The sequence below is a fragment of the Gopherus flavomarginatus genome, chromosome 21, assembly GCF_025201925.1.
Source record: "Gopherus flavomarginatus isolate rGopFla2 chromosome 21, rGopFla2.mat.asm, whole genome shotgun sequence".
In the NCBI taxonomy this organism is placed as follows: Eukaryota; Metazoa; Chordata; order Testudines; family Testudinidae; genus Gopherus; species Gopherus flavomarginatus.
Genome location: NC_066637.1, coordinates 16611339 through 16883058, shown reverse-complemented (window position 1 = coordinate 16883058; position 271720 = coordinate 16611339). Strand labels below are relative to the sequence as shown.

Below are 271720 nucleotides of genomic sequence, written 5' to 3'. Positions count from 1 at the left end.
ATCCCCCATACATTTGGTATATTAAGTCTCTATTTAAGATTAGGAAATTACAAGACATGGCTAACAACCCTCCATGGTTCATAATTCCACAGAGTACCGGGGAGAGGCAGTGAAAAGGTGAACTCATATTGTCTTGACAATTTAACAGCTTTCTAACATGGAGTCTTCACACGGAGGGCTTTAGCATGTTTAATTGGGTAAAGCAGTGTGAACGCAGAGGATCCTGGAGATGAAAGACTTTCTGATCTAACAAACCTGTTCTGTTGAGCGGACTGCAAGCGGTAACGGCCCCCAACAGACTTCTGGACCAAGCAGATTTTTGGTATTGCTCCTAAGAGTTCCTAGAGGCCTTTGGTTTTACAGGTGCAAAATTTTTTTTTTAACCCCTTGGTTTCTCTATGTAAGAAGGCAGTCTCCTCTCACCATCCACCCTATGTGCCGACGGGAACAAGTCACATTTGTTTTTGGGGGGGCTGAAGAGAACGGGTGAGGGAATAAAGTAAGGAAAGAGCGAACGTGAAAGGAGCAGTTTGGGTGGTAATACAATGCTTGAGGCATCAATTTAAGAAATCAGGGAAAAAATCTTCCAGTGCTGTTATGGTAGGGACAGCTGGCAATACTCTATGGCCACGTCTCACTCAGCAGATGCTATTCCAAGCATGACTCAGCGGAGGTACAACAACTGACTGGCGTGCCCAAGGCACAGCGACACGGCTTTTTAATCGTTAGTCCTGCAGAGCCAGGTCAGCCCTGGGAGAGCGACCTAGACTCTATGCTGATATCAACGTGTAACTGTTCAGGGGGAGGAAGGAACCCAGCTTACACCTCAGAGCCCTGGAGGAGTTTGCAGCGGTGGCAACTAGGAAAACCCCTTCTCCTCCATGTTTTTACTTGTAAACTGAGCCAGTTGCTGTGGGGGACACAACTGTGGAACCTCGCCCTGCCACTTCTGTGGTCACTTCTAGAGAGCAACTGCATGTCAAGAAGAGAGGCACTGATCAGGCAGGTGAAATCTGCAGTACTGCTCTTGAAACTCCCTGTTCAGATGTAGGATCACAACCCTCTCCCAGCTCCGCCTATACAACCCATCTTTTTCAGAGAGCCCTATCAAGCTACAGCTGAACTAAGGAGAAGACAGTGTTTGGAAGTGGGGTAGGGAGCAGGGAGAACAGAAAATTCCCATAAGCCTGCCAGATTGCTCACCCTGTAATGCACAACTTTACATCACAATGGCGGGAAGCCCAAAAGGCTTAGGATTGTCAGCTCTTTAGGGTAGGGACTGCCTTTTTGTTCTGATTATACAGTGCCTAGCACCATGGGGCCTTGTCCATGACGGGGGGCCCTAAGCACCTCTACAACACAGGGATTGCTTTCCCTGCCCTCTACAGACACTAATATGCTATTCATGCCATTTGGCGCACGAGCAACAGTGCAAGAAGTGCTAGACAAGTGCAAAGGACATTTGTCCGATGTTTAACTATTCCGTGCCAATGAAATACTGTGCTAATCCAGCAGGAAATAGGCACAAAACGGCCAAAGACATTAAAAGCTACTACGTTGCCATGTCAGAAGTCAGGCTACAGTCAGCAGTGAACGAAAGGCCTGATCTACCTGCAGTTTGGTGGCCTAGATGGAACGAGTTGGTGGACACTGTTCAGTTTCTAGAGAGCAGGAATAACGCAAACATTTTGGCAGTTGGCATCCTTGTTAGCTTCAGCAGAGGCCAGGGATCGACTGGGCCAAGGAGACCGAGCTCTGATTGGAAGTGGTTCCTCTAGTCAGAAGTTCTCAGGGTGGGGGGTTCAGGATGTATTCCAAGGGGTGTGAGAAGCTTGGAGGGGGCGAAACACCTTACTGTACATATTTTACCCACAGCAGTGAATAACTAGCGAAGCTGATTCCTTCAGACAATCAGGTCCTCGGATGACGCTGTGCACATAGAATGGCATATGTACTAGTGTGGCGGGGGGGGGGGGGGGGGGCTACACAAACAGAGACACAAAGAAGGGGGGGTCGTGATCAAACAAGTTTGAGAGTATGGCACCTTTTTCACTAGTAAATTCACTTAGGGAACCATGCCCACTTCCAGACTATCAACAGAGGCCTGTGAACCAAAGGGTGTACACAATGACGTTGTTTATTTAAACATTTACTCCAAGAAATATAAAAAAACAAGAAAATACAATTACAGCACTAACCCAGGAACCTTTCATCTTGTCTAAATCAAAAACTGCTCAAAGATCCTTTTTCTCAGACTCTCCTTCACTCTCCCAAGATAAGAGCAGGAAGAAGGCAGCTGGGGGAGAAGTTAATGAGAAGCATGAATAATGTTTGATTTCTAACTACCACAGGCAGGACTCTGCCTACCTTGGGAGGTTCAGCCCCTTTTGAGTTGGAATAATTTTTGGGTAAAGATGAATTATAGATTTTGCTGTTTTCGCAAAACCATCTTCCTGAATAATTTTTCTACTTTGAGAATAAATGGATTACTTAAAAAAAAAATCTGAGGAAAAAATTATAGCTGAAACTCAGCTTAATCCTAGGTCAGATGGAGTCAGCAACTGTTAGCACATGGCCCTCTGGCACGCAAACTTCCAACCCCAGAAAGGGTCAGTAAGAGTTAAGATTTCCAGTGCTGCAGCCCAAATTCTTGGGAACAGGTCACGGGCAAGTCAAACCTCCGTCCGCTCATGTTCTGCATCTGTTAATGGGCTAGTATGCGAGCCAAGGACACAGTCTGAAGGGAGATTTTTGTTCTGGAGTCTGGCATTACAGAGAGAAGAGACACAGACAGGCCGCAACAGCAGCTCGGTAAAAATGTTTTGGATGAAAAGGCTCAGGTGAGTTTGATGGTGGCAGAACCTCTGGTCTGGATTTCAATTCTCAGGACAAATCTCTCTTACTTTCAGGCTGACTAATTTAAGGTGTTCAATTTATGACACCGGGGGGCCCATTGGCAGAGGCACTGAATGCCCACGACAACAAACTGATTTCAAATGGGAGCTCTGCGTTCCTAGTGCATCTGTGGAGAAAAAAAAACAAAGCAGAAGAAATTCCAGGTGGCTAAAATTAGCCTCCCATAAACACAAACAGTCAAAATTAGTCAGATATTTTGGAAAAATTGCAGCCGTGCTGCTTGAAGGTGGTTTATAACAGCAACGGCACATGTAGGCACCTGGCTGAACAGGAGTTCAGTTCAGTTTCATTAAACTCTTGACGCTGCTCCATGCAGAATTAACCAGGTGCAGACACTGCAGCTGGCTACACCTGTGGTTTGACAAGGGAAATCCCACTTTTCTGGAAATCCACCTGATGCAAAGTCTAGGGAATCATGTAAGTCAATAGAAAAAACTCCTATCAAATTCAACGGGCTTTCAAATGGGCCCTAGATACCTGGCTGGAGGAGGGGGGAAGACAGTTAAGAATGAGGCCACTGGCTTTACTCAATATTGTAAACGGGAAAGGCTGACTGACGTTATTAAACTAGCAAAGCAAAGATTCAATTGCACAACTTCTCCACCCAGCTGCTCTCCATGTTCGAGGAATTTTTTACTCTAAACACAATAAAAAAAGCTTTTTGCAGTAAGTACCGCAAGAATCCCAGAACTGCAGTGTAACAGGATGCCAGCAAACGTTGCCTCTAGAGATCAGTGCAACTTGCTAGGGTAACGAGAAAGGAAAAGCCATGATCATGTTTGTGTGGAGACAGAGCAGAGCACTCTGTTAAAAGGCACCTTTGTTTCTCCAGCACAGTCCAGAGTACTGGAATGGAAATAACTTTTGGCGGGTATCTGATTGCAATCAAAAAATAATAAACTTCCGAACCTTCCAGGGCTGGGAGCTCTTTGCATCTCTCCGCCAGTAAAACCAATTTGGTTCAACAGCTGCGCAAGAGTCAAGTCGAGGGCCAAGTCCCTGCTGGTGGAACTGCTGCCCATTTTCACCAGCAGAGTCTGGCCCAGCACCTGCTCCAACACCCAGTTTGGAGGAATCGGATGGAACTCTATGCAGAAGGCAGTAATTTCCAAGGGCAGGAAGACAAAGGATCCCCTAGCAAATATCTGCAGGGATCTGGTCAAAAACCGCAAGGTTTTAGGGAAAAAGACATTTATTGAAATTTCAGTGCTGAGGGGTTGTTTTCTGACTAATTCCAACCCTCCTACTGTCTGAGGCCCTGATCCTCCAAAGACTTACGCACATGCTCAGCTATGCGCTCAGCGCAGCCCACTGACTGCAGTGGGACTTCTTATGTATAGCATGTATTAAGCAGGCAAATAAGACTTGTTTGATCAAGGTCCACGTCTCACCGACCAAAGGGAGAGGCCTGGGCTGCAATGTTCCGATCTAACCCTCCCATCCCCAACAAATTCAGCGGTGTTTGGATCCAGGGTTTTCATTTAGGCCCATCTCTGAAGACTTCAGACTCTCAAAGAAAACATCAGCTGGGCAAATTGCGATGAAAACCTCACACCAACATAGCTACCCTTGGAATTAACCTCATTTAGAATCAACTTCATATACAATTAACACTCAGGATCACCGTTCGTGCCAGCCTTTTCATAAGTGACCACAGGTTTTGATGCCCGACTTGACATACACCTAGGGCTTCATTTTTCAGAGTTGGTGAGCACCTGCAGATCCTGTTGTTTTTAACTGGAGCTGTGAGTGCTCAGTTCTGCTGAAAAATGAGCCCCAAAGCGTGTCAGATTTTGGGGTACCCATCTCCCAAGGCACCAGGGGCTATTTGAATGCGTTGGCCTAGATTTTGTCTCGATGGAGGTTTTTAATCTGAAAACAATTAAACGCACAAAAAGGTCAACGCTTATGAAACAGCCACGAAATAGGTGGCAGCCAGAGTCCTGCAGCTTAATCTACCAAGGGGTTACACAGCTGGATACTCGCTCCTTGGGGCTTATGGTAGACACTCCTCACACAGAACAGGGACCAGCACATTAAAACTAGAGAGATGAGAATGTAAATTTGCTTCTGGAAAGAGATCTCAGTAGCTGACTTCACCAAAGAGATGGCCCCATAGACGCTCGGGGTAGATTTTCAAAGGCACACGGGGCTATTGGGGTCTAAAACTTCCATTGAAAGGCAATGGGAATTGGGTGCTCACGTGCCATTTGTGCCTCTCCAAATCTTCCCCCAAGCTCTTGGTGGCAGCTGGGATTCTCCTCAATTCAGTGCAACAAGCGCCATCTAGCCATGCTTACGCGTCAGCAGCTGTTCCGCTGCTCACCAAAGTACGTGGGGTTTATATGCCAAAAGGTCCTGCCATTTTCATTGGAATGGGAGCTCGTGAGCCAGGAGCAAATGTCAAACGTTTAAAAGAACCAAACACTTTGGAAATGATATAGTAACAGGTAGTTAAAACTGCGAATCGCTTATAAAATTGAACCTCGGAAAGTCTTAACAAAAAGCTTCGGTCAGGTCTCGATGCCGGTCTGCAATCTCTTTCGGTCCCAGTGCACATTGGAAATGACAGCTGCCATGGCAGGGGCGCGGGGCCCTGGCCTTATCAGAGGGTGCGTGGGTTGTATTCGGGCAGCTTCTTTAGCTTCTCTTTCTCCACTTCGCTTTCGTCCCTGGCTATCACCAAAGAATGGGCGTAGCCCATCGCCACCTGAGTAGACAGAACAAAGCATTTGCCACCCTCAGGCTTATACTGGATTCCATTGTTAAACTGCTGCGTTGGGAAGTCTAGTGCGTAGAGCACTGGCCTGCAACTCCAGAAACCTGGGTTCTATTCCCGACTCTGCTGTCTGATTGTGCCGCAGTTTCCCCAGGTATAAAACGGAGGTAATGATACTGACCAGACTGTAAGGCACACGGAGTTCTACTGATGAAAATCGCTATGTAAAAGCTAGGGAAATCACAAGTCTTTTTATGATCAATGGCTTCTTACAACTCACCTTTGGAGGAACAGTGTGCAAGGATTAGCAGAGCACACAATTCATAGATGCCAAAGCCTGAAGAGACCATTGCGATCATCTAGTCTGACCACCTTCCCCAAAATAGTTCCTAGAGCATCTCGTCTAGAACATCCAGTCTTGATTTAAAGTACACCCCATCCCTACGTTCCTCTAACTCCTCATGAGAGGTCTGCAGACACACCACATTCATTGCATCTATCCTGGGTGCCATGTATGATGGACACATCTCCCTGCTCAGGTATACCCAGCATAAGAGATCGGGTAGGGAGTCTGGTCAATTTCTGTGCTGATTAAAGATGAATGGATTAATGAACATTAACAGAATTAACATCTACCCTACACCCAGCAGGATTTTACTCCATATCACAACCCTCCTCCCCACTTGTTGTGCATACACATGGCACATACCCACCCCAGAAACAATCTGTCTGGGCCAGGTTTCTACTTGTGCAGTCCTCTCTGAGAGCAGCAATGGTGCAGATGCCTTTCCATTACCTATGGAAAACAGGCTCCCCCACACTTCTCTCCGCCTCCAGTTGCTGGTGTCTTTTGCATACGACAATCCCATTACCCAGTATCCTGAGGATAAACAGAGATCTGGCTGCCATGCTTTAAAGCATCAAGCAGACTATTATGAGGAATGGGATTATGAATAGGGTGGTGATTTTCGGAAGCATGAGACTGGAATGAGTGCAATCCAGCCTGCTGTGCACACAGCTTGTGTTTTTATTTGCTGGGTCTGCTCTCACCTGCTCTGGATAAATTCCATCTAGGGTTTTCACCTCTTGGGCTGCAGTAGAGGATTTGGGTTTATGGTCTCCATAGCCCTGTGAAGAGAAATGCGGAAGGGGACTTGTAAGATCAGAGGGTAAACCACAATTTAACCATTGTCCAAGGCTGTGTTATTTAACCTATTCCCTTGGCTTGCACTGGTTTCTAGAGTAGCCCCATGGAATAACCAAAGGTACAGAGGTCAGTGACTCTCCTGGGCAGACTTAACTGCCTGCAAGGGCAGCAGAGACACAGGAAGAACTAGCAATTACAAAAAAAAAAATTTCCCTAAGACTGAGAGGAAAAAGGCTCTGGCTTCTAGTTTGTATTTTATAAAATCCTGGGTTTTGTTTTTTTTTGGTCCTACAAAAATGGTTCTGCAGAGGACAACAAAATGTTCTCTCCAAAGCCGGACTGCCAGCATGTGCGTGGGGAATGAGAAAGGGGAAGGAAACCTCACCAACAACTCAGAATAATGCTATTTTCAGCTTCATTTGGAAGAGGGGTAGGCGGGCCAAAGAAACTTCGTTTTCCAAACTTCTAAGAGTAACAGTCAAATGGGATGAGCAATGAGACTTTGATAAGGCAGCTACCTGATAGTTCGGGGAGAGGGGGGAAGATCAGAGTTTCTAAATGAAACAAAAAAGCCAATACGGTGACTGAACCTTGAAAACCACTGAAAATTCAAACCACTGAAATGCAGGCACAGAGAAATCCAGAGCCACAAGCAGACTTGCGCTAGCTCTACCCCAATCACTCGGGACACAGAGAATTAGAACCAAGGAGGCAGATATACGTCACCATACAAAAGTATAGCACATGGGTGGCCAAATTTACTGGCCCTCTGAGCCACACACGACACTCTTCAGAAGTTTGAGAGCGGCAGCACATCTGCCGGGAAGTCAGCCCTGCTCTTGCTGAAGCCCCGAGCTCTGGCAGGTGCGCCCCGCAGGGCTGAAGGCCCAAGACCCCTCTCTCCCCATTGGGCAGAAGTCCCTTCCGCACAACCCTGCCGCAAGGCAGAGGTCCTGAGCTTCCCCCACTCCCAGTCTGGCAGGTGAGGAACAGGAGGGCTCCATGAGCCGCACTTTAATGGTAAAAGAGCCGCAGTGGCTCACGAGCTGCAATTTGGCCACCCCAGCATAGCAGAAGTGGTCAAATACTTTAGTAACCTGGGAAGACGCAGACTGGGACTGTATAATTCTGCATCTTATCAAAATAGTTTGAGATCATCATAAAAACGTACTGATGTCCTCAATTACAGCTGTGATTTCCCTGGGAAAATGGGGCCTATTAGATAGTTATGTCACACTACCCCAGCACTCCAATAGCTCTTAAGGAAGGCGATGGAAGAGCTGTTACACTTGTGGTAAAATAAAACATTTGGTAATTAGACACAAGAAGGTGCATTAGGATGAAGCCAATTGACTTGTAGAGGTTGTTATGCACGAGGCAACGCTGAGTGTTTCCAGCTATGTGGGAAGCCAGGTCTCACCAAGATACAGAACTCACTTGGGTTTATGAGTTACATGCATCCATCCTCTCCTCCCCTTCCCTCTGATACAAGCTCCCTGTTTCTAGAAAAAATCTCTTAGGAATATTTTGGTAATTTTCTCTGGGAGAAAAAAACTCTGCGTAGTTGTGTGCGTAGGAGTAGAAAGGTGCGTTTCTGCGTAGTATTTCATCTCTGTGTAAATTACCTAGTATTGCATCTTCCAGGCTAACCTTTCAACACGTGCTACAGGAAAAAAAATTTCCCTTCAATAACTAAATTAAGCAGGAAAGTGACCATTTAAAAATATAACACCCCACTAAATTAGCGATCACAGGATTACAACAGTCCTCTTGCAAAGCTGTTTTTCCCCCCCCATCTCTTTGCCTTCAATCTTTCTTCTCTGGTACTGGACCAGCCTGGCTAGGGTTTCTGTGCAAGTCCCCAGCTGCCTTCTTACCAGTTCACCGAAGGTCGGAGATGGGCCCCAGCTGATTGTGCTCTCATCTGCAGCCACTATAATACTGCTCTTCCTGAAACAGGTACACAGGCTGTTACTGCTACACGATCTGCTTTCATGCCCGCCCCTGGCAGCCCCACTAGCTAGTTACATTTCCCGTGCCAACTGGCCGCTTGGTACCAGAAGAGAATTTCCCCAAGTAGTTTTGGATGCTTTCTTGCTCAGATGCAAACCCTGGTCCAGCTGCTTTCCAAAGTGCTGCAAGGCTTGATACTGCTGCCGGGGGGCGGGATCCTTGTGGAGCCTCACTGAAGTCAGAGGCCCGCCCCTAAATGGATCCCCATAATCATTCATTCCCTAAAGCAGCATTTCTCAAAAGGGGCCACCAGCGGATTTTTTTGCGGCCACGACAGCCTCCAAAGCATTGGCAGAGATCGGGGGCAAAGCAGTGCCCCCTCCCTGCAGCACCCAGCTATTGCTCCTGAATAGCTGTAACAGGCGCTGCCTTGGTGTTTGCACTAGCACAGCCAGCGGGGATCAGCACCCTGCACCACGCAGCCTCCTCGGAGGCTCTGGGCAGTGCCTCTGGAGATGTATGGGGCCGGTGTGCACAGCGCCAGAGGTGGCTCTTGTCAGGGCATTCAGTCCCCAGAGCAGCTCCCCGGCTCCCACCTGGCTGGGGCACGAGCAGCCTGGACTCTGAAGGTGACAGGTGAGTTTCTGATCCACCTTCCTTGGGGCAGGCTCTCACTGAAGGGGACGGGAAGCAGGGATAGAGAGCTGGCTTTGAGCTACCACACGCTCTGAGGCCACCAATAAATTTGTTGACAGAAATCCTGTAACATACTCAAGATAAAAACCTTTAACAGAAAGCCAAGGAGAGGTTGAACAAACATTAGGTCTTAAAGGGATTCCCTTCCCATGTCCACTAATACAATGCTCCCACTTGAACAGCAATCAGGCAAGTCAGAGATCAATGTTCATTTGAATGAATGCCCACGTGCTTGCTTTTTAGCAACAAAACCTGCAGGGGAATGCCTGGGTCAAGAGAGTGAGGAAAGAAATCTTTAAGTCCTAGTGTAAAGATTTATTCTACAAGTCTGCAGAGCCCTTGGAGGTCACGTGTTGGGTTTCTTCATTGCAACATAGTAAAATTAGTTACAGTAGATTTACAGGGGGACTTTTCAAACAGATCCCGATGTTCCCCACTCTGAAGAGCTTGCAGTCAAAGAGAGACAAGACAAAGATAGGTGTGGCATGAGACAACAGACCAGACAAGGGAGAGGGTGAAGAGGACAGGAGACCAAGGAGGAAGGATTCCTGGAGAAAGAAGGTTTTAAAGAAGTGAGGAGAATCATAGATTATTAGGGTTGGAAGGGATCTCAGGAGATCATCTAATCCAACCCCCTGCTCAAAGCAGGACCAATCCCCAAATAGCCCCCTCAAGGATTGAGCTCACAACCCTGGGTTTAGCAGGCCAATGCTCAAACCGCTGAGCTATCCCTCCCCCCCAGGAATAAAATGATTCTATTTCTCACAGACCTCTAGCCAAATGCTTAAACTGTTCACAAAATCTCCCATTAACACAAGCAGAAGCATCCTCTAAGCAACCTAGAAACACTGAATAGCATCCCTTCATCCCCACCCCCACCCCGCACACAATGGAGTGCTACAATCAGTGCTGGAGAATGGTTGAGATTTTAGCATATACTCTGATCAAATCAAGTGACCATTAAACAGGTTTTAAAGATTTGTATGCAGCGTTGGAGGTCCGGACATTAGAAAGACCAGGTAAGGAGCTCATATCTTTATAGAGCCAACTTCTTGTTGGTGAGAGAGACAAGCTCTGGGTAAGCTCCACAGCTGGTCTCTCTCCCCAACAGAAGATGGCTCAATAAAAGACACTACCTCACCCACCTGGTCTCTTTTAAAGATCTGACAGTTTCTCCCCCATGCCCAGCTGACTGCAGCAAATCACGCAACCCCACACAAAACCCATCACTCCAACCCCACAGCGGAACTGGAAGGTCAGACATCCCATGATGGGTTCTCCGCCCTCCGTCATGAATCTAAATAGAGATGTTTGCTCCCTCCCAGCACACGACAAAGAACAAACCTTTCTAGTAGGAGAGACTTGCACCCAGACAGTCATTTATCATGGGCCATTCCCTCCGCCCTTGCTTTAACCAGGCCTCAGACCTCCCTTCCTTCTCTAGTGCTATTAAGAACACCCACCCAATGTATCCAGCAACTTTCCCCCTACCACCGGGTCAAAAAGCAAACAAACTCACCACCGCTGCCTGGATCCACCAAGCAGAGCTGGACCCAAGGCCTGGATAATCTAATCAGATCTCGGCGTATGTAAATATAACTAGTCAGTAGGAGCCCTTTCATGGAGCCAGATTCACTGCTCTTATTATCACTCCCTTCTGTACTTGGATCTGCCAGCTAACAGCACTGCTTCTACGACGTCATTCAGGCAAGCTGTGGGCAACGGTTCCCCCCTCTCCAGTTCTGGGGGCAGGAGCAGTCACTTACCCACAGGCCAAGCTGCGGATTTTCCAGCCACAGAGGTCCTGCACAGCTTTGGGGTACATGGTTGACTCACGGGAGGTGTTTGTGGCTCCCCAGAAAAACAGACCACCTGGAAAACAGAGCAAACAAACCACCATCAGGCTCTGAGATATTCTCGGACACAGAAATCCGTTTGAAACGCACATGCACGGACGCTATGAAGGGGATCTGCAGAGATGACGTAACACATGCTGGTCGATCACTCCAGGGTTTATTTTAAAGATACTCGGAAGATTCACAAGTGAGCTCTCCCTGAATGGAGACAAAGGCCGTCTGTTGGAGCGTGGCTCTCACAAGACAGACTTTGTGCGGAAAGATGGCTTTGCGCCAAGACCCATCTGCAAAGAAAGACGGGGCAACTGACCTGTTTCGCTGACAGCAAAGGAGCAGGTGTAGCCGGCATAGATCTGAGCCGCCCCACGGCCCGGGAAGTCAAAGAGCTTGACCAGCCGTGGCACCATCTCGTCCTTCTGCTCGGCATGGCCCAGCCGCCCGTACCCACCAAAGCCCCAGGAGAACACACGCTTCTGGGAGTCTAAAACAAGCTGCAAAGGGACAGACGGTGACATGGACTTGGGTTTAGACACAGGAAGACGTCTCCCCACCATGCAGCTATTTGCAGAATGGATTATTGGTTCTGCTCTACAGATCTTGGCAGACGACCAAATGCAGCTGTGTCAGAGGCATAAAGATAACCTATGGCAAATTCTATGCTGCAGGGGCTGAAACCACTGAGATGATGCACTTAATACAAGGACATTCCACTATTTTCTCTGCCAACTATTCCATTTTTCCACTCTTATCTTAATTGTTGTTAAGTCACATGTCTTCCCACTCCTCTCCTCCAGTAATAAAGCCAGAAGCAAAAAGGGCTAGGTGTCTAGACAGCTGGGTAATTCAGTCAATTTCATACTTTGATATTGATTAAAGTGGAGAAAGAGCAAACAAGATGAGGATCCCGCCACCTCCCCCAGGATTCCTGCTCAGAGCTTTTGTGCTGCTCTCTACAGAGCTACTCAACAATGGGCAATAAAATACCAGGACTCTGCCTGGTGCATTTACACAACAATTAGAATTTAGCTGCCACCCATGATGTGGCCTCTGGTACTAGAGGAGTTAAGTCACATGGCAGCTTCAGTCAGATAAAACATCTCAGTAACAATAACTGGAAAAGACATTTAGACTTCAGGCATCCTGTGGGTACACATGTATCTTTCCCTCCGTTATTTGCTTAACAAGTCTGTCTGTCTCTCAGCAAGCTATCACACAGTGGATTTTCAGGTTTGGAGGGGTTTATTTTTAATCTATTATTACGCATTTCAAACCCCTAAATGTTAGGAATCAAACTACTCAAATTGGATTAGGACACCTCCCACACAAACTAAAGTCATAATCTGATTACACCAAGATTGGACTCAAAACCTAAGCAGGGCAGGGAGAAACAGAGGGTTTGTGCAAACAACTGCCTGTATTATAGATTTGTGCCAGTGGACAGCACATTTCCTATCCTTCCACTGTGTGAATTACCTATTCTAAGAAAAGGTGACTGACTCCAACTGTCCCTAGAGAAGTTTCAACATGCACCGAGACAAAGGTGTGATCAAACCTTTGTGCCATGGGTTAAAGTTTTGCAAATGGTCCACAGTCACGGGATTGCAGCCTTAAGGCTGGAATCAACATACTTTTAGGGTACTTGGAGCTGGTGGGGAGATTCCTAGCTAGCAAAGAGGGCTGCAGCAGGACAAGCAGAAGAATTCACTAGCAGCCCTGAGTACGTGCTGATCTGAAACCACAGGTACATACTCAGGGTAGCCAGCTGTCCCGCCGCCCACACTGCTGCAGCTACACTATTTTTAACGCACCAGCTCAATCACAGCTAGCACGAGTAAGTCTCCTGAGCCGGGAATCAGACCCCTGGCCCAGGCGTCGGTATATCCTTAGTTATAGCTGATGGAAAGAAGCGAAGAGAGAGCACTGAAGGCTTTAATGCCTCAGAGGATAAACATGAGGGAAGCTTTTCAACTAGGTCTAGTGTAACTTCTGGTTAGAGATGGGACAAACCAAGATCCGAATCCAAAACTCCTGGAAATCTGAAAATTTGCGGCACAGGAGCAGCTCTGTTCAATGCAGCTCTGTCAGTATTACAGAGAATCCAGCACGAATCAAAGCCATTTTAAAGAGACGATGTGACTGCCAGTCACCAGGAGTCAATTAACTGCACGTGGAACGTACAGCAAATTGAGGGGAACTCATCAAATCAATTTCTGTCAGATCCCCAGCAGAATCCCAATGACTGCCACTGAGGAACGCTAGACAGGGAATTGGTTTCTCTGCGGAGCACTACTGCTGGCAGTGCTTCAGACTGCCAGGTGAAATCCCCGCCTTACCGTGTGGTTAGCACCGCAGGCCACATCTCGCACGACCACGTTAGGGACAGGAAGGATCTGCCCATCTTTTGTCTTTTCGATGAAGATGGCAACGCGTCGGGGCACCAGCTCACAGTCATACTCTATCCTCTGAGCACGGGCGATGAACTTCCCATCAGAATTGTGCCCTGTTGCAGGGCAGAGAGAGATGTGAAAAAGGAACTCTGCGTGGCTGGTTACCCTGACCCACGCCACCCGGTAATTCAGCAGGAATCCTCTTGAATAGACATCCCATGACCCATGGGATAGGAGCACCACTCTAAATTACTACACTTCTCAGGGTACCGGTTTCTGTGCTAACCTTATACTCCTCCTGAAGAGGGCAGTGTGGAAGACTTCTAACTACACAGAGCCATTATTATGCATACTGCAGTAGCATCTAGGAGCACTGGCATGGCCCGGGCCACCACTGGGGTAGTCACAGTACAAATAATGGAACAAAGAGACAGATCCTCCCCAAAGAGCTTCCCCTCTCATTAGGGCCAAAAGAGGAGGAATTCCTTGCAGCTACTCTTGGAGCTTTTCCCATTTATAAAGGATTTCCACCTGATTTCCCCTAAAGGCAACTTAACATCATTCCCCATTTTGTCAGGAAAATGCACCTCTGGCACGTCACAGTATGTCTATTCTGCAATAAAAAACCCACGGCACCAAGTTCCAGAGCCCAGGTCAACTGACTTGGGCTCGTGGGGCTAAACACTAGCATAGACATTCGGGCTCAGGCTGGAGCCTGGGCTCTGAGACTTCCCCCCACCCTGCACAGGGCCCCAGAGCCTGGGATCCAGCCTGAGTGTCTCCACTGCAATTTTATAACCCCGGAAGCCGGAGTCAGCTAACCTGGGCCAGGCATGGGTCTTTTCTTGCAGGGCAGACATATTCTCAGAGACCCTTCGAGCCTGCTCAGGAAATCCTCACCACCCTCCGAAAAGAGGCAGCCCGTGGCTGCATCAAAGCCTCTCCTGCAGGAAAGCATGCACACTCCCTCTCTGTAGATCCCAGCTACTAGACATTAACCAGATAAAGTACAGCTCATGCATAATTGAACACGCTGCCTGGATGCACAGTCGCAGATTGTCATTTCTGCAGCACTGACAGGCTACACAGTCTAGCATTCCAAATGGGGTGTGTGTTTATGGCCACTCCAGGGGCAACGGCTTTTGTTTGATTGCAACACTGCTGCCTCACACTTCTCTCTCCCTTTCAATCAGAAGATCTCAAAAACACTTTACGAATATTGGCAAATTAAACCTCACCACCCACAGGTGAGGCAGTCTAGAAGCACTCACTCAATACCTGGGGAAACTGAGGCATAGAAAGGCAAGGCATGTTGACCAATGTCATACAAACAGAGCAGAGAGAAGAGAGGCCAGATCATAGGCTTTAAACACAAGGCCACTATCCCCTCTGGAAGGGGACTAAGATAAGATGTCTCCCCGCCTTCCCCCCCCACCCCCCGCATTGTTTAGATTATACCAACATGCCAGTCTACAAAAAACTTGGTGGCTGTCTCAGGCTGGATTTGAAGTCTGCTGTCATTAAAACTAGATAGTCCTTTAAAAATAAATCACCATACCCAGCTGTCCATATTCAGGGCACCCAAAGGAATAGAGGTTTCCTTTGCAGTCCATTATCATGCTGAATTCAGCCCCACAGGCCATTTTGGTAATAGGTTGGCCATTGTACATTATCTACAAAGGAAGGAGACAACAGTAACATTTGGAAATAGATGAAACGGAGTGACCCAAGTGCCCCTTCTAGGCTGCAAGTGAGCACTGCCAGACTCTCAGAACAAATATATGGCCAGGCTCTCAAGGAGTGCACAGTTGTTTTCCAACACGTGTGCGAATACCAGGCCCAAATTACCTAGGCAAATCAGGTATTTGCATGTACAGTTAAGCAGTACATTTGCATATGCCAAGTGACTATGTGTAGTGTGTACTAATTTACATGCAAAATCGTGCAAACCTAACTGAAGAAATCTGGCCTGTCATTTAAATAACTGCCCCAATATTGGGGAAGAGGAAAAAGGGGTTTGGGAAATGGTCAATTCACTAAATAACCCACAAAAATATGAAGGGAGAAGGAGAAAATAGGAACTGAGGGTGTGTCTACACTGGAGCTGGGGAGTGTAAGTTCTGGCTTGAGGAGACATCCCTCGCTAGCGCTGATCAAGCCGGCATGCTAAAACCAGACGTGCAGCCAGCTAGTGGGAGAGGCTAGCCGCCTCGAGTACAATCCCATCTGAGCCACTAGGTATAGTCTCAGGTGGCTAGGTTAGCCCCTCCCACTGCTTGCACCACGGGGGCTACACTTGTATTTTAGCACACCAGCTCCATCACAGTTAGAGGAGGTTATATCTACTCGAGCTGGAAACTGCACCGCCGGTGCAGTAAGCACTTCTTAGGACAGCTCCTCGGCTAAACTTCCACTCTGCTCTCAGCTAGACGTTCTCTTCACTTACTTCATGCACTGGGGCAATATTTTGCCACCCTTTGGCTCTTGCGTCTTCAGCCGAGATCCATAAGAGAATGGATCCCAGTGATTATAAGGCAGCAGCAGGCTCTCTTTAATCTCCAGTCCGAGGTGTGAAAACTCTCCTCCCTGATCCATTTTGTTTCCCAAGACAAGAATGGGAATGGCTAAGAAACAGGTAATCTCCTCCACAGGTGACAAGTCTGACCATTGTTTTGACTTTGTGATATGAAAATCTGAGAGTCTGTCTACCAAAAATTCAGCTTATGGTGGTCCAAAAACTCACTTGGGATGCTTTCAGTCCCCAGCCACACCAGGGACCAATCTAGTAGCTGAGCTGTTTGAACACTGGATTGCCTGGCCATTGAGGGGAAAACAACACTTTAAAACCACGCTTAAAAGTTACCGGAGGATCTAATCAGGAGTGGGGCAAACTATGGCCCCTGCTCTGGCTCCTATGCACACCAATGGCCCCGCTCCACTGGGAGCTGCAGGGGTGCTGCTTGCGCACGGGGCAGTGTGCAGAGCTGTCTGGCTGCGCTTCCACGTAGGAGCTGGAGAAGGGACATGCCCCTGCTTCCGGGAGCCACTTGAGGTAAGCAGCACTCAGCGCCTGCACCTCAAGCCTCTCTCCGCATCCCAACCCCTGCCCCAGCCCTGATCCCCCTCCCAGCCTCCAAACCCCTCAATCCCAGCCCGGAGCACCCTCCTGCACCCTCATCCCCAGGCCCACTCCAGAGCCTGTACCCACAGCTGGAGCCTGCACCCTTTCCCACCCCAACCCCAGCCTGGAGCCCCCTCCCACACTCCGAACGCCTTATTTCTGGCTCCACCCCAGAGCCCGTACCCTCAGCCAGAGCCCTCACCCCCTCCCACACCTCAACCCCAATTTTGTGACTATTCATGGCCCACCATACAATTTCTATTCCCAGATGTGGCCCTCGGGCCAAAACGTTTGCCCACCCCGATCTAGATGATCACACCGGCCTCTTCTGGCTTTATAATTTATGTTCTAGACTATATAGAGAGCTAATCTAGAGCATGGCTTTAAAAGGGGTTGGACCATCCACACTGGCCAGGTAAACCATGTTAGTCAGTTATCAGTCTGACGTCAGACAAACAGACTCAGGTAATATTGTATAATCTTCAATTTGGATAGGGCTTTTCCACTTGTCCAACAAATAGACAAAATACATGATGTGATGCTATTTATTTTCCAAGTCAGTCAATAATAAACAGAAGAAAATATACGGCAGAAATTTTTGTTCTGGATGAAGATTCCATGTCTCCCCCCAACCTTCACTCCTCTTATTGGAACCAAGTCCAAGCAATTTGGTTTTAAGGATCGATATGGCCCCAAAATGGTCACCAGTGCAGTAGCCAGGACGTGAGAAATTAAGGAACCCGTTGACGGACAGAGGAAACCCAAAGAAGAGCATTAGAAGTACCTGAGTGGGACTTGGAACTGCATCCGTCTGATTGCCAAGACCAAGCTGTCCCATCTTGTTCTCTCCAAATGCAAATACAGAGCCACTCTCTGGAACAAGAGGGAAACAAATGCAGGGGGAAGGAGGAGGGGTGGCAGTGAAGGGAGAAGTTTAAATCTCCATGTTAATGCAGAGTTGCTGGAAAACCATTAATACAGAATTGAGATGATCATGCCAATGCACCATGCTAAATTAAAGCATATTGCCCCAGGTGCTATAACTTAAACATTAGAGTTGTCTACAGAGGGACACTCAAGAAAGTTATTTAAATTCATTAAAGGTGTGAATTTTAATGTGGATTAGTTAAATTGTATTAAACCCATGTGGACACACTTATTTGGAATTAACATGACCTTAATGTGGTTTATCTTAATTCCCTTCTAAGGCCACTTTAATTTTGAATAAGAGCATCCACACAGCAGTTTAATGCGGTTTAACAAATCCACTTTAAATTCACAGCTTTAGTTAATTTGGATTAACTTTCCAGGGTGCTTCTGTAGCACAGTGCTGCCCTAATCCTATAATGTAGACACGACACAGCCTATACTGGCACAAGGGGCTTTCCCCCCCATCAGTGTAGGAACACAACCTCCTCGAACACATCTACAGAAACATTCTTCCATCAACACAGCTTCATCTACTGTGGGGGTCGGGTCACCAAATTCTGGACACGGGTATGGATTTTTCACAGCCCTGACCTATGTCAGCCTAACTTTTAAGTGAAGGCCAGGCCCCCACACAGACAAGCTTGAAGCCATCCAGAATCTCAGGGTATGTCTCCACTAGAAAGGGTACAGCAGCACACACACTGATGACAGCGACGGAAGGGGCTCTTCGGTCACTGTAGCAAATCCACCTCTCTGAGGCAGTAGCTAGGCTGACGGAAGAACTCTGCTGACCCAGCAGCATCTACATCGGGGCTAAAGTTGGCTTCATTACATCACACAGGGTGTGAAATTTCTCTCAGCCTTGAGCAATGTAGTTAAGCAGACATAACTTTGTAGTGCAGACCAGCCCAGAGAAGGAATGTATTACAGTAAGAGAAATTAGCAACAAGGTGGCATAATCACCATTTTATAGCACTGCTATCAAGACAGTCATCTCCTGGAGAGGACTATGCATAGGTGGCCATGTCTTATGTTCTAAATAGCAAGATAAAGAGCTTGTTTGCATTATACAGTGGTATGAAAGGTAGAGCACTCTCATATGGTTCACTCTAACTGCCCCATGTAGACACTGCTGGCATGGACTAAAAGGCACTAATGTAGTCCCATTTGAAACATTAATGCGCACTAGTTATCTTTTAGTTTGTGCCAGCAGGGTCTGCAACGGGCACTTAGACCCCTCTACAATTCACACGTCCGTAGTCCAGACTGCAGCGCCACGCCGACAAAGCTAAAGTAGCTTCTTCCCTTCGTGCCCAGTGATGGAAGTTTCAGAAGTGGAGTAAGACTGAGACCATCTTCACTAGCCTTCATATTCTTCAGGATCTCTTTGACTACAAGGCCCTGCAACACAGCTCTCAGTCAAGGACTCCCTTTGCATAGTTTCACAAGCCATTCGCTACCCACCAGGGGCTGAATGTGCTGCTTCCAAGACCCTATCAGCTTCTGTTAGCCTCAGGAGCAAAAGAGTGAGGGTGAAATCCCAACCCCATTGAAACAAAAACATGCATTACCTTCAATGGGGTCAGGATAGCACCGAAAGACTCCGTTCTCCATTGCTACCTAGTCCGAGGTTCTCTCTCTCATTCCCAGGTGCATTGTGCATTTCCTGAGGATCAGTATTTGATGCACCAATTGCCTGTATGCCCCAGTATTCTGCAGCGTCCTATAGGGAGAACAACAGCCCAAGCCCAATCCCTCCTTCCCAGCAGCCTCCCGTACCTGTCAGAGCGAGCGTGTGGTTCCGCCCACAAGCTGCTGATGCGATCACCTCGTTGCTGAGAACTTCAATGAGTTTGGGAGCCTCCACGCGCTTGGTATCTCCATGTCCCAGCTGCCCTTTCTCGTTACGACCTAGAGAGAAGCATGCACACAAACACACATAAGCCGGTGAACACCTTTAATTTTAAAAAGGAAGAACATATTACAGAGATTCAGATCCCTTTTCCTGCTCATTGCACTGTACCCCTTCTCAGTTGTGACCAGACCTCACACTAGGAGAAACCACCCTTTGAACTTGATCTGCTCCTCCGTCCTTCGCAAGCAGAGCTTGCCTAGTGTACCAGTTCCTAACCTGGGGATAGCAACAGGTCTCAAGGGGTCATGATCATGATCCCTTTCCTTATGGCTGCCTTCAAGCTTTAACAGTTGTAGTGTGGGAGCCGTGAAATGGAAAAGGTGGAGAACCACCATTCTAGTGCATAGAGCATCTGAACTAGTCTCCTTGAGATTCACAAGATACAGCAAGGGGCAAGTCACCCACTAGCTGTCAAAGATCTAATCCACCCCACTGAACTGTTTCAACTGCCAAAACCCAGGCTGTTTCAGGAACCAAGTTTTCAGCACCTCTGATACTGACAGCTGATAATCTTAGGAGTCTGCTGTAATTCAGAGCTGGGCAGAGACCACTGACTTCCTTTATGCCAGCATTATCTCTACTTGATTCATGATCTAAGGGCTACTGATACACACTGTTTATGCCTACTACTCACCCCAGCTCCAGAGCCTCCCCTCTGTGGTGATGAGCAGACTATGAGCTGCACATGGTCCCGAAACCACACTCCGTACCTGGATCCCTGAGAGACACCCATACCTGTGAGGCCCCCACAAGTTCTGGCCCAGGTTACGGTAAGCCACTGTAGAGAAAGTGGAATACAGACAAGTCTTACAAATAACATGAAGTCAGCAGCAAGGGCACTAAAATCATCTCTAACAAGTCACTGTCCACAAAGGAAACCCACTTAAATAGGGACAGGTTTGTGGATTCAGTTTTGCCCCAGAGTTTATCCAAAATTAGGGTTGTCCTACGTAGTTCCTGCAACTCACCTCATTCAGCTGATTTGTGGTTATATTTTATGTAACTGCTATTACAAAAATCCAAAATAGTTTTTAGTTGACCACTGACATCTTACGTTCACCTCACTGTTCTGTCATGCTACAGGATATTCTTGGTTGCCAACATGAGACAGGAAGAGGGAAAGGACAGCAGGAGATCTGTGACCTTTCAGAGTCATATTAACATTGCTGATTTCTATTGAGAGGTTAATTAGACCAAAATCCACCCAACAAAGCAGTCCCAGCAATTACAGAACCATGACAAAGCAGACAGAGCTAAATAAAGAATGGGGGACCTCAGCGAGCCAATTAAAGTCACTGTTGCAATTACCTGCATCCTACTTAGATGGCTTTGACCATACCATAAAATGAGGCTTGAAAATACTGAGCGACTTAAATGACTTCAGGAGCCAGTTGATCTTTCATGACTTAATTTTCCCTATAAGCATAACGGGCTGTAATACAGCATCTCTATCCGGGGATCTCAAAGTGCTTTGCAAACATCTGTGAGTTTAGCTTCAAGGCACCCTGCTGGATACCTACAGATTATCCAATTTTACACATAAGGAACAAAGGGTTAAATCCTGCAACCTATCAAGCACCCACCGATTTCAATGACAGCTGAGGCATTTAGCATCAGGAATGAGAGCCTCTGACTGATAAAGTGCACTCTCTACAAACTGAGTTCCGATGGACACACTCCACTCTATGCATATTAGATCTCGTTTGTTCGATCCATCTTCCTTTATGCCTTTAGCCTTCTTTGCCAATGATCTACCACCACAGAGCACTGTAGTTATGACACTGTATTATTTAGATTTACAATAAGTGCCTATCTTGGGCTCCAAGCAATTTCATGCACTTTTAAATGCTTTGTCATTGTATTTTTTTTTTTTTTTTAAACACCTCCACCACGTCACAGGGGTATTAGGAGGCTTAATTCACTAGTTGAAAGCATTGTAAGTATGCAAAGCACGGCAAAACTTGCGTTTTGTTGTTGGGCTTCCTGGTCACAAACTGCAGTCTGTGGGTGATATGGGACCGAATACCACAGAGGAGTTTGTTAGAGGCTGGCAGTTTGCAATAATGGCAGCTGCCAATTATGATGTCTGTTTGTTTTAGCGATAAATGTTGAATGCTGCTGCTGTCTATACTTATCCTGGATACCTGCAGAAAGAACACAGAAAGAGGCACCTTGGTTCACTTTGTTTGCAAATGATATTCTAAACGATCTCTCTCGTCACTGCACAGAAGAGGATATTGAGTAATACAGAGATGTGTTGGAGAGACAGGGGCTCAAAATTAACAGAGGAAAAACAGAATATATGGTGTGTGATTTCAACACTGAAGAATTATCCTTGGAACCAGATGGGCAGACAATATCAAAAATGCAAAGTTTCAAGTATCTGGGTTCCAGCTTCTGGGAAAATGGGAAAACAGAGGTAGGATAATAACCCCCAGCTCAAATGGAGAGAGATAAGTGGTGTCGTATGTGACAGGAAGATTAAAGGGAAAGCCTAAAAAACGGTGTGGCCCATCCAGTTTTAAATGTCTGGCACTCAGCGTTACGCAACAGAAGAAACGTGAGCGAACAATCTGTTCCACAAGAAGTTAAGATGGATAAACAAGAAAGACCACGGGAGGAATGTGCATGGTAGAGATGTGCTCAAAGTAACACTCAGCAATGAAAAGATGAGGGAATGCAGGCTCAGATGGCTTGGTCAGGTAAAGTGCATTCCTAATAACACGTGGCTACGAGAGTCCAACAGATCAAGACCGAAGGAAAAAAGACAGGACCGACAAGGAAAACTGGTGGGATGCCGTAAGGGAACAGGCTAGCACATGGCGTGATAGAGGATATGCCACTGAACAGAGCACTTTGGAGGGAGAGGACTCAGAGCACACTGGATTAACGCAAAGAAGAAGTTGAATGACTGACAGATTACTGAGGTAAGCACTTTCCCCCATTTTAATTATTTGCGGAATCACCTCTATTTCAAGATGCCGTTTACCACTGAGGTAGTGAAACTAGACATACGCAGCACTGGCCACTGGAGAAGAGAAACAACGGGAGTGGTTTGTACATGCTTATCTCGGATGACAGAAATCAAGCAGGACTGGTCTATTTTACACCCTTTTTAAATGGTGTATCTGCTCACAACTCTGGAATGCAGCGTAACTGTGGCTCTGGCATGGCGTACGTCTGTCAGTGCCTACTGAACGGCACTAACTGTCCTGACTAACTGGGATGGAGGAAGTCTGTTCATCGCTGCACTCGAAATTCACAGAGCCAACTAGTGCATTTAACTACGCAACGCCCGTCAAATTTGTTGGGTGCCGTGTGCCTAAACCCCCTAACTTAGGGGTTCTCAACTTTTTTGAGCTCATGACCCATTTGTAAATGGTTATAGCCTATCTGAACCAAGTAAATAGTTTGGGGGAGGAGGGAGGCCCTGGGGTGGCTTTTGTCAGATCCTGCACCCACAGGGGGTCGGGTCCTGCCTGGCACTCACCCCATAGTGGTGGCTCCTGTGCCGTGGGGCTGGCTGGACTTGGCTCTCTGCTCCGGGGGTTGCAGCCTCTGGGGTTGCAGTGCCGCTCAGGTTTGGCCTCACTTGTGACCTGGCTCATGGGGTTGCAGTGCCACTCACTCAAATTTGGCCTACCCGGATTCCATCATCATGACGGCTGGGCCAAACCTGAGTGGTGCTTGGACCCCAAGGGCTGTGCTGCCTGGAGCAAGGAGCAGAGCCCAGCCACCCTCATGGGACAGGACCCAAAGGAGCTGCCAACCGACCCTGTGAAACATTTTGGTGACCTGATTTTGGGTCCTGACCCACAGGTTGAGAAACCCTGCTCTAACTGACTTTGAACATCTCAACCGGTATCAATTTGGAGGTTCCAGAGACAGCACAGTAGTCAAAACGATAACAAAGGATTTATAACCAAGGCAGCATGGTCTAGATGCAGAAGCGTTAGGACATAAGAAGATCTGGGTTCCATTGCTAGCTCTGCCACTGATGTGCTGTGTGTCTTTGGGCAAGGGTTGCTTCATCTCCCTCTGCCCGTTTCCTTTCCATCCTTTGTCTGTCTCCTCTATTTAGCCTGTAAGCTCTTCAGGGCAGAAATGTCTGTACAGCACCAAGCAAAATGGGGCCGTGATCTTGGTTGGATCCACTAGGCACTACCACGGTATAAACAACAACAGAAAGTAATGCTGATTTTACTCAGTCCAACAGTCTGACTCGACAAGGTAAGAATCACTTGTTACCAGGAATCAATGGCGGGAGAAGTTACACTGTAGACAGAGTGCTCGACTGGGACTCAGGAGAACTCAGATCTTATTCCCGACTCTTCCATTGACCTGCTGGGTGGCATTGGGCAGGTCACGTCCCCCAATCCATGCCTCGGTTTCCCCATCTGTAAAATGGGGATAATGACCCCGACCTCCTTTGTAAAGGTCTTTGAGTTACAGAGATGAGATGCGCCAGATAAAAGCGAGGTATTATTAATATTACAAACGATTAGCAACAATTGTCATTTTTGAGCCTATTGGAGGCAGCCACCTTGCTGAAAGGTGATGTCACGTCACCTTTGCTTTGCACATCCCCACACTCCAAAGACTATAAACCCATTTTGATGTTCGTTTAGCAGTCAGAAAAATCAGTCGTTTGTTTGAATAGCAGAGTTTTCATAGTTTGGCAAGCCGTTGTTGGAAAATCACCCACAGGGCTCTCCACGCTGTCAGCATCACTGAACATCTGCAGGACCTGCCTCACAGGTGGGCAAACTTTTTGGCCTGAGGGCCACATCGGGGTTCCAAAACTGTATGGAGGACCGGGTAGGGAAGGCTGTGCCTCCCCCAACAGCCTGGCCCCCAACCCCTATCTGCCCTCTCCCACTTCCTGCCCCCCTCAGAATCTTCAACCCATCCAACCCCCCCTGCTCCTTGTCCCCTGACCGCCCACTCACAGGACTCCATCCCCTATCCAACTCCTCCCTGCTCCCTGTCCCCTGACTGCCCCCAACTCTATCCACACCCCCGCCCTGCCCCCTGGGACAACCACACCTATCCAACCCCCCCGTTACCTGTCCCCTGACCACCCCGAACCTCTGCCCCATCCAACCGCCTCCTGTTCCCTGTCCCCCGACTGCCCTCCCAGGACCCCCTGCCCCTTATCCAACGCCCCCGCTCCCCAGCCCCTTACCATGCTGCTCAGAGCAGCAGGACAGTCCTGCACGCCAAATGTGGCCCACAGGCCATAGTTTGCCCACCTCTGATCTAACTATTCTGGGGCATTTTATGGCCCCTGTTATCACAGTAACTGAGTGCATCCCAATCTTTTTAAAGCATTTATCCTCACAACCCCACCCCCCACATGAGGAAGGGCAGGGCTTTTATCCTCATTGTACAGACACAGAACTGAGGCCCAGAGAGATTAAGTGACTTGTCTAAGGTGTCACAGGAAGTCTGTGGCACAGCAGGGACTCAAACCCAGGTCCCTCAAGTCCTAGGCTAGTGCTCTAAACACTGCACCACCCCTCTCTGGTGGCTGTCTTCAGCACAAGGTTCAGAAATGCTAACTAATTACAGATTTTAAAAAATCCACACATTTCCTAATTTTCCAGAGTAAGAAATGCTTTTTACTTTGAACATTAAGACTACTTGGCTGAACACAACAGGTGCAGTTTGCCTTTAGGAGAGAGGCCAAACAAAGAGCACACTGTGTCTGAGACAAGGAGGCAGCCTCCTGATAACAGACAGGCTAGGAGTTCTCAAGGTCAGCGGAGAAGGTGTCTTTGTCCTTCAGTCTCCTGTGATACTGAGAACCCAATTGCACAAGTCTTTAAAAAGAGAGTATTTCAGTGAATGCCTGGTCTGATATTCAGAAGCGCTAAACAACTCTGGAAACCAGGCCATCAGTACATAGATTGGACCCTGGTGTTGTCTTTCATAGAAAGTGTGGCCTCTTCCACATATCTACAAGGTTACATAATTAAGTCTAAACATTTTATAATTAAGGAAGGCATACATCTCTCCCCCCGCACCCCAGAGCAATTTTTTGTAATGTTTTAGAAAACAAGTTTTCCCCCAGATGGTCAAATCAGGGTAAGTCCTCAGCCACCATTTCTTCGTCTAATCACCTTGCTGTTGTTGCATTCCTAACATTTCACACCTAAAACAACTCTAAGTACCAGAAATGTTTTAAGCGCTTGTTCACCACTAGTTCTTCTTTCCTAAGGTGTGTCAGTAAGTGAGAAATACGGCTACACGCTGGCAACATTCAGAGGCTGTTAAAAATCAAATGGCGTTTCACAAATAAGTGGCCCCGGATTAGCTATGCTGCAAATACAGACACCGAGAATTCAATCACTTCACATGAAGAAGCCTCACAGGAGCCCTCTAAGTCATCTAACCACAACAACAGAGAACTGCCCAGCAAAGCACTGACGTCATAGATTTGGCTTCAAATGGCTCTTGGGCTAGATACTGATCATGGATACGAATTTTTGAAGTCAACAGGAGTGCCTGTACAAGATACAGTGATCCCAGTATCCAATAGTACAGCGGTTCTTAACCTGGGGTGCACAAACCCCCTGGGGGTGCGAGATGCCCTTTCCGGAGGTGTGAGACAGGCCAGATTTTTTAGAAGGTAAATCATCGAAAACACAAATTAAGCACAGGCACGTAAGTACAACTACTCTGTTTCATCAAACCTATGTATTTATTAACATTATACATTTTTTTAACAATTACTGTAATATACAAACAAAATCTCTCTCTTTCATTCTATAGCTATGCTATATCTAGGTTTAAAGAACTGACCTACCTCAACGATTTTTGATAAGGGGGGCGAGAACATATTTTGAGAACCAAAGGGGTGCAAGCTGTAATAAAGGTTAAGAACGACTGCAATAGTAGGATCAGGCCCACTTGCTGCTGGCTGAGAATAGGCATGTTGCACAGACTGGAGAAAGGGGAAGCAAACCCATCTGTGAATAGTTGGCACTGATGCACCACTCAGACAGGCCCCCTCTGCCCCACTCACTCCTCGATCGGCCCTTGCTCAGAACTTTTAGGACTTCAAAAGTTTCCACTCAGCATTGCCCCACATGCTGCCATGGAAAGCAAAAGGCGGGAACGTGCATTAAAGCAGGGCTGTGTTCCGAGAGCTTTGTCCTACCTTTCTAACAAGTGCCAGTGTGAAAGCTGTTCGGCATCCATGAAATATTCTAGGTTGTCTAAGTTCCCTGTAAGCTGTGCGGCCGTGCAGCAACCTATTTAGCGCCGTGCAGGTGCTCAGGGAACCCACTCAGGGACCTGCTGTGGCCAGGAGAGAGACGCGCCTCCTCCAGCCCCAAGCTAGCCCAGCCTCCAACCTGCCACAGCTGGGGCACCCCTCCCCCAGGCGCGGCCAGCCCGGCCTGGCCCAGCCCTCCCCGAGGTGCGACCTGGACATGCTGGGGCCGGGGGAGGAGCACCTATCCTCCAGCCCCAGAGCTGCTACCGGGAGAGAGAGCTGGGGGGAATCCTCTCTCTCTGCCGTAGCCCTAGACACCCTCCTGCACCCCAAACCCCTCATCCCTGGCCCCACCCCAGAGCCTGCACCCCAACCCTCTGCCTCAGCCCCGGGCCCCATCCCACACTCCAAACCCCTCAGCCCCACCCCCACCACATCACAATTACCTCCACATTGGTGCACATAACAAAATTCATTCCACGCATGGATGGGAAAAATTAGAGGGAACACCATAGGCCGCCATCCTCAGATACCACAGATGTTAAGCTATGGCCATTGTGTCTCCAGCAGAGACGCTTGTTAACAGTCCGCATGGTTGAGCTTGTCGAAAAAGTCGGACCAGGAGATCTCCAAGGAAGGGATGCCGGCGGCACGCTTCCCTCTGAGCTGGCAATGAACAAATACCCACAGCATTGTACAATGCGGGAATATACTGCTCATTGCGCCCCCTTTCAGATGAGACAACATTGTGATGATGTCTACTGCTGGTGATTAATGAGCTCATTGCACTCCGACAGTTTGGCCGTAGGCAGATTCTAGCTTGGACAATGCCTTTCTGAAAACCACAATTCTCAAGGACATTGGCTTGGTATTTTAATTCCTTTGCAGGTCATCTGGCTATCCTAAGAATGTCAGTTTTAAGACTGCAGCTTCCTCCTTTCAGAGGGCTTAGTCCTGACTATGGGAAAGATTTTCAGAGCGTGACTGTGTTTTTGGTATGGGGATGGTAGAAAAGGAGACAAGCAACAGACATCAGGCTGGTCCCCTAAAGGGTATGTCTATGCTGCGATCAGGAGGCGACCCCGCAGATCAAAGCCAGCTCAGCTATGCTCACACCTCCTGACTGCAGTGCAGACATATCATTAACACTGTCATTTTAGCCATAATGGGCCACTTGGGCCACGTCCAGACTAGAAATTAAAATCGATTTTAGATACGCAACTTCAGCTACGTGAATAACGTAGCTGAAGTCGAATTTCTAAAATCGAGATACTCACCAGTCTGGACGGGGCGCCATCGATGTCCGCGGCTCTCCGCGTCGATTCCGGAACTCCGTTCGGATTGATGGAGTTCCGGAATCGATGTAAGCGCGCTCGGGGATCGATACACCGCGTCCAGACTAGACGCGATATATCGATCCCCGAGCAATCGATTTTAACCCGCCGATGCCGCGGGTTAGTCTGGACGAGGGCTTAGACGCATCAATTGTTTCGCTTCTCCTACCTTGCTGCTTCGGCACTTCTTTCCGGCCAATCAGGTCCCAGTTGGTTGCTCCAAATATCAGAAGTTGCCCCTTGCACTTAGACCCTTCGAGTTTCTGCCAGGTGTAAAGAGAAACAATCAAGTCAGCACACAGGAAAGGGAAATAGGAACTGCAACTGTTCTGCAATTACCTCGGCATAACAGGGAGAGGAGGCGGCATGAAACTGAACAGTTTGTTAGTATCGCTACTGTTCAGTTAGATGCTCCTGGCAACCGCAGAGTGTTTTATTGCATGCACTTTCATTGCACAACAATTATACCTATTGTCTATTTTTAGACTGATTTTTCTTTTTTAAAATCTGGTGAAGATTAGTAACAAACGCATGGCAGCAACTAACGATCAGTACAGGTATTTGCAGGTTACATTCCTAGTACTGAGAGAGGATAAACTCCAATAAAACTGGCCTATAGTTTAAAAAAAAGGAAAAACTAAAACTGGATAGCCATTAGAAAGGTCATGGCTAGAGACATTAGGATACAGCAGATGTAACACCCTGTACTGTACATATTAGCTCCTTAAGGCTGAAGATTTCAATTGTTCAAAGAGATGAGTCAAATGCACCATGCACAGGATTCAAACCTTCATTAACGTCCGGGACCTTTTCCCTTCACCTTCACTTTATTCTGGCAGCCCACTGCACTTTAGCTCTTATTCGCCCAAAGCGAGGTCCACCATTGTGACCATCATCCTACTAGTCAAGTTGGGACGCCCTTCAGAGCCCACCGCCATCTCATCCCCACTCTGAGGCATCACCACACAGCACTCCTGCTGTCAGGAACACTGTTCGCGCCCACAGCACTTCCTGGCGGCCCCAAAAGGCAAGAAAGCAGGCTTTCTAGCCAGATCACTTATTCTGAACCAATCGGCAACTAGAGGACCAACTGAGTATTTTCAGAGCCTCATGTTCCTTGGGGAACAGAGACTCTCCAGCCTTGAAAATCTGACCCTTTACAGCTGACATTGCATAGCCAGATTCAAAGCTGTGGGCCTGATTTTCTCAAGCACGGGGCCTACATGTCTCCAGCTGCAGCCTGTAGAAGAGGTGAGTACTCAGCACCTCTGAAAAATCCTGCCCTTTCTGCACTGAATGAGCACACAGCTCATAAAACAAAAGCCAGCATCATCCATCCTGAAATGCTGTCCATGGGCCGCTCATAAAGGCAAATGAGTCCCCCACTCCACAGGGATGAACTTACCCATGTTAAGAAGGTTTAAAAAAATAAGAGTGGGAATAAGAATTCTAGAGCTTAAATTTAAGTGACTGGTTGGGATTTTCAAAGGAGCTAAGCAGCAAAGAATCCTGTGGCACCTTATAGACTAACAGACGTATTGGAGCATGAGCTTTCGTGGGTGGATACCCACTTCGTCAGATGCATGTATTCACCCACGAAAGCTCATGTCCCAATACATCTGTTAGTCTATAAGGTACCACAGGACTCTTTGCTGTTTTTATAGATCCAGACTAACACAGCTACCCTTCTGATAAAGGAGCAAAGGTATTTCGACACCTAACCAGCCTTGAAATACAATAGGAGCTCCTTAAGGCTCCTTTGAACAACCCAGCCATTATGTTTGCAATCACTGATAATATAAAACCGCAGAAGAAGCCACTCTGACCTTTGGTTGGCAACTTACAAACTAAAATAGCACGGTACACAAGAGAACGCTTCAAATGATGGCCTCTGACTTTTATAAGGCTGGGGAAATCACGTTTCCATTTGGTTTTGCTCCCAAGTACACTGCTAAAAGCCAACATTACAGCATAAGTTCTGTTACAAACAGCTGGTGGGGAAGGGAGAGTTCAGTTTACACAGACACAGATGAAAAGGAAGAGAAACAGCATAAGAATCTGACAAGAAGGCCACCTAAACTCCATTTAAATTATGTAAAGATCTTTATCAGAGAGCTTAGAAACACAAGCCTTTCAAATGCTCTGACTATTTCAGATCACACCGTTGTCTTTTCCCCCTTTTCCTTTAACTGATAGGCCATGAATTTTAGTTCTGCAGCAGGGACTCCAGAGCCTAAGCTTCCTGGATACATGTTACATCAAAGTATCTGTCTTAAGAAACAGGAACTGCTTCCTGAGGCAAACCCCTCCGTAGGTTAAACCGACTTTACTTCTACAACTTCCTGGTCTGCTTAACGGATCAGGAAATAGAGAAAAGGAGAAAAATGTGTTTTCTAACAGCTGCTTCCCATAGGACGTCCACTCAAATCAATGGAGTATTTGATGCTCTACCACATCTGGGAACAATGGAGATACAGGATGGTACTAAATGACATGAGTTCAATCCTTGAGGTGGCCACTTAGGGATCTGGGGCAAAATCAGTACTTGGTCCTGCTAGTGAAGGCAGGGAGCTGGACTCAGTGACCTTTCAGGGTCCCTTCCAGTTCTATGAGAAAGGGTATATCTCCATATATTTATTTATTCAGATACTAAGATATTCTGCTCCATCACACAATCAGAATCTAGACACTGTTACCAAGCAGCAGCTAGACTGCAGATACTTTAGAAGTAAGGCAACAGGAATCATGCTAATAAAAGAGTTATTTTAAATGTAATACCCTGCAGTAATTACAGATGCTTCTCATAGCTGATACATTGGCTTGGGAAACTGGACACGTTCTCAGAGTTAACGGTCATCTTTATCAATAAAGTTGGGATTAATAATATTTGGTCTGGATTTTTTTGTCTGTTGCGAGGACAGGCATGATGACAAGATGCTGTACAATAGCTATAGGATGAATACATCAATGCAGCAAAAACAAACTAAGGCTCATTCAACCCATCGGAAGTGGAGTCAAATTTCCCTGGAGGGAAGCTGCCAAGCACACAACGTTCAGTATTGTCCAGGTTAAAAGACCATACCAAAGATTTACTTCGCAATAAAAGAAATCTTCCCTGTACGCTAACCTAAACCCACTCTTTAGATCTTTGCTGCCTACTTAGATCCTTAGTCACGTAATTTGTGCTAAGACGGATGTGATGGAAGGGGGGAAAAATACGGAGCCTTCTTCAATCAGCAAAATGGGATTTCCAGGGTAAAATTACTTTGGAATAGTATCTTAAGGGAAAAAAGATATTTGAAAGGCTGATGTTCAACCTTTGAACAGACTCATTTGGGAGGCTGCATCTTTCAGATTAGCAAAGGGTGTTCAAGGTGCTTGTCCATTAGTGAGCGTATTATTGCAATCAGCTACAAAACAGGGCGAGTAAATAAATCTGTGATGACTCCACGAACCCCCTGAATGCATAAGTTACACTACAGCGCTGTGTGATCTCACCACAGCATTAAGCTTGCATCCCCACTAAATGACCAACTTCACTTGCTTGATCAGAGCACAGGGACTGTTACAACACATTCCGTCAGCTCAGGCAAAGATAACAGACTTACACGTGCGTGCAACAGCAAAGCTTAGACCTTATTGGCAAAGCAGGCTGAAGGTGTTTGTAGGATGGGTCTCTCTCTTTCCAAGGCTCCTAACATACAAGACAAGAAGTGGCCAAGCCATGACAATGCAGAAGCAACTTCTATTTCAAAAGGAATGAGCAAAACATTTTCCGTAACTTGTTTGTAAGTACAACCATTTCCCGTTGCTTACTCCCTTCCTCACAAGTCAAACACTGAAAGCTGGCTTTACTCACAAGATCCAAACAAGTTAGAGCATGGTTACCATGGGGAAAATCAAAGACCCAATGGTCAAGGTTGGCCTTTGCATCATGGCTTCTGCGGAGACTTTAGGCCAAATTTTCAGAGATGTTGAGCACCTGCAGATCCAAAGCCCCAGTTTTCCTGCATGTTTGAAAGTTTAAATAGATGCCTCATGACAACCCAAAGGCTTAGACGGGAGGCAGTTTTGAACATTCTTCTGAAGTTCTGTCATGGGTGGTCTTTGGAGGTTTAAAATAGTCCGCACTGTACTAACCTTTCACTCTGGCACGTGCTTCTGTTCTATGAGAAAAACTACTAGACCAACAAATACTTTAAACACTTCCACGCTTAACTGGTCAGTAGAAGGGAAGCAAACAAAACCCAGCCCGACTCTTCATGGCGTCGCCGACACTTCTGCTATTACTGACGTCTTTAACATTGTAGCCGGCACCAGCCTCCTGCCCAGATGTCAGCCCAGAATATGAGACCCTTCCCCATCTCCCATAAAAATGAAAATGCAACATCATGAAGACGCCAAACGCAGTTGCAGAAGCAATGTTAACAAGTCAGTCATGTGTTTAAGGTTTTGCTTACTGAACAGCCTCATGGGAGACATGCTGTTTCTAGCAAGATCCCAAGGGTAAGGAAGATTCTGCTCATAACTGCAAACAAAAATGTACAGTAACTAAAACAGAAGCTGCCAAGATGCTTTTGTAACAAGCCTAAGTAACCACATTAACATTATTCAAATTACTCTCCATTTTGTTGTGCCAATCCCCTCTCCCCTTGTCTTTCTCTTTTTTTTAATCTTAAGTCAGTCATGCATCTGGGTCCGCACAGGTGGATTCTTACACTCATAGCCCTCAATGGAGCTGCACGTGGGCACAAGGGTCCACCAGCATAGTTCAGATTGTAAAATCTGGAGTTTATATTGTAAACTCTTGGGGGCAGGGACTGCATCTTATTTATTCTGTGCCAAGCAAACTCTGGCTGCTCTATAAAACCGATCACTATAACGCAGGCCACTCAGCCAAATGCACGCAGCATGGAGGAGTCATGACTTCAGTGGTTTTTTACATGCTGTTTCTTGTGAGAGAAAATTACAAAAGTTTCTTAAAATCAGTCTGTGCTTCAGCAGAACAGCTCAGCTTATTCCAAATGCTTGGGGGGTTGCAAGTCAGGAGCTTTCCACTTAGTCAGATCATTTTAATTAGGGATCCACAACAGCTCTGTGCACTTTCCAGCTCCCTGTCTCTCTCCTTGCAAACAGATCTGCCCCAGACAAAAGGAAAAAAGGAGAAGCGTGGCGGGCAACAATGCTAATCAAATTCTCTGCTGCCTCTGCCCCTTTATACAAGCAGGGCTTCCCCACCTGCTGGTGAGACAGGAGGGGGAAGGGAGAGAACACATCAGGCATGCGCAATAACCTCTCTCCTGCTTCTGCCTTTACAAGGGAGTCGGGCTTCCCTTGCATCCTGGGGAGGGGAAACACCACGAGCACACACATGCGCAGTGCCTGCCTGACCCCTGCTACAGCAGCAGGGCTTCTCCCACGTCCTGGGGAGATGGGAGGGAAAGAAAAAAGGGGTTGGGAGCAACTGGGCATGTGCAATGCCCGCCTCCTCTCCTTCCCCCACCCCCCAGATTAATTTGCCACTGCCAGAGACAAGGCGGGAACCTCAAAATGCTTAACAGTGTCTCTCTCCAAACAACAGATAATCCCCTTGCCCTGTAATAACATCCCCTGGAGTGTCTAATGCAGCCCCCAACCCCACATATTCCCAGATAGAGAGAGAGGTCAATACCAGACAGGGTGCACAGGTGGGATCTTCCCTGGTACGCATCTGTTACTGGATCAGCTTTGGTGGGTGAGAGAGACAAGCCTTCCAGCTCCACTCGTCTATGGAGCCCCAAAGCTTGTCTCTTTCACCCACGGAAATTGGTCCAATAACAGATATTACCTCACCCCACCTTGTCTCACACCCTGGGTCCAACAAGGCTACAGAACTGCAGATAAGTGTAGCATTATGTTTTCTCTCCAGCTGAAGAATTGGGGGGAGGCTCCCTGCTTCCAATGCCAGTAAATTTCTTTCAGGAAGCTAGGCTCCTCTACTGGCATCCCAACCAGAGAGGGACTCTCTTTCAAATAAAGATCGTGATTTCTCCTTCCTGATAAAAGCAGAGCCTCTCCCTCTCTGACATCAATGCCTGCCTGCACATGTAATAAACGGATCACGAACCCCACTTCCCAGCAAAGCACTCACATGACAGTAAAACTAAGGGATTGGGAGTGGGGGGGTAAGGGGGAGAGTTCTGTTAGTGACCAAGAGAAGCTTGACATTGAAATGCTTTCTATGTAACATTTGAGGGGACCTATTTTTCTTCCACTGGTCCGGAGAATAACCAGATTTCCCTCCCGTCCACCCAAAAAGGACTTCCCTTTCCCCAAATAAAGAAGGAACCAAGCAAAACGTGGGTGCTCAAAAGATCCCAGCCAACTTTTTTCGCAGTGTGTGAACTCCCCTCTCGCCCTACTTTTCTTTTAGGAGAGAGAAGGCCCCCCACACCCCCCAAAAAAGTGAGCTCCTTTGAGTCAGGAAGGGGCCTAATCTAGGTCACTAAGGAGGGATCCATTTTCAAGGCAGGTATGAACTTCTGTCCTCAAAACCAAAGTAGCCATAACAAGGGAGGGGCTCATGTTCAAAGGCAGGTTGGCTTGGTCTCTCCTCTACCATTAGGAAAGAGGAGTTTGCTTGTGTGCTTTCAAGAGGTACACAGCTTCCCCATATCATTCAAATTCTCCCTGCAAGTTACCCCATCCAAAAGGCAAGTACCCCTACATTCCCAGGAAGAGGGCCAACCCCTGGACTGACCCACATGAGGTGGGAAGACGGGTGCTTACACCACAGGGGCCAAAATTCCCCATGGGGGGAGGAGGAGAGAAAAATCAAGCCAAGAGGGAGAGAAAATGTTTGATAAATATCAGGAGTAACTGCAAGGAGGATAGTTAGAAGGCTTTTGTGGTGGGTTAAAGGGACTGGGTTGGAGGAAATCTTCACCTTATGTGATTAAATGGATTTAACCTATGGATCGTTCATTTTGTAAAAAGCATTAAATAATCACACAACCCCCGGCTCCTCCCCCAGCTGGGTCAATTTTAAGAAAAGCAGCTATTTATATATTTCCCCTTCACAAAGACTAAGAGGTGAATGACAAGAGGAGTGTATCCCGCAGCAGTTCACAGGGAAAGGGGGGCATACTGCCCACACTTGGTTTTGAGGGTGGGGTAGAGTAACCAGATGTCCCAGTTTTATAGGGAGAGCCCCAATATTTGGGGCTTTTTCTTACATGGACACCTATATACCACCCCCACATCCTGCTTTTTTCACATTTTCTATCTGGTTTCCCTAGAGTGGGGACAAGTAGAGGATCCACCTAGCCCCAACTAGGTGATGGGGGGGGAGAAGAAGGGGACCCATACCCTCCGGCTCATGAACTATCTATCATCTCTTCTCCCTCTGGTTACTAGGGGGTGGTGGCTCCCATCCCTCACCTCTGGCTTTGACCTATATGGGGTGGGCCTCTAGGCCTTGACCTATGGGGCAGTAGGGGCTCTCATCCCGCATCTCTAGGCCTTGACCTATGGGACAGGGGGACCTCCCATCCCTCACCCCTGGGTCTTGACCTATGGGGCAGTGGGGACTGCCCTCAGTCACCCCACGGCTTTGACCTATGGGGCAGAGGGCTCCCACCCCCTGGGGTCTTGACTTATGGGACGAGGGGGGCTCCCAGGCCTTGACCTATGGGACGAGGGGGGCGCCCGGGGCCTTGACCTACGGGGCAGGGGGCTCTCACCTTCCGGGGCCTTAACTTATGGGGCAGGGGCACTCCTGGGCCTTGATCTATGGGGTATGGGGGGCTCCCAGGCTCCGGGGCCTTGACCTACGGGGCAGGGGGCTCCCACCTCCCGGGGCCTTAACTTATGGGGCAGGGGCACTCCCGGGCCTTGACCTATGGGGTATGGGGGGCTCCCGGGCTCCAGGGCCTTGCCCTACGGGGCAGGGGGCTCCCACCTCCTGGGGCCTTAACTTATGGGGCAGGGGGGCTCCCGGGCCTTGACCTATGGGGTATGGGGGGCTCCCGGGCTCCAGGGCCTTGCCCTACAGGGCAGGGGGCTCCCACCTCCCGGGGCCTTAACTTATGGGGCAGGGGGGCTCCCGGGCCTTGACCTATGGGGTGAGGGGGGCTCCCAGTCTCCGGGGCCTTGCCCTATGGGGCAGGGGGGCTCCCGGGCCTTGACCTACAGGGCAGGGGGGCTCCCACCCCCTGGGGCCTTGACTTATGGGGCAGGGGCACTCCTGGGCCTTGATCTATGGAGTATGGGGGGCTCCCAGGCTCCGGGGCCTTGCCCTATGGGGCAGGGGGGCTCCCGGGCCTTGCCCTACGGGGCAGGGGGGCTCCCACCCCCCGGGCCCGTCTCTCACGATCCGCTCCTTGCTGTGCTCGGGCTCGCTGATGATCACGGCCTGGCCTCCCGCTCGGCCGCCGCCCGGCCCGGGCCTGGCCGCCCTCTTGCCGCCGGGGGTCCCGTCCAGCTCGGCCGCCGCCAGCAGCAGCTCCCGGGGCCCGTCCTCATCGCTGCTGCCGCCGCCGCTGCTGCTGCCCTCGCCGCCGCCGGCCCCGCGCTCCGGCCGGCCCCGCTTCCTCGGCCCGGGGCCCGGCCGCTTCCTGCCGGCCGAGCGGGCCGTCCCGTTGCCGGAGCTGGCCTCCCACACGGGCGCCTTCCTCCGGGGCATCTCGCCGGCTGGGCAGAGAGGGACAAACACACACCGCCGGTCAGGGGCCCCGGGGCGGCGGAGCTACAGCCTGCCGGGGAAAGTGGGGGGCCGCCCCCCACCCCACAGCCCTGAAATGCACCATCGAGCAACAGCAACCCCCCTAAGAAGGCACAAGAGCTCCCCCCCCCGCCTCGTGCAGGGAAACTGCCCCCCCTGCACTACAATCGCACAAACACCCCCCCCCGTCCTAGATGGATTAAAATTTGCCACCTTGAAAACCAAAACGTGCATGGAAATAGCACACCCCTGCCAAAGTTTAGGGGGTAAATGTGTCTCCTCCCCCCACAGCATTCAAACTGGCCCACAGACAAGATGTAAGGGGGGGTAAAGAAAAACACCCCCTCTTCCCCCGTTAAAATTTACAATCTACCCCCCGAGAGAAGGGGGTGATGAGCTCCAGCGATAGTTTTACACCTTGGCAAACAGAAAAAAAAACCCTAAAACCAATGGGGACCCCCCCAATATCCAGGCCGGCTCCAAAAAGTATAGGTGAGAGTTATCGACCCTCAGCCGGAATCAATATCATACTTACAAAGCGCTTTAAAGTCTATTAAAAGTGCAATTTACCCCCACTTTGTCTCTCCCCTCGAAGCACCCGCAAAGCGTGTGTCGGGGGAGGGGAGGTTCCCCTCACCTGCTGCTGCTTTTGTCTTTTAACTGCCCTCCTCCTTATTTAAAAAAAAAATAAACTAAATTATATCCCTCCCCCCCACCAGCTCAGAAATGACACAAAATCCGATTCATGTCTCCATCCTAGAGGGTTCAGAGCTTTATCTTCTATGAGCCGGATCCGTTCCCAGGCCTTTTCAAGAAAAGAATAAAAAACACACAAAAAGATGCGCTTCCCCCCCCCCCAAATAAAATCCATAAACACCTGTTCGGGGAGTTCGGTTTGTTGTTGTTCCAAATCCAGGAAAAAAAAAACTTCAATTTCTCCAACTCTTTCCAGCACTTTTTGATTTTGATTTTTTTTTTTTTTTGCCCGGGGAGCTCTGCCGGTTTATTTCGGATTCAGGTTAGGAATTTTTCCAGCTCTTCTCTTCTAGATTTTCCTCCAGCGTCCCTTTTCCTTTTGCTCTGCCTTTAAAAAAAAAAATTGAACAATGGGATCTCTGTCTGTCTCCGATTAAACCACGTGGATCCGCCTTCCTTCCCTTTTTTTATTCATTCAACCCCAACCCCCCTCCTCTTAGGGTTTTTTTTTATCCGCTTTCCCCCCCACTACCTTTAAAAAAAAACTTTCTCCGCCTCTCAAAGAGATCAGACTCGAACTGCAAAACTCTACCTGGTTGGGATGAAGAGTGCAACAAAAAGGAAGAAAGAATTCAAAGGCTTTAATTAATTTTGTTTTGTTTCCTGGTAAAGAAAAGGGGTTTTTTTTCCCCCTAGCGCCCACCCACCAGATGCACTTAAAATGTAAATATGAGCCGCCAGAACAAATGCTACAATACAAAACAGAAACACATGTATGCACGAGAAAAAGGAAAGAGCTGTGAAAGAAGGAGGCAGGCAAAGTCCAGGTTTGAAAACAGCTCCATCTTTAGGAAAGGATGACTGGGCGGGGGGAGGGTTAATGCAATTAATATGGGTGGCGGGGAGCAGTTCTTCCCCATGCTACATTGAAATCCTTCTGCATGAATTAAGGCTAATGGGAAAAATGCCTATTTGTTATGTCTTGGTATTCTATGATTATTATTATTTATTTGTATTCCAGTACTGTCAAAGGACCCAAACTGAAATTAGGGTCCTGTTCTGCTAATAAGTGCTATAGATTGGGGTCGGCAACCTTTCAGAAGTAGTGTGCTGAGTCTTCATTTATTCCCTCTGATTTAAGGTTTCGCGTGCCAGTCAGACATTTTAACATTTTTAGAAGGTCTCCTTCTATAAGTCTATAATATATAACTAAGCTACTGGTGTATGTAAAGTCAATAAGGTTTTAAAAATTATTAGAAACTTCATTTAAAATTAAATTAAAATGCAGAGACCCCAGCAGCATGAGTGCCACTGAAAATCAGCTCGTGTGCTGCCTTCGGCACGCGTGCCATAGGTTGCCTACCCCTGCTGTAGATACATATACGCATTGTGGATAGTTCTCTGAAAACACCTGCTCAACATGCAGCAGCAGGCAAAAAAGCCAACAGCGAGTTAGGAACCATTAGGAAAAGGGTAGTTAATGAAACAGAAAAATATCCTAATGCCACTATATAAATCCATGGCACACCCACACCTTGAATATTGCAGGCAGTTCTGGTCGCCCCATCTCAAAAAAGATATATTAGAATTGGCAAAGGCTCTGAGAAGGGCAATGAAAATGATTTAGGGTATGGAACGGCTTTCTTGCTAGGGGAGTGATTAAAAAGACTGGGACTGGTCAGCTTGGAAAAGAGATGATTAAGGGGAGGGATATGATAGAGGGCTGTAAAATCATGAATGATGTGGAGAAAGTAAATAAGGAAGTGTTATTTACTTCACAAAACACAAGAACCAGGGGTCACCCAATGAAATTAATAGGCAGCTGGTTTAAAACAAACAAAAGGAAGTATTTCTTTACACAGTCAACCTGTGGAACTTGTTGCCAGGGGATGTTGTGAAGGACAAAACTATAACTGGGTTAAAAAAAGAATTAGATACATTCATGGAGAATAGGTCCATCAACGGCTATTAGCCAAAATGGTCAGGGACGCAATCCCATGCTCTGTACGTCCCTAACCTCTGACTGTCATAACCTGGGAGTGGACGACAGGGGATGGATTACTTGGTGGTTGCCCTGTTCTGTTCATTCTCTCTGAAGCACCTGGCATTTGTCACTGTTGGAAGACAAGTATCAGGGGGTTGCCGTGTTATTCTGTAGCCACAAAAACAACAAGGAGTCTACCGGCACCTTAAAGACTAACAGATTTATTTGGGCCTAAGCTTTCATGGATAAAAAACCTCACTTCTTCAAATGCATCTGCTGGAAGACAGGATACTGGGCTAGATGGACCTTGGTCTGACCCAGTTTGGTGTTTCATATGTTCAGTATTGTTGTAGCCGTGTTGGTCCCAGGGTATTAGAGAGACAGGGTGGATGAGGTGATACCTTTTATTGGACCAGCTTCTGTTGGTGGGAGAGACAAGCTTTCAAGCTTGCGGCGATATAGTGAGAGAGAGTCCCTCACCTGAAGAGTTTTCAGTCCTGCACTCTCTTTCCCCAAGACTATTCCTGTGCATAAAGTTAAGCACATGCTTAAGTGCTTTGCTGGATTGGGGCCAGAATGCTCAGCGGTTTACAGGATCAACCCCTGTATGGGATAGATCTAAAGGAAATAATATCACCATTCTACAGATTGGGGACTGAGGCAGAAAGAGATTAAATGAGTTGACCAGAGTCATACAGGAAGACTCTGGTGTATCCAAGAGCTGAACCCAGGTCTCTTGAGTCTCAGTCCAGGGCCTTAAATACAAGACTATTCACCTGGTCAATATTAGCTGTAACGGTCCATTATTTGTCTTTTCCTGCATTGAATGATGGATCATTTCTTGTATCGAATTTTCTGTAAACACTCGGCTTGGAAGAAGCTCCTCTCCGCTGTGAGGTGTATTTGAAATTGTAGTACCAGTCATGAGCATGGTATTTTATATACATAAATACATTCAGAACCACAGTCTTTATACATATCTCATAAGGACCATCAAGTTCAAAACATTACAAGCTTTCATAAAATACCTCACTCTACATATTTCATACACAATAACATTGTATACAACCAGCTGATTCACTTACTTACTCTTTCAGGTCTAGAATCCCCCTGTCTTTCCCTTGGGGTGTCTGGACCCTGACTGGCACAGTATGGAATTCAGCTAGAGAAAATATAATTACCCAAACTGGAATACATTTGGGCATTAGTGCTAACATCTTTACTTTGTAAAAAAGTGCCGCTGAATCTTTAATGGTCAGGATCTGATTTTATCTGTCACCCAAAAGGTTGCCTCTACTGGCCCCTGGCTCCAGTATGGATCGTAGAGTGGCACATTACTGGTTCAGAGGAAAGAAAGAATCACTGAATCTCCAGTCCACTATCACTTCCTGAGGCCCATGGAATTTTCAGGGAGGCCTCCCATCAAAACCATGGCCCCTGTGTATTTTAGGACATTGGAGAAGATGAAATGGCCGGAAACATAACAAATGCTTTCCAATGTATGTGATAAGGGCATCTTCTATGTATTTGCTCTTCTAGTGAGTTAGTTTAAAATGAGCAGAAGAAGAAATTTGAGCGGAAGAACAGTGCTGTGTCCTGATTTTAAAAGGTCAGAGCCTTTGCGAAGAAATAATAACGTCACTGGTTGTTATCCCCACTTTGCTGGCTTTACCATTTCCTTTATGTACAGCGCCCAGAGTGGCCAATTAAAAGTGAAGAGCGGAGAGGGCGCTGTAGTGGATTGGAGGGTGCCTTTGTAGTGTGGCAGGGCAGGAATAAAATGCGATCCTACCCCATAAAACTGTCTCTGAGGCCTTTCTGATCCCACTCTTATGCTCCAAATAATTAGTAGCTGTCCTTTTTATTGCTAGAGCTGTCCTAGCTTGTTTAATTACTGAAAGGCTTTGTTCTGGCCCAGTGTGAAAGTAGACTTATGGTAAGTGCATAACGCAGAAGGCCATTTTGCAGTCTCTTTTACCTCACCAGACAAACTGTGCTTAAAGCCCTGGATTTACTCTAGATTTACACTGGTGAAACCTGACAGCCAAATTACGCCTATAGAGGTAGTGACCGGGGCACATTGCATTGTATTACCATGTAAATAAGAAATTAAAAAGTCAGATCCTGCTAGTGTTTTCTCTGAAGAACATTGATGGATGACTGAAAAAATAATAGCTCATCAAATTGATTTTGTATCCTATTTCCAAGAAAAATTTCTCAAGTTGGCTTATCTCGGACTCAGTAGCCAGATGCCAAGTGCATTGTCTATGGGCCCTACCAAATTCATGGTCCATTTTGGTCAAGTTCGTGATCATAGGATGTAAAAAATAGTAAATTACATGATTACAGCTATTTAAATCTGAAATTTCACCGTGTTGTAATTATAGGGGTCCTGTCCCAAAAAGGAGTTCTGGGGCGGGTCACAAGGTATCATAGGGGGGGTTGTGGTACCGCTACCCTTATTTCTGCGCTGCTGCAGGTGGCAGCACTGCCTTCAGAGCTGGGTATCTGGTCAACAGCTGCCATTCTCCAACCACTCACCACTGAAGGCATCGGAGAAGTAAGAGAGGCAATACCACAATCTCCCCTAAAATAACTTTGTGACCCTCTCTTTTGAGTCAGGATCCCCAGTTTGAGAAACTCTCCCCATGAAATCGGTATAGTATAGGGTAAAAGCACACAAAAGACCAGATTTCACGGGGGCAGACCAGGTTTCACAGTCCGTGGCATGTTTTTCATGGCTGCGAATTTGGTAGGGCCTTATCTGTGATCAAACAGGGTCACCTTAGGGATGAGAAACCAGGACTATCTTATCTGCCAAGCCTTTGCTTCAAATACTGGAGAGACACTCCTTCTTTACATCTTATTCTTCCCGGCTCTGAAGGTTTAACGGTCAGAAGCAGTGCCGTAACAAGGGCGAGGCAAGTAAGGCACTTGCCTCGGGCGCGCAAAGCGGAGGGGCGCAGCTCTACCGTGATCATTCATTCTTCGGCGGCAATTCGGCAGAGGGTCGTTCCCTCCAGCAGGGATTCAGGGACCCGCCACCAAATTGCCGCCGAAGAGCCTGGAGCCAGCCGTTGCCTTGGGCACAAAAATTCCTTGTTAAGCCTCTGGTCAGAAGGCAGAATACCGAACTATAATTCACCAGTTTAATCCCATTCCTTCGGAGCCGGTACAGGAGATGTTCACTCAGGAACCGCACTAGAAGATTTGATGTAAAAAAAAATCCCAATCAGCTTAAAGGAAGTGGCTACAGCTCATCTTTAATGGGCTAGGAATCCCTGACTCTCATTTCTGGCTCTGCCACTGATTCACTCTATGACCTTGAGCAAATCATTTAGGACCAGATTCACTAGTGCAAGCCTGGGGTAAGTCTGCTGACTTCAGATGTGTTGCTGTTGATTTACACTAATGTAAAGCAGAATTTGACTATTAATCTGACTTAGTTTCCCTCTCTGTAAAATGGGCAGAATAATATATACCTACCGGGTCTCCTGAGTCCCAATTCTATACTCTCTCCACCATATTGTGCTGCATCCCTACCTCAAAAGGGTGACTATTAATTAGCTGGTGTTTGTATAGTGCTTTGCACATATACCGCTGCATGTAAGTGCTAAGGGACAACTCAGCTGGTGCAGATCTGCCTAGCACCATTGACTTGAATGGAGCCATGCTGATTCATCCCAGTTTAAGTGCTGACCTTGAGTATTGTTATTAGATTTGGTTGGGGAAGTGCTAGGGTTTTACTTTCATTTGGTGCCCCCAATAAACCAGCGATAGCAACCCAAGACAAGTAGGCAGACGGTACAGTCTATAAGGACGCCAGTCACGGACTAAGGGTCACCAACTGCCTCTTGAAACTTTTTTTGTTTTAGTCTAAAGATGTCAGCGACAGATATAAGGTCATAGCTTAGGTGGCGGGAAAGGCACAGAAAGGGGTTCAAATTAGGGACTGACAAGCCAGATCTGAAAGTTGTGCTGAGGTTTAGATGGGTCATTTGGGACTCACCTGGAGTCCTTTTGTGGTTGTCTCACGTATACAGAAGAGCATGATCTTGTGGTTAAAGCCCAGGGGTAGGAATCAGAACTGGTTGTAGGTCTGCCTCTGCTGCACACCCAATGTGGGACCTCGGGCAAGTACACTTCACCTCTCTGCCCTCAGTTTTCACAGCTGTACAATGTTGTGCAATGTTCAGTGGGGACTTATGAAGTTCATTCATTAATGTTTGTAAAGTGCTTTGAAATCCTTGAATGACAGGAGCTAGAGAAGTGTGAAGATCTATCTGTCTATCTATCTGATATGTAATGGCACCCAGCACTGTACTTTCATTTATTATGATAATTTATTGTGAACATCTGTATGATATCTCATGCTTTGATGCCAAGCATAAGCAAGATTGCTATCAAGGAATTCATTCTACCACATAATTGCCATTAGGTTTCCTTAGGAAAATGGCACATTGCAATTGGTCTCTGCTACAGAAGTGTTTCCCCCTTTACAATATGACCATGTGGCATACCTGGCTATGTCTGGGCTGCGGGCAGGAAAATGAAGGCTTTTTCCCCTTGTGCGTCACGAACGCTGATGCAATTAGATGCCAGAATCATATGATGCTAAGGTGTGGATTTCCAGAAACTGGTTTTTCCTGCGGTTTAGCTGCCCTGGGAAAGTAATTTGGAGAGTGAAGAACTGGCCTACTTGTTAACTCCCCAGAGTAGTTATGCTACTGCATGCCTCCATCATATGCATTGTCATTTCATCTCAGGAGGCCTGTGGCTGTGCTTACAGAAACTTCTCCAATAGAAGTGGGTGTGGACAGTCATCAGTTGGGTGTGCCACAATACTGCATTATGTTTCTAGACCACAGCCTCTCTGGGGCACAGACTGTCTGGGTTTGTTTAATCCAGGTGCATGCTTAGGGCTTGTAGGCAATACAGTGAGGAGGAGGATGAGGATAATTATGAAAAGAAGAAGAAGGAGGAGGAGGACAGAAGAAATAGGAGTTCCCCAAAAGAAACATGCAGGGAATTACGCCTTTTATCCACGAGGCAGCTGCTTTGTTCCTAATATGCAATTCCAATCAGGTGGACTGATCAGAATCTACACAGGTAGGGTTGCTCCATAATAGTGGTGGAGGCCAATTCATTTTTCACTTGTCATTCTGTGGCTCTCTCAGAATGGCCTCCTGGGATGCTGTTTTATCGTCATGATTAAATCACCCCTATCCTTGGCAGGGACCGTCTTTATGTTCTGGGTTTGTGCAGCGCCTAGCACCATGGGGCCTCGGTTCATGACTGAGGCTCCTAGGTGCTACCATAATACAAAGAACAAACAATCATCCTTTCCCCCAGAAACTAAACACATACATTAGTAGGAACTGGGGGCCAGATCCTCAGCTAGTGTAGTCACTGCAGCTCCATTGATTTCAATCGAGTTAGTTTACATCTGCCCTTTTTTCTGGATTTCTTTGGAGTGCCAGCAATGCATTTGTTTGGGTTTTGCATTTTTTTCTCTGCCTGTTCTTGAGCCTTTTGCTGCTCAGTAAGAAACAGGTGGATCGTTGCACATATTCAAAGGGGCGTTGACCAGTAAAATCAGGGTTTCACCGAAAACAGGACGCCCAAAGTTCTGTGTTCCGGCTTCTGTTATGGTGAAGGATAGCTCGGGGTCTTCATTAGAACCCACTTCTTAGTTGTGCTTGTAATTTGGAAAAGGAAAGGGATGGGGAGAAGGTGACAAGCTCTTTGGGGCAGTAACCATCTTTATGATTGGTTTGTACAGTACCGAACACAATGCGGATCTGGACCATAGGTCTTAATAACTATCATGGTATAAATAATAAAAGTAACTGAGACCTGCTTGTAGGATGGGATTTGCAAAGCAGCCTAAGGAGATTTAGGTACCCAAATCACCTTTACTATTCTAGGTGCTCATATCGCCCTCCTCACTGTATTACCCGAGCACATCTCAATTGTCAGTGGATTTCTCCTCATATTTCCCTGTGAGGCAGGGCAGTGCTATCATCCCCCTTGTTCAGGGAACTGGGGCCCAGAGTGACCAGCTGCCTTGCACAGCCTCACACAATAAACACGTGGTAGAGCAGGGCACCCTAACCACTAAACTATTCTTACTCCTGATGGGTGTCAGAGTTCAGAGCAGCTGCAGCTGGAGTCCCCCTCCATGGTTCCACCGAGGGCACCTGCATTAGGCTCCATCCCTTCAGCCGTCACTTCTCTTGGGTGGAAACCCATGTCTCACTCGCTCCTGACTGTGGATTTGAAGGCTGCACAGTGCCCTGCCTACGCTGTGATATCCCCAGCAAGCCAGACTTCCTAAAAGGACAGCACCTACACTTTGATTTCTCTTCACGGGCTGTGACCAGTGGATCACCTGCAGTTATAAGTTACCATCCACCTCCTTCTAAGCAAGCACATTCATTCTTAAGGTAAAAGCATTACAGGGAAAACATATTGAAACAATAAAAGAACCTACATGTATGCTAAAAAGCTTACCAGAGTCACCTTGCAACTCCAGCTTAGGGCTCTGGTAGGTTTTAATTCTTCAAAACTTACCACTGGGTTTTCCTATTGGTTATAAGTTCATCCATGTTAGATTCAGAATCAGAACAAAGACTGGGCAGATCAGTCATTTTTGGCCTTTGATCTCAGCCTTGTGTAAGAGGTAATCAGCAGGCAATGATCCTCTCCTCAGGGCATAGCTTCGAAGGGCTGTGGGGTTTTTTATTTGCATAACTGGAGTTGGGGAATTTGCATTAACTTCTCCCTAGGAATTCCCCAGGAAACCCATTAGCACTTTTTCTCCCCAAAGTCCATATTTGTCTGGCACTTTTTCAGTATAGACTTTTGAACTCTTGGGTCTTAAATATGTCATATTTTCCCCCCTAGAAAGGTAATATACAATCCCTGCCCACAATAATACATCACCTTAATACAGTGGTTTTCAATCAGTGGTCCACGGACCTCTGGGGGTCCACAGACTATATCTAAGATTTCCAAAGGGGTCTGCACCTCCATTCAAAATTTTGTAGGGGTCTGCAAATGGAAAAAGATTGATTGAAAACCACTGCCTTAATACAAAAAGGTATTCCATAGATACTGGAGGAAATTGCCGTAGCTGTCGCAGTGGGTATGTCTACACTGTAGCTGAGAATGTGCTTTCCAGTGTGAGGACACACTCAGGGCCAGCTTTAGGCCAATTCCCCCAAATTGAGCCCCGTGCCTAAGAGGGCCCCGCACCCAGTGAGAATCCCTTCCCTGGCTAGAGGTGCCTTTTTAATTTTTACTCCTCTGGCGGCGCTCCGGGTCTTCAGCAGCACTTCGGTGGTGGGTCCTTCACTTGATCTGGGTCTTCGACGGCACTTTGGCGGTGGGTCCTTGAGTGCCACCGAAGATCTGGAGCGAGTGAAGGACCCGCCGCCGAAGTGACCCACCGAAGACTCGGAGCACCGCCCGGTGAGTACAAGCCCCAGGTGTTTTTTTTCAACGTGGGGTTTTGTTTTTTTTTTGTCTTCCCTGCCGGGGCCCCTTCGAAACTGTTTGAATTGGGCCTCACACTTCCTAAAGCTGACCCTGTACACACTAGCTCTGCTTAAGCTGATGAGCTAAAAATAGCAGTGTAGCCAGGTTAGCATGGGAGGCGACTCAGGCTAATCACTGTGGACAACCCCCTTCCAGGCCTCCTAGGTATATACCTGGGCAGCTAGCCTGAACCACCGCCCGTGCTAACCTGACTACACTGGGGGTGATGCAGACGCCTACAGAAACAGGCCCCTCATCCTCCCACTCCTTCCCCCCTTGTCCTTCCCACCTATCCTCACGCTTTGCACTGTCTCCACCACGTTGCTCCTGGACTTTTGAGGAGAGTTAGTTTCCTTTCCTCCCACCATGAATAAATTCATTTTAAACAATAACATTCTACATTATTGCTAAGATGTGGCAAGATGGCAGGGGGAGGAGTGATGAGGGTAGTAGCCAGTCGGGGAGAAGGAATTTGCATCACCTCTTTGTGGTTATTGAGAAAGAACTATTCTGCAGCTCTGATCTATCTGTGGGAGGTTTGTCAATGCCTTTATTGGGTACCGGATCAAGCCCTTATAAAACTCACTTGGATGTATTACTTAGGAGCTTATTTTGGCCCTCATCCAATGGAGATGGATGACCTTATAGAATCCTAGATAGACAGTTTTTTAGTGCATTGCTGCAGCTGATGCAAACCCAGCCACTTGCGCTCATATGGCTTTGGTTTTTTGCTTGTTTTTGTAGGCCCTACAAAAATGGTGGTCACTGCTTTTATGTTTTGAATTTCTCAAGAATAGTCTTATTGAGGTCACTAGGACTTCTCACAAATTAAAGCGAAGCATATGCATAAGTGCCTTACAGAATCAGGACCTTATGCAATCCATGCAAATAAACATGCCAGTTTATGCAAATCACCGCTCTCCAAGTGGGCAATAATGGCCCTCAGCCAGCCAGCATACTGGGATTTGCATGCTGGATGGTTATTGTGAAAGAAGAGCACAATTTTTGTGAAATGCCCAACTCCTCAGCCAGTCATAATGCAGAGAACTGCATAACTGAGGAATAAGGATAAAGTTATAGTTCAGTAACCGAACAGCAGACCTGAGCTCTGATTGGCTAAGAGAGGTGAAACTGCAACATAAATGTAGAGAGACAAGGTGGGTAAGGCAATATATCTTTTATTGGACCAACTTCTGTTGGGAAAAGAGACAAGCTTTCGAGCTCTGCAGAGCTCTTCTGCAGGCAGACTGGCAAGTGTAAAAAGCAGATGTACCCTTGCAACTGACAGTTCAGCACCATTTCACCTAAAACAACTGTCAGTCTTCTTACTTTCCATTGTTTTTTAAACCCTTTCCTGGAAGCTGGAAAATAAAATGCTGCAGATCTAGTCTTTTTAACCTGAGAAATGTTTATTTTGGGTTTTTTTTCTGTTTCTAATAGAGCTGATTGATTTATATAATGCCATCCCTGATAAGGGTCAGCATAGGCACAGATACCATGGTTATGGATGTCCTTAGCGAAACCTAGGCAAACAGAGTACTGGTTAGCTGACGCAGAGCCGGCAACTGGAGCGCACATGTTCCTTTCCTGTAGACGTTATGCAGACAGTGGTCCCTGCTTTTATGCTTTGAATTTCCCAGCGATGGCATTGTGGATTTTATTTTTAAATACAAGGATTTAAAATCCTGGTGTTACAGGGTGGCCTGCTCCTTTAAGAGTCAGGAGGCTTGGGTTCAATCAGCCCCACCTGTGCCCTAATTAGCTGCCTTCCAGCCTAAGGGGGCTGAACCAATTGGGGTCAGGTGACAGCCTGATAAACAGCTGGGCCTCATAAAAGGGCAGAGAAGTTAGCGTAGGGGAGGAGGAACCCCAGGGAGCATGCTGGGTGGGCTCTTATGGAAGGCCCTGAAGTAGGAGCTGGAAGGACACCAAGGAATTTGCCTGGGAGTCAGGGTTTCCTCTCAGCATGGAGAATTGTAAAGAGAACCCAGAAGGTTGGATGAAGAGGAGCCAAGTGGGGTGAAAGAATTTGTTGTTTGTTTGGACTTTTGTTATCCCGGAAGGGGTTAAGTTTTAATGATTGACTTGGCTGGAGGCCTAAGCTCCAGCCTCTGTTGGGGACCCACCTGGGAGGAGGAAATTGAGGCAGTGAGTGCCTGCAGCACCATGCTTAGCCAGCAGATAGCACTATAGGGCCCTGGTTGTACAGCACTACGCCAAGCTCATAGCAACCCTACATTCCTCCAAGTTTTCAAACTCCTAAATTTCTTAAGGGCCTTGCCCTATTAACCGTCAAATGTTCTGTTCATGGAATTTCTTTAAATGCCCTAGAGATTCAAGTAGCAGAGGGGTAGCTGTGTTAGTCTGGATCTGTAAAAAGCAACAAAGAGTCACGTGGCATCTTACAGACTAACAGATGTGTTGGAGCATAAGCTTACGTAGGTGAATACCCACTTCGTCAGATGCATGTAGTGGAGGTATAAATATGAAGGCAAGAATTTAGTCTAGAGATAATGAGGTTAGGGAGGATGAAGCCCTCTTCTCGCAGTTGAGGTGTGAACACCAAGGGAGGAGAAATGGCTTTTGTAGTTGGCTAGCCATTCACAGTCTTTGTTTAATCCTCAGCTGATGGTGTCAAATTTGCAAATGAACTGAAGCTCAGCAGTTTCTCTCTGGAGTCTGGTCCTGAAGTTTTTTTACTGCAGGATGGCTACCTTTAAATCTGCTATTGTGTGTCCAGGGAGATTGAAGTGTTCTCCTACAGATTTTTGTATATTGCCATTCCTAATAAGGATTCAAAGCATCCACAGGCCTCAGGTTTGTCCCTCAGGGCTTGGTTCTGCCATCCTCATGCTGAGTGGTTTTGCTGATTTCAGCAGGACACTGCTCAAAGAAGATTTGGCTGTAAACCTTGAGCAAGAGTCAAGGCCTAGGTGTGCTGCTCCGGGAGCAAACTGGGAAGCAGATCCTAATCTAGACATTCACAATCTGATGCTGGCCTTGCTCTGGTCTGGAAATAATCTGCACTAGCCCTACGCTTGACACAGATGGCTTCCTCTAGTGCACTGGTGAAACTGCGGCCATGCTGCCCACACCTTGCCGCTGCTCATCCGCTCTCCATGGGAGTAGCGGTCTCTCAGACTGCCTCTCTCCACTGCACATGGTATGAGTAGTCAGTGCAAAGGAACGAGGGGGTGTCTTCTGCCCATCGGGGAAAAAAAAAGAGTCAGCGCCTGTGCTATCCATTGTTACTCTGTCTTACGAGACAGTAGCCAAAAGGGCTGTAATTCTGCACATGGCTGCATGGAAGAACCCCTATAATGGAATCCCCTCAGAACTTTAGTGAAACATGGGACATGTTTATAGGACTCAAACTATTTTAATTTCTCTTACTATGGAACTTTATTTTTTTGCTGCCTGGAAATACCTGGATGTCACATTCTGAGGCTAACCAGGAACCGCAGAAGGGCAAAGCTCATTCTCTTAATTTAGCCTTTTTTATTAAAAGTGTTCAGAGATTGCTCCCTTGCACCGCTTGTCTCTGTGCGGAGCCTGCCAAGGGCAGGAGATGAAAAGGAAGGTGCACATGAGGAAGGAGTAGAGTGAGCTAACACCATTAATAACCTCCCCACAAACACTCCTGCTCCTCTGCCAGAATATCAGACAGGAGGAATTTCAGGCTGAACTGTTTTATTTTGACCCAGTTGGGGACAGGTGGTCAAAATGGCGTGATTATTGGAAGGCTAATAGCCCAGCCTTTATCCCCCTGTCCTGCTTTGGGCTCTGCTACCCTGGATCCCTTTGTGTGTGGAGAGTCCCATTGACTTCAGTGAGATGTCTTCAGATCCTGATACAGTGACAGACACAATAAATAATCAGCTTGCTAGTCATTCCTGCTGCTCCATATTAGCCAGCACTCAGTTACGGTTAAGACTATTCATATGAAAGCATGATGTGACATGTAATAATTATGTTCGGTCCTAAAACTAATCCTGTTAATCCTAAAACAAAAATATGCCAACGCCAGGCTCTCTCTGTTATGAACCTCTGGTTTTCTCTTTCGCGTAGGAGTAACTCAGCACTCCCAGGTCAAAACTGTAAGGGTAGGTTCTGATATTTGGTCTGGTTTGTGCTGTGTATGCAAAGGAGGGAACAGTGGAGTCTCTTATGTCTTTTGTTCCTAAAAGCTCATACTTCAAGGTTGCAGCCGGCCACCTGCAAGGGCCAGGAAGGGATTCCCTTCCCCCTTCCTCAATGTATCCTGAGTTTCTTTTTTTCTGATCTACCTTCTCTGCAGCATCAGGATTGGCCATGGCTGGAGATGGGACATCGGACGGGGAGGGGCAGGGCTCTGTGGTGGCACCGAGCATTCTCTCTCTCAGGTGCTTGGCTGGCTGGTTCTCACTCATATGCTCAGGACCTAACTGATTGCCATAGGTGGGGTCAGGCAGGAATTTTCCCTCAAGTCAAACTGGCATGGACTTTGGGGGGGTTTCACCTTCCTCCGCAGCATGTGGGTGCAGGTCTCTTGCCAGGATTATCTGGGTACATCTCACTTGATCAATTTTCTGCCATTCTGGGGGCCTTGGGCACTGGTGCACTTGAGTCCCTATTGTTCTCTGCCTGTGGCACAGAAGAGTCTAGTCTCCTGTGGGCTGTGATACTTTGTTTTGATTTTGAGTGTTGGGTTCAGTGTGTGGGTGCTGGGGTGGTGTTGGTGGTCTGTGATATACAGGTTGCCAGAATAGATGATCTGATGGTATCTTCTGGCCTTAAACTCTATGGCCCTGTGACTCTGTAATATACCAATACTTACTTCTTGCCTATGGATTAGAGATGAGAAGAGGGCATAGCGCTGGGATACCACAGCTCTATTCTCTAGCCATGGGGCACAAATAACTTCTGCTGAGGTCAGTGGTTGCTATTTTATCCCATGCTGGGGGAGTTGGTTCTCCAATCAAGTTAAGGCTAAGGCAGATCAACCTAGGGGGCTGAATCAAGGTTAAATTTTGGGAACACTCATAAATTCTTCTCATGAGCTGTCATTCAGCTCCATCCATGTCTGAACTGGACCCTGAAAACAGGCCTCCTGCTTCCAGTTTGGGGTCTGACCCACCTGCCAACCGTTAGTGGCAGGGATGGCTTTGGGGGATTCAGATCTGGGCAGCTTCCACCCCCCCCGGATGTGGAGTCACGGAACTGCTATGCTTTCGTTTTCGGTGTGCTGTGCCTTTACGAGTCTGCCAGCAGAGAGTGTCATCACTGTGTGAGGCAGCATGGTACAGAAGAGGCGCAAACAGCGGGCTCTCTCCAGTAAACCTGACTCTTCCTCATTTTGTTAAAGGAAAATCGAAATCATTCAGGCTGAAAGGACATGGAAGAACATTACACAACCTGTCCCCAAATTCCAGGGAATGGGGGTATTGCGATGGGAGTTGCCAGTTTAGCCCTGTGATGGGGTCAGCTTCCCCACCTGCTGACTCACTGTCCGTGACTCAGCTCCCTGAAGAACACACGGAGACTCACATGGTCCAATCACGTCCCCTTCTCGGGGTCCTGGCAGAAGAGTTCCGCTCTGCTCAATACCTCATGTCTTGTCCATAGACAAGCTGGAGTCTACCAGGCGAGCGGTTTAGCTTATTCTCTGGAGATCAGTGCCCAAGATGATGGCTCTTACATTTGCATTGTGTTGCCTTAAACAATCCCGAGTCGAGCATTATTACGGGGAGGGAGTCCACATTAAATGAAGCTTTGACTGCTACTGGGTACCATAAAGGGAAGGGCAGCTGCTAGAGAGGCTCACAATGGGTGTAATCTGGTGTAATAAATATGATAAATCAGGCAAGTAACCCCCCCGCTAGCCAGGGTATTTAATCAGCAAATTGAGACAAGGAAGCTCGTATCACAAAGCATATGCAGAAGGCCGGACAAAGGATCCCAATTGTCATTCCAAAATGAAGTCGATACTAAGGTGACAGGCTTCCTGGAAACAGGAGCGAGAGGTACCTCTCACAGGGGAAGGCTGCTAGGTAGGTGTGTCATTGGTGCTCCAGGAGCCTATGTTTTTAAATGTTTATTTGTATGATTATTCTCCTTTCTCGTGGGGTTTAATGCCCGAGGGAGCAGTTTATGGGGCTGACCGACTGCGAGATTGAATATGCTCCTAGCACTTCATCTCCTGGAAGGCGGGAAGAGCATGAGGAGACCAGATCTATTTCATTGCCACCCCTAAAAGGCCTTCACTCCGGGCAGAGCACCGAGAGCATCTATGGGGCTCCAGTAGGGTTGCCCAAGGAGCACAGGGCCTCCTGGCCTGGGCAGGGGGGAGTATTGCCACCTCAGGAGGGGAGACAGGGGACACAGGGCTGGGAGTGAGGCTGGAGCAAGGGCAGTGCTGGAGCTGGAGCTGGGCTGAGGGAAGGGCAGTGAGGAGGTGGAGCTGGAGCTGGGCTTAGGGAAGGGCAAACCTGGAGCTGGATAAGGAGCAGGAGGTGGAGCTGGGCTGGGGGAAGGGCAGTGCTGGAGGTGGAGCTGGGCTGGGGAAGGGCAGAGCTGGAGCAGGTTGGGAGAAGGCTACAGCCTGTGGAGTCTGCCAGCACTATCAGGTAGGGGAGAGTCCAAGCCAGGAAGTGAGTCTCGGCAGGCTGAGCAGCTATTTTTCCTGTGAGGCAATATACCTGCCCTGAGAGCCACCGGACCAGCTCCTGGCTTGTGGATTGTCTCTGGAGCCTAGCACAGGGATGATTCATCCCCACATGTGGGGGGAGGGATAGCTGAGTGGTTTGAGCATTGGCCTGCTAAACCCAGGGTTGTGAGTTCAATCCTTGAGGGGGCCATTTAGGGATCTGGGGCAAAATATCTGTCAGGGGATTGGCCCTGCTTTGAGCAGGGGGTTGGACTAGATACCTCCTGAGGTCCCTTTCAATCCTGATTCAGGCTCCTCTGGGATCACCCCACACCACACACATGATCTTGTTTGGTAAGAGGCCAAGCTGATAGGGCACTGGAGTAGGAGACTGAGAGTGTCTTCCTGTCCCTTCACCTCATTGTGCCTCAGTTTCCCCTCCTAACTTTTTGTCTTGTCTCTTTAGACTCTGCACTATGCAAGGAAGGGGATCTTATTACGGGTATGTACAGCACCTAGCTCAGAACTCCGCTGGAGCCTCTAGTTGCAACTGGAACGTAAATCATAAAAATAAGGTGACTGTGAACATTGGCTCTGAGTGCAGCTCAGATTTATTTCATAACAGATTAAGGCATGTATTTAAATTTGTTTGGGAGAAACAGTGTTATCTAATGGTTAGAGAAGGCTCCTGGGAGTCAGGACTCATGGGTTCCTCTATTCACATCTCTGCTATTGTGCAAACTTAGGCAAATCACCTAACTTCTCCGGGTATGTCTACACTGCACACTGACCCCGGTCTCTGATTCAGGTTTGAGCCCAAGCCCCTCTTCCGTCCACACACACATCAGTCAAACTCGGTTCAGCAAGTACTCAGAATCTGGTTCCTAGGACTCTGGTAGGAGGGAGGGTTAGAGCCTGAGTCCCGCTGTATCTTGGATCCAAGCCCTGTTGATTTGCAGTGTGGATGCAGCTCAAAGGCAGACTTGAGTCAGAAGGGACATGTAAGCACAGCTGTGAGTCCCAGGTCCAGCAATTGTAAACCGAGATTTACAATGAAGTGTGGATGCTCAGTGTGGGCTTGGAAACAAGTCCACAAGCCTGGGTCTCACCAGGTTTACAATGCAGTGTAGACATACTCTCTGCTTTAGCTGATTTATCTCCCACAGTGTTCTTGCCAGCAAGTTAAAGAAGTATTGTCTGGATGAATGAACTATCAGGTGGATAGACAGCTGGCTACATCGTTGGGCTCAATGGGTAGTGATCAACGGCTCCATGTCTAGTTGGCAGCCGGTTTCAAGCGAAGTGCCGCAAGGGTCAGTCCTGGGGCTGGTTTTGCTCAATACCTTCATTAATGATCTGGAGGATGCCGTGGACTGCACCCTCAGCAAGTTTGCAGATGACACTCAACCTGGAGTGGTAGATACGCTGGATGGTCGGGATAGGATACAGAGGGACCTAGAAAAATTAGAGAACTGGGCCAAAAGAAACCTGATGAGGTTCAACAAGGACAAGTGCAGAATCCTGCACTTAGGACAGAAGAATCCCATTCACTCTTACAGACTAGAGACCAAGTGGCTAGGCAGCAGTTCTGCAGAAAAAGACCTAGAGGTTACAGTGGACGAGAAGCTGGATATGAGTCAACAGTGTGCCCTTGTTGTCAAGAAGGCTAGTGGCATTTTGGGCTGTATACTTAGGGGCACTGGCAGCAGATCAAGGGACGTGATCATTCCCCTCTATTCAACATTGGTGAGGCCTCATCTGGAGTAACATGTCCAGTTTTGGGCCCCACACTACAAGAAGGATGTGGAAAAATTGGAGAGTCCAGCGGAGGGCAACAAAAATTATTAGAGGCCTGGAGCGCGTGACTTATGAGGAGAGGCTGAGGGAACTGGGATTGTTTAGTCTGCAGAAGAGAAGACTGAGGTGAGATTTGATAGCTACTTTCAACTACCTGAAAGGGAGTTCCAAAGAGGATGGATCTAGACTGTTCTCAGTGGTAGCAGATGACAGAACAAGGAGCAATGGTCTCAAGTTGCAGTGCGGGAGGTTTAGGTTGGATATTAGGAAAAACTTTTTCACTAGGAGGGTGGTGAAGCACTGGAATGGGTTCCCTAGGGAGGTGGTGGAATCTCCTTCCTTAGAGGTTTTCAAGGTCAGGCTTGACAAAGCCCTGGCTGGGATGATTTAGCTTGGGATTGGTCCTGCTTTGAGCAGGGGCTTGGACCAGATACCTCCTGAGGTCCCTTACGACCCTGATATTCTATGATAGGGTGATAACACTTACCTACCTTGCAGGAGTGTCATGAGGCTTACTGATTAATGAACTGCTTGCAAAGCAAAGGTTCTGCAGCACTGCAAAACACTAACATTGCTTTTGCTGAGCATAAAAAGAATCCTCGCCGTGGTAGGTGCTTTACCTCATCAGTGCCAGCAGAGGGTACCCTGGCACCAGAATCATCTCCATGAAATCTGACAGAATGGACTTTAACAGGGTACCAGTCCCATGTCACTATGCTGTTGTCAGGCACATTCCCATACTGGGTCACAAATGGTAAAAAAGAGAATTTTATCCCAAATCATTTTACTGATCAAATGCTTTCTCTGTCTCTCCCCATTCATTATGTTACCAAGACACTGATGGCGAGAGACCACCGTGATGGCCAGCTGGAAATGCAGACAGATAGATAGGTCTGGTTGGGTAATGAATTTTTTCACATGCAAAAGATAACAAAAATGAACATTTGCCTCCCAAATTTTCTCAAATGTGAAAAACAAGAAGTTTCAGTTACTGAAAACCCTCTTTTTTTGCTTTTGTTTTTTGCATGTTCAGTTTTTCGACAAAAACCTGAATGCTTTTGACAATGACTGATTGTTCTGCACCTTCCTCTCAAGCATGCGGTGCTGGCGGAGAGGAGGGGGCTAGAGGGACCAGGGATCTGGCTCATTGTCTTTGAGGCAAGAATTTACTCCAGGGGAAGGGCCAGATTCTGCTCGCAGTTACGCAGGTGTAAATCCAGAATGACTCCACTGGCTTGACTAGAGGTTCCCTGGGTTCACACAGGGGTAACTGTAACAGGATCTTGCCCATACACTTTACATTGAACTAAAGGATCGGTCAGACCGCAGCTATTCCAGCCCTCCAGCCCTGAAGCTGAACTCACCTCCCCAGGTGCATTTCCCATTCTCCTTTTCCTCTACTGCTTTCATTTTGAGGGGCAGCCAGATCCTGATAGAAGCAGGGTTCCTGAAATAGAGGATGTTGCAGCTACTCAGGTCTTCTCTCCCCTGGGTCCTTTCTATCTGGTTCTGCAGTGGCATTTTCTTCATTCCCTTTTCCTTCCCTGGCTGCACTACCATGTCCCTGGCCCCGTTCCCTTCACATACATGGCCCTGCTTCCTATTAACATCCCCTCCCTTCCTATGCCCACTCTGTCACTGCCCTTACCGCCAATCTCGCCAACTCCCTAGTTCCATATGCTGGTGCCAGACACCACTGATCCCCAACCTTCCATCCTGTCCCAACCCCCCCTCTTGCTCTCTGGGGAGCCAGAAAGGGGAGCATCGTCCCTTTGCCTTTGGAACAACAGTTATTAAAGAGTCAAGACTTGGTGAGCAACAACAACTGAGTTTATTAAAAATTAAGAGATGAACTCAACTGGGCTTAACCGAGCTTGCTGGTGCCTACAGGCAGCTCCCGTTTCCCGGCGTATCCAGCAGCAATCCCTAACGAAAGCCGCTTTGCTGTCTCCTCCGCTTTGTTTGCAGCTTCTTTTACAGGCCTCCAGGCTGGGCACATGTAAAAGCAGCGGGAAACCAGGAGGAATCAGCACCATGTGGCCAGCCAGCTGTCCCCGAGCTCCATGGGCACTAGTTTGAGACCTTTTACATTACATCATCAGAACAAACTCTCATTGGCTGATCAGATGGTATGGGCAGGATGCTGCTTCCAGGAGCTTAACCCTTTTGTGGGTGTCCATATCCGATAAGCCCTGTGAGCACCATTACAATAGCACTATCTGCTGCTATATTTGGAAAAGCAACTGTAATGGCCTGCACCATGAGTCATCAGGAGGGGTTGAACTGGGCCCTTCAGCTCCTAAAACTCAGCCTCTTCCACTTGACCTAAAACAGGGGTTTGCAAAGTTCTGTCCTGGTGACCCCTTTCACACAGCATGCCTCTGAGTGTGACTCCCCCCCCTTATAAATTAAAACACTTTTAAATATATTTAACACCATTATAAATGCTGGAGGTGAAGCAGGGTTGAGGTGGAGGCTGTAATAACCTCATGACCCCCTGAGGGGTCCCGACTCCCAGTTTGAGAACCCCTGAGCTAAAAGAGTAACATCATTAACCAGTAGCAGCAGTAGGCTTTTTAACCTTTAGGAGTACATCTACACCAGTGTTTCTCAACCTTTTTGATACCAGAGACAAGCTCGCTGCCTTCCAAAACTGCATCAGGGCAATCTCAGGGACTGGTGCTGGTCCACGGACTGCTCGTTGAGACTCCACCCAACTCAGGGTAGCAAACCTCTGAGCTAAAAACAGCTGTGTAGGGACTGGGGTGGGCTTCGGAGCCAGAGCTGCACCTTCTACACAGCTATTTTTGGTGCGGTAGCATGAGCCCGAGTGTGTCAGTTTGGGATCTGAGACTCATTGCTCGGGGCTGGGCAGATGTACCCTAAGCGGGCCGGTCCCATGTTTTTGGCGATATGTTTATTGTATTTTCAGTTCTATACCTACACACATTTTGTAGTGAGACAGACATTACAACCGCCCCTCCTCGCTCTCTCACACACATACACACCCCTTCTGTGTGTGAAGCCCCCCCTTCTGAGTTTACACACTCTCTCACATACACACACCACACACCCCCTTCTGAGTTTACACACTCACACTAGGGTGACCAGATAGCAAGTGTGAAAAATCAGGACAAGGGGTGGGAGGTAATAGGAATCTATATAAGAAAAAGACCCCAAAATCGGGACTGTCCCTATAAAATCGGGATGTCTGGTCACACTAACTCTCACACACACCCCTTCTGTGTCTATACACACACACACCTCTTCTGTGTGTGAAGCCCTGTGGCAGACTTTTGATTGTCCTTTGCAACTCCCTGCACCCCTTGTTTATTGAATCGCATTGTGTGCAGTCTCCTGGCAGGGAAGGGGTTAACCACCATTGGGTAAGTCAAGGCAAGTCATGGGATCCAGGTGAAAATCCAGCTGTTTTCTCCTCACTGTCATAGCATCAGCTCTCCCTGCAGCTTTCCCTTCTCCCTCTCCTCTCAACACATGTGCTGACAGAGACCAAACGGGAAGGTAGAGACTAGTGGAGCGGTGCCAGCTGGGTTATAACACTTCATTCTTTGAGGACTGAATCAGCACTTGCTTAATGCCGCTAAAGAATGTACCATAAAGGAGGGGAGGGAATCCAACCAAATCAAAACAAAATCGCTCTCGCTTGCGTCAAAACTTATGAACTTTCTTGGCAAAATGGGCTTTTTTTCATGTCTCCAGGGGCTTAAGCAGCAAGCAGAGCCCCAAATGACTTCCAAAGAGGAAGTCTGAAGGAAATCCTTAACCCCTGAAGGCAAGTGCACTCCTGCCCTGGCACTGGATTAGAGAGCTGTGCTGATTGCCACTCTCAGGCAGCCGGATGAATGGCTGGAGTAGACTGTGTGGCTAAATCATTTCTGTGTCGAGAGAGTCTGGTTCAGGAAATACTGAAAGCCAAAGATGGGGACTTGGCCAGATGTAAGAACATAACATGAGAACATAAGAACGGCTGTACTGCGTCCATCCAGCCCAGCATCCTGTCTGCCGACAGTGGCCAATGCCAAGTTCACTCCCTCTGGGACACCTAACAGGTGGTAATCAAGTGATCTCTCTCCTTCCATCCATCTCCACCCTCTGGCAAACAGAGGCTAGAGACGCCATTCCTTACCCATCCTGGCTAATAGCCATTAATGGATTTAACCTCCATGAATTTATCTAGTTCTCTTTTAAACCCTGTTATTAGTTCTAGCCTTCATAACCTCCTCAGGCAAGGAGTTCCACACGTTGACTGTGCGCTGTGTGAAGAACTTTCTTCTATTTGTTATAAACCTACTGCCCATTAAACAGTGAGGTCATCCTAGAGAAATGAAGGGTTTGACCCTGCAAATCTTGACTCGAGCACACAGCCACTTCTGAAGTTAATAGGAATAGCTGGTGGGAAAAGGTTTTGCAGGATCGGGCCTTAAGTGTTTAGATGGGCCTGGAGATTGTTGGCCCAGATCCTTGAAGATATTCAGTTTCCTAACTCCCCTGGGAGGATCTGGGCCTTACTCTGTAGATCAAGGCTTACCAGGCAAAGTTCCAGCTGTTACTTCAGTAACTATTGGACTAATACCAGGCACATGTCCATTATGGGCAGATATTTATGTTCACTGCTTTAAATGCGTTGCTTGTATTTAAAGCTCTTTGATGCATTGCCTGGATGATATTAAATGTATCTGCGTATGCCAGTTTACTTGCATTGTTCCAACTGATCTGTATTACGGTTTCGTCGTGTCAGGTGATCTGATGACTAACGAGGTCCACCCCACCATGGAGCCTGGAAGCCGTGAAAGCTCCGGCCGCAGGAGGAGAGCTATGAGCAAATGATCCTTACCCCCTTTCATTGTGCTTGTTTTAAATAACGTGGAAAGAGCACTTGGGTGTGGGCCAATTCAATTTGGTTTCTTTGCAATTCAGGCTAAGCCTGTTACAGAACAGTTTGTTCAGCCTTTTTCTTCACACACTAGAACTGGGGGGCTCTCTGGGATTCTGGTTGCCAAGCTGGGGAGCCTAGGTCCTGAGAGCCCATGCTACATCCATGGCTTCCAGACCTCTTGCCCTTCTGTTGGGGTTCGTTCCTGGGGAAGTGAGTGTTTGTTCATTCAGATCAGTGAAAAAATCTCTGTTCCCTCTCGAGAGACATGTGTACCTGCTGGAGGCTATAGCACTTGCTGCATTATAGAGGGGCTCTGAGTACATGCTTGGCGGTTTGCAGGAGAAGGGGTGACAGCTGGTGATGTCACGGAGCAGGGCAGGGGCAGTCATGCGTATTGGTCAGAGCTGAAGTCAGCAGCCAAATCACCACTAAGGATCAGAACCAGAGTCAGGAAGCAAGCGAGGCCAGAAACCTGGCCTCAGAACAATCACAAGGTCAGGAATAAGTAGCCAGTGCCTTCTGCTGCTGTTGTGCTTAAATGCAGCCCTGTAGGCTCCTGGCAGCTTATAGGGTGGGATGGCCAATCAGGTGATGCTATAGCAGCCCAGCTGGGCTCATTAACTGGCCCGAGAGCTGAGCTGGGTAGTCCCAGGCTCAAATGAAGGAGTGTAGGCCTGGAGTTCCTGATAGATGTAGTGCTGGCCACACATCCTTTTTTAGCTACCAATAATAAAGAGAGTCTGTGTTACTAGGCACTAGCCTCAGCTTTTGGGACCTGCTGCTGCATGTGTACTCTGATTGTGTTCCACGTATTTCAGCATCTGTGAATTCTGCCTTTTGGGGCCAGGGCCCAGACTGACCCTATGTCTGCATAGCTGGCAAATGGCCTGGGTACTGTTCCCAGGAGGATCAACTCTGACATGCTGCCAGACCCAGGGAGAAGTCTGGTTAATGTGTTCTGCAGGTGGGGATTGGAGGATTGTTGCTGGTGACAGTTGCAACTGAGAGAAATGCCAGCAGGGAGCTCTGTCTTTCCCCCAGGCGTTCCCTCCAAACCCATGTCCAGCAGAGATGGAGACAGTGACCTCCAACCCCTGTTCCCAAATACCAGGGAGCAGTGGTTAATAACTACTTTCTTCCTAGAACTGAAATTGTAGAGCAAAGCATTAGAGGAAGCTGATGGTCTCTGGGCATTGGCCTGCTTGGGCCAACTTCCAGATAGAAGCGAAGCAACCTTGTGTAGATGGAGCTGTGCTAAGCTCCGCCTCCTCCTCATTGCTTATATCACCACCTTCTTCACCCTGACTGTGCCCTGGGGTATGTACTACCATGCTTCAGAGGAGCTGACTGCCTAGAGCCAGGTGGATTCTGCTGGCTCCTCCTCATGGCAACCTGGTTCCCCTCCCTTCACTTCCTGGGGTTTTTCAAAGGCTCATAATTTGGCCCAGCCTGGGTGGATTTTCACAGGGATGACAAAAGGCATCTCCCTGACACAAAGGGCACTTCCTTGCCGTATTCCAAGTCCCTCCTCCAAAACATGCCAGAGCTTCTCAAAGAAAAGGTCACCAGCGTTTTTTAACAATGTATTTTTCCCAAGCCTCGTTCTCAGAAACAGCTGAACTGTTTTGGCTGAAATTTTCCAAAGCAATTCGGTCTGAGGCGGACACATGGCATGGACAATATCAGTCCTGATGGGTAAAGCTTGGCGAAATGATAAACAGAAAAGAGGGACTTCTGCTGGGAAGTATCAGGCAGCCTTAATAACAGGCTATCTTTGCCTAGATTTATAGTTCTAAATCAATAGCATATAGGCTGCCTATTTGGTCTTGCTCAAATCTTGGTCTGAAATCTCTCCTCTGCAGGAAATTGCACCTGGTATTTCAGTGTGTGGCGGGGCCTCCATCTGCATGTAAATGTTTTCTTCCTTTTCGGAATTTCCTCACGGCCTCTCCACTTCTGATTGCCTGGCTACAGAGTGGAGTTTTTAGCTCTGTGTATCATGGCTATTTACATGCTGGAAGCCCAAGGCAGTTTGTGGTGCATGGCTGGAGTGTGAGTACACAGTGGCTCAGGCTATGAATAGATGTTGCTGTAATAGATGACTTTTTTTTTCTTTCTATAGCCTGTTCATTAGGAGCTATTTATTTTTTGTTTTGGTTGGGGTGGTGTATCTGAGTCATAACTATGCCCTAGTTTCACAAAACTCTGGTCTAATTAAAATCAAAAGTGTCTTAAGCCAAGAATTTAGTGAGTATTAGGAAGGTCCTTCAGCCTTAGAGCTATTTCTTAGAGGCAGTATGGCCTAGTGGGCAGTGCACTGCGTCACAGGAGACTTGGGATCTAGTCCCATTCTGCTGAGTGCCTGTAAGCCAGTCATTTCCCCTGCCTGGGCCACAGGCTTTAAGTGGTGGGGTAACCACAGCAAGTTCTTCCAAAATAAGTGTGTAAGGTCCCAATCCTGAAATGGGCTCTGTGCATGTTGAGTCCAATTGACTCATATAGGTCTCTGCATAGATTCATAGACTCTAGGACTGGAAGGGACCTCGAGAGGTCATCGAGTCCAGTCCCCTGCACTTATGGCAGGACCAAATACTGTCTAGACCATCCCTGATAGACATTTATCTAACCTATTCTTAAATATCTCCAGAGATGGAGATTCCACAACCTCCCTAGGCAGTTTATTGCAGTGTTTAACCACCCTGACAGTTAGGAACTTTTTCCTAATGTCCAACCTAAACCTCCCTTGCTCCAGGTTAAGCCCATTGCTTCTTGTTCTATCCTTAGAGGCTTTTAGATACCTGAAAACTGCTATCATGTCCCCTCTCGGTCTTCTCTTTTTCAGACTAAACAAACCCAATTCTTTCAGCCTTGCTTCGTAGGTCATGTTCTCTAGACCTTTAATCATTCTTGTTGCTCTTCGCTGGACCCTGTCCAATTTCTCCACATCTTTCTTGAAATGTGGTGCCCAGAATTGGATACAATACTCCAGCTGAGGCCTGACCAACATAAAGTAGAGCAGAAAAATGACTTCTCGTGTCTTGCTCACAACACACCTGTTAATGCATCTCAGAATCACGTTTGCTTTTTTTGCAACAGCATCACACTGTTGACTCATATTTAGCTTGTGCTCCACTATAACCCCTAGATCCCTTTCTGCCGTCCTCCTTCCTAGACAGTCTCTTCCCATTCTGTATGTGTGAAATTGATTGTTCCTTCCTAAGTGGAGCACTTTGCATTTGTCTTTATTAAACTTCATCCTGTTTACCTCAGACCATTTCTCCAATTTGTCCAGATCATTTTGAATTTCGACCCAGGCTCTGCCTATTCAAATCTCATTGGAGAATCGGCCTGTGTTAGCTTGTCTAGGCAGTGGGCTAGATTTGTCCCCTGGGGTGTAGGGGGGTGTCTGTGTGTCTGTGGAGGGGGAGGGAAGAGCTTCCTGCTGCTCCCAAACACTGAGGTATCCAAAATCACTGGTACTTTTAAGGATGTTGGCCCCCTTTGGCCAATATAGCTAGCACTCCTCTCTTGCACCAGGCAATGCGCAGTTCAAAGCTGCTACAGTGGTTTTAATTATTAGTGTGTATGCGTGATGGAGGCCTCTCCAGGGGCTCTCGATGAAGGGGACCCAGGCTAATTGTCCTCTGCAAGCAGCCTTCCTTGCGGGTAACAGACATCGAAGGCGGAAGTTAGCATTCTCATCCTGACTTGGGTTCTGCAGCTGACAATGAAGGAGGAAGGATTTCTGCCTCTAGGCATCCATTAGGTGGTGCCAGGACAGCTTTAATTCCCAGCTCTTTCCTAGCCCTAAGTCACTGGCTGACTCAGAGAGCCCAGCCCATGCTGAGCCAGGAGTCACTCCGGAGACAGGTAATGCCCATACCTGTAGGTTCTCTGCTGAACTGCCAGAGCTGGGAGGAAGAGACAGGACATCAGAGAAACCAAACCAGTATCGTATGCAGGAGTGAAGTCAGCTTTGTCTGCAGTACCAGAGGGCTCACTCCTTCAAAGGGCAAGCGGAGGACTTGAAAGGAATCAAGTAAGCTTTTTATGGTCTGTCTCCCCAGGTGGAGCGGATTTGTGGCAGTGCGCTTGGCTGAGCGTGTTGTGTGGTTGATAGGATCTTGGTGAAATCTGGGTTGAGGTGGTTTGGCTGGTGTATCAAAGGATCAGAGCAAGGGAACTTCCTGTGGGAAGTTTCTTCCTCTTCTGATTCCCCAGCTGATTTTTTTTTTTTTTTTTTTTTTACAGTTAAGGGCCTGTCTTCATTAGGAAATTGTGTCGCTTTGACTAGACTGGGTCCAACTGCCCTATCTGGATGCAGTTATATCAGTAAAATAATAATGCCTACCCTTCCTGTAGCACATATCATCAGTGCATGCCAAAGTGCTTCACAAAGGAGGTCAGGATCCCTACTTCCATTTTACAGATTGGGAAAACTGTGGCACAAAGCGGGGAAGTGATTTGCTCAAGGTCACTCAGCAGGTTAGTGGCAGAGCTGGAATAGAACCCAGGTCTCCAGTCTAGTGCGCTATCCACTAGTCCTCACTCCTCTTCCCATGTAGAAAGGGGATAAGCTATACTCATAGTTAGTCACCATTATATTAGTGCTTGCGCTGATATAAGTAGCTCGGTAAAAAACCAAATCTCCCCATTCACTGATACTGATTGATATATAAAAAGTTTTAGAGCATAGCCCAGGACATATTATGCCCCACTCCTGTGGCTGTAGCTGGGCTTTTAGGTCACTGCTGCTCCTTAGATGTCTAGGAGGTTCCCCTTCAGTACTTTGATGCACTTTTCCCTCCTGGGTGGGTGCTAAGTCCCTTTTGCAGCGCTCTCTGGCCCTGCCGCTCCAGGGAGAGGAAGATGTTTCCCTGGCTATTCTGCTGACGAATTATTGTGGCGAGAGGACAATTGGTTGTTTACTTGCAAACCTTCCTGGGTGCGTGCAGGCCAGCCCTGGAAGAATGAAGGCTGAGATCTCACAGGACATGTGACCATGTCACAAGGTAGTGGAATCTGGTACCTTTCCATTTAGGAGGAGGGGGTGGGGACCCAGAGAGACAACAGATTCCCGCCTTCTGCAAAAGCTATAAAAGGGGGTGGAACAGAACAAAGGGGGTTGCAGTCATGAGAACACTCCTGCTTTCCACCTAAGATGTCTGCTGGAACTAACAAGAACTGTACCAGGTGAAAAGATTGGGCTCAGATGAGGAAGGAGTCTAGTCTGTGAAAGCAGCTTATTGGAACATCTCTAAGAGTGAGATATTAGGCTTAGACTTGCGTGTTTTGTTTTATTTTGCTTGGTAACTTACTTTGTTCTGTCTGTTATTACTTGGAACCATTTAAATCCTATTTTTTATACTTAATAACATCACTTTTGTTTATTAATTAACCCAGAATAAGTGATTAATACTTGGAGAAGCAAACAGCTGTGCATCTCTCTCTAGCAGTGTTATAGAGGCGGGACAATTTATGAGTCTACCCTGTATAAGCTTTATACAGAGTAAAACAGATTTATTTGGGGTTTGGATCCCATTGGGAACTGGGTGTCTGTGTACTGCAGATAGGTGACCTGCTGAGCAGTTTTTGGTTAAAACCTGCAGCTTTGGGGGCATGGCCCAGACCTGGGTCTGTGTTGCAGCAGGCTAGCGTGTCTGGCTCAACAAGGCAGGATTCTGGAGTCCCAAGCTGGCAGGGAAAATGGGCTCAGAGGTAAATTCAGCATGTCAGGTGACAGTCCCAAGGGGATCTCTCTGAATGAACTCATCACAGGCAGTTCATAGCCCCGGCACCTCTGGGCTTGTAGATTTAAAACTCTTGAGCCCACATAGCAGGGTGGTACTGAGTTCACGACATTTACTTGAACTGGTGCAACGTGACAAGACCTGACTTGTGGATAGTGCATTCTCTTAGGAGTGGATGAACGTAGACACCCGCTCTCATCCTTACTCATCTTGTTTTGCTCGCACAAGGAAACAAAACCAGAACCAGAGTGCAGGAGGAAAAGTTCATCTCCATGGAAATGCAAACTTGGGAGACCATGAGAGAAGGAAGAGTGGCCCGGGTTGTGCTCAGACTTTTTCTCCAGGGATCAGCCCTTTGGTTTGAAACCTTTGTGCTCTGGTCCCAGGCTTAGCCCTTTACTGCTGCATTAAATACTTGTAACATTTCTCCTGAGTCACTCGGAGCTGTGGCTCACTGTGTAATCCTCAATGCTCCTCCTTCTCAGAATGAGCAAAGGAGACAAAATATATGGAGAGAGTATAACAGCTTTGTCATTTAAATCCCTGTCAGAATTTGATTTATGTGAATAAAAGAAAATCAGTGAAGAAAATGGTAAAAAAACAAACACACAAAAATAACCCATTCCAGACTGTCTCTCATATGCACATTCCCATGATATCAGCCCTTGTGATTTTATTGAGTCTTGTCGTTTTTGCCTCTTTGGGAGGCAGTGTGCACTAGTGGCCAGCACTTTGGACTGGGCTGTAGAAGGTCTGGGTACTATTCCTGGTTCTGCAGCTGGGTGACCATAGGCAAGTTGCTTTTCCCCTGTCTCTGCCTCAGTTTCCCCATCTATAAAATGAGGATAAAGATTCTGACCTCCTTATGTAAAGCACTTTGAGATCTACAGATGACAAGTGCTATGAAAGAGCTAGGGATTGTCATTTATTAATAAAGCCCCAGCAGCTGGAGTCATGTGATTAGGTAAAATTCTTGTATTCTGTTAAAAAGTAGTAAGTTTCCAGCCCTCCTAGTTGCAGAGAAAAGCTTTAAAATGACCAAAAATCACAAGGCAAGGACCCAAAATTATGAAATTGTCTTAAAAATAATGAGATTTAAAAAATAATAATATTGGGTTCGTCGTTTTTTTGCTTTGTGGCTTTTGAGCCTTTGGGTGGCGGGTGTGTCGCATTTTCAAGCTTTTCTCTTCAGCCACAAAATCTAGAAATGTCCCTTTTCTTTCTTGCTATCACCCGACTCCAGGAGCTAGAGCTGTAGGAAAAACAGCAAATAACATGAGTCTTGCTATGAAATGGTGCGAGCAGGCAACACTGCAAATGTGGGACAATACTGAAATGCTACTGGCCCCGTTCATGAAGTTGGATCCGTGTGGCTCGAACTGTACACATGTGCGGCCATCTCTTGCCTCAAGTGGGATGTCATGGGGGGGTTTAGGGTTTGCCTGTGTGGATCTGATTGCAGCTTCAGGGCACTGGAAGGTAAGAGCAAGAAGCAGTCTAACAACTCAGGCAGATGACATATCCCCAAAGGCATTGGTACATTTGTGGGTAGAGCACCCAGAAAGTAAAGCACCATGCTGTGCTAGTTTGATGGAGGCTGATTTTTTTTTTTTTTTTTTTAAACAACCATGTGGCTCTGGCTAGGGTGTTGCTATAATATGATCCCATTCCCAAGGGCCCTTCGATTTAGCTGGGGCTGTCTGTCTGGTTTATCTGGTTCATTAGGAAATAATTGATGAAGTGGGTTTTTTTATAAGCTAAAATGGGCGGAGGTGGCATCATGAAATACCTTCTTATGACAAGTATCCGAGGGGTAGCCGTGTTAGTCTGGATCTGTAAAAGCAGCAAAGAGTCCTGTGGCACCTTATAGACTAACAGATGTATTGGAGCATGAGTTTTTGGGGGTGAACACCCATCTTGTCGGATCTTCTTATGACAGAGGTCTGACAGGCAGAATGCTGGGTGTGACTGGTCAGAAGCTAGTGATGTGTGGGATAGCAACTGTACAGCAGGGTAATTTCCAGTAGCCTCTGGTTATGGGCAGAGATGTGGCTGGCAAGGAAAGCCCCGCAGAACAAGCACCTATTAAACGAGGTCCACTGAACTGAGCAAAAACCTTACTGGCTACAGCCCTCAGTGAGTTTGTGTGCGTCTCTCTGTTGTGCACATGTGTTCTTAGCACATGAAAACAGTCTAATGAAGTAATGTGGCTTTGCACCACTGCCTCCTGCTGGAGAGAATCAGGACAGTTTAGCTATGTATCATATCCGCTATACTTCTAAAAGATCATGGGGATTCTCCTTTAGCTTTAGTGATGGGGTCCTTTGGGAGCAGGAGGATGTGAGTTCTGTCCCTGCTGCTGACCATACTGTTTTATGTGATCGCGACGGAGGTGCAGCATAGTGACAAGGCGTGGCCTTGGATACGGATACAATATACAGTGTTAACGACCAGTATGGAAGGTGCCCTGCTGTAACAGCGTGTATCTTGGGGTGGTGCCTAGAGGCCAGCCATGTCAGGCCCCACTGAGCTTGGTGCTGTGCAAACACACAGGAAAGGACGGTCTCTGCCCCAAAGACGTAACAGTCTAGAAGACACGATGGGACAGGTGGGTGTGGGTGAGACAACCAAGTGGGTCGGTGGGAGAGTGGAGGAGACAGAAATAACAGGGTGGGTGAAGTGCTTAGCAGAAGCATGGTTTAAACACATGCACCCTAACCCCAAAGAGCCCATAAATCAGCTAGGATGGTCTTGTGGTTAAAGCACTGAACTAGGACTTAGCTGATCTGGGTTCTACTTATGACTTAGCCACCGTCTCTTTGTGTGACCTTGGGCAAGTTGTTTAATCTCTCTGGGCCTGAGTTCCCCATCTGTGAACTGGGGCTAATTGTCCTGCCCTCTCTCGGAGGGGCATTTTCAGGATAAATCCATTCATGTTGGTGACACGCTCAGATCCTCTGGGGGAAGGCGAGACATCGCGAAGGCCAAACGCCTAATGAGAAAAAAATGGTCTCAGGTAAAATTGTACTCCATTTTGCTGCTTTTGCCTTATGCTGCATTTTGCTAGCCTTGAGTTAGTCAGAAGAAATGGTTCTGAGTTTAGTTTTTGCTGATTGTGTTAACGGTTTTTCTTAGAAGAATAAAAGTTTTATGGCTGTAACTGCCTTGTTAATGGCTGGGTGTGAGTAAAGAACCTCTGGTAATTAATTGAGAAGGGACAGCTAGCCAGCTAGGCCAGATGGTCAAGCAGGGAGTGGAGGAGTCAAGAGGTGCCAACTTTCATCCGGAAGGCAGACACCCCAAGCACAAAATTAGAAGGTAAGCCAAAAAAATAAACCAAATAAAAAACGGATGCAAATCTTCCCGGCAGAGGTGAAAGTAACATGGATGACTTACTGGTACGAGCCAGCCCCTGGCAGGGGTGGGCCTGGCGGGATCAGTGTCCCAGAAGCAATTTAAAGAGCTCATACGGGGGGGCAAAAGGGACAGAGACCCGGCAGGTCCACCGACAGGGGGCGCAAAAGGGGCAGCGATGTTAAAGTGCTGTCGCAGCAGCGTCTTAGTCCAGGGCTGCCCAGGGGGGCGGGCAAGTGGGGCAATTTGCCCCAGGACCTGGGCCCCATAGGGGCCCCCACAAGAATATAGTATTCTATAGTATTGCAACTTTTTTTTATGGAAGGGGTCCCCGAAATTGCTTTGCCCCAGACCCCCTCAATCCTCTGGGCAGCCCTGCTTTAGTCATCTGTGTATGGGCTGGTACTGGCGGCCACTTTTTACTGGTACCGGCTTACTTTCACCCCTGCAGTCTGGCCCTTCCTGGCATCTTCTACCCCGTCCCCAGGGCTGGGTCACCAGAACTCTGGCTTCTGCTGACAAGCCTGAGCTCACGCGTTACCAAGACAAGGTCACCGTGGGACAGCAGATCAGAGATGGGCGGGTCTGGGGACTGTGAGTGATGGTGGGTGTGAGGGGTTGGGTCGCAGAATCCCCCTTGGGACTGCCACCTGATGCACCTAGACTATTTCTGAGCCCGTTTTCCCTGGCAGCTTGGGACTTCAGCGCCTCGTTGGAGCCACACACGCTTGCCTGCTGCAAACACGGACCCAGGTCTGAACCACGTCCCCCACAAGCTGCAGGCTTAACTGAAAACAGCTTAAGAAGTGCTCCTGTCTCCAGCACTCAGATGCCCAACTCCCAATGGGGTCCAACCCCAAAATAAATCCGTTTTATCCTGTATGAGGCTTACACAGGGTAAACTCATAAATTGTCCACCCTCTATAACACTGATAGAGAGATGCACAGCTGTTTGCCTCCGCCCCAGGTATTAATACATACTCTGGGTTAATTAATAAATAAAAAAATATTTTTATTAAATACAAAAAGTAGGATTTAAGTGATTCCAAGTAATGACAGACAGAACAAAGTAAATCGCCAAACAAAACAAAATAAAACAAAACACGCATATCTATGCCTAATACAGTAGGAAACTAAATGCATGTAAATCTCACTCTCAGAGGAGTTCCAATAAGCTTCTTTTACAGACTAACCTCCTTCTAGTCTGGGTCCAGCAATCACTCACACCCCTCTGGTTACTGTCCTTTGTTCCAGCTTCTTTCAGGCATCCTTTGGGGGTGGAGAGGCTCTCCCTTGAGCCAGCTGAAGACAAAATGGAGGGGCTTCCAGGGGCTTAAATACACTTTCTCTTGTAGGTGGAAACCCCTTCTTCTCTCCTATGCAGCCTCCAGCTACAAGATGGAGTTTGGGAGTCAAATGGGCAAGTCACATGTCCATGCATGACTCAGTTCTCTGCAGGCCCACGCCACACTCCCAGGAAAGCCAGATGTGGACTGGTGTCTCTCAAAGTTCATTGTCTGCTTAAGTGTTTCTTGATTGAGCACTTACTGAGAATAGTCTCTTCTCAAGAAGCTGACCAAATGCTTTGCTGAGGCTACTTAAAATCAAACAAGTACACAGCCAATATTCATAACTTCGAATACAAAAATGACCCATGCATACAAATAGGATGAATATATCCAGTAGCCCATAACCTTTGCAGAAGTATGTTACATGGCATATCTAGCATAAAACATATTCCGGTTATGTCATATTTACATTCATAAGCATATTTCTATAAAGTATTATGGGATGCAACGTCACAGTGGGGAAGAGAGAGCATAGGTTGGCAGCCTTGCTGCTGAGCAGGGGAGGGAGAGATGGAGGTGGAAATGAGAGCAGAAATCCAGGCCGGGACGGGATTATCCATTGCTTCCAAAGGAAATACAAGGACAGTGAATCAGCTGTGCTGTGGGACAATATGGCCGCGTCTACGCTGGGATTGTGGTCACCAGGGGCGTTGCACCAGTTGTGCAGACCTCTAATGCAGACACAAACATGTTGCAATTTGCACGGGGGCAGAGTCTCTTGGTTTCAAACAGGGGGGAAGCTTCACTCGCGCAAATCCCGCCACACTAGCGTAAAGTGTGTCTACAAACTGTGCAGCCGCACCGGTGCCGGCAATCGCAGCCTACATCTTACGCCTCGAGAAGGAGGAGGCGACGTGGTCCGAACCGCATTAGCATCAGTGCTGAATAGGGCTGGCTTGAAGTTTCCTGTCCGCACTGTTTGACCAGCTGTACTTCTTCCTAATGTGTCTTCAGGAGGTTGTCACACACTGCAATGGCGCTGGCTCAGGCGAAGCGGGAATGCATACAGCTGCTGTTTCTGAAGCACTTCATTCAAAACCGGAAACATTTGCTTATGAGCTGTCAGTCATCTGAATACCCAGCAGCAGTATTCCCAGGCTTTAGACACAGATCTCCAAGTGCTTTACAACTGTGGAATGTGCCCCCTTATACAGAATGGGAAACTGAGGCACAGAAGGGCTAACACATGCAAGGCTGGCGCAACCCATTAGGCAACCTAGGTGGTCGTCTAGGGCAGTGACATTTGGGGGGCGGTGACCACGGAGGCCTGATGTTCAGCCGCCGCAGTCGGCGGTATTTCAGGGGTTGGACCTTCCGCCGCCTCTGTCGGGGGCACCATTTTGGAGATGGGACCTTCCGCCGCTTAGGGTGCCGAAAAGGCTGCCAGCGCTCCTGAACGCATGGGTGCACTTGCAAAATAGCCTTGTAAAAAGAAGTAGCAAGTTGATTTGTCTCTCTCTGAAGATTTCAGTTGTGCTCAGTTACAGGCTAGCTCCTCAGTTGGCTATGTGATTTAATTATTAACCAGTCGGGAGGCGGTTCCTATGTTATTAACCAACAACGTTATCAACTTGCACTAACTAATTAACTTCTTTGCTGTGAGAATAATCTAAAACTAAATATTTCCCCGTCACTCTGTTTAAATAGGAATAGTACTATAGTAAATGAAATGGTGCACTCGTTGTCCTGTGGCTTTTTTGGGTCGTGGTGATTGTTAATTTGGTTCCTGAACCACAGAGGTCTGAGTATCACAGAGGTGTGAGTATCACCACAGAGGGGGACACAGGGAGCAGAACTGTGTCCTGCTTCATCAGCTACTTTTCAGAGAACAGCCACATTTTAAGTGGTTTGCCTGATGTTAACAGAGTGAGTTGATGGCAGAGGTGGGGCTAGAAACCACATCTCTTACCTTTCAGTTCACAACGCTGGCCTTACTCCTGATTGGGTTTGGCGTTTTAGCTTTTGACGATCACTTACTCTATGCTTTCTCTTCCTCCTCTCCTTTATTTATATTTCCATTGTTTAATGTGAATGTGTCTCTGTGCTATAAGTCACTGCTGGTGGCGGTTCTGGTATTTCATAAAGGAACTAATTAAAATCCCATTGATCTATGCAGTAGGCTGATTTTTCTGTAAATTGTCTGCCCTTAAAGCTAATACAGAGAGACAGTGACAATACTTAGAGATAATCTTATCTCACCTGCCTTAACAATGATATGGCAGAGCTGGGAAGGTTTCCATGTGTTTGAGTTTAATACTTGTCTCACTACCAGCTGCCTAGCAGGCAAATAAAGAAATTCTGGAACTGGTAGGAATATACTTGCCAATACATCCTTTTCTAACTGGTCTATGGGTGGGTGCCGGGTGGGTGCCCCACCCAACCCATTCGGAGAGAATCCATGCAATATGTAGATTTAAATCTCAGCCCCTTTCCTGAAGATGGTTTTATTAACAGACAAATTAATAAATCAGCTCAAGTCTCCTCCCAGGGCTTGGCTGCTCCTAAGGTTCCTCTCTCAGGACTGCTCAGTCCATACCCTAGGTCAGCATTTCTCAAATGCGGCCACGAGGGGCTTTTCTTGCAGTCACAGCCTCCTGGGCAGTGATTGGGGAGGGGGAAGAAGTGGCCCCTCCCCCGGAGCCCCCCAGCAGGAATTGGGCCCTACCCCCTTCTGGAGAAACAAACACTGGAGGAGCAGGCAGTCACTGAGTTCCTGGAGGCGGTGGGGTCAGACTTCAGCCCTGTGGTGGCAGGCAGCAGGCTCAGGCCATGGGACTTTCGGCTCTGGACACGCGGTGGCAAGCTCCCACCTCCAGGTATGGGGCTCCGGCCCCTGGGCTCCCCCCCATCACCTCTGGCCCCCCGCTGCCTCCCTGCCCACCTCCCCATCCAGGGCTTCATTTGTCCCTCATCTTCAGGGCCAGCTCTGGCTTTTTTGCCACCCCAAGCCAAAAAACCCAAACAAACAAAAAAAGCAAACTTGCGGGGCAGCCGGAGAGGCAGAGCAAAAAAAACCCGTACAGGGTGGCTGGAGCATGGGTGCAGGGGGACTCCTGGTGCTGCAGACGTGCCCTGGGCAGTGGGGGGAAGGGAGAGGGAGCTGGGGGCAGAGAGAGAAGGGGTGCGGCCAGAGCTTCCACCGTGCCGCCTGCCGGGAGGGCTCCGCATCACTCCAGTTGGCGGGGAGGGGAGGATGCGGGCTGCCCTGCCAGACTTGCTGCAGACCTGGCACTGGCTGGGGCAGACGCAGCGTGCTGCCCGCTCAGCAGAGCGCTTCCCTCCTGCGCACCACCGCCACCTACAGGGCGACCGGAGAGGCGAACCAAAAAGAAAAATGAAAAAAAAGGATTTGAGAGGGTGCCGCCCCTTAGAATCTGCCACCCCAAGCACAAGCTTGCTCAGCTGGTACCTGGAGCCGCCCCTGCTCATCTTTCCAGGGCTGAGTAAATCTGCTGTGAAAAGTGATATTTGTATGTTTGTTAATATCACTTTTCACAGCAGACTTAGCAGCTAGCTACTAACATACAAGTATCACTTTTCACAGCAGCAGGCTTACTAGCTAGCACGTCTAAAAAAAAAAGCACTAAAAAAGCAAAAGAAACGACAACAAAAAAGACGAGAACGTGCTGTGCTTATTTGTGTTTCTATTCTGTTTAGGTCCAGTAAAGAATAAATTGTACATTATTTTTATTATTGGGTCTGCAAAAAGACCCTATATAAATAAATTACAATGACTTGGACATGTGTATGTCCATATTTATTTGTTTTTCCTAAAGTTAATTAAGTAATTTAGGAAAAATTGTACTTTGAGGCCACTAACAAATTTGTTGTGACCTGTCCTAGATCCTCTTGCTAGAGAACCACCAGGGGCGGCTCCAGGCACCAGCATGCCAAGCGCGTGCTTGGGGCGGCAAGCCGCGGGTGGCGCTCTGCCGGTCTCCGCGAGGGTGGCAGGCAGGTTGCCTTCGGCGACATGCCTGCGGAGGGTCCACTGGTCCCGCGGCTTCGGCGGACTTCCCACAGGTGTGACACCGAATCCGCGGGACCGGGGACCTCCCGCAGGCAAGCTGCCGAAGGCAGCCTGCCTGCTGTGCTTGGGGCTGCAAAATACCTAGATCCTCCCCTGAGAACCACCACGTGGAGTAAGGAACCACCTTCCTCAGTTGCTTACTGGAGCATTTAACATGTTCCCAATAGGATCAACACGTACTAACAGGCTGTGATGCTTCTGGAAAACAATGGTGTGCTGGTGCATGATCTTATCTTTCCAACCATTCAAGTCTGATTTTTAAGTGACAGGTTTTTTTTGTTTTGTGTTTTTTTTGGGGGGGTCTTAGCTCATTTTAAATCCATTGCTTACCTGTCCATTTGATCTATTTTTAATCCTCACAACCTTACTAGAGAATCCTTCCTTCCCCTGTCTGAACGCTCCTGTATGTTGGAGAAGGGGACTATGTAAGGTTGAAGAATGTAACCCCAAATCTCAAAACCATAATTCATGACTGATCCCCACCCCTAAAATCTCAAACACCCCTCCTTAAATTCCAATAAAATAACATTTCTGGGGGAGATTTTCCAAAGCATCTATGGGATTTAAGGGCATAAATGTCACTGACAGACAATGGGCCTTATGCTCCTAAATCCCTTAGGTGCATGGGAAACTCTCCTTTTACAACAACTAATCCCCATAAACAAAGGGGATGATTCTCACTTACTTGTGCTTGGCTTAGGGGGTGAGGACTTTAAATGCTCTTTGCACTTTCTGCACTCGGGGACTGTTCCGGACCCTGCCAAGCCCCTCGTGTAGGCCAGAGCAGTCTTAGGGCTGCTCTAACATAAACTTTGTTCCCATGGGTCCCTAGATGTCATTGGAGGAAGAAAACAGCCATGCCATTACCCTGATACACCCTTATGATATAAGCAGAGTGGAGTAGAATCCTTACACCTGCTGTATTTTTGGGTGGAAGGCGGGGGGGACCATGAGGGTGGATTTTCACCCCTTCAGGTCTTCCTTACAACGCTGTCAAAGGTCCTTGGCCTAACTGAGAGTCTTGTCTAGGACACAAGCTGAACTGTCAGACCAATAGTAATTGTTGGCCTTGTTGCCTCGCCCACTCTTGTCCTGAGTCACGCAGAGTTGTCACTGCATGATTCCTCCTGGGGGAGCAGGGTTTGCGGTCATGACGAAGGACAGGATCTCTCCGCCTCTGATGTGATTGCTGTCGGCTGGATTAGCCTCACCCACACTCCACCCAAAACGTGCTCTGGATCCATGCAAGATTGCGGCTCCAGTGACGCGGTTTGGGCCGTTCCCTTCTACATCAGCAACGTGATGGCTTCAGACAGGGCAGGAAAAAGCCAGTGATGCTGGAGCATGCCCAGCTGCGGGTTTATTCCATGATAAGCTGCAAGCCCCCGGGGGTGTGGAATTCCATGGTGGGGCTCCATCCTAAAGAGATGCAATCGCTCACCACTGTGCTCATATGAACCAGGAGATGGCCCTAATGCGACCATGTTTACCCAGAATCTGCTGTCCAGGAGACCCTTTCTCAAGAGCTAATGGCAGAATCCACCACATGGGCTCACTGGCTTGTTAGTTCTAAGCCGGCTGGTTTACCCTGCCGCTCCCATAGTTGCTTATGTGGGTAACCTGTTTTCTCTTCTCATAGCGGTATTTCCCATCCTGCAGTGGCTGAGTCATGCTGCCAGGATCAGAGCATCTTTTCTCCTTGGCTTCATGCAGAATTAGGTCTAGAAATTTCAAAACAGCAGGGTCATTAGGGTAACACTGCTCAATTGTTCGCTCTCTTCTGGATTCAGCTCTGTTCCCTCTCTTGCGCTGCTTCACTTACCAGCAGAAGAAAAAATGACAAACTTTCGTAATGATAGACAGGATGGTCAATTTCAAACAGCTGACATGAAGTAATTGAGTTACAGTAGGGGGAATTCCCCCTAAGGAACCATCCTGATTATCACTACAAAAGTTTTTTTTTTCTCTTGCTGATAATATCCCACCTTAATCGATTAGTCTCATTAGAGTTGATATGGCAACCCCCATTTTTTCATGTTCTCTGTGTGTATATATATATGTATATCTTCCTACTGTATTTTCCACTGCATGCTTATGCTCAAATAAATGTGTTAGTCTGTAAGGTGCTACAAGTACTCCTCGTTCTTTTTGCTAAATAGTTTTAGTTCACTTAGTAATCTCTTCAGAATAACAAGGACATGGCTCCCTCTGAGGGTGGATCTTCTCTAGGTCATATGGTGCTTTCTTACCATTGGCTAACATGTGGTATCTAACGTGTGTTAAAATCCTAGTGAGGACAAGACAGTTTGTCATTTTTCACCTGTGTCAGCAGGTCGAGGTAAAGACTGTCAAGGAGTCTGGGCTTTAAGTTGGCCTGTAAACACACACGTGTGAAAACTACATACTTTCTTGTCTTCACTAGGATTTTAACTCATGTCAGTTACCATGTTAGCTAACATGAGGTAAGAACGCATCTTTATTCCTAGTGAAGACAAGGCCTGAGAATGGTGCCCAGAGCCCAGCTCTAAGTTAAATCTTTCTGCTTTGTTGCTCTTCCCAAACACAGTAGGTTTAACATTATCTTGCACGTCTCCTCTGATCTCTGTGGCCTTGGTGGTTGTTTGGCTCCCTGCTGTCACTGATTTTGGTTTTAAGACATTGTGAAAATGTGGTGGGGCTGGTTGTGGTGAGGACGGTGGGTTTGTTTTTTAATCCTGCAAAACAAAAACAATTTCAAGATTTTCCACGTTCCCTCTTCCCCCATTTTTAACCAGCTCTATCTGCTGCCTGATGGAATCACTTATGTTTGTGCAAAGCGAGTGTGCGAGAGTGGAGGGTTTTAAGTTGGTAGCATTTTACCCACGCTTTGCATGGCACTAGTGCGAGTAATGACAAAAGACAACGCCACAAGAGGCACTGGAAGCTCAGGCCTCAGGTTGAATTCTGGGGCTGGGTCAATTTCATAGCATCATAGAATGGTAAGACTGGAAGTGACCTCGAGAGGTCATCTAGTTCAGTCCCCTGCACTCAAGGCAGGACTAAGTATTATCTGGATCATCCCTGACAGGTGTTTGTCCAACTTGCTCTTAAAAATCTCCAGTGATGGAGATTCCGCAACCTCCCTGGGCAATTTATTCCAGTGCTTCACCACTCCGACAAGAAGGTTTTCCTAATGTCCAACCTAAATCGCCCTTGCTACAGTTTAAGCCCATTGCTTCTTGTCCTAGCTTCAGAGGTTAAGGAGAACAATTTTTCTCCCTCCTCTTTGTAACAACCTTTTATGTACCTGAAAACTGTTATCATGTCCCTCTCAGTCTTCTCTTCTCCAGACTAAACAAACCCAATTTTTTCAATCTTCCCTCCTAGGTCTTGTTTTCTAGACTTTTCATCATTTTTGTTGCTTCTCTCTGGACTTTCTCCAGTTTGTGCACATCTTTCCTGAACTGTGGTGCCCAGAACTGGACACAATACTCCAGCTGAGGCCTAATCAGCACAGAGCAGAGCAGAAGAATTACTTCTTGTGTCTTGCTTACAACACTCCTGCTAATACAGCCCAGAATGATGTTTGCTTTTATTTGCAGTGGTGTTATCAGGGCCAGCTCCAGGCAAGAGCGGAGCAAGCAGCTGCTTGGGGTGGCCAATACAAAGGGGAGGCACTCTGTCTGCTATTGGGGCTGCACGTCCGGCGGGAATTTGGCGGCAGGTCCCTTAGTCCCTCTCTTCCTGTTTGAGCTGCTGAAGTGCCACAGAAGAATGGAGCCTGATTGACCTGCCGCCGAAGTGCCGCCGATCGGTTTTTTTTTTTCTGCTTAGGGTAGGAGAAAACCTGGAGCCGGCCCTGAGTATTACACTGTTGACTCATATTTAGCTTGTGATCCACTATGATCCCCCAGGCCCCTTTCTGCAGTGCTCCTTCCTAGTCAGTCATTTCCCCCTTGTGTATGTTTGCAGCTGATGTTTCCTTCCTAAGTGGAGCACTTTGCATTTGTCCCTATTGGATTTCATCCTATTTACTCCCGACCATTTCTCCAGTTTCTCCAGATCATTTTGAATTTTAATCCTATCCTCCAAAGCACTTACAACCCCTCCCAGCTTGGTATCGTCCACAAACTTTACAAGTGTTACAAGCAGGGCCGGCTCCAGGCACCAGCTTAGCAAGCAGGTGCTTGGGGCCGCCACTCCGGAGAGGGGCGGCTCGTTCAGCTATTCGGCGGCAATTTGGCGGAGGGTCCCTCACTCCCACTTGGAGCGAAGGACCTCCCGCTGAATTGCCGCAGATCGTGACCGTGGCTTTTTTTTTTTTGGTTGCTTGGGGCGGCAAAACCCCTGGAGCCGGCCCTGGTTACAAGGGTATCTAAATCCTTGTGGAAGATATTGCTTCCTTCAAAGGTGGATATGTAGGTTCCTACCTGATGTGTGGGGCCTTGGGCTGCGCGCTTAAAAGCCATGATTCTGTCTTAGCTAAGGTTCCCAGGGTGTGTTTTGTTAAAGGAGAGGTTTTCCTCTGTCTGCTTGGCCACAGTTTCCCAGGGCTGCTCAGAGGATTCAGGGGGCCTGGGGAAAAGCAGGGGAGCTTGTACTCACCTGGCGGCAGTCCGGGTCTTCGGCAGCACTGAAGGGCCCCCTGCCGCCGTAATACTGCCGAAGACCTGGACTGCCGGGCCAGGGCTCGCAGTGCCCCTGTGGGGCCCAGGGCAAATTGCCCCACTTACCCCCTACTCCCCTGGTGGCCCTGCAATTACCCCCTGGACAGTGCTGTTCAATGTGCCTTACAAGCTGGCTGCTGCCTGTGTTTCAGTGGGATGGTGGTTAATAGGGACTGAAACCGTTTTGTTCCTTCCACACACTATAAAAATGGAAAATGTTATTTTATTATAAAAATGCCCGTTTCCTTTCATTCATTAATTCCCATGTAGACTGTTGCTTCCAGGGCGCCAGGCTCTCAAGAGCTTAATAAAGATAATAAATGGATCTGCCCACCCCTTCGGCCAAACTTTCCCCTCTTCTTCCAGGCCTAAGCCCCAATCACCTCTCTCCAAATCTGTTATCCCCTGTAGCAAAACTCCAGGGCTAGAATAGTGTGTGGGAGTTTCCGGTGGGGGGGAGGCTTTGCAGGTTAGGACAGAGTGGCAACGTCAGAGATGTAGGGGGCCCAGGACTTGAGTAACAGAAGACACCAGGACAGAGAAAAACTAGGACAGGATTGAGGAGCATTAGCAGAGCTGCATGTGGGCATCGTGGGGCTGGGGTAGCAGGGCTGCGGGTTAGGATTGAGGAGCATTGGCAGAGCTGCGTGTGGGGAGCGTGGGGCTGGGGTAGCAGGGGCTGCGGGTTAGGAAGAGGAGCATTGGCAGGGCTGTGTGTGGGGAGCGTGGGGCTGGGGTAGCAGGGGCTGCGGGTTAGGATTGAGGAGCATTGGCAGAGCTGTGGGTAGGGAGCGTGGGGCTGGAGTAGCAGGGGCTGTGGATCAGGACTGAGGAGCATTGGCAGAGCTGCGTGTGGGGAGCGTGGGGCTGGGGTAGCAGGGGCTGCGGGTTAGGATTGAGGAGCATTGGCAGAGCTGCGTGTGGGGAGCGTGGGGCTGGGGTAGCAGGGGCTGCGGGTTAGGATTGAGGAGCATTGGCAGAGCTGCGTGTGGGGAGCGTGGGGCTGGGGTAGCAGGGGCTGCGGGTTAGGATTGAGGAGCATTGGCAGAACTGCGTGTGGGGAGCGTGGGGCTGGGGTAGCAGGGGCTGTGGGTTAGGATTGAGGAGCATTGGCAGAGCTGCGTGTGGGGAGCGTGGGGCTGGGGTAGCAGGGGCTGCTGTGGGTAGGACTGAGTAGGGTTGCCAACCCTCCAGGATTGGCCAGGAGTCTCCAGGAATTAAAGATTAAATTTCATTAAAGATTACAGCACGTGATTAAGTCTCCAGGAATATGTCCAACCAAAACTGGCAACCCTAGGATTGAGGGGCAGTGGCAGAGCTAGGTGGGAACTGGCTGTTGGGAGCTGTACAATCTTCTTCTCACCAGGACAACCTGACATGGGGGAACAGGCCCTGAAGTGGGGGCGGGGGGGTGTGTGTGCCCATGGGGGTGTCTAACAGGCGGCCAGCTCGAAGCCATCCGCCCAGGCCAGCGTCCACCTGCTGCAGCTGTGTTCTGAGCCCACCGCGCCTCCGAATTTAACACAAAGACGGTCTAAAAATCAGTCGCCCTGGGATGCAGTGGGAGAATTTGGCCCACGGGTGCAGGCCGCCCAGATTAGGGCCTATGCCGGGCACGGCTAGGTAGGGCGACCACATAGAGAGTGTGAAAAATCGGGACAGGGGGTGGGGTGGGGGAATATCCCAAATATCAGGACTGTCCCTATAAAATCGGTACATCTGGTCACCCTCCGGCTAGCTGGGTGCTGGGGTCAGCTGGGGAGCCCATGGAGCAGAGACACTGCACGGGCAGGGGGCCTGATCCTGCCGGTGTAAATCAGGAGTGACACCGGAGTCGCTCCGGTGCAAAGCGGGAACGAGCCACTTCCCAGCCGGGGGCCTCTGACGCGGGCCGCCACCGCCTGCCGCTGCTCCTGAATATTCATCGCGCCGGCCGGGGCCGGGAGCCAAGCGGCCCCGCAGACGGGGGCGGGCCGCAGCGCGCTGCCATTGGCTGCCGGGGAGGCTCCTGGCTCGGGGAGCAGCCCGGGGATCGGCCGGGAGCGGAGGCAGAGGTGGCGGGGGGAGACCCGCAGCTTGGCCGGGTTCCGTGCACGGACTCAAGCGGGGCTGGGAAAGCTGCGAGTGGATGAGACCCCTCCCCGCCCCCCCCGGCCTTTGGGAGCTGGCAGGGGGAGGAGAGACTTAGAGGAGACACACGAGTGTGTGTGCGTGTGCAAGGAGCGCTCTGCCTTGTCAATCGGAGCACGGGGGGCTGCTGCTGCGAGCCTGCTGCTGTCTAACATCACAACAAAGGCTGGTGTGTAACTGGGGTAAGTGACCGCTCCGATTCCCTCCTGCTTTTTTCCAGCCCAGCCTGGGTTAGATGTGGCAATGTCGATTGCATGTATGGCAACAAGACCCCCCCGCCCCCAAGAAAACAGACAGCTCGACCGGCTGCTCCTCCAGCTAAGGAATGGCCCCCAAAGCCCATCCCCTGGTTTGAAAATCCTGCTCAGCTGCAGGATTTGGGGGGCGATGCTGTGACCGCCCTACTGCCCCACGCTGGGAATCCAGACACAAAGGCCGGGGAAATGTAACCTTTCCCCAGGTCAGCACAAACGGCTGGCCCTGGCAGGGCTGCAGTGGATAACTAGCTCCTAGCCCTGCTGGGTGGAATAAGGCCTGTCCCAGGGCAGGGGAGGGGGGATGAAGGGGGATGGCTGCATGGATGATTGCATCTTTTTAGGGTAAAGAAGTCGCCTCTTTCCTGTTATTGTGGGCCAAACTCCCGGCCAAGCGGTGGTGGTAATGAGGGCCTGGCAGATCCTCCCCGGGGGTGGTTAATTAAAATGTTGCACACACTGAGGTTGGGGAAGGGAAGGGGAAGGCTCAGAAAAATAGCGATAATTTTTTATCACAATCTCTGAAAGTTTTCGTGTCCTTTGAATACTGATAGACAGTGCCAGGTCCGCTGCTCTGGAGAAGGAGCGTTTGCCCAGGCAGGATCTGCTCTACAGCCAGAACGTGTGGAAGCTTTTCCGTGCTAATCCATCCACGGGCCTCAACCTTATCCCAGAGAGCTCACCTGTAGGGCTCAGAGGGAGTTCAGTTTCCATGCCCTGGTGTGCCCTTGGCCTTTCTGCGGAGCCTGCCAACAAGAGGCCACTTACCACTAAGGTCTGATCTATGCACAGGTTTTGTACTGGGTTAACTACGTCAGTGAGGGGAGTGATTGTTTTTAAATGCAATAGTGAAATCGGTACCGTCCCTAGCACAGGATAGAGGTGCCTTATCGTGGTCGAATTTATGCTTCTAAATGTACAGGAATTAAGGTCTAAAATTTTTATTAATGTTTAAAATGAAATAGACACAAGTTAAAAGGGAAGGTACTGTACATCTGGGTCAGGCTCGAGTTATGAGGGATTACAGGGATCGGTTACAAGGTTCACAAGGGATCCATTGCAAGATACAGACATATCACATAACCAGCATCAACCCAGATTGGGGTGCGGGAGTTTTTAAAGCGTCAGTGGATAAGTGGGCTTGGGGACGCCACGCATGGAATGTATTAAGAGTCCAAATCAGGATCAGTGTAGCACGGTGGCTCTCAGACTTTGTACTGGTGACCCCTTTCACACAGCAAGCCTCTCGGTGCGACGTCCCCTTATACATTAAAACACTTTTTAATATATTTAACACCATTATAAATACTGGAGGCAAAGTGGGGTCAGGGGTGGAGGCTGACAGCTTGCGACTCCCCAGGTAATAACCTCGTGACCCCCTGAGGGGTCCCGACCCCCAGTTTGAGAACCCCTGGCGTAGTGAATAAGTACATGGGTGGGGTGCGTCCCTTGATTCTTCAGGGAAGGAAGTGGGTTATTTCCCTGATTGGCGGTCTCGATTACTCGAGCTGGACACAGTGTAAGGAAAGGAGACAGTCTGGCCCTGTGAAGTCAGTGGGGCGAGGTTCTGCTTTGCTTCAGCATGGGGTGGCAGAATCTGGCCCTAGAGAAAGAAGGAGATGACTGCTGGAAGAACATACTCCTTGTGAACTGTGCCTTTCTCAAGGCCTCCTCACTTCGCCCTTTCCCGTCTGAGCGCTGCTGGTGCAAGAGCCTTCTTCCCTGTATCTCCTGCTGTCTGGAGCAGTCTCCCTGTCTATCTCCCTGCCTTGCCAACTCCCCATTTCTTTTCACTCTCTTCTGGTCACTTTTTTGCTCGCTTGCTCTGTAGCATGCTTGTATGTACAGCGTACAGCGTAGCATAAGAACGGCCAGACTGGGTCAGACCAAAGGTCCATCTATCCCAGTGTCTTGTCTTCCGACAGTGGCCAATGCCAGGTGCCCCAGAGGGAATGAACAGAACAGGTAATCACCAAGTGATCCATCCCCTGTCGCCCATTCCCAGCTTCTGACAAACAGAGACTAGGATGCCATTCCTACCCATCCTGGCTAATAGCCATTGGTGGACCTATCCTCCATGAACTCTTACCAATCTCCTGTTAATGTTCCACCATTAGTTTAAGTGGACCTTTGTTCAATACCTTAATGTTCCTTTTCCTGACAACTTTATCTCAACAGTCCTCATTCCTGCTTAAAAGGAACATACAGCATTTCTTTAAAAGCAGCAAAGGGTCAGACATGCATCTGACGAAGTGGGTATTCACCCACGAAAGTTCATGCTCCAAAATGTCTGTTAGTCTATAAGGTGCCACAGGACTCTTTGCTGCTTTTACAGATCCAGACTAACAATGCTACCCCTTTGATACTTGACAGCATTTCCTTAATTCATTTTACTTTTACGATATAATTCACTCTACTTTCACAACATCCAGTTACGTATTAATAGCATCCTGCCCCGAGATCTGCCTATGCTGCTCCATAACTGCTCACCTGTTGGTTGGAGTTTAGCATGATTTAATACAGCAGGAAGATGAGATTAAAAACACTTAAAGTTGTTGCTGGAACCAGCTGCAAACATGGTTTAAGATACTGGTGCTTTTTCATAGATTATAAAGTCAGAATGAATCACTGGGATCATTTATCTGACCTCCTGCGTAACAGGCCGTAGATCTTTCCTGAAATAATCTCTGTTTGAAGTAGAGCAGAGCTCTTCGAAAAACATCCAGTCTTGATTTAAAAGTTTCCAGTGATGGAGATTCCACCCCAAGCCTTGGTAAATTGTTCCAATGGCTTATTGCCCTTGCTGTTAAAAAAATTACACCTTATTTCTAGTCTGAATTTGTCTAGTTTCAACGTCCAGCCACGGGATCTGGTTGATATTGAAACACCTCTGAGATCTCGCTCTGTATTGGATCCTTTTAATGTTGCTTACAAAGTTAACCAAATTAATGCCACTGGGGGAAGGAGGGTGGGGGAAAGATCAAACTGGCTTCTAAACATCTTGCAGTGCTAAAGAAGCCTTATCAAACTGCATGGGTCAAACTCTGGACCTATCTGCTGTGGCTGTAACTTACATCTGTTCACCAAAGGTGAAATTCAGCCCTGCGCAGACAGCCAGCGCAACGCCCAGCCACAAATAAAACCCTGTTTTGAGGGCTTAAACGGGAACGGCCAGATTCATAGGCCTTGTGCCAGCCCACTCTGCCAGGGCTGATTTCCCACTCCAAAGTCACACAGCGCTGGATCCACAGCCCATTGAACATGCAAAGTGTTTTGGAAAAAATGCTGCACTATTATTTTTAAAAATTGCTCACCAGGCCTGCACTTGTGACGAGCAGTGTGACAATAATAGATCGGTGGACTGAAGTGAGCACGTGCAAGCTAAAACAGTGCAAAGTCTGGTGCCTTTCAGGATACAGGCCAAGGTAAATATTTTCTCACGGGCCTCTGAAAATAGGGTGAGCAGGGAATTGTAAGTGCAGGGAATTATTGGAGAGGAATTTGTGGTCGGTTGTCATAAATTAATGAATTTAGGCACACAGGTCAGAGCCTCAAAGGTATTTAGTTTCCTAACTTCCATTGATTTCAAATAATTTCAATGGAAGTTAGGGGCCTATATACCTTTGAGGGTCTGGGCCCTAGCGCATACGGCTAGAGATGCCCTTTGTAGAATTTTTATGAATCAAAATAAATAAGCACCCTACAATAACAGCCCGGTAGAGTGTCTATGTAAGAGAGGAAAACCCATGTGGAGGGGATGGAACAGGTTTTACATTTCAAGCTTCCAAAGATTTATTGCAACGAAACCCCCCAAAACTGTTTTGAAATGGCCAGTAGTACTTATGATGGTAGCGCTTTAAGAAACAATCACATAATATCGAAGCGTGAGGGCAGTAAAGGAATGGAGAGGAGTCAGGCCCTTATCTCTAATGAGGACCCTGCTTTTTAAACTGTCAGATTGCCAGGTACCGAGTGGGGGACAGACTGGCCAGCATTAGTCTGTGTCTCTCCTGCAGAGGAAGTGCCTTACAAAGAAAAAAGCTGAACACAAGGGGAACAGCAGAAACAAGGTGGGCACTCTGGAGCAGAGCCATCTGCTCAGGGGGAATCCCTGAGGACTGGATAATCAATCCGAGGCAAGTAGCCAGGCAGAGACAACTGTGATCAGCTCATCGGCTGAATGAGTGTATCTCCCATCGGGGGTTTAGGGCCCGATCCACAGCCGAGGGCGAGCCTTTTAATTAGTTTCTGGGAGCTTTGGATCACCTCGGGGCTGGGGGAAAAGGGGATGGGCACGTGCCCCGAGGGCAGGAGTTAAGAGGATGCATGTGAGTCCTGTGGTGTGTCTGGCTCTGCATCCCACTGTGGTACCTGCACAAATGCTGAGTGAAAGGGCTTTGCATGATGGAACTATGCTGGATGCAGCACCCGCCGATCCGTGACATGCACCCCAGGAGCTTCCAAAAGGGATTCTGGGAGAATCGTCAGCTCCTGTGTGCTCCAGCAACGACTCCCTCCCCTCCTATCCCCACTCCACTGTGCCTCCGTATTGCAGGGCAGATTTCCGTTGTGTCTGAGGCCATGTCTACATCTAAAATTTTGCAGCGCTGGTTGTTACAGCTGTATTAGTACAGCTGTATAGGGCCAGCGCTGCAGAGTGGCCACACTTACAGCAACCAGCGCTGCAAGTGGTGTTAGATGTGGCCACACTGCAGCGCTGTTGGGCGGCTTCAAGGGGTTTTGGGGAAGGCGAGAGCAAACCGGGAAAGGAGACCAGCTTCGCCGCGGTTTGCTCTCGCGTTCCGCGAACCACCCTGCAAACCGCAGGGAAGGAGACCTGCTTGCTCGGGTTCGGGGAACGCGAGAGCAAACCGGGGAAGGAGACCAGCTTCGCCGCGGTTTGCTCTCGCGTTCCGCGAACCACCCTGCAAACCGCAGGGAAGGAGACCTGCTTGCTCGGGGGTTCGGCGAACGCGAGAGCAAACCGGGGAAGGAGACCAGCTTCGCCGCGGTTTGCTCTCGCGTTCCGCGAACCACCCTGCAAACCGCAGGGAAGGAGACCTGCTTGCTCGGGTTCGGGGAACGCGAGAGCAAACCGCGGCGAAGCTGGTCTCCTTCCCCGGTTTGCTCTCGCGTTCGCCGAACAAGCAGGTCTCCTTCCCTGCGGTTTGCACGGTGGTTCGCGGAACGCGAGAGCAAACCGCGGCGAAGCTGGTCTCCTTCCCCGGTTTGCTCTCGCCTTCCCGGAACCACCCAGCAAACCTCAGGGAAGGAGACCTGCTTGCTCGGGGTTCGGGGAACGCGAGAGCAAGCCGGGGAAGGAGACCAGCTTGATTACCAGAGGCTTCCTCAGGTATGCTGGGATACCTGCTTATTCCACGGAGGTCAAGAAAAGCGCTGGTAAGTGTCTATACTTGATTACCAGCGCTGGATCACCAGCGCTGGATCCTCTACACCCGAGACAAAACGGGAGTACGGCCAGCGCTGCAAACAGGGAGTTGCAGCGCTGGTGGTGCCCTGCAGATGTGTACACCTCCTAAGTTGCAGCGCTGTAACTCCCTCACCAGCGCTGCAACTTTCTGATGTAGACAAGCCCTGAGTCTTTTGTCTGTCTGGCTGCTGTCTCTGAGCTTTGGAGAAGTAGTTTTATTTTCTAATCTTCTGTTTCTAAGTGTAAGGATAAAGAGATCAGATAGTAAGTTATATGGTTTCTTTTCTTTGGTATTTGCATAAATATAAGTGCTGGAGTGCTTTAATTTGTATTCTTTTTGAATAAGGCTGTTTATTCAATATTCTTTTTAAGCAATTGACCCTGTATTGTGTCACCTTAATACAGAGAGACCATTTGTATGTATTTTTCTTTCTTTTTATATAAAGCTTTCTTTTAAGACCTGTTGAAGCTTTTCTTTACTGGGAAATTTCAGGGAAATTGAGTCTGTACTCACCAGGGAATTGGTGGGAGGAAGAAATCAGGGGGAGATCTGTGTGTTGGATGTGCTAGCCTGATTTTGCATTCCCTCTGGGGGAATAGGAAAGTGCTTTTGGTTTCCAGGACTGGAAACGGAGAGGGGGAGTCACTCTGTTTGGATTCACAGAGCTTGTGTCTGTGTATCTCTCCAGGAGCACCTGGAGGGGGGAAGGGAAAAAGGATTATTTCCCTTTGTTGTGAGACTCAAGGGATTTGGGTCTTGGGGTCCCCAGGGAAGGTTTTTCAGGGGGACCAGAGTGCCCCAAAACACTCTAATTTTTTGGGTGGTGGCAGCAAGTACCAGGTCCAAGCTGGTAACTAAGCTTGGAGGTTTTCATGCTAACCCCCATATTTTGGACGCTAAGGTCCAAATCTGGGACTAAGGTTATGACACTCCCTCCCCTCCTATCCCCACTCCACTGTGCCTCCGTATTGCAGGGCAGATTTCCGTCCTGTCAATTTGAGCCTGTAGATGCAGGATCTGCAAGTCCTGTTTAGGTGCAAGCCCAGCTGATCTCTGATGGGTTTTGCCCCACCAAGGCAGGTTCACCCAGCAGAGCTTTTAATGCAGAAAGCCGGGGAAAGTAGCTTTACTGGCGGTGGTATAGGTGCATCAACACTCTCCATCTGAGAGCGGGGTCCCAATGTTTACATACAGTGCCTAGCACATAGTGAGAGATGGTCCCTGCCTGGAAGAGCCTCCAGTCTACATAGACAAAGGGTGGGAAGGAGGAGTGTTATTAGTCTCCAGGCGCAGAGAGATTAAGTGATTTACCCATGCCACAAAACCCTCCCATAGTCTTGTCTGATTGGCACAGCTCGGGGGAAGCCCAGGACTAGAACGACACGGGGTGCTGTCGGTCAGGACTGAGGGTGCGTAGGCAGAGTTTTTATATTGGTGACCCATGCAACACTGTGTCTGGCTCCCGCAATAGGTTTCAAAATCAAGACCGAAGGCTTCCTGTTTTCAGCGGGAGTTCAGGGTGGGGTTTGCATGCACGCTCAGCGTTGGCCTTGCCCTCTTTCCCGTTGGAATCAACAGTTGACGGTGGTGGGCTCGGAGTTCGGCCAAGCCTGTGTTTGTATTCACGGGGGCGGAATTCCCCTCTGTGCAAGGCCTTCGTGCCATTCAGGTTCTGCCTCAGACTGTGGGGCTGTACCATGTAAGACAGGTTTCCAAGCTGGGGTTTGCAACCGCCTAGTGATCGGTGAAGGCTTTGGCAGGGATGTGGATTGTGCCTTGTGTTTTTACCCCAATGCATGTGACACACTCCTCCCACCCCAACTCAGGAAGAAGCCCTGGGGTTCAGAAAGTCTGAGATCCTCTGATAGGCAGCATGATCTAGATGGCATAATTGAGTCGTGCTTTGAGTGTCACTTAGAACACGGTAGGAGCCTTTTCTTTCTTTTGCGAGCAAGAGCATGTTTATGGCCTGGGAGAAAAGTGCATTTCCAATCTGAGGTTCAACTGCGAAAGGCTCACCACGGCTCCACGTTTGTTCGGTTTATCTGCGGTCGATGGGCTTAGATGCCAGGGGCTGGATTTTAAACCCTGGCCGCCAAGGCTGTGCATACAGCTGTCTGTGTTTGTACCAGTGCGTGCACACCCATGTGGCTCGCGCGGTATTTGTGTGTGCACGCACTAGGATGGTGCACTGACCTGAGTCACAGGCACAAAAGGGGCGTGCATCCAAGTTTTGCACCTGAACTCCAGCGTGTGTGTGTGTGTGAGATTGTATGAAATTTCTTCTTGCTAGGCTCTGTGCACCACTTTGAACTCCCCAAGAACTTGGAACTATCACAAACCTCACCGCTTTCCGTTCCACGTGCAAGGCAGACTTCTCCGACCTTTCCTTCTCTATTACAAATACACAGCAAGGGCTGTATGTAACAGATAACAGTCAACCCGCCTCTACCCAAACAGGACACGCCACTCCACACCTTTCTCCCCCTGGGGAGAGGAGAGAACAAACAACAGGTGACAGATGGGTAGTCCTGTTGCTCAGTGCAGCCTTGGAAGGCACTCAGATATTATGGGGATGAGGGTGGTGTAACAACAGATATAGAATAGGACAGAACTTGCCTCGAGAAGGGGCAGATTTCACCAGGGGATATGCAGACTTGGAAGCTTGAGGGGAATGTGACCTCATAAGCAATGAAACCAATGTGTAAATATTGGTGTCCATTAGCTGTCTCTACCTTTCTATGGCCTTTTGTTTAGCTTCCTATCAAACTTTAAAGGTCATGTGTTTTTGACTTGGCTGGCGAGTGAAACCCAAGAATTTTTCTACCCCCTTTTCACTTTGTTTTCTGAGCTGATGGTAGTTACCAGGGACTGCACTGTGGAATGGCTGGCTCGGTCAGGCTGTCCAACGTTTGCTTAATGTCACAACTATTTTCTTGGCTTTGGCTGCTGTGCAGCTTCAATCATGCGGGTAATGGATGGTGAAAAACAACAGGCTGTGCTGGGGATTTGATCCGCTGCTGCTTCTGGAAAAGGCCTGAGACAACAAACTAGTTTTGTGGCAAATGCAGGATGAAATTTCTCTGGGGTGGTTAGGGCGATTGGGAGCAGCTGTAGCCCCATCCCCCCTACAAAGGCTCAATGGCCCATAGGCAGGCTGTGCAGATGTTAAGGAGAGGGGGCTGCTTCTGATTCTCTTTCTTTCCTCCCCGTCCAGTTGCTCTCACTTGCTCTACGGCGTCTTTAAACCAAGAGTGGGTGGGTGTCTTTCTCAGAGGTCTGCTCTAGCTCATCCAGAAGTTATGGACTTCATGCAGGGATTAGTGGGTGAGGTTCTTTGGCTGGGGTTGTGCAGGAGCTCAGACTAGGTGATGACAATGGTGCCTCCTGGCTTTAGAAAGCTATCACGCTCTATTGCTTTACCATCTAAGGAATCCTCCCACCTCTGCCAGCCCACTTTTTCTGCTGTCATCCTGATCTGAGTCTGTACTGCCTCCTTGTGGCCGGCAGGAGGTGCTCTAATAGGCTATTGTCACAGCACCGTGTGGCGGGCAGCCAGGCAGGGGAGCAGCTTCAGAAACTTGCCAGCAGTGATAACTCAGCTTGATCCTGGGCATTGTTAGTGAGATCCACGGGTGGGGACAGATCCTTGTCTCCCTCCTGGTTGAATTCACTCAGGGCTCCATTCTGCCCCATGCTGAGCAGTGCCTTACTATGCACCTCACTCCATTGGGACAGATTCTGCCTCCTTTCGCTGCTTGGCAAACAGCGTCAGTCATTTCCAGGGATTGAGCAAGGGACATAGTGTAAGGAAAGGAGACAGTCTGGTCCTGTTAAGTCAGTGGGGCAAGGTTCTGCTTTGCTTCAGCATGGGGTGGCAGAATCTGGTCCTAGAGAAAGAAGGAGATGACTGCTGGAAGAACACACTCCTTGTGAACTGTGCCTTTCTCAAGGCCTCCTCCCTTGCTCCTTTCCCGTCTGAGCGCTGCTGGTGCAAGAGCCTTCTTCCCTGCATCTCCTGCTGTCTGGAGCAGTCTCCCTGTCTATCTCCCTGCCTTACCAACTCCCCGTTTCTTTTCACTCTCTTCTGGTCACATTTTTGCTCCCTTGCTCTGTAGCACGCTTGTCACATGTACAGTGTATCGTAAGAGCATAAGAACGGCCAGACTGGGTCAGACCAAAGGTCCATCTAGCCCAGTATCCTGTCTACCCGACAGTGGCCAATGCCAGGTGCCCCAGAGGGAATGAACAGAACAGGTAATCATCAAGTGATCCATCCCCTGTCGCCCATTCCCAGCTTCTGACAAACAGAGGCTAGGGACGCCATTCCTACCTATCCTGGCTAATAGCCATTGGTGGACCTATCCTCCATGAACTTATCTAGTTCTTTTTTGAACCCTGGTATAGCTTTGGCCTTCACAACATCCTCTGGCAAGGAGTTCCACAGGTTGACTGAATGTTGTGTCCCCCTCTAGTGGCTGATTGAAATAGTGAATAACTGCCTACTACTGCTCCTGGCTTATGAAGTTAACTCCTCTAGCTCAAGTGCTCTGGTGCCGAAGATCATAAGGGCTGAACTCTGCTGATGTCCTTCTGTTGAGGTAGTGTCTAGGAGCTCTTATCATGGAACAGGACCCATGGTGCTAGGTCCTATACAAACACAGAACAAAGAGATGGTTCCCTACCCAGGGAGCCAACAATCTAAGTATGTATCAAGGGATGACAGATGGATGCAGGCAGACGGGGGAGCCCAAAGAAACAGTGAGACAGTATGGTTAGCAGGACAGGCGGTGCTCGCATTAGACCCGCAGCTAAACGAACCATTGCCAGGTATTTTGAAAACATTGCGGCAGAGGAGAATTTTAAGGTGGGAGCTGAAGGACAGAGGTAGCTTTGCCGATGCTTACAGGAAATGCTTCCCAAGGGTGAGGGGCAGCCTGGGAGAAAGCACAACATTTAACAAGTTGTCGATGGAGGCTGGCATGGGTTGGTCGGAGGAGAGAATCAACCTCTTGGTAACAAAAGAGAGATGATAGGTAGAGAAGCAGTGGGGCTAGGCATGCAGTGATTTGCCTAATGACTGGATGCTATATTTAATCCATTCACCACACAATGCCAGCCTGTAGAACTCTACCCGGCCCTCTCTATCATCAATGGTAGAACCTTCAAGTTACGAATGAAGGTTGTTCGAAACTCTGAAATGTTCGTAACTCTGAACAAAACGTTATGGCGAGTCTTTCAAAAGTTTACTAGGCAGAAGAAAAATGCAGCTTTTAACCATCTTAATTCGAATAAAAGAAGCACAGAAATAGTTTCCTTACCTTGCCAAATCTTTTTTCTGAAATGTTCCCTTTATTTTTTTCGTAGTTTACGTTTAACACAGCACTATACTGTATTTGCTGTTTTTTGTCTCTGCTGCTGCCTGATTGTGCACTTCTGGTTCTCCATGGTGTGTGGTTGACTGGCCAGTTTGTAACTCTGGTGTTCGTAACTCTGAGGTTCTACTGCACTGAGTCCTGTATTTGGGCTACTTGGAGTTTCAAATTACCCAGTAAATTGAGAATCTCACCTAAATCTCCTTTGCTGCAGACTAAGCCCATTACGTCTCGCGTATCTCCAGCACACCTGTAATGATGATGAATTTTCAAAGAACAATCGGTGGTTTTGGCTAAACAACTAAACATTCAGGTTCAGCTAAGCATATCTAATCAGTCTATTTCCACTAGACATACGACTTCCTCTTTGGTTTCAAAAAATCAGGCTGAAAATCTCAAGAGAACAGACTCCTTTGTGAGATTTCAAGATCCTCCCTGCTTCTGACCTTCAGGCCCAGATCGCTCAGAAATAGCAGTTTTCCCTCTGGTGTTTCACTGCTTCTGGTTTTAAATCCTGGTTAATGCAAGGAGGCAGAAGCACATGAAAATGGGTGTGTGTATGTGTGTGTGTGACCTAACTCCACCTTAGTGAACCTCAAAGTTAAGGTTCTATGTAAGTTTCAAGTGAAAGATCAGGACAGGTCCCATTTTACTGATGGAACTGGTTTATTCATACTTGTTGGTTGTCTTGGGATTGGTATCTCTATTTGCCGACCTGGTTTTTGGAACAAAGCAAAAAACTAGACTGTGCCTGTCTAGATTATGACGATTCTTAGTTGTGTTACCACAAGCATGGCCCAAGACCTCCTTGTGCTAAGCACTGTACAAATCCACCCAAAAAGACAGTTCTGGCCTCAGAGAACTTCCAAACTAAACATAAGACAAGATGTGGATGTAGACAGGGGAGCAATCCACTCCAGGTTTTACATTGCGCCTGCTGCATGCTGGGACAGGAGGTACTGGGCGTTCAGGGAGTGCAGTGCTAATACCGATGCAGCGCATGCATCATCGGCACCGCTCCTGGGTCCCAATCCAGCAAAGTGCATAAGCATGTCCTTCCTTCAAGTGTGTGAGTCTGACCACTTGACATCAGTGTGATGGGACTGATCACATGCCAGATCAGGGCCATAGTTTCTAGACCTCACTATCAAGTCTCAGTGCCTTGTTCTAAGAAGTTCCCCATAAACCAAAGACATGAATTTTGTGTCCTGCTACATTGCCAGATCTTGTCCAGTGGAGTGCAGTGGGTTCTGCCATTCTGGCTGAAATGTGCCTTTTAGATTCTAAATGTGTTGTTTGGACTGGGGTCTTTCTCAGTGCAGGGGAGTTTTGCATTTGAATGGCACTGCAATGAAGCCAAGTGCGGTCCGTATTCTAAATGAATGACTGGAACACCATGGCTCGCTGGCCTGTGATTGCTGCGGCTGGGATTCCAAGTGCAGTATCCTCGCAGTTGCTGAGGCCGTGTCTGAAAGCTTGCAAAAAATTTTTTTTAATGTAGTTTATGAGGAAAGAGGAAGTGGCCTGCAAATGTGCAGCTTGGCTAAACAAGGGCTAGTAGGGAGGTTAGCATCAGTGTCCAAGGAGAGCTGAAAGGTGCAAATGTTTAGGTGGCCGAAGGGTATAACCAGGGTTTATGGGAGGAAACTGAGCAAAGACACATTGTGGTGAACACGCAGAAAATGCCCCGTTGGCCCCAAACCCGTCAGCACGCACGGAGTCACAACTGCTTTCCTCTAAAAGTAGTAGATATATAAAGCAGTGAACGAGGCCTCCCTAAATGGAACGACTTCCCCTGGAAAAGTGAAGAACGTGCATAAGTGTTTGCAGGATTGGGGCTGGGGAGCAGCGTCTCAAGGAGAAAGGCAGAATCAGGTCATTTGGGACACTTTAAACTGGACTGGGTAAAATGCTGAAATAATTTGCATTGGCTGAGGGGAGGGATTGATGAAGAGCTTAGAAAGAAATAGCCTCGGGTACCTTTTCCCTGTGAAAGTACCAGCACCGTTTCTGCTTCTGTTGGCTGTTTCATTTACAACCTGCCTCATCAGTATCTCCCCTCCCTCCCCAGGTTCGGCTAACAGAGAGCTTTGGGAGGTTTCTTTTAGACACAAGTGGTTCTGAGCTGACACCCAAGCTTTGGATCCAAATTTGCAGCTCAAACATGTTGGATGGAGTCTGAACGCCAAGTTCAAAATGCCCTGAGCTTTGGATTCAGCTGTAGAATTCAGCCTCCATCCACTCCTTGCTTCTGCACGTCTTCAGAGCTGACATTTCAGTTCAGGGTCTTATTCCTAAATGTCCTGGATGCCCTTTGCTTGTGCTTTCCTTATGCACGGACGAAGGCATGGCGGTTCTACCTAGTCTCATTTCTTCTGCTCAAAGCAGCTCTTTGCAGAATGGGTGGCAGTGCTTAAATGAATCTCCGGGCCACCACCCATGCATGTGTGAGTTCACCCTGTGTAGCACTGTGCCCCTGGGTGCTGCTTCTGTGCTGCACTCCAGAAAATGTCCTCAGTCCAGGTGGCACTGTTGTTTCCAGGTTCAGTTGAAATGACACCTGTACTTCCTCCAGGATGTGACTGCTTTGCTCACTTCAGTTTGCACAATGTGATGCATTTGCAGCAACTAGGTATTTTCCCACTTGGCTTGTGTAATGGTAATTATATGTTTATCCTGTAGTTTCATCAGGAGCCTCTGCATGCCAGGACGGCTGTCATTCAGATCCTGTTCCTGTATGTCTAGCTCATGTTTATTACGTGACAGAGCTCCCGGCAACCTTGTAAATTTCCCTGTGCAATTTCTCCCATCCATAGGCTAGAGCTAAGGGTTCCCTCCCCACATCAGAGCCTTTTTTGCTCATTCTCAGTCTTTGATCTCCCAGAGGAAGTAGGAGGCAGGAAACAAAGCATCTTTTCTCCTGAAACAAAACTTTTCAGAGGCCAGAATTTTAACTAGAAACTTCAAACCCACCCAAACCTCCCCCTAGATCAGTAGGGTTCAAACTTGTGTGTCTGGATGCTGGCCCTTGAATCAGGAAGCTCCAGCTGAGGTGAGCACAGCATGGGTTTATTGTTGTTGGGTTTCTCTGGAAGGGAAAAGGTCCTTATCTCTTTCACCAGGGATGTTTACTCCAGCTCATGGATGCTGGAAAGCGGGGATGGATCAGCAGTCCATATGGGCGTTGCTATCTAAACCCTGACGTTAGCCACATCCCCTTCCTCAGATCAGCACTTGCGTGTTGATATGGGGAGATGCTGGCTCTGGACAGGGAACTGAAAATATACAGGGCTCAGTAGCTGAAATCAGTTTTCTTAAACTACACATGTGCTAGGAGGCTGCATCTCATAGACTTTGAAGGCCGGAAGGGACCATTGTGGTCATCTAGTCTGACCTTCTGCACATCCCAGGCCACAGTATCTCACCCACCCACTCCTGTAATAGACCCCTGACCTCTGCCTGAGTTACTGGAGTCCTCAAATCATGGGTTAAAGACTTCAAGTTTCAGAGAACTCACCATTTAAACTAGTTTAAACCTGGAAGTGACCTGTGCCCCATGCTGCAGAGGAAGCGAACCTCCCCTCCCCTCTTCCCCCTCCAAGGTCTCTGCCAATCTGACCTGGGGGGAAATTCCTTCCTGACTCCAAATGTGGTGTAAACCAGTGTTGCCCCACTGAAGTCAATGGAGCTGTGCTGAGTGGCATCAGCGGAGGATCCGGTCTTTTGTGTTTCTAATGGAGCAAAGGCTGACGCGATTCAGTTTTGTTCCTTGTGGGTACAGCACAATTGGAGCTGATGGGGCTAGGAATGTGTAACTGTGGTGTTAACTTGTTTAGGTTTTTGGCCATGTCCTGGATAAATGAGAGTTTATTTCCTGGTGAAATTTGAAGGCTGATTCTTCCGAATCAGAAATCTGCCTGCTTACCTGCCTCCCATTGCTATGGAATCTGAGCATCTCGCAGACATCTTGTATTTGTCTCTAAATCCCATTGTGGGGTGAGGAAGTGCTAGTAACCCAATGTCTAATATGGGAGACTGAGGCACACAGAAAGGCAGGGCCAGGTTTCCAAAAGAGATCAGCATCCAACAGCTGCCATTTTCAGCACCAGATTTTCATTCTACATCCAGTGCAATGAGTTCTTCTGACAATCTGGCCTGTAAGTGACTTGCCCATGGTCACACAGGAAGGCTGTAGCAGAGCCAGCAATTGAACCTGGATCTCTTGAGAAACAGACCCGTGCCTTAACCCCAAGACCATCTTTCCTCTGGATATCCCTGGATCCAAATGCTCTCAATTCTTTGAAGGGATTCAGAGAATCTACATCCAACTTTTACAGCTGTCTCCTACCTGTGTGATAGGCCTGAACTGACAATCATGGATCCAAGCATCCCTCCTGAATTTGGGGTAGGGAGAATAATCAAAATCCAGACTGGAATTTTGTGGTTCATTCCGATGTCTCTAGAATTGGGAGAAGTCCCCCCCTTCGCTCCCCCTATGTTAGAACAATGACAACATACAGGAGGTTGAATCTAGGGCATGAGAGCTGAATTGCAAAGGATTTTTAAAAAATTAGGCTGTGCATCTGTATTTTGCATCTGTATAATAGAGAACAAAAGAGGGGTTTTCATTTCAGCCTTCAAAATCTCAGTGATGTCTAGCCTGGTCTCCTTTCGTTTTGCTGGAGGAAAAAGTCTTGAAGGATTTGTACTTTGAACTCTGCCACCTCACTTGAATGGGTGAGCTATTGAATGATTAACAAAGACCCTTTTATCCCAAATGTGTATCAGTTATTGTAGTTTAATAGGCGGTGGCAAAAATAACAACCAAAGAGTTTTAAGCTGCCTGATTAAAAATCTCTTCCGCCCTCAATGTCCATAACGTGCTGTTGTCATTTCGCGTTGTCTAGACTAGGGACATTGGGACAACCCTCTTATGTAAACAAACGACGCCACTGTCACTTATGCTGGCAATTTAGTGCAGACCTTGTCTTTACACTAGTGCAATGCATTTACACTGGGGACTTGTGCTAACAGAGCTGCTCAAATGCAGCCTCCTCGCACGTACGCACACGTGCTGCCCCAGAACCCAGCATAGCCCAACTTAAGGTCTTCACGAAACATCCAGGTCAGCCTTAGGGGTGAGCAATGAGGGTAGTTTCCCTGGGCAGTGACTTCCGGGAGCATCAGATCAACATCGGGGGGCGCTACATTGGCTTTGTTTTGGTTTGGTTTTTTGCTTGGCCTTTTAGGGGGTATCGGGACTGTTTTCTGCCCTGCGTGACAAAACACCCAGGACTGGTCCTGCTAATCATAGACTTTTCCCGGGCAGGTAATACATGAATTTCTCTTGTAAAACAATGAGAAGAAAGAAAAAAACCTTAACACAATCAAATAAAATAAAGTTTTTTCCAGATGTATTCACAACAGAAACAGAAAAGTGCACAAACCCATTTTATTGTTTTTTCCTTCTTGAAAGTCTCCTTTAAATACTCTAGGGTGTCTCTCTTTAAAGACCATTCAAGTGCATGCGAAGGTGCTTTGTAAGACGCAAGTGGCGCTGGTTGTAATTTGGAGGGATTAAACAGCAAGCGCCAACAGGAAAGCCAGCCTAAGGGCAGATTTTAATGGGGGTTTTGTGGTAATAAATAAGATTTAAAATAAACAGTCAGACCGTGGGAACCTGGAGCCCTGCCTTTTTAAAACAGCGTTCTTGATTAATATTGCATAACTTTGGAGACAGTGTGGGATGCGGTGTTGTCCAGTCACCGGAGCATGGCCTCCAGAGGCGGGAAACTTAAGAGTTCTAATCGCAGTCCTAATGCTGACCTGGGGGGTAATAGGTGCTAACAGGCACCTATTACCCCCCACCCCGTCCCTTTTAAAAACGGGACATCTGGTCACCCTAGTTGAAGGGGATGTCAAAACGTTCTAAAATTTCCAATCTCATGCTCTAGGACTTCACCTGCAGGGGTCAGGAAGGCAATCCCCTCTCCCCACCACTGTATTCGATTTTCGTTGTTGCTGTTGTCTCCTTCCTCTGAGGTATCAGAGATGGTCACGGCTGGAGATAAGAGTGGATGGGGTGGGCTGGTGCTCTGAAGTGGCATGGAGAATTCTCCCTTGGATGCTTGGCTTGCTGGTTGTGGCTCACATGCTCAGGGTCTAATTGATTACCATATGTGGGGTCAGGCAGGACCTGGGAGTTTTCTTGCCTTCTTCTGCGGTGTGAGGCATAGGTTGCTTGCCAGAGTTATCTGGGTATATCTCACCTACTCTGTTCCCTGCCACTGCGGGGGCTTCAGACACTGGTGTTCTCTGTCTGTGGCACACAACCCTTTAGTTTCTGAAGGGCTGAAATACGTGGGTCTAATTCTGATTGTGAGGCTTGATGGGAGGTGGCCAGGTGGTGTTGGTGGCCTCTGAGGTGCAGGAGCTCTGACTAGATAGAGAATCTCATGGTCCCTCCTGGGTTTAAAGTCGATGACTCCATTTTGAGCATCTCAATTCTTGGGTGCTCGACGGAAGGTGCCGTTGGGTTGGGTTTCAGAGGTGCTGAGCAGCTGCAAATCCCCTGGGCTTCAGCAGGCGTAGCAGGTGCTCCGTATTCATAAAAATGCAGCTCAGGATGGGCAACTAGACACCATGAGGATAAGCGTGGCAGTAAAATCATGACTGCCCTGCTGGCTGGGTTGTCTTATCGTGCAGCAGGGCGCTGTAACTTGATTAAAATGGCCCAAGGATCCCAATACACCTCATCCTTATGCCTCTTCTTCCTCATCAGATGATAATGGAATCCCATCCATTTTCCACCTCCTCTCCCAGCAGATCTTGCTTCCTGGCCACTGAGTTCCCCAGGAGAAATATTGAACAGTGTTGCCTTTGGAGATCAGCAGTGCTGTCTGGGAGAGGTTGGGTGATATCATAGAATGGTAGGACTGGAAGGGACCTCGAGAGGTCATCTAGTCCAGTCCCCTGCACTCAAGGCAGGACTAAGTATTATCTAGACCATCCCTGACAGGTGTTTGTCTGACCTGCTCTTAAAAATCTCCAATGATGGAAATTCCACAACCTCTCTAGGCAATTTATTCCAGTGCTCAACCACTCTGACAAGAAGTTTTTCCTAATGTCCAACCTAAACTGCCCTTGCTACAATTTAAGCCCATTGCTTCTTGTCCTATCCTCAGAGGTTAACAAGAACAATTTTTCTCTCTCCTCCTTGTAATGACCTTTTATGTACTTGAAACTGCTCTCAAGTCCCCTCTCAGTCTTCTCTTTTCCAGACTAAACAAACCCAATTTTTTCAGTCTTCCCTCCTAGGTCATGTTTTCTAGACCTTTAATTGTTTTTGTTGCTCTTCTCTGGACTTTCTCCAATTTGTCCCCATCTTCCCTGAAATGTGGCGCCCAGAACCGAACACAAGACTCCAGTTGAGGCCTAATCAGCGCAGAGTAGAGCGGAAGAATTACGTCTCGTGCCTTGCTTACAACACTCCTGTTAATACATCCCAGAATGATGTTCGCTTTTTTTGCAACAGTGTTTCACTGTTGATTCATATTTAGCTTGTGATCTACTATGACCCCCAGATTCCTTTCTGCCATACTCCTCTCTACATAGTCATTTCCCATATGAAGTTTCCGCAGTCCTTTGTAAGCTCCCATGATGGAAAGGGCCATTTTAGGGGGCTTTAAATGCTGCAACTGGGACACGAGAATGAAACTGAGATGTAGACTTTGAGGTTGGTTCCAAAATACTTTCAGATTGTGACGGCGCCCTGTGCTGCACAGCAGTGTCCCAAGGGCAGTGATGGAAACCCAATTGCTCCAGGAACTGAACCTTGGACTGGGCAGAGCCCTGGAGAGGAGGCTGTGATGAACAGTGGGGTTCTGTGCAAGGATGGTCTCTAGTAGAGCTGACGGAAACTCAGAATTTCTGTTTCGTGGGAAATTTCAACATTGGGACATTTCCCACGAAATAGAAATTCTGAAAAATTTGGGTTTTGGAAAATGTGTGGAAAATTTGAAATTTCATTGAAGTTTCCATTTTTGTATTTTTATTATTTCGACGTTCTCTCAGGACCGCAGCCGTGCACAATATACACGGCTGCTAGCGACTTACCGTATTGTGACATAACACAGTCACTGAAATAGTCTAGTTTTCTTTATTTCATCTTCATCTTTAAGGGCAGCTCGGGCTGAAACGTCTGATCTTCTATCTGCTTGTGGTGCAAGGAATCCGTTTGTAGTTCGACTCATGCTATGTCACGCTGCAAAGAGTCATCCCCTGGTACCCTGCAGGCTGAATGCCTGGTGTGGAATCCGTTGCTTGGGAAGGCCCAGCCTTCATGGGAAGTGGAGGGGACCAAGGCCCTGGAGCAAGTAGAGTTAACATCAGAGCCTTGCTAGAGAGACCCAGGCAGATGAAATTGGGCTGCATGATTATCAGCGAGCAAGAAAAGTAACAGAGGATGGCAACAGAGCACACTGGCTGCAGTTCTAACACCTGGAAGCTGTCAATCGAGCATCGGGCTAAAAATAAACAAATAAAGAAGATTTACCAGCTGCTCCTGGATGAGTATTAAGTCACCGGGGCTGGCAAGGTGCAGCAGATGCTCCAACTTTCCTCGTTTTTAATTTTTCGCCCTTTACTTGCTAGGGAGAAAATGTCTTTTTAAAAGGGCATTCGCTGGGCTGCACTAAAAAGTCCTCCATATCACAGCTCTGGATTGATTACGCTCAGCTGTACTGTGTTACTACGTGGTGGCCCCAGCCAGGGTGGGGGCCCCATTGTGTGGTGAGAGAGAAACCCTGCCCGGCACAGTCTGAATAGTCAAGGAAGACAAGGATTATTGTGCCCACTTTCTGGACAGGGCTTGGTCGCTCAAGCAATCTGTGTGGAAGAGACTGTTTGGTGCCTTAGCTACAAACCCATCCTACCTCACCATTTCTAACACTGTAGCCCAGGGGTCCCAAACTTAGTTTACCTTAGGGCCAGTGCCAGTCCTCAAATCCTTCCAGTGGGCCAATAATGTCACTGAAGACGGTGTTCAGAAGAGAAAACGTTTATATTGTATTTTTTTTTCAAATTTCTTAGAAATAATAAAACTGTCATACAACTTTACACAGTTCTTGGCCTGCCAGAGAGTTTTTAGTTGGCCAGCCACCTGGCAATGCTTCAGTTCTGTCAGTTTGGTGATGTTTGGCTTCAGTGGCCGAGCAGTTGAAACCTTCAGGATTGCAGCAAGGTGTGCATCAGAGAGAGTTGTGTTCGGTATTTTTGACTTGTTTTCATTGTGAAAAAAAGTGATGCTGCCGCTATGGCTGACTCTGCCCAGCAACTAGTGATAGTATCTCTGTCCCGCTCCCCCAGCCAATGGGAGCTATGGGGAGTGGCGTCTGTAGTTGAGATTGCCGGCAGCGTGTCTGCCTGCGTCTCTCCTCCGTGGGCTGCAGTGGGGAGGTTCTCGGGCTGCAGATGGCCCACCGGGACTTTGAGACCCCTGCTGTAGCCTCTTCAGTCTGGGATAATCGCCCTGCATTGTCAGATGCCTCACAAACCCAAGGCTATTGGCAGACCTGGGGAGTAGCCTGGTTGTAAGCTTATTTGAGACGCTCTCTCTGGTTAGGTGAGCTTTCCAACAGGGCGTCTTTCCCCTTTGACTCAGGTCCCATTTGTAACCTTTTCCTGCCACTGTGAGGGCTGGAAACTTTTTTAAAAGGAAAGTTGAGCTGCTCACTTGATCACATGCCTCCAGGGGCTGGGACTTTAAGAGAAAGACCCCAAATGGTATCAGGTTTCAGAGTGGTAGCCGTGTTAGTCTGTATGAGCAAAAACAACGAGGAGTCCTTGTGGCACCTTAGAGACTAACACATTTATTTGGGCATAACCTTTCGTGGGCTAAAACCCACTTCATCAGATGCATGGAGTGGAAAATACAGTAGAGAGGTATAAATACACAGCACATGAAAAGATGGGAGTTGCCTTACCAAGCGGAGGGTCAGTGCTAACGAGCCAATTCAGTTAAGGTGGAAGTGGGCTATTCTCAACAGTTGGCAAGAAGGGGTGGAAATCACTTTTGTAGTGCTAATGAGGCCAGTGTAATCAGGGTAAACCCCAGTGCCAACTCTGTCCGCATATCTATTCAAGGAGCATCATCATAGGAGCTAACCACATCAGCCACGCCATCGGGCTCGTTCACCTGCACATCTACCAACGTGATCTATGCCATCATGTGCCAGCAATGCCCCTCTGCCGGGTACATTGGCCAAACCGGACAGTCTCTATGCAATAAATAAATAAATAAAAAGACACAAATCTGACATCAAGAATTATAACATTCAAAAACCAGTCGGAGAGCACTTCAATCTCCCTGGACACTCAATAGCAGACTGAAAAGTGGCAATTCTTCAACAAAAAAATTTCAAAAACAGACTCCAGTGAGAAACTGCAGAACTGGAATTAATTTGCAAACTGGACACCATCAAATTAGGCCTGAATAAAGTCTGGGAGTGAATGGGTCACTACAGAAACTAATTCCCTCTGCTAATACTCACTCCTTCTGGTCAACTGTTTGAAATGGGCCACCTTGATTACATTGGCCTCATTAGCACTACAAAAGTGATTTCCACCCCTTCTTGCCAACTGTTGAGAACAGCCCACTTCCACCTTAATTGAATTGGCTCGTTAGCACTAACCCCCTCACTTGGTAAGGCAACTCCCATCTTTTTGTGTGCTGTGTATTTACACCTCCCTACTGTATTTTCCACTCCATGCATCTGATGAAATGGGTTCTAGCCCACGAAAGGTTATGCCTAAATAAATGTGTTAGTCTCTAAGGTGCCACAAGGACTCCTCGTTGTTTTTCCCAAATGACGTGCAACCAGAGCCCGCTGGGTGTAAAACTATTATTATTTATTTGTCCTGCTGTAGCACCGTAGTCATGGACCGGGCCCCTGTGGCGCTAGGTGCTGTACAAACAGAACAAAAAGACAGTCCCTGCCTCAGAGAGCTTGCAGTCTAAGTAAGAGACGAGAGAAAACAGATCTATACAGACAGACAAGGAACTACAAGGGACAATGAGACAAAATCACAAGGGTAGCATTTTACAGCCCCTTTTCACTAGTATAAGTGACTGCCCCAACTTAGATTGAAAGCTCTTTGAGGCAGGGACTTTTAGTTCTGTATTTGTACAGCGCCTGGCGCGATGGGAGCCTGGGCAAGCCAATTAATGAGGAATCAGGCCTGTTTTTCATCTCACTATCCTGTTTCTCTGCATCTATTCTCCCTTATACGTTGCGACATTTTCACGAAACTGTTATTTGCCACCTTGTGCACCCCGTTATACAAAGACGAGGGGACAGATCCCTTCCCCACGTCCTGCAGGAAAACCATTTGGCATAAGGCATGGTTTGCAGAGGCATAAGTGCAGTACAACTCTGCACAGCTGCTACTGTTCTTGCTGTTTCGAGTCTGCATTAATGCACTCGCTGTATAGCAACCAGATATCTCCCCCTGTAGTAATTAGGGATCTCCACCCGTCATTTCAGAGAGAGAGAACGAGCTCACTAATTCCCCTCTGTAATGCGCTCGCTTGCACGAACCAGGTGGTAAAAGAACTGGCTGTAGGAGAAATCAGCCTCTGATGGAGCATATGTTGGCCGTCAAAGCAGTAGCTGCCTTCCCCATCTCCGATAGCCTGCTGAAATCCGTCTGGCTGATCCTGTCTTTTATTCTAAGCCTTGAGAATGTATTTATTTGTGTATTTGTTGCTCCAGTTACTTTGCTGTCCAATGAACAGGGCTGTTTGTTTTCGTTGGAAGGGGGAAAAGTCAAAATGCAGGGAATTAGAAAACCAGCGAAGAAATTTGTTTGCTGAGATAAACTTTAAGTCTCCCAAATGTATCTTCCTATGGCCTTTTCTGGGACCCTTTCGCCCCTCTCTTGCTGCCAGCCACGCAGAGCATTTAGGTTGTGATCCGCCAGCAGAGGGATCATTGTACTAAGTCCTACTCAAGCCCTCCTTAGAGCTCGGAGCTGGGCACAGTGATGGGTTTCCCCCTGGGAATGTGGACATGTTGCTCTGTCATTATTCGGGGGCAAGATGATCTTGGTGGGCTTGACGTGCATTTTGGTGGTTCGTTGCTGTAGTTGGCATTGGAACAAGTGGAGGCCTCCTGGTGCTTGCGTCTTTCCATGTCATGTTAGGAGATCTTCTTCAGTCTCATTTGGAAAGACTTGCCCATTGAATGTAGGGAATCAGGTACCTGAATCTGGGAGGATAGAGCATTGCACACAGTATATAGCAATGGACTTACTGGGGTATCTTTGCCCCCTACTGGTTCGAATCAGACCTGCTCAACTGAGTGTCATAGCCTCTATACTGCTGCTAGCGAAGATTCTCCTTTAGCTCAGATGGGAGGAGCCTAGATTTTTGGAGCAGTTTATTCCAGGAAGGTCTGCACATTCATGGATTTACCATAGTCCAGTGAGCCTGCATTGACAAGCATAAAATTCAGTCATCCGTTGGAAGCGAGAACCCTCTTCATTGATTCATTTAAAGGGGTGAACCTCTGCGAAAATCGTGCAGGGAAATGGTGTGTTTATAACACAGACAGCAAATGATAATGTAAAGCAGATACAAGTATCCAGAAGAGGAGTGAATACACACTCCTTGGCTGGGAAGTTACTCCCAACTCTAGGGCTAGGGAGCAGAGTTTAGAGAGAGAAAATATCCCTGGATTCTCCTTCCTAATAAATCACTGTTAATGTGTTTGTGCAGAAAATAGGCTCTTTGCAAAAGCGCTACTGAGAAAGCATCTGTTTGCAGGATTAGTTTTCGAGAGCGTCCCAAACTGGGTTGAAGTTACTGAGTTTCAGTCTTGCAGGAAAGAAACAAATGGATTTTTTTGCCCAGGTAACGGAGAATCCTGTCTTATTTTTAATCTAGGATAGGTCAGATATGTTTATTTTCGTGCCTTTTGGTTATTTACAGTAATAATGAAATATGCGTTTATTTATATAGCCCCAGGGTACTTTACAGACTGGCGCAATAAAAAAATATCCAGCATGGGGTCCTGTTACCAACTCCCTGTTGCCTGCATCAGACGTGCAGAGGGGTGGCAAAAGTTGCTGAGAATGACAAGAAAAAGTGAAGCCAGCTATTTAGACCCCAAGAAATCTTGCACGGAAATCTGAGGCAGCCATTCTTTTATTCCAAGTGGTTTGAGACACTTCAGCAATCCCCCCTCTTCTGTCATGAGTTACTTCCACACACAAGCAACCCTCTGTCTTGGACATCAAAGCCAGTTTTTCATCGGCTCAGATAGCTAACCTCTGGACCACACTTCCTGCAGTGGCCTTGTGATTGATTGGTGCATTGAAAGGTCCCTTTCTTGAAGGTTGAGGGGACTGAATGTACAGCTGTCAGCTCCTCTGCACCCCTGGGTTCGCTCTTTGTGTTATTTGTCTCCAGACGTTCCACTGGGTTTGCTAGACATGATCTTCCACAGTCCGTCTTTTCACTGGCCGGTGTGTGTCTGGCTCTGTTTCTGGTCGGCATTCCCGCTCTCCTCCCCTGGCCAGTGACACAGTCGGACAGGCAGGCGTGGGGCTCCCCTGAGTTTTCCCTGGTTGGTTTAAACAGTGGAAGAGTCTGGACCTTCTCCAAAGCCTGTTGAAGTCAGTCAGAGTCTTCCCATTGCCATCAAAGGCCTTTGGATCGGGCCCTGTCTAAGCTGAGCTGATTGTTTAGTTCTGGCAGCTCATGTGACGCCCACCTCACGCCACAGAAAATGCAAGTTTGGTCTGGGAACGAGCAAACTAACCCAACTAGCGACCGCTGCGTTGCTGACTGGGCTCGCCCAGGCCAGTGTTTCTCAACCTTTTTGATACCAGGGACCAGCTTGCTGCCTTCCTAAACTGTGTGAGGGAGATCTCCGGGGTCGGCGCCGGTCCACAGACCGGTCATTGAGAAACACTGGTCTAGCTGATCTGTCAATGCGCGGCATGCCGGTGCGTCAGCCTACCCTGCAGTGACATGCCGTGTGCTAACTGCCTGCGTGTGCTCTGCTGCCCCGTACTGAAGGTTCCCTGGAGTGCTGTGATCTGCCTGCTTTGATTAACACCCCAGCTTGCTGCATGCTGACCCTTCATCTGGACAAGCCCAGCAGCATTGGAACCCAGCCCTGTCTGCCCAAGGTTTGCACCGCTTTATTTATGCTGCATTAATTAAGGGCAAGTCTACACTTAAAAAACTGCATTGGTGCAGCTGTACTGGCGCATCACTGGAGCGCTTTAATGAAGGCACTCCAAGCTGACGGGAGACCTCCCAAGAGACGGTAGCTAGATCAGCGGGAGAAGCTCTCCTGCCAACATAGCTGCTACACTGGGGTGTTAGGTCAGTATAACTATGTTGCTCACAGGGGTGGATTTTTCACACCCCTGAGCCAGGTAGTTTTACCAACGTAGGTTCTGTAATGTAGACAAAACCTAAACTGGTACCGTTAAGTTGGTGCAAAGTCCTTTGTTGATGCACTTACTTTGGTTTAAGAGTGGCTTATTTTGAGCATCTCCAGGAGCAACTTGCACCAGTTTAACGTCAACCATTTTAAAAAACAATTCAGTTAGGGCAGGTCTACACTACGGCAGGGATCCACGCTCTGAGGTAAAGACCTGCCACATTGACTGTAGATCACTCTCCAGTTGACCCCTGAACTCTACCCCTGACCAGAAGAGTAAGATAAGTCGATGGGAGAAAATCTCCCATTGATCCCCTGCGGTTTGGCCCCCTTGATAACTCAACCTAAGGATACGTTGACTCCCAGCTACGTTATTCATGTAGCTAGAATTGCGTAGCATAGGTTGATTTACCGCGGTAGTGTAGACATGGCCTTAAACTGGTGCACAAAGCTGTGTGGATGCTCTTATTTCAGCTTCAGGGCTTGTCTACACTTGAAAATTAATGTGGATTAAGGTAGGGTGTGAATTTAAAGCACAATAGCTGTTCCTGATGAACTCCATTGGCCTTGGCTACACGTGAGAGTTACAGCGCTGTTGATGGCTTTATAGAGCTGTAACTCACTCCCAGTCCACACTGGCAAGGCACATACAGCGCTGTATCTCTGTGGCTACAGCGCTGCTTGTACTCCACCTCCCCGAGAGGAATAAAGATAGCTCTGGGGTGCCAGTGTAAACAGGGAATAACCTTACTACGCTGTGACTGACCTCCGGAAGCGTCCCATAATCCTTTTAAGTGAAGGTTCCTCTCGTTGTTTTGTTGTGAACTCTGGGCTCCGGGAGCTGCTTGTCAAAAAACCAAACACAGCTACTTTTGCTCCCTTTGGAACGCCCACAGCTAGTGTTTGCTTGAAGCGAGGGGGAGGGAGGGGGCTTGAGGAGAGAAGCAGTGCGGCGGGTCCCTTTCGGGGAGGCTGCTTATCTGCTCTGTGAGGGAAAAAAAAACAGCTGCTGTTTGCTTTCAGTGAGTGAGAGGGGCTGGGGGAGAGGGTCGGAACTTGCAAGGCAGGGAGCTGACATGGTGTCGGCTCCAAAAATCCACACTCTCTCTCCCCCACGCACCCTATCACACCCCACCCCACCTCACCCCTTTTGAAAAGCACGTTGCAGCCACTTGAATGCTGGGATAGCTGCCCATAATGCACCACTCCCAGTGCCGCTGCAGATGCTGCGAATGTGGCCACGACAGTGCGCTGGTAGCTGTCAGTGTGGCCAGACTGCAGCGCTTTCCCTACTCAGCTGTACGAAGACAGGTTTAACTCCCAGCGCTGTACAGCTGCAAGTGTAGCCAGACCCAATGTGTGGGCACTTGTAGTCCACTAACAAGAGCGTTGTTCCTGCCAGTTTAACCCATTCTGAAGTTAAAGTGAAACTGAACCGGCTCAGGGGAACTGTTGTTGTGAAGTAAGTGTCAACTCACTGGGCTAATCTGGAACGATTAGTCAGGAGCACCTCTATATGTAGATACGCCCTAAGAATTGTTTATTTTGGTTTTGCTCAAGTCAGTTTCTGATTGACCTGAACTAATCTGAAGTAAACTTGAGTCACACTGAAATAAGAGTGTCCACACAGCCTTGTGTGCTGGTTTCACTAAACTGGTTTCAAATCATACCCTAGGTTGCACCAATGCAACTCTGCATGGTCTTGAACCCTGTGATCGAAATGCTGGCCCTAAACCTGGGCACCACAGGTGTGGAGTGCTCCTGATGCTGGTGGTGAGTGGAGAGTCCTGATCTGGGAGCAATATTTGTGTCTACTTTCCACATACCCCTGTATGTAGGATGATGACACAAGATCCCAAGAAGGGGAGAATCAAGCCCTTGGGTTCCGTAGGGAAGTTGTGGGTCTAGTGGTTTGAACTGGAGAATCCACAGACCTGGATTCTAATCCTAAATCACACCTGCTGTGTGACGATGGGCAAGTTTGGGCCTCTCTTTTCCCCTCCAAGTTTTTGTCTGTTTTGACTGTAACCCGTCTGTCATTGTGTTTTGTACAGCACCTTGCGCACAGTGGGGCCCTGATCTTGATTAAGGTCTTTATGTGCTACTGTTATAAATCTTTCTTTATTCTTAATCATCTGAATACCCCATCTCTGCATCTCCGCCACCTTTCGCCTGCTGTCTGAGAGCTGCTGTACTTTTCCCAGTCTCTTGCTGCCTCCTCCAGATGCGATGAAGGAGCCAGGCTGCTCTTGGTGCTTTGCCCGTTGTTTGGTAACGTTAATTTCTTCACCAGCTGTTGTCTGGTGCAACCCTAGGAATTCCGTCCAGGTTTCGCCTTTCCTCCCCTTGGAAAACGTTTTTCTTTCTCACTGGCATCAGCTTCCCGCCCTCCTCCTGGCAAACCCGACAACTTCAGCTTTCTGCAGTGACAATTCCTTTTGCAATCGAACCGCTCTCGCTGACTCACTGGTGAGCCCTGCATCCGCCTCCAGCCACTCCTTGCTCCTTCAGAGTCTGAAAACTTCTTTCTTTCCACTCTGGGTGAAATTGACTTCTGTGCAGTCCTGTTCTCAAAGGTGCTTAAACTTCCACCACCCAGCTGAAGCCCGTGGGAGCTGCAGATGCTCAGCGGGTGCATCTGGCTCAAGGTGTTTCAAACTCAGCAGCCAAAAGATGAGGCATCCGAAATCAGTGACCATATTTCGCCTCACCGCCCTGCTCTAAGGTAGGGAAATATTATTATCCCCAATGGCTAATAGGGAAAGCCAGGCAGAGAGGTGGAGTGACTAGCTTAAGACTTCACCCACTCTGTGCTCATTCCTCTAGGCAGCCCTTTAAATGCGTGTAATGGCCAGTAGCATATACCTTCCTGATGCCCCACATCTCTTTGCCTTTTGGACCTCTCACTGTACGTTAAGATGTTTGAATTGATTTATCCAAGGTGATCCCTAGGTATCTTTTTCAGAGACATTGGCTTTACCTTCCCGTGCTTGAATTTTGCAATCCAAAAAAATGCGAGTGACAATAATTGTTCATTTGTGTTCTTAGTAGCACATTGTACTGGAAACTATAGGCACACAAGTGAAGAGGCAGTCCTTGCCCTGGAGACTCATAATCCTTACCCATCTCACAGGGGAGAGGGTGTGAGACTTAATTAATGTCTATAAAATGCTAGGAGATGCCACAGACGTGCTAAGTATTATTAATAGTAACGGTGCTGATGATGTACCAAGGATATCCAGGAAATGGATTTGTCGAGCCACGTGAAGCAAACCAGGCTTGTCTAGCCAGGTCAAGGAAACTGGCTTGAATGGTGTGTTACTGTATATCACACGTGTCTGGTATTCCTGTCCTAGACTCATAGATCTATGAATAGGACACAGACCTCCTGATTCCCAGCCCAGTACCCTATCCACCAGACCAAATGTTCTCAAACGGGGGGGAGCAGATCCCTTTTGGGCGGGGTCGGGGGACGGACAGAATAACAGACTATATTCTAGTGGGGCGTGAAAAGCTTTAAGGAAAAAAAAGGACTTAGTGTGCACATGTTCCCCACAGCAATGACTAACCAGCCAAACAGATTCCTCCGTATCTGGTCCTCAGAGGGCGCTGTGCATTTGGACGGATTTCTGTGACGCTTGCAAAGCATTCTACAAAGTCATTGCCATCTGTACGTTAAGCTGCTCGCTACGACGCCGGGTGCACGTTTCTTTGTGAGCACGGGCCACAATCGCAGTTTTGCTTTTGCTCTTATTAGAATGGCTTGTTTGGTTAAAAAAACGAACCAACCCAACAACTGAAGTGAAAAACAAAGACGCTGAAACTTATGCAAGTGAAGCAGCACTGCTGCATAGGTCGGTAAATGTACTTGTGTGGTGGTGGTGGTGGTGGGGATGTAAACTACCCCAGATACAAAGAAGGGGGCGCGGTCAGATACGTTTGAGAACCACTGCCCTGGGCTATACAGGCACTGATTGCTGCTGCAAAGTCCTGTCCTGGGCAGATACCCGATTGTCCTGTTATGAACATTGTCAATACTTGGATCCCTTGTATATTGTCATACAAATCAGCGATTCTCAACCAGGGGTCTGGGGGGCCACGAGCAGGTTTCAGGGGGGTTTCCAAAATAAACCAGAGAGCAGGGCCAGCATTAGACTCACTGGGGCCCAGGGCGGAAAGCCAAATCCCGAGCCCCGCTGCTAGGGACTGATTCTGAATCCTGAGCCTTTTCTCCCTGGGCAATTCAGCTTCACGGGGCCCCCTGTGGCACGAGGCCCTGGGCCATTGCTCTGCTTGTTACCCCCTCACACCATTCCTGGCTTTTAATCTACTGAAAAACAGGTGTTGTGGCATGGGTGGGCCATGGAAGCTTTATAACATGTTGGTGGGGGGCAGGGGGAGCTTAGAAGGACAAAGGTTGAGAAGCCCTGACATAAATGATCTGCTGGGAGGGAAAGGGTTAACTCACACTGAGTCATGCAAGTCAAGTAAAGGTCTGAACAAGTGGGATCTAGTTGGAGGGATCTAGTAGATTTATCTGGTAGATTTCTCCTATATGGTAATTGTGTTAGATCTCCTGCACTACCTCTCCACACGCACGCACGCACTCACGCACACAGAGTTGTCATGGCTACCAAAACAGCCCCAGCTGATCCAGCTCCCGCCATGTTCTATCAGGCTGGTGGTGTTAACTCAAGCAAGTAAGCAGCGTGCAAACAGTTTGTGCAGCCGTGCTTGGAAGCATTGCAAAACCATCCGCCGCTCGGGCATTCTTCCCAGAGGCTCTGCGGCCTGCCTTCCAGACAGCTCAGGATTCCTCAGCACCAGTAAAAGTTGGAGGCCAGCGGGGAGTTGAGGTTACTGCGAGACCTTTCTGTCGCTCGGGTGGAGCCCTGCCTCAACACACTGTGGGGAACGTCAGACTCGTGGCTGAGCAGACCTGGTGAGGCTGCAGAAAATTTGTTTTGAATTAACAGGGAAGCTGTAGGTATGCACTGGACTAGAGGGACAGTAGCACCTATAGTAGGGGTAGGCAACCTATGGCACGCGTGCTGAAGGTGGCCGTGAGCTGATTTTCAGTGGCACTCACACTGCCACCGGAGCAGGGCCCTCTGCATTTTAATTTAATTTTAAATGAAGCTTCTTAAACATTTTAAAAACCTTATTTCCTTTACATACAGCAATAGTTTAGTTATATATTATAGACTTATAGAAAGAGACCTTCTAAAAACATTAAAATGTATGACTGGCACATGAAACCTTAAATTGGAGTGAATAAATGAAGACTCAGCACAGCACTCCTGAAAGGTTGCCGACCCCTGACCTATAGAAACAACAAGGAGTCCTTGTGGCACCTGAGAGACTAACACATTTATTTGGGCATAAGGAAGTGGGTTTTAGCCCACGAAAGCTTATGCCCAAATAAATGGGTTAGTCTCTTAAGGTGCCACAAGTACGCCTCATTGTTCTTGCTGATAAAGACTAACACGGCTACCACTCTGAAAACAGTAGCACCTATGATGATTAGCGGGAAAACAAACCCTGTGTGATCTGCCAGCTCCCTGTGTATCGTCAGGTTCGCTCTCCCCCAGGTAAAGTCAATGTGTTGTACCAACGTCCCGTGTATCAGTTCCACTGTTTGCAAGTGTCATGGTATAATCCCCACTCTGAACCTTAGCGTCCAAAAGATGGGGTACCAGCATGAATTCCTCTAAGCTCAATTACCAGCTTAGAACCTGTAGTGCTGCCACCAACCAGGAATTCCAGTGCCTGGTACACTCTGGTCCCCCCAAAACCTTGCCCGGGGACCCCCAAGACCCAGACCCTCTGGATCTTAACACAAGGAAAGTAAACCCTTTCCCTCACTGTTGCCTCTCCCAGGCTTCCCCTCCTTGGGTTACCCTGGAAGATCACTGTGTGATACAAACTTTTTGAATCACAAAACAGAGAGAACAATTCACCTTCCTCCCTCCTTCTCTTTCCCCCTCCTAGACTCTTCCTGAGAGAAAGTAATCCTGGCACAGAGAGAAATCAGCCTCTCTCTCCCTCTTCCCTCCTTTCTCCCCACCAATTCCCTGGTGAATCCAGACCCAGTCCCCTGGGGTCTCACCAGAATAAAAAAACAATCAGGTTCTTAAACAAGAAAAGCTTTTAATTAAAGAAAGAAAAAACAGTAAAAATTATCTTTGTAAATTTAAAATGGAATAGGTACAGGGTCTTTCAGCTGTAGACACTGGGAACACCTTCCCAGCCTAAGTATACAAATACAAATTAAAATCTTTTCAGCAAAATACCAATTTGAACTCCTTCCAACCAAATACACATTTGCAAATAAAGAAAACAAACATAAGCCTAACTCGCCTTATCTACCTAGTACTTACTATTTTGAATCTATAAGAACCTGTATCAGGGAGATTGGAGAGAAACCTGGTTGCACGTCTGGTCACTCTCAGAACCCAGAGTGAACAACAACCAAAACTAACAGCACACACACAAACTTCCCTCCCTCAAGATTTGAAAGTATCCTGTCCTCTGATTGGTCCTCGGGTCAGGTGACAGCCAGGCTTACTGAACTTGTTAACCCTTTATAGTCAAAGAGATATAAAGTACTTCTGTGCTATTAACTTTTCTTATCTGTTTATGACAGCAAGGTACAGTCAGTGTGATCTGCTGGCACCCTGTGTATCATCAGTTCCACTGTTTGCAAGGTACAGTCAGTGTGATCTGCTGGCACCTTGTGTATCGTCAGTTCCACTGTTCCCCAGGTACAGTCAGTGTGATCTGCTGGCACCCTGTGTATCGTCAGTTCCACTGTTTGCAAGGTACAGTCAGTGTGATCTGCTGGCACCCTGTGTATCGTCAGTTCCACTGTTTGCAAGGTACAGTCAGTGTGATCTGCCGGCACCCTGTGTATCGTCAGTTCCACTGTTCCCCAGGTACGGTCAGTGTGATCTGCTGGCACCCTGTGTATCGTCAGTTCCACTGTTCCCCAGGTACAGTCAGTGTGATCTGCCGGCACCCTGTGTATCGTCAGTTCCACTGTTTGCAAGGTACAGTCAGTGTGATCTGCTGGCACCCTGTGTATCATCAGTTCCACTGTTTGCAAGGTACAGTCAGTGTGATCTGCTGGCACCTTGTGTATCATCAGTTCCACTGTTCCCCAGGTACGGTCAGTGTGATCTGCTGGCACCCTGTGTATCGTCAGTTCCACTGTTTGCAAGGTACAGTCAGTGTGATCTGCCGGCACCCTGTGTATCGTCAGATCCACTGTTCCCCAGGTGCAGTCAGTGTGATCTGCCGGCACCCTGTGTATCGTCAGTTCCACTGTTTGCAAGGTACAGTCAGTGTGATCTGCTGGCACCCTGTGTATCGTCAGTTCCACTGTTCCCCAGGTACAGTCAGTGTGATCTGCTGGCTCCCTGTGTGTCGTCAGTTCCACTGTTCCCCAGGTACAGTCAGCGTGATCTCCCGGCATCCTGTGTATCGTCAGTTCCACTGTTTGCAAGGTACAGTCAGTGTGATCTGCTGGACCCCTGTGTATCGTCAGTTCCACTGTTCCCCAGGTACGGTCAGTGTGATCTGCCGGCACCCTGTGTATCGTAAGTTCCACTGTTCCCCAGGTACGGTCAGTGTGATCTGCCGGCACCCTGTGTATCGTCAGTTCCACTGTTCCCCAGGTACAGTCAGCGTGATCTGCCGGCACCCTGTGTATCGTCAGTTCCACTGTTTGCAAGGTACAGTCAGTGTGATCTGCCGGCACCCTGTGTATCATCAGTTTCACTGTTCCCCAGGTACAGTCAGTGTGATCTGCTGGCACCTTGTGTATCCTCAGTTCCACTGTTTCCTGGGTACGTTTGCTTGTGTGCGTCTTTCAAACAGCAAGGAGGAGAGAAAAGCATTTTAAAAACAGGAAAATATGACTGTAAAACTGTAAACATTGGCTGTGGGGCAAGTGTGTTACCCGAAACTCCTGTCAGACTTTTCCTGACACTGACTAGATTTCAAGTTGTCAGTGTCCAATTAATTTAATGGTTTAAAGTACTAGTCTTAATTCAGGATCTGATGTAGAGTCTACTGTAGTCAATGGAATGGCTGATGTTGGTGATGGTGGGTGAATACAGGTCACTGGAGAGAGCTCGGTGTGTGTTGCTATGAGTGCGATCACTGCTCAGCTTGGCATCCCTGTCCTCGCTGCCGTCCTGCCTGTGAGATAGCTCTGTTCCATAAGAGCTGGGTTAACAGGCAAGTTGGGTGGACAGCGCTATCCAAGAGGAAATGAGCCAGTTGACTCTTGCCTGGCTAACCCCGGACAGGGCTGCACTCCTTCCGTGTCTAGTATTCCAATAGTTGTGTGTATACCGCCCAGTTGTAAAGGACACACCTGATTCAGCTGGCTGGTGCCCTTTCGACTCTGCCGGCCTCCGGAGCCCAGCGGGTTAGACAGGTGTTCCCTCCTCTGGTGGAAGTGAGACTTGCGAATAGAGAATTCCTCCCCTAGCTTAGTTCAGAAGCGGATCAAAGCTGCTTGCATTGGCCTCTCTCCCTAGTCTGTTTGCCTGTTGCACAAAGCCTGGGGCAGTCTCACTCTTGATCTGGGGCGGGCCCCATCTCTATACGTTTCCGTCTACACTGCAATTGCAAACCCTTGGCTGGCTCATGCCAGCAGACTCAGGCTCGGGGGGCTCCGGCTAAGGGGCTGTTTAATTGCAGTGTAGCCGTTTGGGCTTGGGCTGGACCCTGCGAGGTGGGAGGGTTGCAGAGCACATTGCAATTAAACAGCCCCCTAGCCTGTGCCCCACAAGCTCGTCAGTTAGCACGGGCCAGCCGCAGGTTTTTAATTGCATTGTAGACGTACCCTAAGAGGCCAGACCAAACCCCTGCATCCAGGCTTCCTCCAAATTTGGGGGAAGTTTGGATCCCACCCAAACTTAGTGGCTCGGGGCCCGCTCTGTTTTCAAACCTATGGCTTGTTTGGTGCCAGGCTCGGCCCTTGCCTGCCCTTTGGAACCGAGGTCCTGGGGATTGGCCAAAGTAAACCCATTGTGCAAACAGGCACGGCTGCTATTTGAACCAGTCGCCCTCAGCCCTGCTGCAGACCGTGGTTTGCTGCACCTGTGCAAACGGCTGCTGATAGCACTTTCCCCCTGTGTGCCTTGGGGAGTGAAACCCCCAGGGTAAAAGACACCGAGACAGAAAGACGTCTCCACCTTATGCTTGAGTTTGGGGGGTCATCTTGAGATGTCTGATAACAAAGGGATGTGTGCAGGTTAGGGGGCACGTTTCCCGTGGCAGCCTGGAACTGCTGAATGACAAGTCAGAGCACCAAACAAACACAAAAAAAGAGCTGGTGAGTTATAGCATTTCTCCTTAACAGGGAAGGGAACTGTTTCCTGGTTGGGCCAGTGCCTGCCTTTGCATTTCATCAGCTCCGCGTGAGGGCACAGGATGCTTCTCCATCTGGGCTCTTTTTCCCCACTGGATACCAGCGACATTGTTGCCAGCAGGTTTTGCTACATCCTGGAGCAGTGCTGCTAGTGTCCTAACGCTTCCTGCTGCTTTGGGCTCCTGCTCGGCTTGCCCCCAGGAAATGCTGCCTCGTCTGTAGCCGCAAAGCGCCTGCGAGGCAGTGTTGTCTGGTGGGTAAAGGAGGGAATTGGGGGGGCCCTGGGTTCTGTTCCAGGCTCTGCCGCCTCAGGGCAGCCCGTGGGTCCTACCTTATACCTGGCCCTACCATTTACTAGTTGTGTGACCGGGAGCAAGTCACACCTCGCTTGGGTTGTCCAGTACCTCTGAAAATTCGGGTGCTCATCTCCAGGGGCCTGTTTCCCCTTCTATCAAAGGGTGTAACCCCTACCCACAGGGCATGCTGAGCCATAATTAATTAGGAGCAGAGCCCCGTGAGCTGTAAGGAGGGTAGGGAGTTCTAATGCTTTATTCCCCACTCCCAGGAATAGACCGATATGGGGGTTTCTCTTCCAACTAGATCTCCTCTCTTTGTGTCCCTAGGAAAGCAGCCGGGAAGGTGCCAGGCGAGACGTTGGGATTCCTAGAGAGATGGCTTCCTCCAACCCGCCCCCAAGCCCTGCAGTAGGTAATGTAAACCCAGCCCTTTTCCTTCAAGAACTTGTATTAATCATTAGAAAATGAAACAGATCTAGCCCAGTCCCCTCGCGCTGTGGGCCCTTGGGGGCAGGGCTGGCTTTGTGCTATGTGTGAATGCAGCGCCTGGCACAAGGGGGTGGGGGGCGATCCCTGATTGGCCTCTGCCTCTGCAATGTCAGTCATAAATAACAGCATGCAGAGTGGCTCGTGATGGGCAGTCTCGGTTTCCCTTCGGCATCTAGGCTTTTGTAATGCAGAGCAGCCCCCCAGGATGTGGGGCTTTCAGGGCCCTCCGAGAGCTACCAGGCAACCCATCGCCTGGTGCTGGAATGTCATTCACTCCTAACAGAATTCGGAGGCACAGGCTGGTCATGGCCCCATGCAATTGTAACCCCGGACCGACCCACATCGGAGGTCCGTGATCCTGTCCCTCCCACTGCACTTTTGACAGCAACGCCATATGTGGCATTCTTCCCAAGGCGATGTAGGGACGTGGTGCCCGGTTTAATGTGTGTGGCAGGGGAGGGGAGGCAGGAAAGTCACAGGGTCTGAACCTGTAAACCACGGCTGGATTGGAACCTGCAGCCTGCCCACGCTCATTTTACACCCGCATTGCACAGGGTAAATGGCGAGACACGGTGCCAGGCAGGCACTTGACGCTCAGGGAGACCTTGCTAGGTATTAGAAGAGCCAAGAAGCCCTGTGAGATTGAATCTACAGGAGGCACTGCAGAGTCACCCTGAGAGCGTCTCTGCGCCCTCCCCACAATTCCCCCTTCATGTGCCCAGAAGGACAGACAAGTTCTCCCACGATTCACGGGGAAAGAATCATTGAGCAGCTCAGCCCCACTGCAGCACTAAGAGCCAGGGGACGTGACCCCACAAGTCCTAGTGCCTCCCGTGAGTGCGTGCAGCGCCAGTGTAGCTTTGCAGTGTGGTCATTCAAACCCGGGCTGGGCCGCTCTGGGTGTCCATCCCCCTGGTTAACACTGCAGCGAAGGCGTCTCCGCAGAGATCACCCTGCAAACTCCGGGCCTCTGAGCACTGGGGAGCCACGTTTTCAGAAGAGCTCAGCTCCTGCGTAGGCACCAGAATGAGTGGCTGGATTACTCAGCATGCAGGGTTTGTTTACAGATGGGAAACCGAAGCACAGAGAGGCTAAATGACTGGGTACGGTCGTATGGGGAGCTTGTGGGAGAGCGGGGACTTAAACCCAGGTCTTTCAAGTTTCAGGCTAGTGGCTTAACCACTGGATCATCTTCTAGTGGCTGGAGCTCACCCAGAACCCCTGTTTTCAAGCCTGCTCCCTATGGCCAGCTTGGGATCTGGAGCCACTCAGACTCAGTTCCTGTCTGCTGTGGTACAGTCCGGTCTATGCTGTACACACCCTCCTTACAAACCAGAGCTGGCTGGCTGAGAGGAACCAAGTCTGGGCCGGTCCCAGAGGCTGCAGTCAGTCCATGCAGCAGCCCGTCCTTCCCCCCACAGAGCTCTGGGACACAAGGAGACTGCAAAGGGGGACTCTGGAGAAGGAAGAAGCAATGGGATAAATATGATTTCTATTCCAGCGGCGCATAAAGGCCACAACTGAGATCAGGGCTCCATTTCGCTGGGTGCTGCCCGCACCCAGAGTGACAGACAGGCCCTGCCTTGAACAGCTTACTGTGTACATGGACAAGGCAGAAAAGAATGCGAGTAAGGAAGGATTCTGCTGCTGCTATTATTTGTGTGAGCATCGTGCCTAGGAGCCACAGTCTCAGACCAGGCCCCTGTTGTGCTACAAATGCAGAACAAAAAGACTGTCCCTGTCCCAAACAGCGGACAGGCAAAGTATCAGACAAGAGACAGCAGGTGGATACAGACAGATAAGCTCAAGGACAATGTGATATTTTAGCTCCGTTTGACACCTGAGAACTGAGGCCCAGGGTGAGTAAGTGACTTGCCCAAGGTCACATGGAGAGTCTGTGGCGGAGCTGTCAGTTAAGCCCTGAGTCCCAAGCTGCAGCCTTAACCATTAAACCATCTTTCCTTGCACGGAAAACTGCACCACCTAATGAAGGCTTGAGCTGAGGGGAACTCACTGGCAGTTTGTGAACGAGCTGGGCCAGCTCTCCAGCTGCCCTGCTCTGAGCTGAAGCGCTGCCTCAGAATTTACCTGGCACGCGGTTTCTCAGAGGCACGCTGTATAACGCTCTAGGCAGAGGGTGAATGGCTGAGTGGAGCTCAGTAGGGCTGTGTTCAAGTCCTGCTCTGCCACAGACTCCATGTGTGACCCCAGGCAAGTCACTTAACCTTGCTGGGCCTCAGTTCCCACCTGTACAATGGGGATCCTAATTCTTCCTTTCTCTCGGCCTCCTCTATTTACAGTGGAAGCTCTGGAGGGGCAGAGACTGTTTCTCCTGTGTGTGCGTACAGCAATGTGGGGCCCCGACCTCAGCTGAGGCCCCTAGTTGTTTCTATAATGCTAACAACAAACATTAATATTTTGTCCTGGCCACGCAGAGTGCAAGACCAGTAAACAGGCAGTATTAACGGAGACGAGTGAAGGAGATTTAAAAACATCTCAGTGCTGATCACTACGGGGTTCTTTGGAGCACAGGACAGGAAGCCTGAAGAGCCTCCAAATAGAATTTTTGATTCTAAACCCGTGACCGTCACTCCCCCTCCTATTTTTTCATTGGTTGTCCCCCAGAATCAGTTGATCCCTGTGTTTCTTCTGGTCCTGCCCCCTCCCCATGCATACGCCCTGGCCTGGTCTTTGCCAGTTCAGCAGTAATGCTGGCTTCCGACTGGTCAGTGCGAGAGGCAGAGGACGGAAGCCGTGGGAGAGGGGCAGAGGAAAGAGATGAATGGAGAGAGAAGCGCATCAGAGAGGATACGGCGACAGGAGGCCGAGGGAGCAGCTGGCCGGCTAATACCTCAGCAGAGGAAGTGCTGGAAAGCAGTTCTGAGACAGGCCCTCCCGAAAAAACCCTCTTAGCAGCAGAACGGGCCTCCCAGTCCCAGGGGACAAGCAGCCTCCCGCCGCTTTGCTGCTGTCTTCCTGGATTAGCATGGCCCCATTGCGGGGCCCAGGTTGTTCCCCTTTTCAGCCGGCCAAGGAGAAGCCTGGGCTATCTCTGAGCGGGCTTGCGGGTGGCTGTGTTTATTCCATAAAATTAATCCCTAATAGTCTTGGCTCCCGGCCACTCTGTGCGCTAAATCGGGAGCAGATTGAGATTAGATACCGCTGGTTGCTCGGGCATTTGGAGAAATGTTCTAAAATGCCCTCGGGGCTCCCGGCCACAGACGGGGTGCAAGGGAAATATGAGGCAGGGAGGTGCTGTTGCTGGGGTTTTTAAAAATGGAATTTCCCCCCTTGCCCCTCCTGCTATGAGAACCCGAACCGATCATGTGATGGGCGGTGCTGGGCTGGCTTTCCTGCTGAGAGTGGATGTGCACCTTCAGCTGAATTCTCCTCCATTCCCATGTCACTCAGTTAATGCAGCTCAGTCCTCACCCACTACACCCCCTGCTATTCCAGTCCTGGGGCCCCCCTACAGCTCTGCCAGTGCACCTCAATCCTGCCCCCTCTGTACCTCCTGCTACTCCGATTCTAGCCACTCTGGTGTGTGCAGTGCACACTGCTGTTCCAATCCTGGTCCCCCAAATATCACTACCAGTGTACCTCAGTCCTGACAAGTGTGTGTTCACACACACACACACACACACACACACACACACACACACACTTGCCAATGCACATCTGTTGTAACCAGCATTCCCCACAGTTCCAGGCCTGGGTCACCAAACAGCCTGACCCAATGCAATTCCCTCCTGACTAGCTGCACCCTTGGCTGCCCCAGAGCTGGGACCTAACTGACAGCTCTGCCAATGTACTTCGGTCTTGTCCTGCAGACCCCTCCATCCTGGACTGTGCTGAGCACCCAGCTGCTCTTATGAGGTTGCACAATGAATTTAAGATTTGTCAAATGCTCTCTAGAAACTGGGTTAACTGGACCAACGCACTCATTTTACCTGTGACTTCCCCTGGATTTAAGCTCGTCTCTAGTAATAATAATTTGTTCTTTTGTCTCGTGCTTTCCATCAGCAGCTATCAAAGCCCTTTATCCAGCAGGTCAGGATCATTCTCCCTAGTTTATATAGGGGGGAATTGAGGCACAGAGAGGGGAAGTGATTTGCCCAGCAAGCCCGTTGCAGGAGTAGAACCTAGGCTTCCTGAATACCAGTTCAGTGTCCTAACCACTAGGGCAGAATGCCAGGGGATGTGAGTGTAGCATTGCTTGCCCCATACCTCTGCCAGGCTGAACTGTGCTGGAGAAGTGGCGTCGCTGTGGTTTTGTTTCCATTGCACTAGGACACTCCGGGGAAAGCGTTTAGGGGCAAGGCGTGGTATGTGTTGCACTCAGTTCAGGTGAGCCACTTGAGTGGGACTTGTACTCGCCGCTGGTGACTGGTGGCTGTACCGTTGCGGGGGTGTTGAGGGGAGTCACTGATTGAAACCAGGATGATGCTTTGGGTTATATAATGGAGGGCGGAAGGGGGGATCCCAGTCCTGCTGCAGATACCCAAAGGAGCTTTCTCTGTTCCACGGGAGAATCAAAATAACTGGTTGCTTGAGACCTTGATGAGTCAAAGAGATGATGCTCCTGGCTGGGTCATCTGCAGGGGTTGAATGTTTGAATGCATGAGCCTCTCTTGTTTGAGTTAGAGGGTGAGGTCCAGGGGAGATAGCTTAGTGTGGTGGACAGGGCACTAAAGTGGGACTTGGAAGATCTGGGTTTTATTCTCAGCTCTGCTGCTGGGAGACTTTGGGCAAGTCGCTTCCCCCTTTGTGCCTCGGTTTCCCTATCTATAAAATGGGGATAAAGATACTGACCTCCTTTGTAAAGCACTTTGCGATCTACTGATGGATAGGGCTCCATGATATTATTAGCATGGAGACAGTAGAAGATTTATGAACCTGTAATACCTGGTACAGCCAGTTGAGGGGGACAGAGCCACACTATTAGCATGCGTATGAAAGCAGTTGCACTGGGGTTCCCAGGGGAAAAGGGTCCTACCTTTCATCTGTGATCTGGCTGCTTAGTTATCATGTTTTCCTTCCCCCTCCATCCACAGTCCATTGATCCACCTAATTGTAACATCTTCTGGCAGGAGACGGGCTAGTGCCGGGGGCCCTGGAAACCTTGACCGAGGGGGAGGAGGAGCTAGGGGAAGCGTTTGATTTCGACGACAGTGAAGAGGAGGAAGAGGATTCCACAGTAGGGGTCAGCAGCGCTAGCACCGAACCCAGCGTCGAAGTGGCCCTGCAGGCCCCACCCAGGAGGCGTAGATCAGGAATCGCTGCTGAGCCCCATTCGTCAGCCCAGCAGGAGAAGGATGGAGCGCCCCCTGCAGGGCAGGCTCAGCTGACCGATTCTGGATCGAGCACCAGCGCTGGTAAGTAGGGCTTTCAGCTCGTGTTAACGCAGGATGCTTCACTCCCAGCATCTCTCAGGGGTCTTTGCAAGACTCAGGGTTGCAATGGGACGTGCTCAGCCTACTGGCCCCATTACAGAGCTGCAGAAGGAATGGGTAAGAACCAGGTCCTGGGTCTCCGTTGCCCTGTCCCGCTGGCAGTCACGTACCCCCGTGCAAAGTGAGTTTCACAATCTACACTCCTGATCCTACAGGGATTGACATCTGGTCCGCGATCCCTTTGCAGTGCAGAGAATCAGGGCTGCCCTGTTTTGTACTTCTGCTGCTTGCAGTTTTAGGGTCCTACCCAGCTCTGCCGATGCTCCTCGATCGAAACCAGCCACTCCCTTCCCCCACTATTCCAGTCCTGGTCTCTCCCCACGTCCTTGCCAGTGTCCCTCAATCTTGACCCGAAGCCTCGCCCACCTGCCTCTTGCTTTTCAAGTCATGGAACTCTACCATTGCCCTCAAATTCAGTTTAGAGTATGAGGGGAAACATTTATTTTTTCAGTCTCATTCCTGAGACATCCTACTATAGGGCATACACGCTGGCCAAAGACTAAGCCCTTCCTGAGAGCTGGCTCAGGGACTGTCAATTTCAGTGGAACAGAACGCTCATTCACCCAAACTCGGGGTGAGATTTTAAAAGTCTCTCTGAAACATGTTTCAAACTCGCTTGGCACTAGATTGAGCTCGTCAAAGAATGCTTGAAAACGAAGCCAGCGTGAGTGGGATCTTCTTGGTGCTGCTAATAGTGGCCCAGCATGGAGGTTACGTTCTGCTTGTAAACCAGACACGCTGATATGAACCCTCATGCTTCAGGGCATAAGCAAACCCCTACTTAATGGAGGTCAGGAAGGAACTTCTTCTAAAACCAGGTTGTCCCTTACTTGTCCACTACTGAGTTTCCTGCACCTTCCTCTGAAGTAGCTGATGATAGCCACTCTCAGAGACAGGCAACTGAGCAGGATGGACCCGTGCTGTAATCCAGCAGGACAATTCCTGTGGTCTTGTCAGCTCTGATTCTTGTTGTGCTTGGGTTAATGTGCTCTAAGATACCGACTTGGTTTCCTTCTGCTTATTTTTTTTTAACAGATCCACTTGACACAAAGCTACAGACAGAGTAAGTGAGTCTAGATTTTATTTAAAAAACCACCCCAAACCCTTGGGTGCTTGTTGCGTTATATCCAACGGGGGAATCCAAGGGGTGTGAAGTAGGGGATGAGAATGCAAATAGTTAATAGAACCCAAGATGCTTTGCTGGCAGTGGAAAGACAAAAGCCTGTCTCGTTACCATAGGCGTGCGCAGTACATTTCATTAGCGGCTGCACCCAGGGAGCCCTGCCCTAGCCCCGCCCCCATCCTGCCCCCATCCACTCCCTCCTACTTCCTGCCCCCTGACTGCTCCCCTCAGAACTCCTAATCCTCCCACGTCTTGTCCCCTGACTACCCCCTCCTGGGACCCCTGCCCCTAACTGCCCCCCAGGACCCCACCCCCTATCTAAGCCTCCCTGCTCCTTGTCCCCTGACTGCCCCCCTAGGACCCTACCCCCTACCTGTCCCCTGACTGCCCCGACCCTTATCCACACCCGCGCCCCCAGCCAGAGCCCTGGGATTCTCATGCCTATCCAACCGCTCCCCGTTCCTGGACAGGACCCCCAGAACTCCCGACCCATACAACTCCCCCCGCTCCCTGCCTGCCCCAACCCCTCTCCACACCCCTGCCTCCTGACAGCCCCCCCCCGAACTCTTGACTCATCCAACCCCCCCAGCTCCTTGTCCCCTGACTACCCCCTCCAGAGACCCCCCACCCTAACTGCCCCCCCGGACTCTCCTTGCTCCCTGTCCTCTGACTGCCCCGACCCCTATCCACCCCTCGCCCCCTGACAGACCCTGGGATTCCCATGCCCCATCCAACCCCCCCTGCTCCCTGACTGCCCTCTCCAGAGACCCCCCCGCCCCAACCACCTCCCCAGGATCCCACCCCCTATCCAACCCACCCTGCTTCTTGTCCCCTGACTGCCCCCACCTCTTATCCAACCCCCCCGGCCTCGGACCCCTTACCATGAGGCTCCTAGCAGCATGTTCTGCTCCGCGCAGAGCCAGACACGCTGCCATGCGGGAGTGCGCAGCCCTGCCCTCCAGAGCGCTGCGCGTGCGGCGGCATGGCTACAGGGGAGGGGGGAACATATCTGTCTCCCCGCGGAGCCAAACACTGCTCCGTGGGAGTGCGCAGCCCCGGCCCCCAGAGCTCTGCATGCACGGTCGCATGGCTACAGGGGAGGGGGGAAGGCGCGGGAGGGGCTGGCGGCTTGCTGCTCCCGGAGAGTGAACCATTTCCCCACCCCTGCCTTAGGGTGGGCCTGGGCACACCCGGCACACCCCCTGCACACGCCTATGCTCTTACATGCTGCCTTTTGCTCTCCAGTGACTGTAAAGTCCAAGTCCAGTCTGGCATGCAGCTGCCGGTCACCTTCTTTTACCTTTTCCTCCTTGCTTGCTCAAAGGTGGGGGCCTGATCCCGCAAACATGTGCTCGCGTGCGTCACGTTAAGCGTGTGAGTAATCGCGCTGAAGTCAATGTGGCAACAGCCCCTGTTTTTCCAGTCCGGAGACCTAACCGCTGCGGCCAGTGGGACGAGTCACGTGCTTAAAATTAAGCCCGTGTATAAGGGGTTGCAGGGCAGGGCCTCAGGCAGGAATTGTGCCTCTTGCTTTGCGCTGAAGGCTGGGGGTCAGGAGTCCTAGGGTCTATTCTTGGCTTTGCCACTGACTCGCCCACTGTGACTGGAACATCGCTGCCCCTCTCCGTGCCTCAGTTTCCCTGACGTTCTGTCATCTCTCCCTCCCCAGCAGCTCTTCTCCCTGCTTCAGGATCTCACTGTGCTGTGCAAAAGGATCCCAGGGCACGGGGCTATCAAGTGATTCTTCTGCTCCCCAGTGACTGGGTTTGCTTGTGGTTTGGTGAACACAGAGGGAGCTTTCAGGGCAGGCTGAGCCTCCAGGGTGTATGAGGCCTGGGAGGTTTGGGGGAATGCCAGGTGTGGCCAAAGCAGAGCCCGTGGATTTCTGCAGCGCAACTCGGCTGCCCTCGCCTTTCGCACAGAGGTGAGGCTCAAAGGACAGGTCCCAGCCTGCCAGGCACGCCCGTCAGGGCGGGCGGTTTTACTCAAAATGGCTGGGGCCAATCAGAGGGCATCGCCTCCTGCTGGCCAAAAGCATGTTAAGACATCCCAACTTCCTGGACTTGGAAAATGTCTGCAGTTTTCTCCCTTCCTTTCCCCACTCCCTGTCTGTACCGTCTCGTGATGAATGGATCCAGCCCTTTTGCGTTCCCTGTAAGACTTTGCGCCAGCTGCTGTGCGGTGGCTACCAGCACACGGTGCAGTTCTGGTGTGTGTGGATGCAAAAGTGCTTTAAAGTTCACTCCTGTGCACAGAGTGACCAGACAGCAAGTGTGAAAGATCAGGACGGGGGTGGGGGGTAATAGGAGCCTATATAGGAAAAAGACCCAAAAATTGGAATTGTCCCTATAAAATTGGGACATCTGGTCACCCTACCTGTGTGCTGCTCTGATCCTGCAGCTCTGGGCTGGGCTGGAGCAACCAGCGGGCTGCTCCTACTTACGCCAGCTGAAAGGGGTTGAAACCACAGGGAAGCGGTGTCCAGGGTGTATGGCAGAGAAGGCAGGGGCCTGGGGCCTGCTTGGAATGGAAGAGCGAGTGGGTTCTGCCCCCAAGGAATGTCTGTAAGGAGTGGGGATCGGTCCTGCTAAGGACTGGCCACTTTGTGACTCGAAGGGCTACCCAGGCAGATTGCCAGAAGCCTGAGTGATTCATAACTGTACCGTGGTATTTCCGGCCTTGCGTCTCCAGTGCTCACAGAACTGGCTGCTGGTGGGAGACCCCCTGAGACGTGCCATTCGCCGGCTCTGCCTCCGCCTTGCATTTCCAGGGAGAGCCCTGTGACCGTCTGCCCCGAACGTGGGGACTGCCAGCTCCTTCCACCCTGCCCAGCGCTTTGGCCTGGGTTCTGGAACCTCAGCAGAGTGGCCACTGGATCCCCTCTCTGCCAGCGGAGCAAGTGAAATTAACAGGGGGGTCGCTGAGGGCATGCCTGCCTTGGGGAGCATCCTTCACCCGGCCCGTTACCCCTCCACCCCCATCTCCCCACAGGAGAGGGGTCCCACTCACTGCTGCAGTCCTTGAGCCAGCTCTCCTTGCAGTCTGGTCCGTGGGGTTGCTGGGGTGATCGGGGAGTGGGCACAGCTCCGCTGGTCCCCATTGTGCTGTCCTCACTTTGGGACGGGCACCCCGGTTTCTCAGGTTGAGGGGCGTCAGGGTGCTGAGGGGCTGTACTTGGCCCTTGGGACCTCCTGCCTTAGCAGGACTGGACATAGCCGCTAACGAGTGCAGAGAGCTGGCCTGTCCATACGCCCCCGGCTTTCCCTGTCCTCCCTCCCACCTCAGCATCAGTCAGGCGATTGAAAGCCGTTAACCCTGCAGAGTGCTCCATAGCGGGCAGGCCAGCACCCCGAGCTTCGAGCTCATGCACTAGCTGGAGGAGCCATGCTTACTGTCCCAGAGGGGCCGGGGCAGTTTGCTTGGCTGGCACTTTGCAGTCAGATCACATGTCAGATTGTTGCTCGACTCCAGGCCTTGCGTCAGGGCCAAAGAATCCACAGCAGTTGCTCAGTGAGCAGCTGTAAACTGTGTTATTGACATCACGGGTTCTGTAGGGCTGGTGGAGTAACGGGCATGGGGAAAGGGAGGGCTCTGATTGCCCAGGGATTCACCTCTAGTCAGCTTATCCTGCCCCCATCCTGGTGGTAGCAGAACAGGATTATTGCTATACGTCTTGTTATTATTACTTCATGAGCCAGGAGAGAAGTAGGTCAGGGCCCTTTTGTGCTGGGTGCTGCACAGATGCATAGCAAGAGATAGTCCCTGGCCCAAACAGACAAAGGCAGGGAGTAAGAATTATTACAAATGGGGAATGGAGGCACAGAGAGATCAAAGGCTTGTCTGCACGAACAATTCATTTGTGGCACGATGGGATGTGCAGCTACCTCATGCTAATCCTCTTTGAAAGGGGACAAGGTCAAAGCACACTGCTGAAGAGTTAGTGCGTGTTAGCAGGGTCCTCTGGGACAGTTAGTCCATGGTAGGCTGGGGGACGGTGGATTCACACCCCATCCTGCTGTGAATTAATTGTTCATGGAGACAAGCCCTAAGTGACTGGTCCAAGGCCACCCAGAGAGTCTGTGGCAGAGCTGGGAATTGACTCCAGCTCTCCTGAGTCCCAGCACAGCCCCTTTGCCACAAGATCACCTGAACTGGCTCAGAAGCAGATGTTTTATCCCCCTCTTGTCCTGTCTGTCTGGGCATTTAATCCTCACTTGGCAATAGTTCATCCCTGCCCCCCAAATCCAACATCCTCCTCCCCCCTGTATTTATTTTGTGGATGAGTCCAAATCTGGATTGGGATCGGAATCAGTATTACTTATTATGTGCAGCCTCTGGGAGCCGCAGCCAGGGAGCAGTACCCCAGGTGCTGTACGAACACACAGCAAAAAGAGTTCCCAGGCAGACTGCCCCTACCTCTGTACTGGGACAAATCACACATTCCCCCTCCTGCAACCCCGGCCCACCTCCAGATCTGAGCAACCCCGAGCTTTGGGACTGCAGCGTTCCCAGTGTGGATCAGATCCTGAATTTTGCATCTGTGGATCCCTCACTCATCAAGACCAGTACGATAGCTCAGGTGACTTGTCTCCCCAGGGTGGTGAGGGGATCCCACAAGTGGGTGGTGCAGGGGGGCACTTTGCACGGACACTACAGAACATCTTTCAGCTGAGGATCTCAAAGCACTTTTCAGACAGTGGGTCAGTATTAGTATCCCCCTTCTGCAGGAATCAAGCCTAAATCTGAACAAACACCATATGTTATTGAGAAGATACAAACGATCAGCTGATTGGGGCAGGACCTGTCTCTTTGTTCTCTGTTTGTGCAGCACCTAGCACGGTGGGGTCCCGGGCAATGACTCGGGCTCCTTGGTATTATGGTAATACAAAGAATTAATAATACTCTAGAGCACTGACATTTCCTCACCAAGAAGATATCCAGCACGGCTTTGACTTATCCCCCTAACTCAGCACCTGCGGGGTTAACATGGTACTCAGCTGGCCTTCTCCCCAGCTGCTAATAGCTGGCTTGTTTCACATGCCCACAGCTCGACCCCTCCCTCTCCCAAGGTGATAATTCAGGTGAGCTGGGAGGCACCCAAAGGAGCTGAATCTGTGTAAACTCTGTGGAGGGGTGGGCTTGTGCCACTGCTTGGAACAAAGGCTGGCTTTGTGGGGTTTGCCCTGGGATCTGTATGGATCACTCCAGTAGCTTTGCCTACAGGTGCTTCCGTAGGACGTTCCTGGCCAGGTAAGGGAGGCAGGTGAGTTGCTCTGGGTGTGTGGATGTTGCTTGAACCAAGTTGATGAGGCAGGTTGTGGTTTGTCCTCTGAGAGCAGCGCAGGGTGGGGAGAGACCCAGGCCTGTGCTTGGTGCTATGACTCAGCTAGAACCTTATGGTAACTATTTCAGGGCTTTCTCCCCCCAGGCTTACAAGGTGCTTCCAATTTCTAATCCTCCCACCCTAGCATTTGCATTTCCCATGAGAGCCCCCCAGGCCTTTAGCTTCATCTCAAGTGACCCCTTGGCAAACATTTTAAAGGCTACAAAACATTCTCTTTGCAGGCTCTCCAGGCTTCCTGTCCTGTGTTCTAAAGAACTCTGTAGCGATGGGCACTGAGATGTTTTTAAATCTTCACTCTTCTCCTTTTACACTGCCTGGTCACCATTCCTGCACTCTGTATGGCTGGGACAAATTATTAATATTCATGGTTAGCAGCTAGAGGCCTCAGCTGAGGTCAGGGCCCCATGGTGCTATACATGCATTGCAGGAGATGGTCTCTGCCCCAAAGAGCTTCTACTGTAAATAGACAAGGCTGAGGGAAAGGACAGATGAGGCTGTCTACTGTATAGATGGGAACTGAGGCCTGGCAAAGTTAAGTGACTTGCCTAGGGTCACACATAGAGTCTGTGGCAGAGCAGGAATTGAACCCAACTCTGCTGAGTCTTAACCCCGTGTCTAACCACTTGGCCATCTACAAGCAGACTAGTCTGTTTCCTTCTCTGGTTTCCATGTATGTCTGTTGGTGTTGATAAGGCCCCATCAAATTGTCCTTGGTACTTTCACCCACATTAAGATTCCCACGATCCAAATAACTGCTCCATTCTCTGAGATACAAATTAGTTGTTAACAAACATTTAAGCAGTTCTCGCCCCCGCCCCCGTTTCATCTCCCATGTCCCTTAGCTCACCGCCCCGCAGGAAATAGGGTTTTGCAATGTTTGCATTGCAAACACAGGAATGTTTGCTGCTTAAACTTTTCTATTGAAATAGATAAATTCCTACAGGCTAGAAATGGCCTTTAAGCTTGATTTAGAAATGCCCTGTGTGCGGGCTGGGCCCCACCTTTCCTTACAAGTGCTCCCCTCCCCTTTCTCTTTGGTCTGCACTCCTGGGGTGGGTGTGGCTGCCTGCTACAGAATCAGTCTTGTGACCTTTATGTTCAGTCCCCTCCTGCCTGGGGTGTCAAGGCTATTTGAACCCCATTAGTGCTGCTGCATCAACCCAGCCCACTGGTCTGTTGTAATCCAGGTATTTAGACCCCCGCACCTCTGTGCAGGCTGCCCAAAGCCTACAGAGAAATTGACAGGAGAGACTCTACCAGGGATTCCAGTAATTTGGGGGTATGACTTTTTCCCTGCATGGGAGCGGTATCTTAGGCAGGTCTTCGCTGGGTGCTGCTGTTACATCCACCCCAGGAGTAGATTGTGCAACCCTGTCTGAGGGTGTCTGGTTCTTTCTCTCTCCATCCTACCTCTCATTTCTGGTGCTTACTCCCCTGGTGGTTGGGTCATGCCGTTATCTGATCTCTGGGCTGGCGTCATATTGAATCCCAGCTGCAAAATCTGCCATCTCAGGGAGGCATTTGCTGCTGGGAGAGTCTGCAGATTTGAGCCTCCCCTCTTGCAGACTCTGCCCTCCCCCACCCAACTAAGGCTAGGTTCACCCATCCCTGGTGGAGCAGCAGGACCCGGGTTGGTAACACAGGCATGGAATGCAGGGTACGTCTACACTGCAATTGAACAGCCAGGCCTGGCCCGGGCCAGCTGACTCAGGCTTCAGGCTGCAGGGTTGTAAAATTGTGTTGTAGAGGCTCAGACTGGATTCTGGGCTCAGGGACCCTCCTCCAAGTGTGTACACCACAATTTTACAGCCCCACAAGCTGGCGCAGGCCAGCCATCGGTGTTTAATTGCAGTGTAGACGTACTCCAAGGCACAAGTAGTGCCTCTTGGTAGGCTGAACTGGGTTCAAAGGGGCACCAGAACCATCTGCAATTCTCATCCTCCATTCGGGCAGCCTGAAGACCTGCTCCGTCTTGGCCTATGTCATTCATATGCACAAAAGAATTGGAGAGAGATTTTTCCTTTGTTCCTTCTGTATTTTCTTGTGTAGGGTCTTCGTTTGCTGGCTGACTGTGGTCGAGAGCATGGGGCTATGAGTCAGGGAAGCCCATGTCCTATTCCTGGCCTGCTGTGTGTCTCTTCCCTGCTCTGTGTCTGACTTTCCCCATCTATACAATGGGGGTCACTCTGACCTACTTTTTAAAAAATGCTTTGAGATCCGCTGGCAAAAGGTTCTATCTGAGTGCAGACTGTTACTGTTTTAAGTTTAAACTCCATAGGGAGATGGGAACAGTTAGCTTCTTGGTGTTCTAGAGGAGATTACAGGCTTATTTAGAAAGATGGGTACGCACTTTACTTTTGTTCTTTCTTGTTTAGAATAAATCCATTTAGACTTGAACAGTTTGCTCTCTGCATGTGGAATATCTATAACTGAGGCTCCCCTCTGCCTGTTTCACAACCAAATGATTTGGGAAATGCTTTTAGTAGAGCTGGTTGGAAGATAAGATTCCCCCCCCCCCCACTGGAAAATTTGAGTTTTGGGCAAAAAACTAACAACTATTTTGGCTGAAATTCAAAACATTTTGATTGGCAATCCTGCCACCTTGCCTCATCAGAGTTGTAGTGTGGGTGCGTCATGCTTTTATTATCCTCCAGAGGCTTGCCTCTTTGTTTGGACTACGTGCCCCATGATGCACCAGCCTCACTTTATGGTGGCAGGATGCAGTGTCCCATGGCCCGGTGCATGATGGGAGATGAAGTCCAGCTGGGAAGGCCAGCCGTAGAGAATGAATGCAGGAGGCATCTGAACTATAACTTCCATGAGATGTTTCAGGCTTGAAATATTTCATTTTTTGGCCAAAAGTGTCTTGTTTTGGGCATTTGATTTTTTTTCAATGAAAAATTAAAAATTTCTATAGAAAGCAGATACTTTTCACAAAATATTCAGTTTACTGAAAAATCCATTTTTTTCACCCATAAAAGACCATTTTGGTGAAATTTTAGTCCTTTAATGCGTTGTTCTGTCATGCATCATGTTTGCCTAGAATTCAGAGCATGTGTAATAGACCCCCGAGTAGGTTTCTAACCTAGGAACTTCAGCACTCTAACACGGACCTCTACTGCTGAAGGAATAAGTCGCTTAGTGGTTAGCAGTTGTAGGCTATTATCCTGGAGTATACCAGCTACTAGAGGGAAGGGTACCACCAACCCTGTGCTGAGGGGTGTGTATAGCAGAACCCATTTCCCTGGACGTGGCCTCCACCATTGCTAAGAGCCAGGTCTATATTTGCTTTGTCATCGGCATGTAAGTAACATGACACACAAGGCTGAAGTCAGTTAAACACAGATCGCTCTAGGGCTTCGTTTGTGGTGTTTTAATAGCATCAGTTGTTCCGTCCTTCCTTCCTGCGCTGCTGGCAGCCGCCGTTCCAGCTTCCTCACCTCATTGGCAGGGTTGCCACCAGGGGTGGCTCTGTGTATTTTGCCACCCCAAGCACGGCAGGGAGGTGGCTTTCGGCAGCATGCCTGCGGGAGATCCACCAGTCCCGCGCCTTCAGTGTACCTGCCGCTGAATTACCGCCGAAGCCGTGGGACCAGCGGAGCTCCCGCAGGCATGCCACCGAAGGCAGCCTGACGGTCGCAGTGAGAGCGGCAGTCAGATCACCCCTCCATGGCTTGCCGCCCCAGGTACGCGCTTGGCACGCTGGTGCCTGGAGCTGCCCCTGGCTACCACCTCTGAGGGACAAAAAACTGGGATGATCCCATAAAACTGGCCAGCTGGCAGTGCGCGCTGAGCGTCCTGACGGATTTCCCAGGGCAGCTACCTTGAACAAGGGATCATCCTGGGAAAAGCTGGACAGGGGGCCGTTTTACCATTTGAGCCTATACCATGGCAGCGAAAAGCAGGAAGTGCTGAGAAAATGGCAGGGGACTTGTTGCTGGCAGCTGGGAAAAGGTAGCTCAGAACCAATGGGAGCTCTCAGTATTGGAGGGGGAGCAGAAGGGCTGGGAGAATGCTTGAGGCAATAATCACTGAGCACTTCATGCCTGCCTGTATTTTCTTCCTTTGGCCTCAATTTACCATGTCTCTGCACTTCACGTTGTCCTCTACCCCAGAGTGAAAGGCCTGTGGCTCAGAAACGGCAGCATTTCACACGTGCTTTGCTCGAGTGGGAAAGGTGCAGGGCAGTGGTGAAACAGGCCCTGTGTGTTTGCACGGCAGGGCAGTTCAGGCCCAAGGAGTCAGCATGCCTGTCATCATCTTCCTGCTAATGCTGCGTTTGGTTCCTAGCGTGATGCTGGGCCAGTCACTTAAGCCTGAATTTTCCAAAGTGCTGAGCTCTCAGCTCTGGTTGAAGGGGAGCACCCCTGAGAGGCAGGCCTGTAACCTTACTGCTGCAGCTTCCCATCTGTTCAATGGGGATAAGAATCCTGATGCCTCCCAGAGCCGCTCCGAGCCTGTACTAAAATTCTGCAAAGCAGCTAAGCTCCTCTGATGGACGCGAGGTGAAACGTTTCCTAGAGGCATTGCGAAGGCATTTCTCCTCCTGCAATCTGGGCACCCCAAACGGTCTTGGGAGGAGATAGCTGGGATCCAGAGAAACATTCCCTAATTTGATGGCTGTGAAACCTGCCCAGAGGCACTGAAATCTCCGGCTGTCTGGTCTCGGGGCCGGCGTGCCCTCGCACATACGTTCTGGATGCAAGTCGCTGACATGCACTGATGTTCCAATGTTACAGCAACCTCCGTGCATGGGGATCCCTGCATTGCCGGGTCTCAGAGAATGACCCGAGTCACGTGTATGCGGGTGTGTATCCATGCAAGGCTGGTGTTAGGCTGTTAGATGAAGCCTGAAAGGTGGGAGTGTGGGTGACCTTAGTTGGGCACGACGGCAGCCCTGTGTGTACACAACCCCGTTTAGTATGGCTGGCGAGATGCAGGCAGGAGCAAGGGAAGCCTTGACTCTGGCTACTAGAATGACGCAGGGGTGGGATGTTCTGTCACCGGACAGCCTGGGGCTGGTTGCAAGAGCTGGGGAAGTCCCCAGCAGCCAGAGCATGGGGCCTGTGGCAGGGTGATCTGCCTGCCCATCTGGTCGTGCCGCTGTGAAGGTGGTCAGGGAAGCCCAGTGAATTTTTCTCTGCAGAACCTGGACTGGTTGCTGGTGTTAGAAGCCAGCTTGGTTCTAGTGTTTGCCTCCCCACGGGCCACCTGAGCAACACCTCTTCCCCTCCACCTCTAGGTCTCTCCTGGCATCATTCCCTCGCAGTTCTCCCTGCTATTAAACACCTGCATTTGGAGTGTTTTCACACTGCGATCCTGGCCCAGTGCCTGTGGGGATGGGGGGGTGGGCCAGGAGGTTTTGGTGGTGGAGGCTAGAGGAGATATGAGCATTCTGAAGGAAGCTTATGCAGGCGCCTATAGGTGCGGTTCATGGGCTCAGACCCAAGTTAGATCAGAGGCTGTGTTCCTGGACTATTTACCCCAGCGTGTTAGTTCTGTCCCTGGTCGCACTGGGTCTGAATTGCAAGAGTTTCGCTTCAGATCTGAGCACTGTCAGCGTGTCGGGGTGCTCAGAGCTGGGATTCTGTTTGAGGGATGCAAGGGCAGTTGTGGTCTGCAAAGCTATATCCACAGCAGGTCATAAGTTCCTTTATGAATAGCAGAAATATTTAAAAGGGGATTTCTAAGAGAGAGTTAGAGACGTTAGCAGGCTGGTTCCGCTTACAGTGGGCAGATAACCGTTTAACCCTGAGCCCCTAATGGCATTCAGAGGGAACGGGCTTTAATACGCTACATCATGATATTGGATTTGCTTTTTATTGTTGTGATTCTTCTTCATTTAATGTCTTTGACCAAATGTCTCCTTTCTAAAAGCAAAACTGATATTATATAAGCTCAAAGGAGCAGCAGGTAGCTGCATTTAAAGGTTAAGTAGGTTAGCTGGTTCAATTTGTGGTGGTTGGAGTGGGAAGGCCAGGGCATTTCAGTACATTGTGTTCTCTAAGTTTCCCTTGCAGATTCAGCTGGAGAAGTTATTCTTCACCCCTTGTTCTAAATTGTTGCATAGCGTGGCTGTGTGCTACAGCCCAGAGGTGGCTGCATTTCGATAGTGAGTGAAGGGACCTCAGCAAGTAGGAACTGATATGTCTGGTCGAAGGGTGGAAGCCTGCTGTGATTCTGTAGGATTAAAGGTTTCAGAGGGGTAGCCGTGTTAGTCTGTATCTGCAAAAAGAACAAGGAGTATTTGTGGCACCTTAGAGACGAACAAGCTTATTTGAGTATAAGCTTTTGTGGGCCCACGAAAGTACTCCTCGTTCTTGTTGTAGGATTTAAAGATATAGACCGTTGTTAAACACACGTAAAAAATTATTGTTGTTATGGTAGCATCTAGCCACCCCTCTGAGCTCACTGCCCTGTTGTGCTGGGTGTGGCACAGATGCGTAATGAGAGACAGTTGCTGGACTGAAGAGCTTACTGTTCAAGTATCCAACACAGACACTACCTGGAGAGGGGAAACAGAGGCATGTAGGTGAAGGGACTCGCCCAAGGCCACTCAGCAGGTCAGTGGCAGAGCTGGGAGTAGAAGCTAGGACTCCAGAGTCCCTGTCTATTCTAAAATCAATATTAACACTATGTAGCCATCTGAGGCTGTTTCCTCCCTTGTCAGGCTCCTGGTGTCTGTCGCTGTTTCTCACACAGCTCTTGATGGACATGCAGTGCCTCTGATCCGGTTAATGAGTTCTTCCTGCCAATACGGGCTTTCCTCAGCCCATCTAGAAGGCAGCCGTGAGCGGAGGAAGTTTCAGAGGCGGGGCGGTGGTGCTAGATGTCAGCTTGACGTTATTGCTCCTGGATCCAGAAGCAGTTACAGGCAGCCGGGAGTGATGCAATGAGGGTGGAGGAGATGCTGCCTGCTGAAGGGAAGAGACAGCGATATTGCTCAGCTGGCTGCGTCGGGATCTCGCTCAGTCAGCACAGCCAGCGTCTGTCCCTGGCCCAGTGCACACTGCAGTGCAGAGAAGGGTGGGTGTGTGGCTGAAGGGAAGGGTCTCTGGATCATGCCAGGGGAGGATTGAACCGGGAGCCGCGGTGATGGGTCTCCTGCCAGGTCCGGAGAGAGGGGTCTGATTTCTGGACTGGCGTGCGTGGTAGGCCGTGTCGGTATCCCTGCTTTTCACAAGGAGAGCAGGACTCTTTGCTTTGCTCTGAAGGTACGTGAGGAGGCAGGTGCCGCTTGCTGGGTTGCCTGCAGGGAGAATGGATGGAGGCAGCAGAGTCTGTTGGGAAGGTGCATACCCTGCCAGTCCCATGCTGACCGTACAGGTAGCTGTATTGCCATTGCTGGGTAGGGACGTGCTCCTTTGATGTTCAGGGGACAGGCATCCAACAGCGGACTCTTGGCCCCCATGCGGGCCCGGCACCAAAACTGGGGAAAGCGGAGCCCTCCTTGACAGGCCTGTTTTGCCAACAGATTGGAAAGGGGGGACAAGTGAGACAAGGCCTGACTGGAGGGCTGAATGCAAGGCCCGTCCCAGTCGGCAGGGAGACACCCTCCCAGATTTGGGTCAGACCGTCGGTGGTGATGAAGTGCAGATTTTCTGTGCTATTTTTATAGGGTGGGGAGGATAGCTGATGTGTGCCTCAGTTTCCCCTATATTTTGCATGGCTACCCGGTGGGTGGAGGGAAGGTCCAGGTTTGCTCTCTGGGCAGCTAGGAGACATAGGGAGAGGTGTGTGTTTGTGTGCGTGTGCGGGGGGAGGCTTCTCACCTGGAAACTGACTAAGGTCAGACAGCCAGAGCCTGGGGCTGGGCTCGTTACAGCTTGGTCTGGCCTGACCAGGACAGACTGAGCTTTAACCTTCGTTTCCCTGCACTCCCCTAAGGGCTTTTGGCTTGTGCATGCCAGGGGGCTAGTGAATGGTTACCTGGTTTGGGAAAGGCACCGTAAATACTCAGAGCATTGCTCCCTGAAAGGCTCCTCCTGCAGGAGTCTGGCTTGCCTGGATTCGCTGCAGGGAGCCCTGTTGAGACAGTGGGATTGCTCGTGCCACTAGACAATGTAGGAGGCTGTGGGTCTTCCCTGTGCGGATCTGTGTGGGTCCTGCCCTGCCCCAACTACAGGCCAGGGCATAGACCTGGCCTTGTGACTTGGATGCTTCCCCCGACGTTTTATTCACTTAATAAAGCCAGGCCCGAGCCGCCAGTCTGAGCTCCAAGTCCTGTCCGCCCACCGCCCTCCTGGTTTAAAGCTGAGATGTTCGTGTGTTGGTCCAGCACGTATGGGGCTGGTCCATGCTAGCTCATCAGCCAGGTGTGGATGCCTCCTGCTTGCGACGCTTCCCCTGAGCACTGTGGCGAGCCACCTTCTGTGATGCGAAGGCACGTTAGGGGATGGATGTCGACTCTGCGTATTTCCCTAGTTCCACGATGGGGATTTGAACCTGGATCGCAGCTTCCCTGTAGGGCAGGGGAGAGGCTGGGTGTGTTCACTCCATGTAGTATTTAGAGGCCCCAGATGCAGCTTCAATAGCTGTTCAGATAATACTGTGGGGAGAGGGCACAAGGAGCAAATGTGTTTGTGTGTGGATACTTTTTAACCCCCACCCCCCGCAGGTCTGAGTTCATGGCCGGGTCTGCCCAGTTAGGTCATGTTCTTGCAGGGCTGGGAGAGGCAGAAACCTTCAAGGATGCCCCCCGGGGAGAGGGATGCGGGGTCACCAGGACACTCCATCAGCTGCTGTCTGGGAAACAGCCCCTGTGGCTTTGATCTCCCTTGCTGCTCTCAGACATCCTGTTCCACCCATCCACGCACACTCCAGCCCTCCCTCTCCTTTCCCAAACCTCGGACACAGACCTACCTCCCCTCTTATACTGATGGAAGCCCCCCCGGCTTCTTGCACTGAGTTTGAAAAATTCTTAACCCCTTCCATGCCAGATGATGGGCCAGGTTTGTCTGGCAAATGAGTGGTCATCCCTGGGACAGCCTGCTGTCGCCTGCTTCAGGTGGCAGATGGGCTTAGGGGATGGGATGATGTGCTGGCGCCAGTTCGGCTGCTTACGTGACTCTCCAAGAGGATGTAAATTAGACTGGAAATCTCGCAAGGGGGAGGTTCTTTGCTGTCTCTCTTGGCCCTTCTGCCATCTGGCACCTGGGATTCCAGTGCCGCCGCCTGCACACGAAAAATAATGGAGGAGGGGCACAGCTAATGGAGCTCTTCCAACCTCAAGGGTTAGATTGAAGCTTTGGCTGAAGGTTCATGGCAATTCTTTATCCAAACCTGTTTGTCCAGCCCTGCTGGGTATCGGGAGGGTGCTGTTTGTAACGCTTGTGGGCCTCGGGCCGTACAGCCGTAATGGGAGCTGGTCCCTGCCACTAAGAACTTGCAGTCTAGTGGCAGAGAAAGTAAGTATTGTCCCCACTTTACAGGTGGGAAACTGAGGCACAGAAAGAAAGTGATTTGCTCTCAGTCACGCGGGCAGTCCATGTCAGCGCTGAGCAGCGAATCTTGCTTGTGTCTGGAGAGGGATCTTCAGAAGAGATCGCAAGCTCTTTGGGGCTGGGACTGCCTCAGTTATCTGTCTGCAGCGCCAAGTGTGCTGGTGTTAAGGCATTTAGGTGCTAGCTCAGTACTGGTAAGAATCAAGGCGGAAGGTAGGTTCCAGCCCCAAGGAGTGAACAAGCTTGGGGTGGGGGCGGGAAAGGAAGAAGACTGATTCATGATGGGGAGAGTAACCCAGGGCAGGAGGTAGTGAGCACAATGCAGAGAATGGGGAAGGGATGCCCTGTTGGGGAGGAGAGTAGAGGAAATAGGTTGAAAGCAGCCAAGGGGGGAAAAGACACCGGGAAGAGAGAGAGGCAAGTGGAGTGAACAGTGGCGAGTGGGCACGCGAGAAGGACATGTTGGCAGTGTAGGGGTGGCATGCTGGGACCTGCAGCGTAACTGGACGGCGCCAGTGCTGGGAGTCAGCTCTGGTATCTGTAAGTGAATGCACTTGTAAGCAGCCCTGCTTAGGGGTTTGCACCTTCAGAGCTAAAAGCCGCGAGCCTCTATTGCTGCCGTTTACGGGGCGACTCTCGGAGCTGGAAGCGGTAGGACACTCGCTAACCTTTTACACGAACCGGCCACTAGAGGGGGGACAAAGACCCATTGTGTCTTAGTGTGGCTTGCCCGTGGATGTCACCCTCTCTGGGTGCAGTTTAGCTATGGAGGAGCCCAGTCGGCAGCCAAGCGATTCGGGTGTGGCCATTGCGTTTGCTCACAGCTGGCCCTTGCCGGTCAGGTTGGTGGATCTGCACTTGCCCAGCGACAGCTCACAACTTCCCCCAAACGTCCCCGTACACTGGCTGCCTGTTGCGCCTGCCTGACCACTCACAGTGCTCTTCCCGCCCTAGGTTCCTGACGGTGGTCAGCAATGGGGACGTGGTGGGCAGCTCCCACACCGGGACTCGGACCTGCAGCTGGAGAAGAAAGAGCACCCGGCGAGGTAAGGTTCTGACTCCTCTTTGAGCTGGATGGGATGGATGGAAACGACGCTGGATTCCTTCAAAGAGTCTCATGTGGTGTTTGATCAGCTTCTGTGTGCCCTGGAAAGGCTGGGATTCCTGCTTCCCCAACACAGATGGAAAAACACGGCTTCCCCATCCCAAATCCTGGCTCTGTTGAAACACTGGGCATGTCTGGGGCCAGACTTCAGTGTAGCAGTTACCGTGCCATATGTAGGGTGCTGAGAATTTGATGGGTTGAAATTGGAGAAGTGTCTGATCCAAAGAACTGATCCAAATTTGGGGTGGTTGAGGATCTGCACTTGGGCCTAGACCTGGATTTCACAGCTGGCCGCAATTTCTCTCATCTGGGCCATGCCCCCAGAGCTGAAGGCCACCTGACTGACTCTGCATTGAGATGTAGACTTTGTAGCCCTGGCCTGTTGCTCCTTACAAAGGAGCCAGGATTGAGTCCTAAAACTCAGCTACAGATTTTTGAGCTCTCCTTGCAGAGGCTTCAGAGAGAGGGGACAGGATCTAGCATTTGTCGTTGGTGCACGAAATGCACTGAGAGCAGCGTATTGAAGGCTGGTGCTGAAACATCAGATGTTCCAGACAAGACCCACTATCTGTTGTGTTCCGGTTGCACTCAAGAGGTCTCTTGTGGTCGGCCCTGTGCAGATACCCAGTGAGTGACAGTCCTGGACCAGAGTTGACCGTCTAAATAGGCAAAGCGGGAAGAACAGTCCCAGAGGTGAAGTGACTTGGCTGCCGGGTCAGTGGTTGAGGCAGGTATAGGGCCCAGGTGTGGTGACTCCCAATCTAGTGCCCTACCCACCGGCTCACGCTGCCACTTGGCAGCCAGGAGTCAAAGCGGGATGTCGCTGAAGCTCTTGACGAGTTCTCTGCTGGATTCAGGTTCCTCTCCACAGCTTGCCCTGTGTCGCTTCTCGTTCCAGGTGAACGGTTTGAGTTCCCGGCCCTGGAGGAAGATGTGATCTATGATGACGTCCCATGTGAAAATCTGGACTCTGATCCGTACGGTATGGAACCACCCAGAATTTTGCTCTGAGCAGAGATGCTTTTCACGCCCTTCGCTCCCACAGGCTGTCCTTGCCTGTCTGTCTTGTCGTCGTCTTCCTCCCCTGCCTCTGTCAGCTCTGTCCTTCCTCTCATAGCCCCTCCCATCCAAGGATCTTGGAGCTCTTACGTGAGTGTTGAGGGGATGGGTAGGTGCTAAGAGCTCCGTTTTACAAATGGGGAAACTGAGGCGACGTGACTTGCTCCAAGGTGGCATGGTGATTCTGTGGCAGAGCTGGGAATAGAACCCAGGAATCCTGACTCCCAGTCCTCTGCTCTAACAGGGCCACTTCCCTGCCTCCTTCAGGAGTACCCTGGCCTTTTAGAAGCCACTGTTGGTCTGTGGATTACTTGGTGCTCCCGAGTCCTTTCAGCCTGCTTGGAGCTAAATCAGAATCTCTCTGGAAGCAAAGGGCCAGGTCATCAGTTGGGGTAATTAGTGTAACTTTACTAATGCCAATGAAGCAATGCTGAATATCTGCCTTGCCGTCTCCTGTCCACCCCTCTAGAGCTGCCGATTGACTATAGAGGAGTGGGCCCTTTGTGGCTGGCAATGGGGTAGGGTATGTGTTCTGTGCCACTTCAAAGAGATTCCTGGGTAGAGGGAGAGATAAAGCAATTGAGCTTTTCATGCCTTTAAAACACAGCAGCCCTGGGTCTGTACTCACAGTCAGCCTGAGCCATAAAGGGCTGGCTGGGCACCAGGAAGGGAAAAGGGGGACTCTGCATTTCATTGCACTGAATTAACAAACTCCTGCTGCCTGGGATATGGGAGTGAGCAGTGGCTTCAAGACCAGAGGACACAAGGAAGAGGCTATTTGGAGATGCTTATGTGAGTAGGTGAGGGCCTCGTAGGCCATATCTACCCTACAGCTTATGTCGGCAGAACTTCTGTTGCTCAGGGATGAGAATAAACCACCCCCCTGAGCGAAGTTACACCGACGTATGTGCGAGTGTGGACCGTGCTGTCAGTTTGAGAGCTTCTGTTGCTGACATAGCTACTGCTGCTCGCAGGGGCTGGAGTAGTTAAGCCAACAGGAGAGCGCCCTCCCATCGACTTAGAGCGGCTACATTAGAGAGTTTATAGTGATGCAGCTGCAAACTCTCCAGGGTAGCCAGGCCCTTCGGTTGATGGCACCTCCCTCTTTGTTTGCTGTGTTGTTGTAGGCGTGTTGGTGCCGGGTTATTATGGAGATAAGGCAGGTGAGGTCATATCTTTTATCTTCTGTTGGTGGGTGAGACCAGCTTTCTAGTTTACCCAGAGCTCGTCTTCAGGTCTGGGAAAGGCACTCCGAGCATCACAGCGAAATACAAGGTGGGACGAGTGTTTAGCATAAGTAGTTAGCACATATTTCTAGGGACATGTCAAGGTAAACTGGCTGGTTAACATGTCTCCAATCTTGGGGGGAGGGAACAGATTGTTGTTATAAGCTATAAATCCAGGTTCTCTATTTGGTCCCTGATTTCTAGTGTCTAGCAAAGTTTATGAATTTAAACTCCCAGGCTCGTCTTTGGAAGGTACTGTGCAGGTTTCCGTTGAGGACAAGGGCTGAGAGGTCAGATACAGAGTGATCGTTTTGTGAACAGTGTTTGTCCCTGGCTGATTTTTGTCTTTTGTCTATCATTTTCCTGTGTGAAGTATCAGAGGGGTAGCTGTGTTAGTCTGGATCTGTAAAAGCAGCAAAGAATCCTGTGGCACCTTATAGACTAACAGACGTTTTGGAGCATGAGCTTTTGTGGGTGAATACCCACTTCTTCAGATGCATCTGAAGAAGTGGGTATTCACCCACAAAAGCTCATGCTCCAAAACGTCTGTTAGTCTATAAGGTGCCACAGGATTCTTTGCTGCTTTTCCTGTGTGAGTTTCTTTGAGAGCGTAGTGATTGTCTAGTTTCACCCACATAGTTGTTGTTGGAGCATTTAGTACACTGGACGAGGTACACTACACATTGTGTGGGACCTGTGGATCTTGAAAAGTGTGCTGTGGGGGATGTTACCTCTGGAGGGTCTGGTGCTGCTTTGAGTTGGTGGGCCTGGGTCTGTGGGGAGCTTGCTTCTGAAGATGAGCTTGGAGAGGTTGGGGAGTGGTTTGAAGGCCAGAAGCGGGGATTCAGGAAAGATTGCTTTCAGGATATGGTCCCTGGAGGGGTATTTCCATATTGAAGCAAGTTCTCCCAAGGGAGGACTGTTCCATAATGTGGTTTACTTCTGTGGTGATGTCCTTATTCGTGAAGGTGATTTTTAATTGTGTGAAGGTGTATGTCCTGGACTTTCTCCTGGGAGCATATTCTGTGGTCTCTTGGAGCATATTTGGTGGCCTAACTGTAGCTAACCGATTTCTTGGTGTGTCTAGGATGGTTACTGGATCTGTGGAGGTAGGTGTGCTGATCCGTGGGTTTCTCTGTATATAATTGTCTGTAGGGTTCCATTGTTGAAGCTGCTTATGTTGTCAAACATGTTGATGGTGGCGTGGGAGTGCTCTAGAGAGAGTGTAGTGGATGGATGGTGGTTATTGAAGCTGTGGTGGAAATCTGAGGGAGTTTAGATCATCTGTCCAGAGGATGAAAATATTGATATGATCTTAGGTATATCACATCTCGGGCTCATGAGACTGACTTGGGGATCTCGAATATCCATCTGGAGCTGCAGGCAGCCTCTAGCTTGGATGCATTGCAATGGGGAGTCAGTCCCCCGCCGTCACTTTCGGTACTGGGTAAGCTCTGGTTGAGATCTGAAGCATGGCCTAGTGGCCAGAACAGTGGGCGAGGACTTGGGAGATTTGGGGCAATTCCTGGCTCTTCCACAGTCTGTGTGTGACCATAGGCAAATCACTTCGGGCTGAATGCTCCAAAGGAGTTAGACCTTGACACTGAGCATCACCAGGCATATAATTTTAGGTGCCTGGAAAAATCACGGTGATTCCCAAAGCCCGAGTTAGACGCCTACACTTCTGTACAACGCAGGGGGAGAGCTGGGCACCTTTGACTGCAATTCATGCGCGGCAGGGAGCTGCCTGAGCTAGTCAGTGGGAGATGCCGACCGGAGGGGTGGGCGATCTAGGCTCCCAAGTCCAGGCAGTAGGGAGGTGCCTATTTCTGCTTAGCAGTTCTGAAGCCGGGAACTCTCTCTTCAGAGTTAGGCACCTTATGCCATTTTGGGGGGGCGTTCTACCTGCCTTACAGCTTTAAGCCAAGTGATTAGTGCGGAGAGGATTGGAACAGGGCTTTCCCAGCTCTGACCACTGAGCTATGGGATATTCAGATGGGGGCTCCCCCCATCTCGCCTGTTGAAGCAGGCCCACTGTGGAGAGATAATGACGGAGTGGTTGGAGCAGGAGGACAGGACCCCGGGGTCTCCCATCTGGATGCCCGAACCACTGGATGACAGAGACATTCTCCCTCTCGCAATGACCCTAAAAGCTCCACTTCCTCCTGCCAGGTTTTGAATGGGCCCACTCTGGTTGACGGGCTGAGAGGGTGCCTACTAGACTGAGCCTTGGACACACTTAGGCTGCGAACGCCTGTTTTCCCTGGGGTGGGAGTCAGCAGGCATCCGCACACCCACAGGGAGGCAGCAGAGAGAGACACAGGGGCTGAGGGAACTTTTACCCTGACAGTTTAGGGGCTGAGTGAGTTTAGGTGCCTGAAATACAGACTTAAGCGCCAAAGTTTGTTTGAGCATCCTGACCCTTACCCTGCCTCAGTGTCCCATCTGTGAAAAGGGGAAGGGGGCAATAATTCCTTTACCCCTCTCCCTTTTTGTCTCTATTTGGACTGTAAGCTCGGGGGGCCAAGGACAGCCTGTACCTTACAGGTAAGTCTGTGTGGCAAGCAGCAGCCCACAATAGGGAATCTCCAAGCCCGAGTCCCCAGGCTCAGGCTTGCGCTAATGATGATAAAAATGGCTGTGTAGGTAGTTCAGGCTGTGAACCCCACGCCCCTTCCCTAGGCTTCGGAGCCCAGGCCTCAGCCCCAGACTGAATGTCCACATGCTATTTTTAGCACCAGAGCCCTGTGAGTCTGAGTCCGTTGCCCGGGGCTCTGAGACATGCTGCTGCCTGTCATGTAGGTGCAGTCTAGCTGGTACAGTACTACACGTGATGGTGATGATGATGAACACTCCTTCATCTCCAACCACACTTCCTTTGCCCCTTGATGGAAAGCTCAGGAGGTGGAAATGCAGGTTAATTCCGCGATTGTCCCGTGACGGCTGCAGCGATGGTGTGATTTTTCTTTTTTTTTTTTGCTCCTCCGTGGCCAGTTGCACTGGTTACCCAAAACCAAATCCTCTTCTACCGAGTTGTTTATCTTTTTGTTTAATAATAGCCTGATGACTGGAATCCTGTGTTAGCTGTCAGTTTAAAATGCCTGTCTGCCTGCATTCCTTCCAGTGCATCTCCTCCTCCTGCCAGCCTGGGTATGGAACGCAGGTCCCTCCCTAGCTTTAGGAGTGGATGTTCCGACAGTGGAAAAAATGCAGCTGTCCGAAGCTGAGCTTTACCACTAGACAAAAGAGCAGGAGCCCATCCAAATTTTAGCCTATGGATAGTGCTGGGCATTGCACGCATCAGAGGTCTCTAGTCTGATGTTAGCCTTGGTCTCCATCTCTGGCCCAGAGGGGCAAGGCCAATGGGTTGCCAGTTTGGTCACCTGCTTCTGCAAGTATACATTTAAATGTGTCCATCTAGAAACACACGATGTCGGCCATACTTACAGAGTGGGGGACTCTATCCTGGGATCCAGTGACTTTGGAAGAGATTTTGGTGGTGTGTGGTGGATAACCAGCTGAACATGAGCTCCCAGTGTGACGTTATGGCCAAAAGGGCAAATACAATCCTGTGATGCGTCAAGAGGACTATTGAGTAGGAGCAGAGAGGCTATTTTATGTCTGTATTTGGCACTGGTGCGACCGCTGCTGGAATCCTGTGTCCAGTTCTTGTGTCCACAACTCAAGATGGATGTTGATAAATTGGAGAGGGGTCAGAGAAGAGCCGTGAGAATGATTGAAGGATTAGAAAACCTGCCTGATAGTGAGAGACTCAAGGAGCTCAGTTCGTTTAGTTCAACGAAGAGCAGGTTAAGGGGTGACTTGATCACAGCCTGTAAGCACCTACATGGGGAACCAAATATTTAATAACGGGCTCTTCAATCTAGCAGAGAAAGGTCCAACCTAATCCAATGGCTAGAAACTGAAGCTAGACGAATTCAGACTGGGAATAAGGTGTAAATTTTTAACGGTGTGAGTAATTAACCATTGGAACAACGTACCAGGGTCATAGTGGGTCTATCGCTAACGATTTTTAACTCCAGATTGGATGTTTTTCTAAAAGATCTGCCCTAGGAATGGTGTTGGGGGAGGTCTCTGGCCTGTGTTATACAGGCGGTCAGACTAGATGATGACGATGGTCTCGTCTGGCCTTGGAGTCTAGGAACGATGGAGGGATGAGGGCAGGGGACTGGACTCGATGACCTCTCCAAGTCCCTTCCAGTCCTAGAATCTGTGAATGAATCTATGACTGTGGGGATCTTCCTCGCTGTTCCAACAGCTGGGAAGGGCCCACCAGAGACAAGGAAATCCAAACAAGGGCTGAAATCCTGGCCCCGTTGGAGTCAATGGGATGTGTTGCTGTTGAGTTCACTGGAGTCAGGAGGTCAGCCAAGCTCAGGGAGCTGAGAATGGTGTGGCTGGCCTCTCAGGCCTGGCCCTTCAGCCTGGTGATCAGTCTTTAAAATAAAAATGGCAAGAGCTCAATGAAAGCTGCGTGTCTTTGTTGGGCCTCCACTGAGAAGAGCAGGACTGTGTTTAAATATGGCCGCCGTGCGCTGACGGGAGCTTGGAGGAGGAATGGGCCCTGCGGTGCCATGGTAACTTGGGGCGAAGGTTCCAAAAGTTCCTGGTAGTTGAGGCTCGGTGGAATCAGCTGGGATGGAAGACCAAGGGGCCTGGCCATCTTCTGCCGTAGCAAGCTCAGAGATAGTGCAGGTGTACCTCTGATCTTCACCAGAGACCTGCATCTATGGTAAAGGAATAAGCAGATCTGAGTCCGGTGAAAGCTGGCTCATTTCTTTACTTGGCTACTCTGGCTCTTGTGCAACTAGAGGTGAGACTCCTGTGGTTCCACAATGCACGAGATGCTGAACAGAGGCAGTAAGGGCCACAAGAAAGCCGGGTGTTGGATATGGGCGACTTGCTTGCCAAGGAGCGAATACACCTGGGAATGGATCTTTTAACTTGGATTCGGGCTCACCTTGCTATGGCCTGACTCTGGGGTGGCTGACGCAGCAGCTGGCTGGGGCAGGGCCTGCCCTTTGGTTCTGTGTTGGTACAGCACCAAGCAGGATGAGGTTGTGATGGGGCTTCAGGGTAGCTACTGCAATGCACATAAGAAATAAATAGTACTGGCAGCTCTGCAGTCTGTTTCAAGGGGCTGCGTGGCGCATGCCCTGCAGTGTCGCACGGGCTGGGTTTTTATTTGAGACGTGACAGAAATGTGCAAGATCCCGCCCCAAATCCTCTTCTGTGTTACCAAATCTCTTCTCTGGGCTGAAGAGCGGAAAATGGATCTGCTGAAATAGGAAATGGATGGTGGCTTGGGAAATGGAAATGGAAAAGCACATGGTCCAGGCTAGAGGAGGAGGAGGAAAGTAGTAAATAGACAAGGTTTAAACACAAATAGGGAGGGGGAAGAAGGACACTGTGGTTAGGGGAGCTGTTTTGGCCAACAGTGTTCCCCAGGGCTTGCGACTCTCCCAGCTGTGACACTGATTCCTCTGTGACCTTGGGTAAATCAGTTAATCTCTCAGGCCCTCCACTCGCTATCTATAAAATGGGGTTAATGCTTCTTCCTTGCCCTGCTCTAGTTAGATCCTCATCTCTTTGGGGAAGGGACCGTTTGTAGAGAACGGCGGGGTCCCCACCCCGATTGGGTCCTTCGGGCACTATAGTCACAGAAATGGGCAATAATAACGTGCCTCTCTCCCACCTTCCCTGATCTCCCTTGAGAAATGCCGCCTCTCACTGTGCCTGGCCCGGGAGGACCTCCCTGCTTTGGGTCTGCAGACTCTAGCTTAGGATGCATCAGCATTAGCTACCTGTCTGTCCAATTCCAGGAAGAGAATGAAGCCTTTCAGCTGTGGCACAGGAGCACCCTCTGCTGGGCAGCACCGCTCCACCTACCCACCCACCTGCTGATACTGATGTGTGCTGTGTCTTGCAATTCCACAGTTATTGCTGGCTTGGTGGGGAATCGGCTGCTCCTCATGGGTCATCATGTTCCCCTGGAACTCTCAGGACTTCTCACCTTGCTTTCCATGGGTCTAAGCCCCTCTGCTCCACCCTCTTTTCTCAAGTTCCTTGTGGTGACTTGTGGCTGGTCTGTCTATGCAACCATCTCTGTTCTCAGAGGGAGAGCCTTCTGCTTGGACAGAACTGCTAGTCTCTGCTGGCCAAGATCTTAGTCTTGTCCTTTGGGCATGGTGCATAGCTGCTCTGAGCGTGAATGTTAGGAGACCTGGCCTGACCCACTAGCTGCCTTTCCTGAATACAGCACCTGGAAACAGAGGTCAGAGAGGGGGAAAAGATCGCTGAGTCGCCTTGTCCTTCTCCAGCCTGCCCCAGCCCCTTTGCTGCTTGCAAGATGGTTCCTTTTCTCATCCACTGTCCTGCCTGGTTTGAAGAGATCTAAGTGAGGGGGAGTTCCACCAATTTCCTTAGGCGGCGCTCCTCCTCATTTTCACCCTCGTGTGGCTTACTGACACGTGTAGCCATAGATTCAGAAGTTTTGCCTAGTTCTGGAGCAACGCCTTCCAAGGCAAGTGAATGCAGCGAGATATCTGGGCCTGGGTCAAACCTTGAAATGGTTGATGTGGGAGGCCAAGAAGCACGCTGTGGATATTGCTGAATGAATTGGGCCCGTTGTGGGTCGAAGAGTCAATGTCTTAGGCCTTTGTCAATGATGTTCTGTTCTTTCCCCCGCCCCGACAGGGGCAGACAGAAACCTGATTTACGAGGATGGGGCACATCGGGAAGCCGAGGACCTAGGCTGGAGCTCCAGCGAGTTTGAGAGCTACAGCGAGGATTCTGGCGAAGAGGCCAAGCCTGAGGTGGAACCCGCCAAACTCAAGGCGTCCTTCCAGCCAAAGGTAATCGGCACACGATGTGCCCTGAGAACTGATACAACTGGTGCTGCCTCCATGGCTGGTGTGGGGTGGTGGCGCACCAGTTTAAAATAAAACCTCTGACCCACTTCTCTCGTCGATGATCCAGGGCTGTACTGGTTGGGGGTGCTGGATGGTAAATGCTAAATGGTTTGTCAGGCTTATGCACAGCTGTAAATGTTTATAGCCCATCCATGGTTAAGGGACTGCTGTATCAATAGCTTGAGGGTAAGCAGCAGACCGGGAGGGATGTAGCTGTTTCAAAATTGACTCAGCTGAGATATGGGGTGCACTCGGATAATCCCCACTGCCTGGGAGAGTGAAAAGGGACTTAGGTGGACCTCCAGAGACGGTTGCCTAGCACTGGATTGGGACTCAGGAGACGTGGGTTCTATGCCTAACTCTGCTAGTCCCTGTCCTTCTGTGCCTCAGTTTCCCCATCTGTAAAATGGGGCTAATGACACTGACTTCCTTTGTAAAGTGCTTTGAGATCTATGGAGGAAAAGTCCCAATATAATAACCAGGTGTTCAAGGAGATGGTGGATGAGTTTTTATTTTTTTTTAATTTAACATCTTGCCCAGAGAAATTGAAGCTGCTGGCCTCAGATATTGCGTGGTACAAGGGAGGCCATTTGTGGCCTCATTTGAACCAGGATTCCACTCGTGGCTTAGAGATGTCCTGAAGCCCTGCAGTTTCCTAGGAGCTGAGGCTTTGTTCCAGGCTATCGGGGTACATTGAAATGTCCCCCCCGCCATGCATGCTAGATCGTGTCCTCTTTGGGGTGGAACCCCTGCAGCTAGCTAATGGTTCATGATGCAAACCATGTACAGCTGGCTGCAGGGCTGTTCTGGTGCAGTCAAATGCTCATCAATATGGGGGCAGCAAGAATCCCAGCTGGGACACATTGGGGACCACCCAGGCCAGTAAGGGGTTCATTCACCCCTGCTGTGTAGCTTTGAGGATTTTTGTGCTGTGCAGCTTTGGTTCAGAGCCCTGATGCCAGTAGCCGGCCCACAAGCAGAAGGTCTTACTCTGGCATCCACCAGCCTTTGAAGAGTGACACCAGCAGCCCTTCCTGTCCCGAGTCTTCCCAAATCTGTCCTCCCCGAGTTCTTAACCACCAGGTGCTGGCTTTCCCCTCTGGTGCGTCACTGTTAAAGGTGTGAAACCAGCCCCCCTGACATCAGCTGACTTTGGCCTCCGCATCCAACCGGTTTGTGTACCAGAGACCTGTGTGGGGTGCAAAGAAACAAAGAGTTTATTAGAATCACAGAATATCAGGGTTGGAAGAGACCTCAGGAGTATCTAGTCTGACTCCTTACTCATAGCAGGACCAATTCCAACTAAATCATCCCAGCCAGGGCTTTGTCAAGCCAGGCCTTAAAAACCTCTAAGGATGGAGATTCTACCACCTCCCTAGGGAACCCATTCCAGTGCTTCACCACCCTCCTAGTGATTTAGTGTTTTTCCTAATATCTAACCTCGACCTCCCCCACTGCAACTTGAGACCATTGCTCCTTGTTCTGTCATCTGCCACCACTGAGAACAGCCAAGCTCCATCCTCTTTAGAACCCCCCCTCAGGTCATTGAAGGCTGCTATCAAATCCCCCCTCACTCTTCTCTTCTGCAGACTAAATAACCCCAGTTCCCTCATAAGTCATATGCCCCTGTCCCCTGATCGTTTTCATTGCCTCCGCTGGAGTCTCTGCAGTTTGTCCATATCCCTTTTGTAGTGAAGCCATTGACTAGAGAAGACTCCAATTCAGAGATGACATAGTTACCGAGAAACCTGTCTACGTTAGGTAAAACCCCTTTTCTAGTACAAGCTGCCTATTGCCTTTGAACAGTTTCCCAGTGTATCCCCGAGCTGTGGGGAAGATCCAGTGTTTCACGGACAGCACTTGCTGAGTGACGGTTGTTACTTGGAACCAGTTTCCTGTTACACCCTGGCAGGAGTGGCACCCCTCCTGGCGGTGAGGTGTACCTGAAATTGTAATGCAGGTTACGAACACAGTGTTTATAGAGACAGATCCGTGTTCTGTCTTCTTATCTCATGATGGCCAAGTTCAGAACATTATCAGCTTCCTTAAAAGACCTTCCTCGATACACATTGCATACTGTATTATTGTAGTATAAATCAGTTAGTTCAACTGCTCGTTTTGGGGGCGGAGTGGGGGCGTTAAAGCTTCTGTTCTCCCCGGGGGGTGTCTGGACCCTCAGTGGCCCGTTATCTTGCATGGCAGGTCGTCCCTCCGTCATTCAGAACTAGCACGCTGCCTCTTGAAGCGGTCAGTCGTGAAATCCTACCGTAGGCTGGCACCTTCTCGAAAGGGCGCACAGATCTATTGCTGGTGCTTAATTGGTAAGGGAAGAGGTGCTGGAGCTCAAGCAATTGGGTGCTGGGGTTCAAGGCTTTTTTTTTAGTTTCATAACTGAATGGCCAGGCTCAGGGGCGCCGAGGCTCAGCCCTGGTAAGCCCCAGCACCAATGAAGCCCTGCCTATAGGTGTGTTGTCCGTAGAGGATTTTCCTCTGTGATGTCCTGTTCTGAATCCAAACCGGGACTGTGGCGCAAGCAGAGAAGAGCCTGTGCCCCCAGAGAATCCCTCCCGGGTTTTACACTGAGCCCAGTGTGCACTGGAGCAGGACTATGGGGTGCAGCCAGTGCTGGGCAGATACCCCCGTGGTGCAGACATGCACAACAAAGTGGTTACATCTGTTCCTATTGCCTGTCGGTGCTTTGAGCTCCCGGTCAGCTGGGAGATAAGACGCTGCAGCACTTGGACTGTTCCACAGAGTGCCTCTGACTGGGCACTGCGACTGGGGGTGGGATGCCCACCTGGGAGGGAAGAGGGATTGACCAGGATGGTGAGCACCAAGCAACGCCTCCTGGTGGCTGAGATCCTGCTTTGCGCCCTGCATGCTGCATGAGCCTGTGCTGCCCCCTCCTTCCTCCCCCTGGCACCTGCATACGCTTGCCTCTGTCCCACTTTGCTGTGCGGTCTGCGGGGGACATGCACACTGGGTGGAATGACTTGCTGGGCAGGGCTACGGAGCAGCTTGTCTTAATGCAGTGTTAGTGCAGTGAGACTGTCCCTTGCCCCTTCTCCTCCCCCTCCACCCGCCCCCGTAGCGAGTTCTCCTTGGTCTCAGAGTCAGGGATGGACTCCTGCATCAGGGGCCTTGACATGGGATTGGGACTGTGGAGAGCTCGGTAAATTACTGAACGTAGTGGTTGTTGCCTGGCTGGATCTCTAAAGGGGGGGCCCAGGACCCACAATCTGGAATGCCCGTCTTCCTGGTGCCTGGGGGGGAGCATCCCTCCTTTGCAGCCCCTCTTCCCCATCTCCAGAGGAGCTCCAGTAGGTACTGGTGCACCATTGCAGACACGGCCTTGGGGTGGGGAGAGCCTTGGCCACCGTTCAGCAAAAGACCACTTGTTCTCCTGAGAGAGGGGCCTGAAGCAATTAAATCCCCCCTCCCTCCCTTCCAGGGAGCAGGACAAGAGCTATCCACAGCCCAAAGCTATCCACCCGCTGTGGGAGTCATGGCAGGTGCTCTCTTCCTTCGGATGGAGGGGACATGAGCGCCACCTTCATTCAGACTAGCTAGTCCAGACGAATCACTGGTCCTCTTGTTTCTCTTCCTGTGTTTGGCTGCTTACCTGAATCTCTCTTCTCTGCCTCTCTTCCCGCCGCCTGTTGCTTCTCCTCCTACCTGATTGCTTGGGCGCAGCTTTCTCCAGACCTGAATAGGCTAAAGGAGAGATACGCCAGGACAAAGAGGGACATTCTGGCTTTAAGAGTTGGGGGGAGAGACATGCAGGAGCTGAAGCAGAAATACGATTGTAAGGTACTGTCCCTCCTTCAGACTTTTTTTTTTAAACCCCCTTATCGATCCCTCCTGGGTTGCATGCTCTCTCTGCACCGCAGTCTCCCATCTGCTCTCTTTGCTTCGCATGATTGCTTCCTTTTTACACCAGGCCTGCCGAACTCAAGTCTGCAACCATGCTCTTAAAGGGGCAGAGGCGCGTGGACCAGGGGCGAGAACTGGGAGTCGGTTCTGTTCCTGGTGACTCCCTGGGTACGTGCAAACCCCAGCTCAAGGAGACGTACCCGCGCTAGCTCCGCTCCAGCTAAAGGACTGAATGGAGAAGTGTAGCCGTGGCAATGCAAGTGGCAGTAGGGGCTGGTGGCCCGGATTACGATCCCATCTGAGACTCTAGGCGTGTACTCGGGGCAGCTAGTGCCTCACCCTGGGGCAGCTACGCTTCTGTCTTTGGTACGCTAGCTCCATCAGAGCTAGCCTGGATATGTCCCCTCGAGCTTGAAGTGTAGCTACACCCATAGCCTGTGGCCAAGCCATGTCACCTTTGTGCCTTGGTTTCCGGGAAATCAAGAAACCTTTCTGGGAAAACGGGTAGAATCCTTCCCTGCCTCCCAGGGGTTCCATACAGCATGGTCGTGACTCTGAAAATGGCATTTCCATGTTTGTTCTCTTTCAAATGAGCTTGGCTTCCAAGTAATATGATGCCGGAGGAGGGTTTTATCGCCAGCTCCCTTTTGGATCTGAGCACCTCTTTCCTTATGCATCATGACCCGTAAAAGGTTTTGCGGATCAAATTTTGCCCTTGGTGACCCCTGTGCAGCCCCAGGTGTCACTGATGGGAAGTTAATTAACAAGGCGGCTTGCACCAGATGGCCTGGGATCCCGCATCCCCCTCTGCCAGCTGCATTGGCTCCTGCACGACTATGGGGAGTAAAAAGCAGCAGAACTTTATTTAAGGGCTTGTCTTCGCTGCAGAGTTAATGGGAGCCCTAACCTTGCCCCAGGACCTCCTTAACTCCAGTGCTCTGGTGCTGTTGGGTACTAATACGATCCCACTGCGCAGATCAGTGTTTCACAGTGCGGCTCCTTGCTCGGGAGGAGATAGATAGCTGGAGTTAACGCTGCCGCCGAGTGGCTGAAGTGGGCAGATGAGACTGATAAGCGCTGTAAGGAGGTGTCAGTTTTGCACAGTCACTTTTCAGAGCAGAACGGCACACAAGTAAGTTGATCTTTGTAAAACGCTCGCAGACACTGGAGATAGGGTGACCAGATGTCCTGATTTTTATAGGGACAGTCCCGATTTTTGGGTCTTTTTCTTATATAGGCTCCTATTATCTCCCAGCTCGTGTCCCGATTTTTTACCCTTGCTGTCTGGTCACTCTTTCTGGAGAGCGGCTCCCATTTAAAAAGCCACCAGCCGTTCCCGCGCAGTGATCTGAGAGCAGTAGTTCTGTACCTTTTAAGAAGTAAACCATGTATCTTGGATAGCTCTGGCAAATGCTGGTGATTTTTATATGGAAGCCGTTGTCTATAAGTGCAAAATATTGGTCACACTTCTTATTAAAGTTTCCTTTATAAGCAGTTAATTGATTGCTGTAGAGCCCAGTAGGTCGATAGGTTGCTTATAACCATCTATAACATTTTTTTTCTTTTTTAAACCTTTTTTTTTATATAAAATATAAACACAGAAGGAAACCAAACATGTAAATACAGGCCCAACATGGAAGTAGCATGTAAATAACACAATTCAGCCTTCGTTATTTATTTTTTAAAACCTGGAAAAAATTGGAACAAAATCAAACGAGAAACCCGAGCCTGAGTAGGTCATGCAGGGTATCAGGTCAGTGACTAAATAGATAAACGTGAACATAAGCTATGTTAACTAATATATACTAAACTGCAAAAAATATGCAACGATTTCATGTGTGACCAGGCATCCTCATTCCTCCTCTCCCAAACATTTCTATTCAACAGGGATTTGTTTTTTTCTATTCGTTCGCTAGCGGAGAGCTCACTAAGTCAGTCTGTGTCCGAGGGAGGAATTGCAGATTTCCATTTTCTCAAAATGTTTGGCCACCCAAATAGTTACTGCAATCCACTTCTTAATACCAGCTCCTCCAGCAGCCCTGAAATACGCAAGTTTTGGGAAGGCAAGATAGGGACATTTAGCGTTTTTGAGAGCACTCTGAATATGGTGTTTCTGAACACCTGTATTTTTTGACTGGTATAGAGGATGTGTGAAAGGTTGGCATGAGGCTGTTCGCTCTAATACCTGCTGGTGACATGCTTATAACCATGCCTAGCACATGCTGCTGATGTCTCGAACATACTTAGAGCCCGTCCAGTAACCCTTTATAAACCATTTGTAGGTGGAACCTCTGTACAGAAATGACTGTTGTTATCTGATCCGTTGCCCAAGACTGAAAATGGAAGTGTATTTGGCTGGCCCCTCATTTGATTGTCCTGTCTTTGCTCTGGGTTTCATCTCTCAATCCTGCGGCTTACGACGCTTCCTAAAACATGAGAGCAATAAGAATCTGATGTCTTGCATTTAACCTGCACCTTTGTCCGCCTCGCCTGCCCTCTGCCCATTAATCCATCTCAACAGGGGATACCTCTGAAATTTGAAACCTTTCTGTGGCCTGAAACAGCTGCCCCTTAAAAACCTGCCATAAGTCGTCCTTCCGAAGGTGGAATTTGAATGCCATCCTCCATCAAAATTATTTGGGGCTGCAGCACAAAATGGGCACTAGTTAAATTTTCGAACGCGGCAACTGGTTGAAGGCCCCATATTGTAACAGTAGTGTGCCACAGATCTGGGCCAAGAGGTGTGGGTTCAAATCCCACTGCTGGTACCATGCTGTCATACTGCAACACCTGAGATTGGTGGTAAGAGACTGAACTTCATCTCCTTGTTGCAATCACCGGACCTGGGTTGGGGTTACAAAGGTTCACCCGAAAGAGGTCAGCGGTAGACCTGTGTGGAGGCTGGCAAATCCATTTCATGAAGGATTTAGGGACTTTTACGTTTATCTTCATTCCAGTTACAAATAAAACCTGGAAATTTCTAAACACTCCATGAAAGAAAACTTCAATTTTATTTTTTTTGGTCAGTTAATTTTGTTTTAATTAACTTTTTAAATTTTATATTATAATACAACTTTTTTTTAAAGTCAAAGTTTTTTCAAAATGAAAAATCAAACCATTTTTTCTAAAAATATCCAAAAGGAACCTTGTTTTTAATTGTTGGAACTTTTTTGAGGGTTTTACCCAAAATGAAGCTTTGGTGGAACTGACACATTTCGGGAAAGGTTTTAACTTTAAGGAAACTGCGTTCTCTGATGGAAAATGGATCTGTCAAGATTTTTCTGACCAGCTCGCAGTCATCACCACTGGTGGGTATGGACTAAAGTATCTTCTGAACCATCGGGGCCAGATACAGGTGTCCTGCTCTCAGCAGAGTGTGTGCGGCTGCCCTCCAGGTGCTGCACTGATCTCTGGCCCCTGCAGTTTGCAAACGGACACTTTGCACGTGCAGCTGTTGTATTTTCAGGTACAAGTGCAAAGCTCCCGCATGTACAAATACAGTGGTTCACAAATACCAGGGAAGATGGTGTGGGGGGCGATGTCCCATAAAATTATTAGTGGTGCTTCTGGCTTGAAACTAAGTTGGTCTTGAGCAGATTAGCGCAGTCTTTCCCCCTTCCATTTGGCCACCCTGAGAATCCCTTCCTGCTTTAAATGTTCACGGAATATCTAACGCTCAAACCCTGGTCCGAATCTGATGGGTTGCTACAGGGCAAATTCTCTGTCCCATGTGGATGGCAATGTGCCCCATGCTGGCGGGGTTCCCAGCAGGCTGCCTTCCCTTCAGCCCCTTGTGCAGGGAATGGGGAGTAGGCATAGCAGGGGGGTGCTATGCTCCAGCTATCCTCAGCGGGAACATGGTGCCCTGGAGATGGTGGCCAGGTCCCCTATGAGGACGTGCACTGGGCTGCTGCCTTGGTTCACCATGAACCTGCTCTTCCCACCTTCCCTCCATGTGGGACACCTGCCCTTTTAATGTGTCGGACGGATCCAAGTGAGGGTCGCATGCCAAAGGGCGGGGGAGCTCCCGAAGGGATTGGCGTTAAATGGAAGCCATCATGTCAGTAGGATCGCTCGCGTGCAGCCCTGTGGCCGGAGCTGGGCCGAGGCTGGTCCCAGAGCAGAGGCGGTAAAGACCCCGGAGCGCTGCTGCTGTCTAGTCCAATCAGAAATGCCAGAAGAGGAGGTGGGCAGGCTGGCGTGCCTGACTGGCAGATTGGGAAAGGGAGCCTGTGATCCTGTCTGCATCTGACCAGGCGGGCAGGGCCTAGAAGATGCCACCATCTGCTGGTGGCTTGGTGGCGCGTGTGGAGTTGGTTCTTGGGGTTCAGTCCAGTAGCCCGGCTGGTAGGCCCAGCAGAGAGGCCGAGGACAGACAGGGCCCTGGAGACGGAGCTCTCTCTACCCCGGAGGTGGTGCCGCCACAGAGCACACTGGCAGGGTGCGTGGGGGAACCTCGCATTGCTGCTGCCCTGTCCTGGGTGCAAATAGGACTTCAGGCCCTGGGGCTGTCCAGCAGCATCCGTGAAGGGTTTGATTGGCTGTTCAGTGGGAGTGAGGTTAGGCTGGAGTTCTGCCCTCCCGTTTGACAGGAGCAGCGTTAGCCAATGCCGCGCGTCTGACAATCCCCACCCCGTTACTAAATTCACAAGTTTAAACCAAAAAAGTGGCATTTCCTCTTTTTCGGAGATGGAAAAAAGCAGAACTTGCTGCAAGAAACTGCTCCTCAGGCTCCTATGATGGTATCGCCAATGGGAATCTCTCTAGGTCTATAGATCACACTTTATACTAAGGTTTCATCTCTAAAGGGTTAATAGATGCTTCAGTAAATGCCTGTCAGTTGCTCCAGATTACTAGAGAGACCTTAGGTTGAGAGAGTGCTTATAAACCATCCAGAACACTTTCTAGTGCTGTGCGGCAAGCCAGCTGTAGCACATACTACTCATGCCTGGAACACGCTAATAACATCTCTGAATAATTTAACCCTTTACAAAGGGATCCTTAATATAAAGTGTGGCTGTTTTTTTGTTTTTTTTAAAGCTGCTATTGAAAGAAATTATTCAGATTCTTTCAAAGCCATTTCTTTAGGGCCAAGAGGGTCCGTGCCCCACCATGAAGTGTGTGTCTGTGTGCTTAATGTGGGGAGGAAGAGCTGCTCTTGTGTCTTGGAAGTAGAACCGTTCCTAGCAAAGAGGCAGGGAGCGTGGGCTGCTGCTTGCTCTGGGATGGAGCAGCTGGGGCTGGAGGATTGACAGAGATGGTCACTTCTTTGCGTCTCTTCTCCCCAGATGACTCAGCTGATGAAAGCTGCCAGAAGCGGCACAAAGGACGGCTTGGAGAAGACGAAGATCGCGGTGATGCGCAAAGTGACCTTCTTGCACCGGAAAGAAGCCCCAGGTGACTGGTGCTGAGGCGGTCGGTGTCAGGTGCAAAATAACTGATTTTACAGAGGGAGAAAAATCACAAACTGAAAATACCAGAAATCTTTGCATTTACTACGAATGATGGAATGATCGCAATTTCATTTTTTTTCCCTGCCTCTAACTTATGCTTTTTGCCTCCTTTTTGCACTCTCCCACTCTTGGGCACTAGTGTGGAATTGCTCAGAGCACCGAAGTGACTTAGGCTCTTAAGCGTCTAACTTTTGAAGATGGGATTTAGGTTCTTGTGAAGACTTTGCCCCTTGCCTAGTGCAAGGCAGTTGTATCAGGGATTCCAACAGCGGGAGGAAGTTTACATGTCAAACCTTTATGGACCCTTTAATAACTCATCCCAGAATCCCTTTTCTAAAACCTATCAAAGCCTTCATGACTCTCAAGCTGGAAATGCAAGTGTAAGGCTGTACCTTAAAAGCACCCTTCATTCAGGGCCGGGTTTTCCAAAGAACCCTGCTTCCAATTAGGTGCTGAAAAGTAATGTGCAGGTTTTCAAACGAACTCCAGTTGAGGGCTATGCTCTTCTGGAAATACTTGTGTCTTGATGGGAACTAGTCACCTGGCCCCAGGTCTGAGTGGGGAGCATTTGAAAAATCTGTCCCCTAGGTCTTTTGAAAAGCTGTCCCCTAATGGCCTGAATGTCGAAAGTGTTTGTCTTCGGTAGGAGCAGTGGGCACTCAGCACGTTTTGAGAAAACAAAGCCGGATGCTTCTGGCCTAAAACCTGTTTTGGTTAGTCATATTTTTTTTTTAAAGATAAAAATCACGTTCCTGTTTTATTTCATGCATTGCTTCTGGTGCGTTTACTAAACCAGAACAATATGCTGGGGCAATACCTTTTGCTGGAGTAACTAGCGTAACTTCCTTGGCTGGGTTGGCATTGCTGCCTGCAGAGGATTTGGCCCCTCGTGACTAAGGGTATGTCTACATCTACAATTTTGCAGCGCTGGTTGTTACAGCTGTATTAGTACAGCTGTATAGGGCCAGCGCTGCAGAGTGGCCACACTTAAAGCAACCAGCGCTGCAAGTGGTGTTAGATGTGGCCACACTGCAGCGCTGTTGGGCGGCTTCAAGGGGGGTTCGGGGAACGCGAGAGCAAACCGCGGGGAAGCAGGTCTCCTTCCCCGGTTTGCTCCAGTGTTCCCCGAACCCCCCTGCAAACCGCGGGGAAGGAGACCTGCTTGCTCGGGGGTTCGGGGAACGCGAGAGCAAACCGCGGGGAAGCAGGTCTCCTTCCCCGGTTTGCTCCAGTGTTCCCCGAACCCCCCTGCAAACCGCGGGGAAGGAGACCTGCTTGCTTGGGGGTTCGGGGAACGCGAGAGCAAACCGGAGAAGGAGACCTGCTTGCACGGGGGTTCGGGGAACGCGAGAGCAAACCGGGGAAGGAGACCTGCTTCCCCGCGGTTTGCTCTCGTGTTCCCCGAACCCCCTGCAAACCGCGGGGAAGGAGACCCGCTTGGGGGGGGATTCGGAGAACACCGGAGCAAACCGCGGGGAAGGAGACCTGCTTGATTACCAGAGAGTCTTCCTCAGGTATGCTGGGATACCTGCTTATTCCACGGAGGTCAAGAAAAGCGCTGGTAAGTGTCTACACTTGATTACCAGCGCTGGATCACCAGCGCTGGATCCTCTACACCCGAGACAAAACGGGAGTACCGCCAGCGCTGCAAATAGGGAGTTGCAGCGCTGGTGATGCCCTGCAGATGTGTACACCTCCTAAGTTGCAGCGCTGTAACCCCCTCACCAGCGCTGCAACTTTGTGATGTAGACAAGCCCTAAATCTGGATCTTCCCGCGGTTGCCACCCGAGTCTGTTGTAATCCTGAGTGTTGCTGCTTCATTTCCATGGAAACAACTGTGCCAAACCAAATCCCTTCCGTTAGCCTTTTGATGGCACGTGAAGGAGGAGAGAGGAAACCAGCTAGAGCAGTGGTAGGCAACCTACGGCACACGTGCCGAAGCCAGCACATGAGCCAATTTTCAGTGGCACTCGCACTGCCTGGGTCCTGGCCACCAGTCCGGGGAGCTCTGCATAGACTCATAGACTTTAAGGTCAGAAGGGACCATTACGATCATCTAGTCTAACCTCCTGCACAACACAGGCAACAGACTCTCACCCACTCACTCCTGTATCAAACCTGTGTCTGAGCCATTGAAGTTCTCAAATCATGGTTTAAAGAATTCAAGATGCAGAGAATCCTCCAGCAAGTGACCCGTGCCCCATGCTGTAGAGGAAGGTGAAACCCCCCCAGGGCTTCTGCCAATCTGCCCTGGAGGAAAATTCCTTCCCGACCCCAAATATGGCGATCAGCTAAACCCTGAGCATGTGGGCAAGACTCACCAGCCAGACACCCAGGAAAGAATTCTCTGTAGTAACTCAGATCCCACCCAATCTAACATCCCATCACAGACCATTGGGCATATTTACTGCTAATAGTCAAAAGATCAATTAATTGCCAAAATTAGGCTATCCCATTATACCATCTCATTTTAAAAACCTTATTTACTTTACATACAACAATAGTTTAGTTATATATTATAGATTTATAGAAAGAGACCTAAAAATGTTAAAATGTATGACTGGCACGCGAAACCTTAAATTAGAGTGAGTAAATGAAGACTCGGCGCAGCACTTCTGCAAGGTTGCAGACCCCTGAGCTATAGTTTTGGTGGTGGAACCTTCTTATCTCTAGTAATGGGAGGGAAATGCTGAACTGGGGAGGTGCTGATGTTGTGGGGTGCCCCTTGAGGGCACGGGTAGAGTAACTAGCAGCGCCGTGTTAAGTCAGGGATATTTAGTAGGGCTGGTCAGAAAGTTTCCATCAAGGTGTTTTCCCAGTGGAAAATAGGGTTTTTGACTAAACAGATTTTCATGGAAATTGTCTAGTTTTTGGCCAATTGTTTGACATAAACGTTCAGTTTCTGTTGAGGTGTTCCACAGGTTAGTGGTGGAAGAAGCCCCATTTTCTAATCCGCTCTCATCCTTGGTTCCAATCCATAGCAGAAGAGGAGTCTGAGCAGCACGTAGGGTTACCCGATGGGTCGTGACTGAAGTGAATAGCTGCTTCCTGTCCAAGGGGAGAGATGTCCTAGGTGACACATCTAGTTAGGGATAAATCTGGTTGTCTTCTGCCATCCTATGCCCTCCCCCCACCATAGGCGCCAACTTCTCCTGGCGTTGGTGGGTGCCTGCCCCGCCCCCATTCCGTCCCCGCCTCCTCCCCTGGGTGCACTGCGCTCCCGCTCCTCCTCCCGGAGCTTGTTAAAGTGCTGGGAGGAGAAGGGGGCACAGGGCGTGCTCAGGAGTGGAGGTGGGCAGAGGGGAGCTTGCTCTGCACCCATCACTTTCTCCTCCAGCCTGGGAGCACCCATGGGGTCGGCGCCTACGCCTCCCAGCCCCGTGCAGGTCTGATCCTGCCTCTGCAGCAAGGGGCTGGGGCTCTGCTTTGGAGATCAGCCGCCTGACCCAGAGCATGAGGCTCTCTCCGAGAGCAGCGTCCAAGCAGAGATTGGCTCCCTCCGGCTCGGTCTCCCCGTCCATCCCTCGCTGTGGTTGCCACTCTGGGCAGCTGGGGCTGGAGCCGAGCGACAGCGAGCTGAGTGGCCCTTCCAAAATTAGGGAAGGAAAAAGGTCATTCGGGAGTTGTGAGCCAAGCAGCTGCTGTATTCTTGCAGCCCTCTGATCTCTCTCGTTCCTAGGCACCTCCCCTCCCCGTCTCCACCCGCACAAGCCCAGAGTGTCCCCGGCAGTCACCCTTCCTCCCGAGGCTATTTATATCCATAAAGCTAGAACGGGGGTTGGGGGTGGCGGGGAGAGGAAGTTGACAGGCAGTGCTTGCGGGAGAATGCAGTGGGCAGAATGTGGAGGAAACGGTGCTCCGTTGAAAATGATTATATTGTCGTCTCCTCCTCCTCCTCCTCTTCCTCTTCGGTCTCTGCCTCAGGTAAGGGGAGGTGTGTCTCTCTGAGCTTCCCCTTCTCAGGTAGGTTCGGTTCCTGCTGCCTCTGCTCCCCAGTCTTGCTCATTCCTTCCTGCTTCTCTCTGCACGGCGTCCGTTATTCCTCATCTTGCCCCTTTTGCTTGTGTTTGGTTTCTGAAGAAGCCATGAGGAGCAATGGAAAAAAACCCAGTGGTCCGCTGCTGGGATCATTCTGATCAGCCTCTTAGCAGGGCCCTGAGATGGGAGGTTGGTTGGAGCTTTGCAGAAGTAATTGGGTTTAAACCACCGAGTGGGTTTGATTTTCCTGCTATGGGCGTTTGCTCGGCAGAATGGGTGCTTGACTGACCATGACATTCAGGGGCAGACGGGGCACTCGGCTCGCTGGTCCTGTGCCCTCCGGCGCGGGGTAGAGCCAGGGCTTGGCTATAACAAACCCAAGGGGAATTCGTTCCAGGCTGAGACTTCAGTGGTTCTCCAGTCCCTACCTCTCAAATTCCTTGGGCTGATTAATGCAGCCCAATGGTATCTGGTGTCAGCGTTCAGGGTTTCCCGTAAGTCCCGGCTTGGACTAAGCAGTTGTGCAACATGCTGCTGCACAGAGAGGAATCCTCTGCTCCTTGAACCAACTGTGGCAATGAGCAGAGCCCCAGCCACCCGGGCAGACAGTTTACTCTTCAGTCCCAGGGCCGTGCTTGAGCTATCAATCCTGCTGACCAGTGGGTCATAGAATTGTAGAATATCAGTGTTGGAAGGGATCTCAGGAGGTATCTAGTCCAACCCCCTGCTCAAAGCAGGACCAATCCCCAGACAGATTTTTGCCCCAGATCCCTAAATGGCCCCTTCAAGGATGGAACTCAAGGTCGGAGCAGTGAGGGGTGCCTCTCCGCCCAGGGTAATGCCTAAGACATAGGACGAGACTGGCATATTCAAGTTTCTAGGTTCATTCTTGATGCCAATAGAGAGAAAAGGCCAGTGCATTAACCACCGGATTACCAGCCCCAGCCCCCTGCATGGCAAGGGTGTGTGTGTGTGTGTGTGTGTGTGTGTGTGTGTCGGGGGGGAGGTGGACAAACGCTCTGGATATTCGAGTGCCAGCACTGTCTGCAGCCTGGGAGAGGCTGTGGTGCCCGCCGCAAAGTGCTTGTGATCTGAATGGTAAGCGCCTGGAGCCCTCCAGAATGCAGGGGCAGGATGCTCAGTGGACATGTGTGCTCTTCCCCTCTGCTGTAGGAAGCTTTAAGACACAGACTGGCCCATGCAAGGTACTAGCCATTGGTCCTTCTGCTGGGCGCGCCACTCAGGTGTTCATTGCTTGTGCGTTTTGTCTTCCAGGTGACTCTGAGGAGGAAGACATGGGGTTCCTCGAGGTCATGGTCTCGGACATGAAACACCCACCTCCAGAGCTTGGCCCCATGCCGGATGGATTAAGCCCTCAACAGGTCTGTGGTAGGGTGAAGGCGCTGACTACGTGGGACTTGACTTCCCCTGGTTGCCTTGCCCCAGTAGGATGGTGGTGATGTAGAGAGCTGTCTCCCTGATCCAGAGCTGGTGGAAGCCTCTTTGCAAAGTTGCATTTATTTCAAAGGATCCGAATGGGGCCTGTCTTGTGCCGTTTTTCTGTTTTCTTTTTTGAATCTTTGATTGATTGAAGCCTTTATCAAAAACTTCATTTAAATGGTTAAATATCGAGGAGGTGTGGAGTAATTATTGGCCGAAGAGCATCTTTTTCATTAAAACAAAAGATTTCGACTGTCCAATTTTTATGGGAAAAAATTAGTTTGCCTAAAAAAGTCACTTTTGGACAAAATGTTTGGAAAATTTCAGCGAGTTCTGTTAGATCTCATGTTTGGAACCCAGAGATTGATCCCTACCAGGTTTCAGCAAAAGCTAACGCTCATTGACATTAACAAATACCTGTCTATGTTCTATAGGATTTAAACAATCCCCAGAGGCTTGCCATGTGCGAGCTTCCCCTGCTGGTCACAAATTTGTGGTCACAAGTGGGGTTGAACCATCCAGTGGTTTAACTTGTGAAGCATCCCATTGCTTGAGGCTTATCTGAAATTACCTGATCTTCTGGCAAGAACTCCAGTCAGCATAGCTCCTTCCGTTGCTACCCATTAAAATAAAATAAAATGGAGATATACCTATCTCATAGAACTGGAAGGGACCTTGAAAGGTCATTGAGTCCAGCCCCCTACATTCACAACAGGACCAAATAGTGATTTTGCCCCATATCCCTAAGTGGCCCCCTCAAGGATTGAGCTCAAAACCCTGGGCCAATGCTCAAACCACTGAGTAATCCCTCCCCCCTGTTATCTGCTGTAGCTCTCTTCAAGGGTTGGCAGGATCTTCTGGGGAGGAGAGGAAGGCTGTTTACCTCTGCTTGGTCCTCTCCAGCACAGCAGGACCCAGTGGTACTTGGTTACCTGTCTCCATGATTTGTGGCACGCTGGAGATTGTGGGAAATCCGTTTGGGTGCGTGTGAGATTCTCTTGTCCTGCAGGGGTCGCTCTGGAGGGTGCCTGGGGGTTGGAAGCACCAAAATATTTTAGAGCATTAACTGCAGTAAGGCCAAGGGGAGGGATGCTGGGCTTGGGAGCTGGAGGACCAAGTTTTCGTCTAGTGGGAGGCCCAAGAGGATCAACGGCTGTAGACACACAAGTATGGGTGGAGCCTTTACAAGACTTCCTCAAACTTTGCAATACGCTGGCATTCAGCTGGCCTCGTTCCCCCCTGTGTGTTTTTGTAGCTGTATGTTGAGTAACTAAATTGCCTCACCACCACCCTCCAATCTGTTCAAAAGAGAAAAGTCCGCCAAATAGTTCCACATGGCTGTGCTGGGTCCTAGCACCAGGCGGCATTGTGAGTGAGCAAAATAGCTCTGCTTCTGTGAGTGGATCTACAGCCTGACACCTTGTCACTTATTTTCCCGGCCCCTTCTCTTTCCTCCCACCGATATCTGTGAGGATGTACATGTTCTGTGCTGTGGTGCTAGGGGTGTGTGTGTCTGTGTGTGTTTGTGTGCTGATAAAGGGGCTCTGCACCTGTTTCTGACTGTAACCGTGGTGTGGGTGTTGCAGGTGGTGCGGCGTCACATCCTGGGCTCCATCGTGCAGAGTGAGAGGAGCTACGTGGATTCGTTAAAGCGGATTCTCCAGGTGATGCCAATCTTAAGCCCACTGAGTCACCCACCCTAGTACAGACAGACTACAGATGTCTGTGAATGGGAGGGCCGGGGAGGATGGGATAGATGGGAACATTCCCCCGCCCCCAATCCCATTTAGAAACCTTAATAGGGAAAGACGTAGGGGGAGGGAGCGGAAGGGAACCTCAGTGAGACTGATCTCTAGGCAGAGGTGCAAGTGAGCCGGTACGGCGTACGGGCAAGAGCCAATACGCTGTGCCAGACGCAACTGGCTTCCCCAGGCTGGTGATTTAAAGGGCCCGGGGCTCCCTGCAACAACTGGAGCCCTGGGGTAGCGGTGGCATGGCTCTGGCGGTGATTTAAAGGGCCTGGAACTCCGCTGTGGTGGCCAGAGTCCCGGGCCCTTTAAATTGCCCCTGAGTCCCAGGGCTCCCAGCCACTTCTGCAGCTAGTAGCTCTGGGGGTGCCATGCCCCTGCTCAGGACTCAAGCATACCGGTAAGTCCTTTAACTTACTTTCACCCTGTCTTTAGGTAAGATGATGGAGTAGCCATGACAGCTTCTGGACTTGGCTACCTGCCAGAGGGGAGGGGAGCCTTGACTCTGCAATGCTGTGGGACTTACTGCTGTAGTGTTAGGCTGTAGAATTGAAGCTTTTGTTAAAAAGAGAATTGTTTCCACCACTTCGGGTTGCAAAGAAAGCCCTGAGTGTAACAGATGCCAGGATGTCTGCCTGAGTCTTCAGACAGCCTTAAACAGTAGTGCTGAGGAGTGTGAATGCCCCGAGGCAGCTAGGTGGGTTGTTAACTCTGAAGCCTAATGATAACAATTGAAATGGGTACATTAAACTGTTTCAGTGCTGATCATTTAGTAGAAGCATCCAGCAAATGTGCTAATCATGCAGTCCTAAACTAGGCTCCAGATTCTCCCTTCCTGCCTCTGAGCCCCATGACTCACGTGACTTCAACACACAATCTCCGCAGCTCGCTGAAAATTCAGGGGCACCGTGAAATTAATCACACATCCAATTAGGCAATGCAGGGAATGTGCCATGGATTGTTTGATTCATGCCCCCCGCACCCAGGGAACTCTGTGGTGCTTTCTGTTAAAAAAAACTGATCTGAAGTCGCCACAAAGCGGGGACCCTGGGCAGCCGTGGTGCATGGAGGGCTTTGGCCAAGAGGCACAAACTCGTTAACGTTTGCAAAGCACAGTGAGGGCTGTGAATGACGAGGTCCATGGGAATGTGAAAGAGGAGCAGCAGTGGGGAACAATGTGGAAAAACTGCCAGAGTGAGCCGGGGAAGGGAGAGTGTTTTAAAAATCGTCAAACTGGTTCACTATGATAGGGCTGATGGGTTCCAACTGGGAGCAGGGTCCCCGGGTGTGAGGTGCTGGATGTACCTGTTGTAAGAGATGGTCCCTACTCAGAAGAGCTTACGGGCTAATAGACAAACCATCAAAGAGCATGAGAGAGGGAGCAGCAAAATCCCTGTTCCACAGCTGGGAGCTGAGATGTGACCATTAAGGTTGGAAAGTTCACAGGGTGACACCCAACTCATTTTGGCTCCTTTGATGGGCCCGATCTGGGACAGTGAGGGCAGGAGAAGGGTGGGAAAGCCCGTTTAAACCCTCTCCTCTGGTTTACAGGATTACAGACACCCCCTGATGGAGATGGAACCCAAGGCCCTCAGCGCCAGGAAGTGCCAGGTTGTTTTCTTCCGCCTCAAGGAGATCCTGCACTGCCACTCCATGTTCCAGATCGCCTTGTTCTCCCGCGTGGCCGAGTGGGATGCCACGGAGAAAATCGGGGACCTCTTCGTGGCCTCAGTAAGAGATGCCCTTCTGGAGCAAGGTTAAGAGGTGGTGGGGTTACTTCCCCCACACACATCCTTTTCCCATCCCCAGCGTGCCAAAGCCACCTCCAGGCAATGACGTAGGATATAAAATGCACAAGCATCCTCTCTCAAAACCCTTCTGTCTGGACCTTCCCAGCATCCCCTGTTCCATCCCAGGCCCCCACTGTGCTCTGCAGAGCTTCCACACCCACTGCTGCCAGCTCTAGTTCACTGGGAACGTGGGTTATTGCAATAGGCACCGTGTAGATAAGACCATGGCAGCGTGAAGGCCATGGGAAGGTTTTAAGAGCAGCCACCGTAAGCTGACCAATGAGAGGAAGCCTGGGAGAGCAGTATTTGATTTTGCTGGTTTGCTTGATCAAATGGGATCAGCCCACGGGAAAGGCTTGGCGTCTTCAGGCAGGTTCCAAGCTTCGCTATACTAGGCCCATCTGGGCCAATGTACCGTGTATAACACTGCATTGTGTGCCCCAGTTACTGCAGGATAGCGAGTTAGATGGCTGCAGCCCCAGTGCCAATACAGGGGTCCTTCTGTCTACCACAGCAGCACGTGGTGCTCACCTTGTTTACGTGGGGCTGGAATGTGGGCGAAGGTGTCAGGGTCCCGTGGCTCTTACTCCTTGGAGTAGCTGCCGGAGATGAGTTAAGCTCAGTTTAGCTTGTCGTATGAATTCCGGCGTCTCCGACGGGGGAATTCCGGCGTCTCCGACGGGGGAATTCCGGCGTCTCCGACGGGGGAATCCCGGGGATTACATCACTCAGAGCTCTGCAGACTTCAGTGTTGACGCTGCATACAAGCCCAAATCTTGGTGGAGAACTCGAACCCGCAGTCTTCTGGCCCAGATGCGAGTGTTCTCAGCTGACCACAATTACTTGGTCCATTGCAAGGAAGTGGGAACGCCCCTGTACCGCCATCCCATGTGTGGGGTGTGACAGTCCCAGTGCCCCTCTTATTCTGTGTTTGATGGCGGTAACCTCCTTGCAGGTTGAAATGAAAGCTCTGGGTTTCAGGATGGACTTTCTGAATGCAAATACCTCGGGAGGGGGGTGGGGAAGGGGAGGAGACAGGTTTGCAAGCTGTGAGCCTCTGGCAGCCTGCAGCGAGCTGGTGAAGTCATGTGCTGCTGGCTTCTCCTCAGCTCTAGGTGCTAAGTAAAGAGATGCTGGATCTGACTCTCTCCTGTCTGTCTTGTTATTTGTGCATGCGCCAAGTTTTCCAAGTCGATGGTGCTGGATGTGTACAGCGATTATGTGAATAATTTCACCAACGCCATGTCTGTGATCAAGAAGGCCTGTCTCACCAAGCCCGTGTTCTTGGAGTTCCTCAAGGTCAGTGGAAGAGTCAGGAAAGGATGCACCTGTCACCGCCTGGCAGTTGGGGCTGCATGGGGCTCTGCTTGCGACAGGGGTATCATAAAGGTTGATGTTTCCAGGAACAAGCAGAGGATGCAGATGGAGAGAAGATGCGTTTCAAACTACTCGGTGAATCACTTAGCAAAGGTCACCGGTACCCAGGACTTTCTACCTGTCCAGTGGCTTCCCGGAGCAGTAAAGGATTTTCCCGCTCTGCATCACATCTGCACTGTCTGATGCCTCTCTATACAAAGGGTTGGGTTTCCAGACCCATGTGGTGGTCTTCGCCTGCACAGTATCTGCTCTGCTTGTCCTGGTGGCTGCTCTTCTCTGAGGCTGTGGTTGCACTGAATGATGCTGGCTTGTAGCCGCTATCCCCTGGCCCCATCCTTTACCCTTGCAGAATACCCACGTCCTCCTTTCTCGCTGGGCTTGGATTCCCACCCCAAAATGAAACTGGGGGCACCATCAGTTGAGTGCCACCCGCCTGATCTCTGAGTTCAGGACCAATGCCAACATGGTGCAGAGTCACTGACCGTCCTTTCAAATCCTACCATATTGGTACCCTCCCCATCTCTTAATGCTGGCATCCTTCCCTCACCAGGCATGTGCCACGAAGACCATCCTCTGCTAATGCTGCATTTGAGTGAAGTTAGGCAGAGAGTGGCTAGCCAGAGCAACAGCCTTGCTGCCAATGAAAACCACTGCAGGAACCCGGGGTCTTGAGTGAAGCTGGGCTCAAAGTGGTGGCGGGAGAGGGTGGGTTAGTTAGTTTTTCCAGTTCTGTGGTATCTCTTCCTGATCTAACCTCAGACAAGAGGGTGCGGTAGGTGAGGGAGGGAGGAATGAAAATGGAATGAGCGAGGGCCGGAGTGGTGAAGAATCCCACCCAGATCCATGGCTTGGGGAGGTGCGTGGCATGGGGGGGGTGGGGGGTGGGGGGAGAGAACAAATGGTGAGGGGTTTCTGCTCTGAGTGATCCTGGTTGAAGTGCAGGTGGTAGAGAGTTGTTCTTATCTCAACAGAAGCGGCAGATGGCAAGCCCTGACCGGGTCACGCTCTACGGGCTGATGGTGAAGCCCATCCAAAGATTCCCTCAGTTCATTTTGCTGCTGCAGGTACCTTAAACTGGAGTCTGCGCTCTTACTGGGTGGTCGGGGGGCAAGGGACGATAGGATGGAGCCACCGGGCAGGGAAGTGGCCGGATCTCAGGGCTGGCAGGATGGGGACAGTCAGTCTGGTGTGTCTGAGTCAGCTGGGATAATTCCACAGGAGTCAGCAAAGTGATGTGGGTTTACATCCGCTGAGTCCCTTTCCCTGAGACCCCACCCCCTGCTCGCTCCTCTCTGCCCCTGAGGCCCCATCACTCACCCTTACATCCGTTAAAAAGTGATGAGGCCTGACCCCCCCTCCTTTTCCGGTGCCTCTGCCCAGGGTTTAGCCTAGGCTGGCCGCTCTCATTGTCTGGATGTGTATGGAAGAGCTCTGTGATGGGTTCCCCCAGGATGCCACGTACAACTGAGGTACCACCGAGCCCGCCTGTACCACCAGCCTGGGCTCCTTTCACAATATATGATGCGGTGATAAGTTACCAAGCTCTCCAAGTTTGCCCTTTCACCAGCGCACACACAGGTAGGGACACACCCAGCTGCGGCTTCAGACATGTGCTGAGATCTGCTCTGCGTGGGAAGGCTCAGCTAGGCACCCCCAATTGCTAAGGCACCCCCCTAAACCCCAATTTTTACTGTCTTGCACTGCACAGGGAACTGTACAGCGTAAGCTCATGAATTTTGCCCCCTCCCTCAACGTGGAGGAAGGTATGTAACAGCTTTCTGCCCCAAGTAGGGTTTCCACCCTGGTTTTAGACCAAACAAAACCAAGTTTATTAACCACAAAACCTCAAACTGAGCTTAACATACTAGACAGGTGGGATCTGAATTAGCAAATTCTCACCCTGAGAGATAAACAGGCTGGCAGATTCTTAAGGCACAAGCTGCCTTGGCTTTCCCAGGTTTTCATACACAGGCTAAAATCCCTCTAACCCGGGACCATCGCTTCTCCCCATTCAGTCCTTGTTCCTCAGGTGTTTCCAAGTGTGTTGTGGGGAGAGTGAGGTACCATCATGATGTCATTTCCCCCCTTTTATATCTTCCCACTTGCTGGAAAGCTCTTTTGCTGTGACCTGGGTCAAACAGTTCCCATTGTGTGGAGCTATCTCTGTTGTGCACAGTTCTGGGGTAATCCTGGTGCTTGTGTGCATTTCCTCAATAAGCCATTAACATTGTTTGGCCTTTTTACAGTGTGCAGAGGCAGTCAAAAAAGCAAACAGGATGTTAGGAATCATAAAACAGGGGATAGAGAATAAGAAGGAGAATAAATTATTGCCCTTATATAAATCCATGAGATGCCCACATCTCGAATACTGTGTACAGATGTGATCTCTTCATCTCAAAAAAGATCTACTGGCACTAGAAAAGGTTCAGAGATGGGCAACTACAATGATTAGGGATTTGGAGAGGGTCCCATATGAGGAGAGATTGAAGAGGCTAGGACTCTTCAGCTTGGAAAAGAGGAGACTAAGGGGGGATATGATAGAGGGCTATAAAGTCATGAGTGATGTGGAGAAAGTGGATAAGGAAAAGTTATTTACTTATTCCCATAATACAAGAACTAGGGGTCACCAAATGAAATTAATGGGCAGCAGGTTTAAAACAAATAAAAGGAAGTTCTTCACACAGTGCACAGTCAACTTGTGGAACTCCTTGCCTGAGGAGGTTGTGAAAGCTAGGACTATAACAGCGTTTAAAAGAGAACTGGATAAATTCATGGAGGTTAAGTCCATTAATGGCTATTAGCCAGGTTGGGTAAGGAATGGTGTCCCTAGCCTCTGTTTGTCAGAGGGTGGAGATGGATGGCAGGAGAGAGATCACTTGATCATCACCTGTTAGGTTCACTCCCTCTGGGGCACCTGGCATTGGCCACTGTCAGTAGACAGGACACTGGGCTAAATGGACCTTTGGTCTGACCCACTACGGCCGTTCTTATGTACCTGAAAGGCTGCTTGTGAGTGTTTGTTTTTTTTTTTTTCAACCTCCCACATAGCCAAACTTTATAACTTCACATATGCCGATAGCACATACAATCCAAGAAGATATTACTGTCTACCAGATCAAGACTCTTAGAATGATCCTTCACAATGCGCACTTTGTACAAATGTATCCTAATTACACGACAGTGGTGAAAATTGGGATGCCAGGGTGTCACAAGTTCCCGCTCACCAGAGGTTCTGTCATCTGGGGCCCTGAGCTCAGCATGGTGGGAGAACGAAACAAATTCAACACCTCTTCCTCCCACATCTTTGTGCCTGGGAAACTTGAAGCTGCCAGGCGAGGGACCTGGGCAGGGCAGCTGAGCGTCCTGGGGCTGCACATTGTGCCTTGGAGGAAGAGTCCGTGATGCGTTGATCACCTTGGCGGCCGCAGAAAGTGTCCCTATGTATACACATATGCATGTTCGTCTTGGGCGACTGCTGCTCCCCTAGTTTCTGTGCAGGCCAGGCCTGTCTAAAATCCAGTTGTTTTTCAGGAGTGCTGCTTGGGGGCGACAGCTGCTCAGCACCTCTGAAAATCTGAGTGCCATGCCATCAGGGGCTCCCTCCGGCCCACAGCTTGGCCTGCCAGGTGCGTGCGTGGGGATGATCTCCCTCCCTGGTGACTTGATTTTCCTCCCTCCCTCTTGCACCCCAGGATATGCTGAAGAACACCCCGAAAGGCCACCCGGATAGGCTGTCGCTCCAGCTCGCCCTCACCGAGCTGGAGACGCTGGCGGAGAAACTCAATGAGCAGAAGCGAGTGGCCGACCAGATGGCCGAGATCCAGCAGCTGACCAGGAGCGTCAGTGACCGCAGCAGCCTTAACAAGGTGGGGGCTTGAGCTCCTGAGCGATGGGCAGGGCTCAGCGTCTCTGGTCGGGAAATTCCCCTACCCGGCTCTGCCCACTAGATGACAGTGTGTGTATGTGAAAAGCTTAGAAATCCCCACCCCTACCCCAGCTGTAGTCTAGGATGGCTGGAAAGGGTAGTTCTCTCCTCTCCGCAAAGGTTTGTTCAGAATCCATTTCTGGCTGGGCACAAAACTCTCCCTAGTTTAGGAATCTACCCGCTCGGGCTCTAGCCAGGTGTGTGCAGCTACTTGCTAACAGCATCTTTGCTGGGGCTGGGCAGGGAGGCACTGGTCCGGGGAGGTCAAAACTAGATATCACAATGGTCCCTGTGAATCTGCTTTGCCCATTCGGATGGGATAATGGAGAGGGAAAGCCTGGACTGAATATCTGAGGCCCCCGGAGCGGATTCTGCCTACGACCGTGGTGTGGAGAAGACAATCTACTAGGTTGGGTTGTGGCTGATGTGTGTCCCTTGGTCAGAAGAATTCCCAGTTTTTTTCTCTGGTGATCCATGGTGCTGTCCTCCGGCTTACAGTGCTAGGACCAAAACGTCTTCCATCCTGGATCCTCCTCCTCCCTTCACCCAACATCCTTCCTGCGGTCGCCTGCTGAAGTCGCTCGCTGTTTGTGTTTCACCCCCATACACCTGCCCTCTGCGATGGAACTGTTAGTGCCACGCTAAGTCTCCGTGCGGCAGGTGCGAGCCCAGGAGCTTCAGAAGCATCCTGGAGAGGGGTAGGATGCATCAGTGAGTGCTCTGCAGACTCCACCACCCCTTTGTCCTCTGTTCTAATGGCCCCGCTTGCTGGCTTTCATGCTACCCTTGGCAAGTTGGATGTGGCTTTGTCCTTTATCTGCTCAGCCCTGCTTCTCAGCCTTGGCAAGGTAGCCAGGATGATGGTGTGGCCAGCCTGTGACATCTAGCCCTGAGTGTTGGCTCTTGAACAGATCTCTGGAGCCTGGATGGTGTTGTCTGAGCAGGACTCATACTCAAATCCCTCGGATTTGACTGCGCTCTCCTGCTCCGGAGCTGAACTCTGCAGCTTGGGCTCATCTCCGTTTAAAATCCATCTCAAACTTCCTGGGCTGGCTGGCTTCTGCCTGGCTGTCTGCAAGGGGGCTTCTGCCAGGAAGCCTGGGCACAGTAATGAGGCAGTCTGCTTGGGCATGCTCCCTGTCAAAGGAAGGGATGGAGGCTGTGTCTTATTCAAAGTGAAAGCTCTGATTTGAGAGCACCTTGAACGCATCAAGACCTGGGGATGGGTTTTCCGTGGCTTCTGATAAACTCTCCCTTTTCGGGCGGCTGTTACCGGCTCACCCAGACGGTCCAGCCCAACCACGGCTCCGTAGCCAGCTGTGTGAGCCCTTGAGCTGCTCCGGTACCCGGCCTTGCCATTTCAGGTGCTGCTGGGCATTGAATGAGAGGCAGGGGCAGTGCACTGGTGCCCGGCACAGAGGTTCATCTGAGCCACCTAAGTGCAGTGACAGCCCAGCTAGGCTGGGCGGCAGTTCAGAGTGCAAAGCGGGGGAGAATTTGAGCTAAGTATGAGTGTGGAGAGAGAGCCCCCTGTCTCCCCCAGCTAAGCACCCTCCTCCTCCCCAATAGATTGGACTCTGTGTTGGGGGTGGAGGGCAAGTGGAAGATCTCATGGAGAGGGCAGGTTGCCAGCACCTAGCTCATCTGCTGGGCCATGGGGGCGCCGCAGGGAGCGCCCCATCTCCTTGGCCAATCTGTGAGTTTCCCCAGCCCGGCAGGTTCCTGTCAGGTGGGGCTTACAATAGATGGGTCAAAGCACCAGGGCAGTCTCTGAGAACAGGCAAGTTACCCTGCTAACTACCTGGTTGGTAACGGGGCTCTTCTACCTACTCCATCAAGGCACAGGCCGGTCCGTGCTGAGGTGACTGCCGATGGCTGCCGCAACCCGCATGGATTGGTGATGTCTGGTCTCTCAGATGGTGGTGTGTGTGTGTGTGTGTGTGTACGACTCTTGGCCAGGCTAACTGGTATCCAGACACTGCGTTATTTCTCAGAGTCTCTGGTTTACACGAACTCAAAGAGCATTGGGTGGAAATCCCCCGCCCCACCCTCGACGTTTACGCCTTGAGAGGAGAGAGACTGAAAGTCAGCGAGATTTCGAAATAGCCAGAGCAAGGCATTTGCAGAACAGCATGTGCCCGGGCAGTGCTGGGGCTGAGCAGGGCCCAATCTGCTCCACGGAGGAAACGAAAGCAAAGGAACTCACTCTGCAAAGCGGGGGACTTTCGGGCTCTGAGACTTGCCGCTGCAGGTTTTAAAACGTAGCATAGACGTACCCTCAGTCATTGACACTGTCCACCTTTCCTCCCTGCAGCTGGGCTCAGAGACTTCGGGGCCGAGGAACAAAGTTCTGAAGTGGCCCCTGAGCCTGGTTCTGTTGGGTTGTAGCTCAGCGTGCTGTTGCTGTTGTGCTGTGGAGTCCTATTGGATACATCTCTGTACAGGAGCAAATAGTTACCGTAATGAATCCGTTAGGGCTGCTCTCTCTACTTTGTGCACCGGGCCCACTCAGAACTGCATGGCAGAAGTCTGATCCTCCTGCTCTGAAAGCCCAGGCCCCTGAGCTAAAGGAGAAACCCCAATAGCTGTTAGCAATATAGGGCGTATGACACAGAGCGGAGCAGTTCTGATTCCATTCAGCAGGGGGCAGTGGTGCGTATGCACGTGATTAGCTAGGTTGTTCCCCTCTCTTCTGCTTTCCTAATAAAGGACCTCTTTGCTCTTTTTCCTCTGCAGCTTCTGAATTCAGGACAGCACCAGCTGCTGCTTTGCGAGACCCTGACGGAGACGGTTTATGGGGACCGTGGCCAGCTGATTAAATCGAAGGAGCGCAAGGTGTTCCTGCTGAACGACATGCTGGTGTGCGCCAACATCAACTTCAAGTACGTTGGCAGCGTTCATTTCCTCCGGGAGCCCGTCATAAATGTTGTCCCCGCAGCCCTGGAGGAATCCGCAGGGATACAGTATCGAGGCTCCACGCAAGGAAACACAACTTAAAAAAAAAATGCAGGCTGACCTTTATAAAGTGCCGCCTCTGTTTTGCCTCCAGGAAAACCGCTGGCAGCTCTGCTGGGATTTGGCATTTTTCTTTGCAGTCGTTCTGGCAAGTTTGAGTCAAATGGATCCCTGGTGTAATCCCATTGGCTTTGACAGAATTATACCAGTGATAAATTATGGGCCATTTGACTTTAAAATATGCCTTTTGATTGCACTTTCCCAGCACTGGCAAGTTACCCAAGAGCTGCTGCAGGAAAGCTCCATTATGTGGCTATAAACGTGTAGGTGTTAGAACCAGTGAAGATGGCTCAGTAAATTGCCAGTCGCTGCTGCAGTTAGCTGCAGCAAACTGGGACCACCTCCAGCCCTGCAGTGTCTGCCTGCAGTTTTGCCATGCAAGCTTGTCGATCCCTGGGCCCCCGTCAATCATAATTTGCATCCTAATCTCATTTTACCCATCGTTGTTACAGCCTCTGAGTCGAGCTCCTCGGGTTAAGAGAATGTGGTGACGTTGAAGCTCTATAGGGGCATAATAATCGACCGGAGTAAAGATTTAAGGCTAAAACTTTTCAGTGTGGATGTTTGAAGTTAGGCGCTTAAAGACGACATTGGTCCGCTCTGCTCAGCACTGGTGAGGCCTCTGTTTTGGCCCCCACAAAGAAGTTAATGTGTTAGAGATGGGGTGGCCACGCTGAGCCTGAGTAGGAGCCAGAATTTGCCAATGTACATTGCCAAAGAGCCACAGTAATACGTCAGAAGCTGCTCCCTCCCCACACCTCCCGCCACCGTCAGCCCTGCCGATCAGCACCTTCCCCTTCCTCCTCGCACCTCCCAATCAGCTGTTTTGTGGCATGCAGGAGGCTCTGGGGTGGGGGAGGAGCGAGGCTTGGGGGAGGGGATGGAAAGGGGTGGAGTGGGGGCAGGGCCTGGGGCAGAGCCAGGGGTTGAGCAGTGAGCCCCCTCCTCCCCCCACCAGGCACATTGGAAAGTTGGCACCTGTAGCTTCAGCCCCGGAGTCTGTTTCTGTACAAGGAGCTGCATATTAACTTCTGAAGAGCCCACGTGCGGCTCTCATATTAGAGAGAGACCAGAGGAGAGCAACGAAAAGGTTTAGCGAACATGACGTGGGAGGAAAGGTGAAAAGAATTGGACATGTTTAGCCTTGAGAGAAGAAGACTGAAGGGGAAACATGATAACAACCCTTTACTGTTGTCAACGGAACAGTGATCAGTTGTTCTCATTGTCTACTGAGGGTAGCACAAGAAATCATCGGCTTATTTTATTATTATTTTTTGCAGCAAGGGAGATTCAGGTTCGATATTGGGAAAGTACTTTGCAACTCTCAGGAGAGTTAAGCACTGGAAGAGGTTACCTAGGGAGGCTAGGGGATCCCCATCACTGGAGGTTTTTAAGAACAGGTTGGGCAAACCCCTGTCCCGGATGGTCTAGATTTACTTAGCTCTGCCTTAGCGCAAGGGGAAGGACTCCCAGCCCTAATCTTCTATCATTCTACAAGTAGCCTGATTTCCAAAGGTGCTGAGTGCCCCTTTGCAGCTGCCTGAATGTGCATTTCCACACCTGAATCAGAATACTTTGCCCTAAGGGATTTGCCTAAGAATTCAGATGGTGTCAGAACCAGGATTTGAACTCAGGACTTCCTGCTTTCCAGAACTACTAGATCAGGTCTCTCTCTTCAGAGCAGAGGGTAGAAAATAGTAGCTGCAACACCCAGGGAAGGGAGAGAAGCGGAGAACTTGCATGCAATTATGGTAGTGACCTTTGTTAATCTTCTCTCTTTCCAGGCCTGTGAGTACAAGGTAGGCTTAGCACGTGGTCTGGTCTGTTTGCCTCATGTGATGGGGGTGCAGATTATGGTGGAAGGTGTTAACATGCTGGTGCAGGGTGTGGAATGCAAGTTTTGAAGCAAGGGAGAGGGAGCTGCGCTTGCAAATGTTTCTGCTTTTTTCTGGTCTAGAGGTGTTCTCCGAGCATGACCTGACTGTTCCCTCTTGGTGCTGCAGGGTTCTGGCTTGGCTGGGGATGGGGAAGTTGGTGGAGTGTAAGGATACCTTTTTTTTCAGGGAATAACAGATTCTTCCCTCTCTGCAGGGGCCAGCTGGAAATCAGCAGCCTCGTCCCTTTGGGCCCCAAGTATGTCGTGAAATGGAACACTGCCCTCCCCCAGGTGCAGGTGGTGGAAGTTGGGCAGGAGAACAGCACCTACGACAAAGACAACGTGGTCATCCAGAACGCGGGAGCCAAAAAACACGTATCGTCCAGCCAGTCGTCCAGTGAGTATCCACTCGGCGGTGGGGCTATGGCACACCAGCTTAGTGTGCTCAGTCGTCTTCTAGTCAGCGGTTGCTTCGCGGAGGATAAGAGTCTACTACTGTTGCCAGCCAATGGAGTTACTCCCACAGCTCCAGTGGCAGAGCCCTGTTTTTAGTGCTCAAGGTTCAAATGGGCGAGGTGGGAGGAGAAGAGAGTAGGGGATAGGAGGGGGAGCAAGGGGATCTGCAGAGACTCAGTGGTGCAGCCAGCTCCTGGCTGGGAAGGGGACGTCCCAGCAGTTCCTATCTGATCCCTGGCCCAATCCTGGACCCCACAGGCTGCTCCAGCCCCTCTGGGTCCCATCTTCATGTCAGCCCCCCAGGTGTGTGCCAGCGTTCATGGGGGCAGAGCCCCAGCAATATTTCCATTGTGAGATCGTTAGTGCAGTTTTGTCACCCCCCAGGTTCACTCCAGTGGTGGCAGTGGATGATTAGGGCTTTGCTGTGCAAGCTGGGTCAATCTGGGAATTTTACTGGGATGTGCCGTTGGGTTGGGCCATGGTGATGTGGTAGAGCATGGTGCCACCTTCAGATCGCTGACTGGTCTACCAGTGACTTCAGATCAGTGACTGAACTCAGCAGCGTCTGCTCTAGCCAGTGCCCCCTGCGTGATGGAAGGGGAAGAATTGGGTCTTTCCTGAACCCAGAGACCTGGTCCCTGCCTTGGTATTTGTTAGACTGAGGTTGCCTGAGCCCATGACTCCTCAGTCACATGAGGGCTAACACGGGAATGACTCCACGCCTGTTGCTGGCTGGGTCTCTGCAGCGATGTTTTGCTGATGACTAACAAATGTTGCCTGTGCCTCTTGTTTTGGTTTGGTGCCTAGAGGGGACTTCCTCTGTGGGCAGTGTTGAAACCGAAGATGTAGCAAGCAATAAACACGTGCTGGGAGTTGCTTGTATGGGACCAGAAACCGGAGCCCTTTGCTTGGGTTCCTGGATGTGTCTCATTATATCCCTGCCCGTGGTGGTGCTTGACCCGTCTCAGCTCTACCCTCTCCAGCCCCCTCGTGCCTGTTCTTTTACAGTCGGGACTATCAGGTGGAAATATTGTCTTTGAACTTGTTTCGGGGCCAATTTTTTATACCCCAAGGAGCAGCCTTTGTGCTGCATTATGGCGGGGCGACGACCAGCAGGAGGCGCCATGCCGGGGAGTTGTCCTGGGAGTTAGCTCTTCACCAGCTCCGGAGCGCCCTCTGTTGGCCAGTGTCTTGCCTGCCGCTGGCCCTCGTGTCCCTCCCACATCCCGGTAGCCCGTTACATCGAGCTTCTGCCCCCAGCAGCAACCCACTGTTTGAGTCTCCTCTCCCAGGGGAACTCCCAACCCTCTATCCCCACCTTGCCTCAGTGGCTACTGCCAGTCCCCATCTAGCCCCTGCTCACTGAGGTGGACTGTAGTCTATAAACCACTCAACATTGGCAAGGGGGGTTAGGACCTGTTGCCTTTGCCTGTCTCTGGGCTGCCCTCCTGCAGCCCCAGTTCCTTTTGGCCTTTTTAGCAAGGCCTGCAGCTTGGGGAGTTACCAGGCTGGAGCTCCCCAGCTCCCTCTGCCCTTCCCCAGCACTGCTCCACCCTGGGTACCCTTCTCAGCTACCAGGCAACCAGGTCCTTCTCTCTCTAAAGCTAGAGAGAGTGTGTGTCTCAGTCTCTGGCCCTCAGCCCTCTTATAGGGCCAACTGGGCCCTGATTGCACTGGCTACAGCTGTGGCTGTTTTCCCCATCAGCCCAGCTTTCCCAGTTGCAGCCCTCTCCAGGGCTGCTTTACCCCCTCTGGGCAGGAGCGAGGTGCTCACCCCTCTACATGCCTCACTCGCCATTAGCTGTTGGAACGACTGACCTTGAGACTTGGTGGATTCTCCATCACATGGGGTCTTTAAATTGAGACTTGAGGTTGTTCTGAAAGATGTTCCCTAGGTCAACCGTAATCTGAGCCCGATGCAGGGATTATCGGGGGAGACTCCGGCCTGCACTGTGCAGGAGTCAGGCGCAACGTGCCTCAGGTGGCACGTGACCAGGAATAATCACCGAGTTTGGTCCACTGGTTGGATCATTCGCTCCCCCAGCTTGGCCCGGGGACTGACTGGGAGTGTGGCATGAATGCCGAGCCGTGCCCCACCCCAGAGTCAGGCTAGATCATCGCAATGATGGTTCCTTCTGGCCTTAAAATCCATGGGGTGTCTGAAAGGCAGCCCCACACTTAGGACATTGCTGCCCTATGAGCTTGGCTGCCGAGAAGACCCAGAGTGGTGATGGCAAATTCCCGCTCTGAGCACAAGTGAATTTTGGCACTTGGGAAAGTGGGGCTGGGTAGCACCGGCAGAGTCTGCGCAAGCTTTCCCCGTGCGGCTATGCTAACGTACTCCAGTCCTGAACTCTAGCGCCCGCTGCTCTTCTGTTCCTGGGCAGTCTGCCAGTTGTACGCCGGGCGAATGCGAACTTGCTTCCCCCTGAGACCCGAGCTGGGATTTGAAACCAAGTCTTCCAAAGTGGAAGGTCAGCTGAGAAACCCACTAAGCCCCTCTCTGCCTGCTAATGCATTGTTTTCCTCCCAAGATAAGGTGTACCTGGGCCCTCCACGGCTCTTCCAGGAGCTCCAAGATTTGCAGAAGGATTTGGCTGTGGTGGAGCAGATAACCCTGCTCATCAGCACCCTCCATGGCACCTACCAGGTAATGGCCAGGCAGTTCCCCTTCACAGTCAGTGTCAGCTCTCTCTCTCCAAGCTGATTCCTGCCAGCAGATCTCCGGTCAGTTGGGAATAGGATTTATTAAAGAAATGGAGCTATTTCCCCTGTGATCAGCAAGCCACAAGCTGGTTTGTGACTTGGACATAACCAAGGCTGGGGAAAGTCATTGCAGTCTGGAAATCAGACCCCAAGTTAGTGGTCTAAATGACAAAGAACATAACCTTGGAGCAGGGCAGAAAATGGCACTGAATGAGATTTTTGTTGCTATCTTACTTCTAAAGCAACTGTACCTCCTCCCTAGCCACAGTCCTACGTACGCCTCCTCAGCACCTACATCCAACATTGCTATGCTGGCTCTTTAGTTGGGGAGGCAGGCAGATCCTTGCTCTGTGGTTATCCTACTGCGGATGGCCATTGGCTTCCCCAGGAACCTCCAGACATACCAACTTTCTGGTGGACTTGGTTCTCCACCCTTGGTGGCATGGGTGCCTGTGCTAGTCCAGGGCCCCGCTCTTTGCTCTTGCTGGGTGAGTCTTTGGGTGCAATTTGATAGTAACTCCTGGACTCTTGTCTGGCCGTCTCTGCCACGCTCTGATACCTGCATCTCAGGGGTTTCCTTTTCTCTCTTGCTTCCAGAATCTGAACATGACTGTGGCCCAGGATTGGTGTCTGGCCCTGCAGAGGATGATGAGAGTGAAGGAGGAGGAGATCCACTCTGCCAACAAGTGCCGCCTTCGCCTCCTGCTTCCAGGGAAGACGGACAAGTAAGTCTGCTCTTAGATCCCATGGGTGGGGCGTTTCCTGCTGCATCCCTCTGAGCACGGAGACAGAAGTGGAGGGCAAAGTCAACCTCCAGGAGATTGGCCCGTTCTAACCAATCTCCTGGTAGACCTGTGCAGAATTGTATGCTACAGCATGTTCCAATGCTTTGATCAGCCCCAGTGTACGTGTCTCAGGTAACGGAAGCCTATGCCAGAGTGTAATAAGGTCTCCCTTATACCTAGTGCCCTGTACACATCTGTGGGCCTGGGCAGCTTGAGTCTTGTCTTGTCCTGGCCTGGCTGGGACGTACCAGAACAAACACCTGGTTCAATGCCAGTACTTTGGAGGAAGGTGTAACCCCCCTCCCAGCCCCCAGTTAATTTGGGTGAGGTGGAAGGAGGAACATCCTCAACAGAGCACCCCACACTGGGATTATGCCCTGATTTTGAGGAGACACTAAGATTCATGGTGGATCCTGAGTTGGTGGAAATCAGCATACTGTGGTGCTGCACTGCTTTACACCAGGTGAGGATCTGGCCCAATACGTTTCTGATGAATCTTGGTTCCCTTTACCCTCCCTCCCCTCGTGGATCCTCTTGTATCTAGTCCGGAGAGAAGGGTGACTGGCTGAGACCATTGCAGCAATTATTGGTCCCCTCCATTCTTGCTGAGATGGAGTTCCTCAGTCTAACAGCTTGGGCTCTGCCAGGTCAGGGCATAACCTGTAAAGCCTCTCAAGGCCCTGTGCTCTGCAGGGCATGGGGGTCATGGCCAAAGAACTAGCAGCTGCCTCAGCTGGTCAGTGCTGGCAACTCCCAGCTGTGACTCCTGGGCGAAACGCAGGCCACGTCTGGTGACTTACCACGAAAGTGACTCCAGTAGCTGCAAAGAGAACTCCTGTGAACGTAGTAACTGAAACCACAACAGGATGATCTCCTTGTCTCCGTAATGTCATATGTAAACTCCCGGCCTGCCTGCTGCATGGTCAGTGCATTTCCAGCCCTACCCTTTTAGCTGTGGCCCCTGTGTGCCCTATTAAACAGCTACTGCCCATCTCTGCAGGGGTGGTTGCACTTCTGTGGTGGGTGAAGTGCACTTTGGCACAGAAGATAGCTAAGCAAGGGCTGGGGTGGTACTAGGAACCTAGGTTCATCAATGACTTTCAGTCAGACTCAGAATGGAGCTAAGTTCTGGCCTCTGTCATCCTCCTGCTGCAGGTCTGGCCGTCCCATCAGCTTCATGGTGGTCTTCATCACCCCAAACCCACTCAGCAAGATCTCCTGGGTGAACCGCCTGCACTTGGCAAAGATAGGACTGCGTGAGTAACCCTGTTTGCATGGGCAGGGCAGCCCTCTGAATGCAAATGAAGGGGCAGGGCAGGGAGGGTTGTCGATGTCTGTGTTCCTTTTGATAGGTCAGGAAAAATAAGCATCAAAGCTCCTTGCCCAGCACATGGCATTGTGGGAACGTGCCAAGCACAGGTCTGAACTTGGGAGCGTTGAAGCCCTGCAGAGCTGCAAAGAGCTTGACTAGGAAAAGCCTTTAGTGCCTCCCTGTCACGCAAGAGTCTCCAGAGCAGAGTGTTGGATGCCCCTTTTCCAAGTCAAATTGGGATTTAGCAATGGGCCAAATCAGTCCTGTGTGTTGCTCCATTAAGATCAAGGGATCCGGCTTGCCGCTGCTGTGTGCACTCGCCCCGCGTGCAGTGCTCCCATGCTGATTTGCTCGTGGTTCACGCTCGCTTTGCACTGCCGCAAATGAGTGTGCAAACTGCAGGGTAATGAACCATGGTCAGGGTGGGCTTGGCTCATGAAGTCTGGCTTGGTTTGTAGACATCAGATGTAGGGCTCGAAAGAGGTCTCTTATCGGGGTGACTTCCTGTTGCCTTTGATGCCTTGGAAGCTTATTCCTTCATTGTTCTTACTGCTGCTTCATCAGGGATTAATTAAAAGGCATCACTGATTTTCTTGCCTGCAGATGTTTGGTTCTGCTGCATAGCAGGCAGTCTAATACCAGGGCTATTTCATCAGGGATGTTTGTTTTAATGGAAGCTGTGCGGTCTTTCATCATGGGGCTCCCCCTTGCTGAGTAGTGATTAAGACCCAAGTGTTAGCAACTGTTGCAGTCTCTCTGCTGCAGGAGGCACTAGGCTGGCTGAGAAGTGGCAGTGATGGTGGAGAACTTCTTGGGAGATTGCTGATTTTTTTTTTTCCCCCTGCTAGCAGTGTCAGCAATGAGAGATGGATGCAATGGGCAATTTTCTCTGACTCATGCCTCTATGCTTTTAAGAACCTGCTTTTATAAGCCCTGTTTTCCTGGGCATTGTGTTGTGCAAGTGCTTACCAGAAACTGGAAAGCAGGTTTGGGTAGCCAGAAAACACCGTAAAATTACAAATCTAGAATGCACAGAACTTCCATAGAGGAACTGCTTAAGGCAGGGTGCCAGTTCCGATTTCAGTGCAGAGGAGGCAGCTTGCAGCAGTGGCCCTGAGGATGCTTAGGCCTCTGGAAGCTAAGGATAAAATGTTGGTTTTCTTTTCTTTTTCTTCTTTTCTTTTTTTTTTTTAAAGTCAGTCTATTTTGGGAGCATTTGTGGTTTCATGTAGGTTTCTTACAAGGAAATGACCAGCACAGCACAAACAGGCAATTACCTGTAACAAGTTCCCAATGTTAAACAATTTGTCCAAATGAAAATTAACGTTCTAGCTGTTTTTGGCAACCTTTCCGGTGAAACTTACCAGTGTACAGAAAATGAACCGTCCTGGATAGTAGCCTGAAATACTCTCATAGTCAGAGTTTTCTATATGCCAGCCTCTCATGAGATGGGCCGGTAGTTTCAGCAATTCGTTGAGGCCTTGATTCAGGAAAGCACCTAAGCGCATTTTTGACTTCAGCATGTGTTTGAGATCTGCTGGCAGTGCTAAGGTTAAAATATGTGCTTAAGTACCTGTCCCAAATAGGGATGCAGGGCGTTCCCAATTGGAAGAGGGTCAAAGCAGGGGCCAGTGACTTTTCCTTTGCTCCCCAGGGCTTAGGAAAGACTCGAAAACCAACATTTTAAACTGCATTCATACTGGGCCAATAGTATTCTGGCCTAGACGTGTTTTTTTTTTTTGTTTTTTTTTGTTTTTTTTTTCAAACTGAGGCTTGGGGGAAAATTGTGTAACTGCCATTTAGAATTACAGCTTGTGAGTGGTGGTAGTGGAAAGAGAGTTTGGGATCGAGGTGGCTCCAAGATATCTGCCCTCTGTGTGTAGAGTGAAGGGGAAGGATAGTTAAGGATATAAAACAAGGAGTATTTTTACCAAGGGGGAGGGCTCGTGTTTGAAGCACCACATAGCAGGAATCTCTTTCTCTGCTAGCCAACTTGTTTAGTCAAGACAGGCAGGTACGAGGAGAACAGACTCACCAGGTGTTAAGTTGACAGCGCGCCGTTCTGTTTGGAAATGGTGTCCATGGCTGATGCTAGCAGCGTAAAGGCTAAAACTAATTAGCAGGTCAAAAAAACACCACACCAAATCGCTCTATGCACCTGGGGAACCATCCCTCTGTGCGCACAGTCCCCAGCACTATACCTCCCGGCCAGCCGGCACGTACAGGAGCACCATCCCTCTGCATGCACACAATCCCACACCCCAGGGCACCATCCCTCTGCATGTACATGCCCCTTCCAAGTTCCCTGAGCACCATCTCTTCCCCTCCTCCAGTAACCCCTGGGGTACCATCTGTCTGCACACTGACAGCCCCCTGGCGCCATCCTGAGCATGCACACTCCCCCAATCCCAGCCCTCAGGGCATCATCCCTCTCCGCATGCACCCTGGGGCACCACCCCTCTGTCCATCCCCCATGGATTTGTTGGGCTCAGCGCAGCAGTTCAGCGCTTGTACATTAGTGCGGCCAGCCCCGGCAGACAGGTTATGCAGAGGGGTCCCAGTCCCTGTCCCCCGGCACATTGCAAGACACCTGGCTCTGCTTGGCAGGAGGGGTGGGTCTTGGGACGCCCCTTGCTCTGTTCTCCTGTCTGGTGTGAAGTGCAGAGAGGGGAGGGGGCACGACTGCCCACCCCTATTTAAATGGCGCCCCGGCTCAAATGTAGCTAAACCAGAGTTCAAGTAACCAAACCCGCAGATGTCCCCTGAAAGCAGCATGTTCCGGGAGATGGAACACACTCAGCGGTGTCATATGGCAGGCCTCAGTCTGGCCTCTTCCCTGGGTCTCTAAAACCAGAATTGGTAGGTGGAATTCTCGACTGTTTCGAGCTATGTAATTCGATTTACTTACCTCTGTATCCCCAGGGCGTGCGTGCATGCGTGTGTGTGTGTGTGTGTGTGTGTGTGGAATGTCCATCCAGTCTCTGATCGGAGGTCTTAGGAGGGGGACAATTGTGGATCGCGCCTCAGGGAGGTTGGCATATCTCTTTTACAGGGCAACACTTCCTGTGCTGTTTGGAGGGGAGTGGGGAGACTCTCTAGGCCTCTACCATGGCTGGTGTCCACACGAAAGCAAGCCTGGCCATGCTTGAGAGAGAACCAGGAGGGAGGAACGCAGCCCCTGTTGCTCCAAGCAGCTATTGGTCAACGCTGAGCGTTCACACTCTGCATGGAAGAAAACCAGCCGGGGGCTCAGATGAAATTACAGCTCTTAGGAGACCCTTGCAGTGGGCTTCATGGCTGGATGCTTTGAGTGCCTTCACCTGTCTTTCCCTGACACCTGCTCTGTCCCCCTTGCTCCTTTCTATAGAGAGGACTATAGTTTTACTCCTCCCTTTTGGGGGGGATCACAGCCAGCCAGCCCTGCCTGTTTTTTTTCCATCCCTCTCAAATGCTGAGCTATAGCTTTGGACGCCACCTTGTGTTTACACAAACGAGATGATCACAGCGATCTATGAAGCACGTGGAACTGGGTACTGTTGAAGATAAGAGATTGCTCTAGAAGATGGACCCCAGCCTGGTGCAATGTGGCAGATCCTGTGTTCCTAAGTAGAAGGAACAGAACTGATTGCAGGTTTCATCTTGAGTGGCTTCAGGTCACGCTTTGGGCTTCAGAGCCCTGAGCCAGTGGCGTGGCTACATCTGTTTCTTCCCAGGCTGCACCTGGCTCTCCCATTGACCTTCAGGGCAAGACACGTTTGTGTGCAGCATTTGATTAAGGCTCTTTGTTTTGCATTTAATTTTCTTGTAATTAAAGCACCTGGCAGCCGCAACCATCAGCACCCTTGAAATGAGTGAAATAAATAACTCCAGCTACTACTGCCTGGGGGCTTTCTTGAGTTGTGTTGGCTCTGAATGATGAGGAAATGGGCCAGCACTTGGAGACTGCCTGGTTCTTATTGCAATACTGCAGGATTCTGCTGTTTGTCACTTCTCCAAGCTTCCTTGTTCGGCCAACACGGCCTGGAACGGATCTATGTGCATGCAGCCTTAATGCCTCCCGAGCTCATGGCTAACAGGTACGGCTGGACTCTTGGACAGAGATTTCCTAGTGTTGCCACCTTCTGGCCAACCTTGAGAATCCTGAGTATAGAACTGTTGCCCAACCGCCCTTCTCCTGCCTGAGTTGTATTTCTGACTACCTGGCACTATGTGGTGCCATCCTTGGAAAGGCTCTGGTGGGGTCTGTTCTGCAGATGATTCCGTGCAAAGAGGAGAAGGATGAGGTAAAAACAGTGACAGGCTTTCCAAAGAGCTTAGGGTTGATTTCCAAGTGCTTGGCATCTGCCATCGAGACCAGATTTTTCATGGAGTGCTGTACTTAGCAGCTTCTGTCGCGAACGATGCTGAGCGCCGATGAAAATCTGGACTCTTGTTTTGGTGCTTTTATAGAAGCTGAGTTCTTCTGAAAGTGCATGATCTTAGGGGACCAAGGATGGAAGCTTGTGGGTTGGAACCTGGCCCTTTTTCAGAGGGCAGCAAAGGTGCCTTAGGTACTGTAGGTATGACGTACCCATGTGGATGGTGACCCCATATATAGAAGCCTCAAGGCGGATAGCTTTTAACCACCAAAAAGGCCACAAAGTTTTAACCAGAGGTAGATGATGTGCTCTGACTAAGGAGACGTCTGGTCTGAAAAACTGGGGGATGATGAGATCAGGGAATGTTGGTTCAGTGTCTGAGTGATCAGGGCTAGAACTTCCTGGATGGTTTCATTAAATAGTACCATGTGTGAAACCATGGTGCAGATGCAGAAACTGCTGATCTTCCACATAGTCTTAGCAAAAATCTGTGCCGTGCCCCATTGGACTCAGCCTATAACTTATGTCACTGGCAGCAGAAAGATCCCATTGCGATGGCCAAGATTTTTAACATTGACTAGTGGTTTGGGGTACCTAGTCTGAGATGTCTTAGAGGGCCTTGATCCTCACAGAGTGGGTGCAAATTAAGGGGTCTTAATTAGAGAGCCCCAGAACCAAGGCACCCAAATTCACCAGTCGCTTTTGGAAAGCCGCATCTGATCCCTAAGGTGGTATGTGCCACGAAGGGCAGCTTCAAATCTTCCCTTGTTTTGTAAATGGAGCACATCCCCTAGGGAAGTTTATTATGGGTGTCTGTGTAACCCTGGAATGTCATTGGTAGCATTGCTTTTCAGAGCACAGTCACCCTCTGATCTCTTCATTAAACGGGAGAAAGAAAGCAGGTAGATGATTCTGGGCGGCCGCAGCTCCCCTGCGCTTTCAAGTCCCCCGGCGGCAGAGAGTTCTCTGGTGACACTTGCGTCCTTCTTATCTGTGTTTCTGTTTAACTCCACCAGCCACTGCAAAAAAAAAAAAAAAAAAAAGTTTAATGGAAGAAAAATTCATTTGAAATCTTCTTTGAATGCCTGGATTCCCCCAGGCTGGAAGGAGTTTTGATTCTCTTGTTTTTAACAGTTTGTTTTTTATCTGGGATGCCTGCGGGGAAATCCTGTAACCACCAGTTAGGAATAAAAACGCATTAAAGCTTCATGTGAAGAAATGTTTTGTTATTTCATTTCCTTTTATTTTATTTTTTCTGCTGCTGCTTGGGCCTGGCTGTCTCTGCTCCGTGCTGCAGTCAGGACTCAGTGCGTGAGTGAAGGTAAATAAGCAGAAAGAACTGCTCTTAGTCCTTGGAAATGCCAGCCCCCGGTTCCACCCGTTGGGTTCCTTGGGAGCAGACGAGCTGTATGCATTTTAATCACCGTTGAGTTTCATCCTAAAGCCCAAAGCCAATGTTTGTCAACCTTTTTGATACCAGGGACCGGCTTGCTGCCTTCCTAAAGTGTTGGGAAGATCTCAAGGACGACAGACCAATTGTTGAGGAACGCTGATCTAAGCAGTCTAGTCAGCTGAGAGATGCTAGATTCTAGCTCATCCCAGCTGATCTGTGGTATGTCTGTGTCTACACAGCAAAAGCCTTGAATCCAGCTTGCGTGGGTAATCATAGCAGTGACGATAGCCCAGCCAGCCAGATGAGGGTGCACCCAGGGTGCGCTCCGGGCTCACGCTATCCATCCTGTTCTGTGTTCGCTGCTAGTCACATTCAAATTAGCACAGGTAGACCTAGCCCCTGCACAGCTTCTGCTGTGTAGATGTCCCTGTAAAGGGAACCTTTCCCCTGTGGTGTCTGTCTCAAGGAGTTTTGTGCTGACACCCATCTCCGTCCTATAGGATGATCAATGAAGCATTCAATAGCATAACCCTTAGTCAGCCCAGTGGAGTAGTGAGTGTCCTGCTTCCAATGCGGAGTTGGATAACTGAGCGTAATGGGATGGAATTGAGAAAAGGAAAACTCCGGCTGGAATATTGGGCCTTCTGGCTGCCTTTCTTCCCCCTATTTCTTGCGTCGGTTAGAACTGACTGGGCAGGAGGAAGAGGAAGGCCCAGCAGGCTTATCACCCTGGTGGGACTTCCCATGCGTGAAATCAGACTGCAAAGACCTGCGGGGATGGTGGTGGGACCTCTCTCAGCCCAGTCTGGGGATGGTCCCTACGGTATGCTAGGGCGTGGTGGCCCGTCTGTATCCCATTGGGTACCTCCCTAGACTCTGAACAGCTTCTCTGTGCCTGGCTGAGTTCTGCGAGGGCTGCATCTCAGCTGCTTTTCTGGTTACACCCAGTCACTAGCCAGGGGCTAGTGTGGCTACTCGGGGATTCAAGGAGAGCCTGCATGTTAACCCAGAGCAGGGAAGTTCTTAGCGTAAAAGAATGTTCCTCCACGGCGGGGAGGTATACAGCTCTCAGCTAGGGTTTAAGTGGCCCGATTAAAGCCTTGTTAATGATCTTTCTTCCGTCAGTTACTCTATCCTGCTTTATTGATCTGAGCTGGAAAGTAAGCTGCAAGAAATAAAGCCTCACTGAGAGGTGCTCCTAAACCAGGAGCTTTGGCTGCTGGGAAGGATCCAGGTCAGAGCCATAACAAGGAATTTTTGTGCCCAAGGCAAGGGCCGGCTCCTGGGTCTTCGGTGGCAATTTGGCAGCGGGTCCCTGAGTCCCTCTTGGAGGGAAGGACCTGTCGCCAAATTGCTGCCGAAGAATGAACGAAGCGGTGGTGGCAATTCGGCGACAGGTCCTTCCCTCTGAGAGGAACTTGGGGACCTGCCGCAGAAGCAGCGGCGGAGATAGAGCTGCTGCCACCGAAGCACCGCTGATCGCGGTAGGGCTGCGCCCTTCTGCTTTGCGTGCCCTAGGCAAGTGCGTCACTCACCTCGCCCTTGTTATGGTGCAGATCCAGGTCCAAGTGAGGCTTCCGCATACATGTTCAGTGTAGCCTGATACCGAGGTCCAGAAGCCATCTCCAGGAAGTGGGGGTCTGAGCAGAGAGCGACTGTGAACCGAGTGCAGAAGGCTTTAGTCTGATGGCAAGAGCTGGGGGCCAGTAAGAGTCTGTTTCATGTTTGGCTCACACCCTCTCTCATGGGTGCAAGCTGGGAGTATCTCCACTGGCCCGAACAGAGTTGGGGTCAGCCATGCACAGGAGAGAATATTGGGGTCAGTGGGGCTTGCGGAGATCACAGCGGGCACAAGACGTTCCTTGGCTTTGCTTGGGTTCCGTCTGGTCCTGTTATAAAGGAGGCTGGGCCTGATTCACAGGGTGGCAGCGCAAAGGGGTGGAGTTATGCTAAATAACTTAACATGTCTTAGAGCTGGGGTGGGCAAGAGGGTCGAACTCCAACCCAGGGAAAACAAAGCTAAACCCAGGGGAAGCTGCCCTGGCCGCACGATGGATTCAGTGGTAGAACAGATACCCAATGGAAACGCGAGGAGGGAATCCCCATCATTTGGCACGGTTAAAAACTAGGCTGGGCAAACCCTAAACAGGGTGCATTAGGGCACTGTCCTTTTAGTCAGGGAAAGGGCAGGCTGTTACCCGCTTTGTCCCTTTTCTGGATTCCGTGGATATGTCTGCACTGCGGTGAGATGCCAACGGCTGGCCTGTGCCAGCCAACTCCTCCCCGTGGTTCTCGGGCTAAGGGGCTGTTGAACTGCAGTGTAGATGCTCTGCCTTGGGCTGGAGCCCAAGCTCTGGGGCCCTCCCACTTTGCAGGGTCCTAAAGCCCAGGCCTGATGTCTACACTGCAATTAAACAGCTCCTTTGCCGGGAGCCAAGCTAACTTCAGTCTAACGAGAGTGGCTAAAAATAGCAGTGTCGATGTGCTGGCCTGGACCCCAGCGCTGGCTTGCAATGAGGGTGCACCCAGGGTTGTGGGTGGGCTGGTGCAGCCCACACCAAATTAGTGTCACCCTGTCTGCATGGCTATTTAGCCAGGCTAGCTAGATTAACACTTGCTCAGGTATGTCTGCCTGAGCTGCAGGTACACTTCTGGCTGCAGTGTGACCTACCCCAACCCTCCATCCCCTGTGCATTAAAGGTGAGATGAAGGTGCCTGGTCTTCTGGCCGCAGGTGGAAAAGGAAGGATCTGTTCTGGGAGCGATAGGGTGGCTGGAAGGATCTGTTCTTCAGAGAATGTCCTAGGAGTCATTCAGATGAACGAGCCCGTTAGCTCGTTGGGTCAGCTGAGGAGCTCTTGTTGACTTTGCTCCTTGTGGTGGAGGAGGAGCATTGCTGGCAGAAGTTTCTCTAGTTGTAGAAGTTCCTCTGTCTTGTCCATCAGAGACTAGTCTCCTGCAGCAATTAGGGCAACTTCCCCCCCTAAGGTACATAGGGGTTCAGGAATGTGTGGGTGCAGCTACTATCCATGGTTGGCTAGGCAGACCAGTGTTCCAGGCCAGGGCGTCTGGGCAAGGCACATACATGGGAATGGCCATCTAGAAAACGACTAAATAAGATGCATGAAGTGCGCGGTCGCCATGGAAGGAGCTGCTTTACTCAAGGGTGAGACTCTTCCCTGGAGCCCTGCGTTCCCCACCTCGTTCTGAGCCATGTATGATGATCTTGCAAATATAATCTGTCCCCACCCTGGCTCACTGTTGAAACAGTTGTGGGGCGGGGACAGAAGAGGCTGCTTGGAGAAAAGTAGGAAATAAAAGTGGAGAAACCATGTTGTGAGAAATGTGTGATGTTAGCTCATAGCTTCTAGTGTGTCCTTGGCTATAAATGATCCTGGGTCAGCACCCTTGAAAGTTGGACTATTGATGGTAATATCATGGCTACTGATTGCTGCTCCTCTCTGTGAATGGGCTGCACTATTTGGTTAATCACTGGACTGGGACTTAGATCTGGGTTCTCGTCCCAGATCTACTACTTGGGCATGTCACTCAGACACCTGAGCCTTCGTTCCACGTCCGTGATATCGGGCAGATGCTAGCACAGGGGCACTGTAAGGATAAATACGTTGCTTTGCAAGGTGTTCTTGTGCTGGAGGTCTTGTAACTACTTCAGCGGGATCTGCAGTCCCCCACCTGGAGGGCAGGGAGCACTTTAAAACCCAGCTCCCAGTGGTGTGGCTCGGGTCTGTTCGTAGTTCTTTGCTGAATGGGGACGTTTTTTTTCCTCGAAGAAGCAGGGCTTGAAACCTTTTTTCCTGGCACGATGGGCAAAGACCTCCTCTAGAGCTTACAAACAGCTGGGGCTCTGATCCTCTCGGCTCTGCGTGTTTGGAGGCATTCGGGGAGTGTTGGGTGGGAGGGAACGGTCTATGTGAAGATCTGCAAAGCTGTTAACTTCCCCTGCCTCTGCTTGCCACAGGGGAGGAGAACCAGCCTGGATGGCGGTGTCCTGACGAAGACAAGAAAAGCAAAGCTCCCTTCTGGTGTCCCATTCTGGCGTGCCGCATACCTGCCTTCTCCTCCAATGCCCTCGACCTGCAGGTAAGAACCCAGCGTCACCCTTTCTCTTCTCCTCTCCCCCAGGCTCTTTGGATGCCGATGAGAGCAGATGTGGGGTGGGCTGTTAGACTGCCCCACGTTAATGCATTGCCCTGGCTCTGTCTTTCTGGTGCCTTTCTTTGCTGCTTGTAAGGGACATAGGGACAGGTGCCCCGGTCAGGGCTGCTAAGTATGAGACTGAGGGTTTTCATGTCACTCTCAGAGATGCTAACGGGAAAAGGCGAAGGCGGGTTTCTTGGTCTCAGAGGATTGAACGCCCCTACTGTGGGACTAGTCCCCGGTGGTAGAATTGGGGCGAGTCCTTGTGTGGCTTTTGTGGCTAGATGCTAGCAAAAGGGGGGATGGCGGCTCAGGGAAGTGAAGGGAATCCATGGAACTGGACTGCGGGCCAGTGGAAATTCTAGGTGCTGGGTCGATGCTGGCTCACCTGTCACAGGTATTTTGGTCAGCTGGCTTAGAAGTGCCTAGGAACCCCAGTCATGGGCCAGGGCCCCCGCTGTGCGGTATGAGCACAGAACCAAAAGCCAGTCGCTGCCCCGGTGAGCTGGTAGACTAAGTAAACGGTACAACCTTGGCATGGTGTGATACAAGCCTGGTGACCTCCCAAATTGGCAACGTGTGGATAGCAGCAGTCCCACTGTGAGTTAAGACTCGGTGGTACGGCACCGGACTGGCCGTCAGAGATCCTGGCTTTGTCACTAACTCACTGAATGACTTTCGGCAAGAGACTTAATCTCTCTGTGCTCTGTTCCTAGCGTGGGGACACCAGCACTTCATTCCTGCTCCATCTGTCTGGTCTTTTTCCACTGTGATTTCCTCAGGACAGGGACCAACTGTCCATAGACACCACCTGGCGCAATGGGCCCCTCATCTCAGTTGGGGCCTCTCAGCACAACCAAGATGACAGGCGGCCAAGTTTGCCTATCCATGGGGATACCGTAGCAGGATGCTACAAACAACCCACGTTAAGTGGGTGGATGCAGCGTTTCGGAAAACAAGCCAGTGAAAACCACTTGAAAGCTCCCGGTAGTTCTTGCGCACAGAAACCAATGCAGTGCCGGGATTGAACCACCACTGCAGCTCTTGCCTGGTGACCTGCTTTCTTCCGGGGCTGTCCTGGGAGCTCAAGGTGTAATCTACCGGCCGGCCGTTCCTTGTAGCATGCTGCTTTCCTACTGACAAAACCTGCTTGGTCTTGGCTGCCTTGGCGCACTCTTTACAACACCCCGTCGCTGCTTCTCTCCTGACGGCTGTGTGGGGTGGGAGGGCTTGAGGGTTCGCTGCAAAACCCTGCTGATCTGCTCAAGCAGCCACTCAAAACACCCATGTGGTGGTCCTCATCCGCCTGCCTTGCTCCTGGAGTTGAACTGTTGCAGGGCTGCTGGGAGGTGGGAGGTGCTTGGGGGGTCGGGGAGGCGCTGATCTGCAGGGCTGCCAGGGGATGCTTTTTTTCCATGGGTGCTCCAGCTCTGGAGCACCTGCGGAGTCGATTCCTTGGAGCCTCAGATATCGGGCGTGAATCAGGCAAGGTCCTGGGGAGATGGGGAGGGGTGGATTCTCCGTTACACCATCCAAGAGGGAACAAAACGTATTGTGCCCCAGTCCTCTGCAGGTTCAATGCAGCGACACAGGTATGTGCTATGGGGAGGGCATGGGAGGCTGGTGACTTAGGGGGATGGCATCCAATTAACCCTCCCAGTAGCTGCCTGATGTAGGTGAGTCACATGCTCATGGGGAAACTGAGGCATGGCATCTCTGTGGCAATGCCAAGAATAGAACCCAGGAGTTCTGCCTGGACAGTGCTGTCTCTTGGTGCGTCATGGCTAACAGGTGCTAGCTAAGCATGGCTATTCAGGCATCCACCTGTCTCCTCTCGCTTCTGTTTCAAGAGGCTCGGCCTGTACCGGCCCCACAGCCTCTCTCCTCCCACCCCAGCTTCCCTGTTGCCATTCATGACAGAAATAACCCAATCAGCGCCCTGTCGGTGGGATGAATTAGGGCTCCCAGCGCTGGGCATTTTCATCCAATTACTGACAGTAACAGATGTGATGTTGTCGAGCTGCCGGCTCCCTTCCCCCTCCCGCAGCCGGCTCCGGCAGGAGCCCTCGTCAGCGGAGGAACACATTCCTTCTGGAGCCCTCGCTGCCGTGCCAGCTAATTAGACCAAATGGCGGGCTGTCTGTCTCCGGGGGGAGCAGAGCTGTGTGTGTTGCTGGCGCGGTGCTTTCTTATCAGCCCTGCCATAGATCCTGCTCTGTGCAGTTGTGGTTTTTATTTTTTTTAAATGCTAACAAGGGCACCAGCTGGAAGAGGACAGTGCTTCTTCTGCTGTCTTTAATCTACAAAGTTCCTTTGCCGTGGTAACATCCTTCCCTCCTGTCCCCGTGGAGTCTGTGTCGCTTTCGTGGTGTCCTCTGACTTCAAACACTTACCCGAATCTCACTGGGGTCCCAGGAGCTGGGGACCTTCTAGTCTCTTTCCATGGAGCCTTAAACATTCCAGATCCCTCACCAAATTCAGACTAAGCCTCCCGGTTCTCCCCCTCCTCCTTGCTCTACCAGCTGCGAATCATCACTCGGATCTGCTCCAGCTCCTTCGTGAAGTGGCTCGTAGTCGGTGCCAATGGGGAGGTGGCCTTCTGGGAAAAAATGCAGGCTGGGCTTTGCCTGGCACTGTGTGTGCTGGTGCTGGCTCCGTGGATGTGTTTGGAACGTGGAGGTGGGGAGGTTGTGTCTGGGGGGCTGGGGGAGGGGTGTGGCTCTCTGTACCCACTCGCTCCCCTGTGGGGCTACGAGAGGAGATGGAGTGAATCCCAGCTGGCAGTGCCCAAATCCTTGCTGGGCTTCGCCGCAGTGGAAGGCGCCAAAGGGACATGTCGTCGTTTGAGGATGGGGGGAATATTGAAGCAAAATGCAAAGCGTGTGACCCAGCGTTGGTTGCGCTGCAGCAAACTTCCTGCAGGGGTCCCCATGCTGGACTGGTGCCGATCCCAGCAAATCTGTGCCCGGGTTCTGCGTGCCCGGGCACCTATCAAATCCCTGCGCCGAGGGATTCGTTAGGGCGGCGATCATCGGCAAAGGCCTTGACTTCTCCACCCTTCCCCATCTGTTTTATTCCCTCCCATCCCCCACTCTCGTGGCTTCTCCACACGAGCTCCTGGCATCCCCGTCCGCCACCTGATCCAGGCGGCTCTGTACAGGCCCCTCCCCGCTCCTTCTCTAGCCCGTTCCTAGCAGATGGGCTGCGTCCCGGTGCCTTTGCATGAATAAATAACGTCAGTCAATTAAAACAAGGCTAGAAGAGCCCCCATGAGAGGCTAACTGGGGCGCTCATTAAAGGGCTAAATGCCATCGGCAAAGGCTGTAGTCATGGATGATGGGGTGTCCGGAGGGGGGTGCCCTCATCTGTGTGCCCTGGGAGAGCAGCAGAGTTGCCAACCTCCAGGATTGAAGGATGGTCGTGTGATGAAGCCTCCAGGAATACGTCCAACCAAAACCGGCAACCCTAAAGAGCAGTTCCTGGCCTGGAGCTCTGAGCAAGAGCTTGCTGGTTGTGCCAAGTGGCCGGCTTTGCCGAGAGCATCCATCAGTCTCTGATGCGCTGGCCGGAGCAATCTGTGGTGGGCCTCCTGCCCCCTTGACCTGTCCAGCTGCAGGTTGTCTGTATCTAGTTCTTAGCTTCGTAGGCCCTTTGTGGAAGCCCTGGCCTAGTGACGGGAGCTGCGTCATGGGGGCTGCTTAAATTCATCCGTGTGCCTACTGGAAACAGCAAGCGGGAGGATGGGGAGGTGCAGTTAGGTGTCTAGGGATGGGCTTGCTATGGGGCAAATCTTGCCTCCACTCTGGGAACCATCCCATGTGCTTCATCGGGGAAGGGGGGGATTTTATCCCTGCCGATTACGCCCTCCCTCGAAGGTTTGCTGTGTTCTGGGCTCAGAGGAGCCGTGCTGGGCTCCCGTGGAGAGGCACCCAGTCAGCAACTCTCTCAACCGCATCCCTCGCCAGCCGCCACTGCCAGAGCTTTGGGCTGGGCTCCTTGAAGGCCCTGTGGTGCTGCCATATCCTGCCCTTGCTGGGCTATATATCGTGGGGGGGCACCCTACGCACCAGTCCTTGTCTGCAGATGCCTCTAGGCACTGGGGGTATTGATCCCTGCAGGTGATGGATGCTTTGACTTCACCCAAACTGCAGCACATTTAGGGTCAGGCTTGTCTAAACGCTCCCCTGCTTGTGCCCTCTGTGTGTCTCCTCTGCTGCATTTTGCTGCCAAAACCAAGGGTTTGCTGCACTCAGAGCTGTAGTGTTAGCACAGCTATGGGAGAGCGAGCTGGTGCTTTTGTCCTGACTTGTAGATCATCAGTTCTGGGTCCCTCTCTCTGTGAGGTTGAGAGGGAGAAAATATGCATCTCTGCCTGCCTGCATATCAATCCCAGGCTGCCTGGGGGATAGAAAAAGCAGGAAAAGTCCCAGGTTTGTCTTAGTCAGTGGAGCCAGTTTGCTCTGATGGTGGCGGAGGGAATCAAGATGTAAAAGAGAATTTGGGCCTATAGCTCCCCACTCGCTCCGAGAACGATTGTGGGTTTTGCAAAGGCAAAATTAGTCTAGTGGTCAGAGCAGGGAACTGGGAGCCAAACAAAACGTGTCTGGTTTGTGCTGCAAGAGTTCATCCGAAACTCTGCCTCCGAGGCTGAGATCCCTGCGTTTCTCCCACGCCCAAGGTATTGATCTGTGGGTTGGAAGAGCTCCAGAGCTCAGCTGTAACTGTAGGAGGCTCTCTCGGTTCCATCATGAAACCTTCAGACAGGACGCCTGGCTCCATTCCTGGCTGGGCCACGAGCTTGTGGCGTGACCTTGAGCAGATCGCTTTGGGCGAGACTTGGAAAAAAGCCCACGTGATTGATCCTGAGCCGCTTAGGTACTGCTGGACAAACCTACCCTGGGCCTGTCTGTGATTCTGTTGCCCCATCTGTTAATAAGGCTACTTACCTACACTCCTTTCCAAAAGGTGGTGATCTGAACGCGCGGCGGCATCCGATTCCAAATGGAAGTGGGCTAGCTAAGATCTGAGGCAGGTTTTGAGATCTTGTATGAGGGCTGTGTGCTGGACAGTGCCTGTTCTCCCTTCCACCTCGCCACTACAGCTTCCGTTCAGTTGAGATCTCTGTAAATATCCCATGCGCCCGTCGAGAAGCTGGCTATGGAAAACCAGACTTCAAAACAGTGTCTCTAAAAATAGCTCTTCCAAATCCCCCATGGCCAGAGCAGGAGGAGAAGAATCAAGCATTTGATGTCTCTGCGGACCAGTGAAATGTCCAGGCTTGTGTGCAAACCATAGATGGCTCTGCCAGGGGGTTGGGGGAGTGGGTTTGCTGGCAAATCACGGGGCAGAGGGCCATCTTCTCTACCTTGACGGCTTGTAATTGTGCAGCCAGGCTGCTGTGTTTCGGGGAGCATGTGATTAGATTCCACGTCTCAGCACTTTGAGGTGCAGACGCGCGGTGGAGGGGGTCAGGGAGGGGAGAGCATTTTGGCTCTTGCATTTACCTTCATGCTCATATGATGCTTCCCAGCAATGCACTGTCCAGGCCTCGATTGATGGTGTTGTGTCCCCGTCTCTCTTCCAGCTTGGAGCCGTGGTGCACAATCCTGTCCAGTCCTCGCTGCTGGGCTTCTCTGCCGTGAGCACCTCCCTTCCGCAGGGGTATCTGTGGGTGAGTACGGGCTGAGCTGGCCTGCGTGGGGAATGGCTCCTGAGAGTCGAAGGCTAGAGCTTCCTGCTAATCCCAGTCGAGGCTCTCCCTCGATGGTCTGACTCACCTCAGGCTTGAGGTGCTCAGATACCCCGGTAATGGGCAGGAGTGTGAAGAGGAGAGATGCTTTGTAAGGGATTCAACCAAGTTGGTTTTCCTGGTCAATCCAGGCCAGCACGCTACTGGCACTGTTGGCGAGTGTCAGATGGGAAGGGGATTGGCAGCAAGGGGGTGGGCAGTGAAATGCCACAGCCCCAGTTATGCCTGGGCCTGGGGTTTTGGTTCCTTGCATGGAAATCAGCTGTTCAAGCAGGGCCATGTGTAAACTACCCAAAGTAATTGCAGTAATTAACCCCCTGGGTGCTGCCTAGTGTGTCTGCGGCATGGGGTACAGGCCCCCCTGCTCCACCCACCGATGCTCCTTTAAGGAGATCCTGTGCACCTCCTAGAGCTTGCAGACCAGGAGGGGTCACTCTAATCAGCCCGACCCCCACAGCCCCTGGCCAGAGAGCCTGACCCAGAGTCCTGCACGGGAGGAGCTGCCATGGGTATGGTCCAAGCAGCTTGTCGTCCCAGTCTCCACCCAATGGCAAAGCCGGGGGAGAAAATGGGGCACCCTGTTGTTTGCCGAAGGGGTGGGGGAATATTCCAGCCTGCAGGGGCAGAGGTTCAAAGCCCCTCTGGGTGGCTTTCTGCATCCCCACAGGTTGGAGGAGGCCAGGAAGGAGCAGGGGGCCAGGTGGAGATCTTCTCACTCAACCGCTCGGTGCCCCGCACGGTGAAGTCCTTCCCGGTGGCCTCCCAGGTGCTCTGCATGGAATACATTCCCGAGAAGAGCAAGGAGGAGCAAGAGCAGTTCAAAGCAGAGGATTCGAGATCGGCAGCTGACCAGCCCTCTGCCCCGCATCCCACTATCTGTCTGGGGCTGCAGGATGGCAGGTGAGGGTTGGGACGGGGGCTTGTCTTTGCAGCCTTCTCCGTGGAGGCAGGTGTCCCCCAGCACAGCCATGGCGACCGCCCCGTAGCCATGCTGCGTGTCAAGCGCCACCAGCCTGCTAACACTTGCACTACGCTCTAGCAGTTCTGTCGGCTGTCCAGCTGGCTGGCCCTTCTGTTGTTCTCCGTCTGTGGCTTTCCTCCTCCTCTGCACCCCAGTAGGATTCTGAGGATAGCCAGCGTCTCCCCCCGGAAATCTCAAGTCTTACGTCCCCCTCACCCGCCTCCACTCCTGGAGCAATGGGCAGGGCTAGGCGTTGAGCTTCTCCACCCTTCCTGTAGGGGTCACTGATTTTTAGGGCTGCTCCTCTGCAAATTCTTCCTGCCTCCTCCAGCCTGGACAGTGGAAGGCAGAGGCCAGGCCCCGGACAGGATCTGCAAATCAGATCAGATAGATCCCCACCTCCCCATCTATCCCCCATAGCCCTTCCTGCACCTCATGGTCTTGTCTCCACTTGACGCCAGAGGGATTCAGACTCCTCTGCCTATGCAGGTAAAAATAATCTTTAGGAACTGGCTGAGTTTTGAGTGTTTGCAGCAGCAGGACGTCTCCCACCAGCCAGGAGCCTGCAAGGACCAAGCTCTGGGCATCCATGATTTTCCCAGGCTTAGCTCTGTCTCACTGTGAAAATCTTGGTGTTGCGTGTGTTGATTTGCCCACTGCTGTCACTTAGCTCCATTGCTACGGGTAGCTGCCAACCGGTAACCCTAACCTGGTCGCACCCCTTGTTCCTAAGGTGGAGCCCTGAGTTTGGCATTGGAGACACCAACCATGCACGTCATCAGTCCACGAGCTCCACGTTCAGACAGAGCCGTGGGAGCCATAGCTTCCTCCCTGGCTGGGATCTCTCCCTCCCGGAGCGAACGCACTTTCTGGCTTAAATCATTTGCATGGCGGAGCTGGGCCATACCTTTCTCAGTCCGGGAGCAGATGGGGGGGGAAACAGAAACATGAGAGATCAGCTTGGGGTGGCATGTTCAGAACCTGCTTCATGCAGGTGGATCGGATGGATCTGCTCCCGCTAACCACTCTGTATGGGGGACTCCTGGCGCAGTCGGTGGCTGGCAGGACTGGACTTCGTACAGGTGCTCACCAGTGTCGCTCTGGGCTTTCCCACTTCTCCCTCTCTTTAGCATCCTGGTGTATGGCAGCGTCGACATGGGGACTCAGTGCCTGCTGAGCTGCCGAAGCCCTGAGCGGCAGCCTGTCCTCTGCCTGAAGCATAGTGCCGAGTACCTGTTTGCCGGACTGCAGAACGGCACGCTAGCTGCCTATGCCAGAAACAATGGTGAGTGTGGGAGTGGTGCACGGGGAGGCGGGCGCTTTGCTCTTGACGTGCCTTCCCCAGGGATCTGGAATGAGGCTGGGGAGACGGGAATGGTCTCCCAGCTGCGGGGCCAGTCTCTTTGTAATGCCTTTGCCCTGGCTGCAGTGGGGCCGCTAGTTAACCCTTTGCTGCTGTTGCATTGGAGCATCGCCCGCGAATCCGTGCCTGGAACACGGGTGTAATGTGCCCCGTGTAGCTGGGAGGGGTGGAATTGGATCTTCCTACCGGCTGCCGTGCTTGGACTCTGGCCAGTGGCCTGCAGAGTAACATGGCATGTTCAGAAGGGAAGGATGAGTCAGGGGCATAGGTTAGCCCCTAGGGTGTGGGAGCCTTGCATTCAGTTCCTTGCTGTGCCACTGACTTCCTCTGTGACCTTGGCCAAGTAACTTAACCTTTGTGCATCATTTCCTCTATCTCTAAAACAGGAACAGTGTTGCCCTGCCTCCCAGGGGGGTTGTAAGGATAAATGTCTCAGATTGTGAGGCACTCAGCTCCTGCGGTACTGAAGGCCATAGACGTACCAAAGAGAGGTGATGTGATATTAAAGGGTCCCCTATACAGCAATAGTTAGTGTGATATCTAGAGCGCTGATTGGATTTACCGGCCTGCAGTTTTCAGTCAGTTATTGGCTATTCAGATACAGTAATTGTGGCCTGCCTGCATGGTCCAGTTGGGATTGGATTGCCCTAAATCTGTCAGGGGGTTGTCACAAGCAGGACAATACTTAACTGATCCAACGGAGAGACAGGCTTGTCCAAACTGTCCCTGGACCCCATAGGGAAAGTTGGTCCAAGTTTATTGCCAAGTGGTTTTTAAAACTTTCTTTCCTGCTATTGCAAATATATAAATATATAGAGAGATGTTAATTGGCTGTTCAGAATGCAATTGCTGGAATTCAGGATTCGTAACAGCTGCAGAAATAAACTCCTATCTGAGAATTATAGACTAATTTCCTATTGACGGGCTGTCACTTCTCTCTGGCAGAGAAGAGACTGGTTGTCTCCAAATGGCTTTTAAACTTCCTTGCTCTAACTTCTAGTTGGCCAACGGACGTTTGTTTGGAGCCATTCAATCCAAGGAGCCTTTCTTGGCCTGCCAAGCTAGACAAGGGTTTGCCAAAGTGACACATCTGTCAGGATCACTTATTTCTCCCTTTTCCAGGAATGTCCATTTACCCGAATAAACAGAGTCCAACGAGGGACTGAGACTGATTTATGTGGCTGCCGAGGGCCAGAGCAAAGCCATAAACGCCATTCAGGTTCTCAAAATAGGCCTAAAATGGTTCGTACGTGCTGACCATTATCTTGGTCTCCATCAGAGCTTGAACCTGGGACCTTCAGCGCCCAAAGCGTGCACCCCTGCACCTTGAGCTAAACGACTAAGCCCGTGGGCTGGTATCAGCAACAGACTCATAGCCTCAGTGGATCAGGCATAGGGGACGATGCCTGAATGGCGGGTTATGCAGAGTTTTGGGCTAGGGATGATTTCCCCCTCTGGGTTGGCCATTGGAAGCCAGGTATTGTACGTAATGGTGTGGGGTGGTGAATGCTCGTTCCTGCGGCCCTGAGGTCTCTGCTTTGCTCCCTCTCCTGGTGCTGCATTAAGCTGCTGGCATGGCTGTGTCATCGCAGCCCGTTCAGGGTTATACACCGGGGGGGGGGCGTGTGCGCAGAATGCTGACGCCACTTGGCAGTGTGTTGGGTTTTTTAAATGAGTTTTTGATAAGGCATTTATAGGTTTTAATTTAAGGGGGAGAGGCGAAAGGAAGCCATCTCCCAGGCAGGTGGGAGTGTGTAGGAATGTAAATACGTGCACATATCTTCAGGGTTCATGGAGCTCTCGCTCCGTTGGATAAATACGGTAGGGAACCTGGCTCCCTTCACCGCACGGAGCGGGAACAGCTCTCAGCTCCGGCTCTGCATATCGCTCCTCTCCTCTGATCTGAGACATCTCCACCTCCTCCCGGCCTCTCCCCTGCTGCTGGGCTTTGCTTTTTTGGGGGGTATCTGGCTCCCTGGGACTCATCCACTTCAATGACCTGCCACTCTGTGCCCCCTTCACTTCTGTTTCTAGTGCAGGAGGTTACCCTTAATAGCTGAAGGAGGGTGGCGGGGGTGGAGGGACAGGAGTGACTTTCTTGGCTGGTTTCTGTCCAGGCGTGTGGTGAAAGGGGCAGCAGACTGGTATGGCACCCGGAGGGAGCGCATGGCATTGGTTTGCAGGGGTTCCAGTGAAGATCTCTGGAGTTTTGGAGCACAGCTGTTCAGCCTGGCTTTGGAAGGCAGCTTGGGCCTGTCTACTCGTGTTTTGGGCACCTGTTGGCTCTGGGGATCTGGGGAGGGGGCCTGGGTTCCTTTCTCTCCGAGGTGCAGGATCTTTAGAGGCTGCAAGCTGGCTGTTTTCTGGAATGCACCTGGAGTTCTCAGGGCTGGTGGTCTGCAAAATCCTCTTTAACTTTATAAAGGGAGCAGATTCCCTCTGGAAGCCTTTCAGGGATAGCAAACAAGAACCCTCGCAGTGTCGTTCATTACCGATTCATCTCCCTGACTCCCACTGCTCTTTAATGTTCTGCTGAAGCCATGGGAAATCTTGGTAGGACAAATCTGTGTCCGTGAAAAGCGCAGTGACGGCGGGCCAAGGTCAGTCGGCCCCACCCAGGGTCTGTCACCGGGTCTCCTGTGTTCGGGAAGGATCTGCAAGGTGGAAACTCGTGGTCTCCGTCCTATTGTCCCGGCCCAACCATGTAAACTGCACCGATGTGGGTGGTTCTCATCCTGTTAAGCCAACGGTGGGGCCCAGTCCTGTGAGGTCCTTAACTAGTCCAGCAGCCAGAGATGAAGGTGCTTGATGCGTCAACGGGGAGTGTTTAGCCTACTGGCTGGCAGCTGGATTCAGACATTGCCCTCAGCCATTGTACAGCCAACAGCTGATGTGGAGCTGCTCCGCATCACTTCACATGGGCCCCACTTCCAGAGGCAAACCCAGCCTAGTCTCATTGCTGGAAGGGGCTTGACTAGATGAGGATCCTGGGCTCCAGTCTCGAGGAGCCCCCCGAGGCATCTGCCTAGGCCATGGCCGCTAGGCAGGGCACTCTGATCACTGGAGCGCAGAGAGCCTGGATGTCCTGGTGCTATGGCTGTGGTGCGTGGACGGCAGTCACAAGCACACCTTGGTTCACCCCACGTGGAAGGGGATTTCTCCTTGGCACGAGGGGAAGAATCCCATGTCTGCGGGAATCCCGAGGGTCCTGATTGCAAGGCGTGGTATGGATGGAACGTGGGTGGTTGTGGTATTTGAGGAGATGCGCCATCTTCACCATGAGGGTGCAGTCTCCACCCTGCTCCGTCGCTGGGTGCCCCCTTTCACCCAGCGCTCTGCCTGCTTTCTCAGCCAAAGAAAGGCCATAAGAAGAGAAAGCGAGGGATTCGCAAGGCCCCTGCTGTGGCTCTTCCGGTTAATCTGAGCCTCAATTATTCATGTGCTGCTTTTCTCTGGGATGCCGTTAAAGTCGGGTCCACTCCGGTGGCCCTGCCTCTCAGCAGAGGTGAGCCGGGTGTCAGGCAGGTGAGCCCAGGGAGACTTCATTCCTGCTGGGATTTCCATGGCTAAAGTCAGCTCCTGACTTCTGGAATTACTGACCCTCCCTCCCACTCCCAGTGTAGGGACCAAGGCACCGAGAGATGGTTGGGCAGTAGGAATGAAGCAGAGTTGCGTCCATGTGCCTATGAAGCGTCCTATTCCCCCACAGGTGCAGGCACACTTGGAGGAGAACAGTTTACTGCTGCTGCTAGGGGACGGAGCTACTCTTGTAGGTCAGGTGTAGAAGTCTGTGGTTTGGGGCTGAATGCTGGATGTTCTCCCACCACTGCCAGCACATAGGGTGGGTCACTGCATTCGCCTGGGGATGGCTGGGCCTCCACTCTGGTGGGTGCCTCCAAAGGTGATGGCCCCCATGGAACTCTGACCTTGCCGTGGATGCAGTTACAAGGCTTTCCATGAGGCAATGACAGCTGTGTGTGTCGCCTTATGCCAGCGTTCAGGCTGCATCTGGAGCCTCTGAAGATTAGAGAGTTGGGATGGGTCCTACGTCTGGCTTTCACGTGTGATCAAGGAGACCTAGTGTGACTCTGGCTGGCTGGAGGGAAGGGGCTGGATCTTGATTGCTGCAGGACTGGCAGGGGGCTGAGAAGCCCAAAGGCATTATGGGAGGCATGGGGGAGGATGCTCTGTTGAGCTCCCCTCTCCTGCTCCTGGGAGACCCATTTTTGCTGGGTTAGGAAATACCCCTGTGTGACCACTAGAGGGTAGGAAAGAGCCTGAATGAACCTGCAAGTCTGTACAGAGACATTCGTAATGTGCTTGGGTCCCTCTGCCCCTCCACGAGCTGAACAAAGCTGCGGTATCCCCTGAAAGGGGCCTGGCTCACATGGGAGCAGTGCCCCAGTCACTGGGCAGAGCTGTGCTTGGGCTCTGGCTTGGGGGGGCGTTTGAGGGGAAGGCAGGGAGCGTGTAGAACAGCAGAGGGTCAGACTCCACCAGCTCCCGGGATGGATTAAAGCAGCGGGGCTTTGGAGAAAGGAACATGTGCGGGAACGTGGCTGCACTAACCTTGTAGTTACAGAGAGGGAGGCTAGTTCCTGAGCTGCAGTATGATCCCAGATGTGGGTCTCTGCTGATCCCTGTCCTCTGGCTTTAACATGGAGCTAGGCAGTCCAGTCTTCCCAAGGCTTCGGGACCTGGCCATCGGCCAAAGGCGGGTGTGCAATCCAGAACGCTGACAGTCCTCCATCCCTTGTCTGCTCAAAGGAGATCTGCTAAGGGCCTGGGCTCAGAAGAGCAACCCCTGGGCGTCGCCAAAGGGCTCTGGTTATCAGCCCTCGGATTTCGGAAGTCTCGTGCGGTGGTGCTGGGAGTGGGCTCCCAATGGTGAAGTGCAGCATGGTGGGAATGTCACTTTTCCAGTTGAGCTAAAGGGGCTTTGCCTTTTGCCAGTGCTGCTGGTGGCACTTGTCAGGGGCATGGGGTCCTAGTGAGACCAGTAAGGCTGCCTGGAAAGCCAGAGAAATCAGGGATGAGGGAGGTAAGAGCTAATCTGGGTTGAGTGTCCGCAGAATGGCTCTCCCCTCAGCCTGGGCACACCAATGCTCATGTTGATAGCAGCTGGTGATCGTTAGGGGATCCCTTCCTCTTCCAGCTGGTGTTCCCCTCAGCATCTCCTCTGTGTGCCGTGTGGGAACCGTGAGTGTCATGTTTGTGACAATACGTCACCGCGCTATTACTTGACACGTGCCGCGGTCGTTTTCTGTGCCGCTGCATCAGGAAGCTGCTAAGTTTCTTTCTGTTCCATTTCCCCCCATTCCTTCTCCTTGACCAGAAGGGCAGAAATTAGCAAAGCATCGGTTTACTCTCCCTTCCTCTTGCTTGGTGGGACGCCAGCATCTCAAGCTTTTCCGCCCTAAAAAATTATTTGTAGTTTCTTCCAGGGCTGCTCCTTAGAGCCCAAGGGTCTTTGGGCCAGATCCCCAGTTGGCACAAACTGGTATAGCGCCCCTGAAGTCAGTAGAGCTGTGCCAGTCTGTGCCAATTCTGGGTCTCCCAAACCCAGGAAATGGACAAGGTGGCTGACCAGCTGCTTTCAGTCCTGATATTCCGTTCTTCTGCAGAGATTTTTCGTGTGAAGCACCTGATGAGGGCTTGGTAAATAATTCAAGAAGAAATGTCTCCATAAATTCTCTTGCAGATTCTTAGGCCGCACGTAACTGGTCTGTTCTTTCAAATGAAATCACACATTTTCTGGAACAGCCGATGTTAAGTGAATATTGCAGAAGGGCTCATAGAGCTCCAAAAAACCATCTGAGATTTGAAAAACAGACCTTACGGGGCGAGACTTAAATAGATTAAGATCATTATCTTATCAAAGAGAGGGCTAAGGGTTGACTTGATTACAAACTACAGGTACCAGGGAAAAGAGATCTGCTGTTAGGAAGCCCTTTCATGTGGCATGATGAAGGCATGACAAGATCCAATAGTTTGCAGTTTAAAAAAAAATCATTTGGGGAATAAGATGCTAATTTTTAAGTGAGGGCAATTAGCCACTGAAACAGCTTAGCAAGTGGTGGTGGTGAATTCATCACTGCAAAGCTTTAAATCCAAATTGGATGTCTTTCGAAAAGATGCTCTGTAGTTCAGCTGCAAATTAATCGGCTCTGTAGTGTCACTTCAATAGCAGGAAAAAATTTCCTTCGCGGCAGGAATGATGGGGTGAAATTCTATGACCTGTGCTATCTTGAGAAAAGAAGACTGGGGTAGGGGGGACCTGATGGTCTTCAGGGCTGTTCTAAAGAGGATGGTGATTTATTGTTCTCCGTTTCCACTGAAGGTGGGACAAATAGTAATGGGCTTAATCTGCAGTGAGGGATTTAGGTTAGATGTCAGGAAAAGATTTCTAACTACAAGGATGGTTAAGCTCTGGAATAGGTTTCCAAGGGAAGTTTTTAAGAACGGGTTGGACAAACGCCTGTCAGGGTGGGTCTAGGTTTGTTTGGTTCTTGGTCTTTCCTCAGCACCGGGGGCTGGGCTCTGGAGGTACCTTCCAATCCTACGTTTCTATGGGCTTCAGTGCAGGCCTGGGCTCTGAATGCCGGATGCTGATAGTGGTTCCTTCCAGGCATTAAAAGCTGTGAACCTTTGCAGACGCGACTGCATGAGGAACCTGACTAGAAGTGAAGCGTACCCAATCAGGGAATGAACCATACAACCTGACCTGGGTCTAATGAAAATGGTGAGAGTTTTAAGGTGTCGAATGTGAGACAATGCTCCTGGCTGAGTGGTGGGCAGAGAATTATTGCCAATGACAAGTTGGAGAGCAGCGAATTGTGTGCGTGAACAGGGGAGATATTTAGTGAATAAAAATGACCTGGTGGAAATGTCCCAAAGGCGTTGAGGAACCTGAGCTGGAAACATCCTGCCTGGACTCTTGGCCGCAGTGCTGTGGAGGTGCTGGTTTGTGGTTTCATACTTCGGGTTGAGTTCAGCTTGGGGCTTCAAGCAGGGATTCAACCTCCGTTTCGTCTGAAGAACAACGGCGTGTCCTCCCCAGACTTGCAGCACACTTCCCCTTTGAGTCCAGAGAAGCAACGGGCATTGAGCGGGGAATGGTTCTTCCAGACTGGATGTGGAGTTGAACTGCCCAAACTTCCTCAAAGTCTAGGGCTGAGGGCCCATCAGTCCTTTGGGCAGGGCCCCTTCAGTTCAGATCTCTCAGAAGCCCGGCACTCAAGTGACTTGCCCACGCTTCCTCAGATAGACTCACTGATCCGGGTCCTGTCTCTGCTGGTGACCAACAGCAGAAGCAAGGAAGGTGTGAGACACCTTGAAGTTGGGAGTCTAGGAATAACCTACCCATGGGGGGGAGGGGGCTGGGTACAGTTCCTTCTTGAACCAGTTAGAGTGGATGGGAATGGTTATAGAATATCGGGGTTGGAAGGGACCTCAGGAGGTATCTAGTCCAACCCCCTGTTCAAAGCAGGGCCAATCCCCAGACAGATTTTTACCGCCATTCCCTAAATGGCCCCCTCAAGGATTGAACTCACAACCCTGGGTTTAGCAGGCCAATGCTCAAACCACCAAGCTATCCCTCCCCTCTGTGGCCTGCAATGTACAGCTCAGACTAGGTGACCTGACCTTAGAGGCCGATGTGTGCTCTGCCACAGGAGGGGTTTCTGTCCCAGCTTGGCACCACAGTGAGAACCCCCCAAAGGCAGCAGGCGATTGATCTGCCCCGTTTCCCTGCGCTGCACCACCCGCCATTGGCAGCGTCATGGCTCTTTTTTCTTCTCAAGTTCTCCGGTTTAATCCGTAACCTCGTCGCTTTAATTAGAGCTTCCTGAGCGTCCCCGTTTCCCTGAAGAGATGCCGCCGCCTCCGGCTCTTTCAACCGTTTGTAGAGTCATGTGCGCTGCGGGGCGGGAGTTGGGCAGCAAAGGGATCCTTTCATGGTTCATGTCAGGCAGGTGCCAAGAGGGGTCAACCTGCAGCAGAGGCCGCCGCTCAGAAAATACTCGGGGTGGGAAAGGTCATTCCTGCCGCGCCTTTTGTGGGGAAATTGGCGCCACGGGATGCCCTGATGAAAGAGCCGAGGCAGTTCAGTTCCTCTTAATGACAGGCCAGGCCTAGCGCAGGGAAGTGCTGAAGGGCACGGGAGGAAAGCTGCCGCACAGCCGTGTGCCAAGTCCCGTTTCTTAAGTTGCATTTCAAAGCTCTGGTGCAAAGAGCCGCATGGTGCTGCCGCTGCAGACATGCTTCTAACTGGGCAGATGTGCGCTGCCGTGCATGTTATCTGTGATCCCCTCGCACCCCCGTGCCCAGCTCCCTCTTGTCCCATCTGAGAACCCCCCACCTTTCTCCTTGGATCCGTTTAACAAACGGAGCTAAGTGGCAGTTGGAAGGGCTGCAAGGCTGGAATAATCACCACAAAGGCAGGGAAATGTGACTGGGTCTTGTGCGAGGAACAGCCCGTTCCCTGCAACAGGGTGCTTTGCGCAGGAGGCCGCAAGCCAGCCAAGTTCTGCCACCTGGCTCGGCCTCCCCCCCCGATCTGTTCTCCATACTCGTGGGATGGCAGAGGAAAGGGAGTTAGTCCCCTGGAGGCTGCCTCCCAAGTTCAGGGAGAGTGGCAAGGGAGTTGTCACTGGCTGGAAAAGACGTTTGCACCGTCCTCCCCAGTATTTTTGTTCTCTCTGTGTGAGCAATCCCACGCCATCCCCTCTCGCCCGCAGCTTGCAGCCTGGTTATAAATAGACCGTGCATGCTGTCAAGGCTTCAGGGAAGAGAACTGTGCTTGTTTTCCTGCTGCCGCATTCAGAATGTGGAGGCATCAGGTGAGACTTGATTTGTAGGGGGAAGAGACGTTGCTGCCCTGCTGAGCCAGCCACCCGAATTCCTGTAGCAGGCCAGCTCCCCTCTTCTGCCTCCAGCCCTGCTGGAGATGCCTCCACAGAGGGGTGGATGTGCTGGGGAGGGCCAAGTGTGAAGCCAGAGGCTTCCAAACTCAGGTCCATGGACGCCTGGCCTGGGTTCTGTGGGGAGCGTCGGACAGATCCTGCCCACTTTCAGTGGCTAACGCTCCCTGGATGTAGCTGTTGGCAGCGACATCTTTTCCTGCTGTTTACTGTTGCATGGGATGAACGGCCGCAGGTGTCCCAGGGAGTGGTGAGCTGGTAAACAGGCAGAAGGATGGTGCAGGAGTGGGGCTCCAGCTGTCTATTGAAATGTGGGTCTGCCATGGTCGTAGCATGAAACGCCCCGGGCTGGGTTTCAGCTGGGGATCAGAGTCTGATCAGAGACTCCTGAGGGTAAAGCCCTAGGCGTTGGGGACTGAGATCTGGCTCCAGGGGGCCTTTCCTCCTCTGGTCTATGATGACAGGTCTCTGATATTTGCTCTCCTTTTATTTTCTGCAGGGGGGCTGTGGGACCTCGAGGCGCAGCCCACCTGTCTGGAGGTGGGGACCGGACCGGTGCGAACCCTGCTGACTCTGGATGACACCGTGTGGGCCAGCTGTGCCAACCAGGTCACCGTGCTGGATGCTGCCACCCTGCAGGCTCAGGTACTGCCGTGGTTCAGTGCCCCTTGCCACGGGCAAGGCTGGGTGCCAGGATTCCAACCTCCTTCGGGGTGGGGGTTCTTTCCTTTCCGCCCTCCCCACATGTACTCTCAGCTCCTTGAACTACTTGCTGGGTGACTGACCAGCTGTCCCAGATGAGACCTGGCCTAGGCTCCTATTGGTGCTACACTGACCTAGTGTCGACTCCTCTCCCCACTCCTGCGTCTGCGTGGGACGTCCCAGTGAGTTCCTGGCCTGTGCTCTCTGCGTGGCTGCGCACAGATTGCTCTGGCTGTGAGATGCGGAAGGTGGCTGCGATGGGGTGAGCTTTGCCTGCACTCTGCGAGCAGCCAGGGGTGGGGAGATAAGATGGCTGAACATGCTGGGGTGAGACTCTTGCTGCTTGGGGTCACTGTGGCTTTAGCCCACCTGCCCACGCAGCCCCAGGGCTGTCTCATCCTTAGTGCTGGCAAGTGTTAACTCTAGCCACTCTGGACCGAGCCTGGCCTACCCTGCATGCTCTTCCAGGAGACCTTTGTCTCAGGCTTGTTCCTTACTTGCTTTGACGCCCTGCGGAGTGAAGGCCGGAATGATTGCAAGGGAAGAGGCTAGTGCCTGGGGCAGCCTGGCTGTGCGCCCCTCTGCTGGGGCTCTGAGCAGCACGGGAACGGCACTCGGACAGCAGGCACAGAACCCGTGGGAGCGTGTGGCCAGGCGGAGCTTCGTGCTCTCGGTGCTCCTGCTCGCGTGTGAGGTCCCTCTGACTCCTGGCTTCGGATGCGGCTGGAGAGTGACTGGATTAGGAGTAGTGGGATGAGGGGAACTGCCAAAAGCACTGGCCTGGTGAGCCGGAAAGGGGAATGCAGCTGCTGCTGGTTGAGGGAGATGGGGAGGAAGGAGCAGCCCCCGGCAAGGTGCCTGGGATAGCCAAGCAGGGATGCTGGGTGCTCAGTGGTGGCCAGGAGCCCAGGGCGACGTTGAGGGGCTGTGTGGGTCGAGGCAACGAGTGACGCTGTGCGAGTGGGTGAAGATGGCACCAGAGCTACGTAGGGAGGAGCCTGAGGACAGAGCCGCTCAAGGAGAAGTGTGGTGGGTGAGGACCGGCTGTGGGAGGGTGGATTGGTAGAGAGCGGGGAAGTTGGCAGCATGACATGCAGCCCGGCTAAAGGATCTGGAATGTATTTGGGGGTGGGAGGGGGTTGCTGTTTGGATATGCCCCAGTGCACACAGGATCTCCTGTGCCCGGTGGGACTGGCTGACTTCATCCCAGATGCTCCCCCAGCCAGGATGGGCTGAGCTCACTTCCTCAGCCAGAGGCCACTGCTCCAGTGCCTCCGGGTGTGTCTGCAGACCAGAGCTCCATCTAGTCAACTTCAAATACCAGCCGCTCTGAAGTGGCGGCAGGCTGGGCTCGCTGCTTGGGTACCTGCTCTAGGACCCAAGTGGCTGGTGCAGCCCGCACTGCCATGGTTTTACCGCTCTTGTCGTTGGCGCGAGTTCGGTTAAGACTAGCTCGGATCCGTCTACACGTGCTGCAGGCACACCTCCAGCTGGAATGTAGACAGACCCCTGAGGCTGGCCATCAACCCAGCTGCCTCGCTCAGGGGTGTGAAAAAGCCACACCCCTGAGTGACGTAAGTAAGCTGACATGCGTCCCTGCATAGACAGTGCTGGGCAGATGGAAGAATTCTTCCATCAACCTGGCTACTGCCTCTCAGGGTGATGGATTAACTACAGCAATGGGAGAAGCCCTCCCACCGGCATTAGGTAGTGTCCACACTGATGCCCCTGTACTGCTGTAGCAGTTCAAGTGGAGACGGGCCCTCAGTGTGTCTGCAGTGACTGGCTGGGCTCCTGGAGATGAGGGCAGCCCTTCCCCTATGCCTGAAGGGTGAGCCAGCGCCTTGAAAGACGGCAGAGAACCCTTTCTTTGACTGGCTCAGCCAGCCCCGGCTTGCCTCACCTGTGGAAGATCAAGGCAGGATTTGTGGGCAGTGCCCTGCCTGGCCACTGCGTGCCGCTGTCGCGGTGCACAAGCTGCTGCGGCTCAGCCGTTCTCTGGGCATATCCATCCCAGGCCCACTCCCCCACTGTCTAATAGCAGGTCTCTAATGACGGTGCGTTTCTCGGTTGAGCGCTCCCCACGCTCCGGCCGGCCACGGCCTTCCTCGCCGTGCTCCCATGCTATTATGGAGATGGAGATGGGCTGCTCCCGGGCTGCATGTGCCCCGGCCTCTCTGCCGCCTCATGCCTAATGGGCTGCGATTAGATTGGAAATGTCCCTTGCCGTGCCGGGGCAGCATGCTCGCTTCGCGTCTATCAGAGCGCCGGGCGCACTGTTCGTTAACCGGCTTCCCCTGCCCGCCAGCTCCCTGGCAGGGACAAGTTAACCATTTGCTGGTTGAATGAGACACATCGGCCGGCCCAGCTTGTCTGGGAAAATGGACCTGGCCCCCTCATGTTCTAGTGATTCCACTGGTCATACTGGCAAGAGATGGTCAGAAGCTTGGCTTGGCAAACCCAAAGGCAGGGGTGGCATCTAACCCACTGGCAGTGAGTGTGAACTGTCTTGTGGTGGTTATACAATGCCAGACAAAAGCAGGGTCCTATTCATGGCTGGTCTCTGGGTATTTCCATACTACAGATACCTGCAGTAACTCGGCACACAGAGAGGATAAAGGATCTACTACTACGAGTGGTTGAAGGCGATCTCCTTCCGCTCCAGCAGAGGCCTGTTTGGATGGAGTGTGGGTTTAACAAAGGCCAGGTGCTTGGGAAGCCCTAGTGAAGGGGATTATAAATGCCTATGTGAAGGTGACAGGCTCACGGGACTCGGTGCTGAGCTCGGTGCCGAGTTCACGAAGCAGTGGGGCTCGCTGGAAGGGCTGGCATGGGTGGGATTCAGCGGTCCCCTGAGTTGAGGAGTTAGCTTATAGGAGAAGCGGAGGCTTTAAAATAGACTTTTATAGTGTATTGCATTTTCTGACTCTGAAACGGTTCAGTACAGATGCAGCAGCCCTGTAAGACTCCCCAGTGCTTTACAATGCCCAGTAAGAGCCAGGGTGTGTGCCTTGTCTGCCCCCCCAGAGCTCATGGCACCCCGCTCCCCAGCTGGTACTGCCTGGTCAACTTTGGGGGACCCCATAGCCATGCTGCAGACTCAAGTCTCAGATGATAAAGCTGGTGTAGCTGGCAGCACGCTAGGTGCCCCCTGGTGAGGTGTCATTGGGCTCCACTCTGAGCCAAGCTGGGACACAGGCCCTGAGATTTGATGGGCCCCAAGCTTGGGGGACAAAGAGGCATTTCAGGCTGCTTTGGAGGCTTCCTGCTGGGCCTGGTGCGGGCCGCTGGAACTTGGATTTGGCAGGCTGTCATTTGAGTCCCTCGCCTGGCCTGTGCATGCTCTCGGTGGGAGCTGCTGGCGAGGGTGAGGTGGAGTCCGCACGCGGGGACCTGCGTTCGTTCCCAGGGCGGGGCAGCCTTGGTGATGGGTCAGGCCCTCTGCAATGTGAGCCAAGCTGCCCTTGGCTGGATTCCTCCTGCCCAATGAGCTGCATGGCTGCAGCTCGTTAGTCAATGGGGTGAAAGCACAAGCTTCCAGCTGACGATGGGCTGGGCGGCATGGTTATGGTGCTTTTTATTTTTCCCCCACCTCTGCATTGGAGGGCAAACTCCCCACGGCGCATGCATCTCTCCAGCTGCTATAAGACCTTTCCTCCCATAGAGAGCATTGTGCTGGCCGCTTTAACTCAGGTGCCAGACCTGACGTGCCTGGGCTCTGAGCTGCTGACTGCCAGATCGCACGCACCCTCTGATACCTCCTGTCAAATGACTGCGCGGCAGCGTGTCCATTGGGCAGAATCAGTCTCATCCGCTCACGCTGGTGACCCGGGTAAGGCTCTCATGAGCCCCTAAGGAGCCAGCCTGGCTCTGGGAGAGGGGACTGCAGCCTGTTCCTTCCTTTCTTCCCCTTAAAGGGCCACTCAGGTATGCCCGTGCAAACCCACCCCTAGCATGGGGGCTGCCCAACTACCACCCAGGGAATAATTTTGGCCTCCTGGCCCTGGTTGCTGGGGAGGATGGGAGCGCTGGAGAGAAGCTAGCTTGACTCCCCAGTCCCAGGTGAGGTTTTGGAGGGGCCACGCATAGAATCCCGCCCTCTATCCCCACTCCTATCTCTGTTTAAACTTGTAAACTGGAGGGTGGGACCTTGGAGATGAGATGGGAGCCCAAAGTGTCCCGTTTCTGAGGAGAAATGCTCTTTAACCCCTGCAATTCCAGGGAGGAGGAGGTGTTATCACAATTGTACAGCGGGGGGCACAAGAGACCTTCCAGCAGCGCGGCTGTATGATGCGGCTGCGCTGCCGCGAGTTCCCTAGTGTAGCCGCTCTACCGATGGGAGAGAGCTCGCCCGTTTACTTAACCAGCCCCCACAGGAACGGTGGGAGTGCCTCCCACCAGCGTAGTGCCGTCTACACCAGCGCTTAGGTCGATGTCACTGACGTCACTATGGGGGTGGCTTAGTCACGTCCCTGAGCGACACATGTTCTGCCCACAGAAGTGGTCGTGTAGTCGTAGCCAAAGGCAGAGAGGCCAAGTGATTTGTCTGAGGTGGTGCAGCTACAGGCAGGACTGTTCTGAAATTCAGCTCAGGTCTTATCCGCCAGACCCTGCTTCCTCCGTTTTCCATGGTGCCAGCCCTGGCTGGAAGAAAAGAATCGAGTCCTGGATCCCCAGCTGAGGTGTCAGTGGCCCACACCCCCGGCTTAGAATCCGGCCCCTAGGGCCGAGCGGCCATGTTCCAGCGCCGCACCTCGAGGTGGCTACGGTCTGAGCTCCCAGCCTCGCCTCGGTGACTGTATAACACCCTGGCCGGGCAAGCTGCAGACCCTGGCCTTTTTGCTCTTGTGATTAAGACCAGCAATGTGCTAGCGGCTTTGAAAAGGGATCAATGCTGCCTTTAGCTTGCGTTTACACTGGGCTAGAGATCCCCACACGGGGAGGGGTCGGTGAGCTGCAGTCGGGTGGGGGAGCAGAGACTGACACGCATGTCGACAGCCCAGCTGAAATGGAAACGTTGAGAGGAGGCGTGCGCGAGACGGGGGGAGCCGGCCTTCTGCACCCGCCCTCCCATTTCCATTCCATACGGGACCGAGGTGAACTCGATCCATATTTAATAGCGAGCTGCTCCTGCTGGCCACTGAACAGGAAATGGGCTTTGTTCTGCTGGCTACAGCTAATGACAGTCCCCGCAAACATCACACACACTCCGTCTCGCCAGCCGTTACCCCTCCCTGGGCTGGGGTGGGAGTGGGAAGCTCTTCTCAAGGAAGACGGAGGGCGACCCGGGGGCGCTTATTACCTGTAATTGCGGCACTTCACAGTGTGCGGCAGCCGGGGTTGAAGGCCAGGGACAATCATCAGCGCTGCTCTCCGGAGATGCTCTTTGCTGTCAGACGTGTATTTGTATGTGTCGCAAAGAACTTCTCTTCCCCACGTCGCCTCCCCATCACGTGTGATTCTGCCTCTTTCCCTTCATGTGCCTGACCAGCCCCAAGGCCTGGTGGATTCAGGGTCGCACAGTTGTCTCTTCCAGCCGCGGCTTCTCCTTTCTAACTCCCCTGGACCGACGCTGGAAGGAGCAGGCATTGATGCCAAAAGGGGACTGCGTCCCTACACGTTAGCATTTTTCTGCACTCCGCTCCGGCAACGCATGGCAGTTCTGACCGGCAGCACCCACTGCCAGGCTGCGCACACAGCCCCGCCTGTACACCTCCATCCAACCCAGCAGTGCCCCGTGCTCCACAGCTCTGCCTGGGCACTTCAGCAGAGTGCGGGAGGCTTCTGAGTGGGTCTGGATCCCCAAATGATCTCTGGCAGGTCTCCCTCTAGCCTCTGCTGGGGCTGTTCATCAGAGCGGAAATCTCCAAACAGCCCATCTGCATGGAGAAGGGAAACAGGCCGGAGCTACTGAGCCTTGTCAAGGCCGTGGATATGAGGCAGTGCGAGGAGTAGGCTTAATGCAGTGAGCGGGAGAAGCCCAGCAGACGGTTTGAGGAGGGTGACGTGGCCCTAACCCTGAGGGAGGAAGATGATTTCTAGCGGTGGTGTTCTGTATAGCCCTCGTGTGAGAGGAGAGCACCGGGGGGCCGGTGAGGTTACTATGTGTTACCGTTTGTGCTGGGCTATGCAGTAGGGTCTCAGATACTATGGCACCGGGCAGTATAAAACCCTGACAGAGGATCAGGTCTCTGTTATGCACATAAGTGACAGCAGGGTCCCTGCCCGGAAGATCCCATCAGATATGAAGACAAGATGCAACAAAAGATGGACAAACCACATGAGGAAGGATGAGGGTAGTGGTGAGTTCTCAGCGACTTAAGCTAACAATGCGTGATGGTCCTAAATACGTGACAACTAGCGAGGGAGGGCAGCATAAGCTGCTGCTGTTCCAGGGAGGTCACTGAAGTTGCATCAGATGACACCAGCTGAGGCTCTGCACTAGTGTGTCTGCATAACAGAGAGATGCACACATGCACCCACCCAATGTAGCCTTCATTATCTGGCTTTCTTGTAGACATGGCAGCAGACGCGTCTTGGATGGGGAGTCATGGTCTTACAGGCAGATCCAGGGGGCACGTTCCAGGCATGCAAGCCAGCTGGAAGGAAACGTGCAGCTTGTTATGGACAAAGCAGACAGACCTGGTGGTTGGGGCTGATGTAGTTAGCAGAGAGCAAGTTGAGGGATGACCTTGCACAAAGGGCTCCTCTAAAGCAGCCAGCCATAACAAGAACCTGGCTGTGGTATCATAGGGGAAGAGGTGAGGGGGATTTTAAGACCACGCCGAGTTTAAAGCCGGCAATGCAGTGATAGGGCTGAAGTTAACCTGCCTTTCGCTGTTCTACATGAATTACCTTCCTACAGCTCTGGCAATTTATTGTGTAGCGGTGCCTAGTACTGTTGGTTAGCTGGCCTTTCACCCCAGAGCTAGCAATGCTTCTCACTACCCAGTCTGAGATGGGAGCCAAGGAAAAAACTCTCCTTGTTGCTTGGCCTAAGGAGAGAGTGTTGAATAGTCTCTTCTCCCGCCCTTAAATTTCACATTTAGTGCCTAAACTTAGTTTGCATGTATTAGCGGCTGTAAATCTGTCGTAACAATGGAGCCGGCGATGAATAATACATTGCGAGGCTGTATTAGTTTTCTCTCTCCTGTCTTATTTATGACATGAACCGGTTGGGACCTTCTGTGAAAAGGGGGAGCAGGGGGGAAGTCTCCATGTGGGGCATGCTGGGTAATACTATGCAAATCGGCATGTGGACTGGGAAATTAACCAAGTTTTAGGAAGGCTGCAAAGCTGCCAAAAGGGCAGAGATCCAACATTCGGGCCACCGGGGTGCAGTCTCGAGGTCTCACTTTCCTCCACTAAGTCCTTTCTCTACTCTTAGTTCATTCTTAATGAAAAGAGCAAACTCAGGGGGACAGATGGAAACTGAAATTGGACAAATGTCTTGCCAGGCGTTCTGTGGCTAACTAGTTGGGTCCTGAAATTGTAGATGGGGAAGCATCATCGAATGCGTATGTTTCTCGTGGGACCCTTCAGGGATCAGTTCTTGGCCCTATGCTATTGAACATTCTTATCAATGGCCTGGAAGAAAACACAAAATCATCGCTGATAAAGTTTGCAGCCGGCGCACACTTTGGAGTGATAAATAATGAAGAGGGCAGGTCGCTTATCTGGATTGTTTGATAAGCTGGGTGCCAGGAAGCGATACGTGTTAGTATGGCTAAATGTCAAGGTGTACATCTGGGAACAAAGAACGTCGGCCATACGTACAGGATGGGGGATTTTCTCCTGGGAAGCAGCAACTCTGAAAAAGATTTGGGGTTGCAGACTGGTCTGTATCACCTCCCCGGTCTTAGACAAGCACTGTCATCTACAGGTGCCTGGGTGGAAGGATGAGGTCTCACCCTAGCTCTGCCATGGACTTGTTGGGTGGCCTTAGGTCATGGGTGACTTGGCCGACTTTGAGGTGCCGAGTGTCTGCAGCTCCCACTGACGCTGGGGACTCAGCGCGCCTTGAACTCAGGCCACTTGTCTCTTAATTTCCCCATCTCTGAACGTGGATGACACCTGCCCACCTTCCTCCTGGGGCGGCGTTGTGTTAATTAACGCTCCTACTGCAGTTTGGGGACATACAGCATTGTGTTAGCGCTGCGTATTGACAGCTTCCTCCTCCCCGTAGCAGTTGAACAGTCACTTAACCACATTATTACTTCTCTTATGACTAACGTGAGCCACCAGAAGTATAATGGCATCTCTGCAAACCCCCTCTGGTTATGGTATAAATAGAATTTGACGGAGCGCTGTGTAATCGGCTCTTGTATGTGTGTCTCTTTGAAAAAATGGTCAGAAAGGAAGAAGAAAAGAGTGCCCTCTCTTAGTGAGCTCAGGAGAGCGGGGTCAGTGCCAATCTGGGTTTCTGGGTAGGGCAGCTGCAGGGTGGTAAGGAAGAACAAACGACTTCCTGGCAACTGCCGTTCACATCGTGCCAGCGGGCGTCGATAGCCGGAATCCTAAAACCACCACCTGAGAGTGCAGTGGATTTTGCCTGCCAGAGAATGGTTCTTTTGGCCATCCCAGAGTTCATCCTGTAGACGGTACAGCTGGGGAGGCCTTGAGTTAGGATAGGCTTGGGGTTAAGGCCCTGGGGAGCTTAGCTCTAATTCCCATTTCTGCATGACTTAATCACTCCGTGGCTCAGCTGCTCCTCTGTGATAACCCATCCTTCATCTACCTGGTCCATCCAGGTTGCAAGCTCTGCTGGGCACAGACTGTCTCTTACTGTGTATCTGTACAGCACCAGCCTAATCAGGCGCTGATCTCTATTGGAGCCTCTAGGTGCTGCTGGAATCCAGTTCATTAATAATCACACCCAAGGGGTTAATTTTCCTGCATAAATATAGATGCAGTAGCCACCTCAACCAACTTCTCCTTTGGAGACCATGGTGCACCTTGGAGTGTTCATTCCAAGCTTAGCTTCCATATGGCTGGAGTTGGAATGATCATATCTACCTGCTCCTTGTTTTTTCGAATGTTTCTAGTGAAAACCCCAATGCGGGTGTCTTATGGAAAGAAGCATATGAGGAAACAATCCCACTTCAACATCCTTGGACCTCTCCTCCACTAGGGAGAGGCTGGAGGGGATATTTAAATGGAGGGTTAATAAGAACACATGTTCCAGGCAATGGAGGCATTAGAAAATGCTGCAGGTTCTCTCGCAGGGGAGATGAGGAGATGCTACGTTGATTTCCATAATTGGACAGAAGAAACAACAAATTGAATGGAATGAATGAGGGGAAAATCCATAGTAGTTTGTTGTTCTAATAAGAGCTGGTTTCTTTTCATGTAAAATGTCAAATTAAAAAACCTAAATTAAAAAAAAAAATTATGGACGTCAATTCTCAATCTTTACCTTAAAGTCACGTAGGGAAACTCTCTCTGATCTGATCCAGCTACTGGCCTTAATGTTTCTACCCTCAGTTACCCCATGGTCCGTGGGCTGTAAACGCCCGTTGGGTATGGATAGTGTCTCATCTGAAAGTTCTAGCGCTGCTGCTGTCATTCCCAGGTAATATGATCTGTATTATAACATGACCTAGAGGTCCCAGCTGGGATCTGAATTTTGTTCATAGTCATAGAGTCCAAGGGCAGAACGGACCACTAGATCGAGTCTGACCTCCTGTATATCACAGGCCATCACCACCACCCAGACCTCTCACAAAACCCAACAATGGAAATCAGACCAAAGTAAACAAGACTCTCACAGCACGCTCGATGCCACCACAGAGTCCTGGCCCATCTTCCCAGTGTCCTAGCTCCAGCCACGGCCATCCCTGCTGCTGCAGAGGAACGAGATTTAAAAAAAAAACAAAAAACCTTCCCAGAATACATTGCGGGGGGGGATCTCTTCCTGACACCTGCAAGTGGCCAGATGAAACCCTAAATTCCAGGTGCTACATGTACACATTACAAGAGATAGTCCCTGAAGGAGGCAAGACAGAGCAAGGAAGTATTCTCTCCATTGTACAGGTAGGGAAGTGAGACCCCGCAAAACTAAGGGGAACATTTTGAAAAGCCCAAAATGACTTTCCATTATCAAAAGTGATTTAGGCTCTTAGGCTCCTAAGTTACTGAAGATGAAATTTTCAAAAGTGCCTGCATGACATGCCCAATGTCGCTCAGTAAGGACTTGTTAGAGCCGGGTGGGATATGGTTTTTCCACCTGCGAATATTGAGTCTGAAATTTTTTTCTTTCTCAATTGGGGTTAAAAAGCCCAAATCTGATGTCTGCAAACCAAACCGCAAGTTTTGTGGTCAATTGAAACATTTTGTTTTGATTTCAACCTTTTTTTCCTTCTCTTAGAATTTTTTCCCCCAGTTTTATTAGATTAAATTTCCAAATAAAAAGTCATTAACCGGAAAACCACATTTTTTTTTTCATTTTGAAAATGTCCAAATATACCGTTTTGAGGGGAAAAAAATTCTCTTTTTTTTCGAGTCAGGAAATTCCTTGAACCCGACCCTGTTTCGTGAACAGCTTCAGTTTCAGCAAATCAGTATTTGTTGGGGGGAAAAAAAAAATCCATTGAAAAATTCCCAGCCCGCTCTAAACATGACAGAGCTGGGAACTGGAATCTGGTGCTGAGTCCTGTTCCTTAACCTCACTTTCTTCTCAAAATACCAAGCTCAATCCAGGCTCCCGTTAAACTCAGCAGGAAAAACTTCCATTGACTTAAAGGTGGTTGGATTGGGCCCCAGGTTCCCAAGAAGGCATCGTCTTATCAATGGCAGGTTGGAAGTTTCCTGGGACGACTGATGTCTCCTCAGTACTAATGACTTTTCCTGCTTTGCCTGCTGTGGTGTGGATTTATAGGGCCTCTATTTTATATAGACGTTTCTAGGTCCATAAATACTGTGCTGCTGTAGGTAAGCTTGTGACAGCATTTCCAATATAATATTCAAGATTTTATAACTCCCACCATAAAATTTTGCTCTGAGCTGGGACACGGTGCATAGGCTCTTGGGCAGGGAACGGGTTTTAATGTTAAACTGGGGGAGAGGGGGTAATAAATCAGCTGCTTGGATGCTTTTAATCACACTACTAACGTATGCTTATGGAGGTAAGGATGAGCACAGGAAAGGTCGTCCAGGGATTAGGACGCTAACCTGGGACTTGGAAGACCCTGGTGGTCCATCCCTGCTCTGCCACACACTTCTGTGCAGACCTTGTGCAAGTCACTTAACCTCTCTGCACCTTAGTTCCCCCATCTGCAAAATGGGCATAAGAGCCCTGCCTTTCTCACAGGGGCATTGTGACCCTAAATCCATTAACGACAACAAGGTGTTAGAACAACTCCTCTGAAATCCAGGGGGGCTAGTTACGTTGATGTAAATCAGTCAGGAGAAAAGATCCTGACTTTGCGTTCAAGATTTCCATTTGGCCTGAACCAAAATACTGGATCTGGACATCTTTAAACTGAAGCTGGATGCCAGACTCTGCAGCTTGGGCTCATCCACGTAGTCAGAAGTTGTAGCCATGTTCCTACATACCATCCCATCATCTACTTAAAAAGATTGTGATTTTCACCCACTTAGCTTCCAGATCCCCTAGATGGCTTTGAAAAATCTCTAAAACCTGCAGATTTTATGCATTTGCTGGATGCCTGTAGGGTCAGACCGGATGGGGCATTAAAAGGGTAATTTAAAGCAGTTCCAAACTCCAGACTGGCCTTCCTGTGGCTTGCGGCTCTTTCTTTCCTCTTTTGTGCCCCAGATGTGAACAAATAGCCGCCTCTTTTACTTTTAGCTCCCTAGGAAACAAGAATTAGTCTCTTCTACAGGATGTCGCATCAGATTTGACTTTAGTGCATTGTTTTGGCCGGTTATTGTCCTCGGGGCCTCATAGCGTCGTGGAAGTGATTAAACTGCTGGGGCCTCTGCATAACCCAAGGGAGCTGATCCTTTGGGAGATCATTGGCAGGAACAAGAGTGGATGGTGAGATCTGGTCATAGGATAGTTAACAGAAAAGTCAGGACTGGGTAAATTCCTGTTGCCTAGTGCCCCAGTCCAGGAATGGGACCTCATTGTTCTAGTTCTCTCTCTCTCTCTCTCTCTCTCTCACACACACACACACACACACACACACACACACACACACACACACACACACACACACACACACACACACACACACACACACACACACACACAAAATATGAATTGAATCCCTCATAAACATCCTGGGGTAGGAGGAGAGGTTATTTTACTGCTGCATTTGGCTCTGGTGCTACCATGGCGGGTGTCCTATGTCCAGTTCTGAGGCCCATAATTCAGGAAGGATGTTGATACATCGGAGAGGGTTCAGAGACGAGCCACGAGAATGATTGAAACCATGCCTTAGAGTGAGAGACTCAAGGAGCTCAATTTATTTAGCTTAACAAAGAGAAAGTTAAGGAGTGAGTTGATCAGTGTATAAGTAACTACAGGGGGGAACAAACAGCTGATAATGGGCTCTTCCAAGTAGCAGGTGTACATTTTTAGCTCTGTGGTTTGAGCATTGGCCTGCTAAACCCAGGGTTGTGAGTTCAATCCTTGAGGGGGCCGCTTAGGGATCTGGGGCAAAAATCTGTCTGGGGATTGGTCCTGCTTTGAGCAGGGGGGTTGGAGTACAGACCTCCTGAGGTCCCTTCCAACCCTGATATTCTATGAACAGTGAGGGTAATTAACCATTGGGACAATCTGGAGTTTTGTGGTGCGCTCTCCATCACTAGCATCTTTTAAAAAACCCTCCAATCCTGATTTTAAGAGTCCCAACAGCTGCACACAGAGGGAGCACCGGGTTGGGCCTTTGTGTAGTACGCCTCTGCCAGGCCTTTCAAAGAGCTTTACAAAAGCAGGTAAGTATTAGCCCCATTCCCACAGGTGGGGAAACTGAGGCACAGAATGGCAAAATGCCTTGCCCAAGGTCCCATAAAGAGTCAGTAGCAGAGCAGGCAGGAAGACCCATGCATGAGGGCTGACTCCCAGCACTACGCTTAGACCGCCTTCCCTGACTCAGTTTCCCCCAGGATATACAGAGGATGTAGCTTAACTGGGAAATACAGCAGCATCCTCCAGCGCGTCTCTGCAGGCTAAGCTTGGTAAGCTTCTTCCCTTCGTTACAATGGGTCTGCATGTTTGCCAGCTCTTTCTTCAGTGGGCAGCATTCACAAGGCCTATCTGTTTGGGGAATAGTGACTTTCCAGCATGGCAGCTAGTTTAGTAGATGGAGCATTGGAGGCGGGGGGGAATTCCCGAGGGCATGAGTGGAGGTGGGGGCACGGAAGGGTATCTAGAAATCAATGAGAAAATGGAAAAGAAGCTCCCATTTAAATGAATAGCGAGTTGGTATTTGCCAGACCTGAATTCAACTCCCTGTAAACTCGAGGAGCTGAATAGATCCCTGATGGAGAATCTCTCACCTCCAGCCACCCTCCATCTCCTTCTTCACCAATGGATGTGAGCAGCGGTTTGCAGGGTGTCTTTGGGTTGGTTGGTGACATGTCCCGGGCTGTGGCGAGGGCGTGGGTGAGGGATTTGCTTGTTACGTCTTTTGTATTTGCTTGTTGTAAATGCCTTCCCAGTGTTCCTGGTTTGGGGGTCTAGGCTGTGCGACCCTGAGTGCACTGAGAAGCCCCTTGCTCAGGCGAGCAACCCGACTGACTTCAATAAGAGTGAGTAAGTGCTACTCAGCGTAATTCAGGGATGCGGAACCCTTTTGTACACAGAGCGGTATGTGCCAATTGGTTGCTCCTCCCCAGCGCTGGCCGCATTTCAGTGTGGGAAGCACTTTGGTACTGTGCAGGAGTCAATGAGATTTACTCCTGACTTGACCCCTCAGTCAATCGACTTCTTGTCGTGGCCTTGGCAGCCTGAGCTAGGCAGCAATTTAGTCTCTGTGCATGTGCCTCAAACATGTCCTTGATTAACATCTCTGAGCAGCTCCTGTCCCCCATGTCTCCAAAGATCAATACGTCACTAGTGACTGGTTTCATGTAACTTCTCCTTTTTCCAAGCTAGCTTTGTCTGTGTCCCTTCGAGGTGAAGCCGTAATGCAGCAAAAGGTCAATGCTGAGAACGGATCTCTTCCCACTCAGAAGACCAGCCCAAGGGCTGGAGATGGTGATACAGCAGTGGTTGAGCCTGATGTCTAGACTGGGGGTGGAGGGCAGGGGAACCTACTTCCTCATACCAGGAGTTTGGGGGCTCATGGAAGCAGCGGGGTCTGACACCGCGTATGTCTTTTTATAAGATCCTCCTATTCAGCTGAGCCAGCATAGATTGGGAGAGAGGGGCAGCCCCCTTTACTCCAGTTCCAAGACACCCCAGCTCTGCGAGAGGAGTCCTGATCTGCTGCAGCCTCCATCGTGTTCTGGTCCTGTTATCTTTGAGCAACTGCTAATGGTGTGGAATGGTGGTGGTGGGTTTTGATGAGAATGAACAGCCGCTGGGGACCAGGCTGGCTGCTAGCTGCGTTGAGACAGCTTTGTTGCTCCTGGGACAATCCATAGTTTCTGGATTTTAAGAACAACCACTCACCTTGAAAAGATGGTGGTCAAGTGCCTTCTGAGACCTGAAAAAAGGATGGTAACACCCGGTTACCCGCCGTTACTGTCTCGATGGAGTTTGTCAGCACGGTTCTCATTAAGCTGCTTCATTTGGGATGAGGAATGAGCTCATAGCTTGGTGGCAAGGGGTCATATCTACTTTAAGACCAGCCCTCTCTCGCTCTCAACCAGCCTGATTGTGGGAGGTGCTGGGAGGGGACCAGCATGTCTCGGTGATGCCGAGTAGTCGGTTTAGAAGCTACATTAAGAGGCACCTGTCTAGCTCTTCTCAGTCAGAGGCTCTGACACGGGACTTCAAAGGTCATGGCGGAGGGGGAAGGTCCCTGGATTCCATCTGGGATGCAGAAGGCCCCATTGGTGGAGAATAGATATCTGCTACTTGAGGGCAGGCAGACGGTGGAATCTAAACGCTCTCACCTGACTTGCGGAGTGGGTAGGAGGTAGATTCCAGCTCCTCTGACATACGCGAAAGGGACAGCATCTCATTTAGAGCATTGGCTGTCTTGCTGTTGGCTTCATGGGGAGCAGGACCAAGCCGCTAATAGCTCTGGGTTATAGGCTGCGTTGTTTCGGTCAGGCGTGGCAGTCAGGAGATCCCAATGGCTCGTGCATCCTAACATGGTGGTGCCTGTCTTTTATCAAACGGTGCACTTTGGACTTACCAGTGGCTCGCATATGCTTTCTGAGCGGGGCCATCTGAAGTCGTCATTGTCTTGCAAAACTCCCGAGCTAGTCCCCTCTAATCTTTCACCCTACTCTTTGCCATCTCCAGGGTAAAGAGGTGACATATTCCACATGGAATCCACGTTCTCCTAGAAATCTTCTGGCCTGGATGGAGCCCACATCTTAGATCGTGAGCTCTGTGGGTGGGTGGGATGGGACCATCTTTCTTGTTATATCTGTGCAGTGTCTAGCGCAACTGGGCCCTGATTGGAGCCTCTAACGGCAATACAAATAATTGTGATGCTTCTCTTCTAAGCCTGACTTGCACAGTTATGCTCTTCCCTACATCCCCAGCCATTATCCCAATTTTGGGGGATAACAAAGGTCCTTTGTACATTAAAGATCTGTGTGTTCTCCATACTTGAGCAAAACAGCTTCTCTGAGATGTTTGAGATGGAGGGGACGAGCCAGCTGAGTTCTGACACTGGAAAGCTGGTGGCTTTTGAAAATTGTTCTAACTTCCTTTGACCTCCCATAACTCAAAGAGGCAGCGTGTAATCTTCAGGTTTATTTCATGCCCTGATTTTCACTGCCTGGGGCCGTGGGTTTTTTTAGGTGAGTTGGAACGCTGATGTTTTGTTATTGGAGGTGAGCTCTGTGTGTTGGAATGTGCCATGGGAAATGTTTTTGCAAAAATAGCAGCTTTATCCCAGCTGAGTGACAGGTTTTGGGTAAAAGTTTTAGAAGCACCTAATTCTCCCTTTCAGAAGTGGCTGGGGCACTTAAGCATGGAAGCATCAATGAGCGGTAAGCTCCTGAGCGTCTAAGGGTTTCTCTGCATGGCCAGCCATGGTATAAACCTACAGCATACTAGCTTGCCGCGCGCCAACGGTACTAAAAGTTCTGCAATGCCTGTTGCCATATTCCTGTGTGGAACGGTTGCTCAGATACATGCTTTAGAGATGGTTTTGCCCTTTCTGATTCATAGCTTCTTTTTGTTCAATCATTGTGAGCAGCTACTTTGACTTCCTGGAAGACCTCAGAAGCCCTGACTCCAGGCCGTCTTTTTAAACAACTCAAATTCCTTTCCAAAGCCAGGAAGAGTATGGAAGAGTCTTCACTCTTAATCTCTAGACCTCATTCTGCCCAGTGCCAAGAACAGAACCCAGGAGTCCTGACTGCAGTGTCTACACTGTAGTAGAAGATGTGAGGCACAGCTGACGCCAGCCTCAGTCACCTGTCTCGGGCTTTTGGGTCATGGAACTATAAAATTGCAGTGGAGACATTCAGATTCGTGAGGGTTCAGAACCCAGGATCCAGCACAGACATCTACACTGCTATTTTCAGGCCCAAGCCAGAGTCAGCTTACCTGGGCTCAGACTTGGTGCCGGGCGGGGGGAGAGAGGAGTATCACAGCCTAGACAAATGCACAGTTCCCTGCAGAGCAGAATCTTGAAAGCTGTGCTGTAAATCTAACCTCGGAGTTGAGCTTTTTGTTGTGAAGACCCTGTGTAAATCAATTGCCACTAGGCCTGGAAATGTCTGTCTGTTCTAGACAAAATCATTCCCACCCCTTCCCTGCGTCGCACTCCTGCCAGGTTAGACTAAAGGAGGCCGAGTGCTTGTATGCAGAGTACGGGAAGGATATGGGCATGGGTGATCTACACTAGGTGGGAATAGAGGGAATGCAGTTTTTATGAGTCCATAAAATCCACTAGGGGCATAAAATCCACTGTTGCTGTGGATTTTATGCTGAAGGCACTCAGAGGCTGGGGTAATGGACAGCAGTATAAAACCCTTAGACAGCAAGACACCAGCACAGCACTGAAATTGGAACGGCAAATCTCTTCGGGGCTGACCAGAGAAATTGTCAGAAGGTTGATTGAATGGGCAGTGGCTTCCCTGCGAAGGGGTGTTGGTGGTGAGCCACTTGTGTCTGTGCAGCACCCCGGTGAAGAGTGGTCCCTACCGATAGTCCCCCTGAAAGGACACGGGGTTTGTCTATGCTTGGAGCTGGCGGGTGATTCCCAGCTTCCGGGAGCTTACCCATGCTGGCTCTGAGCAAGCTCGCGCACTAACAATAGAACGTAGCTGCAGCAGCGTGAGCTGCGGGACTGGCCAGCTGTCCCTGGCTAGCGTCTCGTGGGTGTGTACTCAGCCTCACTTGTTGCTCACACTGCTGTGGCTACATGCTGTTTTTAGCACACTAGCTCAGTGAGCTGGACATTGCACTCCCGGCTCCAAATGTAGATATACTAAATGGGGCAGACCTGAAGCGCTGGACGAAGGTGCTGCAGGCATCTTTGCTGATCTCAGAGAGGCAAAATCCTGCTGGTTGACTCTCTTGGGTTTGGGGCACTGGATCCTAAAACCCCAGTGGTCCAGGGTGGAGGTTCTAAATCAGAGAGCTTAGAAAAAAGAGAGGCAGCGACCTCGTCACCTGCTGGACAGCCGCTGTTGTGATGGGCACATTTAAAAAAAGAGCGTAGCTCGTTCCAAACAAGCAAATTAGGGTAACCTGTGAACTTCCTAGCAAGCCGAAAGCCTGCACCATCGGGATGCCAGGCTTGAGAACGCTTGAATCTGTCCTTTCTCTAGCTGTGGGTCCCACTGGAACCTATTAAATGGTCTCCCTGAGTTTGTTTCCGTTAGCCTGTCCTCTTCGCTGCAGCTCTCTCTCCTTCCTAATTCCACCTGGTGCTGCTTTAGAACCCACTCATGACACTGCTCGGCCCTGTTTCTCGTTCATTGGAATATTTATCTTCTTGGAGGTGAATCCAATTCGCCTCATCTTCTCCAAGCCCCTGTCCTCCGGGAGGCAGCATCCTCTCGTGAGCAAGGGCGTTCCCTTCTCTACTGTAATAGAAGAATGAGCGGGTTCAGGGGGACCCAGGCCGTGGGAGGGGGTGAGGGCGAGTAACTTAAACCATGATGGTCAGTAAGTTATATTCTTATCGAACATAAATTGTGAAGGCCTGAAACTGGGGGGCAGAGTTGTTTTTAAAGCATTGTAAGGTTCAGTAGCTCTGCTGATGCCTTTTAAAAGAGCCCAGAGGGGTCTCAGCTAGACTTGTTTCTCTGGAATTGTAACACAAATCCATTTCCTGCACTGAATCTTTATTTTATTTGAATTCTGACAGCCAGGATCTGGGCTGCGATTGTTGCTGCTGTTGCCTCTCAAGCTGGGCTGGGTCGAAGCCATTCAGGCCTCCGGTGTGGGGAGGAGAGGGAAATATGAGCCGATATTTGCTCATAGTTTCCATCCAGGACACGGGGGTGATGCTGAGAAAGCAGCTTCCTTGGTTGCTTGAAATGCCCCAGCGTGGAACTAACTTGAGTACCTAGGGGCGGTTGAATGGAACTTCAGGTGAGTCAGATGGTAGGTGCTAAAGCAGCGTCACCATCTTGCTACTGGTGTTTCCCTCCCGGCACCATCTCTCTCCCTTAGTGGTAACTGGGGAAATCACAGCTGGCTTCAGTGCCACTCAACAGACCAGCTGCCTGTGTGGAGGATGATTGCAGCGGGAAGTGAGCTGTAAGATGAGGGTCTCACTAGGTGACTCCATGGTCCATTTCTGCAGCTGCAGAGCTGGTCACTAGAGAAAGCCCAAGCTAACAAGCTATTCCCTGTGCTTGGAGAAAGTCTGCATGACCTCAGGCCTGGCCTACACTAGGAAATTAGGTTGATATAACTACATCACTGGCTATTAGCCAGGATGGGCAGGAATGGTGTCCCTCACCTCTGTTTGCTAGAAGCTGGGATTGGGTGATGGGATGGATCACTTGATTATTCCTGGTCTGTTCATTCCCTCTGGGGCACCTGGCATTGGCCACGGTCAGAGGACAGGATACTGGGCTTGATGGACCTGTGGTCTGACCCAATATGGCCGTTCTTATGTTCTTCTGTCATGCAGGGGTGTGAAAAATCCACCCCCCAGGCACATGGCTTATCCAGTTCCTCTTAGAAAGTGCTGGAGCCCTCAGGGCAGGGCTGAGCACCAGCCTTTCCTGCCAGCGGATGGAGAGCATTCAGCTCAATAGCCAGCTCCCAGGGCGGGGAGAGACCTGAGTCTTGGGAACAGACAGGGAAGTCTTTAGCCTGTTGTTCTTGGGGACACTCGTCCTAGCAGAATGCCGGTGGCTCAGGGTGGGAGGCAGTCCTAGCGAGTAATGGGGCCTCTTGCGTGGCGTGGATTCAGGGCACGGGGTGGAAGAGCTCTGAACCGCTCCTATTTCAACATCCAAAGTGAACCAGGTTAACCAGGCAGGTAGTGCCTCCACCTCCGAAGCCTCTGCAACAAGTTCAGGGTGTGCGAATGGGAGATTCTGGTTTGCGCCGGTTACACAGGTAGGGGCCATTTGCAGAATTGAGGCCAAGGTTTTCTTTTCAGTTCCCCTCCCCTAAGTGCAGGAGTGTTGGATCCAGGAGTTAGGCGCAGGGGCCGTCTCTAGGATAGGCAGCAGGCCAGGCTGGGCTGCTTGGTCGTGGTTGTGTGTGTGGCCGGCAGCCGTGTGGAATGGGGGGCGCTGGCGGAGGGGGCACTGTTTCTCTTGCATTCACGGGGCGGTTCTCCTAGGGTCGCGTCGCAGGAAGATGGGAGCAGAGGCTGTGAATTCCTGCGCCCTACAGGCACTGCAGGGAACAGCGCTGCCTGCATGCACTGCAGTTGGAGGGGGTGGTTAAAATCAAGTCCTGGTTAATTAGAAACCAGCCCAGACCATTCCCCTGCTTTGAAGTGCTCCTGCTGCACCCTGGGGCCTCTCTCTTAGGCCTGCTGTCCCGTGGTCACACTGACTGGTCTCTGCTCTCATGCCTATAGCAACTAGCCATTCCTTCCCCTACCCCATGGGGGACAGGGTGGGCTCGATCCTATCTGTAATTTGGGGATCCACTATTATTGTTGTCCCCCTTGCTTTGCAGGCATCTGGGACACTCCCCACCTCCAATGAATAATAATCCCGAGCTCTTACTTAGCACTTCCCTTCAGAAGATCTCAAAGCACCTTCCGTCTTTAGAGCCAGCCGGGCCAGACTCTGTGTGGAGAGGGCCTGTACAAAGCAGCCCCTGTGACACTTTTGTGGTGCTCCCCAAGAGGCAGGAGCTGGGATAGCCCAACTTCCATGACTGCTCCAAGCCCCTGCTGCCCTAGGGGACCATTGAAGTAGACACCACATCCAGCTTTGGTGCTGGAGCTCCCTCTGTGTACCCTGTGTTATGGGCCCTTCAGCACCTGCCCCCTGATAATGTGTTCTGCGGCGACACCCCCCTCTCAACCCTCCTCTTTTCGTCCTCTCCGTGCAGCAAACCTTTGAGGCCCACCCGGAAGAGGAAGCCAGTGTGACGCACATGATCAAGGCAGGCAGCGGCGTCTGGATGGCCTTCTCCTCGGGGTCCTCCATTCGCCTCTTTCACACCGAGACTCTGGAGCATCTGCAGGAGATTAATATAGCAACGCGAACCACCTTCGTCCTGCCAGGTAGGGGAGTGGGGGAGGACTGGGCTGTTTGTTAGGGGGCAGCCCACTGAGGATCAGCCCCAGGGCTGGTGGGTACGTAGGAAAGGCTGCTCCCTACATGCTTGGAGTGGTAGAGAAGCCATGAAGAGCGGGGGAGCATCTCCATGGAAAGAACTTGACCCTAGGGAAACAGAGGCTGGATGTTGTCTTGGTGACGTGCTGTGACAATAAGAATTGCTGGCAGAGCCCAGGCGGCCAGGAGTTTGGTAACCACCTCCAGCCTTTTCATCCCAGCGTCCAGGCTATGGGTCTGCATGGAAGGGGCCCTTGTGTCTGGGGTGAGGGAGGTGCTTTAGCACCCGTGGTGTCCAGTGGCCGGGGTCAGGCCGGACTTCGTTGTAGCTGTGGAGCGGGCGTGACTGCGGGGAGATACCGCTGGGAGGAGGCAAGTTTGCTGAGGTCTGCAAAGCCAATCTTTGAGGAAAGACTTGTTCTTCCTCCCCACGAACCAGCAAAGAAAATCAGCCTGAGAGCATTAGTGCCAAGACCGTGTTTTCCCCACTCTGATCAGGGGAGTAGAGATTCCGCGGTGCTAATGCCAGTCCCAAGACATCCATTGTCTCTCTCTCTCTCTCTCTCTCTCTCTGGAGAGAGCACTTCCTGCCTACGAGCAGCAGGAGGCCCTGTTCTGAGCAGGCTGGCTGAATTTTTCTCTCAGCTTCAGATTCTCCTTCCCCTCCCTTGCTTATTGCCAGGAACCCAGGGCCCAACAGGAACTTCACGGTTGTTGCTATGCTGTGCCTGAACCCTGATCCTCCCGTTAGCCGTGTAGGGGCTTATGACCCACAGTTGAGCAGTTTTGATACTAACCACTAGGGAGCAGTGGTGCGCACATGCCAGTTTGTTGCATTGTAGAGCCTTTCTGCTCTACGCCTCCTCTCCACTTCCCTTTGTTCACATGGTTGGTTCCCATTCCAAACTCCCCTCCATCCTGTCCAGGGCCGGGCACAGGAATCAAAATTTGGCTGCTTTTGGAGGGGCATTTTCTGTGCCCCCTGCACGGTCGGAGAAGCTGGTTCACCCCGGGGCTGGTGGAGCAGTCATCTCTCGCCAGAGGAGCTCGCTGTCCGTGCCCTGGCCCCGGAGGAGTTCTGTGCTCCCACTGATGTCTCTACTTGACCCCCACCCCTTGCGCATGCCCCTGATCCTTCCCCTGTGTGGCTTAATGGGTCAGGTAGTGCCTCCTACAGTTGAGCTAGCTGCTGTGCTTGAATGAACACTGCTTTGTACAGATGGCCAGACGCTGACTGAGTCAAACCCCTCCAGCGGGGCCGGCTGTGGGGCATTGGGCCAGGTTATCTTACCAATGTAGCTGCAGGCTGGAGAGGAGTTTGCCTTCTCCGCCTCTGCATCCCACCCATGCTGTCATGAGGACGTGTGTTGGGAATGAGGCAGTTCTGCATGAGGATCAGCATATCGGTGGCTTCTCGTGGCAGAGGGTAAAGATGTGCAGAGAAGCAACCTCTTCCGACCCTGCTCCCATAACCTTTGCAAGCATCCCATTTGTGCAGGATGCGCACGGCAGCTGGGCCAAACCCACCCTCGCTGGGGAGAATGGGGGAACATTCACCCCTTGAAATAAACAACCCCCTGCATTCAGGGGGAAAAGCCGTTGGGCAGCATCTCTGTCCTGAGCCCTGCCTGAGCCTCGAAGCAGTGCTGGGAAGGGGCCGTGTTTATCATTAAAGACGCGTATGGGCCGGGCACGCTGCAGAACTTCAGCTAATTGCTCGGCGAATGGAGCCAGATGGGCTGTGACTGCCGCTGTGGGAAACGGCCTTTGTCGGATGCCTGCATATGCTGCTGCTATGAGGAAGCATCTTTCTTGCCGTGTGTTTGGCCGGGATTCTTAGTTGGCGATTTGAAAAGCTGTTTCCCGCTTTACTAGTGGCCTGACAGATGAGGCCCCTTTCTGGACTGACACCTACAGCTGATGTCCTCCTCTGCCTCCTCCCCAGCCAGGGCTGGATGCCTGCAGAGTATTTATAGCCTGCTTTGCTGGAGGGCAGAGTGGGAAGGGTGAATGGAGAAGGGAGGCGGAAATTGGGGTGTAGGAGATGGGGGGGGGAGAAATCCACCCTCCCCCTTCTGAGCATGGATCCTTGTTGCCCATGCTCACCCTTGCAAAGCATTGTGGGGAGGATAGGAGGAAACTGTGGTAAAAGGACAGGCCTGGCCCTTTAAATTTCCTCTTGCCCGTCTCTCATCTTACCTTTCAAACAGCAACTTAGGGAGCTGCCTGCAGGGTGGATTCTCTAGGATGACTCTTAAAGGGCCAGGACTGCACCCCAGCAAGGGACTGTCTGAAAAGGGGCCTGGTCCCCCCAGATTAAAATGACCAGAGCGATCCTTCGAGTGCTGCAGCTGCCCGTACCTCGTCTGCCTTCCCTTGGGGAGGGGGTTGTTCTGTCTCTGGTCCATGTCCCCCCACCAGCACATCTGTGCGGGAGCAACCTGTCACTGTACCCTCTCCCTAGAGCCGGGGTCAGCAGCTAACCAGAGAGGGGGACTCGGGATCATTTCCCCCCCAAGCCCACAGCAGCGTTGGGATCCTTGGCAAGTCCTCTAGCTTGTAGAAGGCAAGATGATCCCAAATGCCTGTCCTGACTGATACAGAGGGGTAGCTCTGTGGTGGAAGCACAGAACTGGGAGGCTGGAAATGAGCACTGACCCTAGCTCTGACATTTCTCCCTCTGTGGCTTGGAGTGGGTCACTCAAGCGCCTGGCCTTGGGTTCTCCTATTATAAAATGGGAATGGTCCTTATTTGCCACCCCCTCAGAGCTGGTGTGAGGCTGCGGATTTGCAGGAGGCTGTTGGAGAGCTGAGGTGCTAGTGCCCACCAGTCGGACGGGTGGTGTCACTGTTCAGCTGCCCTTGGTTTTCTCTGGTCCAGCGGCCCCAACCTTGTGTTCCAGGAAAGCACCACCTGTCTGCTGCACACAAACTCTGCATTCCTTGCAACGTTAGTGACTCTGCAGAGTAGATGCTGCACAGCAGTGCAGCTTCAGTCCGATTCAGGAGACCCAGGTTCTGTGTCCCAGCTCGGCCATTTATTTACGGTGCGACCTTGAGTGTTTAGGGAACGTTTCCCGTGCCTCAGTTTCCCCAGTTTAAAAATAGTACTCGTGGTCCTTCTCCACCTTTGTCAAGTGCTTTGAGGTCTGTGGAGGAGGGAGGTGTTATGACAAGCATAGCTTCATTTCTTTCGGCTTTGTTAAACGCTCTGTTAGCATCAGTGTGGCCTAATTACTTCACTCAGTCGCATTTAAAATTGATGAAGATGCTGGTGATGCCAAACGCCTGCCCTGCGGAAGGCTGTTCAGCGCAGAGGGAAATGATTTTCAGGCTATGTCTGGGTCCTGGTGGAACCGCCCTCGCTTCTTGGCAGCCTCTGCAGAGAAGTCAAGTTGTGCAGAGTCATCCTCTGAGCTCCCTCCTCATCCCGAGAGAGGGCTGGTCCCCCCATGTTAGGGGTGAGGCACATTGAAAGGGCAGCCGGGGGAAGTTTGTCTGGTCCCTGCTCTGTGGTTACATACAGAACTCAAGTCTCTTTGGTTGTCAGACTGGCATCTTTTGTGAGCACACAATTCTCATGCACTGTTTAAAAAGCCACAGACAAAGTCCTAGTACTTGGCTGCCTGGGAAAATTGCACCAGTGTCATAACATGGATACAATTGCATTGGTGGAAACCTCTAGTGCAGACACCCTACGCTGGTGCAAACTGGAATTTGCACCAGAGCCTGTCACATTTTTGCACTACTGCTATGGACACACATTAGAAGTTTGCACACTGCTGTAGTTAACACCACTGCAAGTTTCCATAATCTAGACAAGGCATTAGATCAGGGGTCGGCAACCTTTCACAAATGGTGTGCCAGGTCTTCATTTATTCACTGTAATTTAAGGTTTCGTGTGCCAGTCATGCATTTTAATGTCTTTAGAAGGTCTCTTTTTATAAGTCTATAATATAGAACTAAACTATTGTTGTATGTAAAGTAAATAAGGTTTGTAAAATGTTTAAGAAGCTTCATTTAAAATTAAATTAAAATGCAGAGCCCCCCTGGACTGCTGGCCAGGACCTGGACGGTATGAGTGCCACTGAAAACCAGCTCATGTGCCGCCTTCTGCACACGTGCCATAGGTTACCCACCTCTGTTTTAGATCTTAAAATCCTTTACTGATCCCTCCCAGAGAAAGCTGTCTCAAGAGATCACCTCTTCTGCGTTCTCATCCATTTGCCATTGTTTTATTACTAGGGTCATCCGCATAGAACAGGATCTCTCGCTTCTCACCAGCTCATCTGCCAAGGCAACCGATTGCGATTTCGCAAAAACTAACCACGGCTAATGGGCCGATGAGAAGTCAGGAGCTGGTGAACTCGGTGGAAACAAAGATCCTGTTGTCATGCGAATGCTTTTCAGTGCTAACAGGTTTCTTTTAGTAGGCTGCAAGGATGAGAAATGCAGTCTGGGGGATTAATTCCCAAACAGAGGCTGTTGTGAGCTCTCAGTCCCTGAGAGCGAAGTTCTGTACTTATCCACAGAATAGCGATACGTCATGTTCTCCCCCCCCCCCACCCCCCCCGCCGCCGCCGGCTGCCCTGCTAACTGTCCTGACCTGGAAGGACTTGAGCTCCTGGAAGGATGAGAGGTTTATTCCCCATTCATCCCTTGGTCTCTGCTGAGACTAACAAGGGGCAGTTTCTGGTTTAATAGTTCTCGTGGATTGCGCCTCCAGTGCTCAGATACTGCGGCTATAGAAAATCTGAAAATAGAATCAAAGCTGGCTTTTAAGGCCTTTCCTGCATGCGGGGTTTGCCCAGTTTCCAGCCCCCGGCACCATGGCACTAATGCAGATGCTTAGTGCAGAGTGGGTAAAACTGCTCGAAGCTGCTGTCTTGCACTGATCCAGCTCTGGGAACGTCTGAACTGGAGTCATGGGCTGCGATTGCCCCTCAAGCGGATGCACCCCCTAGTTCGAATCGAGCTGGCTGGGATACAGGAGTAGCAGTGGTGCAGCCAAAGGAGTGGTTGCACAGGGCTCCAGTTGGGCTCATCTAGCTTCAGCATACCTCCAGGGCCAGAGCTAGCTAGATTAAAGCTAACTTGGGTGTGCCTACTGGAGCTGCAGTCACTGCCTGGGATTGTCCTGCAGACACACCCTCTGTCGATTGTCTAGAAGTGCCCTGACGCAGCTTCGCCCCTGGCTGAAATCAGAGAGGCCCACCAGCGAGGATCAGGCCTGAGGCTCACCTTTAGAAACGGGCTGGAGCCCCAGATTTCGGGCGCCGACCCAAACGCCAAAGGGGGTGTTGGGATAGAGAAGTTCTGCTCCGTCCCCATTGCTCATTTCACCCAAAGCGCCAATGACCCTTTAAGAGCACGGAAATGAGCTGGGAAGAGTTCTGAAATGTATCGCTCCCCCACTCTCCGCTTTGAAGGGCCGTCGCCCTACCCCTCACTGCAGCGATGAACAGGAGTAATTGTTTAATTAGTAATAAAGGCAGTCGTTGTGTAAGTGGGTGGGTTTTTTGTTTTTTGGGGTTTTTTTTTGTAGGGCATGATAAAAAATTGATCACTTCCTTTTCTTCCTGGGAGAGTGAGTGTTCTGGCATTAATGCGTTTTTGAACTTAAGCTTCCTCATCCTTTTGAACCAGACAGGTCATTAATAAAGTCTTTGTGGAGAGCCCCGGCTTTCTCGCGTTGTAGCTCAGCAGATATATTGCTTCGGTGAATCCAACGCCGCAGTGTTACGTCGCGGTGATTAAAATATTTATTTGCTGTTAGAAATCTCACTCTTTTGATGTCTTGCTTTTCCTTTCTTGGAGTGGGGGGAGCCCAGCTGCAAAAGAGCACTGAGGAGTTAAGGATCTTATTAATGGGATTGGCGTAACGGTGGTGCCAAGAGGTCCCACCAAAGATCGGGGCTCCGTTGTCCTAGGTACAGCATAGATGCCGAGGCCTTGTCTGTATGAGCAAGTGGAACCGTTTTAAACTATACCAGTATAGTTCAAGCAGTTCCATCCCCAGTGTGGACACAATTATACTGATATTGCTAATTCCCAGACAGGAAGGGGGGAATAAGATGTAACTGTTTACTACTAATCCCTAGCTCTCATACAGCACTGCTCAGCAGCAGACCTCAAAGCCCCAGGTCAGTACCATTATCTCCATTTTACAGATGGGGAAACTTAGGCTGGAGAGGTGAGTTGCTCAGGCCAGTGGCAGAGCCAGGAATAGATCTGAGTCCTAGTCCAGTGCTGTAGCCACTGGCCCACACTGCCACTGCTATGTCACTGTAACTTTGTCTACACTCGGTTTGGTCCTGGTGTATAACCGTTTCTTCTGGTAGAACTGTTTCAGTGACAAAGAAAAAATCGTACCCCTAACCAGAATAGTTGCCTTGCTTCGCTGCCTTTGCCCCAGAGAGCTTAGTCTAAATAGACCAGATGAACAGAGGGTGCCAGGGGACACTGGGGGTCAGGGAAGAGTGCTCAGAACACAGCTCTCAAGCCTCCTTCTGCTGGCACTCCTTGTTATGTTTTGTTTACTGTTCGTTGAGGTGGTGCATTTTAATTGCGAACTAGCTTCTAGACGGGGTGGGGAGGGGGCCGATCGTGGATTGGGCATGGTGGGAGCTTAGCAGGAGGCAGGGAGCAGGGCAGGGTGGACAACCGCTGGCGCAAATGTGTCCTGAGAACAGTTCCCGCGAGGCAGGGGTCCGAGCCGTCAGCCCTGAGCCGGGGTCGGGGATGGCAGGATGCGCAGCTGGAGGAGGCGGCTGCTGGGGGTGTGTGTGTTGGAGCAGCTGCCCTTCTCCTGCGGTGTTTGGGAATGGGGCGTGGCCACCTGTCCTGCTCTGGCGCCCTCCCTCTCTGCGGTTCAGTGGGACTGCCTGCTCCTCTCTAGCCCTCTTGCTACTGCACCCTGCTGGTGCTCCTGTGCCCAGTGCATACTGGGGTGGGGGGGCCCTCTCTGGTGTAGCCATGCCAGGGTGACCCCCAGTGTGGGAGGTGTCAGTTGGGTCTGGCTGCATGAGGGGTTAGCACTTATTTAGCTACAGACAGTGCTCGTCCCCCTGGACACTGCTCCAACCCTGCCCCGCCTTATACCTGGGAGGGCTTCTCTTCCTGCCCCCTTCTGCTTGTGCCCTTTGTAAAGTGGCGGGGGGGGGGATGACGAAGCACTTGCTCCTCTCTGCTGCCCCCTCTGTTCATGGTGACGGCACCCAGAGGAGAGGGTACCGGAGAGGACACTGTCCCCTGGCCAGCTCAAGTGGCAGAGCTGGGGGTAGAATCCAGGTTGCAGGAAGCTGATTGTCAACTGGAGATGACATAGGCGGGGATGGCCTGTCTCAGAGCCCCTCTGCCACCCCTTGTCTGCCCCATGCTGGTCACGGCCAGCGCTCGTCTGTTGCGCCAGGGCCGTGCGCTGTCCTGTATTGTTTGCACATGCTGGTTACTTGCCATGGTTAATGCATATCTCCCAAAGCCTCTTCCTCATTTCAGCCATGCAGGGCCCCTGATGTGGAGCCGCTGGGGGGGTCACAATCTTTTGTCTGCTCCATGCTTCCTTCCCGGGCAAACAGACATGAACTACTGGCAATCGAGGAACAAAGCATTGGCTCCAGCTTGGGTCTGAAGAGGCAGGCTCCACCCAGGGCTTGGGCCTCCTTTGTGGCTGTGCTTATCCTCTGCCAGTCAGCCAGTGCCCCTGGCTCTAGCAGTCAGCTCCCGGCTCCAGGCTAATCTCGCACAAGGGTGCTGGAGGCTGGTTCCCTGCTCAGGCGGCCCGGTGACAGCAGCGCATCCTGCGAGTGGAGCGCCAGCCAGGCTGTGTGGGGAGCAGCAGTGGCATGGGCCGGGGGGAGGAGAAAGACATTGGGTAGCACCCATAACCCTTCTCCTTCCCTCCATCCTGCATTCTTATCTCTGGTGGGAGCCATCCCCACTGGGGACAGGGCAGGGTGTCAGCTGGCAGCCTTGCGGCCGCACTAACTACGGGGGGTGAGGGGGCATTGAGATACAAAGCAGCTGTTTTGCTCAGCTAGGATAATAGCACCCCTCTGCTTCATGGCCATTCCCACTTCCCCTCCCATGTATGTGGACAAGGGGGATCCAGTGGACATAATGAACGTGGACTTCCAGAAAGCCTCTGACAAGGTCCCTCGCCAAAGGCTCTTAAGCAAACCAAGCAGTGTCTTAACCAGTCATGGATCTATGAAAGGTTAAGACTGGAACCAAAGGTAGGAATAAATTATCAGTTTTCAGGCTGGAGAGAGGAGATCCCCAGAGATCTATACTGGGACCAGTGCTGTTCAGCATATTCACAAATGATCTGGAAAAAGCAAGATGCAGTGAGGTGACTACATTTGCAGATGATACAAAATTACTCAAGATATGACCAAAACTAACTGCGAGGAATCACAGAGATCTCACAAAACTGGGTGACTGGGCACCAAAATGGCAGATGAAATTCAATGTTGAATTACCATTCAGGAAAAAGATGGTGGAGTCATTGTGGATAGTTCTCTGAAAACATCCACTCAATGTGCAGCAGCAGGCAAAAAAGCGAACAATGTAAAGAACCATGAGGAAAGAGAGAGATAATAAGACAGAAAATATCATAATGCCTCCATATAAATCCGTGCTACGCCCATCCCTTGAATACTGTGGGCAGTTCTGGTCGCCCCATCTCAAAAAAGATATATTAGAACTGGAAAAGGTACAGAGGAGGACAGCAAAAATGATTAAGGGTCTGGAACAGCTTCTAGAGGGCTGTAAGGTCGTGAATGGGGTGGAGGAGGTGAATAAGGAAGTATGATTTATCCCTTCTCATAACACAAGAACTAGGGGTCACTCCATGAAATTACGAGGCAGCAGGTTTCAAACAAACAAAAGGAAGTTCTTCTTCACACAACGCACAGTCAGCCTGTGGAACTCCTTGCCAGGGGATGTGGTGAAGGCCAGAACTAGAGCTGGGTTCAAAAAAGAACTAGATAAGTACATGGAGGATAGGTCCACCAGTGGTGATTAGCCAAGATGGGCAGGGAGGCAACCCCACGATCCGGGCATTCCTAAGCCTCTGTTTGCCAGAAGCTGGGAGTGGGCGATGGGATGGATCCCTTGATTCCCTGCTCTGTTCATTCCCTCTGGGTCACCTGGCATTGGCCACTGTCGGAAGACAAGATATTGAGCTAAATGGACCGTTGGTCTGACCCAGTATGGCCGTTCTTATGCCCCCCCTCTCCCCACACGCTACCACTCAGCTGCCTGCTACCTGCTTCTGCAAGACCTGAGACGCAGCCTGCAACCTCCTCCCTGGCCCTGGAGTGGAGTGGAGTTAGTGAGACAGGCAGCGGAGTGAGGATTCCTGTGAGGCACCCCTTCCTGGGCTGAGATAAAGGGGGGCATGTTGTATTTCCCCAGGGGACTCTCCATCACAAGCACAGGGACCCTGGTTGGCTTGTACATCCCAGCACGGTGCACTAAACATCCTGCTCGTCATTCATCCTGCCCTGCGGGGTGGCTTGCTGGAGCCCTGCCCTGCACGTGTGTTATATGAGCCAGCCCTGGCACCCCCCCCCCCCGCCCTGCCCCGCCCCTCCATGCAGTGATCACATAGGGTGAATTTTTACCAGCCGGACCGGGCCCCAGGTGGGACGGAAAAATCTTCCTCCGTTTGGGTTGCCCTATGGAGCCTCGCCCTGCCACCTGCCCCTCTTTCTGCTAGGGCCTCCTTCCTCCCCACCCTAGCCCCCCGTCCTTCCTCAGGTGTGTCAGTACTGGAGAGAGGAGACAGGTATCCTCACTGAGCCGCTCGCTCCCTCTGCCTTGTTCTCCCGAACGTTGCCGCTAAAGTGAAAAGACAGCGCAGCACTGCTCATGCGGGAAGAGCTAATCTGGACTGACATCAAAAACATGTTAATTCATGGCAGCGAATTATCCGTCTCATTGTCCCTGCCTAGAAACAACAGGGTATTCTGTTCTTGCAAAGGAGAGGCACTCATGCATTCAGAATGTGAAACATGGCTCTGGAATCGCGCCTTCAAAGCTGTGCCAGGAAATTGCTAGCGCTGGCACTGGGGCCCTCGCCACGTCCTGCATTCTGTTGTCTCCTAGCCCCAGCTGTTCGGCAGAGCCACCCTGGGTCGGGGCGCTGGGTGGGCGCAGGCAGTGCTCTGCTTCCCCCACCGTCCTCCAACATTCACTCCCTCTTCTACCCCAACAGGCCAGAAGAACGTCCGTGTCACCAGCCTGCTGATCTGCCAGGGGCTCCTGTGGGTTGGTACGGACCAGGGCATCATTGTGTTGCTGCCTGTGCCTAGGCTGGAAGGCATCCCCAAAATCACCGGTGAGTCTGCTTTTCTGCTCCAGCTTGCCCCTGGGAGTTGGGCAGAGCAGAAGGTTCTCAGCTGGGCCAAGAGGGAGCTCGTCAGCTCTGCGTTTGGTGCTGGTGGAGTCCTGCCGAGCTAGGGTTAAGCAGCACCCGGGGGACGGGTAGCAAATCGCTGGGGGACTGCAGAGATGTTGCGTTTGGCTCCTTCGCATGGCCCGCAGGGCAAGCAAAACGCTAAGCGGGATTTGCAAATGAAGGGAAGGGACCATGGCCCTCAAGTCCCATGGCAGCGCCGTGGCGTTTGGGCACATCTCTCCCTTGGATTCCTTCACAGATCCCAGCCGAGACCAAACGCAGCCCTGGAAATCCAGCCTGTCGCAGTGCGGGCTCTGGGCTAGCACGTCTGTTTTGTCAGCTTGCCTCGCTAGCCCTGGAGCGTGTTTCCGCCCCCCCCCGCCAGTGCACGCCGTGATCTCACAGCTCAGTGGACTTTAGCGTGGCCGGCTCGGTGCTGGGGTGGGACACTTCCCAGAAAAGCCCCGGCCCTGCTGTCGGTGGCCCCGGTGCCTCAAGCCGTGCTCTGCACCAGCGGTAAATCGCTGCCCTGATGCGCTGCTAGAGGGCGCAGTTCTGCTGGAAGTGTTGTCACTTGCATGGGTGTCAGGACTGGAAGCCCTAAACGCTGGTTGTTCTGGAATGTCCCCTATTTATCCATAACCCCCCTACCCCGGCACATGGGTGCGGCAGTGCATTTCTGTGCCCTCTTATGGCCATCAGGTGCACTGTCCTAGGGCGTTGCTTTGTGTTCATGGGCACGCTCCCTCCCTGGGCTGAGCCCCGGACAAACTGAGTGGGACCGTGGAGATCTGTTGTCCTGTCGCCCACCATGAGGTGCTCATGGAGGAGACCTTAATGTGCGTCGTACCTCCTAGCCCCTTCCAGCATGGGACACGTGGGGCAAAAGGCCAAAATGAAACCCCCCGGTCCTATCTCAGGCAGCAGCCCCATGCTCCCTGGCTCAGCCATTGGAAGCCAGTGTCATGCTTCACTGCACTTGGGGAAGGAGAGGGCATGGTAAACGCCAGGAATGAATTCGAAGGTCAGGACTAGCCTGCCCTGGTGGTGCTGTGGGTACCAGGGCTGGAAACGCTCTGTATTTCCCCTCTGTCTCTCCTCCCTTTCCCCCCTCTAGCAGGTGCTGCTAAATGTCAGCAAACAGCTTGGGCACCATCTGATCCCTGAGAGGACGTGTTACCGTCACTGGGTCAAAACTGTCTCCGTCATGACCACAGCGGGTGGGCTGCGCTTCCCATTCAGGGCCGGCCGCTGGGATTTCCCAGCATCCCCCCCATTAATAGGAAGGTTGAGTCACAGCGTGGGGGGGGGGTGTGTGCCCAGGGGGCACAGCATCTAGTCAGGGAACAGGGAGCTCCAAGGGCCACGAGTGGGAGGGGACTTGGACCGTGGGTAGAATCAGAGGGGCTGGAATGGGGAGCCATTGGCTGGGATGGGAAAGGCTGGGTGTGGCATAGGCATAGCCAGAGCCAGAAGGCGCATGCAGCACGTCAGCCCAGATCCTCTTAATGATTTCAGTGGAAATTAGGAGGATCTGGGCCATTGGGCCCTGCTATGCAGCTCATGCATGGCGTGGAGGGCTGAGCGCGCTGGCCCCTGCTCTCCTGGCCGGTGCACGGTTAATGGCGAGGAGCGGCGAGCTCCGGGCCCGTCTGTGCATCTCAGAATAACGTGCTCTAGTTATCGAGGCAGCCAGGAGCCGCCGGGACTCGGCAGATGAGCCTTGCAATATTTATGAGGCATGAACTTGATTTGTTTTCTGAAGTGTTTACTGTTAATAAAACCTCTCTCTCTCTCGCGCTCTCCTCCCCACTCCTCTCCCAGGCAAAGGCATGGTCTCTCTGAATGGTCACTGTGGCCCTGTGGAATTCCTGGCCGTGGCCATCAGCACCCTGGCCCCAGACGTGCTGAAGAACGACAAGGAGGAGGAAGGTGGCCAGGAGGAGAAGCCGGACGGTCCATCTCCAGAGCCATCTGCCCTCGACAAGCCCCCAGCCAGGGAGATGAGAAAGAAGGGGATCCTCTTGCAGTACCGTCTCCACTCCACCTCCCACCTGCCCGGGCAGCTGCTCTCAGTGAAAGAGGCCTCTCCGGCGCCAGGCGGGACTGCCCTGGAGCACAGCGAGGAGGACGGCTCCATCTACGAAATGGCCGACGACCCGGACGTCTGGGTGCGGAGCAGGCCATGCGCCCGGGACGCTCACCGCAAGGAGATCTCCTCAGTGGCCATCATCTCCGGCGGGCGAGGCTATCGGAATTTCAACCCCAGCAGCAAGCTGCCAGCCTGCAGCGAGACGGACAGCACTCTTCTCATATGGCAGGTCCCTTTGATGCTATAGCGTCGACGGCATCCGCTACCCACAACGCACCACGTAGGGTGGCTAACTCTGGCTCCGGACTCGTGCCAAGCCCCATGTGGAGTGGCCTGCACCAGGGAATGCTGGGATTGTATCTGCCACCGTCCCAGGCCGACTTAGAGAATGTCTTGCCCGCTGCTCAGGAGGGGGGCAGCCTCTTCCACTTACCAAACAAATGAACACCCCTCCTCACTCCCCCTTTTTTAAAGACTTTTTTCAAATGTACTATTATTTTTCTTGAGAAACCAGCTCGTTTTCTGGGGGGGTCTTTTATCGTTCCGGGGTGCGTCGGGAGCAGCACCCTCCCTGCGGGCTGAGGAGGTTTGCTGAGCTCTTGGGCGCATCCCTTCCAAAAGGGGGCGTGAGCGTCTGTGTGTCTGTGTGTGAATATATGAATATATATATATATATAAATCTAATTCTGTATATTATTACATGTATAAATAAAACCATCTGTATATATTGTGGCATCCGGAGGCACAGGAATAAAAAGGAGGCGCGCATTGCAGCCCGACGGGTACTGTGTTCTCTCGAGCTTTGTCAGCTGGTCACATGTGGTTCATCTGGGGCGCCCGGCGGATAATGTGGTCCTTGTATCTCTGGGCCTTGGTTTTGAGGTAGGCAGGAAAGGGCTTTCCCAGCCACGAGGATTTACAGCTTTTCAAAGGATATCTGCTTTGGCATAGGGATGAACCCCGCAAGCTTTCGATGTTTCCCATGACAAACCAGACAGCTCCCTCTCCTGAAATAGCAGGGGTCGGGCCCTCAGCTGGGATGTGGGAAACCTAATCCTAGGTCACGTGAAACTTAGAAGCATGGGGCTGGAAGTGTACTTGAGAAGTCACCAAGTCCAGGCCCTGTGCTGAGGTACGATCAAGAAAACCTAGACCGTCCCTGACAGGTGTTTGTCCAACTTGTTCTTGAAAACCTCCAGTGATGGGGATCCCACAGCCTTCCATGGTCACCTCTTCTAGAGCTTAACTACGTTTATACCCCTAAGATCTAACCTATATCTCCCTTGCTGCAGATTAAGCCTATTACTACTTGTCCTACCTTTAGTGGACACGGAGAACAAGTGATCACAGCCCTTGATGTCTTTGAAGACTGTTTATTAGGTCTCTGCTCAGACTTCTTTTCTCAACACTTAACGTGCCCAAACTTTTTAACCTTTCCCCGTAGGTCAGGTTTTCTAAATGTGATTTTCCCCTCTTCTCCTACATCCCAGGTGAGCGCCATAACCATGGGGCTGCATGGGCAGGAGGGTGTTTGGAGCTGGAATCCCATTCTGGACCAGAGGGAGCTTTCTGACTAAAGTTCTCTTGAAACCATCTCTGCCGCAGGAAATGTTTCGGGTTTGAGAAACCGGCATTCCATGATGAAGAAACGTTTCATTGAAAACTTCCTGACCAGCTCTAGTCTGGTTGCATAAGGCTTCTGTCTGGCAGGTGCTGAAATTTGTTGAGAGATCTGTCTGTCCTTGTGGTCAGTGTGACAGCAAAGGCCTGGGCTTAATCAAGCTTGGAGACTAGGGCTTTCTTCACGGCAGAGTTCATTCAAGCTGACTACACTCGAGTTATTCCTCTCCACCTGGTCTAGCTTGAGTGAGAGCAGCCACACTGCAAAATTACTCGAATTACCCCTCTATGCCGACACTGCACTCGTGTGTGGTGCCCGGACTTGGTGGGGGGCATATCCCATGGTTCTTAGCACTGCAGGAAGCGGAGCCAGGAGTTTTCCCAGCAAATTCATCTTGGCTTTCTGGGCACACGGTGGGAAGGAGTTGGAGGAGTTGCTGCACTCGCATGACACTAGGCTGGGGCCGCGCTCCAGAGTGGCTGCGTTCGAAACGGCTCCGTTGACCTCACTTGAGTTTGAGCCTCTACCCCCCTCTGGTGCCATCCAGCTGGAGTGAGGTGTTTGTGTGTGGGTGGGACTTGAGTCGGGGGCAACATGTGAGTGAATTCTGCAGTGAATTCAAGTCCGGTGTGATCACCTTGTCCTCTCAGCCCTGAGCAGAGGGGACTGGGTCCACCTTGGCAATGGGGAACACGCTGGGGGAAGCTTGCTTTGTCGTTGACTCTGTTGGCACAGAATTCCAGTCTCCAGGCCTGCCAAGCCAACACCTATCCCATCAGTGCAAACACTTAAGCCCTAGCAAGGTGCGGCCGTCTCCCTCACAGAGCCCTGCTATGGCTGATGGAGGGTTTCCTTTAACTCGGACAGCAAGGACATGCTGTTTCAGAGGCGAAGGCCGTAGTCTGTGTGCCCGGTGTCGTGTGTGGATGACCTGGTCATCTGCAAAACTGGAAGCAGGGAATGGGGGCTGATGATACTAGAGGTTCTCTCTGGGATAAATCCAACTACCTAAGTCCTTGTGGTGACTGGAGATCCCCAGCAGGGGCTTTTGTGTGAAGAAGGCAGTTGTTACGCTTTGTCTTGCCAAATTCCTACACGTTGGTTGCCTCCATCCAGCCTGTGTGTTTTCCAGCTGGATTGGGAACCTCTTCTGAGTGCTCTGTGGTGCCGACTTGCTGTTTTCAGGCCATTCGCTGTTGGCCCCCGTCGTGACTAGTGTGGATGATGGGACGGGTGCCGCGATGGCTCTGGTGTCTGGGAAGCGAGCTGTGCTGGGAAGTGACGCAGTTCCCTGAGCTTCTGGGAGTTCTGCGTGGCTTGTGTCAGAGCAGTTGACACAGGCTTGATCTCTAGCCAGGCCCAAAGATCCGGAAGGCTCATGGGGGGAGTGGGGGGAGAAGTTCCCCTCCCGCCACAAATGAACTCTTGATGAGAACCAGCACGCAGATGGGAGTAATCTACCTCTTTGTCGCTAATGATGGTGCTAGAATTGGTGCCCTCAGCAGAGATTCTGCGCTGTTGGAGGTGCCCACCGTTAATAGTTCTTATTGCAAACCCTGGAATGCCATTTTTGGTGCGGCCTGTGGGCACGAAAGCCTTCAGCATAGCACTGGTGGCTGGCCATTCAGGTCTTTGGAAAGGAAGCCAAGGATCAGGACAAACCAACAAACCTCTTCATTGAATGGGTTTTGCTTCTAAGAGACTTAGCGAGGGCTCGTTACTTAATGAGCCGTGGAGCTTGGGGAGTTTAAACAGCCTCCTCCTGCCCCTTTGTTGGACGCACACCGCATAGCAGCCACATGTTTTCCACACCTCCGTCTATAAACCTCGCAGGTCCTTCAGCCTCTTCCTCCCAACGAGCTGGCTGCCTTCTTGCAAGAGGTGAGACCACCAACCGCTGCGGCAGCTGTCTCCTCGCCCAGCAAAGCTGCAATGAAATAGGAGATTCCACTCTTCCCAGCTAGCAGGGCTGGGGGGTCAGCAGCGCTCAACCCCATATGCAGGGAGAATCCAGCTATCCCCAACCAGTGACTGCAGACACTCGACTCTTCCTTCTATCTTCACCCCACCCAACAAGGCTCCAGGGGTAGCTGCCATCAGTGACGTGTCTGGCAGCAGAGATCCCGGGAGGAAAGGGGGAGCAGACAATGTGGAAACACGGGTAGTTTTTGGGCTGCATGTATGGAGGAGCTGTTCTAGGGTAGATCACCGCTTAGCCTTTTAAAGGCTCTAGGCCTGCTTGTTAATGGAAGTACATCAGCATAGCTCTGTTGATTTCAGTGGAGTGACCTGGATTTATATTAGCTGGGGTTCTGTCCTTTGTTCTTCAGGGGAACAGCTCCGAACAATCCCACAGGCGGCTACAGTCCTGTTCATTTCAAGGTGTTGCTCCCACCCCCTCCAACCCCTCTGTAGCTGAAGCTCGAGGTGACATCTCAGTCCTTCTCTGCAATACCAATATCCTCTGGGTGCAGCAGCCAATGGGCGAACCTTCCGAAACCAGAATGAATCCTGGCTCGGATGGACCAAGACGAGGAAAATGAGTCCTAGAGTCGAGGCGCTGGGTAACCGAGTGGCTGTCAGGGATCACTATCAAAGACTTCCAGAGCTCTAAAATAGTCTTTCTTCTCCCTCAACAAATTCTTTTGTTTCCTGGTCCTCCATCCTGGGTTGTCGTGCTCTTTCTTCAAACTGGGCAGAGGACTGGATGGGACCCCCAAGGAGCTGCTGCTTGTTGTTGTTGTTGAAAGAACTCAGGATCATGCCCCCATGCTCAGGGATTGAATGGTGCTGCCTTTATAGCTATAAGACCAGCTGGCGAGAGAATCAAACTCCGGTTCCCAGCTTGGCCGGCCATGGTTCGATGCTGATTTAAAATATCTCTGCACTAAACCTGGAGGCAGTTTAATATGATCAACATTTGCTGCCATACTCTGTTGCAAAATCTGCCAAACCCTTCCCCCATGTAGTGGATAGGATTGTAGTGATGCATTGGAGCTGAAATTGGTCTTTCAGTCTTTGCCCACTATGCTGCTGGTCAGGGGGAGAGGAGGAAGGTCAGGCTGTGGAGAAGGAAGAGACCCAAGGAGTCAATTAGCCGATCTGGCCGGAGGGAGACCATTCTGTTACCCAGTTGCAGCATTAGATCAAAACCAAAATCTTTTGAATGCCTTTGTGGAAACAGAACTTTGTGTGCACGCACAAATGTGCTGGTGATTCGGGAGACCTGGCTTCAAGTCCTTGCTCTGCCTGGGATGAAACACTGCTCTGGTGGCCTGTAGACTGGGGGTCTCCTCTTCCCCAAGCTGGAATGCAAAGCTGAACTTTTGAAATTTCCTGCAAGAAATAAAATTCTGAAAATCATTGATTTGGTACCATCCAAACATGCCAGTTGGACTGCGCTTAGTGGTTAACCAGCTGGCACTGTGTGGAACCCTGGTCCTGGGAAGAGGCAGCAGAAAGCAGAAAATCTTCAAGCAGGACAATTCATTCAGCTGCAGTGTGTGTCTGCCATTAACAACAGCTTTCTCCATCCAGCCGTCTTCTCTAGAGGAATCCTGGACAGGGGAAGATGGAAATTTTGTGTGAGGACTAAATCAATTTAAAATAGGATCCTCTGATGGCTTCAATTTGATTTTCATTTTCAGCATTGCAATTATCAGATTTATATTCCCAGCTATTCATCCTTGAAATGGGACAGGTTGGCCGGCACTGTCAGAAAAGAGATTATCCGGCTTACACCAATTTCCTAGTATTTTTCTAATTAGACATCAAATCTGCATGTATTTATTTTATTTTTTTTTTGCACAGCCTTTTCTTAATAAGTTTTCCTGCGTTTCAGCTGTTGTCACATACAGAAGCATGGTTAGTTCATGGATTCTGGGGAGGTTTGGGCCAGTCTTGGGGCCAGATCCTCCACTGGTGTAAATAAGCACAGCTCCCTTGAAGGAACATGGGGATGGATCCTTACCTTACGGCATCCGTGTGAGTATATATATATTTTTTAAATCTCCTACATCTCTCTTCAACATGGGCCAGGTATTTAAGCACCTAACCCCTGTAGCAATCAAGGGGAGTTAGGTGTCTAAATACTTTTGAGGCTCTGGGGCCAGACTTCTGAAACGTGACTCGTGATTTCTGGGGGTGGCTCAATCTGTGAGTGGTCCAAGTGGTGGCATCTTAGAGAGGTCTAGTGTTCAGAGAGGGCTTGCTCATCATGCTCTGAAAATCAGGCCCTTTCAACCTGTCTTAAACCGGACACCCCAAATCCCCAGTCGTGTGTGATAATCGTAGCATGGCCCAGCTCTTGGCCAGCCCTGTGTTCCTCACCTGAAGGCAGCATCTGGTTCTCCTGCAATACCAACCTCGTCCCCACCAACCAATTGCTGCCCCCAAAGGAAAGTTTATGGTGTTCGGTGTGCAACGAGCAGTGGATTCTGATCAACCTGCCAGAAACCAAAGGGCTGCGTCTTTCATAGAACCATCCAAGCAATTTAAAACACAATGAAACGAGCTGAGTGAATTGCAGAAAAATCTGTGCTGGCCATGCAGAATGCAAGGGCTTGGTTCTTGCTGGATTCAGTGATGTGTTGCTGGGGCCTTTAAAAGGACCCCTTGAAAGTCGCAGTTCTGCCTGGAAATGGTGTACCTGCTGTAGCTACATGTAACGCCAAAGATGACCAGAATTCTGAGCAGAGCGCAGTGGGAGGAATTTGCAGCTCATCCTAGGGTGGCCAACTTTCCATTTTGTGAAAACCGGACACTGAGCACCAGAACGTCCCCTGCCCTGCTTCTTCCCTCAAGACCCTACCTCTTCCCTCAAGGCCCCGTCCCCTCCCTCATCCCCCCACCTTCGGTCAAAAACCAGACACTTGCCATCTCATCCATGCCTTTGCAATGGGTATGCAGGCGAACCATCTTCTACAAAATGCTGCTGCAGCTCCCACAAACTTCAGCCTGAAGGTGCAATTGCTGTCGTAGCCTTGACCTGCTGCTGCCCTGGCAAATCTGCTGAGGAGCAGCCTTTTGACAACTCCCCAGAGATGACACTAAGCAAGAAACCCTGCATCGACTCATAGAATATCAGAGTTGGAAGGGACCTCAGAAGGTATCTAGTCCAACCCCCCCCTGCTCAAAGCAGGACCAATCCCCAACTATTTTTTTTGCCCCGATCCCTAAATTGCCCCCTCAAGGACTGAACTCACAACCCTGGGTTTAGGGGGCCAATGCTCTAACCACTGGGCTATCCCTTCCATCACAAGGAATGGCCTTCAATGCAGGTCCTGTCTGTGCACGTATGTGACACCCTCCCCCCCCATTCCTAGGGTATCTGAGGCCCTCACAGTCAGGAATGGAATGATCTTCACAACCTCCTTGTGAAGTGGGGAATTGCACAGCGGGGGAGCTGAGGTGCGGCAAAATTAGAGTTTCAAGGACTCGGCACCCACCTTTCGGGCCAGATTTTCCCAAGAGTGCTGGCTCCATTTAGGCATCTCCTACTGGAAAGCTTATGCCCAGATTTTCAAGAGTCCTGCACCCAACGTGCTGTGCTGTCTTGAAAAACGTGGTCACCTATTTTGGTGCAGAAATGGGACCTGAGCTCTTGAAAATCTGACCCTAAGTGACTTGGCCAAGATCCCACAGGGAGTCTGTGGCAGAGCCAAGAACTTGACCCCAGCCACCTGAGTCTGTCTGACGCCTTAACCACAAACCCATCCTTTTGGCCTGAATTTTGTGATTCTAAACTAGAGACGCGCTGGAAACGTTCCCAGAGCCTGCACCTGACCGTCTATATAGCAATGTTTTTCATTATTATCTGACACAGCCATCAGCTCCCTTTGCACCTGAGAACGTTCTTGATCGATGACTAGAAATTGCCCATCGAGTTGAGTTCAGCAGCTGTGGAACCGAGGGATCATCCCCCGAGGCAGGAGTAAAGACACCATACATGGTCTCTAGCCCGTTAGAACCTTTAGCCTCCCTGGGCTGGGACTCAGTTAAGACACAGCAAAGTGGAGGGTGCAAGGTTTAATTTTGTCTAATGAGGGGGCATCAGGGGCCCAATCCAAAGCCCATTCAAGGTTAACATCTTACTCAAAGCTCACTCCAGTCCATGGGTCTTTCCAGTGGCTTTGTGGACATTGGGGCAGGCCTGAAACAAAGAGGTTTTAAGTGAACGTGAGAGCCAGAGGGATGCACCTGGCCCCTTGTCTGCACCCTTTACGGTCAGACCAAGCAGTTCAGGGCCTGATCAGGATTCTCTCTGAGCCAGGCTCCGGCAGCAGCTGCTCAGCGTTACATTGTTAGCTGGGCTCTGGAGGGCTTGATTATCTTTTATCAAATTAATGTACTTTAGCTGGCGCGGCTGTGTAATGAAGACATTTCGCAGTGCCTCGTTTTCTGCCGGCTTTCTAATAAGGAAAATATTGCACTTCTGAGAGGAGCCGGGTCTTGCAGATTGAAACCGTCAAAGTGAACAAACTAATTCCTGTTTCCTTTAATGAGATCGGCTGTATGGAACGTGCAGGTAGGTTGGCCCTGTGAATTGGTCTGTTTGCATAAATCCCTCTCGCCTTGCAAAGGGGCTGCCGAAGTGCAAAGTCTTTCTGTGATCTCTGGGAAGCCGGCTTCTAAGCCAGTGTAGCTCGAGCAACTACAGTGGTGCTATGCTCGTTGGCAGTGGCTGGGGATCCGCCCCATTGACTTCAAGGGCACTGACATGGATTTACGCCACCTGAGGGTCTGTCACAGGAGATTCTTCTTTCCTGGCTTTTGATTATGAGAATTATTTGCTGACCCACGATGTCTGAGGCTGTACAATTGCAGAACCTCTGTACCAATGGGACAATGAGGAGAACCAGGGCCCAGGCTAGTAATTATAGTAACTAGCTCCTATCTAGCACGGCTTGTTCAGAGCGCTCAAAATGTGTGTGATGTCCCGGCTCTTGAACCCAGCTCTGGAAGTGCCCAGACAGCTGCTGCCTCCTGGCCTCCACCCAATGCCCACTGACCCCTGCTGGGCAGAGAAGCTACCAGGACAACAGCCCCAGCCAAAGCGTAGGGTTGACAATTTTGGATGGATGTGTTCCTGGAGGTTTCATCACATGACACAATCTTTAATTAAAGATGACTCTTTAATTCCTGGAGATGCCAGGGCAATCCTGGAGGGTTGGCAACCCTGCCAAAGCACCACCCACAGGCGCTCTGATTTGGAGACTTACCCAGCTCCACTGATTGCATAATCCAACTACGTTATTTAAGCCAGAAGGACGCACGGGAAGTTTGTCAGAGCAACAGAGGGGTTTCCTGTTGTGGCTGCATGGGACCCTGCTTGTATCTGCTTCTGCACTCAGCCCTATTCCTGATTCCAGCTCCACTCCTGACACCTGCCTTTGCTCCTGTTCCCACTGTGTTCCTGCTCCATTCTTGGTCCTTGCCTCTCCTCTTGCCCTTGCACCTCACCTCTAATCCTCCGCCACCAGTCCTGGCTCTGACCCCGGCCTCTGACTTCTCACCCTGACTCTGGTGCTGACCGTTGGCTTCATTCCCCAGCCTGGACACCTGCTCCGCCCACTAGCCCTGACTACTAGGCCACACCACCTACATCCTGATCCCTAACGGTGCTTTACAAAGAAGGTAAATATCCTTATACCTGATGAGGAAACTAGAGGTGAAGTGATGATTTATCATGTATGGGTGACCCAGGACATGACTGTCCCTGCCTCCAAAGCGTTTATAATCCAAATGGATAAATCAGAATCCAATTGCCCAAGGTCCCACCTGTTCAGGGCAGAGTAAGGAATAGGAGCTAGGTCTTCTGAATCATAGTCCAGTGCCTGGACCACACTGCCTTTTATCCCCATCTGCCGAAGGCTAAGCCAGCAATGGCCTCTCTAACTTCCTGAACTGCATAGGGTGAGTTAGGAGTTCACGAATGATGAACAAACTGAACTTGAATTTGCAAATGGCTTTTGAGCAGAACCCTTAAAAAAGAAGTGGAGGAGGACCACAGGGTCGGGATCAAAGGCTTTCAAGCTGCCTATGCTCTAGGAAGCAGAGGAATGGTAAGCTGTTATATCTCCTGAAGGAATGGGATAACGGTTGGTGGCGTGGCCACTGATTTATTACAACGCAGGTAACAAAGTCATGACTCTTTAGGGCTCCAGACCTGTTGCTTTATCTCAAGTACTGAAGTGACCCCCATTACTATTCTGTTTGAGCACTTCAAAAAATCATCTTACTGTATTTATCCTCAAACACCCTGAGCATGATCTGATCCCCGTTTGACAGCTGAGGGACCAAGAATCCGCGAGTCCAAGGTCACACGGACAAAATAGGGAACCTAACCTGTGTCTCTGGCAAGTACCCTAACCTCTGGGTCATCCTTCCTCTCCAAGTCCTTGTTCCCAGCTGCAGCAGTGATTAAACAATGCTCCTCCTATGCCAAGAGCCCCCACGATTGGATTAATGAAGGTATTCATGGCCTTGTTAATCAGCATAGCATCTGAATGTCTCAGAACTTTCAGTAGCTTCTGAGAGTGTTGGAGCTGTTTCCATCTGGTGGAAGTGGCTGAGATGCACCGATGGGTCACTAGAACTGGTTGAAAAAGGCCGAAGGACTTTCACAAAGAATGTTGTTGTGTTAAAACGTTTCATCTAAATTGCAAAATTTTGAATTTTATTTTAGCCACCCGTTGATTAAAAAACAGCCACGTTTTCATTAAAAATTGAAAAAGTTTGAAAAAAATTGTGGCCAAAATCTTGACTTTTTAAAAATCGATTCTACTGATGTCATTTCATTGCAATATTAGGCCCCGATCCCGCAATCGGATCCGAGCAGAAAGACCCTTGCATCTGATGGTAGGTTTGGAGCCATATTGATTTGCAAAAGGGCAACTTTGCTGCTGAAAGAAAACTGCTTCCAGTAGTCCTAATAATCCCTAGGTCTTATACAGAGCTTTCGATCAGTCGATCGCCAAGTGCTTTACACAGCAGGTCAGCATCATTCTCCCCATTTTATAGATGGGAAAACTGAGGCTCAAGGAGGTGAAGTGACTTGCTCAACGTCCTCCAGCAGGCCAGGGGCAAAGCTAGGACCAGAACCCACATCTGTTGAGTCCCAGTCCAGCTGTATGCACACTGCCTCCCTACCACTAATAGATACCCCATATTGATTTAAATACACTGGCGTGCCAATGATGTACAGAGAAGATAGCTAGACTCTCAGATGCTAGCTGGCGAGATTTTCTTGGCAAGTTCCAAAAAGCTTCTCTGAACTCTGGGGAGGATGTAATGCTACTTGTACTCTTTAAAAAAAAAAAATTAATCTGGTGTATTGTAAAGGCTGGAAGTATTTCCTTGTAAACACCTCTTATGGCATGTTTCTGACAATAAATCTGACTTTCTAACATCTAAACTGTGCAGACCGCTATAAGAGGCAGTGGATTTGACATCTGTGTATTGGAAGGGCTGGCCTGAACAGCTATGAATTAAGATCCTAGTTCTCCCCGTTTTTCAATATTTCCGTTATTGATCGGTTTCTCCAGACTCATTTTCACTCTGAGATGCTAATATGACAAGCACCAGGCGAGCTTGTCACAGGCGGTGTTTGAAAACTCCTGCCTAATGATGTTAAACAGAAAGCTGCCTTTAATGATGGAGAGCCTTAGGTTGGACTAAATAGACCAGCTGGCTTCTTTATGGCTGCTAATAATAATATTAATAATAATTACATAATTGTTTGTAGTGTTGTTGTGGTCACGTCGGTCCCAGGATATTTTAGAGACACAAGGTGGATGAGATAATGTATTTTATTGGCCCAATTTCTGATGGTGAAAGAGACGAGCTTTGACGCTACACAGACTTGGGACGCTCGAAAGGTTGTCTTTTGTCGGACCAACTTCTGTTAGTTAAAAAGAGATTTCCTCCCGCACCTTGTCACTCTGGTGAAATTGTCATTTGCTGGACTATGGGTTGTGAATGAGCCTCTTTTAGAAGATGATATTTAGGAATAAAAGGTTTGGAACTCTGGTAGTAACACAGGCTTGGCCCAATAATAGGGGAGCGGAAATGGACATGTTGAGTGATGGGATTATCCTGTTTTCTCATTTGTTCGGTCCCTGTTAACAGCAAACTTATTTTGGTGCAAAAGTGAAGATCTCCGGACCGGTTAATAGGTTGGTTAACTCATTAATGGGATGCAGTGTTGCCCAGTGGAAAGGGTACCAGGATGCCTGGGTTCTGCTCCAGACTCTGGCACTGATTTATTGTACCGTCTTGGGGCAGCTGTTTCCCCATCAGTAAAATAGAGCTAATGACACTGATTGATTGGCCTTTGAGAGATCTATGGATGAAAAGCACCGTGTCAAGTCTAATGATTAAACCTGCACAACTCTCGAGAATGAAACCAGATGGGTGATATTGAGTCACTCGGGCCCAGATCCTCAAATGGATTCAGGCAGCTAACTCCGATTGAAATCAAAGGTGCCCAAATACCTTTGCAGATCCGGGCCTTGGGCTTTACAGAAGAGCTTCCAGATACACGAATTAATGGTATTTACATATGTCAAAGATCTTAGGAGTGTATGCTGCTGCCCACCACCGTGGTCTCTGGGCACGTTCCATGTAAAGTCAATAGCATTGTGAAGACCTTAGTGGACTTCATGGGGCGTCTGGCGTCTCTCTTTTCAGGGAAACTCTGCCTGGGCACGGATTTTGATCTGGATGATTCTATTAGCTTCTTTTTTTGGTAGGGGTTTCAGAGTAGAAGGGGGCATGGGTCGTCAGGGTGGAAGATTACAACCACACTGAAATTACAGCGTAGTTCATGTATTTGTATTATGACGTGTGCGCAATAGGAATCATTTGCCAGGAGGGGAGGATCAAGAGTTTATTTCTCTTTGCTGTGCCTTCCCCCCCACACCCAGCCCCCCTTAGCATCCTGTCCTGTTGATCTGAATAGGAAGATGGGGAATGAGACATGAGCTGTTGAGAAGGGGGTATATGGGAAGCAAAGAGGGAGAAATCTTTTGAGTTACAGATTGCTTTGTGTGGGAAAGGTCTCTGGTTATTCAGTGTAATGGTGATCTAGAAATGTAGCAATTTCTGAGTCTTTCTCACAAGGAAACTATAAAACCCTTCGCCTGGCAAAAAATAAAGAGCTGTGTCTGAACTATATTGAGGTACCTATGGGGGCTGCATGAGCATCTGTTTCAGCCTCAGCCGTGTGGGTAGCTGGGACCCACGGTCCAACATCAGTTCCTTCCGAGCACCCCACAGAGCTGCTTCAAGCAGTTTTCAGTTAGGACTGATTATCCTCGTGCATTTCCTTGCTTCTCCGCTGCTGTGCATGTTAAATATGCCTGTCTGGCGGTAGCGAGAAGTGACCATGCGTGTTGCGTGCTTCCAGACCATAATGCCACGGGACTGCACCAACGCAGAGAGATGGTACTGGGGGGAAATGCTTGGCGTGTTGAGCAGGAGCAGTCATCTCTCTTGTGCTGTCTCTCACTCTCACACGTGGTTTGATCCTACCCAAGGAGAAGGTGCTGTAGACTGGAAGGGTCCATGACCAATGCGTGTGAGACATCTCCATTTTTCTCTATGCGTGCGAGATGTGGACTCTGAGAGCAGAACTTGAACTGAAAATACAGGTAGTAGAGATGAGAGACATCCATAAATTCCTGGGCATCTCCTACTTCAACCACATCACTAATGAAGAGGTCCGCAACATCGTCGCCCAATGCGCTGGGTCATATGAGACCTCCTGCTGACTGTGAAGAAGCACACGCTGAAGTGGTATGGCCATGTAACAAGATCATCGGGCCTATCCAAGATCATCCTCCAAGGGACAGTAGAGGGGAGGAGAAGAAGAGGTAGACAGAAGAAGAGATGGATTGACAACGTAAGAGTGGACAAGAATGGACTTCGCCGAGACTCAAGCACTGACACACAATCATTAGGAGTGGAGACAATTGGCTGATTGCTCATCAGTGATGGTGCCCCAACGACCAATGTGGTTATGGGAGTGGTGGTGGTGGTGGTGGTGGTGGTGGTGATGATGATGATGCGACTGGAAATGTCTTCTACTGGTATCCCTTGCTGCCCTAGCAATTGAGGGGATAGCAACACTGTGCCTGTTCTTTCCAGCAATTTCTCTTAGGAACAACCAGCCTTTGACCTGTTGTGCTCGCATGCAACTCGAGCATGATGTACTTTGGCAAAAATGGAGTGGGAAAGTTCTGGACAAATCGAGATTCAAAAGACCAGGGCTGTTTACTATGGGGAGGAGACCTGATACAGGGATACAACATAATAAATGATCTATGGAAAGCAAAGTGGGCTCTGCCATTCACGCTGCCTCATCAGCCAAACACAAAGGGATGTTGGATGAAATTGTGAAAGGCAACAAATGCAAAAAGTGTGAAAGGAGATACCTTTCACAGTTTGCCTGTGGAACTCATTGCCACATGTTATATGTGAGGCAGGATTAAAAAAAGAACTGGGTGTTTATATGGCTAACAAGAACAGCCAGAGTTATATAAACAAACAATCTATTCATTTTGAAAGGGGCTATAATGTGTATTTGTATTAGCATCAAGGATTCCAGCCAAGCCTCAGGCCCCCATTGGAGAGGAGTCAGTGAGAGAACTTCATCCCATAAGCCAGCTCCTAATTAATGAGGGTTAAAGGGAGATCCTTTTTCAGGATGCCCAGGTTATTCCGTAGCTGCCACTGCAGAGTTTCACATTTTCTTCCGCAGCATGGGCAGAGATTTGTCCTTTTGTTCAATGTTTGTGCAGGGCCTAGCGCAATGAGGTCCTGGTCCGTGACTGGGGCACCTAAGCGCTACCTCAATAGGTCAGTTTCAGAGAGCGGATGCTGGACTAGCAGCCATGTGGGTAAAGTCCTGTACTGGGACATGAGACTTGGGGTTCTGTTCTCAGCTCTGCTGCTAGATGACTGTGGGCAAATCACGCCCCTCTTTGTAAAGCACTCTGAGATCTATTGATGGAAAGGGCTAGATCAGAGCTAAAGATGATTATTAGACAGACCCAGTTTGCTGGTTCCTACGTTCCCAGTGCTTTGTGGTAAAAGGTTTCCTGGCTCAGCCGGGGAATCTGACCCTATTTTCACTTTCAAATATGGCCAGATATTTATGGCCTTAGCCCTAAGGAGTCTTCTGCTGTCGCTAGCAGAGAGGGGCAGGGAGCAGGAGTTAATTGTGAGCTGGAGGATGGAAGGTCCATCGGGAATCCAGCACCTGCCTGCTGATGTGAGTAGAAGATTTTGTGGAAGGGTGAAGGGTGATAATTTAAATACTGGCTTTAAATGAGATTTAATAGCGATACTTGTAGCTGTGCAGAGATAATGTTTATAAAATCTCCTATAGGTCAGGTCACCAGTGAGCCACCTGCAGCCCCCCACGATCAGCGCTTCCCCTTCTCTCCCTGCACTTCCCGATCAGCTGGTTTGTGCCTTGCAGGAGGCTCAGGGTGGGAGAGGAGTGAGGGCAGGGTAGGCTCAGGGGAGGGGGTGGGAAGGAGTGAAGTGGGGGCAGGGCCTGTGGCAGAGCCAGGGGTTGAGTAGTGAAAGCCCCCTGCCCCCCCAGCACACTGGAAAGTTGGCGCCTGTAGCTTCAGCCCTGGAGTCGGTGCCTCAGGTTGGCCACCCCTGGTTTATACCCAGATAGCCAGGCAAACAGCAACGCTGGGGTAGTAGCTACAGAACAAAGCAGATCTGGGGTGTAATCTAGTTGGGTTGGAAGGGAAGGAGGGTGTCAGGCTCCCTGTAAGCAAATGTCTCCTCTGGGCTTTGGACTCCCAGGCACAGTGGTCTCTAAGCTGCCTTACACGAGGAGGAAACAAACGAGAAGTGAGGGAGCGTTTCCGTGCAGTCAAACTGCCTGCCACGCGCGCTAGGTGCTGCAGCAACCCCGAAGGCTGATCTGTCCCACTTAAATCCAGAGAGAGGCAGCGCACGGTGACAGCCGCCGCCCGGCACGCATTCAGCTCCATCAGCTGTTCCTTGGGATTCCCTGTCTGGGCTGAGCGACTTTGCCTACAGAAGGAAGCTCAGATTATTTCCCCTCTCTTTTCCCTATGAAGGTCAACTCTCCCCCTCCCCTCCTGGCCATCCTTTTCTCATGACACTTTCCTGGGCTTCTCAGAGCGCTTCCTCCTTTTGAGGCAGTCCCTCCTGAGGCGAGCCTGCAGGCTCAGGAGGGCTAAGAAGGCCTGGTGTAATCCCATGTCTTCAAAGCCCGCTGTGCGCCGGCAGGCTGCCAGGTTTGTCCCTTGCTTGTCTGCCTGGTGCCTCTCATCAGAGGAACGCGTGTGTGGAAGGAATGAGGAAACCGCCCGTCTTCTGGTAGCAAACGGCAGAACAAACAGCAATAAGTGTGTGCCGTGGCATCGGGCAGCTGGCTCTCCTCCAGCGAACAGGGGTTCTGGGCCTCAGGGCCCATGTCGGTGGAGCCTGGGTGGAGTCACTCTCATTTGTTCCTCGGCGCATCTGCGGCATCGGACAGAACCTGAAAGCAACCTTGTGACTTCTTGGAGAAGCAGGTCTTAGACTCAAAGGATGAAGGGACGGCTACCTGGCTAACCCTGTGCATAGCACTGGATGCTTTTTACGTTAGTCCTCCAGGTCTTCTCTCTAACATACTCCTTAGCATCTTCAACAATGGTGCTGCATCTACCTCTCACCTCTAGATGGGTGATGGGGGTGTAAGACCCACATATAAATTGCAGTCCAAAGCTCCACATCTTACAGGCAGATTCGGGCTGGTGCTTTTCAGTTTATCTCCTCCCAGTGTACAGATGGGGGTTGGGTTCTGCTCTCAGTTATGCCAGCACTGATCTTCAGACATGCTAGTGATCAACTCTCCTGATTTCATCACAAGTCTCATGCTGCTTGGTGTGTGGGGGTTACAGCTCCAGCTCCTGGAGTCATGTGAATTTGCAAGAACCTCAGCTTTCATTTTTTTAAAAAGGGAAGTGCCTAGCCATCAGGATAGTAGAAAAAAAAACTTGAAAGCATGCCTTGAGCTTCAGAAACTAAAAGGTAAATAAAATAACCCAATGTTGATTGTTCCAATCAAACCTCAATTTTTTTTTGTAAAGCCAATCTCTTGATTTTGGCAGCTTCTGGCGTACAGAGGCTAGAGACACCATCCCTGCCCATCCTGGCTAATAGCCATTGATGGACCTATCCTCCATGAATTTATCTAGTTCTTTTCACAACATCCTCTGGCAAAGAGTTCCACAGGTTTCCTATGCATTACTCAGTTCCAGAGTGAACTGTGTATAGTGGTCTTGCTTTGTTCCTAAATACGCATTGGTTCATAACCTGGCACAATTTGCCTCTGAGGTCAGGGCTAAAGCAGTGTAACAAGGGTCTGGTGCATCATCAGAGTGGAAGCTTGCAGCAGGCTTGTTCGCAGCGAGTGCTTTCAACTTTTATGAGCCCTGAAATTCATTCAGCAATGGTGAGGCAGCACGGGTCGGGGGGACCTGGAAAAAGCACACACGCAAAAAAATGAATTTGGGCTTTTATGAGAAACAGATGCCCCGTAGGTCGAAAATGGGGAAAAATGAATTCCAAGTGATGATAGGACCAGGGAAAGAACAGAGCACGCAGCAGAGCTACAGGGCTCTGATGTAAAAAAAAAAAACAACAAAAAAACAAACTGCTCTAACCATCTGCAATGCACGATTTTAGAGAAAAAGGCAGAGCAAGTGGCCCGTGGAGAAGGATTGAATGTTCACCAGGAGATGAAGATCACCAAGGAAGCATAAAAATACTGTATCAACATGATCTTGGATGCCTCCGTTTATCTAAGTATTTTTCTATTTCGATTCTCACATGGTCCCCGTTGTGGCAGTAGATGAAAATTTGCAGTGTTTTCTCGTAACATCCAGTCTTTTTTTAAAAAAAGGAAAGCAGCAGAAGTTGGGCCATGGGTGGCAAGTATCACAGGCCAGAGGAGGCTGAGCCTCCCCAAACAGCCAGGCGTGGCCCTGCCCATGCTCCGACCAGGCCCCCTCCTGCTTCCTGCTCTTCCCCCATGGCCCGGGCTAGGGATAGGGTGGCCGTGCTGTGGCCCAGGACTCAGGGTGGCTGGAACTGTTGCTCGGGCAGCCTGGGGCTCGGGCTACACTGCCTGGGGCGCTGGGGCCACGCCGCTAAGTGCTCTGGAACTGGGGGTCCTCCGGCGGCCCAGGGCTGGGGAGGGGCACCTGTCGGCCATGGTGGGGGGCTCAGGGCTCTGGCAGGGGAGGGGGAACAGGGAAGAGGGGTGGCGCCGGGGGATAGCTTCCCTGAAAAGGCAGTTCACATGCCACCCGGGAGTTGCACAGTGCAATGTCCCCTTGCAATGTCCTTCAGTGTTGTTAAGGTTTGCAAACGGTGGCTGACTGAGAGCAAAATCCCGTTCTTAGATAAAAGGGTTGTAGCCTGATTGGTGTCCACGTCACTGATATCAGTGGAACTCCCCTTTCGGGGACCACCTCTAGGGCTGACTGTGCCATACGGCAGGTCCCTTCCGTCTGAACTGCTTTTGATGGAAAATTGGATTTTCAACTAAAAGGAAACTTTTTTTTTTTTTTTTTCACCAAGTCTCTGCTTTCTGTGGAAAACCTCGTGTTGCCAGACAGCTGAAAACTGAAATATTTCAGTTTGGATGTGCTGCTCTTGTGCCTCATGGGAGTTGTAGTGTGGGTACCTTGAGTCCCCAGTGGATCAGTCTCCATGTCCAGACTACATGTCCCACAGCTATGGTCTTCCATGATGCAACTGCCTCCCCTCAGGCCAAGCTGCATCAAGGCAAATATAGTTTGATCGTGAAGCATGGTCTATAGAGGCGAATGGGAACATGAGGCACCCAAACTACAACTCCTAGGAGGCAGCATTTCCAAATTGAAATACTTCTGTATTCTGATTTTTGCTGCAAAATTGAAATGTTCCATGGGAAAACTTAGACAAAAATGATTTTTTTCCCCCCTCTTCATCTAATTTTTTTGGTGGAGGAAAAAAATATTTCCCAACCAGCTCCAGTGTATAGCTCAGCTTTCACTCTCTCTGTTGAGACGGCTGACACGCATGCCAGCCATGCCGGTTGTGTGTTTTTGTGGTGAGTCCATTGGGAGATCCCCACCCACAATTCACCACAACCAAACCAGCTCTGGATGGACACTAGTGAGCCAGCAACCTGTCCGTTACCCATTCCCTGAGCCACCCAGTTTCCCCTTTGGTCATCTTAAGCATTAGGGTTGGAAGGATGTTGTGGGTTATTTAGTCTATCTGCCCTGCATGGTATTAGGTAGTTTTTCATTGCTCCACCTGTGTTTCCTTCTTTAAAAAGGCAGAAAGAAGAGAGATTGTCCACTGACGGATTGCTCTTACGTCACAGATGCCCAGCTTCCACTATTAATCTTCAGAAGAACAGGTGCATGACGTGTTTGGAAGGGGGTAGGAAACGTCCTTCCTGGTTTACCTTGAATCAACATTACTCAGAAGTGAACAGAGATGAGCCAGGACACTCAGCAGATGCAACTGAATCCTTGAAGCTTTCAGGTAAAATATTTTCTTGGTCAAATAGCTCTTAAGAACTCAGGCACAGCCCGGATAGTTCAACTCTATGGAGACCAGGCTGGGAGACTAAATAAACCCAAGAAAAATGAATATTGACCCCCCACAGGACACACAAAGATCATCACATCTAGGCTGGGCAGGATTAGATTTTTATCAGTAAATGTCGGTAAACATTGATTTCACCATACGCATGCAAAGAACAAAAAACTATTCCCACTGGTGGTCATAGAAATATACAGATAGGCAAGTTATGAAAAGGGCAGCCTGAGAACGTATTGGACTTAGATTTATGCATATTTACTTTGTCTATTTTGATGTGACGTCAAGAATTGGGGCTTTAACTCTTTAAATCTCAAGGTTTAGCGTCATTCAATAATTACTGTCTGACCCTCTATAATTTCCCGCAGCTGTCAAAATTTTAATTGATACAAATAAAAGGCTGAAACCCCATAATTTTACACAACTGAAAATTTAAATTAAAAATAGAAAAAAGACTTAAAAATGAACATAATCTGTTGAAATTACCAAAAATGTGTTTATATGTATTATATATTGTGATAGACCCAGGCCAGCTGGGAACAGCAGAGTAGTAGAAGGGAGATATCCTGGCCATTGGATAAGCAGTTTTCTGTTCCCTGAGTGACCAGAGCAGTGGCTGCTCTAGGCTAATGAGAACACCTGACTCCAATTAACTTGCTAAGAGTCAGGTGAGGCTGTTAAGCACCTGACTCTAAGGCCCCTCTGATGCTATAAAAGGGCTCACTCCAGTCAGGCCAAAGGGAAAGGGAGCCAGAGGAGAGGAAGTGTGTGTGAGGAACTGGGAGCAAGAGGCACAAGAAGCTGAGTGTGAGTAGGCATCCTGCTGGAGGACTAAGGAGTACAAGCGTTATCGGACACCAGGAGGAAGGTCCGGTGGTGAGGACAAGGAAGGTGTTGGGAGGAGGCCATGAGGAAGTAGCCCAGGGAGTTGTAGCTGTCGCGCAGCTGTACCAGGAGGCACTCTAGACAGCTGCAGTCCACAGGGCAAGGCAACACTGGGATGGCACTTATAGTCACAGAATTATTATCCTTTGTATTGTGATAGCGCCTACTGGCTGCAACCACGATTGGGGCCCCATTGTGCTATGCACTGTTCATAATGAGGATCAAGGTCAATCTAAGTAGACAAGATGTACAGCGGGTGGGAGGGTAAATGGAGGGGAAGTAATTTGCGCTGCTGGGCTGCGACCATGGTTTAGAAGGTGAATTGGAGCTCATGTCTCTGACATTCCAGTCTGGTGTCCTACCCACTAGATCATTCTGCCTTCAAAAGAAAGGCCCTGACACATAATCTGCAAACTGTATATATAAATGAGGGGCTATATATGCCTCCCCCATTGAAATGCTTGTTTTGAGGACAATTATAACGCTGTAATGTTGTTTTATCCTAAATTATTGATCTGTCCTCTCAGCATTAACTCTAGCTCAATGTAATTTTTGCCTAGGGACAGTATCACCCACCACTATACTATTGCAGTGGGTGGTTAATTTTGCCAGGGAAAATGACAGAAAAGTTGGTGAAGCTGCACCGTATCTAACAAACCGAGGTGGTGTGGGCACAGCACGTGTCACAGGTCAGGATTCCTCCACTTGTATTTCCCCTCTGTGGTTCCTTGAGGGCGCACACTCTAGGCTCAGCTGTCACCTCTCTTGGGTAGCTCCCTTAAAACTACATTATGGACCCCAGTTTTAGAGAAATCTTTGCCCTGCTGGGGCATTTTCCTGATCAGAGGGGAAGAAAGGACCGCCACAGTGAAAATCAACAGTGTAGACTACAGCGGGTTGTGTCCCCTGGCTCAACCTCGTCCATTCTCCCAGGGATTGGGAACATACTGGACATGATATGTTCATATGAACAGCGGGATGTTTGGGGGCAGGCAGAGAAGTGCATGTGGGTGATGATAACCCATTGAAAGGAAAGTAGGAAGAAGGATGCCTTTGGGTAAAGCAGTGGATGGGGACTCTGCAGAGCTGGGTTCTGTTCCTGCATTTGACACAAGCTGCCTGTCTGACCGTGGGCCAAAGTCAAGAGTCTCTTTTTTACCAGTATAACCAGTCCTAAGGAGATGGCGTAACTACTGGCCAAAGACCTTTGTATGCTGATATGTGTTGTCTCCCCGCTAGGGTGTTCTGCTAGAATAGCTATATCTGTACAGGCAAAGCCTTTCTAGTGTAGCTCTCAGTCGCACTATTCTTGATCTGTAAAATTGATCCCCACTACTGTCCTATCTTGTAAGTGTGTCACAAGGGTAGGCTTCGTTAATATTTGTGATTCTCTGGTGATAACGGTCATATAAGTACCTAGAGAGGCAGACTGTTGAACAGCCTTGCTAGCAGCCAAAATCCCGAGTTTTGCTTATAAATCTCAAATTTAAAAATAAAATAAAATTGAGGTTATTTACCTTCTGGTTTCCGGGTATTTGGGGCATGCGCAGTATACGTTTTCAAGCTTTTCTCCACTACTGTGAGGCCTTGAACCTTCCTTCTTTACATGACAACTGAGATTCTTGATTTCAGGGCCGAAACTTAAAACAAAACAAAAATTACACCCCCATCCCCACTTAAGTCAACAGTGGTTAAGTCACTTTTAAGCCTAAAATGGAGATTTTTGCTAAAGCAGTACAAATAGCAACAGGAATAGAAATGATTGCTCTCTGTGTGTGTGTGTGTGTGTGTGTGTGTGTGTGTGTGTGTGCGCGCGCGCACGTGCACAATTGCTTTAAACATGCAAGTTTATGACCCTACCATGAACATCTGGTGTAGCAGAGAACTAGAAAAGCAAAATTGATTATAAACAGCAGGTGAAACAGGACTGTCTGGTTTCTGTGACTCAAGCTGGATGAAGTGCAGAACAGAAACAACCAGCTTCAATGGTAAAAAGTAAATTAGATTTTAAAAATCCTTTCAGCGGTCCATGGAGACAGAACTGGAGAGTGAATCCAGAGACCTCAGTTCTATTCTTGGTTCGTCCATGGATTTCCTGTGACTGCAGGGAAATCACTTCACGGCTTTGTGCTTCAGTTTCCCCATCTGTAAAATGGGGGCCACCAATCCTTGCTTCCTTTTGGAAAATGCATTTAGATCTACGCAGGAGAAGGGCTTTATTTCCCCTGTATCCTTTCAAAAAAGCCAGTGGCTGACTCATTAGGGTGGGTCTCAGTTTATACAGCTTCCACCCTCTTTGAATTTTCCTTGAAAATATGATTCTAGATGGATGGATCTAAAAAAAACCCACCCCTGAAGAATTTTGATTTTTTTTTGTTGAAATGTTTCGACGACTGAAAAAATTTGCTGAAATTTTAAAATGTCAACTTTTTTGAAATTTAAGTAAAAAAAAAAAAATTTCATAATTCCCTCACAATTGTTGTTACTGTTCTTTGGACCAGCTTGAGGTCTCGGTGTCCTCATTAAAAATCTGAAAGCAGAGCTGTTAGTGGCTTGCAATTTATAGGTCACATGATATGGTTTGTTAGTTACACTCCTCTTGGAAAAAACAGTTCTGTGAGCAGGGTTATGTGTGACACCAGGGATTTAACTGGGGAACCTCCCAAGCTAAAAGCACCATCTCTCAGAGCATGAGCCAAAGAGCTAGGGTTTGTAACCAGGAGCTGTAGCAGACTCACATCCTCTGGGAGAGATGGACAGAGCGTGTCTCTCTCTCCTTCTCTCTCATAAATGCTCACAGAGAGCACATTTTAAAGTTGTTTTCTGTTCTTGTGCACACTTAAAATTTGATTGCCACAAGCATTCGTGCTAGAGCAACTCGATCGCTCTATTGTTTGTGGAAAGTGACCAGGAAAGGGATAACGACTCAGCCAATGGGAGTTCACTTAACAATCTAGATGAACGTGCGTGCACTTTTGCACCGTTTATCTAGCTCTGGAGTTATTTTCTAGAGGGTAGGAATGTCTCCTTGGACTATATGGCACCGTTAGTTGGTGAGACAGTGGCAAACCACACGATGCTCTTTTGTCTGACTCTTCGCTGCGACAATACAAAGCCTTTTGAGAGTTCAGGGCAACTACAGATAACAGACAGTGCAAGAAATTCAACAGCAGGTGGAGGGGACGACATGGGAGAGGAAAAACAAAGTCTGCCTCTGCCTGCCGTGATTTGTCAAGATCAGAAGGAAGCCAAGATAGATGTGCACAGCATACCTCACAGAAGGAGGAGGAGTGGGCCTGCTCTGCATATAAATGTAGCATTTATCATTTCATTTTGCAGCCCATATTCCTTTCCGTGTCCCACAATGGCAGATTGGGACATGCCCCACTTGTGCGATACAGTGTAAAGACTGTAGCCTGTAAGTGGATCTGTCACTCTTCACAGCAGATTTCATTTAGGGGGAGACCTAAAGGACTGTGCTGTGGCTCTGATCAACTGTCCCTCTATTCCTTTGTGGGAGAGCAGGTAGGCCCCAGTGCAGAGAAGTTGCCCAGCACAACCATTTGGATGTTTGTAATGCTCCCAGGTGTGTGACATTTTTTATTAAAAATAAAACTCAGTTGTCGAAAAGGAATCGAAGCCTCCCCTTTGAGGACGGAGACCTGTGCTCAGGGCCGGCTCCAGGCACCAGCAAAGGAAGCTTGGCGCGGCCAATGGAAGGGGGCGGCACGTCCGGGTCTTCGTCAGCAAATTGGTGGCGGGTCCCTCAGTCCCTCTTTGAGCTGCCACCGAAGAGGAAGAGAGGGAGCGAAGGACCTGCCACCAAATTGCCGCAGAAGACTGAAGCAGCGCGATTGAGCTGCTGCCGAAGTGCTGAAGATCGGCTTTATCTTTTTTTTGGCGCCTGGGGCAGCAAAAAAGCTGGAGCCGGCCCTGCCAGTGCTCCACTTATCTTCCCTCCTGTCGTCTGCAGCGGTGTGTCCCCTTCAAAAATGAGACAAGGTTGGACTTGCCTACCCAAGCGCTGTGCCTGGCTCAGCATCGTGCAATGGTCCCGTAGCCACACAGACCGTGTGGCTGTCCATTAATCCCATGCCAAGGGCCGAACGCGAGAGCTGAAGAAAACTCTTTTTGGTGGCCAGTGTCGAGTTAGGGCTTGTATGTCTCCCTTTAGGAAAATGAGAGCAGCCAGTAGGTAGTATGATCGTACGCAGCAGAGATCATCTGTCTGGGTACTTACATTGCAGCCATCGCCATGGTATCTGAGTGCCACCATCCAGTAGAGAGAGGTGGATGCCCACACAAACAGCCACACGAATGGACATGTGTAGCTATGTTTCTGTGCCAGCTGGTATCTCTAAGACACGATCTCTCCATTAGAGATCAGGAAAAACTTAACATTAGGGAGGCAAATTATCACACCTGGGCCTTCTGCAGAGTTCTTACGCCTTTCTCCCAGGCATCTGGTTCTGGCCATTGTCCGAGACAGGATACTGCATTGGATGGACCCTGAGGCTGACCCTGCCTGGTGATTCCTATGTATCTAAGCCTGAGTCTCCAGCTGAATCTGTAGGGTAGAATGTTTTTTACGTGGATTTAAAGATAAAGATCTAGATGGCAAATGAACTGGGGCACCTATTGCTAGAGACCTTTATTCAGAGTTCCCCAGCAGGGGAAGGATCTGGTTGGTATTTGCCAACTTCCCCCACTATTAGATCTGCCCTGGTAGTTCTCCTGTATCTTTATCCCACCTTTTAAAGGACCGGCATCCTGCGTTCACTCCTTAGAGAGAGCAGGCTCCTGCTCTCGAGCCCTGTGGTTATCTTCGCGCAAGCCTTTAAGTTTTACCACCTTGTTTATGCAATGTGAGCTTACCAGTGTTTAAAGATTGCAAGCTCCATTTAGCATTTAAGACAGCAAACTACTCCAAAACGTATAAGGAAAGAGGGGGAAAAAAGACGACGAGCAAGCAGAGATAACATGCCTACGCTGCAACAAACATTCCAGCTTCTTAAATACTCTGAACCGGTGCAAAATACTAGCTACAAATTCCCCTTTGCTCATCGTCTGCAAATCCACTAGCTGGCTGCAATTGGCTATAATTGTCTGTCTCTGGTCCCTAATCCCCCAGAACACGGTTTGTCCAGTAGGCAGGAATCTAAAGAGCAGAATAAAGTTCTCAGGTTTCGACTTGCAGGTGTTTTGCTGAGCCCTGAGCCGTGCTGTTTTCAGTGATACGGCTCATGAACCGTCGCAGGGAGAGAGGGTTGGATTTATAGCACTCCACTGAGGATAACGAGAGGAGATATTTACAGGAGCAGTGTGACAAACATGGACCGAGGGAATGGAGATGAACAATATTGGCTCCTCCGACACGGGGGATTTGGCGAGCTGGTGACTTCCCACTGCCTTCTGACCCTCGAGTGCGCCTGCAGCTCTTGGGTTTAGAGCAATATTGGTTGTTACTCATAATACTTCGCATTTATATGGCGTTGTTCATAAGGATCCCATAATGCTAGATGGATGGTCTTGTGGTTTAGACCGATGAGTAGGACTCAGGGGATCTGGTTGAATTCCCAGCTCTGTTACTGACTGTAGACATGTGGACTCACCCCTGCGGCGCCTCCTTCTGGTGGCTTCTGGGAATTAGCTCGGTTCCAGCTCCGGAGCGCCCTCTGCAGGCCGGTGATCTGCCTGTCCTCTGGCCCTCGTGTCCCTCCCTGGACCTGGTGCCCTTTTACATGGGGTGCTACCCCCTGGCAGTAACCCCTCTCTCTCAGGGCCTTCCCTCCCTGGGGAACCCCCTTCCTCTATCCCCACCTTGCCTCAGTATATGGCTACTGCCAGTCATCATCTAGCCTCCACACCCTGGGGCAGACTGCAGTATCAGCCTACTCATCACTGGCAAGGTTGGGTTTGGACCTGCTGCCTTGGCCTACCCCTGGGCTGCCCTCTGCAACCCCCAGTACCTTTTAGCCCAATGCTAGGCTGCAGCCTGGAGCTTCCTAGGCTGGAGCTCCCCAGCTCCTCTGCCTTTCCCCAGCCCTGCTCCATTCAGGTACCATGCGTCTAGCTCCCTGCAGCCAGGTCCATCTCCCTCTACACGCAGAGGGAGACTGTTTTGGGCTTCTGGCTCACAGCTTCCTATAGGGGCCAGCTGGGCCTGATTGGGGCATGGCCACAGCTGAGCCTACTTTCCCCAATCAGCCCAGGCTTCTTGCTCCAGCCACAGCCCCCTCCCAGGGCTGTTTTAAGCCCTTCAGGGCAGGAGCCGGGTAAGCACCCTGCTACACTGACTCACTGTGTGACATGGACAAGTCGCTTTAATCTCTCTCTGCCTCAGGTCCTCATCTGTAAAATGGGGATAACCCATCATTTCTCACTTTTCAGGGCAGGGACTATCTCTGTGTTTTGGCAGTGCCTAGCACAGTGGGCCCTCTAGGCTGCTATATACAAATAACAAAAGTAATTTTACACTGTGGTACAAAGTGAAATGACTCTCCAAAATTCACACAGCAAATCAGTGGCAGCGCACTGTAGCCCAAGCCTGCCGACTGCCCTGCTCTGACCACTGGACCATGCTACCTAGGGCTGAGTGGAGAAAGGTTTTATTGTCCTCTGAGAATATTGAGTTTTTTGAAATTTTTTTCCCATCCTGAATCAGGTGAAAAGTCAAAATGTCAAAAATGTTCACAAACCAACAATAAAAAAAAAGAATTGGTTTAGGTCCTTGTATTTCAAAAATTTCCCAAGGTTTTGTTCTACTTTTGCCCTTTTAAAAAAAAGAAACCATTCTTAAATGTAAACTAAGTGAATTTTTAAATGAAAAATTGTTTTGAAACAAAAGCCAAGAACTGTTCATTTCGAAAGAGCGAAAGTGAACTTTGGTCCTCAATTTTTGAAGTTTAAAAAAAAATTGTTAATTTCCTGACCAGCTGGGTTGCTACCCCACACTCGGAATGTGGCAGTGCATTGCAAATATATCGATGATCCCGAAGCAGAATATCAAGTTACAATTGATGCCTGTTACTTCCCTTGTACGGGTAGTAGCATTCAAACCTAGGAACTTCAGTGCCAACTTCTTCTATTTAAGTTCAAGGAGCAACTCTGTTAACTGATAGCTGTAGTAGGCTATTATCCTCTTATTTAGACTAACCACTAGAAAGAGAATGACCCACATTTTGTTTGTTACGTTACATTAGCACATCAGTGCAATATTTGGGCTGTAAAAAGGACAGCATTGACTGCTTTGCAAATGAAAGAGCTGTTCCCATTGGAATGGAACACAGCAGCATGGAAAAATGTTTCCTTTGGCCTGAGACTCTGCAAAACCTTGCTCCTACAGAATCTAAACGTGCAGGCGATGTCCCTTTAAGTGATACTTTCAGGGCAGGTTTTTCCCCCTTTGTCAGGGAGGAGAGACCGTTCTTGCACAGCTCAGGGGAGAGATGTTAGAAGTGTGCTGGGCAGGGTTGATGGCTCCCCGCTGAGTTGGAGGTGGTCTGTGAATTTTGGCATCATGCAAGAGATTGATAGAGGGTCACCAGAGTCATTTAACAACAGCACCTGACCGTGCCACAGGCTGTGCGTAGGGGGCTGCTGCCAGCATGTACACACGTATGCGTGTTTGTGTGTGTGTGTGTGTCCGCACACTAACACTGTCTGATCTCAGGGTGAAGGATGGAGGGGGGCAGCTGATTGAGAGGAGAGACCGTTTTGACTCCGAAACAAACCAAGATCTTATGCTCTCAAAGGAAACACATTTTTGTCAGGGAGAGAGGATGAAGGGTCAACTTAAGTGCTTTCTTTTCCTTTGTTTGCTGGGCTGAGTCCTTCTCCTGTTGCTCAGGAGGCCGGCTATGGTGTCTCAACTGATGCTGCCTCTATTCTGC

The 271720-nt window shown here is 50.4% G+C and overlaps 2 protein-coding genes across 9 annotated transcripts; one reads left to right on the top strand and one right to left on the bottom strand.

Moving 5' to 3' along the window:
* Positions 1 to 2121: 2121 nt before the first annotated feature.
* RCC2 (regulator of chromosome condensation 2) lies at positions 2122 to 38341 on the bottom strand. Of its 2 annotated transcripts, XM_050931337.1 has the most exons (14): positions 38183 to 38340; positions 37772 to 37978; positions 36544 to 36863; positions 28363 to 28456; positions 20275 to 20418; positions 19505 to 19636; positions 17580 to 17668; positions 15233 to 15347; positions 13621 to 13787; positions 11598 to 11778; positions 11198 to 11303; positions 8660 to 8732; positions 6686 to 6763; positions 2122 to 5626 (listed from the first exon to the last, which is right to left on the bottom strand). In XM_050931337.1, the coding sequence occupies exons 3-14, from the start codon at positions 36853 to 36855 to the stop codon at positions 5522 to 5524; spliced, it is 1596 nt and encodes a 531-aa protein (XP_050787294.1). In that variant the 5' UTR covers positions 36856 to 36863; positions 37772 to 37978; positions 38183 to 38340; the 3' UTR covers positions 2122 to 5521. The 2 variants fall into 2 exon arrangements, with proteins under 2 accessions (XP_050787294.1, XP_050787295.1); XM_050931338.1 differs by lacking the exon at positions 8660 to 8732 and having other exon boundaries at positions 5528 to 5626; positions 38183 to 38341.
* A 43397-nt stretch (positions 38342 to 81738) lies between these two features.
* Positions 81739 to 244466, top strand: ARHGEF10L (Rho guanine nucleotide exchange factor 10 like). Of its 7 annotated transcripts, none has more exons than XM_050931309.1 (28): positions 81739 to 81873; positions 117211 to 117295; positions 122463 to 122747; positions 123861 to 123888; positions 139690 to 139781; positions 140739 to 140822; positions 148843 to 149000; positions 152751 to 152867; positions 158219 to 158327; positions 163637 to 163743; positions 165388 to 165465; positions 167101 to 167280; positions 168522 to 168638; positions 169688 to 169780; positions 172409 to 172582; positions 175378 to 175523; positions 177748 to 177929; positions 180523 to 180638; positions 181292 to 181419; positions 182635 to 182735; positions 192521 to 192642; positions 198284 to 198370; positions 199116 to 199348; positions 200540 to 200694; positions 210193 to 210338; positions 230971 to 231145; positions 241417 to 241539; positions 243424 to 244466. In XM_050931309.1, the coding sequence occupies exons 2-28, from the start codon at positions 117259 to 117261 to the stop codon at positions 243936 to 243938; spliced, it is 3888 nt and encodes a 1295-aa protein (XP_050787266.1). In that variant the 5' UTR covers positions 81739 to 81873; positions 117211 to 117258; the 3' UTR covers positions 243939 to 244466. The 7 variants fall into 7 exon arrangements, with proteins under 7 accessions (XP_050787266.1, XP_050787269.1, XP_050787270.1 ...); XM_050931310.1 differs by lacking the exon at positions 81739 to 81873 and adding an exon at positions 109912 to 109930; XM_050931311.1 differs by lacking the exon at positions 81739 to 81873 and adding an exon at positions 116534 to 116551.
* The last annotated feature ends 27254 nt before the right edge of the window (positions 244467 to 271720 follow it).

Coding starts and splice junctions, on each gene's coding strand:
- RCC2 (XM_050931337.1), bottom strand. CDS start 36,855: ATGCCCCGGAGGAAGGCGCCCGTGTGGGAGGCCAGCTCCGGCAACGGG. Junction 17,669..19,504: donor CCACACGCTCGCTCTGACAG/GTACGGGAGGCT, acceptor CTCTTGTTCCAG/AGAGTGGCTCTGTATTTGCA. Junction 15,348..17,579: donor CAGTTCCAAGTCCCACTCAG/GTACTTCTAATG, acceptor CTTCCTTTGTAG/ATAATGTACAATGGCCAACC.
- ARHGEF10L (XM_050931309.1), top strand. CDS start 117,259: ATGGCTTCCTCCAACCCGCCCCCAAGCCCTGCAGTAG. Junction 152,868..158,218: donor AGCAGAAATACGATTGTAAG/GTACTGTCCCTC, acceptor TCTTCTCCCCAG/ATGACTCAGCTGATGAAAGC. Junction 158,328..163,636: donor GCACCGGAAAGAAGCCCCAG/GTGACTGGTGCT, acceptor TTTGTCTTCCAG/GTGACTCTGAGGAGGAAGAC.